Source organism: Coregonus lavaretus (assembly GCF_964263955.1).
Source record: "Coregonus lavaretus genome assembly, chromosome: 37".
Taxonomy (NCBI): Eukaryota; Metazoa; Chordata; class Actinopteri; order Salmoniformes; family Salmonidae; genus Coregonus; species Coregonus lavaretus.
Window position 1 is genome coordinate 22,673,193 of NC_140024.1, and position 288,358 is coordinate 22,961,550.

Consider the following 288,358-nt stretch of genomic DNA (forward strand, 5'->3'; position numbering starts at 1 on the left):
ACAAGAAGAATGTTATAGGCTGAGAAGAGAAGCAAAAAGCCTGGGGTTGTGTCCCAAATTGCACCCTATTCCCTCTATAGCGCACTACTTTTGACCAGGGCACCAGAAACTCTTATAAGAAATCCCACTACGCCCTCGGACGAACCATCAAACAGGCATAGCGTCAATACAGGACCAAGATCGAATCCTACTACACCGGCTCTGACGCTCGTCGGATGTGGCAGGGCTTGCAAACTATCACAGATTACAAAGGGAAACTCAGCTGTGAGCTGCCCAGTGACTCAAGCCTACCTTAAAATATCACTTCGAGGCAAGCAACACTGAACCATGCATGAGAGCACCAGCTATTCCGGACGACTGTGTGATTATGCTCTCCGTAGACGATGTGAGTGAGACCTTTAAACCGGTTAACATTCACAAGACGGATTACCAGGACACTCAGAGCATGCGCTGACCAGCTAGCAAGTGTCTTCACTGATATTTTCAACCTCTCCCTGACCCAGTCTGTAATACCTACATGTTTCAGGCAGACCACCATAGTCCCTGTGCCCAAGAACGCCAAGGTAACCTGTCTAAATGACTAATGCCCTGTAGCACTCACATCTGTAGCCATGAAATGCTTTGAAAGGCTGGTCATAGCTCACATCAACACCATCATCCCAGACATACTGGACCCACTCCAATTCGCATACCGCCCCAACAGATTCACAGATGATGCAATCTCTATTGCTCTCCACACTGCCCTTTCCCACCTGGACAAAAGGAACACCTATGTGAGAATGCTGTTCATTGACTATAGCTCAGCGTTCAACACCATAGTGCCCATCAGCCTCATCACTAAGCAAAGGACCCTGGGATTAAACACCTCCCTCTGCAACTGGATCCTGGACTTCCTTACGGGCCGCCCACAGGTGGTGAGGGTAGGCAACAACACATCCGCCACGCTGACCCTCAACACGTGGGCCCCTCAGGAGTGCATGCTTACTCCCCTCCTGTACTCCCTGTTCACCCACAACTGCATGGCCACGCACGACTCCAATACCATCATTAAGTTTGCCGATGACACGACGGTGGTAGGCCTGATCACCGACAACGATCAGACAGCCTACAGGGAGGAGGTCAGAGACCTGGCAGTGTGGTGACAGGACAACAACCTCTCCTTCAACGTGATCAAGACAAAGGAGCTGATCGTGGACTACAGGAATCGGCGGGCCGAGCACTCCCCCATTCACATCGACGGGTCTGTAGTGGAGCGGGTCGACAGCTTGAAGTTCCTCGGTGTCCACATCACTAAGGACCTATAATGGTCCAAACACACTAGCACAGTTGTGAAGAGGGCACGACAACACCTCTTCCCCCTCAGGAGGCTGAAAAGATTTGTCATGGGCCCTCAGATCCGCAAAAAGTTCTACAGATTGCTGAACAGTTAATCAAATGTCTACCCGGACTATTTGCACACACACCCACACATACACACTGACACTCCAACACACACACACTCACTCACTCACACATAGACACACTTTCACACTTCTTCACACTCTTCACATACAGTATGCTGCTGCTACTCCGTTTATTGTCTAATCTGACTGCCTAGTCACTTTTATCCATACCTAAATGTACTGTACACATTACCTCCATTACCTCAACTGCCTCTGCCTTGTACCCCTGCACATTGACTCGGTACCGGTACTCCTTGTATATAGCCTCGTTATTATTTTATTGTGTTATTATTTCCATTTTCTTTGTGCAAAATGGTCTTACTTTTTAACTCTGCATTGTTGGGAAAGGGCTCGTAAGTAAGCATTTCACGGCAAAGTCTACACCTGTTGTATTCCACGCATGTGACAAATACATTTTATTTGTTTTTGACCCACCATTACTGGACCGACTGACAGTTATTTCTGGCCTCAGAATGGGAATGATTTCAAATGATGTTCAAGAACAGAACGGCAAGAGGAGAACACCATAGTTGAGCAGCTAAAGAGGTTGATTTGTTAGAGGATGAGGATCTATGGTGGTTAGCTGCTAACCTAAAGATGTCAGTCAACAGGAGTACCTTAGAGTGAAGGTCCATCCACGGATCACTCAACACCACCGCCAGGCAGGCTCTCCAATTAGGGCTGTGGTCAATACAGATCTCACACATTTGCTGTCCTGGACATGGACAGAGTAGAGAGATGGTCAGGGGCTACTGTAAATTAAAAGATGGTGAATGAAATCTTGTATTATTTGAATCTGGGCAGTACGTGAAATCCAATGGTCATAGAGCAAGGTTAATGATCATATGGATTGAATCTCACAATGATTGGCATAGGGATAGCTCACCCAAATAACACAATTACATATTGGTTTCTTTACCCTGTAAGCAGTCTATGGACAAGGTATGACAGCAATACATGCTTTGGTTTAGTTTCCATGGCACTGTTTCCACATGCTAACATTTTAGCATTTGTGGCACAAATCCCATTCAAGTCATAGTACCGATATTAGCATTTTTCATGCATCATGTTCAAATAATATATTAGTGACTTTGTTGAGCTTCACAATACATTTGAGACACTTTTGGATGATTTGGACATGATGCACGGAAAATGTTAATATCGGTACCATGACTTGAATGGGATTTGTGTTTTTAAAAAAGCTGACATTTAATATCCCTTTGAGCATGGTGAAGTTATTAATTACACTTTGGATGGTGTATCAACACACCCAGTCACTACAAAGATACAGGTGTCCTTCTTAATTCAGTTGCCGGAGAGGAAGGAAACCGCTCAGGGATTTCACCATGAGGCCAATGGTGACTTTAAAACAGTTACAGAGTTTAATGGCTGTGATAGGAGAAAACTAAGGATGGATCAACAACATTGTAATTACTCTACAATACTAACCTAATTGACAGAGTGAAAAGAAGGGAGCCTGTACAGAATATAAATATTCCAAAACATGCATCCTGTTTGCAGTAATACTGTAAAACATGTGGCAAAGCAATTAACTTTTTGTCCTGAACACAAAGTGTTACGTTTGGGGCAAATCCAATACAACACATTACTAACTACCACTCTCCATATTTTCAAGCATAGTAGTGGCTACATCATGTTATGGGTATGCTTGTAATTGTTAAGGACTTTTTCAGGAGTTTTTCACAAAGAAACTTAGCACAGGCAAAATCCTAGAGGAAAACCTGGTTCAGTCTGCATCCACCAGACACTGGGAGATAAATTCACCTTTCAGCAGGACAATAACCTAAAACACAAGGCATAATCTACACTGGAGTTGCTTACCAAGAAGACAGTGAATGTTCCTGAGTGGCTGAGTTACAGTTTTGACTTAAATCTGCTTGAACATCTATGGCAAGACTTGAAAATGGTTGTCTAGCCATGATTAACAACCAATTTGACAGAGCTTGAAGAATTCTTAAAAGAATAAAGTGCAAATATTGTACAATCCAGGTGTGCAAAGCTCTTAGAGACTTACCCAGAAAGACTCATAGCTGTAATCGCTGCCAAAGGTGATTCTAACATGTATTGACTTAGGGTGGTGAATACGTCTGTAAATTAGATAATGTAAATGTGCTAATATTTTTCAATAAGTTTGCTAACATTCCTAAAACCATGTTTTCACTTTGTCATTATGGGGTATTGTGTAGATGGGTGATATAGAAACATATATTTAATCAATTTTGAATCCAGGCTGTAACACAACTAAATATGGAATAAGTCAAGGGGTATGAATACTTTCTGAAGTCACTGTAGGTCACAAGCAGTGGAGACTCCTCAGAGGAGGAAGCGGAGGACCATCCTCCTCAGTGAATTTCATAAAAATAAATGTTTTAAAACATTAAAAAAGTTATCATTTTTAGATAAAACTACACTAAATATAATCACGTCACCCCCAAAAAAAATTTAACACACTATTTTGCAAAGAAGGTCTACAGTAGCCTCAACAGCTGCCTTCCGTCCTCCTCTGGGTACATTGCCTTCAATACAAAACCTAGGAGGCCCACGGTTCTCACCCCCTTCCATAGACTTTCACAGTAATTATGACAACTTCCGGAGGACGTCCTCCAACCTATCAGAGCTCTTGCACCCAATCAAAGGATCAGATAATGAATCTAGTACTGAAAGCATAAGCTACAGCTAGCTAGCACTGCAGTGCATAACATGTGGTGAGTAGTTGACTCAAAGAGAGAGAAAGACAGTAGTTGAACAGTTTTTAACAACAACAGAAAATATTCCAAAATGAAGGAGAAGCAAGAGAGAAATAAAGAGAGAGAGATTATCATTTTTTTTCACTTTCTGTTTCACTTACTTAGCTAACAAATGCAGCTAGTTTAGCCTACTGAAACACCCTGCTCAAACAGAGGGATGCTATGTTAGATAGCTGGCTATGACTTTCCAACACAACACTGGAACTCTTCCAAGTCAAGGTAAGCTTTTGGTTTTACAAATGTATTGCCACCGGCGCCCGCCGGTGTAACTGCTTACAGACTGTACAATGTAACGTTACCGCATGATTGTAGCGGGTTTACTAACGCGTTAGTTCTATTAGCTATGCTAATATGGTGACAACAATGTAGGCTATGTCTAGCAGTTTGGCTTGGAAAGGTTTTTTCGCCTGGTCACATAAAGCTGATGTGTTGTGCATTGAAGTCCACAAGCGAAGGGACAAGGTGAGAGGAGGAGAGCGCATAGATGTGAGAAGGAATACAACGTGGCTGCTATGAAAGTGAATTGTTTTTACGTGTGATCAGGGGTGTATTCATTCCGCCGATTCTGTTGAAAAACTGAACAAAATGGGGATAAACATACATGAATTTGTCCAAACTCTCATTTGCAACTGTTGGACTAATGAATATACCCTATATCAGCTAGATGCCATGTGTCACTGTCTGTCACCTCAAATGTGTCTCTCGACCTGTGTGCACCTACGTTGTAAACTGTCTTTCATAGGCTAGGTTGTAGCAACCTCATGATGGGTATAGGGAAAATTTTAACATCATGTAGTAGCCTAAACCTATCGTTGTTACATTGAACTGGGTGAATGAAATATGAATGAGAGTCATCCAACATGCTGTAATAGAAATAAGGCCATGCTCATGAAAAAAAAATCGTCCTCCCTCATCTTAAACGGCACTGACCGCCACTGGTTACTTGCTGAGTGAAAAAAATTAATTCCCTTACGTTGATGACTTATTGCAAATCCAAACAGTTTTCCACATAATCAAAGTCATCATATATTATTGAATTTGGTTGAAATGAAGTGGAAATGTTGATTCAACCAGTTTTTGCCCAGTGGGTAGGGTTTTAGACCAGAATCAGTTTTGTCATTTCTAACATGAACACAGGAAAGAGGATCACAAATGGGAGTGTGAACATGAATTCAGAATGCTGCTTTATGTGTGCAGCATGGGGTACGGGTGGTGTTTCATTCTCCTTATACCCACACTTTGCAGAGCACAGCTTCGGCAGAGTCTGAAGAAAATACACCCTACTTGTTGCGTGTTGTGTTGCCACAGCAATATTTATATTTATCCTGGAAGACAGCTACACAAATAGATGAAGTACAACAACATGACATTTTCTGTACTTCAATTACTTTGCAGGGCTGGGCCATGTGTGTTAAAAGCCAACAAACCATAACTTTCCCTGACACTTCCTCCCCCCACGGTGACCGTTGATGGATTCTCCCTGACAAAGCATTCATTATCGCACAGAACAGAGGGCACTAAAATCTCTTCTCCTCCTTTCTTCTCTTCCCTCTATCCTCTAGCTCTCTCTCTCTCTGTCCAACTAAAGATGAACACTGTCTGGTTGCAAAATGCAATCTGACGCTATAGTGAAAAACCGCTCTGACGCTATAGTGAAAGTAGTGACTATTCCATGACAATCAGAGAATAATATATTTTATAGCAGTAGCTGGTACCATTATTGTGTTCTGCTGCATGGCCAGAAGTGCAGATCAAATGGAAACAACTGCTGAGTGCCAGTTAGGAATTGATCCTGGTACAATGGGAGAGACTGCTATAGAAATGAGAATGTGGAGGCATGATCCCCTGCTATTGCAGATTAGACTCTTTTATCATTTATCTGGGAGTTCAATGCACTGGGCCTCAATGGTATCCTGACACACACAGTAGATCCAGACCCAGCGGGCTACACCCCATCAAAAGATCAGACACTGACTGAGCCAGTTGGAGGACATTATGAACATTTAAGAAATATACAGTACATATTGCTTTTTTGAAATCTTAATCAATTATGTTGGAATCGTTCACATTACTGAAGCACTAGTTTAATTTAATAATTGGTTGAGTGTTTTTTTGACAGAATCTTTTTTTGTCAACATTATAACTATTTGTTAATAGAAACATATATCCACATTAAGAACAATGTCAACATGTGTACAGTATGAGCCAATGAAACACCACAAATATGCTTTTTAATGCATATACAGTACATACACCCAGTATTGTAGGCTTCTCAGAACTGATTGTAGCAGTTGCAGTAGGATTATAATTATTTCCTAGGCCTGACAGAACCAGTGTAGAAATCAAGATTTCTTCAAGAGCTTCACATCGCAGAGAGAAACCTCCTATCCATTCACTCACTGCAGGACAGCAAATAAATAAAAGAGTAACCCTGTGGCAGTAACAAGCCAGTAAAGTATTACTATGTTTTACAGGTGAGTGAGACAATGGAGCAAAAAGGATGGTTACCTTGCAAAATGTCACTCTGTACTTTACAATGCAGAGAGTGGACGGAGTCTGTCCAGCAGAGCACTCTACTCTATGGTCCTCTGTAGCTCAGCTGGTAGAGCACGGCGCTTGTAACGCCAAGGTAGTGGGTTCGATCCCCGGGACCACCCATACACAAAAAAATTAATAAATGTATGCATGCATGACTGTAAGTCGCTTTGGATAAAAGCGTCTGCTAAATGGCATATTATATTATATAATATGTTATTAAGGGTTAGGATCTGACAGAGAACTGTGGTTCCATCAATAATCCTGTGATGGAGATTCTGTGTGATGGTGGTGGTGGTGGTGGGTATTTCTTAGGTTTAGGTATAATATATAATATACCCTTTGCAAATCAAATATATTATGTGTGCTAAGTAAGAACTAGAAAGCCAAAAATTCAAACATGGATTGAAATATGAATTAATCTAAGCCAACAACAGAAAGCCAAAGCAGGGATGAAACTGTACGTAGCTACAGATGTAGGATCTTAATTAAAACCAGTTTGCTACAGCAGGAAAATAACCCTGCAGCAACAGGAAATGTGAATTACTATGTGGATTATAATTAATGGGCATTTTTGTAGGGGTTGAAACATTTCTTGTAAAGGAAAATCAAGTCTGAAATTTCAAAGTGAAAATTACAAACTTCAGAAGCCTTTTTAATCCTCAAATACACTACATGTTTTAAATGTCCTGCATTGCAGGAAAGTTCTCCTGCAACAGGGTGTTCAAATTAAGATCCTACATCTGCACCGCTTGTCAAACAGCACTTACTCTACCTCTGCCTACTGTGTCTACAAGGCTTGTTTTACCGAAAGCACAAAACCAGCAATGCAATCATGGTGAACAAACTCATAGCCCTCAATTACCAGGAGCCGCTGAGCAGCCAAAACACTGGCCTCATCATGTCAGCGTTAGCCTTCTCCAGTCCACCGAGACTGCAATCACCAGCGCACAACACAAATATAAACACATTAGACTTAATTAGATCACGGCCAGGGCTTTGACTCAATCAAATCTAATACATATTATGTTGGATTTAATCCAGTTGGTTTCTATGGTGTTGTTGTTCCAGTGTGTGGGGAATGAGGCAATGAGGGAATGCAGTGCTGCTGTGGAGCTGCTGTGGGCTGGAGCTTTGTTTACGTGTCTCTCTGGTCCTGATGCAGCCATTGTTAGGTGGGTGTGTGCGTACGCGCGTGCATGTATGTGTGTGTGTGTTCCTGCATACACATGCATGTAGGTCACTGTGAACATATGCTCCTCTCCAGCTATCCTCCTAACTATGTTGAACACTGACCTCTACCACATGGCAGGCCTCTGGGTGTGAGTTGATCCAGGGGGACACCACTGGGGTGGGTCCTGGGGCCATGGGTGATGGGTGGGGGATTCTCGGGGGGCTGGAGGGGGGCTGTCACAGGTTTGTCCATCTCCCTGCTCACACAGCCAGACGGTACTGCTTTACTCAGCCGACACCTCCACACAGAGAAGAGAGAAAAAAGGGGGAGGAGAGAGGAGGAAAGGAGGGGCAGAGGGGGAGGGGGGAAGAGGAGGGGTCAGAGCGGTGGAGGCAAAGCAGGTTAGAGACGATCAGAGTGAAGTGGACAGGGGCACCATCACCATCACTAGTGAAGTCATTGTAGACTGATCGTAGCCCCCCATTCACACCCATCGCTGTCCCTCCTTGTGTCTGCCAATGGCATGCCAGTGTTAACTCTACATGACACCATGGATCACAGAGATCAGTGCTAGTGCTCCTGACAGAGACCAGCGGCCTCCCTCATCTGGTACCATTAGAACAGCAGGCAGCACCAGGCGCCCCACAGACATCTCTGTGTCCACACCCTGGAATCAATTAGACACCTCTGTCTGCCTTGGCACTGGGCAGGTCCATAACACTAACATCAGAATAAATGGCGCCGGAGGAGATGGCTGCAGTTTTACGGCCCCCTGACCAATTGTGCTATTATGTGTGTTTTTTCGCGTTATTTGTAATTTATTCTGTACATAATGTTTCTGCCACCATCTCTTATGACCAAAAAGAGCTTCTGGATATCAGGACAGCGATTACTCACCTCGTATTGGAAAATATTTTTTCTTCAACGAGTCGGACGTGAAGGATATTCTACAGACACCCGACAAGGTCCAAATCCCAGTCATTCGCATAGAAAGAGACAGGGTGCCTTGTAAGGATCGGACGGCGAGTGAGTAATCTGCCTCTATCATCAGTCCTATTAGCCAACGTACAGTCATTGGAAAACAAAATACATGACCTACGATCATGGATATCCTACCAATGGGACATTAAAAACTGTAACATCTTATGTTTCACAGAGTCGTGGCTGAACGACGACATGGATAACATACAGCTGGCGGGATATACGCTGCATCAGCAGGATAGAACGGCTGACTCTGGTAAGACAAGGGGTGGCGATCTGTGTATATTTGTAAACAACAGCTGGTGCACGAAATCTAATATTAAGGAAGTCTCGAGGTTTTGCTCGCCTGAGGTAGAGTATCTCATGATAAGCTGTAGACCACACTGCAATCACCAGCGCACAACACAAATATAAACACATTAGACTTAATTAGATCACGGCCAGGGCTTTGACTCAATCAAATCTAATACATATTATGTTGGATTTAATCCAGTTGGTTTCTATGGTGTTGTTGTTCCAGTGTGTGGGGAATGAGGCAATGAGGGAATGCAGTGCTGCTGTGGAGCTGCTGTTACCAACAGAGTTTTTTTCCCCCTCTTACCAACAGAGTTTTCATCTATATTTTACATAGCTGTCTATTTACCATCACAAACCGATGCTGGCACTAAGACTGCACTCAATGAGCTGTATAAGGCCATAAGCAAACAGGAAAACGCTAATCCAGAGGCAGCACTCCTAGTGGCCGGGGACTTTAATGCAGGGAAACTTAAATCCATTCTACCTAATTTCTACCAGCATGTTAAATGTGCAACCAGAGGGAAAAAAACTCTAGACCACATTTACTCCACACACAGAGACGCGTACAAAGCTCTCCCTCGCCCTCCGTTTGGCAAATCTGATCATAATTATATCCTCCTGATTCCTGCTTATGAGCAAAAACTATAGCAGGAAGCACCAGTGACTCGGTTAATAAGGAAGTGGTCAGATGACGCAGATGATAAGCTACAGGACTGTATTGCTAGCACAGACTGGAATATGTTCCGGGATTCTTCTGATGGTATTGAGGAGTACACCACATCAGTCACTGGCTTCATGAATAAGTGCATCGATGACGTCGTCCCCACAGTGACCGTACGTACATACCCCAACCAGAAGCCATGGATTACAGGCAACATCCGCACTGAGCTAAAGGGTAGAGCTGTCGCTTTCAAGGAGCGGGACTCTAACCCGGACGCTTATAAGAAATCCCGCTATGCCCTCCGACAAACCATCAAACAGGCAAAGAGTCAATACAGGACTAAGATTGAATCGTACTACACCGGCTCCGACACTCATCGGATGTGGCAGGGCTTGCAAACTATTACAGACTACAAAGGGAAGCACAGCCCAGTGACACAAGCCTACCAGACAAGCTAAATCACTTTTATGTTCACTTCGAGGCAAGCAACACTGAAGCATGCATGAGAGCATCAGCTGTTCCGGATGACTATGTGATCACGCTCTCCGTAGCCAATGTGAGTAAGACTTTTAAGCAGGTCAACATTCATAAGGCCGCAGGGCCAGACGGATTACCCGGACACGTACTCCGAGCATGCGCTGACTGACTGGCAAGTGTCTTCACTGACATTTTCAACATGTCCCTGACTGAGTCTGTAATACCAACATGTTTCAAGCAGACTACCATAGTCCCTGTGCCCAAGGACACTAAGATAACCTGCCTAAATGACTACCGACCCGTAGCACTTATGTCTGTAGCCATGAAGTGCTTTGAAAAGCTGGTCATGGCTCACATCAACACCATTATCCCAGAAACCCTAGACCAACTCAATTTGCATACCGCCCCAACAGATCCACAGATGATGCAATCTCTATTGCACTCCACACTGCCCTTTCCCACCTGGACGAGAGGAACACCTACGTGAAAATGCTTTTCATTGACTACAGCTCAGCGTTCAACACCATAGTGCCCTCAAAGCTCATCACTAAGCTATGGACCCTGGGACTAAACACCTCCCTCTGCAACTGGATCCTGGACTTCCTGACGGGCCGCCCCCAGGTGGTAAGGGTAAGTAACAACACATATGCCACGCTGATCCTCAACACGGGGGCCCCTCAGGGGTGCGTGCTCAGTCCCCTCCTGTACTCCCTGTTCACCCATGTCTGCATGGCCAAACACGACTCCAACACCATCATTAAGTTTGCCAACGACACAACAGTGGTAGGCCTGATCACCGACAACGATGAGACAGCCTATAGAGAGACCTGGCCGTGTGGTGCCAGGACAACAACCTCGCCCTCAACGTGATCAAGACAAAGGCGATGATTGTGGACTACAAGGGAAAAAAGAGGACTGAGCACGAAACCCATTCTCATTGACGGGCTGTAGTGGAACAGGTTGAGAGCTTCAAGTTCCTTGGTGTCCACATCACCAACAAACTATCATGGTCCAAACACACCAAGACAGTCGTGAAGAGGGCACGACAAAGCCTATTCCCCCTCAGGAGACTGAAAAGGTTTGGCACGGGTCCTCAGATCCTCAAAAAGTTCTACAGCTGCACCATCGAGAGCATCCTGACTGGTTTTATCACTGCCTGATATGGCAACTGCTCAGCTTCCAACCGCAAGGCACTACAGAGGGTAGTGCGTACCGCCCAGTATATCACTGGGGCCAAGCTTCCTGCCATCCAAGACCTCTATATCAGGTGGTGTCAGAGGAAGGCCCTAAAAATTGTCAAAGACTCCAGCCACCCTAGTCATAGACTGTTCTCTCTGCTACTGCACGGCAAGCAGTACCGGAGCGCCAAGTCTAGGTCCAAAAGGCTTCTTAACAGCTTCTACCCCCAACCCATAAGACTCCTGAACAGCTATTCATGGCTATCCGGAAAATTTGATTTGATCCTCACCATCAAGTCATTATTAACATCTGGAGCTGGTGCTGGAGGAGAGAGGAGAGAGAGGAGAGGGACTTGCCCTTCACAGTAAAAAGTGGGATGGCGCTATCGTTCATCTGAAGTACTTTTACTCAACCTATTCTATTAAATATGTCTGAAATCAAATAACAAATTTAAGCCATGCCTCCAATTATTCTAAATTGCTTTCAACACATCATGCGCATATGTATTGCATAATGGTGGGGGCTCTGTAGTGGTGGCAGCCTATCAGAATAATTGGAGGTGTGGCTTAATGGGGTTGTTGCTTTCAGTTTGTTGTTTTTGGCCACCCGTGAGAGTGAATGTCATTCCAATGAATGTTTTCTGTTCTATTCGTTAGACAAGGCTAATGTTGTACATTGCCAGCACTGAATCCATAATGATACTTGTATAACTGCATGCGATATTAAAGAGTCTGGTAAGGTTTCCATTGTTAAGATAGTCACCATTTGGCTAGAATATAGTGGTCAATAAATTAGAAAGTCTAATGTAAAAATGTGTTTGGAGTCATTATTTCATGTTTTTTAACCAGGGAATTTATTGCATTGCTTGTAACCCAGTTGAAGAAATTAGAATAGGTCATTCCAAAGTAAAATATCTATTTGGAACAGGATTAAAAAATGGGTTGTATTTACATTAAATATTAGTCATCCATCCGGCGTTATCATGGTGGTTTCTCACCTCTCTCACAGTGACCAACAGAGAGAGAGAGAAGTAGGTGTATCTGCTGCTAGTAACCTGACCAGAGCCTGCTGCCTGCCATCCTCCTGCCGGCCTCTTTCCCACACCGTGAAACCACTCAAATGTCACAGCCGCTGCCTCAGCAGCTTCCTGGCCAACGGATACAATGAGTGACGTTAAGAGGCCCATTGCAGTAATGTGCAAACATCACTGTTTGGGCTGTTTGGCTGGCCCCAGCCATTCTTTCCTCCCAGAAGGACTCCCAGAGCAGAGCAGAACCCAAAGCTGTGTGCAGTTAGACATCTCTAATCCTGTAATTACTGGCCCATCACTGCCTAGTAAAACCATAATTGGAAACAGCTGTCTGTTTGTTTTTCCTTTTCCTCTCTCCCCAATCTGCAGCCATGACCAATCTGACATTTGCTAACGCATCTCTGGACCTCCAATAGAGGGGTTTGGGTTGGGGTTGAGAGATCCGGTCCAAATTACACTTGGCTGAGTCCCCATGCCAAGGAGGGGTAGAGTGAGCAACCTCAAGTATGGCAGCAGCTCTTACTCAAACATCCCATGGTTCCAAAGGCCAGTGTTGGCTGGAGTGTGATCTCTGAGAGAAATGGATACAGAAACTAAGCTGAAAGAAAGACAGAGAAACAAAAGAGGGACAGACAGACAGACAGTGAGATATCCCAGGGGCACTCATTGCTCAAGACTGAGATCATCAATAGAGACATGTCTAACTTCATTCTGTTCTGTTTTCTCTGTGAAGGTCATTGTTTGCTTTTCTCTCTTTGTACATGTTACATTTCACAGTCTGTTGCTTCATTATCATATAATGACTTGAAGGCTCCTCCATCTCATTTGCAAGAAATGAGAGCAGACATGACAGACCAAATGACTTCAATTCAGCTCCACAGTAAGAAATACATGATGCTCCGCGCAAAGTAGCCTAGAGCAGATAAATATCAAATGGAAAAACAGAGACGAAAACTGTCAAGAAATACAATCAAAAAGCAATAAAGCCAAACAACACAATCAGACTACAGAGAAATGACATGATTAAAGTTGTTTATGATACCAGAATGGAAATTATTTTTCTAAATTGTCTTTCTGCAATATTGCTTCTTCTGTGGTTAGGGAGACAGTGCAGCCTCATATACTGAGTAATTCTGCATACCGGTATACGCACAACATGTTATTAAAATAAAAGAGGTGCAGAAAATACACACCTGATATTATGCATGAATAAAGGTAATACGGCATACGTTAATAAGATCATGACATATAATCTGTATACTTCATAAACTACTGTACACTGTTTTGTGAGATAGGCTACCTTATCCCACATTGCCTCTGAGTTCTGGCAACACAGGATAATTTAATGGGTTTCATTCCTGCCAATCCCCAGGAGTCAGCATCAGACAGAGACAGGAGACAGGCAGGCATTCTAATGTGCTGCCTGGCTCTCGGTCTTCCCTCTGCTGTAGCAACGCTGATAGAAATGATGGTTTTTATATGTATCTCTCTGAGTGGCAGCAGATGTTTCCCCATTCTACCGGAGGTGCTCTATTCCAGAGGGAAATCAGGGAAAACTACACACTATAAAATTAAACCACTAACACTTCACCAGCCCTGAAAGCAAATGGGCCTGCAGCATCGGCAGCTAGCAAGCTGGAGCAAATCCATCATTTCTCATTCTAGAGTTGCTGGTCTTCTCTCATCTGCAGCTAATGTTCATCAACAGTGTCGGGATCAACAGTGGACTTTTTAATGGATAAATACAGCCTTTTTTTATACAATGGGTAAATTGTATATGATATCACCTAATAACATACTGTACTGTATATAGGATTAAAAGAATCCCAGATGGGAATCCTGGCAGCCGCAGTACACTGTACACACAAACTCTGACTATTTACATTAGCTGGTGCCACAGTTGATTTTCTGCTTCTACGCCTAAATGCAATTGTGTTTAACATCAGCGTGTTCCAGTTCAAATCCGGTCTGTGGGTTTTATAAAACAATTGCTGGGTGAAACTGAAACCAAATGCTGGTGTCTTCTGTCATGTTCTTCTGTCATGTTCTTCTGTCATGTTCTTCTGTCATGTTCTTCTGGTCATGTTCTTCTTCTGGCTGTTTTTCAAGCTCAACAGTTTCCCATGTGTATCAAGCATGGTCCACCACCCAAAGGACATCCAGCCAACTTGACACAACTGTGGGAAGCATTGGAGTCAACATGGGTTATCATCCCTGTGGAACGCTTTCGACACCTTGTAGAGTCCATGCCCCGACAAATTGAGGTTGTTCAGGGCAAACAAGGGTGCAACTCAATATTAATGTTTTGCACACTCAGCGTATATCTTAAGAGAATGAACGCAAAAAACTACTTCTCTGATTGAAAACGACATCAATATTAGTCAGAAACATTTATTCCAGTGACAAAATTGACAAAGAAGTGTTGGTAGGATAATTTTGGTGATAAAGTCAGTATATTCCAAAACTGACTTTTGTGAGATTTGTGTAACTGAGGTTATCACGACTTACATGATGTTTGGATTACAATCATGCCCACTTGCCCACTAACACGAGATGAACAGCTGCGCTGATTGTGCTCTATCCAATTGTAGCCTCCAGACAGTGAGACAGACCAGTCTATTATGCAGTGCCTTGGACTCTGACTTGTTTACATAAGACAACACCTCGCCAATGTTATGTTGAAAGAACACTCGGCCCTAAGCCTTCTTTTTCATATTTTTTGTCAACCCACCTCCACATTGGGGGATTAAACAATTTTTTATTATTAAAATGTTGATGTATTTTATATATATATATTTTTAAAAACATGTATTTATTCCATATTTTCTTAATCGTAGGCATGTACCATTGACAGCCGTTACAAATAACCATCATACAATAGGGAAAGACCCTTATGGAGTGGCCACTTGCTGATGTGTTTGATAGAGATCACTTGAGTCGGCCACTGTTTTGGGCAAAATGAGAATTGAGACGATTCACACTTGCATCCCAACTGCCACTTGTCAATATTACAAAATTCTAAACCCATTCACAAGCATCTTGTGTCCAGCCGCAACCTTTGTAACATGATTCTCTATGAAACACTGCCAGACAGTGCCACTCTGGTAATAGATAGTTAGGAAGTTGTAAAAAACTCAACGGCACCGAAGCACACATAACACCACTTGATAAGCTGATTTATCTAATGTGGCCTGCCTGCTCAAATGTGTCTGCTAGCTACTACTAGCTAGCTTCATTGACAAACACAGAGATGGAATTTATCTAGCTAGCTAGTGATTTTGGGCACTGATAAAGTGTAGTGTGTAGCAGCTTGTGCTTTATTTACCATAGTTGTAGACATGTTTTCAGAAATCAGTCCTGAGCGCAGCCAGCAACAGCTGACTCGCTCTATACTGTCTGCAGTGCACTAACTTTTTAATGTACATTTTTTTACTTGAGAAATACTGCACTAAACACCTTAACTAGACGTAAAATTGCACGACCTAGTCAAAGTATCTTAGATTAATTTAGACTATTTTGAGGAAGTGGTAGTCAAGTGGCTATGTTGTTGCTACCAGGGAACGATATGCAAACATAACACAGCCACATCGAACCACACCCTCAAGACCTAAATCTAATTTTTCTTAATGAGCAGCAGAAAAACACAAGCGGAAATCGGTGCATTCAGTCGCCCTGTAAATTGCTGCATAGAGTACATCAGATCATATCCCCTTTCATGTTAGTGTCATAATAAGGACACTCGCTTATGTTCTGACAAGAGCACTACAGTAAATAGTACACTATGTACATGTATTCTATCTATAGCTCTGGATCCAACAGCATTATACAGCTGAGATGACATCAGATCCTGTTCTATCACCTCTCTGATTATAATGATTCCCCTCCACACTACCACTACCCTGGCTCTGGCTCTCAGTTGAACCTTGAAAAAGGGAATCAGTCTGTAGGCACAATGTAAATACTCCAGATCAGAATGAGCACAGTAATGGCCCCGCTGTTCACACAGGTAGAGGAGTGGAACAAAGCATTTTTAATTACCCTTTTAAATGCCCCTTTAACACTATGAATTAGCATTTTAATTATGGTTATGCAATTAGGGGTGGAAATGGCTGTGAGAGCTAGCTTCAGGCTGCTATTACTGCCTCTCTCTTTCAGCTGCAGACTGCTATTGCTGCCTCTCTCTCTATCTCTCTCTCTCTCTCTCTCTCTCTCTCTCTCTCTCTCTCTCTCTCTCTCTCTCTCTCTCTCTATTTCTTTCCCTCTCTCTCATTCTCTCTCTCTGGGAAACGTATGTCTCTCTCTCTCTTTCTGCCCAGAGATCACAGTTAGCACTCAGCAACAGGAGCCTACAGAGAGAGTCTCACAACACACACACACACACACACCTACACACTGCCCACTGGGCACAAGCTGGTTGAATCAACGTTGTTTCAACTGAATTTATCAACATATTGTGACGTGGAATTTCTGTGTAAAATACATTGGATTTGAGAAAAGTCATCAACATAAACAATTGTTTTGAGGGTGAAATTTCAACCACAGGACTTTGTCATCATGGTTACCAATTTTCAACATAGACAAAAGTTGTATAAAATATTTTGAATTTGTACCTTTGAAACAACATCAGATCTTCAAAGTTATATCCACTATCAGAAAAAATAATAATAATCTACAGCTATCCCTTTGGTCTCCCATCCAGAATTTCAACCAAGCCCAGCCCTGCTTAGCTCTGATATTTGTCACTGACTATTACCCTGTCCTATCGTGATCCTCTGTAGCCCAATTGGTAGAGCATGGCGTTTGTAACGCCAGGGTAGTGGGTTCGATCCCCGGGACCACCCATACGTAAAAATGTATGCACACATGACTCTAAGTTGCTTTGGATAAAAGTGTCTGCTAAATGGCATATTATAATGTTTGCTGAGAGATCTCCACTTAAAACTAAATAGATTCACTGTTGCTGTCAAGTCATTCTGAAAGGGTAGGTTTACGGAGCAAATGAAATGTACCCATACTTTACCACTCATATATCATCAATTATGCTTTTTAGGCCTATATAGCATTTGCGAAGTCATCAACAGCTATTGTTTCAATTCAACCCAGGATTCAACAAAAAATTGACAATTAACAAAATACACAAGGCCTACATCAAATTTTATCTAGAAGTTAATAATGTACATGTTAGATTCACGTCTCCATCTCAATAAAAAATCCAAGTTAAAGAATAGGACTAAATCAAATCAAATGTTATTTAAAGTGGATTAAAATTTTATTTTATTTTATTTAGTCCTATTCTTTAACTTAGATTTTTGGTTGAGATGGAGACGTGAATCCAACATATGAATTATGAATTATTATAGACAAACTGGAATTAAAGCCTGACAAAGTCATGGTACAGATGGAACTATCCAAGCAGAAGATACATCTCCTTCAAATGTTGATATTTGGTTGCGTTGGCAACCTACCACAATTCAATATCACTTTTACAATATAGTAAATAGCCTATTAACAAATTATATGTTAACAAATTATATGTCGGATTCACGTCTCCAACTCAATAATATCATGAATTAAATCAAATGTTATGTGTCACATGCTTTGTAAACAACAGGTGTAGACTAACAGTAAAATGTTTACTTTTCCAACAATGCAGAGGTAAAGATAAAGATTTAAAAAAATACAAAAAATAGAAATAGTGACACAAGGAATAAATACACAGTGAATAACGAATAACAATAACGAGCAAAAATAACATGGCTACAGTGCCTTCAGAGTATTCACACCCCTTGACTTCTTTCCCCCCAAAATTGTTACAAATGGGGATTTAAATTGTTTTTATCTACACAAAAAACTCTGTAATGTTTTTTTTCTTCCATCTACCAATAGGTGCTCTTCTTTGCAAGGCATTGGAAAACCTCCCTGTTCTTTGTGGTTGAAACTGTGCTTGAAATTCACTACTCAACTGTGGGACCTTAAAGATAATTGTATGTGTGGGGTACAGAGATGGGGTAATCATGCGCATGTTATGTATGTGTGGGCATATGTAGTGTGCCTGTGTGTGTATGTGTGTGTTGGGTTGTCAGTGTAAGTATGTGTGAGTGTGTGGGTGAGTGTGTGAGTGAGTCCAGTGTTTGTGCATAGAGTCAGTGCAAGAGAGTTAGTGCAAAAAAAGGTCAATGCACACGCCCACAAGAGCGGAAACTGAAAGACAATGCCTATAGCTAATTTTAGGACCTTGCTTCTTAGATCATAGAAATGTTATTTTCACATATGTAGACACTGGTTTGGTCCTGGAGATTATGAATAGGAGGTTGAAAAGTAGTGATTGAAAAGTGGATAATTTGTCAAGTTTCACTTATTTCAGAGCTAGTCTGTATTGAAAAGATATATATACAGTGGGGGAAAAAAGTATTTAGTCAGCCACCAATTGTGCAAGTTCTCCCACTAAAAAGATGAGAGAGGCCTGTAATATTCATCATAGGTACACGTCAACTATGACAGACAAAATGAGAAAAAGAAATCCAGAAAATCACGTAGGATTTTTAATGAATTTATTTGCATTATTAATTATTAATTATGGTGGAAAATAAGTATTTGGTCAATAACAAAAGTTTCTCAATACTTTGTTATATACCCTTTGTTGGCAATGACACAGGTCAAACGTTTTCTGTAAGTCTTCACAAGGTTTTCACACACTGTTGCTGGTATTTTGGCCCATTCCTCCATGCAGATCTCCTCTAGAGCAGTGATGTTTTGGGGCTGTCGCTGGGCAACACAGACTTTCAACTCCCTCCAAAGATTTTCTATGGGGTTGAGATCTGGAGACTGGCTAGGCCACTCCAGGACCTTGAAATGCTTCTTACGAAGCCACTCCTTCGTTGCCCGGGCGGTGTGTTTGGGATCATTGTCATGCTGAAAGACCCAGCCACGTTTCATCTTCAATGCCCTTGCTGATGGAAGGAGGTTTTCACTCAAAATCTCACGATACATGGCCCCATTCATTCTTTCCTTTACACGGATCAGTCATCCTGGTCCCTTTGCAGAAAAACAGCCCCAAAGCATGATGTTTCCACCCCCATGCTTCACAGTAGGTATGGTGTTCTTTGGATGCAACTCAGCATTCTTTGTCCTCCAAACACGACAAGTTAAGTTTTTACCAAAAAGTTCTATTTTGGTTTCATCTGACCATATGACATTCTCCCAATCCTCTTCTGGATCATCCAAATGCACTCTAGCAAATTCAGACGGGCCTGGACATGTACTGGCTTAAGCAGGGGGACACGTCTGGCACTGCAGGATTTGAGTCCCTGGCGGCGTAGTGTGTTACTGATGGTAGGCTTTGTTACTTTGGTCCCAGCTCTCTGCAGGTCATTCACTAGGTCCCCCTGTGTGGTTCTGGGATTTTTGCTCACCGTTCTTGTGATCATTTTGACCCCACGGGGTGAGATCTTGCGTGGAGCCCCAGATCGAGGGAGATTATCAGTGGTCTTGTATGTCTTCCATTTCCTAATAATTGCTCCCACAGTTGATTTCTTCAAACCCAGCTGCTTACCTATTGCATATTCAGTCTTCCCAGCCTGGTGCAGGTCTACAATTTTGTTTCTGGTGTCCTTTGACAGCTCTTTGGTCTTGGCCATAGTGGAGTTTGGAGTGTGACTGTTTGAGGTTGTGGACAGGTGTCTTTTATACTGATAACAAGTTCAAACAGGTGCCATTAATACAGGTAACAAGTGGAGGACAGAGGAGCCTCTTAAAGAAGAAGTTACAGGTCTGTGAGAGCCAGAAATCTTGCTTGTTTGTAGGTGACCAAATACTTATTTTCCACCATAATTTGCAAATGAATTCATAAAAAATCCTACAATGTGATTTTCTGTATTTTTTTTCTCTCAATTTGTCTGTCATAGTTGACGTGTACCTATGATGAAAATTACAGGCCTCTCTCATCTTTTTAAGTGGGAGAACTTGCACAATTGGTGGCTGACTAAATACTTTTTCCCCCCACTGTATATACAGTACCAGTCAAAAGTTTGGACACACCTACTCATTCCACGGTTTTTATTTATTTTTACTATTTTCTACATTGTAGAATAATAATGAATACATCAAAACTATGAAATAACACATATGGAATCATGTAGTAACCAAAAAAGTGTTAAACAAATCAAAATATATCTTATATTTGAGATTCTTCAAATAGCCACCCTTTGCCTTAATGACAGCTTTGCACACTCTTGGCATTCACTCAACCAGCTTAATGAGGTAGTCACCTAGAATGCATTTCAATTAACAGGTGTGCCTTGTTAAAAGTTAATGTGTGGAATTTATTTCCTTCTTAATGCGTTTGAGCTAATCAGTTGTGTTGTGACAAGGTAGGGTAAAGAAGATAGCCATATATGGTAAAAGACCAAGTCCATATTATGGCAAGAACAGCTCAAATAAGAAAAGAGAAACAACCGTCCATCATTACTTTAAGACATGAAGGTCAGTCAATCCAGAACATTTCAAGAACTTTGAACGTTTCTTCAAGTGCAGTCGCAAAAACCATCAAGCGCTATGATGAAACTGCCTCATGAGGACCGCCACAGGAAAGGAAGACCCAGAGTTACCTCTGCTGCAGAGGATAAGTTCATTAGAGTTACCAGCCTCAGAAATTGCAGCCCAAATAAATGCTTCACAGAGTTCAAGTAACAGACACATCTCAACATCAACTGTTCAGAGGAGACTGCGTGATTCAGGCCTTCATTGTCGAATTGCTGCAAAGAAACCACTACTAAAGGACAACAATAATAAGAAGAGACTTGCTTGGGCCAAGAAACACAAGCAATGGACATTAGACCAGTGGAAATATGTCCTTTGGTCTGTTGAGACCAAATCTGAAATGTTTGGTTCCAACCGCCGTGTCTTTGTGAGATGCAGAGTAGGTGAACGGATGATCTCTGCATGTGTAGTTCCCACAGTGAAGCATGGAGGAGGTGTGATGGTGTGGGGGTGCTTTGCTGGTGACACTGTCTGTGATTTATTTAGAATTCAAAGCACACTTAACCAGCATGGCTACCACAGCATTCTGCAGTAATAATCCATCCCATCTGGTTTGCACTTAGTGGGACTATAATTTGTTTTTCAACAGGACAATGACCCAACACACCTCCAGGCTGTGTAAGGGCTATTTGACCAAGAAGGAGAGTGATGGAGTGCTGCATCAGATGACCTGGCCTCCACAATCACCCGAACTCAACCCAATTGAGATGGTTTGGGATGAGTTGGACCTCAGAGTGAAGGAAAAGCAGCCAACATGTGCTCAGCATATGTGGGAACTAATTCAAGACTGTTGGAAAAGCATTCCAGGTGAAGCTGGTTGAGAGAATGCCAAGAGTGTGCAAAGTTGTCATCAAGGCAAAGGATGGCTATTTGAAGAATCTCAAATATAGAATATATTTTGATTTGTTTAACACTTTTTGGGTTACTACATGATTCCATATGTGTTATTTCATAGTTTTGATGTATTCACTATTATTCTACAATGTAGAAAATAGTAAAAATAAATAAAAACCCTTGAATGAGTAGGTGTGTCCAAACTATTGACTGGTACTGTATATGTATACAGTTGAAGTCGGAAGTTTACATACACTTAGGTTGGAGTCATTAAAACTCCACAAATTTCTTGTTAACAAACTATAGTTTTGGCAAGTCGGTTAGGACATCTACTTTGTGCATGACACAAGTAATTTTTCCAACTATTGTTTACAGACAGATTATTTCACTTATAATTAACTGTTTCACAATTCCAGTGGGTCAGAAGTTTACATACACTAAGTTGACTGTGCCTTTAAACAGCTTGGAAAATTCCAGAAAATGATGTCATGGCTTTAGAAGCTTCTGATAGGCTAATTGACATCATATGAGTCAATTGGAGGTGTACCTGTGGATGTATTTCAAAGCCCAACTCCCAGCTCCAACCCAAAACACAGACCCAAAACACAGAGAAGCCACTGTTCTACAAAATAATAATAATAATAAAAAATGTCAGATGTACATGAATCTATCAGCGCTCACACAGTGACAGTCCCTTTCCCCAGTCTCTGGTTCAGATCCTGTGTGAGGTGATTACCATGAGACACGTTGTGGTATTATTTATGATTGGACACTAATAGCATTCTTCTGCACCGGTTCAGACTTTTATGAGCTGAAAAGAGCTCAAACCCGACATGTACTCTGCTCTACTGTATCAGTGCGTCCCAAATGTCACCCTATTCCCTATATAGTGCATTACTTTTGACAAGAGCCCTTGGGCCCTGGTCAAAAGTAGTGCACTATAAAGGGAATAGGGTGCCAATTGGGACGCGAATCACACGCCCTATGTAACCTACAGCTTGTACAAAATCTATCAGGCCCTTCACATGCGATCAGACCCATGCCCCTCTTATGAATAATCTCACTGTATTTGTAGTTACCGGTTGACGGGCCACGGGCTTGGTTTATATTTAGCGCTCCCATTAATATTATTTTTCTGAAGCGGAGACATAAATATTGAGGGGGACTAATAGTTGTAGAACAGTGGCTTCTCTGTGTTTTGGGTTGGAGCTGGGAGTAGGGCTTTCAGAACACTGCTACACACACACACACACACACACACACACTGACTGGAGCGGCTCTAATTATTTTCACTGAGATGAGGTCAGACCCAGCAGCCAGCGCCCAATCATGAAGAGAGGACCAGGCTTGTTATCTTGAATCTGCAGACAAACAAACAAACATGCACTCTAATATACAGCCAACTCCATTCAGCCTTCCAGCTCTAGTCATAATCCTATCAAACTAAACACAAATCTAAACAAATAAATATACAAGCACAAAGACCTAACCATGAATATGAGTTATACAAACACGATGATGACTTCAATCCTTTGCAGTATTAAGGCATCTTAGTTTATTTTTCTTTCACAGACCATGCTGTGCTGTTTCTATGGCGTGATGACACATGAAGCAGTAAAACTGTTATTAGGTTGTTTCCCTCCTCTTGGATGTCTACAAGGAAACCATTATCTAAATATCTCAATAATGTTCGCTGATGGTTGGCCTTGGCCAGTTGTCATGGTGAAAGCTATGAATATTAAATCTGTGATATGAATGGTTACATATGAGTAGTTTGTTTTTCAGTGAATATACATTAAAATACATGGAATATTCTAATACAAATAAATGCATGTTGATGTAGATCCTTCAAGGACTGGGCTTCGTAATGTGGTAAAAGGCAATCCAAATCATCATATCACATAATCAAACACAAAAATATTGCCTGGCATACAGTGAGATGACAGCACTCTCTCAAGGCACATCGAACACATCAACACTTTGACATACATAGTAATTTATGATGTAAGGTGATATGCAGTATTCTCCTGTAACAGTAATGTATGCCCTAACACTTTCCTGGACTTTCCAAATGTGTCCGCCTATGAGTTCATAGATACTCACCTTCCATTTCTACATTCTTGTTTATTTGTCCACACTGCTGAATCTGTGTGATTTATGACCACTGGGGGGAGGGGGGGTCATTCGACAAGCCCTTTTCTGCTTTTTTCCGACTCCTGCAAATGTTTTTAACTGTGTACAAACTGTCTTTCTATTTGTTCAAATAAATAAACTAAAACATTCACATGGTCATGACCAGAGAACAGAACAAACTGTACAACCATTGAGAGGCTCCAGAACCAGTACACATCCCCCCATATCAGTCATACACTGCTCACCATCACAATGACTCCTTTTTTATCAAATTTGATATTTTGCAGAATCCACTTGTCCACATTTACAAAAGGGAGAGATTATTCTCTTTAAGGTCACCTCGACACTGGTACTGAATGAATGACATTTAGACTTCATTTTCCTATTTTTCTCCATTTGCTTTGAAAGGACTTTCTCTCTCTCTACCCACACTGCACTGCACCAATCAAAACAAATATGGAAAGATGAATAGCTGCACCTGCCACTGCTTTTATATTGTACTTCACCGGGTCTCCCATAATTACACAGCAGCTGCCTGCCTGCCTCAGCCTCAGCCCCTCACTGACAATCCAACCCTCACCTTAAAAGAACATCAGGCTCAACAACATGCTTCTTAGAAATAGAAACAGCTAGAACACAACACAACGTGATTCACAATGTCCACTCTGTTCTCAGAGTGGACAATGTAGAGTAAACAACTGTGTAAAGGGTGTAAGAAAAGGCCTAGTAAACGGAAACCTCAAATCAACCCACAGACGCCTTGCTATAATCATGCCAATAGTAAAAAAAATGGATTAGAATTAGTGAGCACAATACTTATTTTCACGTCATGTGCTCATAGAGATGTATGTGTTGTGCAAAAATGGATAGGTAGAATTTCTCCAGCACATACTAGTCTTTACAACAGACAACACTGATTTGATAACATCGTACCTAGAGTGAACCATCTCAACATGGTACCTTGAAATACTGATTTGCCCTGTAATGAAAACAACATGTCTTCTTGTGTTTCCTATATAGAATAATCAAGTTATCTTAGTCCATATGTCTAAACCTTCCTCCAGCAACCTGACCTTTTTCTAAGGCTAAATCTTATTCGTCTTCAGAATTTTATAAGGATTTCTACTCATTCGTAATCTATTTGCGATGTCCCACAGACGTTTCATTGGCATGACATTTAACGAAAACGTAATGGTAAGATCAGCAATATGATTCATTTTGAGGTTGACTTTGACTGGATACTGTAAGATACAGTAGGTTATACCTCTGAGGATGTACATGTGTCGTGAATAAGTTTACTCACTCAGGGTCTCAGGCCCCATTTCTCTGAAGTCTAAAGAAATGACCTTCTGGACACAAGCTCCATTAAACAGCACTGACTGACTTCTTCTCAAAAAAACATAATATGTTCTGTGCAAATAAACTTAGTCTAGTTCCCATTGTTCATTGTCCACTAAAAGCAGTGTCTAATGGACTGCATTAAAGCTGATGAATCACCAGCTAGCTCTAAGTGTTTTCTCTAACAGGGATTTTCTTTGTCATCTCCATGGTGACCTTTCCTTTTCTACCATTACTTTAGAGCGAGAGAGAGAGAGAGAGAGAGAGAGAGAGAGAGAGAGAGAGAGAGAGAGAGAGAGAGAGAGAGAGAGAGAGAGAGAGAGAGAGAGAGAGAGAGAGAGAGAGAGAGAGAGAGAGAGAGAGAGTATGACACTACCACTGAGAACATAGCCATTAGCTTCTGTTGACAGTTGTTTACTTATTCGTAGGTAGAGATGCCACGTAAAATGAGTCAGAGTTTGTTCTGAATACCATCCATCCACCATGCAGACCAAATAAAGATCAGACTCAGAAAAACAACAATTTTCTAAAACGTCCCCATTCTGCAAGGCAGAAACCCAAATGCTTGCATCTCAGTTTCCAACTCCTAGATAACACATGACAGCATTTGGGGTGTATACATACACTTCCAGGATCACAATAAAGGGGGAAAACGCTGTATCTGACTTGTCTTCAAATGAAAGTTGACCTCTCTTGGCACACATCATTTTTTATTGCGCTCAATCAACTCGCGATGTGAACAGGCCACTCCAAAGGAACCGCTGTGACACTTCAGAACAGATGGCTTTGACAAGCAATTATGAATATCTGGGTGATTTCATAGTGAAATAAAGTCCCTATAAACATTCAGTAGACGTGATCCAAACACACACACACATACACACACACACGTACACGCACACACAAGCTCGCACACACACAATGTGGATGAGATCAGCCCTGCTCCTTGCAGTTACAGGGAGATCAGTGACATTCTTCAAGGCCAGAGAAAGATTAAAGATGCTCTCTGTCTGTCAGGGTTCTGATCATGTATTCACAAACGAGGCCTGTGAAGAACACATCTTTAAAGAGCGGCTTGCAGGAAATAACATGAATACTTATTCTAATGACAGACCATTATACTAATCATATAAATGGCCCATTACTAGAGGAGCAGATTACACCTCAGAGTAGTGTTCAGATGCCCCTTTTCATTTTATACTGCCAGGCTAGCCTTATCTCTGTTTGTAAATGATGTTTGTAAACCTAATATTCACAATATTCCCTTATCAACACCTAGACTTCTGAACCACTATGGTTTAGTGACATTATTATCCTCTCTAATGTTTGTTTTTAGTCATGAAGTATGTATCTCTTTCTAATGTACAACCATAAGTTCAAACATAACTGTGACGTTCTGGCTCCGGGACTCTTAGTAGTGAGCCAGGGTTGTCATTTTCGTTTGGGTGTAGTTCTATGTGGGATCTAGTTGTTTCATTTCTATGTTAGGTTTTGATGTTGATTTAGTCATATGACTCCCAATCGGAGGTAACGAGTGTCAGCTGTCGGCTCGTTATCTCTGATTGGGAGCCATATTTATACTGTGTGGTTTCACCTTGGTTTTGTGGGTTTTTGTTTCCTTGTTGCTGTTAGTCATTATCAGTATTGAACTTCACTTTCGTCTTATTTGGTTTGTTGTTTTGATCGTGGTTTCTTTATAATAAAGTCTACGATGTTCGCTCAACACGCTGCGCTTTGGTCTCCTCCTTTTGACGATCGTGACAGAAAAACCCACCATAAAAGGACCAAGCAGCGCGTCCAGGAGCAAAGGGTCTGGACATGGATGGAACTGTTGGACGGTAAAGGGTCCTGGACTTGGGAGGAGATCCTGGATGGTATGGATCGCCGACCATGGAACGAGACGGTGGAGAGGCGACGGCGAGAGGAGCAACGGCATCGGCAGGGCCATCGTCGGAAGGACGAGAGGCAACCCCAAAAAGTTTTTTGGGGGGGGCACATGGCTTGGGCGACTGAGCAGCAGGAGGCTGCCACAAGGCAGATTCAGAAGGCTACCAGGTTAAGGGGGCTGACGGAGGCAGAGAAGGGACGGATTCAGGAGGCTACCAGGTTAAGGGGGCTACTGGGAAAAGCAGGGAAGGAAGGTGTAGAGGCACGGCGAGAGGTACTGGGGTGTGTAACCAGTCCGGTCCGGCCCGTTCCTAATCCCGAGGTACAGTCAGTAGTGTGTGTCCCCAGTACGGTACGGCCTGTTCCGGCCCCTCGCACTAAGTGTACGGTGCGCGTCGCCAGCCCAGCCCGGCCTGTTCCTGAGCCTCATACGAAGCCTACGGTGCGCGTCGCCAGCCCAGCCCGGCCTGTTCCGGCCACTCGCACCAGGGATACGGTGCGCTTCGCCAGCCCGGCCCGGCCTGTTCCGGCCACTCGCACCAGGGATACGGTGCGCGTCGCCAGCTCAGCCCGGCCTGTTCCTACTCCACGCACCAGGGATACGGTGCGCTTCGCCAGCCCGGCCCGGCCTGTTCCGGCCACTCGCACCAGGGATACGGTGCGCGTCGCCAGCCCAGCCCGGCCTGTTCCTACTCCACGCACCAGGGATACGGTGCGCTTCGCCAGCCCGGCCCGGCCTGTTCCGGCCTCTCGCACCAGAGATACGGTGCGCGTCGCCAGCCCAGCCCGGCCTGTTCCTGCTCTCCGCACTAGGCCTTATGTGCGTCCCCAGGGTCCAGCATGCCCTGTTGCTGCTCTCCGCACTAGGCCTTATGTGCGTCCCCAGGGCCAAGCATGCCCTGTTGCTGCTTCCCGCACTAGCCCTGAGATACGTGTCCTCAGCCCGGTACCTCCAGTTCCGGCACCACGCATCAGGCCTACGGTGCGTCCCCAGGGCCAAGCATGCCCTGTTGCTTCTCCCCGCACTAGCCCTGAGATGCGTGTCCTCAGCCCGGTACCTCCAGTTCCGGCACCACGCACCAGGCCTACGGTGAGCCTCAGACGGCCAGAGTCTGCCGTCTGCCCAACGGGGCCTGAACTGTCCGTCTGCCCAACGCCGTCTGAACTGCCCGTCTGCCCAACGGCGCCTGAACTGCCCGTCTGCCCAACGCCGTCTGAACTGTCCGTCTGCCCAACACCGTCTGAACTGCCCGTCTGTACTGAGCCTGCAAAGCCGCCCGTCTGCCATGAGCCTTCAGAGCCGTCCGCCAGACAGGATCAGCCAGAGCCTTCCGCCAGACAGGATCAGCCAGAGCCTTCCGCCAGACAGGATCAGCCAGAGCCTTCCGCCAGACAGGAGCAGCCAGAGCCTTCCGCCAGACGGGATCAGCCAGAGCCTTCCGCCAGACGGGATCAGCCAGAGCCTTCCGCCAGACGGGATCAGCCAGAGCCTTCCGCCTGCCATGAGCAGCCAGATCCGTCAGCCAGCCATGAGCAGCCAGATCCGTCAGCCAGCCATGAGCAGCCAGATCCGTCAGCCAGCCATGAGCCGTCCAGCCAGGATCCGCCAGAGCCGTCCAGCCAGGATCCGCCAGAGCCAGCCAGCCAGGATCCGCCATTTAGTCAGGTGCTGCCCCTTAGTCCAGTGCTGCCCCTTAGTCCAGTGCTGCCCCGTAGTCCGGTGCTGTCCCTCAGCCTGGTGCTGCCTCTTAGTCCGGTGCTGCCCCTTAATCCAGGTGGGTTTAAGTGGAGGGTGGTCATTGGGAAGAGGTTAAGAAAGCGGGTAGTAACTATAGTGGGGTGGTGGTCAAGCCCGGAGCCGGAACCGCCTCCGGGGAGCAACACCCACCCAGCCCTCCCCTATTGTGGGGTTGTGAGGCGCGGTCGCAGTCCGCGCCTTTAGGGGGGGGTACTGTGACGTTCTGGCTCCGGGACTCTTAGTAGTGAGCCAGGGTTGTCATTTTCGTTTGGGTGTAGTTCTATGTGGGATCTAGTTGTTTCATTTCTATGTTTGGTTTTGATGTTGATTTAGTCATATGACTCCCAATCGGAGGTAACGAGTGTCAGCTGTCGGCTCGTTATCTCTGATTGGGAGCCATATTTATACTGTGTGGTTTCACCTTGGTTTTGTGGGTTTTTGTTTCCTTGTTGCTGTTAGTCATTATCAGTATTGAACTTCACTTTCGTCTTATTTGGTTTGTTGTTTTGATCGTGGTTTCTTTATAATAAAGTCTACGATGTTCGCTCAACACGCTGCGCTTTGGTCTCCTCCTTTTGACGATCGTGACAATAACAACATCCCCTGCTATCTGAAATGTGGCTCAAAACATAAGGATAAAAAGCTAATGACATTGTGCAATGTGCATAATACAGAACATATGCTGAGGACCATTTACGCACAAATGCAAAGATATCCAGTCAGACTAGTTTCTGTAGGACTTAATATTTCACTGATAATACAATATGCACTTATGGCAGTGGAACATTGAAGATCAGGACATAAATTAAATTTACTTTCACCCAGGTTTTGCTTCAGCGGGTGAGGCCTTGGATTCTCTAATAGCCAATCCCTGGCAGAGTGAGGAATTGAATATCTTATTTCCTTATGTATTTCCATATCGCTCTTCAATACATCTCTTTCTTAGGTATATACAGGGCACCAAATGACTTGTTTTGTAAAGCTACAGTACCATAGAATAGCTGCTAACTGAAATACATCACAACAAATAAGAGTCACTATGTTTATAGATAGACCTCCCAGATGGGAATGGTGATGTCATATTGAATATGATGTAAAAAAAATAGTTTATCCTTTATCTTTTCTTTTAATTCAATTGTCTCTTACAACAATTAAAGACAATGTCAATCATGTGTCTTATTTCTCCTTAAAGCAACAGAGAGAGAAGTCATCCATTCCAAGGCCAATACAACATCAATGTCTCATTTCTGCCAAATGGCAGAGGAAAGATAAGACATGTGTGCATGCATATTAATTAACTGATAATGAGAAGACAAGAGCCCTTCTCTCTGCAGGTGTGGAACCACTAATCAATTGCCAGTGAAAATGGGGAAGAAATGTGTTTTCTTTTATCCCACATCTGAAATTAAAAAGCTATTTAGCACCACAAGTGCTTTTCATTTATCTTCTCAAACACATTATTCAATCACACTTTCCATTTGTATAATGGTAATATTTTCATGTAATTTCCCGTTTCCTCTGTGATGGGTATTTGTGATATGGGCTTTGTGAAATGGCTCTTCCCTTCCAGCTCTATTCACTCGCTGGTAATAAACTTACAACATATATTTCTGATTAAATGTCTTGAGTAAATGGACCAGGGCTTTGGATAGTCCACCAAATACTGATGGATCACTTCTGCAGCCTGGTGGTGACAGACAGATCTGCAGGTATGTTTACATGTCACCTGGTGGCAAACAAAGGCATTACAGTATATTGTATTTGTATCTATGGGAACCATTTCCTTTATGGGTAATAACAAGTATGCTGCTGTTTATCCAAACACAGAGCTGTAACAGCTTCCTGATGCAGTGTTATGTAGAGTTGGAGCCTAGGCCTGCTGGAGTGATCAGTAATATGCGGTACAGCTGCAACAAAAACTGCCTACAAAGCCGATTGTATTGGCTGCTGTTTGGTTTAGCCTGCGGCAGGGTTGGAAGCGTTTGAAAGAACGGATTGTAACTGTCACCTTGGAACAGAGGTGTGTGTTAGACAGAGATAGAAATGGAGGTAAGAGCAATAAAGGACATTAAAAACAATAAAGGACATTAGTCAGATTTAATCTGTACATTTACTATCATGTCTCATTGTTGTTACAATGACCATACTGGCACATTAACAGGATATAAACATAGCACTGTGGACACTGAAGGTCCAGTTGAGAGGTGGAGAGAGAGAATGTTCTGGTCCAGCAACAGTAGACAGAGTAAGGAGTGGGTGTGGCTGGTAGGCTACATCACAGAGCGGAGCGGGGGGTGTGGCTGGTAGGCTACATCACAGAGCGGAGCGGGGGGTGTGGCTGGTAGGCTACATCACAGAGCGGAGCGGGGGGTGTGGCTGGTAGGCTACATCACAGAGCGGAGCGGGGGGTGTGGCTGGTAGGCTACATCACAGAGTGGAGCAGGGGGTGTGGCTGGTAGGCTACATCACAGAGCGGAGCGGGGGGTGTGGCTGGTAGGCTACATCACAGAGCGGAGCGGGGGGTGTGGCTGGTAGGCTACATCACAGAGCGGAGCGGGGGGTGTGGCTGGTAGGCTACATCACAGAGCGGAGCGGGGGGTGTGGCTGGTAGGCTACATCACAGAGTGGAGCAGGGGGTGTGGCTGGTAGGCTACATCACAGAGCAGAGCGGGGGGTGTGGCTGGTAGGCTACATCACAGAGCAGAGGGGGGGTGTGGCTGGTAGGCTACATCACAGAGCAGAGCGGGGGGTGTGGCTGGTAGGCTACATCACAGAGCAGAGGGGGGGTGTGGCTGGTAGGCTACATCACAGAGTGGAGTGGGGTGTGTGGCTGGTCTGGTCCCAGATGACACAGGGGTTGATGGACAGTTGAGCAGCATTGCCTATTCCGGCAGACAGGTATTCCTTCACCCGCAGACAGGCTAATCTGTACACACGCACGCACACACGCAGCCACGCACACACAGAGAAAGAGAGAGACACCATCTCACTAGCAATACATCACATTTGGTAATGTCAAATAATAGCACAAAAGTGTAACTGGCAAAATGACAGATATCTTACTTTGAGGAGTTTGGGTTGAGAAGAAAGATGGATGTCAGTCGCAGGTTGATATGCCTTCTGTTTCATCTTTGTCTTTCTCTGTAGTTTCTTTAGCCTCCTCAGCAGTGGCCTCACTGGTCGAGCTGGCCGACGCTGGTCTGGTCTCTGGCTTTTTAGAAGGGTTCACCACTAAAGCATCCCTGCTGGTATTGCACCCCATGGTTCGGCCCAGTGGGAGACTGATTAAAACAAACGTCCTGTTGAGGTTGTTGGTTGTTGATGAAGTCTGAAAAGCGTCTGAAGTTATTACCAGGCTGACCTTAACCTTAAAACCTCCAGGACTGTTGTGGAAGCAGGTCCCCCTGGTTTCCATGACGACCAGGAGACTTCCTGTAGGGCTGAGCTTGCATGGGCACCTGTGTAACCATAGAAATAGAATCCCTAGTACGGACATTCCGATTCAAGTTAATGGGTCTGAGCGCCTTCCCCATTCTATGGATTCTATTTTCTATACTGGCCTCTTAGGGTTTTAGTTTACAGGCCTTTGCTGATTGGTTCTTAGAGGATTATTGTAATTTGCTTGCCAAGCAACATTGGTTGAGAATGAACTTCCCATAGCGAGTCAGGACATGGTTACTGATAAACAGTATGGGTATTGTTACTCAATCACTAGGCTGTCATGGAAACCAATTTTCCCCACTATGAAAAGTGAATGGCCATTTGTTCTGATGTTTTTGAAAATATGCCATTTTGAAACTAACAAAATAACCATTTTACTATATCAACATGAGACTAATAGACCAAGACTGATATGTCACATGGCGTTTATGACCTTGTTGTCTCTGAGTGCCAAAATATCCAACATGGCGCTATGTTTCTTTTCCACAGTGGCTCTCACTATGTTGTGGTAATGTTGACAGAAGGGATGTAAAAACTGAGTTATGTTTATCCAACATCACATTACAAAGAAGTAATGGATTTCTACCATAGATCAGTACAAATGAAATACTGCTAGAGAAAAGCAACATGTGAAACTGAAAGTGTCACTTGAACAGAATATTATCTAACAACTGGTATTAACAGATACATTACGCTGTATAATAATTTAAGTCCCCTGTAGCTCAGTTGGTAGAGCATGGCGCTTGCAACGCCAGGGTTATTGGTTCGTTTCCCACGGGGGGCCAGTATGAAAATGTATGCACTCACTAACTGTAAGTCGCTCTGGATAAGAGCGTCTGCTAAATGACGTAAATGTAAGAAGGCTCACCTATATGTCATATATATATATGTGTGTTTAATTTGTTTTTAAATTAGTTCAACTTTTTTGATTTTGAATACTGCTGTGGCGAGTGATTTAGAAGGAGTCAGGCGCAGGAGGGTAAATCTGAGAATAAAAGGTTAATTCTGAAAACACATCGGTACGCAGCAATGCGTCAAACACTCCAGTGTGGAAATCAGGCGTACTGGAAAACAACAAGGCACACGGGTGAAATATCCCGGCGATACAAAATACAAAGAGCTCCACCGAGCTAATCTAACCTCCACAATAAACAATCACACACAAAGACAAGGGGGCAGAGGGAATACTTATACAGGTACTGATGAGGGGATATGAACCAGGTGTGTATAATAAACAAGACAAAACAAATGGAATGATGAGATGAGGAGCAGCAGTGGCTAGAAGGCCGGTGACGACGAACGCCGAAGCCTGCCCGAACAAAAAAGGAGGGGAGGCAGCTTCGGAGGAAGTCGTGACAACTGCACTGTTGGACAGGGCTTGCAAGTTAAGCATGTCACTGTACTTGTGCATTTGACAACTTAAACTTGAAAATTGAAATTAATTACAGTGGGGAGAACAAGTATTTGATACACTGCTGATTTTGCAGGTTTTCCTACTTACAAAGCATGTAGAGGTCTGTCATTTTTATCATAGTTACACTTCAACTGTGAGAGACGGAATCTAAAACAAAAATGCAGAAAATCACATTGTATGATTTTTAAGTAATTCATTTGCATTTTATTGCATGACATAAGTATTTGATACATCAGAAAAGCAGAACTTAATATTTGGTACAGAAACCTTTGTTTGCAATTACCGAGATCATACGTTTCCTGTAGGTCTTGACCAGGTTTGCACACACTGCAGCAGGGATTTTGGCCCACTCCTCCATACAGACCTTCTCCAGATCCTTCAGGTTTCGGGGCTGTCGCTGGGCAATACGGACTTTCAGCTCCCTCCAAATATTTTCTATTGGGTTCAGGTCTGGAGACTGGCTAGGCCACTCCAGGACCTTGAGATGCTTCTTACAGAGCCACTCCTTAGTTGCCCTGGCTGTGTGTTTCGGGTCGTTGTCAAGCTGGAAGACCCAGCCACGACCCATCTTCAATGCTCTTACTGAGGGAAGGGGGTTGTTGGCCAATATCTCGCGATACATGGCCCCATCCATCCTCCCCTCAATATGGTGCAGTCGTCCTGTCCCCTTTGCAGAAAAGCATCCCCAAAGAATGATGTTTCCACCTCCATGCTTCACGGTTGGGATGGTGTTCTTGGGGTTGTACTCATCCTTCTTCTTCCTCCAAACACGGCGAGTGGAGTTTAGACCAAAAAGCTCTATTTTTGTCTCATCAGACCACATGACCTTCTCCTATTCCTCCTCTGGATCATCCAGATGGTCATTGGCAAACTTCAGACGGGCCTGGACATGCGCTGGCTTGAGCAGGGGGACCTTGCGTGCGCTGCAGGATTTTAATCCATGACAGCGTAGTGTGTTACTAATGGTTTTCTTTGAGACTGTGGTCCCAGCTCTCTTCAGGTCATTGACCAGGTCCTGCCGTGTAGTTCTGGGCTGATCCCTCACCTTCCTCATGATCATTGATGCCCCACGAGGTGAGATCTTGCATGGAGCCCCAGACCCACGAGGTGAGATCTTGCATGGAGCCCCAGACCGAGGGTGATTGACCGTCATCTTGAACTTCTTCCATTTTCTAATAATTGTGCCAACAGTTGTTGCCTTCTCACCAAGCTGCTTGCCTATTGTCCTGTAGCCCATCCCAGCCTTGTGCAGGTCAACAATTTTATCCCTGATGTCCTTACACAGCTCTCTGGTCTTGGCCATTGTGGAGAGGTTGGAGTCTGTTTGATTGAGTGTGTGGACAGGTGTCTTTTAACAGGTAACGAGTTCAAACAGGTGCAGTTAATACAGGTAATGAGTGGAGAACAGGAGGGCTTCTTAAAGAAAAACTAACAGGTCTGTGAGAGTCGGAATTCTTACTGGTTGGTAGGTGATCAAATAATTATGTCATGCAATAAAATGCAAATTAATTACTTACAAATAATACAATGTGATTTTCTGGATTTTTGTTTTAGATTCCGTCTCTCACAGTTGAAGTGTACCTATGATAAAAATTACAGACCTCTACATGCTTTGTAAGTAGGAAAACCTGCAAAATCAGCAGTGTATCAAATACTTGTTCTCCCCACTGTACGTACTGTATGTTCCAGAGAGAGACATCTCGTCTCCTCCCTCTCACCAATCACAAACAGTACACAGTGCTCAGTACCCAACACAAATCCTTTTCTGCTTCCTTAGGTAAATAGGACATGGTTCACAGAGGACCAAATTGTTGAAATATATACTGTATATGATGTATGATATTGATATTTGATACAGAGCCCTAGTTACCCTCAGATTATTACATTAGCCTCATAATTATTACAAATCAGGTTTTCTAATCATAAACATTGCTTGCTCAGTGAACTTCGCCGAGTGCTAATGATGCCAATTATTTCTAACATTTTAGATCCATTGCATCTATTCTCCTTGCAGGTCTACACTCATAGGAAGAATATGGACACTGATGATGGAAGTATGAAGCATGACGGTAAGTCAAAGATAGTGAGATGTAATCAATGTGTCCCATTGTGTGCCGTTGCCTGGTGCTGTGCCTTGGCCATGGTCACTGCCTGGCCGAGGTCCCTGAGCTTTCTCTGCCAGTCGGATGGGCTATCCTGACAGGGTCTCTTCACAAGCGGCCCACCCTCCTCCTCACCATCCTCCTGCAGCTGGGCTGCACAGCGCTTCCTGGTGCGTGACTGAAATGTCCTCATCATGTCATTGATCTCTCTCAGACGCTGTGGGATACAGTTGAGATACAACGATTAGCAACACACATGACTAGATGTATACTGTGTATTTACGATGACCAAGCCTTTTGCTTTTCAAAGTTATTGAAGTTAAAATATGTGTAATGTTGTTTAGGCTTCAGATAGGAAGTATAGAAGAGGGTCAGTTAGAGAACCGTTAGCAGGGTTAGAGAGGTATGTCCGACCTCTGACCTTTGAGAGGCTTCTGCTGACGTAATATACGACCCCAGTGTGGGGAGAGGGGGATGTGCTGTGCTTGTGGGGGGAGATGTAGAGGGAATGGTGGTTGGAGGGGCGGAGTCTGCGCAAGGATCCAATACGCTGGCAGGGGTATGGCGAAAGGGGAGGGGTTTCAACCTGTGCATGGAAAAATAATCAGAATGTCGTCAAAATCTCTGTTGGACAATGATGATAGCACTGGGCCTAGGAACAATGCACTGTATCTGTACAAGGACTGCGCTTACTTCTATTACAGGATCAGATGACCTGTAAGTACCAATGATTTTATACCCCAGTTTAGACATATCTGAGAACACTGGTAAAGTATTTCCTATGTATTGTGTATGACGACTACTGTCACCATTAGGTAGTATGTGAAAATGTCCCCTCACCCCGGCTATGGTCAGAGAGCCGGAGGAGTATCGCAGGGCAAAGTCTTTCATCTGTTTGACGTAGACGGTGTTGTAGAAATAGATGAGGTGTCCTCTCTCCTCCTTGTCCTGTCTATAGGGAGATCTGAGTCCTGTAGGATGGGTTGGAGGGGTCTGGTAGGTAAGCACGCTACTGCTGGGGTCTGCATCAACTGGGAAACAGTGCAACATCACCATAAAAAATTAGCTGTTTTAATACTTCATACTTTCATTCATTTATGCGTTCATTCATGCATATTATGATGCGAATATATCGATGGGAATGTTTGTGTTTTTCTATTTATCTTACTGTTTTCTCTGTTGGATCCTCCAGGAGAGTTTTGTGAGGGCTTGGTGTTTATCCCTGAGATCAGAACACTTCTGCATACCTGACAGGAGGACAATACAGACTTCATCAACTACACAATTACAAACAAGCTGGATTTAACTCACTTACACACACAAAATCAAACAAAACATTGATCTCCTTACAGAGTTGCTTGCTTGAGGCTGAGTCTTGTAGCACTGCATGATGAGCTTGAAAGACATGTCCTCTTTGGTTACCTGCATGAGAAACACACACCATACACATGGAAATTAAGCTATTATATTACATTATTATCATCAATACACAGCTGAAGAAGTATAGAAGGCTGAATGCCTTGCTGTCGATCCCCAAAGTCATAAAACCATCTGCATTAAGGAAGTATAGCAAAAAGTCTAGAGGCAAAGCAAATGGTGCTACCTTGGCCATGACATAGATGGCACACATGAGTATTTGGTCCAGGTGTCGGTCTAGCATGAGGTCAGTGCAGTGGACCAAGGAGTGTTCAACGCAGGTCCAGATCTTCAGCCGCAGCGCCTCACAGATGTCCAGTTTAACACAGATGTTCCTCAGACGCACGCTCACCAGGTGGTAGACCTGAGACAGAGGGAAGAAGTATGGCCTTTGTCTTGTGGATATTGGAACTAAATATCTAGGCTCATAGCATTCAGGCCAGCTTAGGTATGTAGAAATCTGTGAGTAAAGCCTACCTTGCGGAGGAACAGTGAGATGGAGCCCTCTCTCTGAGGTCTGTGTGTAACTGGGTTCTGGGGCTGCTGGGTAGAGGTGCTGGAGACCTGCTGTGGAGGAATGGGCTGACCCACAACACTGAGACGCACTGGGATAAATGTGATGCCTCCCCGGTCATTGGCAATGCCTGGGTGTGGAAGAGGTTTAATTGAACAAATAGCACTGGTTGTTGTGATATGTAAACAAGGTATATAACATGTTTATTACATGTTGTATTACATCATTTCAGTATTCTATTAGGTTTGTAATTTCTATGGCCATATTGGGTTTCATCTGAGGGAAAATCTTTACCTCGAACCGGTATGGTGACTGACTGACCGTTGTTGGTGGTGACAGTGGCTGACGCCATGGTGACTACAGTCTGTCCAGTAACAATGACAGAGGAGGACTGTGATGGCCTGACTGGTGTGGTAGGCTCAGCGTCCATCTTTGAGCCAGCAGGGGGTGAGCTGTAGCGATCATGGTGTGTAATCGGGGAGTTCGGGTGGATTTCATGGATCCCATTCACAAGGCTTGGGGTCAAGTGTGGAGCGGTGGGAGGGATCTTAGTCATCTTGTCTGTGTCCTCTAGGTATTGGGGGGGCATCACCTGGAACACACATAGAACCATCTGTTACCTCAAGGTTGGGATCATTTTGTTTCCTCTTTTTAATGGAACGACAGCAGTCATGCTGCCATATTAGACCAACTTGTTTCGAGTGCGCCAGCTGTGTCGCTCTATATATTTTGAGATGGTGCACTGTATATTAAACAAGCATTTCGCTACATCCGCAATAACATCTGCTAAACATGTGTATGTGACCAATACAATTGTATTTTATTTGATTAGATATTTTGCTCAGTTCACAAACAGGTGAATTTGAACCTTTGCCCGCTGACCTGATGGCATGCAGGCAGCTGTCCCTGTCCCTTGGCAGCTCTGATGTTGTCCCAGAGTGGTGAGTCTCTCCTCCAGGCCAGACTCTCCAGGATCTGCTCCTCTATACGGGTCAGATGTCTGACCACACCCGGCAGCAAGCCCTCCTCAGCCCGCAGCACCAGCTCTATCACCTGGCACACACCACACACAGTAGAGGGTTAAACAGTACCTAAATAGATCACCAAGCTTACAGTATGTGTTTGAACCCAGGTTTGAACAAGGTCTGAACCCAGGACCTCTGTATGCCCCAAGACTGTGTAAGCCCTCTAAGCCCAAGCCTAGGCATTAGCTTGGGGAGCTAACACAATGCTTCAGTTTTCAGGTGAAACCACCTCCTTTACACAAAACCTACAATATTACAGTACAGTATTACACGTATTGCAGGTTTTTGTGTAGGTGTTACCTTGTAGAAGTGGTATGGAGCCAGGCTAAAGATGTCAATGACCAGGGGGAAGCTGCCTGGTAGCTGATGGGAGAAGATGACCATCTCCAGACAACAGGCCACTAGAGAGCGCTGGAACAGATCATGCTCCAGAATGCCCTGACAAAGAAACAAGTCATCAAGGACAACCTCTATACTATACAGTTGATGTCGGAAGTTTACATACACCTTAGCCAAATACGTTTAAACTCTGTTTTTCACAATTCCTGACATTTAATCCTAGTAAAATTTCCCTGTCTTCAGTCAGTTAGGATCACCACTTTATTTTAAGAATGTGAAATGTCAGAATAATAGTAGAGAGAATTATTTATTTCAGCTTTTATTTCTTTCATCACATTCCCAGTGGGTCAGAAGTTTACATACACTCAATTAGCATTTGGTAGCATTGCCTTTAAATTGTTTAACTTGGGTCAAACGTTTCTGGTAGCCTTCCACAAGCTTCCCACAATAAGTTGGGTGAATTTTGGCCCATTCCTCCTGACAGAGCTGGTGTAACTGAGTCAGGTTTGTAGGCCTCCTTGCTCGCACACGCTTTTTCAATTCTGCCCACAAATGTTCTATAGGATTGAGGTCAGGGCTTTGTGATGGCAATTCCAATACCTTGACTTTGTTGTCCTTAAGCCATGTTGCCACAACTTTGGAAGTATGCTTGGGGTCATTGTCCATTTGGAAGACCCATTTGCGACCAAGCTTTAACTTCCTGACTAATGTCTTGAGATGTTGCTTCAATATATCCACATAATTTTCTTTCCTCATGATGCCATCTATTTTGTGAAGTGCACCAGTCCCTTCTGCAGCAAAGCACCCCCACAGCATGATGCTGCCACCCCCGTGCTTCATGGTTGGGATGGTGTTCTTCGGCTTGCAAGCCACCACCTTTTTCCTCCAAACATAACGATGGTCATTATGGCCAAACAGTTATATTTTTGTTTCATCAGATCAGAGAACATTTCTCAAAAAAGTATGATCTTTGTCCCCATGTGCAGTTGCAAACCGTAGTCTGGCTTTTTTATGGCGGTTTTGGAGCATTGGCTTCTTCCTTGCTGAGCGGCCTTTCAGGTTATGTCGATATAGGACTCGTTTTACTGTGGATATAGATACTTTTGTACCTGTTTCCTCCAGCATCTTCACAAGGTCCTTTGCTGTTGTTCTGGGATTTATTTGCACTTTTCGCACCAAAGTACGTTCATCTCAAGGAGACAGAACGCATCTCTTTCCTGAGCAGTATGACGGCTGCGTGGTTCCATGGTGTTTATACTTGCGTACTATTGTTTGTACAGATGAACGTGGTACCTTCTGGTGTTGGAAATTGCTCCCAAGGATGAACCAGACTTGTGGAGGTTTACAATTTTTTTTCTGAGGTCTTGGCTGATTTCTTTTGATTTTCCCATGATGTCAAGCAAAGAGGCACTGAGTTTGAAGGTAGGCCTTGAAATACATCCACAGGTACACCTCCAATTGACTCAAATGATGTCAATTAGCCTATCAGAAGCTTCTAAAGCCATGACATCATATTCTGGAATTTTCCAAGCTGTTTAAAGGCACAGTCAACTTAGTGTATGTAAAGTTCTGACCCACTGGAATTGTGATACAGTGAATTATAAGTGAAATAATCTGTCTGTAAACAATTGGAAAAATTATTTGTGTCATGCACAAAGCAGATGTCTTAACCGACTTGCCAAAACTATAGTTTGTTAACAAGAAATTTGTGGAGTGGTTGAAAAACAAGTTTTAATGACTCCAACCTAAGTGTATGTAAACTTCCGACTTCAACTGTACATGTCTGTACATGTCTGTACATGTCTGTACAACAGTGCCCCCAGAGGCACTAAACAGTGCAGTTCCAGTCGTACACAGCAGAGGGCAGAGAACTCACTGAAAGGTCTTTGGCTCCCAGCCTCTTCCTCTCTTGATTGATGACGGCCTCTAGAACCCTGTAGTACATATCCTCTGTCTGGCTGGAGAACTTCACTCTTCTCTCTACAAACAACAGGAAGTTACTGAAAAGTGCACATTAATGTCAATATATTAACACAGACACACACACACACACACACACACACACACACACCTCTGTCTAGGCTGCGGTTCTCTTCCCATGGTTCCTGGTAGTGCTGGATGAAGGTGTGGAGCATGTCTCTCAGTCTAGTGGAGATGACCTCACTAGGGTTTCTGGCACAGGACCTAAACAAAATACACCTTAAAGAACCATATAGCCACTTTTCTACCCCCATAGACTACTGATAGATATTGCCCACCCATAGGTACAGATCTAGGATAATCTTCCCCCAAATCATAACCTTCTCCATAATGGGAAGAATGTGTAACATAGTAAAACAACATGTATTTTCTTACTCTTCTACAAACTCAACACTGACCATAGATCACAGTGTGCTCTATCATAGGCTACAGGCTCAAATGCATTCCCCCTGCGGCACATTACAGTCTACTACAGTTACGTATGAGGCCCACAGCAGACACATGCCCACCATAGCTGACCTGAATGTTCTGGCCAGACTGTCACTGGGTACACGTCTCCGCCCACTCAGCAGGCCCTTCAGCTGGGTTGCCATGACGACCTCCACCCGCTCACAGCACCTCCGCTGGTAGAGTACGGCTCAGTGTCAGTCAGTGGAGTAGCAGTGGACACCTGTACATAAAGCACACACCAGGCAGAGGTTTGAACACCCCTTTGGAGCGGTACATGATACCGTATAAATAGGATCATCATTATATTTCTTTGCATGAGAAACATGTGAAACAATGGTTTAAATTTACAACACGAACCACACAGTAATGATACTAAGTCATCTCAGAGATAATTGGGCCTAAAAGGCTTGTGTACTGTATTTAGAGTCAAGTTAAATTGTGTGCGTGTGTGTGGGGAGGGGGCTAGCCTTCAGCTATGAGATGACAACAATGATGAACTGCCAAAATACGGATATTTCCTGTTGAAGAATATTCAGATTTAGTGTGTGAATGAATCTGTTTCTCTGTTTGTCTTGCAGTTCTACAGTTCTGCTGTGGAAGGATTCAAAGAGAGAGAGAGAGAGAGAGAGAGAGAGAGAGAGAGATACCCTATCTTATCCTGGAATATACAAGGTCTGAGGACATTTTACATTTGGTTAGAAATAAATAAGGAATGTCGTCCTGTGTGCTACCTACACTCTTAGAAAAAAAGGTGCTATCTAGAACCTTAAAGGGTTCTTCGGCTGTCCCCATAGGAGAACCCTTTGAGGAACCATTTTTGGTTCCATGTAGGACCCTTTCCACAGAGAGTTCTACATAGAACCCAAAAGGTTTTTATTACTGCCACTTTTAGTGAGTTTGGTACACATCCAGTGGATAGGGAGCCATTTATTATGTCCAACATAGGAAGGCCAAGCACAGGAAGTAGCTCTTTCAGTAGTTTAGTTGGAATAGGGTCCAGTATGCAGCTTGAAGGTTTAGAGGCCATGACTATTTTCATGAATGTGTCAAGAGATATAGGATTAAAAATCTTGAGTGTCTCCATTGATCCTAGGTCCTGGCAGTTTTGTGCAGACTCGCAGATTCAAAGAGGAGTCAGTAATTTGCTTTCTAATGATCATGAGTTCATGAATTCATCACTGCTGAAGTGAAAAGTATTTTCTCTTGGGGAAAGCTGCTTTTTAGTTAGCTTTGCGACAGTATCAAATATACATTTTGGATTGTTCTTATTCTCCTCAATTAGGTTGGAAAAATAGGATGATCGAGCAGCAGTGAGGGCTCTTCGATATTGCACTGTACTTTCTTTCCAAGCTAGTAGGAAGACTTCCAGTTTGGTGGAGCGCCATTTCCGTTCCAATTTTCTGGAAGCTTGCTTCAGGGCTTGGGTATTTTCTGTATACCAGGGAGCTAGTTTCTTGTGACAAATGTTTTTTGTTTTTACGCAAGGTTAAATTTAGATCCTCAATTAGGTCGTTAACTGATTTTTGTACTCCCGACGTCCTTGAGTAGGCGGAGGGAGTCTGGAAGGGCCTCTAGGAATCTTTGGGTTGTCCGAGAATTTATAGCACAGCTTTTGATGGTCCTTGGTTGGGGTCTGAGCAGATTATTTGTTGTGATTGCAAACGTAATAAGATGGTGGTCCTATAGTCCAGGGTTATGAGGAAAAACATTTAGATCCACAATATTTATTCCAAGGGACAAAACTAGATCCAGGGTATGACTGTGGCAATGAGTAGGTCCGAAGACATGTTGGACAAAACCCACTGAGTCGATGATGGCGCCGAAAGCCTTTTGGAGTGGGTCTGTGGATGTTTCCATGTGAATATTAAAGTCACCAAAATGTAGAATATTATCCGATAGGAATTCAGGGAACTCAGTGAGGAACTCTGTATATGGCCCAGGAGGCCTGTAAACAGCAGCTATAAAAAGTGACTGAGTAGGCTGCATAGATTTCATGACTAGAAGCTCAAAAGACATAAATGCAGTCTTTTTTGGGAGGGTAAATTGACATTTGCTATCGAAAATGTTAGCAACACCTCTGCCTTTGCGGGATGTGCGGGGGATATGGTCACTAGTGTAACCAGGAGGAGAGGCCTCATTTAACACAGTAAATTAATCAGGCTTAAGCCATGTTTCAGTCAGGCCAATCACATCAAGATTATGATCAGTGATTAGTTCATTGACCATAACTGCCTTGGAAGTGAGGGATCTAACATTAAGTAGCCCTATTTTGAGATAATAATGACAGGAATGGAGGAGGTCTTTATTCCAGTGAGATTGCTAAGGTGAACACCGCCATGTTTAGTTTTGCTCAACCTAGATCGAGGCACAGACACGGTCTCAATGGGGATAGCTGAGCTGACTACACTGACTGTGCTAGTGGCAGACTCCACTAAGCTGGCATGCTGGCTAACAGCCTGCTGCCTGGCCTGCACCCTATCTCATTGTGGAGCTAGATATGCCCCACAACTACGACAAAACATGCCCCACAACTACGACTATCGCACGCTGGGGCTCTACATAGTCAATGGTAGTCTTCGAGGGGACTCCTACGGTACGTACAACTACAGCTCATGTCTTGGCAGCAGTACTGTAAACTGCTTTATCACTGACCTCAACCCAGAGTCACAGAGCGTTCACAGTCAGCCCACTGACACCTCTATCAGATCACAGCAAAACCACAGCCTACTTGAACAGAGCAATACTCAATCATGAGGCATCAAAGCCAAACAAACTGCATACTATTAAGAAATGCTATAGATGAAAGGAAAGTAGTGTAGAAACCTACCAGAAAACAATTAGCCAAGAACAAATTCAAGTCCAATTTCCTGAACAAAACGTTTCACTGCAATAGTGAAGTTGTAAACTTGGCAGTAGAAAGCATAAACAGTTATTTGACCTCAGCTTCCCTATCAAATCTAAACATTTCAACCAGACAACCAAAGAAAATTAACAACAACGACAAATGGTTTGATGAAGAATGCAAAAAACCTAAGAAAGAAATTGAGGAACCTATCCAACCAAAAACACAAAGACCCAGAAAACCTGAGCCTACGGTTTCACTATGGTGAAATAATAAAACAGTACAGAAATACACTAAGGAAAAAGAAAGAACAGCAAGTCAGAAACCAGCTCAATGTAATTGAATAATCCATAGAATCTAACCACTTCTGGGAAAATTGGAACACACTAAACAAACAACAACATGAAGAGCTATCTATCCAACATGGAGATGCTTGGATAAACCACTTCTCCAATCTTTTCTGGCACTCTAACAAACAGCACAAATATATACATTATCAATAAAAAATCTTAGAGTCAGCTATTAAAGACTACCAGAACCCACTGGATTCTCCAATTACACTGAATGAACTACAGTACAAAATACAAACCCCTCAACCTAAAAAGGCTTGTGGTGTTGATGGTATCTTAAATGAAATGATAAAATATACAGACCACAAATTCCAATTGGCTATACTTAATCTCCTTTAACATCTGGCATCTTCCCCAATATTTGTAACCAAGGACTGATCACCCCAATCCACAGAAGTGGAGACAAATTCGACCCCAATAACTACATTTCCTCAGTGAAAACAATGTCCTGAGCAAATGTCAAATTGGCTTTTTACCAAATTGCCGTACGACAGACCACATATTCACCCTGCACACCCATTTTGACAAACAAACAAACAAAACAAAACAAAAGCAAAGTCTTCTCATGCTTTGTTGATTTCAAAAATGATTTTGACTCAATTTGGCATGAGGGTCTGCTATACAAATTGATGGAAAGCGGTGTTGGGGGAAAACATAAAATCCACGTACACAAACAATGTGTACAAGTATGCGGTTAAAATTGGCAAAAAAACTTGAGCCCCACCATCTTCAACATGTATACCAACAAATTGGTGAGGGCTCTAGAACAGTCTGAAGCACCTCACCCTACTAGTCTCTGAAGTCAAATGTTTGCTGTTTGCAGATGATCTGGTGCTTCTCCCCAACCAAGCAGTACCTAGATCTTCTGCACATTCTGTCAGACGTGGGCCCTGACAGTTAATCTCAGTAAGACAAAAATATTGGTGTTCCAAAAAAGGTCCAGTTTCCAGCACCACAAATACAAATTCCATCTAGACACTGTTGCCCTAGATCACACAAAACAATATACCTACCTCGGCCTAAACATCAGCACCACATGTAACTTCCACAAAGCCCTCTATGGTTGTGAGGTCTGGGGTCCACTCACAAACCAAGAATTCACAAAATGGGACAAACACCAAATTTAGACTGCATGCCAAATTATGCAAAAAACATCATCTGTGTACAACATAAAACAGAAAATAATGCATGCAGAGCAGAATTAGGACGATTCCCGCTAATTATCAAAATCCAGAAAATAGCAATTAAATTACACAACCACCTAAAAGGAAGCGGTTCTCAAACCTTCCATAACAAAGCCCTCACCTACAGAGAGATAAACCTGGAGAAGAGTCCCCTCAGCCAGCTGGTACTGGGACTGTGTTCACAAACACAAACAGACCCCACAGAGCCCCAGGACAGCAACACAATTAGACACAACCAAATCATGAGAAAACAAAAAGATAATTACTTGACACATTAGAAATAATTTAAAAAAAAACAGAGCCAACTGGAATGTTATTTGGCCCTAAACAGAGAATACACAGTAGCAGAATACCTGACCACTGTGAAGCTTTGAATACCTGACCACTACAAGCTTTGACTATGTACAGACTCAGTGAGCATGGCCTTGCTATCAAGAGAGGTCACCATCAGCAGACTTGGCTCTCAAGAGAAAATAGGCTATGTGCCCACTACCCACAAAATGAGGTGGAAACCGAGCTGACCATATTAGAGATGCATACAGTGCCTTCAGAAAATATTTATACCCCTCGACTTATTCACCATTTTGTTGTGTTACAGCCTGAATTAAAAATGGATTAAATATATTTTTTTCTCACCCATCTACACACAAAACCCCATAATGACAAAGTGAAAACATGCTTTTAGAAATGTTTGCTAATTTTACAGAAATATCTAATTCACATAAGTATTCAGACCCCTGAGTCAATACATGTTAGCATCACCTTTGGCAGTGATTACAGCTGTGAGTCTTTCTGGGTAAGTCTCTAAGAGCTTTGCACACCTGGATTGTACAATATTTGCACATTATTATTTAAAACATTCTTCAAGCTCTGTCAAGTTGGTTGATCATTGCTAGACAGCCACCTTAAAGTCTTGCCATAGATTTCCAAACCAATTTAAGTCAAAATTGTAACTAGGTCAACCAGGAACATTTAATGTCGTCTTGGTAAGCAACTCCAGTGGATATTTGGCCTTGTGTTTTAGGTTATTTTCCTCCTGAGAGTTGAATTTGTCTCCCAGTGTCTGGTGGAAAGCAGACTGAAACAGCTTTTCCTTTAGGATTTTGCCTGTGCTTAACTCTATTCCGTTTCTTTACCATGTTCAAAGGGATATTCAATATCTGCTTTTTTTATTTTCACCCATCTACCAATAGGTGCCCTTCTTTGCATTGGAAAACCTCCCTGGTCTTTGTAGTTGAATCTGTGTTTGAAATTCACTGCTTGACTGAGGACCTTACAGATAATTTTATGTGTGGGTTACAGAGATGAGGTAGTCATTCAAAAATCGTGTTAAACATTATTATTTCAGACAGACTGAGTCCATGTAACTTATTATGTGACTTGTTAAGCACATTTTTACTCCTGAACTTATTTAGGCTTGTCATAACAAAGGGGTTGAATACTTATTGACTCAAGACATTTCAGCTTTTCATATTTTAATTACTTTGTAAACATTTCTAAAAACATAATTCCACTTTGACATTATGGGCTATTGTGTGTAGGCCAGTTACACAAAATCTCAATTTAATCCAAATAAAAATTCAGGCTGTAATGCAACAAAATGTGGAAAAAGTCAAGGGGTGTGAATACTTTCTGAAGGCACTGTATTTCCCTCAGATTACAGACCCACAAAGAATTTGAAAACAAATCCAATCTCCCATATCTATTAGGTGAAATACAACAGTGTGCCACCACAGCAGCAAGATTTGTGAAATATTGCCACAAGAAAAGGGCAACCTGTGGAGCCCAAACACCATTGTAAATACAACCTATATTTATCTGCTTATTTATTTCCCCTTTCGTACTTCAACTATTTGCATATTGTTACAACACTGTTCATAGCCAATAATATAACATTTGAAATGTCTATATTCTTTTAAAACTTTTGTGAGCGTAATGTTTACTGTTAATTTCTGATTGTTTATTTCCCTTGTTTATTTCCTTTTTGTTTGTTTATTTCGCTTGCTTAGGCAATGTAAACATAAGTTTCCCATGCCAATAATCGCCTTTGAATTGATTTGAAATTGAGAGAGAGAGGAAAAGCGAGGTGACTCAATGGTAACTCAGTTTCCTCTCCACAGCGATAATCATTTGCACGTGTTCTCCATTTCTCTACCATGCCAAGTTACTGTCACAGACTGCGAGGCACAGACACTGCCCTGGGGTAGAGGATCTCTCTCTATGAGTGTGTGAAAAATAAGAAGTTAAACTGTGGTTTTGAATATAAACCCAATACGTTAGTGAGTGGGGAGGTGGATGCTGATTCCGAACATGTTGTGTACTATATCTGAGGACTAATTCAAGTTATAGTAAGTCAGTGAGATAAGCTGGATGTGGTTATTGGGGAGGTATTTGAGGATGATGCTAGCAATGACTGTGTCCTTATGAGTTGCAGGTGATAATCAGTTTTACTTTGTCCACCCTAAGGAGTACCACTTTGGGTAGAGAGACCAACACAGAGAGAGACAGAGAGGGAGTGAGTGAGAGCAATAGAGAGAGGTAGAGAGAGAGAGAAAGAGCAACAGAGAGAGAGAAACAGAGGGCTACAAGCTAAGATGTAAGGTTATACTAGGTGAAGTTCTCGATATTCTGGTGTGACTCATAACTGTACATCTGTAATTTACAGCCAGAGCCAGGCTGAGGCTGGACAGGCCACTGTTGAACCAAATCAATTCCTGTGTTCTGTCAGAGTCAAACCTGTACACTATGTTCCTGGACACTGTCACACAGTAAACCACTGTCATTGAATCAAATAATACCTTCCATTCATTCACTACAAGCTGTTCCAACCACAGACCCTGGCCAACAGGCCTGGGTTCAAATACTATTTGAAATCTTTCAAACACTTTAGCTGGGCTTGATTGAGCTTGCTTGGCGCAACTGAACCCAGGCCTGTTGGGTTCAAGTGCAAACCCTACTCATATGGCATTACAGGCTTGTGCTAAAAGTATTTGAAATATTTCAGATAGCATTTTAATCCAGGTCTGCTGGCGAACCTATCCCTCTCTCACTCTGCAGTATTGGGACGAAGCCTTGGTTGGCTTGGCTCTACTCCATCCACTACCAGGAAAACTGATTTAGCTCACCTCCAACTGAGTCAGTTCAACCTTCCTATCTGTTCTGTGGAAGTTGATGGTTATAGTAAGGCTTTATCTCTCTGTCACTGTAACATCCCCCCTGAGAGAGCAAGCCACAGTCGTAAGGGAGTGGTAGCTACTATGCGTTATGTACTAACATTACTATGCATATGCTCTCACCCACGTGGGCTACACACCGGATGTGGGCTAGTGGCCCATTAACTGACAACATGTGCATCACCAGCTACCAACTCCTTCAGAATCCGGTTATATCACCTTACCTACCACCACCATGCTTCTCTCTGTTCCCATGTTGGCTCTCTGTGACTCTGCAATCTCTTTAGAACTGACTGACTGCAGTGTCAGTGACAACCTCCAGAATACGTTTACTTTCTACAGTCATTTTGGGGCACACACATCGTCCAAAATACATATAAAACTGAAGTGTTTTGCCTCCATTTCAGAGAAATGGAACAGAACAATGTAGCATTTTATCTTGGTAATCTAACAACTCCCACCAGCCACAAATCATACATTATCATCACCCATAATAACGTTCTCTTCACTCAATTAGACACACATCAACCCAGGACAAATAACATCCTGTGACATGTTATTTCCTGCAGTGTTACTAAAAACAGTTCCTTTTACAGAGACAGAGCGAGTCAAAAGAGCTGCAGTGATGCAACAAGCTACTTACAGAGAGGCTCCTGAGAAGGATCTGATTGTGTTTAGTAGAGGCTTGGAGACCTAGCTATACTGGCAACACACTGCCTCTCTGCTTCTCTCTCTCTGCGGGACTAGCCAGGCTGAACAGCTGTGGGTGTGTGGGTGAGCATCGGAGCAGCACAGAGCAGTGAGCACCACTATATGTCTACAGGCAGGCAGTAGACTGCAGTGCTCTGAGACAGAGAGGAAGCTGAAGCTCAGGGTCAGCCCATTGGCTCACAACAGACAAGCCCCAACTTGTCATCTGCAATGGGTTGCTCTGATAAGAGGCCTGAGGGCTGAGACTCACAGAGCTACAAGCGCCCCCTGGGGTAGAGCAGGAACATAACAGGGCATAAAGGAAGCAGACAAATAACAGTACATTAATCAGTAATGCTTTACAACAATATATACTATATCAGCTTTGAAAATGACATTTTAACCAGACTATTAACTGAGGCATTATCATCCTATATTTATATTGCCAGTGAACAATAAGATAAACAACATTGTAATTCTGGATACCTTGAAGTGCCTGTAAATGGGTCAATGTGAAATAATAGATAAAGACAGGCTTCATGGATAGTCAGAATATGTTTAATAAAAATAATTAAACTTCAATTTCCTCTATATAACTTCATAGAAAGTAATCCAATAAATTACAAATGACTTTTTAAGACGCTTGTCCTCTCCACTACATAACGCATTATTCGACTACACAGACCACAACTTGCAAATATTGCAACTGTCCAAAAAACAACCAAACAAAAACAAGAACGGACTTGATGACTTTTAGGATATTATCAAGCTTGAAACAAAAAATACAATGCCAATAATCTATTTTCGTCATTTCAGCAACTACTTTACCCAAAATGAAAATTCAAATTCACTTGTAGTACTGTGTGCTTTATTAGTCTCTGTCTGTTGCATATTGGTCATTTCATTGTGCCAGTGAGGTGAGTCTATGACTGCTTCTAATCAGTCAGTCCAGCACTGTAGATGTATGTGACATAGGGAGACCTATAACAAACTACCAGAAATATCTAATCAAAATACATAATAAAAACAAATAAATTGTTCAATCTTTAGTCAAATACAGCTCTCCCCTCAGTACTAACATTTCAACTTAAACAGAGCTATCGGTCTGCCTATAGCAAATTAAGTAGGCTCCTTGTCACACTAGTAGGAATGAATCCATGTCTGCCTGTTGGGTCTGAAAATAAAGCCTGCTAAAACAATCATATTTGGGTGAATATTGTAACCTGGAAGCAGCAAAGAATGGGCTTCTACCTAAGGGCACTGGTAGTTCTATGGATAGTGTAGGTACGTAGAAGTTGAACAAAATGACAGTTGAAGTTTTTTCTGTTGAATTCACTAGGCTTGTGAGGCCTAGTGGCGGAACCAGCCCAAACTAAAGTGGCAAACTAAATCTATTTAGGTTGACTTTCAGGAAGAGTAACAACCTGGCTGTCTCTGCGTTTACACACAGAAACCATGGTAAAGGACATCATAGGTGAATGGGGAAAACAAAACACCTTTAAAGTAAATGGAGTGTCTTCATCAGTCTTGGTTTAGACAACAGGGCAGGGCTGTCTGTCTGGTGGGCTTGTATACGTTGATAAATGGGTTCAATATAGGCTCAGTGAACAGCTAAATGAAGGCTGAAAGAGACTAAATGAATGTCTCTACCACAGATGTAACCTGTTGTGACGTTTCATTGTCACCACGTAAAATAAAATGTCCCATTCCTCTTCAAGATCATTTCCAAATGTGTGCCTGCCTAGCAGTCCAATGTGTACCGACAGTTCTCCTAAACGGTGCTGTATCTATCAGGAAATCACTGTTCCACTAAACATAATTACAAAAGGTACTTAGGATATAATGAATTCCAGTGTCAGTGTCTCCCTTGATTACCACGAGGATGAGCACAGATGAGCCATGTCATCCGGTCATTAATAAATACTCCGCCATAGAGCCATTGAAAATAAGGAACATAAAACATCTATCTGTTAAATAAGATCAGATACTGACTGGGAAGTTGAGTGAGAAAGTGAGTGTGTGAAATACAAAGAGGTACAGCGAGCGTAAGGACACTTCTACATCTATTGGTCTGTCTGCAGCTCCAGTCATCAGTGGATTGATCAGTAAGACATGGAGAAATTAACTAGCCTGGTGAAACCAGACTGAACCATGTGTTTAGTGATGAAACAGCATATCAGTTTGGATTCCATGCTAGAAATTAACACTTTAAAAGCCTCCAATTCCCATGAAACAAAGATCATAGCCAGTAAAGCAGCTCAGCTGTAAAGGAAGGTCTGGATATTCAGCCTTGCTCAAACCTATCGAAGTATAAACTATGCTTTTAAACAATCAATTATGAAATTAATTTAGATTACTCAGTAATCTACAATTATATCAGAGACAATACAAACCCTTGTGGTCCGCCAATACACATACGGTGTAGCTACTTACATTTTAGTCATTTAGCAGACGCTCTTATCCAGAGCGACTTACAGTTAGTGAGTGCATACATTTTTCATACTGGCCCCCCGTGGGAAACGAACCCACAACCTTGGCGTTGCAAACACCATGCTCTACCAACTGAGCTACAGGGGTCCATTACTAGTTCATGATAGAAAGGTAATTCAACACAACAGGGACACACAGTGTTCAGAATGGAAGACTACAGACATCACCCACAGTCAGAGCTCATCTGAGATTCTTCAGCTCACTCGATAGCAGAAGGCAGCACTCCACACGAACACACACTGGTGGTGTTATGAATGGAACACAGATACTGATGGGCTGAGTATTAAAGATGGCTCAGGGGGTGTTGATTATACCATGTCGACTAGACCAGCAGTTGCTGTTTATGTGACTTCACTATTGGTTGTAGAACACAATGCTCAAGCCTCCCCAATACACACCACCATACACAATGGACCGATTGATGTTGACCGCATGGGACACAATCAGTACAGGGCCTGAAGGACACACTGACTCAGCCAAAACGGAAAGAAACGCCCACGCAAACAAACACACAGCCAGAACACAGTGAGTGGTAGTCCCTCTTGCAGACACAAGGCGCTGGAAGAGACTAAGCGAGTGGAAGCTCTCAAGAGTATGCCATGAAGAACACACATTCCAGTGGGGACGAGTGAGCCAGCCTTGCTAACACACACACACAACAGGATGTATTTGCAGTGAACTCAATCCCTTCTATACCCCGCTGAGGTAACGATGCAGTCAAAAACCCCAGGGTGGAATTTTCTTCAAAAGTGTACCATGTCCTGAACACCACTTCCTGAAGCTGAACTACAACAGAGAAGTAGTGTATTTTCTGTCCTGGCGAGAGCAGTATTTTGGCACAGCGTGCTGTCAGTTTGCTGTCCTTTCAGTCCTTAGGGGAATAGACCCAACTGGTTATGTGCTAGCGAGTGTAATATGGGAAACTAAAGTGCACCTGTGTCAGAAGAACCATCTATGTGTCATTGTGTGAGTGTGTAGGATGTGCGAGACAGACAGGGGAGAATACATTCCAAAATGAACACTAGCATACTACTTAGAATGAATGTCCAATACATTGCTTCATTCTAATAACTATGTTAGTGTGGACATTGGAACAGAGACTGAACACCCCTCCCTTGTGTGAGAAACATGGCTGATGAAGGATCTACAGCTTCAGTGACATTCATTAGCTGCCCGAGTTATTGCTGACTTTTCCAAACGTATGATCCGCAAAGTATACTGTAAGTGTCAAGAAGAAAACCTATAAAAGTATTTACAAAGGAAAGTTAAATATTCATCAAGTTCTTTCCCCCCCCACTCCAAAATATATTACCAGTACAGCTCAGCAAAGAGCGTGTATTTATTTCCTCTTTTTTAATGAAATTAAATCCCAACATGATAATTACAATAATGCCATTTTGACTTATTTTCTCAGTTTGTTGCAATTGTACATCACCGTGTGTTGGCCTAATACAATTTCACAGAGTTCAGAAATCTACTAAAGTTTGACATGCAAAATGTCTCTCAAAACAAGATTGTACCTTTTTGAACAAACACTGAAATTTAATTTCAGTTTCTCCTAGGTCATGGTTCTTCTTGTTTCAGTTTTGTAGTCTTTATTACACAACATTTTTGTTAGTTTTCGTATTTACATGAAAAGAAATCACAATGTAAGTGCAGGGAAATCCATATATATGTGTAATATATATATATATGTGTGTACATTTCTAACAGATACATAAATATATTTATATATTCATAAGGCTCAGTCTTCATCGCTGGAGTCTGATGACCCATCAGATGATGAAGAAGAGCTCCCAGACTCTGATGAAGATGACTCCGCCTTCCCCGAGCCTTCTGGACCACTGTTCTCCTCCTTCTGTTCCCCTGATTCCTCCTCCTCCTTGTCACCAAGACCCTCCTCTTCCTGACGCTCTGGTGTTCTCCTGGGCGACAGAGGTTTTGAGGGGGAAGTCTTGAGGGACTTAGAGGTCTTAGTGGGCTTGTGGGGTTTGTGGTCACTGTTTGAGTCACTGTGTGGCTGCTGTGTGGTGGACACAGGAAGGTTAAGGCCTGGAGTGAGATGCATCCCTGGGTAAAGCATACTGGAGAGTAACAAGGGGTTAAGAGACAGAGGGTGACTGGAGGCTGCCTGGGCAGCAGAAGCACTTAGTGGGGTGGTGGTGGTGGAGGTGGTGGCAGAGGAACTGGAGGAGGAAGGGACACTGGGGACACGGCCATCCCCGGTCCCGCTTTGACCTTCTGTCCTTTCACCTTTTGTGTCCGAGGTGTGGGAGGGGCCGTGGGAGTGGGAGGAGGAGGTGGCTTTGGAGGAGGCAGACGAGGGCTCCCCTCCTCCTCCTTCTCTGCTTCCCTTCTTCCTCTTCCTCTGCTCCGCTCCCCCCGTGGCATCTTGTGGGGGATTCCCCAGCAGACCCCCCATGCTCAGGAGGTTGGGAAGCCCGGCCATGCCAGAGAGCATCATGGGAAACATGGCGGCCAGGTTGTTAGCATCGGTGGGCAGGCCCATGAGGCCGGCAGTGAGCTGCAGTGACTGGAGACTTTGGAGGTTCTGCTGGAAGGCCTGTAGACTAGACAGATCCATGCCAGAGAGGAGGCCGTTGGCCAGCAGGGGGTTGAGGCCCAGGGATGAGGCCCCCTGGTTGGCTGCAGCTGCAGCCTTGGCCAGGGCGCTCTTTGGCCTCCGTCCACGCCGACTCACCTCCTCTGGTACGATGGGTCCTGTCAGGATCCGGTCAAACATGCTCTCTGGGAGGTAGCCCTAAAGGACAGACAGAGAAACACAGGGTTAGCACTCTAATCAACAACTTCATTAGATAACTACAGTTATAAACTGGGTAGTTCGAGCCCTGAATGCTGATTGGCTGACAACCTGTGGTATATGAGACAGTATTTGTAATAAAAATAAAAATAAATGATTTAACCTTTATTTAACCAGGTAAGCCAGTTGAGAACAAGTTCTCATTTACAACTGCGACCTGGCCAAGATAAAGCAAAGCAGTGCGGAAAAAACAACAACAACACAGAGTTACATATGGAATAAACAAAACGTACAGTCAATAACACAATAGAAAATCTATATACAGTGTGTGCAAATGTAGTAAGTTATGGAGGTAAGGCAATAAATAAGCCATAGTGCAAAATAATTACAATTATAATTTAGTATTAACACTGGAGTGATAGATGTGCAGAAGATGATGTGCAAATAGAGATACTGGGGTGCAAATGAGCAAAATAAATAATGTAAATAACAATATGGGGGTGAGGTAGTTGGGTGGGCTAATTACAGATGGGCTGTGTACAGGTGCAGTGATCGGTAAGCTGCTCTGACAACTGATGCTTAAAGTTAGTGAGGGAGATAAGTGTCTCCAGCTTCAGAGATTTTTGCAGTTCGTTCCAGTCATTTGCAGCAGAGAACTGGAAGGAATGGCGACCAAAGGAGGTGTTGGCTTTGGGGATGACCAGTGAGATATACCTGCTGGAACGCATATACGTATACCACGGGTATGACAAAACATGTAACCAGCTTATAATAGCAATGAGGCTGCTCAGGGTTTGTGGTATATGGCCAATATATCACGGCTAAGGGCTGTATCCAGGCACTCCTCATTGCATCGTGCTTAAGAACAGCCCTTAGCCATGGTATATTGGCTATATACCACACACCCTCAGGCCTTATTGCTTAACTATACCACAGTTACTGCACTGACAACTAGCCAAGCTAGATACATGTAGTTCTATTATTGGTCTTTCATAGCATACACATAAAGTAGGCTTGTGGGGTGTTCCACAGCATATGAAGGGTTGTGAGGGAGAGGCTATCAGACTCACCGACTGCTTGACCACGTCGGCCCACTCTGGTGGAACCCCGTACTCTGGGTTCTCCTGAAGGAACCGACACAGGTCCTTTAGAGGGGGGGCGAAGGCACCACCAACCTGGGGAGAGGAGAGGAGGACAACATGAGACAAAGTAGAAGTTGTACAACCCACACACACCCACTCCCACACACAGTAGACTACTGCTGCCTCACCTTCCGTGCATTTCTCCTGTTGATGATCTGGACCCTCTCCTCTCCTGTCAGACTGTTGACATCAATCTTGTTGGGGTTTCTGCAGCGATGCCTCTTCTGCTTGGGTCTACCGTCCTGCTGGAACTGCTGCAGCTGCATCTTATTCACTCCCTGAGGAGGAGAAGAGAGGGTCAGGGATACAGAGGTTCAACTACAGGACTACATCCAAAACAATATCTACTGTCAATGGAAATCAAGGTTGGGGTCAATTGCATTTCGATTCAAATTGCAAATTGAATTTTTGTTTGCGTCATGAATTGACTGAATTGAAATGGAATTGACCGTAACCCTGACGGATATCTATTGTCGTTGTACAGTATATTCACAGCCGTTAATAAACCTGGGTTAGGGAAAGAGGAATGGTGAATCAGAGGGTGAGGAAGAGGAAGGGAGGGACTCACAGGGATGAAGGCCCCTGTGTCAGCCACAAAGCCTGGGTGTTCTTTCAGCCACAGCTCCAGCTCCCTCCTCCTGGGGGCATCGTCTCCGGCCAGACGGGTCCCATCTTTCAGGTTGATGACAGAGACCCTGCTCTCTGTGTCCATGGGGCCCAGGGGCTGGCCCCCTAGGGGGTTACCCTGACCTGAGGGAATAGACAGCCCAGTGCCAGCCTGACCCATACCACCCCACGCTGGGGGCACCTGGAGAGGCAGGGGCATACGTCAGCCCATCAGTGAATAACAAGTGGCTAGTGTTTGTATATGCATGCTAGCACACCCCACATACGGTCTCCTATCCTTCAGCACACACAGTAAATCCCATATATTTTTTTAATTGCTAGGTAAACACATTTAGGCATACTCTTTGAACTTTAAATATCTCTTAAAACCATGTAATATAATGTGGCTTTCCAGTACCCAGTGTTTAAGGACTAAATGTTGAAGGACCTAAGATGGCAATATAGGAGAGAGAGGATTGACAGGGAAGTAAAGTAAGATCTTACGATTTCGGGCACGGCTGGTATTCTGTTCCTGTTCATAAAGAGCAGGTCCATCCCCTCCACATTCTTCCTCCTTCCTCTCCTCCTCTTCACCACCGGCTGGCCATCCATACCGCCGTTCAGCTTCATCTGACCCGCCAGACCTGTAGAGGCTGGAAAAACACAAACAACGTGTCGCAGATTATAGCAGAAGACTAAAGCAGTACACACAATCACAATCATGAATGTACAACATATGGGGAAATGTATCTTTGCTGCCATCTAGTGGTAGCAAATACAAAGCACCCAGTTTAGCTTTGATATTTCTCATGAAGGGTTTTCTTTAATTAATATTAATATGCCATTTAGCAGACGCTTTTATCCAAAGTGACTTACAGTCATGTGGGCATACATTTTTACGTATGGGTGGTCCCGGGGATCGAACCCACTACCCTGGCATTACAAGCGCCATGCTCTACCAATTGAGCTACAGAGGACCACCAGACAGGTATGAACTATCAATTGTATAAACAAACAATACATTGTTGTAAGAACAACCTTGTGGTCAGCCCTACTTTGTACGTACCGTGTGGGAAGCTGGCAGCCTGGGGCTTGGTGAAGTCAGCCAGACTGGTGTCTGAGGCACTCTGGAGCTCATGGAGCCTTGTAAGGTACTGCTGCTGGCTCAGGGGCCCCTCCTCAGGTTCTAGGGGCCTCTTCAGGGGCTGGCCGGGCCCCTGCTTCTGGAAGGTCAGCTTCAGACCACCCTCCTGCTGCAGAGAGAGAGAGGCTGTCAGTCAATCACACAGAAACACAAGGTCACACTGTCTGATGGCATTGGAGCCCCTTCTACAGAAAGAAAACGAACCAAAACATAACAGAAAAGGGGGAGGGGGTCTAAGTGCTTGTTTTGATTTTCACTGCATTGGCACAATACTTTGTTGGCTTGTCAGGCTTCGCTCTAAGAGCATTCTGTATGCTAGTTTCATTCTGTATGCTAGTTTCTAAGTTGGAAGTTGGGATAGCTATGGGTGGGGACACAGCATAAACTGTAGCAGCTAGAAGCATACAGTGGAGGTTGTCTATGCAATGCAGGGAAGGCAGCAGCTTTCAGCATATTCCTTATTAAGGTCAAGATTCCAGCCAAACTCGTCAGAAAAGCCCCAGCAACCCTGTAGCAGCAGTCAGTGGCCATTTTATAGAATATTTGACAAAAATGCTCCTCCCTCTGTTGCTATGGCAATGTAGGCTCATAGCTAGCTACTGTAGTATTAAAGCAAGCAGGAAGCAGGCCTGCATGGTTAATAGCCCAGCTGCCATCAGCCCCATTAGAGACAGAACACCCACAGTACTACAGCCTCATCACAATCACCCAGAGTAGAAAGCCAGCCCCATCTCAATCATATTAACCCTCTCAAACCCCAGTGTCTCTCCACACTAAGCTTCTTATTAGCTTCCCATCCATGAATGACTGATTTATGTCAAAATGTAATTACAGCCCCGGAGCCCAATCCACATGGAGTGGGTAGAAATTAAAGAGGGTATTACTATTAAACAAATCAGTGCTGTAGGCAGCAGCCAAAACAACAAAATCAAAATCCCCAACAAAACATGCTGAAACACCGCAATTAGGCTTTGGAGTGGTGTGGGGTCCTACGAGAGGGGAGTAACAGAAATCAACATACTTCATTCATTTTCACTGAGAACTCCTTTTCTCCTGCAACATGCTTCTTCACCTTTGAACCCTGAGGGGAGGCAGAGGGGTCCTCTGAGGCCGAGGCGGAAGCTGAGCAGAGGTTGCTGCTGTTGTTGGCCGCGGCTGCATTGTCCAGCAGCTTGGTGGTATAGAAGGAGGCTACGGCCCCTCCTGCCTCGTACGCCCGCCGGGCCCCCGGCCACTTCCCCTTCAGCACTGCCTGGCAGATACTGTCCAGACGGTTGATCATCACACGGTCCTACAGGGGGACAGGGGACATTATAAAATGGGTTGTTTGGATTCCTGGATGCTGATTGGCTTTTGCCCGGACTTTATCGTCTGCTGGAAGGATGAAATAAAACTGGATTATCGTGAACAACACCCTCCTAAACTGCTGTTTCAACATGGTTGGGATTCTCAGGAAACCCAAACACAAAGAGGTTTGGTGTGTGTGTTTACCTTGGGCCAGTAGGATGCAGCCAGCATGTATCCTCCCTGGAAGGGGTGGTGGTGTGAGTTGTTGCTGACACCGTTCTCTGTCACGTGACTGTCCTGCATCTCATCCTGAGTGGTGCTGAGAGACGCCACGCTGTCTTCGTCAAATCCCTTCACACTGGCCACTGTCGGGACTGGAAGAACATGCAATATAACTGTCATTTAGAAAACCTCAAACTACTTCAGACAGCCTAACAACTTTGGCAAAATCACAACCTTAATTGCCTCAATGGTACTGTAAAAGTATTTCACTGCAAGAGCCAAAAGACACCAGAGAACACCAGAATAATAACAGCAGCACTCACCCTTGGTTTTTCCTTCCTCTCCCTCACTCTCACTGTCATCAGAGGAAGATGAAGATGAGGAAGAGGAAGATGAGGAGCCTGATGAGCAGGATGAAGACGAAGAAGAGCTGGATCCGGAGCGTGAGGAGGAAGAGGACGACGATGACGATGATGAAGAAGATCGTGATGAAGAGCTGGAGGAGGAGCCGTCCGAGTCGGAGTCTGACGCTGCGGAGGCGGCTCGTCTGGCCTCCCTTCGACTTCTTTTATTGGCTCTCTTCTCTTTCCTGGCGGCTGAGTTGGGCGTGAGAGGCTTGGTCCGTGCTGCCACCATGTGGCTCTCATTCTCTCCTTTCACCACTCCCAGGTCAGGCTTCTCCTCTATCCCTGTAGGGGTGAGAGGGGCGGGCTGGGGACTCCACCCTTCCCCCTCCACCTGACCCCCTCTCTCCATGCTTTCCTCCCCCTCTGAGAGAGGTTCTTCTTTGGGCACTGCCCCCGGGATGTCCTCCCTCTCCCTCTGGGCTGGGGCAGGCACTGGGGACCCTGCCAAGGCTGGGTCTCTATTAGCCTGGTACTGGGGGTTCAGGAGCGGAGTAGAGTTCTGGGATGGCTGTTGGACTCCTTTATTCTGGCTGTAGTTGCGCTGGGCAGCCATGAAGCAGAGCTCTGGGTCTCGGAGGATGTGGTAGTCTGTGCGGCTGACGCCGTGCTTAGCGGCCCCGATTAGGAGGTCTCGGTCGTGGGTACCGGTCTCCCACCACACGGGCAGGTCCGAGCCCAGCTGGCACAGGGGCAGGCGCTCGTAGAGCAAGGGGTGGTGCAGGACCTGTTCCCTGACCTGGCGTAGCAGCTCTACTCTGTAGAGCGTACGAGATGCACGCTCCTCTGTGATGGGCTGAATGGACAGAGAGGGGTCCACCGCTGTGTCTAGAGAGGGTGAGAGAGGGAATAAGGCTGTCCTGCATAATTCATACATCTGTGTTTGCATTTTGTGTGAACTTATTCCACTCGCTGTTTAACTTTCCATAGATTGTTAACTTTATCACTTGCTTGTTTCCCCAGCATTTCCTTAAATCATTAATCTTGACATACTGTAGTACATTATCAGCAGGTACTGTATTAGTAAGCACACAACTCCTCTAATAAACGACAGTATACAGCTTATAAGTATATTGACTTCCACGCCTTTTCTACAGGTGGCACAGCATGGATGAACAGTATCTCTCTCACCTCCTTCTCTGGGTGGCAGGCGACACACTCTCCTGCACATGGCGGTGAAGGCCCACAGGTACTTCTGCAGACTCTCGTCTGTCTTCTTGTGCAGCCGAGCCATGGCTCTGAACTTGGTCCAGTCGAAACGGCCCAGGTCTGGGTCAAACACCACACCAAATGTTGACACCACACGGTAGAAATCAGCTTCCTCTCGCCTTGTCCATCTGGGGAGAGCGGGAGGGAGAGAGAAACAGAGAGAAAGAGAAATAGGGGGAGAGATAGAGATATAGACAGAGAGAGGGAGGAGAGAAAGAGAACAGGAGACAGTGATAAGCACTTCACCCATCTAAGTGGTATAAGGTATAGACCGTGGTTAGGGTACGTTTCTGTCCAGGCCTTGCAGCTTCACTCACCTCTGCTGGCGTTCTATCTTGGCGGCCATCTTGGGGTTGATCGTGTCGTTGAGGGTGGGTGGCAGGGGGCACAGTGAGGGCGTGACCTGAGTGGTGTGCTGTGTCTGGGCCTGGTGGATGTGGAGGATCTGTCTGGACTTGGTGTAGCGCTGAGAGGCCGTGATCAGACGTCTCAGTCTGGCTGTTAGTACTGAGGACGAGGGCCAGTAGGCTGTATCTCCTCCTCCACCTAACCCCTCCATCATCACTGGAACACCCTCTGGAGAGCACACACACACAATGTTAAACCAGGGAGAACGCTTTTTAAGTTGTTTTATAGTAGTGGAAGAAGTTGTGGTAGTTTCAGGAGTAGTAGCACTAGTCGTAGTGACTGTTTGTAGTAGTAGTGACTGGTAGTAGTAGTAGTAGTGACTGGTAGTAGTAGTAGTAGTAGTGACTGTTTGTAGTAGCAGTGACTGGTAGTAGTAGTAGTAGTAGTAGTAGTAGTAGCAGCAGCAGCAGCAGCAGTAGTAGTGACTGGTAGTAGTAGTAGTAGTAGTAACTGGTAGTAGTAGTAGTAGTAGTAGTAGTAGTAACTGGTAGTAGTAGTAGTAGTAGTAGCAGTAGTAGTAGTAGTAGTAGTAGTAGTAGTAGTAGTAGTGACAGGTAGTAGTAGTAGTGACTGGTAGTAGTAGAGACTGGTAGTAGTAGTAGTAGAAGTAGTAGTAGTAGTAGTAGTTAGTGGTGGCATTAGTAGTAGTGACTAGTAGTAGTAGTAGTAGTAGTAGTAGTAGTAGTAGTAGTAGTAGTAGTAGTAGTAGTTAGTGGTGGCATTAGTAGTAGTGACTAGAAATAGTAGTAGTAGTAGTAGTAGTAGTAGTAGTAGTAGTAGTAGTAGTAGTAGTAGTAGTAGTAGTGGTGACTGGTAGTAGTAGTAGTAGTAGTAGTAGTAGTAGTAGTGACTGTTGTAGTAGTGACTGGTAGTAATAGTAGTAGTGACTGGTAGTAGTAGTAGTAGTGACTGGTAGTAGTAGTAGTAGTAGTAGTAGTAGTAGTAGTAGTAGTAGTAGTAGTAGTAGTAGTAGTGACTGGTAGTGACTTGTAGTAGTGACTGGTAGTAGTAGTAGTAGTATAGTAGTAGTGACTTGTAGTAGTGACTGGTAGTAGTAGCAGTGACTGGTAGTAGTAGCAGTAGTAGTAGTAGTAGTAGTAGTAGTAGTAGTAGTAGTAGTAGTAGTAGTAGTAGTAGTAGTAGTAGTAGTAGTGACTTGTATTAGTGACTGGTAGTAGTAGCAGTGACTGGTAGTAGTAGTAGTGACTGCAGTAGATATAGTAATATGATGTGTATTGGTTTTGATAGTACAAAAGCTGAGTAGAAAGAGACAGGATAGAAAGATATAACTGACCTCCAGGATTATCTGTGACAACCAGGTCTCCAGGAGAGGAGGCGTCATCCTATGGAGGAGAGAAGTGTATGTTCAAACACTGGACACAGAACTGGACACAATAACATTCAAAACAACTTGTATTCTCTAGTCTCTAAAAGGGCAGAGAATACACATGCCAGTCAGTGTGTACAGCAGCCTTATCTGTTGGCTGTGCTGGCTCTGCTCTGCCCCCCTGCGCTGTGGCCTCACCTCCATATCGTCCTTCAGCAAGGCTGGGGCAGGCTTGTATTCTGGGTCATCCACGTCCCTGCAAACACAGATAACAACAGTCAGCCAGCCAGTAAGTCAGCCAGCCAGTTAGTCAGTCAGTCAGCGAGGGCCACACAAGGTGAGACAGGGGAACTTGCAGGCAGCTCCTAACAACTCTGAACTAAACAGACTCAGATTCATGTCAGAAAATGTTTTTTATTTGTCAAAACGTTTCTGGTTTCTTCCTTTTCTAGCATAGCTTTATGACTGGTTATAAAAAGTGTTACAACAACTCAAACTTTTTAATTGTGTCATTGTGTGTCTAGACCCTGTCTGACTCAGTGGAGGAGACCAACAAGCTAGCTAGCTGACTTAGTCAGTCAGACTGTCTGCCATGATGTGTAATGTTACCTACCCATCCATGAAGTCATTGGCTCTCTGTTCAGCAGCGATGGCCTTCTCGTCTGGTCGGCCCACCCGCTCTAGGAAGCAGAGGGCAGGGTCTGCACGCACCGTGTTGTACTTCTCATAACCTGTATGAGTGGACGACAGCGGAGAGATAAGCAAACAGAGGTTAGCTAAATACGCTCATGGACACAAAGATATATATATATATTTAAACATACAGCTGGCCACTTTCCCCCAAAGGCGAGTGTGACAGCTGTCATCCAACGTAAACTAGATCCCAACGGAAAAACATGAAAACACCTATAGTACATTTTCCACATGACACTACAATCTCAGAATTGTACATACTATACTGTATCTGACCCTTTTTGCCTGTCTTCATTTGTCTAGGCTCTGTTCTAATATCCATTCTAGTAAACCCACTTAGAATACATGCCCAAAACATGACTTTATGCTAAGTGTTATGCTAGTATAGTAGCCCTTGTATCACACATTCCTAGTTGTCTCAGGCCTGTGCGTCAGTTAGCACATCCCTGGTCCCTGTTGTCGACTCACCGTGCTTGTAGACCCCCAACAGCAGACACTTGTCAGAGATGTTGTCCCACCACAGGGCTGGTAGCTCAGAGCTGTCGGGCTCAGGAACCCAGATCTTGATCTCACTGAAGAGGAGGGGGGTGTGAACAGAACACACACAATATGAGAGGAGGAACATGCCGATACATGTATAGCATGGGGAACTCATGGGTACTATGACAGCTGGGTTTCCATTCCAACATAGATTCTCAGATAAGCAACGGTGTGGAACAACCAAAACCCTGAGCTCCGATAAGACTTTAAGGTCAGCATCAAGGCTGAAAATGTGTTTGGGTACTAAAAATACTAAACGATTTTCCTCACCCACTTCTGTATATCCTCATCAATATTATTGGTTCTGAGAAGCTGCTGATCCATCTTTGAACAGCAGGTGGTGACTACTGACTTTCCTTCCCTGAGTCTGACTAGCTGTGCCCTCCTCCAGACATGGACTTTCCTTCCCTGAGTCTGACTAGCTGTGCCCTCCTCCAGACATGGACTTTCCTTCCCTGAGTCTGACTAGCTGTGCCCTCCTTCAGACATGGACTTTCCTTCCCTGAGTCTGACTAGCTGTGCCCTCCTTCAGACATGGACTTTCCTTCCCTGAGTCTGACTAGCTGTGCCCTCCTCCAGACATGGACTTTCCTTCCCTGAGTCTGACTAGCTGTGCCCTCCTTCAGACATGGACTTTCCTTCCCTGAGTCTGACTAGCTGTGCCCTCCTTCAGACATGGACTTTCCTTCCCTGAGTCTGACTAGCTGTGCCCTCCTCCAGACATGGACTTTCCTTCCCTGAGTCTGACTAGCTGTGCCCTCCTTCAGACATGGACTTTCCTTCCCTGAGTCTGACTAGCTGTGCCCTCCTTCAGACATGGACTTTCCTTCCCTGAGTCTGACTAGCTGTGCCCTCCTTCAGACATGGACTTTCCTTCCCTGAGTCTGACTAGCTGTGCCCTCCTCCAGACATGGACTTTCCTTCCCTGAGTCTGACTAGCTGTGCCCTCCTTCAGACATGGACTTTCCTTCCCTGAGTCTGACTAGCTGTGCCCTCCTTCAGACATGGACTTTCCTTCCCTGAGTCTGACTAGCTGTGCCCTCCTCCAGACATGGACTTTCCTTCCCTGAGTCTGACTAGCTGTGCCCTCCTCCAGACATGGACTTTCCTTCCCTGAGTCTGACTAGCTGTGCCCTCCTTCAGACATGGCCTTTCCTTCCCTGAGTCTGACTAGCTGTGCCCTCCTTCAGACATGGACTTTCCTTCCCTGAGTCTGACTAGCTGTGCCCTCCTTCAGACATGGACTTTCCTTCCCTGAGTCTGACTAGCTGTGCCCTCCTTCAGACATGGACTTTCCTTCCCTGAGTCTGACTAGCTGTGCCCTCCTTCAGACATGGACTTTCCTTCCCTGAGTCTGACTAGCTGTGCCCTCCTTCAGACATGGACTTTCCTTCCCTGAGTCTGACTAGCTGTGCCCTCCTTCAGACATGGACTTTCCTTCCCTGAGTCTGACTAGCTGTGCCCTCCTCCAGACATGGACTTTCCTTCCCTGAGTCTGACTAGCTGTGCCCTCCTCCAGACATGGACTTTCCTTCCCTGAGTCTGACTAGCTGTGCCCTCCTTCAGACATGGACTTTCCTTCCCTGAGTCTGACTAGCTGTGCCCTCCTTCAGACATGGACTTTCCTTCCCTGAGTCTGACTAGCTGTGCCCTCCTTCAGACATGGACTTTCCTTCCCTGAGTCTGACTAGCTGTGCCCTCCTTCAGACATGGACTTTCCTTCCCTGAGTCTGACTAGCTGTGCCCTCCTTCAGACATGGACTTTCCTTCCCTGAGTCTGACTAGCTGTGCCCTCCTCCAGACATGGACTTTCCTTCCCTGAGTCTGACTAGCTGTGCCCTCCTTCAGACATGGACTTTCCTTCCCTGAGTCTGACTAGCTGTGCCCTCCTTCAGACATGGACTTTCCTTCCCTGAGTCTGACTAGCTGTGCCCTCCTTCAGACATGGACTTTCCTTCCCTGAGTCTGACTAGCTGTGCCCTCCTTCAGACATGGACTTTCCTTCCCTGAGTCTGACTAGCTGTGCCCTCCTTCAGACATGGACTTTCCTTCCCTGAGTCTGACTAGCTGTGCCCTCCTCCAGACATGGACTTTCCTTCCCTGAGTCTGACTAGCTGTGCCCTCCTCCAGACATGGTGATAGATAGAGACAGCAACAGTATGTATGGGAACAACCTGTCATGTTTGGTCTATTCCTTACCATGGAAAACATGAACAACATAGGCCTATGAATTAACAGGTTTTTATTTGAAAAGTGAATGTAAACTGAACCTTTTAAAACGATGTGTCTGCTGAATTTGTGTGCCAGCAGCTTACCAGAAATCCCAAACTTAAACAAATACTGGCATAGTGCTGGCAGCCTGGCTGAACTGGTTGGCATAACATTCAATCTAGCCTGAATAGCCACCGATCAATCCGACCATCTCAAAATAATGGAGTAAATAGTGTAATCCTCTTCAAATAATCTAATAACTGAAATTAACAAAAGTAGAGGACAGACAGAGAGAGCAGCTGTTTAGAGGTGTTTGGTTGTAAATGAGGTGAAAGTTCAGCTCACCTGGAGTCCACGCCGTCTAGTATCTTCTGGGACTGGCTTCCCATCACCTCTTGTTTCAGGTAGTAGAGCATTCTAACCCGCAGCAACACCCTGCACACAGACACAGCCCCGCCCGCGGTCACAACAAAGCCTCAGCACGCACAAACGCTGAGAGAGCAGAACGGCATTCACTTTCACACGCACTCACGTCCGTAAATACACACACACACACACACACACACACACACACACACACACACACACACACACACACACACACACACCCTCACACATTCACGGACGGACAAACTCACGCATACAAACACACACAATCGAAATCTCACACAATCACACTCTCTCTCACACACATTCTAACTTTTCTCCTGGATGACTGAAATACTGTGCCTAGCTCATCACGGTAGATCAACTGTCCATGCAAAGGGAAAACATTTTGTATTGCTGTATATACTGTATAAATGTTGTCTTCAATGATGCACTCATGCTCAAAATGGAGTGGAATAGAAAATATGCAGTCATTGCATTGTCACTGTGTAGTCAGTCACTGATGCAGTTTCTGTGTCATAGAGTGAGACAGTCTGTGACATAGAGAGTGAGACAGTGTCTGTGCCATAGAGAGTGGGACAGTGTCTGTGCCATAGAGAGTGAGACAGTGTCTGTGCCATAGAGAGTGGGACAGTGTCTGTGACATAGAGAGTGAGACAGTGTCTGTGCCATAGAGAGTGTGACAGTGTCTGTGCCATAGAGAGTGGGACAGTGTCTGTGCCATAGAGAGTGGGACAGTGTCTGTGCCATAGAGAGTGGGACAGTGTCTGTGCCATAGAGAGTGGGACAGTGTCTGTGCCATAGAGAGTGGGACAGTGTCTGTGCCATAGAGAGTGGGACAGTGTCTGTGCCATAGAGAGTGGGACAGTGTCTGTGCCATAGAGAGTGGGACAGTGTCTGTGCCATAGAGAGTGGGACAGTGTCTGTGCCATAGAGAGTGTGACAGTGTCTGTGCCATAGAGAGTGGGACAGTGTCTGTGCCATAGAGAGTGGGACAGTGTCTGTGCCATAGAGAGTGAGACAGTGTCTGTGCCATAGAGAGTGGGACAGTGTCTGTGCCATAGAGAGTGGGACAGTGTCTGTGCCATAGAGAGTGGGACAGTGTCTGTGCCATAGAGAGTGGGACAGTGTCTGTGTCATAGAGAGTGGGACAGTGTCTGTGCCATAGAGAGTGGGACAGTGTCTGTGCCATAGAGAGTGGGACAGTGTCTGTGCCATAGAGAGTGAGACAGTGTCTGTGCCATAGAGAGTGGGACAGTGTCTGTGCCATAGAGAGTGAGACAGTGTCTGTGCCATAGAGAGTGGGACAGTGTCTGTGCCATAGAGAGTGAGACAGTGTCTGTGCCATAGAGAGTGAGACAGTGTCTGTGCCATAGAGAGTGGGACAGTGTCTGTGCCATAGAGAGTGGGACAGTGTCTGTGCCATAGAGAGTGGGACAGTGTCTGTGCCATAGAGAGTGGGACAGTGTCTGTGCCATAGAGAGTGGGACAGTGTCTGTGCCATAGAGAGTGGGACAGTGTCTGTGCCATAGAGAGTGGGACAGTGTCTGTGCCATAGAGAGTGGGACAGTGTCTGTGCCATAGAGAGTGGGACAGTGTCTGTGCCATAGAGAGTGGGACAGTGTCTGTGCCATAGAGAGTGGGACAGTGTCTGTGCCATAGAGAGTGAGACAGTGTCTGTGCCATAGAGAGTGAGACAGTGTCTGTGCCATAGAGAGTGGGACAGTGTCTGTGCCATAGAGAGTGGGACAGTGTGTGTCATAGAGAGTGTGACAGTGTCTGTGCCATAGAGAGTGGGACAGTGTCTGTGCCATAGAGAGTGGGACAGTGTCTGTGCCATAGAGTGGGACAGTGTCTGTGCCATAGAGAGTGGGACAGTGTCTGTGCCATAGATAGTGGGACAGTGTCTGCCGCCATAGAGAGTGGGACAGTGTCTGTGCCATAGAGAGTGGAACAGTGTCTGTGCCATAGAGCGGAGTGGTGTGATATGATGTGATCTCTGGGCTGGCAGGGAGAGGAGAGAAGAGAGAGGCAGGCTGAGTCAGAGGAGAGATGCTGTTTCCATGACGCACCCAGCCAGGCCTCAGTCAGAGATGTAGGTGGAGGGTGGGGTATGGTATGCCTGATCTGTGATGGACTGGCATACATTCTAGTCTCCGTTCCTCTCTTAAACTAGGGTCTGAGAAAATCTAGCCTTTTGATCTGTCTAGCAGTGTGGCAGGTTAAAAAGTGCAGTGTAGATTTCTTCAGATCGTGTGTGTGGCCCTAGCTTTACACCTCCAGTATGCCACTAGCGGAGAGGGAGCGACATGAGCACACCCCCTCTGCAGGCAGAGCTGTGAGCTCCAGTGCTTGCCTCTCTCTCTCCCTCCCTCCCTCCCACCATGGAGTGTGGGAGGTATCTTATGGAGAAGGGAACCTCGCAGCACCAGACATAGAGCTCATACACGCACATGACCGCGAGCACTCACACACACACAACTGTACACACACTTGTAAAATACCCACACACTTATGTACATACTGTACTTACTATACAAGCACAGGATACAAACAGTCAGATACATGAAGGTAAACACACACCCACAATCACATGCAGATCATATACAAGTCATACCGAGAATGTTACACATATCCCAACAGAACACAGGCCTCGTAAATCTAGGCCAGTACTAGTAGCTACACACACTATTGAACACATATCTTCTAAATGTCATTATCATAGGATAGGGTTATGGATCTCTGTGTGGGACAGGGACAGTAGGGTGCCATTCCTGTGCATGCCCCAACCCAACGTCAGTCCACATTCCACCCTGAGGGGAAAACGCGGAGGTCAGCAAAGCCACAGAGTGTGTCCCCGTTTGGCCAGCGTGCCACCCATCGGACGATCCATGGCTCTGGGAACAATGGAGAACTTTCTATGGAAGCCCTGCATGGCTCTGTGTCTAAAGCCGGACGGCAGAAGACAAACCCTCCAACCAACCCCATTTAGAAAGACAGCACAGCAGCCTAAATCTATTTACTGTAGCTTTATATCAATAGAGAGGTATACTTTCTGGGTGATTTACATATTGACTGGCTTTCATCAGGCCGCCCACTCAAGAGAAAGATTCAAACTGTAACCAGTGCCTGCAACCTGGTTCAGGTTATCAGTCAACCTACCAGGGTAGTTACAAACAGTACAGGAGTTAAATCATCAACATGTATTGATCGTATCTTTACTAATGCCGCAGAGATTTGTTTGAAAGCAGTATCCAAATCCATTGGATGTAGTGATCACAATATAGTAGCCATAGCTAGGAAAACCAAAGTTCCAAAGGCTGGGCATAATAGACACTGCACTTGACACATTTATGAAATTGCTTATTCCAGTTACTAATAAGCATGCACCCATTAAGAAAATGACTGTAAAAACGGTTCAATCCCCGTGGATTGATGAGGAATTGAAAAATGGTATTGTTGAGAGGGATGAGGCAAAAGGAATGGCAAATAAGTCTGGCCGATTGGCAAACATGTTGCAAACTGAGAAATCATGTGACTAAACTGAATAAAAAGAAGAAGAAACTACACTATGAAACAAAGATAAATGACATAAAGAATGATAGTAAAAAGCTTTGGAGCACCTTAAATTAATTTTTGGGAAAAAAGGCAAACTCAGCTCCATCATTCATTGAATCAGATGGCTCATTCATCACAAAACCAACTGATATTGCCAACTACTTTAATGATTTTTTAATTGGCAAGATTTGCAAACTTAGGCATGACATGCCAGCAACAATTGCTGACACTACACATCCAAGTATATCTGACCAAATTATGAAAGACAAGCATTGTAATTTTGAATTCCGTAAAGTGAGTGTGGAAGAGGTGAAAACATTATTGTTGTCTATCAACAATGACAAGCCACCGGGGTCTGCAACTTGGATAGAAAATTACTGAGGATAATAGCGGACGATATTGCCACTCCTATTTGCCATATTTTCAATTTAAGCCTACTAGAATGTGTGTGCCCCCAGGCTTGGAGAGAAGAAACATTCATTCCGATACCTAAAAACAGCAAAGCCCCCTTTACTGGCTCAAACAGCCGATCAATTAGCCTGTTACCAACCCTTAGTAAACTATTGGAAAAAATTGTGTTTGACCAGATACAATGCTATTTTACAGTAAACAAATTGACAACAAACTTTCAGCGTGCTTATAGAGAAGGACACTCAACAAGAACAGCACTTACACAAATGACTGATGATTGGCTGAGAGAAATTGATAATAAAAAGATTGTGCGGGCTGTTTTGTTAGATTTCAGTGTGGCTTTTGACATTATCGATCATAGTCTAATGATGGAAAAACGTATGTGTTAGGGCTTTACTCCACCTGCTATATTGTGGATACAGAGTTACCTGTCTAACAGAACACAGAGGGTGTTCTTTAATGGAAGCCTCTCCAACATAATCCAGGTAGAATCAGGAATTCCCCAGGGCAGCTCTCTAGGCCCTTTTTTCAATCTTTACTAATGACATGCCACTGGCTTTGAGTAAAGCCAGAGTGTCTATGTATGCGGATGACTCAACACTGTACATGTCAGCTACTACAGCGACTGAAATTACTGCAAAACTTAACAAAGCGTTGCAGTTAGTTTCAGAATGGGTGGCAAGGAATAAGTTAGTCCTAAATATTTCTAAAACTAAAAGCATTGTATTTGGGACAAATCATTCACTAACCCAACTCAACTAAATATTTTAATAAATAATGTGGAAATTGAGCAAGTTGAGGTGACTAAACTGCTTGGAGTAACCCTGGATTGTAAACTGTCATGGTCAAAACATATCGATACAACAGTAGCTAAGATGGGGAGAAGTATGTCCATAATAAAGATCTGCTCTACCTTCTTAACAGCACTATCAACAAGGAAGGTCCTACAGGCCCTAGTTTTGTCACACCTGGACTACTGTTCAGTCATGTGGTCAGGTGCCACAAAAAGGACTTAGGAAAATTGCAATTGGCTCAGAACAGGGCAGCACGGCTGGTCCTTGGATGTACACAGAGAGCTAATATTAATAACATGCATGTCTATCTCTCCTGGCTCAAAGTGGAGGAGAGATTGACTTCATCACTACTTGTGTTTATGAGAGGTGTTGACATGTTGGGTGCACTGAGCTGTCTGATCTACTGGTGCACAGCTCAGACACCCATGCATGCCCCACAAGACATGCCACCAGAGGTCTCTTCACCGTCCCCAAGTCCAGAACAGACTGTGGGAGGCGCACAGTACTATATAGAGCCATGACTACATGGAACTCTATTCCACATCAAGTAACTGATGCAAGTAGTAAAATTAGATTTAAAAAACAGATAAAAAAATACCTTATGGAACAGCGGGGACTGTGAAGCAACAAACATAGGTGCAGACACATGCATACACACACACGATAACATACACACTATACACACACAACACATGGATTTTTGTACTGTAGATATGTGGTAGTGGTGGAGTAGGGGCCTGAGGGCACACAGTGTGTTATGAAATCTGAAAATGTATTGTAATGTTTTAAAAATTGTATGAACTGCCTTAATTTTGCTGGACCCCAGGAAGAGTAGCTGCTGCCTTGGCAGCAGCTAATGGGGATCCATAATAAATACAAATACAAATCTCAACAACCATCGTCTACATGGCTATGTTTTATATCTCAACAACCATCGTCTACATGGCTATGTTTTATATGTCAACAACCATTATCTACATGGCTATGTTTTATATGTCAACAACCATTATCTATATGGCTATGTTTTATATGTCAACAACCATTATCTACATGGCTATGTTTTATATGTCAACAACCATTATCTACATGGCTATGTTTTATATGTCAACAACCATTATCTATATGGCTATGTTTTATATGTCAACAACCATTATCTACATGGCTATGTTTTATATGTCAACAACCATTATCTATATGGCTATGTTTTATATGTCAACAACCATTATCTACATGGCTATGTTTTATATGTCAACAACCATTATCTATATGGCTACGTTTTATATGTCAACAACCATTATCTATATGGCTATGTTTTATATCTTAACAACCATTATCTATATGGCTATGTTTTATATCTCAACAACCATTATCTACATGGCTATGTTTTATATCTTAACAACCATTATCTATATGGCTATGTTTTATATCTCAACAACCATTATCTATATGGCTATGTTTTATATCTCAACAACCATTATCTACTAACTTATAGGTTCATGTCAAACCATTTCATAGGATGTAAGATTCGTTTTCTTCTTCTTCTCATCATCGATGTAGCTTTATATAAAAAATATAAAATCGCTGTCTGTAGTGTAGTGTAATCAGTTTTTTTCTATCTGTCAGTAAAATATCAATGACAGTTATTAGTTTTGGTTAAAATCCCATTTAGATGATTATCATTCAGCAGTGTAATGTGTAATCTGATTCATGGTCATTAATAGAAGAAAGCAACAAATGGAGAAGATGGCTGCTTCAATTTGTCTTAATTACAGACAGTGGTGTTGATGTGCAGGAGTCAAATCTCTGCTACAGACAAAAACATACAATTATGTTTTCACACAGGCTAGTGTCAATACACTGAAGCAAACAGAGGAAAACTCAAAATATGAGACGTTTCATAAATTCTACCTCAACTCTATATAAGACTAGCTTCTTACTTGTTGCAGTGGTGTTTGAGGTGCTTCTTGTATCCCTCGTCCTGCAGCATGTGTTCTGGGTTGTGTTTCCTGATCCACTCAGCCTTCTGGATATCAAACGTGCTGGACTGAATCTTCATCTTCTTGCCCTTCCTGCCTCTGGGGACCGGGGTCGACAGACCTGAGGGAGGGACACAGATATCATTTTTGGTTACGGACACATTAAAAACATTAACAGTAAACCAATAGCACAGTGGTAAGGGGAAATGCCCTTTAAAGGAAGAATTCCTTGAGAGGAACCAGATTCTAATCTGTAGTTGGACCACTGAGGTTTGGTCATTGTGAGGTTGTAACGTACCCAGGTGGTTCTGTAGTTCCTTGGTCTGTCCGTCCTCGGCGGGGGCGATCAGGTCCCACATGAAGCTCTTGATCTTGTCGTCACCGCGGTAGTGAACCAGACAGTAGGCCAGAAGGGCTCTGCAGATAGACTCTACATCACGCTCCGTCAGCTGCTTCTTAAAACGACCATGGAGCAGGATGTCCTTCCAACGACCCCACCTGGACCACACAGGAGAGGAGAGGGTCAATACTGGAGACAAATACTGTACAATATAGATGGACAACGCAGGAGCACCTCAGTACAGACACAACACTGTACAATATAGATGGACAACACAGGAGCGCCTCAGTACAGACACAACACTGTACAATATAGATGGACAACGCAGGAGCGCCTCAGTACAGACACAACACTGTACAATATAGATGGACAACGCAGGAGAGCCTCAGTACAGACACAACACTGTACAATATAGATGGACAACACAGGAGCGCCTCAGTACAGACACAACACTGTACAATATAGATGGACAACACAGGAGAGCCTCAGTACAGACACAACACTGTACAATATAGATGGACAACGCAGGAGCGCCTCAGTACAGACACAACACTGTACAATATAGATGGACAACACAGGAGCGCCTCAGTACAGACACAACACTGTACAATATAGATGGACAACACAGGAGCGCCTCAGTACAGACACAACACTGTACAATATAGATGGACAACGCAGGAGAGCCTCAGTACAGACACAACACTGTACAAAATAGATGGACAACACAGGAGCGCCTCAGTACAGACACAACACTGTACAATATAGATGGACAACACAGGAGCGTCTCAGTACAGACACAACACTGTCCAGCAGTTACACTAAGAACAAGATGTGTTTGGTCTGGGCTGAAACTCAAGTCTGCACATCCTGTGGGTCCCCAAGACATTTGCATTTACATTTTAGTCATTTAGCAGACGCTCTTATCCAGAGCGACTTACAGTTAGTGAGTGCATACATGTTCATGCCACTGGCTAAGACCAGTATTAAATAACATTGTTATTTAGTATCAATGTTGGTTTGTATATTATCTAGCAGAAGTGGTCCAGTCACTGACACTGACCCGTATACTAGTAGGTTCTTCTCCACTCTGAAGCACTCTGTCCTGCCGTAGCTGTTGAGGCGGTCGTGGGGCCGGCGGAGCTTGGGCTTGTCCTCGTTGTCACTCTCCCCCTCTGACAGCTCTGCCAGCTCGTCCTTGGTGGCACTGAAGGGTCGGGTCTGCTTCCTCACCCTCGGAGTGTCAATTACCAGGCTGTTCTGTTGTGGAATAGGAGAGGAACACACACAGATAGTCAGATACTATTGTAGCAAATTCACTCATCGCATTGATCTCATATATAACATACCATGGCCAAAAAGAGCAGATTTAGTGTTTAAACTAAAGCATTACTTACTCTGTCATTGGCAGTGTCCATGTCAATCTCAGCTTTTTTGGCCCACTTGTCCCAGAAGTTGGGGTCGTCCAGAGAGATGTCTGTGCGGTTTCCGGACGCCACAAAACTGGCCTGAGAGAGAGAGAGAGAGGAAGTCAGTATATCACATTAAACCTTGATAATCTGATTCACTGTTCTTCCTGAGTCTCCTTCAATGAATAGTCCAAGTCTCCTAACAGAGCTGAGAGTATGTGATGAAGAGTGACATGAGAGTAGACAGGAGACACTGGTTACTACTGCTAGTCATGCAGAAAGGATAGCAACATCTAAACAATGACCACAACTAGGCATATCATGTTCAATGTGCTGTGCTCCTTCAGTCACTGGATACCTTAGCAAAGGTAGATCCCCGTCCCTCAGACTCAATGGTGATGGTCTTGGTCCTACGTTGGAGGATCTGGTCAATGTCCTCCTCACAGAACTTGGCCCCCTCATCCTCATCGTCCATCAGAGCTCCATACGCCCCTTTCCTCAGCAGGTCCTCGATCTCTTTCTTAGACAGCTGCTGCTGGGTCGGCTGGAGAGAGGTGAGGGGAGGGGGAAACAGAGAGAGGGGAGGGGAGAAGGAGAAGGAGAGGGGGAAAGAGGAAAGGGAGGAAAGGGAGGGGAAGAAGGAGAGGGGGAAACAGAGAGAAGGGAGGGGGATAAGGAGAGGGGGAAACAGAGAGAGGGGAGGGGAGAGGGGGAAACAGAGAGAGGGGAGGGGGATAAGGAGAAAGAGAGAGGGGAGGGGAGAGGGGGAAGAGAGAGGGGAGGGGAGAGGGGGAAAGAGAGAGAGGGGAGGGGGATAAGGAGAGGGGGAAACAGAGAGAGGTGAGGGGGAGAAGGAGAAAGAGAGAGGGGAGGGGAGAGGGGGAACAGAGAGAGGGGAGGGGGATAAGGAGAAAGAGAGAGGGGAGGGGAGAGGGAGAAGGAGAGGGGGAAACAGAGAGAGGGGAGCGGGATAAGGAGAGGGGGAAACAGAGAGAGGGGAGGGGGATAAGGAGAGGGGGAAACAGAGAGAGATGAGGGGGATAAGGAGAGGGGGAAACAGAGAGAGGGGAGGGGGATAAGGAGAGGGGGAAACAGAGAGAGGGGAGGGGGATAAGGAGAGGGGGAAACAGAGAGAGGGGAGGGGGATAAGGAGAGGGGGAAACAGAGAGAGGGGAGCGGGGAGCGGGATAAGGAGAGGGGGAAACAGAGAGAGGGGAGGGGGATAAGGAGAGGGGGAAACAGAGAGAGGGGAGGGGGATAAGGAGAGGGGGAAACAGAGAGAGGGGAGGGGGATAAGGAGAGGGGGAAACAGAGAGAGGGGAGGGGAATAAGGAGAGGGGGAAACAGAGAGAGTGGAGGGGGATAAGGAGAGGGGGAAACAGAGAGAGCGTTAGGGGAACTGATGATGGACTACAGTAGATCACAGACTGGACTATTTACACATTACATCATTGTACACACATACATGTATATAACACATGCACACACATTAATACCACTCAACAACAGACAGACGGACAGACGTACAGATAGACACTCTAGTGTGAGAAATGCAGAGGAGAGAGACAGTTGGTTGAACTGAAGCTGAACTGGATCACGTGCTAGATCTTTTTAAATGTTAAAGATAGCAGCAACCCCCAGCTGACCCACGGTGTGTTAGTATGCAGCTGGTGGCGCTAACGTCTGCTCAGAGACTCTTCTGTTCACAGGCAACACTTTCTTCCTGATAGTTCAGCTAATCCAGAGAGAGGAACAGCTAAGCTCCTCCTACACACTGATGATGCACTAAGAGGATATCTCAAAGCTGTGTTTATTATCCTGACTAGTCCCTTTCCTACACTCTCATTTGGTAGAATGGACTTACCGTAATATAGAAGACACAGCCATGGCATGGTCATACTTCTGGACTTCATCATATTGTCCCCTTGGGAGCATAGAGCATCCACCGGGCTGATACAGGTGCTACAGAGTGTGTGTGTGTGTGTGTGTGTGTGTGTGTGTGTGTGTGTGTGTGTGTGTGTGTGTGTGTGTGTGTATGACGGACACGGCAGACTCACCCCTCCTCCCGGCACGCTGTTCTCCCTGCCACTCATGCTCTGCAGCACAGCCTTGTCCAGGCCCAGTTTGAGGCTGGCCCGGTCAAACATCTCCCGCTCGTAAGAGTTCCTGGTGATCAGACGGTACACCTTCACCGCCTTGTTCTGACCAATCCTATGGCAGCGAGCCTGGGCCTGAGAATAACAGAAAAAAAGCCCAATACATTTAATATCTAAATTGTCCAACAAAAATCACTCCAGGATAAAGATCATTGCTGCTATAATAATATAATATATGCCATTTAGCAGACACTTTTATCCAAAGCGACTTACAGTCATGCATGCATACATTTTACTATCCAAGCTGTGTGTAAATTAAAAAGTGAAACAATTATAATAGGATATAAAGACACTTCTCAATTCAAGGTCTTCCTGAATTGACTAAATTAAAATAGGAAGTGACCACACCTTTTTTGCCCATTCTATTTCAGTGGAGGCTGGTGTCACTTTAAATGTCTGTGTGTGTCTTTACCTGCAGGTCGTTCTGTGGGTTCCAGTCCGAGTCAAAGATAATACAGGTGTCAGCAGCAGTCAAGTTGATGCCCAGACCTCCAGCCCGGGTACACAGCAGGAACACAAAGCGGTCCGAGTCTGGTTTGCTGAAGCGGTCTATAGCTGCCTGACGCAGGTTACCTCTCACTCTGCCATCGATCCGCTCATACAGGTATCTGAGGAACACAGGACCATGCAGGGTTGGAGAAGGATCTTCTAGTACACATCCAAGTATCACGTATGTCAACATTTACATACAGCACGACACAGAGAGTTACAACATCAACCATCACACATTAAGGGGCCTCCAATTGCTACACAATATTTCCAGGAATTTGTTTTTGTCATCCACTTTCAAACAACATTCAGTAGTTCTCTTCCTCTTTTCTCCATTCCTGTCTCTCTTTTCCCCTCTCGCTCTATTTTTCTCTCTCTTCCTCCTTTCATCCTTCCTCCCCCTCTCTCTGGCAGAGAACAAGGTAGTTTAGCTCGTTGATCACAGGCAGCCTCTTTCCCAGGAGACCTGGCCTCGCCCCTGCCTTACCCCACCTCCTACGCCTACCCCTCATCTTCTTCCCCTCACACACCTCACCTCTCAGTGATCCACCTCCCTCCCTCCACCCGCCCAGACTCCTCTCTCCCTCTGTCTGATGTGGGAGCGCCCCGAGGGGGTCTGTGACCTGCCGCTGAACCCCGGCTAAGCCTTGCCTAGCCACAGAGACGAGCGGAGCACCTCGCCTTGTGTGTTTACACTGGTTTGGTTCGGGGTTTGAGTGCCAGAGAGAAGCAGAGAGGGGAGAAAAACACAGGGCCAGGCCCGGGGTAGTGAGACAGAGACAAGAGGAGAGGATAGAGAGGGAGAAGAAGAGAGATGACAGAGATATCAAGAGGGAGAGGGAGAAAGAGATAGAGAGACCACACAGACCAGGCCAGTCGCCTTCTTTCCACAGCTCAGACGGGCTGCTGGGATAATATCCTTTTCATTTAGCGCCGCAAACAGGAAGCTCATTAAGCCAGGAGATTAAGACCTTGAATGAGAGGGTCTTGGTACATTCTTCTGCTTCTGTTACACAGTCTTTATCATCTCCCTGCTCTGGGTAGCATTATGGAGCAATGAGCACGGGGGGGCTTTAAAAGGCTCTTTCTCAGACAGTCACTGGAGAGAGAGAAGCTAATGCTTAGAGATTCAGCATTTCTCTTAAACTAAATTCAATTTAATAAGGGAAGTACTGGAGTGATTCAGCTTTTGCTGCACTGCAGACTGCTAGCGAGCTAACACCAGATAATAAGACATAAATATGTCACTTTGAAAATGGAGATGAAAAATGGAAATTACACAACGTCTACTACCCTCTCAAGCATGATTCCTGTCTTCTTCCTCATCAGCCTAGCTATACCCTGCAGATGAAACTGCAGAGGGCGTTTCAAATTCTACATGCACTAACACAAAGTAATAAACGTTATATATCTCACAAGCCTTTATCTCACCTCAAACTACCTCATCTTACAATATGAAATATCTGAGGAGAGAGAACCTCTATTCGTGTGGAGTACTTGGGAGCATAGTAACGCAAGAAGAGGCGCAGGCAGCAGTACCTTCTCTGGATGAGGTAGTCCTCCAGGATATCCAGACAGCGGACCATCTGGGAGAAGATGAGGACCTTGTGTCCCCCGGCTTTCATCTTGGGCAGCAGCTTGTCTATGAGGACCAGTTTACCAGCTGACTGCACCATGGCCTGCAGGTGGAAATCAAAGGCAACAGGGCTGTACACCTCCCGGAAGTCCTCCAAGATCTTCTCTTCAGCACCTGGGAAGATGGACAGACAAATTAAGTCAGTGATGGCCTCAGTGTTTCCGCTTCAATTGTACAAGCAGGACGAGCCCCCTGTCTAACCCTGTTGCCACCAGAGTTTGGCTTCTATTGGGAAAAGACTGGATGACACTTAATCTAGTACCATGCTACCATTTTGACCTAATCTGTATGCAGTTCATATACAGTACCTACTTTAAGACAGACAGGAATAGCAACTCAGTCATGGAATAGATGTTGTACAATATGGTACTGGAAAAGAGAGCCATCCACTGATGGGTGGACCTGAGAGAGGTGACGGTACAAGGAACTCTCTCTCTGGTCACTGGCTAGAGGGATAATGACCAAGGAGACAGCTCACACACGCAGCTCACTGCCTCCAACTCACAAACCAGCATTGATGAAGTGTGACAGGTACCATAATTACACGAATCTGTATGCAGGTCAAAGACAATATGAGAGTTGGGACTTCTATAATGTTTACCAAATCTAACAACCCCCTGCCATTTTTTTTTTTTTTTATACTAAAAACTACTGGATATTAGAAAACCTTAATATTTCAGTTTGGCAGTTTATCAACTCTAGAGCTGATCCTTTAGTTGTCCTAGCCCTCATTAAAACGGATACACAGTCACACACACACACACACACGCACAAGCACACACTCAAGTACACATACAGAAACAGCTGTCAAACCACAGGCCAAAGGTCCACTAGGCTGGCCTTGTACGAGAGCAATTTGCCAAACCAGATGAACCAGAGCAGAAGTACAGCGGTGACATAGGAGGAAGGAGAGGAAGAGCAATGGGCCAACACAGCAGCTTTTGGCAGGGGGGATGTGAAAATAGATAGAGGGATGAACAGAGGGATGGAGGGAAAGGGACATGGAGAGGTGAAGTTAGTCCGGCATCTGTTTCAGAGCCTCAACCTCCTGGCCTGCTTTCTCTGTTCTAGGAGTTCTGACACAGCTAGGAGAAACAGGGGAGTATGATGAAGAGATGGAGGGAGGAGGAGAGCAGGTGGGTGGGTGAGACAAACAGACAGAGTGTCACGGATTCTGCCGAGGCTGCTCCTCCTCCTTGCTCGGGCAGGCTTCGGCGTTCGTCGTCCCCGGAGTACTAGCTGCTGCCGTTCGATGTTATCGGTGTCTGTCTAGTTTTGTCTGTATTGTTTACACCTGTTCGTCATTATGTTTGATTGTTGCCCTATAATTACCCCTGTCTCTCATCGGGATCTTGTGTGTGATTGTTTCCCTTCACGTATGTCATTTGTGAGTGGGTTATTTCCTCCCTGCGTGGAGTTATTCTGTGTTCATCTTTTCGGTATGGGATTAAAGTACGTGTCCGAGAGTTCTGTGTCCTGCGCCTGACTTCTTCAACGGCATCTCACTGACAGCCGTGACACAGAGACAGAGGGAAAGATAGTGAGGAATGAGGATATCTCTGACTCAGTGGTTTTCATTCTGCCCCGAGGCTGTTATAAAGCTCTTTACTACCTGTATGGGTGGGAATTACCCAAATCAGCCTTCCCCATATGGCATACACTGTCCATCCATATAACATGAGGCTACATACAGCGTTCCACAACCTGGATTGTAGCAATATTACTGTTAATACATCTGATGAGGTAAGGCTGGTTACAGCACCTTCTCAGCTCCATCATGGTGTTGACCAGGTTGAGTTACAGTCAGGCTTGGGGCAATTCCATAAAAATTCCAGTCAAATAAGGAAGTACACTGACATTCCAATTCCAATTCTCTTCAATGCTTTTCAATGGGGAAAATGGGGAATTTGGTTTACTTTCTGAATTGATTGGAATTTAAATGGTATTGACCCCAACCCTGGGTACAGTAAGGGTTAGGTAGGGGTCAGGGTCAGGTAGTGGTCAGGGTTAGGGTTAGGTAGGGGTCAGAGTCAGGGTCAGGTAGTGGTGTGTTCAGTACCTTTGATGAGGTAGGGGTGGTTGCAACACTTCCTCAGCTCCATCATGGTGTTGACCAGGTTGGGGACGTTGGCCTGGCCGACTCCTTTAGACAGGAAGGAGAAGTTCTTCTCTAGGATGGCTCTGTAGTACTTCTTCTGGATGTTGGTCAGCTCCACCTGACCACATTATATAGAAACATTCAAACAACAGTCAGCAAAACTAAGACAAAAAAAACCGCAAACACACTCATCAATCTAATGCATACACATACACACACAACGCACATACACACCTCAATGATGGTTTCCTCCTTAGGAGCCAGCTTCTTCTCCACGTCCTCCTTAAGACGACGCAGCATCATGGGCTTCAGGATGGCCTGCAACTTCTGGACCTGAGAGAGACAGAGATATACAGGTTCATATATGGAGACATGCATACGCACGCACACACACATACATACAGATACAGTAATATGTTAAGCTTTTTGACCTGACACACAGAGAGACCGATACAGAGAGATGGAAGATACAGGTTAACATGGAGAGTCGAACTGAATGCACACTTTCATGCACACACACGCACACGATTTTAAACAGAGGTGCTGAAGGATTCGCATGATTAAGAGGGGTTGACAATGGGGCGTTCAGTGGTACTATGATTGTCAAACCAGTACAACACACTGAGTGTACCAAACATTAGGAACACCTGCTTTTTCCATGACATAGACTGACTAGGTGAATCCAGGTGAAACCTACGATCCCTTATTGATGTCACCTTTTAAATCCAATTCAATCAATAAGCGCCTTCAGAAAGTATTCAGACCCCTGGACTTTTTCCACATTTTGTTACGTTACAGCCTTATTCTAAAATTGATTAAATACTTATTTCCTTCAGCAATCTACACACAATACCCCATAATGAAAAAGCGGAAACAGGTTTTCTGAATTTTCTGCAAATGTATAAAGACAACGAAAAAACAAATACCTTATTTACATAAGTATTCAGACCCTTTGCTATGAGACTCGAAATTGAGCTCAGGTACATCCTGTTTCCATTGATCATCCTTGAGATGTTTCTACAACTTGATTGGAGTCAACCTGTGGTAAATTAATTGATTGGACATGATTTGGAAAGGCATACACCTGTCTATATAAGGTCCCACAGTTGACAGTGCATGTTAGAGCAAAACCCAAGCCATGAGGTCGAAGGAATTGTCTGTAGAGCTCTGAGACATGATTCTGTCGAGGCACAGATCTGGGGAAGGGTACCAAACAATGTTTTCAGCATTGAAGGTCCCAAAGAACACAGTGGCCTCCATCATTCTTAAATGGAAGAAGTTTGAAACCACCAAGACTCTTCCTAGAGCTGGCCGCTCGGCCAAACTGAGCAATCAGAGGAGAAGGGCCTTGGTCAGGGAGGTGACCAAGAACCCGATGGTCACTGACAGAGCTCTATAGTTCCTCTGTGGAGATGGGAGAACCTTCCAGAAGGACAATCATCTCTGCAGCACTCCACCAATCAGGCCTTTATGGTAGAGTGGCCAGACAGAAGCCACTCCTCAGTAAAAGGCACATGACAGCCCGCTTGGAGTTTGCCAAAAGGCACCTAAAGACTCTCAGATCATGAGAAACAAGATGATCTGGTCTGATGAAACCAAGATTGAACTATTTGGCCTGAATGCCAAGCGTCACGTCTGGAGGAAACCAGGCACCATCCCTACGATGAAGCATGGTGGTGGCAGCATCATGCTGTGGGGATGTTTTTCAGCGGCAGAGACTGGGAGACTAGTCAGGATTGACGCAAACATGAACGGAGCAAAGTACAGAGAGATCCTTGATGAAAACCTGCTCCACAGCGCTCAGGACCTCAGATTGGGGCGAAGCAACAAGACAACGACCCTAAGCACACAGCCAAGACAACGCAGGAGTGGCTTCGGGACAAGTCAGCCAGAGCCCGAACATCTCTGGAGAGACCTGAAAATAGCTGTGCAGCAACGCTCCTCATCCAACCTGACAGAGCTTGAGAGGATCTGCAGAGAAGAATGGGAGAAACTCCCCAAATACAGGTGTGCCAAGCTTGTAGCGTCATACCCAAGAAGACTCGAGGCTGTAATCGCTGCCAAATGTGCTACAACAAAGTACTGAGTAAAGGGTCTGAATACTAATGTAAATGTATTATTTCAGTTTTTCTTTTTTTATACATTTGCAAAAATATCTAAAAACCTGTTTTTGCTTTGTCATTATGGGGTATTGTGTGTAGATTGATGAGGGGAAAAAACAATTTAATCCATTTTAGAATAAGGCTGTAACGTAACAAAATGTGGAAAAAGTCCAGGGGTCTGAATACTTTCTGAAGGCGCTTATTGATTGAATTGGATTTAAAAGGTGACATCAATAAGGGATCGTAGGTTTCACCTGGATTCACCTGGTCAGTCTATGTCATGGAAAAAGCAGGTGTTCCTAATGTTTGGTACACTTAGTGTGTTGTACTGGTTTGACAATCATAGTACCACTGAACGCCCCATTGTCAACCCCTCTTAATCATGCTAATCCTTCAGCACCTCTGTTTAAATGTGGAAAAAGTCAAGGGGTCTGAATACTTTCCGAATGCACTGTAGATGAAGGGGAGACAGGTTAAAGGATTTTTAAGCTAGAGACAATTGAGGCATGGATGATTTGCCATTCAGAGGGCAAGACAAAAGATTGAAGTGCCTTTAAACCGGGGTATGGTAGTAGGTGCCAGGTGCACCGGTTTGAGTGTGTCAAGAACTGCAACGCTGCTGGGTTTTTCACGCTTAACAGTTTCCTGTGTGTATCAAAGATTGTCCACCACCCAAAGGACATCCAGCCAACTTGACACAACTGTGGGAAGCATTGGAGTCAACATGGGCCAGCATACCGGTGGAATGCTTTCGACACCTTGTAGTCCATGCCTAGACGAATTGAGGCTATTCTGAGGGGAAAGGGGGGGTGCAACTCAATATTAGGAATGTGTTCTTAATGTTTTGTACACTCAGTGTATAGCTCCATAGGAAGATATGATGACTGATTAAAATAATAGGCTAATGAAGTCCATGGGGTTGATAATAGGGGTACTCAAATAACTGTAATTACAGAAGAATAATGCTACAGGGTTTTTGACATAATATCAACCATATGTAGGTCTTTCAAAAATCAAAATCAAATCAAATTTTCTTTGTCACATCCGCCAAATACAACAGGTGTGAAATGCTTACTTACAAGCCCTTAACCAACAATGTAGTTTTAAGAAAATAGAGTTAAGAAAATATTTACTAAATAAACTAAAAGTAAAAAAAGTAACACAATAAAATAACAATAACGAGGCTATATACAGGGGGTACATGTAGGTAGGGGTAAAGTGACTATGCGTAGATAATAAACAGTGAGTAGCAGAAGTGTGTGTGTGTGTGTGTGCATGACCTAGTTGGAGAGCTCTATTCTCCTTCAGAGTTCTATCTGTACCAACGGGACCTTTAGCTCCACACACACTGACACACTGTTCAAACACCAGGTGGGGTGAGTGGGGAAATAAACACACTTGTCCCCTGATACCATATGAAAACAAATTAGCTTCTGTATTAATAATCATATTCATTATGATCAGTGAGGGTAAAGGACACACTCACACACAGGCAAACAGGCAGAGACAAAAATATAACACACTGTATTTCTCACATACACACTTTGTTGATAGGAACCCAACAACATAACACTCACACACTGACACCGACACACTTGATACGAACCAAACAACCACATGATAGAATCACACAGCCTCACCTGCTCCTCAGTCTTAAGGTCTCCAAACTCCAGCATGAAGGTGTTCTCTGAGGGGAAGTGTTGAGGCTCCAGGAAGTGCAGCAGACTGAACAGCTCCTCTACCGTGTTCTGGAGGGGGGTCCCTGTCAGAAGGACTTTGTGTTCCTGGAGATAGAGGAGAGGGAAGAGAGAGATGTGAGTTAGAAACAATACAAGACACACAGCATAGGAACTCCAACATACAAGCTGTGCCTCAACTGAACACAACTACAGAGAGAGGGGAGACCTCAATCACAAACAATCTTAAGAGACAACCAGATTGGTGTACAGTATTAGTTACCAAATGGGCACTTTTCACAGCTTCTCTCCACACACAAACAAGATACTGATTTGAGACACACTAGGTCTAGGATCTCAAACATTCAAGCTGTAATGGCTGCATTTCTGCCCTTTGTTCAGTTCTGCCCTGCAGTATGCTCAGTGACTTGGACATACCAGATTCATGAGCTTGAAGCCCTCTAGCAGCTTGCAGTTCTTGTTCTTGAGGCGATGGGCCTCGTCGATGATGACGCAGCGCCACTCGATGGCGTTGAGCTCGGGACAGCCACCCAGGATCATCTCAAAGGTGGTGATGAGGGCGTGGAACTTGTAGGCTCCCCGCACCACACGACCCTGGAGGGAAACCAGGAAGAAACACACAGGAAGTCAATACAACTCTTCTATTCATTCAGCTTTTCTCATTCTCAATGGTTGACTGTATAATGACTTCTAAAGAAATATCAGTGATTTAAATAATTTGAGAAGACAGAATATAAAGATGGTCCTTGACAATATTCCATTCTCATATCTAGTGAGACATCCTGTGCAGTGTGTGTGATTCCCTGTATGTTAAGGTGATTCCCTGTGTTTTTAAAGGGGTGAGCCGTGCTGTCAGTATGAACCCAGTGACATCACAGTGTTCCAGTGAGACATCCTGGTGGCAGCTCCTCTTCCCCCTCCTCCTTCATCTTTCTTTCCACTCCTCCTTCATCTTTCTTTCCCCTCCTCCCTCATCTGTTCTTTCCACTCCTCCTTCATCTGTTCTTTCCCCTCCTCCCTCATCTGTTCTTTCCACTCCTCCTTCATCAGTTCTTTCCACTCCTCCCTCATCTGTTCTTTCCCGTCCTCCTTGTTACATTTGCATACTAAGATCTCCTAACAGCTGTCTGTCATTCCACATTACTCTGCCAACCACCGCAGCAAAAACCTTTGCCCAGGGCTACCACCTGACATGTGCCACTCTTCAAAACCTTCTCATGTGCTGTTAAATTGAGTCCTGCTTTCAAGTTTTAATGTCACATGCACAAGTACAGTGACATGTCTTTCTTGCAAGCTCTAACCCCAGCAATGTAGTAATCAATAACAATGTATTACTACAAATAACAAGGTAGAACAAAGACACACAAGATATAAAAATAAGAAATTAGAAGAACATGACTAAGTAAGCATGTTCCTGGAGAGCTATCCTCCTGTAGGTTTTCGCTCCAACCCCAGGTGTTACTAACCTGATTCATCTTATCAACCTGCTAATAATTAGAATCAGTTGTGCTAGATTAGGGTTGGAGCAAAAACCTACAGGACGGTAGCTCTCCAGGAACAATCTTGGGCAGTCCTGATATACAGGGTCAGTTCCAGTAGCATATTTACAATGTGAAGGGATACTGGTTCATTATAGGTACATATGTAAAGGGGTAAGGTGACTAGGCACGCTGGAACATGACAGTCATGCTACTCAATCTCAGTATCTCTCTCTCATTATGTGGCCTGCAAGCTCTTCCTTGGACAAATCTCATTGTCCTACTGAGTATCTCTGATATCATGTCACTATTCCCTGATACACAATATAAGAAATACTGTCATTACTTTAATGGACAAGAGAGACACCTGAGTTTCACTTCACCATTCACAGCTAATGATAAGTGCATCACATTATCTCCTGTTCTCCCGTTTCTATTGTGTTAGTAAGCATTATGCGATGCTGGCTGCCAGCGGGTTTCAAGGCCCTGTTGCTGTTGTTTTTGACAACCACAACCTCCCCTCCCCTCATCAGAGGACAACTTTTTGAAACTTCAAGGACCCGTCTATTGTTGTTGTTGTTGTTGTTTATCTGTGGACCCCTGACTGTACATCTCATACGGCTAGCCTGTGTTGTTTATTTATGTTGTTGTTGTTTACCTGTGTGTCCCTGGAGTACATCTCGTACTGCTGCAGCATCTGCCTGCTGACCATGGAGCCGTGGTAGACAATGACGTTGAGGTGGGTCCACGTTCTGAACTCCCTCTCCCAGTTAGCGATGGTGGAGAGGGGGGCGATGATGAGGAAGGGGCCCCTGATGCCCACACGCCAGATCTCCTCCAGAAACGTGATGGACTGGATGGTCTTCCCCAGACCCATCTCATCTGCCAGGATACAGTTCCGTCTGCCAGGGAGGAAGAGAGGGAGGGAGGAAGAAAGGAGTGAGAGGAAGCAAGAGGTGGTTGGAGGAAGAAAGAGAGAGAGAGTTGTGGTCCTGTCTGATATTGATTCTAAGTGATGAGACTGGGCTGAACAGAATCCTTACTCTAGTATTCAGGCAGAACATTAATCTGGTTGTCCAGAAGGTGGGGTGTTACAGTAAATCTGGACATTAATTGCAAAGAGCCGATACTCCCACTTGCCTCCTAGACTTTAATCCTTAATCTTAAAGGCCCAGTGCAGTCAAAAACAGGATTTTCCTGTGTTTTATATACATTTCCACAAAATGAGGATGGAATAATAATCTGAAATTGTGATAATGCCCTTTTAGTGTAAGAGCTGAAAATACCGGCTGAAATTTCAGCCTGTTTTGGTGGGATGTTGTTTTGGTCGTAAATTAGTTGATAGACCAATAACAAAGAGAGTTTCAAACCTCTCTGCCAATGACAGCTAGTTTTCCCCTCCCCACTCAGACCACTGCCAGGCAGTCCTAGCAAAATTCTTGCTTGAGAAATTGCTCTTTGCTAAGAAGCTATTTTTTGTTTCTTTTTGACCATTTTAACCTCTTAAATGTGGTCCTCTGTAGCTCAGCTGGTAGAGCACGGCGCTTGTAACGCCAAGGTAGTGGGTTCGATCCCCGGGACCACCCATACACAAAACATGTATGCACGCATGACTGTAAGTCGCTTTGGATAAAAGCGTCTGCTAAATGGCATATTATTATTATTATTATTATTATTATTAAATGTAATGGCAAAATGTAGATTTCCGCCTAAATAGACATACACAAAAGTAACTGCTATTCATGTGTGATTACATGTTTCTGGCATGCAAAGCTTGGTATATTTGGAAAGAAGACATCTGGGAGATGATGAGGAAATGATCAGACGATAGATAGGAGTTACATAGTTCAAAATACACAAGATCAAGCATATACAAAATAACCTTTTTTTTTTTTTTTTTTTTTTTTTTTAAGTATCTTTCATTGACAAGCTATAAGTGAATTATTGATGACTAGAGCTGGAAACACATCAAATGGCTTCCACAACATGTGAACAATATTAGAAAAAAAATGGGATTGATATACCTAACAACTAGAAATGGGCAGATGTTTTAGTAAGTGGTGTCAGGTGTGGTCACGGGACGTTTCCAAGTGTCCCTAAACCTCTCCAAAGTGGCATATGTCTGTAAATTAGATAATTCCAGCGCTATTACATATTTGCAATCCCTAAATGCTATTTATTCAGTATAAAAACACAATTTCTACCATATCAACCTCACTCAAACATTGTGGTTGTGTTATGGGGTATCCAGGGTACATTCAAGTGTCTTTTCAACCTCTCCAAAGTGTCCGAATGTGGTAATTTGCACACTGGATGTGCCTAAAAGTTATTGTTCACTATAAAAACTAAATTTCTACAACACCAACCCCGCTCAAACATTGTGGTGGTGTCGGGGGACATACAGGGGATATGGATGCCTACAGCGCATAAGCAGGCGACATCATATTTTTGATGCGCAAAGATATAGTCACTCGGTGGACATTCGATGTTGTCATTAAGTCATACATCATCAGATAACACTGGCAATATGCTAGATTGGTTCCTACCAACCTAAGGATTCATTTGATACCCTCCATGTAGCTATAGCTCAAACACAGACCAAGCTTACCTTTTAAGATGTTTTTTAATATAAATGTAATGTTTGCTGTTTGGTGAAAATGTTGTGTAAAATAAACATTTTCACTCTCGGGGCTGGTGATCAATAACGGTAGGTCACAGGCAGACAAATAAGATATCCTCATGATCTGTGGAGTCCCGGCTTTCGATGTGTATCAATGTATTCCGTGTTAATTTCATTTATGCTTTACAACGCTAACCGGAATGTAGGTAGCAGCCATCATGAAATGAGGACATCGGCTCGGCCTGCCCTTATAAATTAGTATGCCAGTACAGTTGAAGTCGGACGCTTACATACACCTTAGCCAGATACATTTAAACTCAGTTTTTCACAATTCCTGAAATTTTATCCTAGTAAAAATTCCCTGTCTTAGGTCAGTTAGGATCACCACTTTATTTTAAGAATGTGAAATGTCAGAATAATAGTAGAGAGAATGATTTATTTCAGCTTGTATTTCTTTCATCACATTCCCAGTGGGTCAGAAGTTTACATACACTCAATTAGTATTTGGTGGCAATGCCTTTAAATTGTTTAACTTGGGTCAAACGTTTCGGGTAGACTTCCACAAGCTTCCCACAATAAGTTGGGTGAATTTTGGCCCATTCCTCCTGACAGAGCTGGAGTAACTGAGTCAGGTTTGTAGGCCTCCTTGCTCGCACACGCCTTTTCAGTTCTGCCCACACATTTTCTATAGGCTTGAGGTCAGGGCTTTGTGATGGCCACTCCAATACCTTGACTATGTTGTCCTTCAGCCATTTTGCAACAACTTTGGAAGTATGCATGGGGTCATTGTCCATTTGGAAGACCCATTTGCGACAAAGCTTTAACTTACTGACTGATGTCTTGAGATGTTGCTTCAATATATCCACATAACTTTCCTTCCTCATGATGCCATCTATTTTGTGAAGTGCACCAGTCCCTCCTGCAGCAAAGCACCCCAACAACATGATGCTGCCACCCCTGTGCTTCACGGTTGGGATGGTGTTCTTCGGCTTGCAAGCATCCCCCTTTTTCCTCCAAACATAACGATGGTCATTATGGCCAAACAGTTCTATTTTTGTTTCATCAGACCAGAGGACATTTCTCCAAAAAGTACAATCTTTGTCCCAATGTGCAGTTGCAAACCGTAGTCTGGATTTTTTATGGCGGTTTTGGAGCAGTGGCTTCTTCCATGCTGAGCGGCCTTTCAGGTTATATCAATATAGGACTTGTTTTACTGTGGATATAGATACTTTTGTACGTGTTTCCTCCAGCATCTTCACAAGGTCCTTTGCTGTTTTTCTGGGATTGATTTGCACTTTTTGCACCAAAGTATGTTAATCTCTAGGAGACAGAACACATCTCCTTCCTGAGTGGTATGACGGCTGCGTGGTCCCATGGTGTTTATACTTGCGTACTATTGTTTGTACAGATGAACGTGGTACCTTCCGGCGTTTGGAAATTGCTCCCAAGGATGAACCAGACTTGTGGAGGTCTACAATCTTTTTTCGGAGGTCTTGGCCGATTTCTTTTGATTTTCCCATGATGTCAAGCAAAGAGGCACTGAGTTTGAAGGTAGGCATTGAAATACATCCACAGGTACACCTCCAATTGACTCAAATGATGTCAATTAGCCTATCAAAAGCTTCTAAAGCCAACTTAGTGTATGTAAACTTCTGACCCACTGGAATTGTGATACAGTGAATTATAAGTGAAATAATCTGTCTGTAAACAATTGTTAGAAAGATTACTTGTGTCATGCACAAAGTAGATGTCCTAACCGACTTGCCAAAACTATAGTTTGTTAACAAGAAATTTGTGGAGTGGTTGAAAAACGAGCTTTAATGACTCCAACCTAAGTGTATGTAAACTTCCGACTTCAACTGTATATGGTAGTAAGTCATACCAAAGATTTGAAGGCGCCGATCAATAGCCAAGATACTCAGCTTTCCGCAGACACCCTGCTATTGCAGATAGGGGCTTCCGTTCTCATACCAGACTGAATTTAATAAGAAAAATCGAATAGGGTCCCCAAATATGGGGACTTTACATTTAAGAGGTTTTAATTGAAAACAATCAAAGTAAGGTACTTGATTGTTACCCAGAAATGATTTGATATTGAGATAAAAATGGCTGCATTGGGCCTTTAAGAACTTCACAGCACTCTGAAACACAGTCCCAGTAGCAACACTACAGCCTGGCTACAGACAAAGATGCTTTTTGGATGTGTTCCACACTCGCTTTCTCTCTCCCTCGCTCTGTCTCTCCATATCTCTCTCTCTCTGTCTCCCTCTATCTCTCCATCTCTCCATCTTTCTCTCTCTTCCTCTCTTCCTCCTCTTTCCTTTCCCCACCAGCAGCATGTTGATAGTACACTGCTCAAAAAAATAAAGGGAACACTTAAACAACACAATGTAACTCCAAGTCAATCACACTTCTGTGAAATCAAACTGTCCACTTAGGAAGCAACACTGATTGACAATACATTTCACATGCTGTTGTGCAAATGGAATAGACAACAGGTGGAAATTATAGGCAATTAGCAAGACAACCCCAATAAAGGACTGGTTTTGCAGGTGGCGGTGCTTTCACTCTAGTGGTAGCATGAGACGGAGTCTACAACCCACACAAGTGGCTCAGGTAGTGCAGCTCATCCAGGATGGCACATCAATGCGAGCTGTGGCAAGAAGGTTTGCTGTGTCTGTCAGAGTAGTGTCCAGAACATGGAGGCGCTACCAGGAGACAGGCCAGTACATCAGGAGACGTGGAGGAGGCCGTAGGAGGGCAACAACCCAGCAGCAGGACTGCTACCTCCGCCTTTGTGCAAGGAGGAGCAGGAGGAGCACTGCCAGAGCCCTGCAAAATTACCTCCAGCAGGCCACAAATGTGCATGTGTCTGCTCAAACGGTCAGAAACAGACTCCATGAGGGTGGGGGTTGTGCTTACAGCCCAACACCGTGCAGGACGTTTGGCATTTGCCAGAGAACACCAAGATTGGCAAATTCGCCACTGGCGCCCTGTGCTCTTCACAGATGAAAGCAGGTTCACCCTGAGCACATGACAGACGTGACAGAGTCTGGAGACGCCGTGGAGAACGTTCTGATGCCTGCAACATCCTCCAGCATGACCGGTTTGGCGGTGGGTCAGTCATGGTGTGGGGTGGCATTTCTTTGGGGGGCCGCACAGCACTCCATGTGCTCGCCAGAGGTAGCCTGACTGCCATTAGGTACCGAGATGAGATCCTCAGACCCCTTGTGAGACCATATGCTGGTGCGGTTGGCCCTGGGTTCCTCCTAATGCAAGACAATGCTAGACCTCATGTGACTGGAGTGTGTCAGCAGTTCCTGCAAGAGGAAGGCATTGATGCTATGGACTGGCCCGCCCGTTCCCCAGACCTGAATCCAATTGAGCACATCTGGGACATCATGTCTCGCTCCATCTACCAACGCCACGTTGCACCACAGACTGTCCAGGAGTTGGCGGATGCTTTAGTCCAGGTCTGGGAGGAGATCCCTCAGGAGACCATCCACCACCTCATCAGGAGCATGCCCAGGCGTTGTAGGGAGGTCATACAGGCACGTGGAGGCCACACACACTACTGAGCCTTATTTTGACTTGTTTTAAGGACATTACATCAAAGTTGGATCAGCCTGTAGTGTGGTTTTCCACTTTAATTTTGAGGGTGACTCCAAATCCAGACCTCCATGGGTTGATACATTTAATTTCCATTGATAATTTTTGTGTGATTTTGTTGTCAGCACATTCAACTATGTAAAGAAAAGTATTTAATAAGATTATTTCATTCATTCAGATCTAGGATGTGTTATTTTAGTGTTCCCTTTATTTTTTTGAGCAGTGTAGAACAGTGAACAGCTCTGTGGGCCAATCCACAAGCCTCAGAGGCACACAGGCTAATAATGTTAACTCAGCCAAATCACTGCACGCTCTAAACACAACACAGGAAAACCTCAACACTACCTCTGTGCAGTGACAATGTCTCTAAACCAAACAAGCTATACTGAAAGATAAGTCAATGAAAACGTTCTCAGTAAAACCGTTTTTAAGACTAAGACACAAATCAAGACAGACAACCAAGAAAACCTTCAGTCAATGAAAGCATCCTCTCTGAGAACCGTTTTCAAAGATACTGTACAAAGCAAGACAGACAACCTTGCAATCTTTTCATATAGCCTATGTGGCGTAGTGCAGTGTTTTCCAGTACTGTTTTGCATGTTTATGCTGTTATTAACCACTAGGGTTGGGCAGTATTTTCATACCTTCATACCGTTCCTGTACCATACCAAGGTATATGGTATTACTGGCAGTGCACAAAAGGGGCACTATTTATTTCCAAACGTAAAATATATACATACACACACACACATACATACACACACGGTGCCACATTGAAAGTCACTGAGCTCTTCAGTACGGGCCATTTTACTGCCAATGTTTGTCTCTGGAGATTGCATGGCGGTGTGCTACATTTTATACACCTGTCAGCAACGGCAAAAAATGAAGCAGTAGGGATCTTGATTGTCTCTGCTGTAACCAAGAAGTGTGATCTTGCAAGCTAGCCACTTAGCTAGCAAGTTAGCAAACCAAATGCATAGCTGGCGCCCTGAGCAGGAGATCATTTATTTGGTTAATCTTAGATCGTTAACTTATAGTTATAAGTAGTGGCGTAGCACTCACCCCTCTGAGCTTTAGGGCGCCCCAAACCCCCCCAAAAACAAAACAAAACAAAAATCATACCGTTGGTATTTCTAAATACCCCGGTATACGGTATATACCATATATACGGCATACCGTCCAAACCTATTAACCACATTCTCCACAGGTTTTGAATCCTAAACCAAGCTAGAAATCAGCAGGCTCTGAGCAAGCGTCTCCCTGTCTCTGTGCTCCGGTACAGACATGCTGTCAGCTCGCTGCTTCACTAGCTTCTCTTCTGCACTACTTAGCAATCTGACAGTCCAGCCCTTGTCTCTCTGGCTGGGATACAGTATGCTACAACCAGAGGATCTGAAGTCTGGAATAACCCTGTGTTTCTGACTCGTCAGAATCTGCTCAGGGCAGTAGAACACTGTGTGTGTCTGTGTTTGTGTTTGCACATGCATACAGCTACAGTGTGTGTGTGTGTGTATGTGTGTGTGTATCTGTGCACGTGCGTAGAAACGTGTGTGTGTGTGTGTGCGCGCAGCCTTGGGGGACCCTACTGACCTGTTGTACCAGTTGAAGAGGAGCCAGTTGACTCCCTCCAGCTGGTAGTCCCTGAGGACGTTACTGTTCATGTACTCCCTCGACTGATCCCTCTTCTTCCACAGGCTGGCTGGGGGACGCTCCTGGGGGGGTAGAGAATGTTAGAGGAGGAGAAGGAAAGAGAGATGAGAAAAGAGAACAGAAAAGGAGAGAAAAGAAGAGAAGAGAGAGGAAGAGAAGAGAAAGGAGGTTGAATAAAGGTGGCTTACCGTCCTCCGGGAGTCTGGCCTTGCTGCCTGCAGCTGCTCAAACTCCTCTATTTTACTCTGGTCCACATCCCCCTTCAGTTCCCACGTACTGTCTTCATAGGGCAGAGAGCACCACTTAACCAGGTAGTACACCACCTGTTGGGGGAAGAGGGATGGAGAGAGGGGGGGGAGGGAGGGGGAGGGAGGGAGAAAGAAAGAGAGAGAGAAAGATATGATGTGAGTTAAAACAACACACACTTCTACTCAATACAACACATATCAAATGTAACTTCACACTGTTCACTGTATGTATGTCATTGTGTCAGTAAGGGGAAAACACTGCATGAAACCTTCTTTAATCGTCAGTTAACACAGACACACACACACTCTATCTCCCTCCCTCTCATAAATACACACCACTCTCTCTCTCCCACAAACACACATACTGCTCCTAACTTTTAAAACGTTAGGCACCAAACTGAATTTAAGGAGCACCAGAAATAAATAGATTTTTGAACCGTTTAGGCTAGGGACAAGCCATTTTCTTTGCCGTAAAGCTGCAAGCATGCCTGTCGCGAAGCGGTGCTCCATTATCCCTCTCTGACACTCAGAGGCTGCATGACAGTGAACTTGCAAAGTCTGATCAGACTGGCCTGTGCTCTTGGTTATAACAGGAGATTAAATTACACAATGTACCAAATTTGCTCGCTCTGCGCGCTGCTCCAATGTAACAAATGTACAAATCTAACAACAGAAGTCTCATCACAGTCTCCATCCCCGCTCGCCATCACGGCTAAATTCTATTCCAAAACCTGATGGAGGAATAGATGCGTATGGCCAGGCTCTGTCGTAGCCGGCCGCGACCGGGAGACCCATGGGGCGTCGCACAATTGGCCCAGCATCGTCCAGGGTAGGGGAGGGAATGACCGGCAGTGATGTAGTTCAGTTGGTAGAGCATGGCGTTTGCAACGCCAGGGTTGTGGGTTCGATTCCCACGGGGGGCCAGTATGAATTTTTTAAAATAAAAAGATAATGTAAGTCGCTCTGGATAAGAGCGTCTGCTAAATGACTAAAAATGTAAAATGTAAATGTATGAAGATGGGACGGAGAGAAGCAGGTGAGTGGGGGCTGGTAGGGGATGAGGCTGATTACAGCTGCCACATGATCTGTGCATGAAAGTGAAGTGGATATTATTGGACCTGCGCATGCAAGAGACTAGTGGCAGATGCTTAAATTCAACTGGCGCCAGCAGGTTCTTTAGATCGGTAGGGCTGAACAATTTGGTAGTATCATATGAAACGGTACTACGGTATTCTAAAATGTTGGTATTACCGTGGTACCGGTACACCAAGCAACACTAGTAGCTACACCATCAGCTAAAGTAAGAGAGACAACAACCATAATATACATGTATGGAACGACCCCATGCTTTACAATAGTATCTTCTACAAATGGGGAGATGAGACACACTCAAGGACATACACACACACACAATGTACACACACTCAGTCTCTCTCTCTCTTTCCAACAAAAGGCAGGCTAATCATCTCTCATTTGTTGTGAATGAGAGCCCCCCCCCTCTTACCTCTCCTGTGTCCTTGTCTTCACAATAGGACACCTCCAGTACTCTGTCTACCTCCACATAGTCAGGGTTAAAGGGATCCTCCTCCATCTGAAAACACACAGGAAGCCATAGTCAGACAAACAAAACCACCTTCAGGTCATCTGGAGTCTGGGGGGAAAGAAACACACTGTATGACTGTATGGGTGGGTAGCATGAACATATCAAGGCCTAAAGCACACTACATAGATGCATGCAAACACGCCTGCGCAAAACAGGCAAACACACACACACCGGCATGCGTGCACACACACAAACGCACACGAACACACAAACTGCTGTGAAAGGGTCTTACATCTGCAAAGAAGTGGGCCCTCTGTGCCTGTTTAATCTTGAAACGTTTGATCTTCTGCTGAATCCTCTTGTCTTTCTCCAGCTGCTGCTCTGTGGCCCACTCACAGTGGAGGTAGGAGCTGAGAGAGACAGAGAGGGGGACAACACACAGAGTCAGGAACGCACAAGAACACACACACACACACACACACACACACGTTTAATACAAACTTCAAATAAACCTTGGATGTCTTTTATGACATTCTTAGAGCATGTCGTAAATCTTTCAAATGGATATATGTTTGCTTTATGTTTACATGTTCCATGTGTGCCATTTTGTACATTTTACATTTGTATAGGATTTACAATCTACTACACATCAAATTAGTCTTCACTTCAGACTGACCTGGATTTGGTTCTACTGAAACTACAATGAGGTCACATGTGAGCTCAGTCAAAGGCATCTCAAAGTGGTAGTACAAGGACTAGTAATGACAAGCTGCGTCTTACATCGCTCTGTTTAACATGCTGTATTTGGCTTTTTCGGTTGAATACAAACATTTTAAAATGTGCATGCAATTATCTTAATTGGAATGAAAAATAATGCCTTACTAGTTTTTGTATTTTACAAAGAACTCCTCCACTTCTACGATAACTCCTGGAGCGACCTAGAAGAGGAACCAATATTATAGACTGAAAGCGCTTCATACACTGAGTGTACAAAACATTAAGAACAGAATATCAGGTGCCACCAACCTTTGTTTGAGACTGGTTATGATTTCAGTTCAAATCACCAAAACATGCTTGTCCAATCATTATGTATCTGTACGGTACTGTATATTAGAGAACGCATACTGTACTGTATCTATACTGAGTGTACAAAACATTAGGAACATCTGCTCTTTCCAGGACATAGACTGACCAGGTGAATCCAGGTGAAAGCTACAATCCCTTATTGATGTTACTTGTTAAATCCACTTCAATCAGTATAGATGAAGGGGAGGAGACAGGTTAAAGGAGGATTTTTAAGCCTTGAGACACTTGAGACATTGATTGTGTATGTGTGCCATTCAGAGGGAGAAAGGGAAAGACAAAATATCGAAGTGCCTTTGAACAGGGTATGGTAGTAGGTGCCAGGCGCTCCAGTTTGTGTCAAGAACTGCAACGCTGCTGGGTTTTTCACGCTCAACAGTTTCCCGTGTGTCAAGAATGGTCCACCACCCAAAGGACATCCAGCCAACTTGACACAACTGTGGGAAGCATTTGAGTCAACATGGGCCAGCATCCCTGTGGAACGCTTTCGACACCTTGTAGAGTCCATGCCTCTACGAATTGAGACTGTTCTGAGGGCAAAAAAGGGGGGGTGCAATATAAAGAAGGTGTTCTTAATGTTTTGTACACTCAGAGTATAGTAGGAATTGAATTCAATCAAACCCGCATTGCAGAAGGTAAGTAGATGTACTACTGCAAACTAAGATACTATAGTACTACAAAGAGAGGTTCGACTGAATGTGGCACTAAAGATGATATGATTGTAATCCTACCTCGTTCTTGATTATTCGAGATGACATGATCTTGTCAACAACAGCAGCATCCTCCTCACTGGGGTTTTCCTGCAGCAATGACAAGGTGCAAACAAAACACTTTAACAGCTCCATGTACAACCTTCATACACCACACACCCGTTTCATGTATTTTCAATGTAAAACCAGAATACAGTATGGCCTTTAGATGCATTGTCCTGCTATAACACACACATTAGACTAGATAGAGCAATGATAGAGCAATGAAGAATGTAGCCTTGAGATGTATTGATACTGTAGAACCTATCAGTCTTACAGTGTTTCCCAACTCCAGTCCTCCAGTACCCCAAACAGTACACATTGCTGTTGTAGCCCAAGACACCTGATTCTACTCATTGAGGGATTGACGACTAGCTGACAAGTTGAATCAGGTGTGTTTGTCTGGGGCTACAACAAAAATGTGTACTGTTGGGGGGTACTGGAGGACTGGAGTTGGGGACCACTGGTCTAGAACATCTGAATGTTATTGATTGATGCCTAGGCCAGGCCAGTATCTCCTCACCACAAACAGCTGCTGTGCGCGCTCTTTGCGTGCTGCAGCAGTGCTGGTCTTCTTGGCTTTAGCCATGACCTTCACCTCCTCATCAGAAACCCTGGCCTCTCCCTCCTCTGCATACTTCTTCCTCTTCACCTGGCGGTTCGACCGACGAGTCTACAGGGGGGTGAGGGAAAGAGGTTTAGCATTACGGAGGTTCTGTATTATACAAATCAGAACAGCCAAAATATCAGTTCAACTCATTTCCTATGTTTTATTGGGTTAATATGCAGGCAGCCATCGAAGGCATTCCTGTCTATTCTCAATAGTGCGTGTGTCTCTGTGTTGTATGCACTCCGCAGCAATATGTATGACATTCAAGCGTGCTTAGTGTTTATTATTAGGCAAACACATCAGAGAAACCCTGTTAATGACAGCCACAGTTTAATGAGATACTAAATACCATTCAGTTGAAACTAATAACGTGTCTGTGGATGAGAATTACCCAGGCTGACCATAAAAGACTTGGGCCTGCCAGGCTGTGGTCCCTCCTTCCCTGCCTGTCAGGCTACCTCCCAGGCTGAGTGGTCCCTCCTTCCCTGCCTGTCAGGCTACCTCCCAGGCTGAGTGGTCCCTCCTTCCCTGCCTGTCAGGCTACCTCCCAGGCTGAGTGGTCCCACCTTCCCTGCCTGTCAGGCTACCTCCCAGGCTGAGTGGTCCCTCCTTCCCTGCCTGTCAGGCTACCTCCCAGGCTGAGTGGTCCCTCCTTCCCTGCCTGTCAGGCTGCCTCCCAGGCTGAGTGGTCCCTCCTTCCCTGCCTGTCAGGCTGCCTCCCAGGCTGAGTGGTCCCTCCTTCCCTGCCTGTCAGGCTGCCTCCCAGGCTGAGGGGTCCCCTGTGGTGATGATGCTGTAGCTGATCTCAGAGCTGTCTGTCTACTAACGCCACCACTTATAGTGCCACAGACAGGACAGGGCCATCATTCTAAATGACATCTTCAGACAGCTCTAATTAAGACTGGGGGGGGGGGGGGGGGGTAATGAGGATAATTATACCCACACATGGGCAGGGAAGGGGGGGGATAATCCCCTATGACACAGGCAGGGGGAGAGAGTGGAGTTAGGTGAGAGAGTCTTTCATCCCCACTCACAGAATACTCTGTCAACTGGAACAGAGCAGATCATCCACCTCAACACCAGTGTCTATGGATAAGGACTGTCCTCATGGTATAGAATAGGCCTACCCCTAGATAATCCTCAACTCTACCAATGACACCAGTAAAATGACACTGGAGCTATTAGTTCTTGAGTTGGTCAGGCCCTGAACTCACTCTGAACCATCCGGTGTACTTTGACCCCATATCACAGCTGTGACACCTGCATTCCACTCAGCAATAGCAGCAGCAGCATGGCCAACGAGAGAGCCCAAGGACTCTCCATGGCTTTAACTATCACAACAACACTGTCATAAGAACCAGTCTATATGACATGAGTCTCTCAACATAAGGGCCTGCGTTCTGCAGGCGGAGGAAATGGCCTCTCCAAAACAATAATAAAATAAATAAATAAATATAGTTACCTACCCCTGCCTTAAACATCACAAAAACACTATCATAAGAGTTCTGCAGCCTTAAAGAGCCTGCATACTGTAGCCTTGGAGACAGGGGGAAGGACTCCATGCCTTTAACAATCACAATACCACAGTCATAAGGCTTTTGCGTGCTGCAGCTTGGAGCCTGGGGGAGGGACTCACCGAGTCATCGTCTTTCGAGGATCTTCGAGGCGGAGGTTCTTCATCAGACCCCTCCTCTGATGACTCTGTCTTCCTCTTCTTCTTTATCCCTCCAAATTTAATGACGATTTTCCTGAAATAAAGGATAATAGGACAAACATTAAGTATCAACGTCCGTTAAACGAGAGGAAAAATAGGAAAACCAGGACTTCATTTTCTCCTCTTTCCTTCTGCTTTGTCTCATTGAAACTGTCTCTGAATAATGAATTAACGATAATATAAAGATTGTCCTTGTTGTGCTAAATAAATGACCTCAGGAGTATGTGTGATGCCGTGCGGTGTAGTACAGTACAGTACAGTACATGCTGTCTTATTCACTGCATCTTTTAAAGGCAAAAAATAATGATTACCCAAATAATTATAATTAAGTAAGCCTAGTTATTCTATTTCACTGTTATTACCAGTCCAGCTCTGTTTATTTTGTCTCACTTAAAATGAATGATTTAGTTGTTTCCATGGTTGCTTAATGCCTTATTAAATGCACTTTAATAACCTTGAAACAAATAGTGACCGATTCTAGTAGGCTGCTCTACATTTAAATGATAGCACATCAAAACACACATTTTCATGGGAAGCAACCATGCAGTTAGCTGTTAGCACATATAGGCCATTAGCACAATATTCTAAATAAATACCTTAGCATATTGAATGACCTAATGACCTCAGTAAGGGATTATTACATAACAAATATCCAATAATATAATCATGTCCCTCTTGGTTATTGTGTGAGAATAAGCTTCTAATATGTCCATGACTGTGGTGAGTCAATATCTCATCATGTGCAGAATGCAGAGACATTTTTCAGGGAGAAAAATATGTATTGTGTGTGTAGTCTGTGTGTTTGTGTGTGTGTGTCCGTGTGTCTGCAGACAGGGAAGATATGAACCAGTAAACTGATACAATAGATCTCTGCTATGTACAGTTTGAGAGAAAGACACAAATACTCTCTCTCTCTCTCCCCCTCTCCCTCCTGTGTGCGTCTGCCTGCCTGCTTGTCTGTCTGTCTGTCCGCCCCAGCCTGATGTCTTCTTATCAACATATAAGACTGGACTTCCACTGCTCCATTTGCCAAGCTCTTTATTGGATCAAAACAGAGATATAGATAGTGACTGAGCCTCCTCCCTTCTCCATCTCTAGCTCTCTGTCTTGCCACATATTATCCATTATACTGACCAGATCCTCAAGTGGCCACTCTAACACTGAAAATAAATGTCTTCAAAAATGGAAGGCAGTCAGGAGGAGGCAAGATCAGGTGGGACCATTCTAGCCAATGAGAGGGCAGATACGCGTGTGAACAACAGGCAAAACTCTGATAGTGTTTTTTCTCAAAGATGCCGCGATGTCCTACTAATATCATTAGACTCGTAAAAACCTAAGCATTAAGAAACTTCTATTAGATCAAATAAGCCACATGTAGCAAATAAGCCATTACATTTTTTGTGAACTAAATTCGACACTCTCATTGACCTCCATACAAAAATTCCTCTCTTGTTGATCGTTTTATTTGTTTTATGCCACCTGCTGGAAAATACCGATTTTAGGCTCAGTTATCCCTCTCGCTTCTTCCGTTCTGGTCTCACTCTCTTTCTCTCTCTCTCACCCCCTCTCTCAGTCTCCGCCTCTTCCCGCCTACCTCTCTCTTGCTCTTGTCCCTCCTCCCTCGCTCTCTCTTCCAATCCCTCCCTCCATCCCTCTCCACTTTTATGATTCAACTAGCTACACAAAGAGCCAGTCCAGATTCCAAATCCCCATGCAGACAGACAGAGACTAGCATGGCTGGATCGAACAGGCTAATACTGTAGATGCGGTAAAGAGGTCAATTGAACTCAATTGCCATGGAAACGAGTGGGGGAAAGGGCCGTGGGGGAAAGATCCCGAGTCTCCTCATTAAATGTATGAAAAATTAGCATAGATTTAGGTTATTGTTTATAAGTGTATTGCACACTATATTGAGGTAAAAATCAGAGTACAACGCTTATATGGATGTCAACCCCAACACATGTTCATGTCATCGTCACCAATCAACTGCATTACAGTTAAAAATGACTTTGACTACCACCACTGATTTCTGTATGCCAGCTATGCTAACCAGCTTATACGAGCGGGAGTTAGCATTTAACAGTCACTTCTTTTAAACCTGAAAAGGGACAATTTATAAATGTTGTGCAGCAAAAACAGCGAAATATATCAAAATCGGACTTAAGTAACCACATTGTGGGCCTGTTACAATACATAACTCATGACGGATTTGAGAAATATCCACTTTGTTAGATAGGATTTGTTGAATGTGCGCCAATCTGGTCAATGGAATGGAGCTGATGAAGCGTGAGGGAGAGGAGGTAAAGAGAGGTGACGCTCTAGCAGGGGCTGTGCTGTGTGTGTAGGCTACTGAGAGTGTGAGCGAGTGACACGGGAACAGGGAGGTAGGAGGAAGAGACGAGAGACAGCAACCAACCAAGCAGACTCACACTATAATAGACTAATAGCTGCCATAGCTAGGTTATTTATCATCTAATATGATTATGTAGTACCTGTCTTGACTGCATAAACTAGTTAAGCTAGCTAGCTAGGCTAATTGAGAATGCATGCGCTTTCTCGTCCTGCACAGTTAAACAACAACAACTCCATTCAGAATATAAAGTAGCAGCTTACCTGTTGGCTCTTGGTCATTGTAGCCTATCCTTCTCCTTCTCCTTTTAATTCCATCATTTTAATTATATCTTCCATTGATTAAATATCTCCTAACACGGAGGCTCTATGGCTGTAGCCTATTGCAGCTTTGATGACTTATGATTGGCCAACAACAACAGCAAGCTACACATGCCACTCTCGTGAAAAGCAAAGAGCAGCAGCATAAATCATACAATTGCTCTCTCCCTACTGCAGCAGTTGCGTTCGGATATGTATGGGTCCTTCCGTACAAGTCAGTTAAAATTATACATATACGAGACCCGTGACAATCATATCAGAATTCTGGATCCCGACCCTTTTAGGTCCCGGATCGGGTCTCAGGTATTCGGGTACAAGTGGATCCGTGAAGACCTCTACTGTGAAATCCTCAGCCTAGACATGTACTGTATACGTCTGTATATGTCAGTATTGTACAGGCCTATGTCTGTTCTCTTGTATCTGAAGATGGAGAGAGAGGAGACAGAGGAATCCTCCATTCAGATCAGGTTCAGAGAGGTTTGGTGTAAAGTGCTCTAAACGCCCTACATAGCCTGAGATCAGACACACAGAGATATTACAACAGCTCCCTCCCTCCCTCCCTCCCTCCCGGGGCCGTACTCCTGTCTTCTCTCTGTGTGTGCTCCTGATCATTCCTCCCTCATTCCCTCTGTCATGCACATTATCTCTCACCTTGTCTTCCTCCTCCCTTCTCCCCTCTCTGTTCTCTCTCACAGCAACCGGAACAGAAGCTCTCTAGCTCTGTCTGATATGCTCCAAAACACGGCAACGCTCACACGAGCAGACACGGAGTAAGTAGATTCCTTCTCACACAACACCAACCACTCTGAAACAGGCACTCACGCATACACACGTACACAGAGCTAACTACAGTGCCCTCCGTAATTATTGGGAAGCATTTTTTCTTATTTTGGATCTATACACCAACAGCTTGGATTTGTAATCAAACAATGACTATGAGGTTAAAGTGCAGACTGTCAGCTTTAATTTGAGGGTATTTTCATCCATATCGGGCGAACCGTTTAGAAATTACAGCATTTTTGTACGTAGTCCCCCCATTTTAGGGGAACAAAAGTATTGGGACAAATTCACTTATGTGTATTAAAGTAGTAAAAAGTTAAGTATTTGGTCCCATATTCATAGCAGGCAATGACTACATCAAGCTTATGACTCTAGAAACTTGTTGGATGCATTTGCTGTTTGTTTTGGTTGTGTTTCAGATTATTTTGTGCCCAATAGATATGAATAGTAAATAATGTATTGTGTCATTTTGGAGTCTTTTATTCTAAATAAGAATAGAATATGTTTCTAAACACTTCTACATTAATGTGGTTGCTACCATGATTACGGATAATCCTGAATGAATCCTGAATAATGATGAGTGGGAAAGTTACAGATGCACAAATATCATACCCCCCCCAAAACAACACTAACCTCCCCTGGTATTGTAATGGTGAGAGGTTCACATGTCTTGGGGATATGATATTTGTACGTCTAACTTTCTCACTTTCTACTACTTTAATACACATATAAGTGAATTTGTCCCAGTACTTTTGGTCCCCTAAAATGGGGGGACTATGTAAAAAAAGTGCTGTAATTTCTAAAACGGTTCACCCGATATGGATGAAAATACCCTCAAATTAAAGCTGACAGTCTGCACTTCAACCTCGCTGTCATTGTTCGATATCAAATCCAAACTTTGAGTATAGAGCCAAAAGAAGAAGAAATGCTTCACTGTCCCAATAATTACGCAGGGCGATGTATGTGCTGTGACAGTGCTAGCCTGTCTCTAGTTAAGTACAGTGGAGCTGAAGCTGTGATTCTCACACAGACACAGAAACACTGAAGGGGCGAATGAAGGTGCCACACCAACAGCCAGCCAGGAAAACCAGTCAGCCAGTCAGCCAGCCAAACACAGCCAGCCAGTCATTCAACCAGCCAGTCATTCATCCTCCCTAGTGCTTACAGCCATTACCACAGCCAGAGTCTAGCCTGTCTCAGTCACACTAAGCTGGCCTCGGCCTCACACACTGGTCCTCGACCACACACTAGGCTAGGTCTAGGATACACTATCCCCTCTGAACATTTTCCACTAAATCAGGACTGATATTGGCTCTGGTGGTTTAGATGGAGCCAAAGCGAGAGAGAGCGTGCTAGAGAGAAGGCACAAAACATACACACACAGTTATTATACAAATAACCACGCATTTATGTGCACACACACACACTGTGGTCTGTAGGAGGCTGAGCGTTTCTCCCACAGTCTGTCAATACTAGAGCTCTCACGGTCTCCTTGAACATGTTGTGTTGTTGTTGGGACTTAGGCTATCTTTCTCACTTTACTCCTCCTCCTCCAGATTATATTACACTTCCATAATCCTATCCACAATGACACTTTGGGGTTGCCTGGCAACAAGCCCCAGGGAGTATAGTTGGCAACGTGGGCGGTGGATGTGACATCACTTCCTGTGAGTGGCAAAGGAGCGAATGCTCTACTCTGCTACGCAATGAGCAGCTGCGGAGAATGTCATACGACAACAAGACTGCTCTAATATCAACCAGCAGCTAGAGTCCAGTCCAGGAAATATGGACAGAACAGAATGTTCTCCCACACACAGGCAGGACTGAAATACTGAAATAGAGAAATATAGCAGTTTCACATCTTATCATTAGACAGTAGGCCATACTATATTCTCTCCTATAGACGTGTTGGTTGTTTAGCAACAAAACCGACGCATGCACAACTATGGGGCAAAACAGACAGGGTTGGCTTAGATTGCTGACAAAATGTAAACTATATTTAATTTCCAATGTTTATTGAAAACATAAATACATTGGCACGAAGAGCACTCGGGCTCCCGAGTGGAGCAGCGTTCTAAGGCACTGCATCTCAGTGCTAGAGGCATCACTACAGACCCTGGTTCGATCCCGGGCTGTATCACATCCGGCCATGATTGGGAGTCCGGGTTTGGCCGGTGTAGGCCGTCATTGTAAATAAGAATTTGTTCTTAACTGACTTGCCTAGTTAAATACAAATTAATAAACTTGTTGTCTCTCAAATACATCGTTACAGATGTTGGTTAGCTAGCTAGGTAATTTTAGACATATTTGCATTGTAATGAAATCAGTCAAAACGCCTCAAAACAAGACATGGTATCAAGAACAAGATGAAACTAGCTGAAACGAGTCACCTCCGATTCCCCACATGGCAGTTTCTTGTCATTGTTGCTAGCTATCTGGCCATCCAGAATCCCAACAGCTCACAGACGTCTGTCCCATTGAAGCGTGCACATGGTTTTCGTGACGTTGTGAGCTAACCCATCTATAGCAAGACACACTTGCTTTATCTATACCTAACGAGGCCATTACAAGGCTATCAAACCATGCTGCTGACTGTCAATGGTGTACAGTAATCCCTCGTTTATCGCGGGGGTTACGTTCCGAAAATGACCCGCGATAAGTGAAATCCGCGAAATAGAAAACTTTTTTTTTTTACAATTAGCAACTATTACATGTATACAAATACAGTGACTCACGTGTAGGCCGTTTCACTGCTCTTCAGACTGGGCCGCTGCATCCTGACTGCGCTCTGCAGTGTTCTCTTCTTCTGAAGCCCGCGGTGCAGGTGTGTTTGTTCGGGAGAAGAACATAGTGATAGGCAGCTGTTGTCGCTCTTTTTTCTTCTTTGCAAAAAGATCCTTGTACACCGACATGCCACCATCGATTACGTTGGAGAACTGTAATGAACGGCTCATCAAAGGGTCCCATTCCTCAGCTACTCGCTTAAGTTCAGTGGCCATTCGCACCATGGTTGCTAAGCGACCAAGCGTTAGTCCTTCCTCCTCATCTCTCGTGTCCTCTTCTCCCTCTTCTCTTTCATCGTCGCTTTGTGGCTTTGTCATTTACCTTCCCTTAGCATGTCCAGAAGTTTAACTTTATCTGAGATAGGTAGCATCTTCCGCCGTTTGGGCCCATCCGCAGGTGCTTTTGTCGGTCCAGGCCGTTTCGTCGACATTATGGGTTTAGGAGATGTTCGAAATTACAAGATAATTTGGCCAACTTAATGTAAATTTGCCAAGCTGTTTTATGTACGTACACATAACTGCACGAGACGACAAAATGATAGCACAATTCGTAGCATGTTTTGATACAAGAAGCGGGAGTGAGTTTTTAGCGAATCAGAATGCAGAGCACAATGCACCAAAAAAAAAAAAATGCATTATGAAAATCCGCGAAATAGCGAATCCGCGATAAGTGAACCGCGAAGTGGCGAGGGATCACTGTAATGGACTATAGTAAAACATCCCCCTTCAAACCACCATATCTGACATGTAAGCCAACAGGATTACTAAACTGTGAAATTAGTGACACTTCTTCAGTTTATTTTACTGTGAAATCATACTTGAGAGAGAGGGAGGAAGCATCCTATGGGTTGGCAGCTGTGATGTGCGTCAGTGTTGTTGGAATGTGTACGGAGGTTCAGCAAGCCCTCAGAGAGCAAGACAGAGAGCATGATGGGATGGGAGGATGAGGCGGAAAGGAGGAGGAGTAGGGAGGAGGAGGCGTGACGCAGACACACACGTAGAACTCATCCCACATCACACAGGCTTTACAGCCTCAGAACCCAACTGAGACCACAGACTGGCTTTATACAGGCCCACCCACAGTTTACTACTAATACCACCACTACTGATGTTTCATAGGTATTATAGTTGATACATACACAGAGACGCACCAACACACGCACATAGAGCAAATAACAGACCAATAGCACTATCCCTGTAAACCACACAGGCACAGATCAGGCACAACATACTTAAGTTAACTACAGGGGTGCAAGCTCTCTTGTCTTTCATCTCTACATGTCCTTCTCCTCTCAAGTCCACATGTCCCCCGTGTGGTAGGTGAGTTAGGCCTACACTCCTGCAGACAGGCTAGATAGTCTGATGGAGTGTTACAGTGATTCACAGAGAGAGCTGTAATTCTAGTTCTGGCAGTAGCCCCGTTTGGCTCCCATGAGCAGATCCTCATCCTGCCTGGTGCCTAACAACCCAGCATTCTCCTCTCCTCTCCATGCTCAGCCCCCCAGCACTGCCCTGCCCTAGTTGGCACACCACCCACCATTCTCTGTGTGTGTGGAGGGAGAACAGAGTGTGGCAGCATTTTGTAGGCCGAGGGCACACTGACATGTTCCAGGGTCCCGTGAGGAGTGGGGATTGAGAACTTGGGACAGACCAGCCTACACAAGGTGCCAGTGATACCCCCAAGTTCACTGTAGCCAGGGCCGTAACTACATATGAGGACACCGAGGTCCTCAACATGTAAAGTGTTGGTCCCATGTTTCATGAGCTGAAATAAAAGATCCCAGAAATATTCCATACGCACAAAAAGGGTTTAATTCCCTGTTAGTGAGCATTTCTCCTATGCCAAGATAATCCATCCACCAGACAGGTGTGGCATATCAAGAAGCTGATTAAACAGCATGATCATTACACAGGTGCACCTTGTGCTGGGGACAATAAAATGCCACAGATGTCTGAAGTTGAGTGAGTGTGCAATTGGCATGCTGACTGCAGGAATGTCCACCAGAGCTGTTGCCAGAGAACTTAATGTTAATTTCTCCACCATAAGACGCCACCAACGTTGTTTTAGAGAATTTGGCAGTACGTCCAACCAGCCTCACAACAGCAGACCACGTGTAACCACACCACCCCAGGACCTCCACATCCTGCTTCTTCACCTGCGGGATCGTCTGAGACCAGCCACCTGGACAGCTGATGAAACTATGGGTTTGCACAACCAAATCATTTCTGCACAAACTGTTATTAACCATCTCAGGGAAGCTCATCTGCGTGCTCGTCGTCATCATCAGGGTCTTGACCTGACTGCAGTTTGGCGTTGTAACCGACTTCAGTGGGCAAATGCTCACCTTTGATGGCCACTGGCACGCTGGAGAAGTGTGCTCTTCATGGATGAATCCCGGTTTCAACTGTACCGGGCAGATGACAGACATCGTGTATGGCGACGTGTGGGCGATGTCAATGTTGTGGGCGATGTCAACGTTGTGAACAGAGTGCCCATTGTGGTGGTAGGGTTATGGTTTGGGCAGGCATAAGCTACGGACAACGAACACAATTGCAATTTTCAATGGCAATTTGAATGCACAGAGATAAGATCCTGAGTCCCATTGTTGTGCCATTCATCTGCTGCCATCACCTCATGTTTCAGCATTATAATGCACGGCCCCATGTCTCAAGGATCTGTACACAATTCCTGGTAGCTGAAAATGTCCCAGTTCTCATCAGACATGTCACCCATTGAGCATGTTTGGGATGCTCTGGATCGACGTGTACGACAGCGTATTCTAGTTCCCGCCAATATCCAGCAACTTCGGACAGCCATTGAAGAGGAGTCGGACAACATTTCACAGGCCACAATCAACAGTCAAATGTTGATCACACCAGATACTGACTGGTTTTCTGATCTACGCCCCTACGTTTTTTTTATGGTATCTGTGATCTCCACATGGCCTATCTTCCCTATAGGCCTACATGAAAATACAATCATAATGCAAACAATACAGTTCTAAAAATGTCATATGTTTTCGTTTATATAGATGGTTGATCGTCTTATCTCGATCGCCCACTGGAGTTTATAGTTTAACCATTACCCAGCTTTATTTTTACCACTACATCACTGATATTAATACAGAATCGTAAGTAATATTCTAATAATTCATCTGAACGTGATAATACGATAATCTGTGCGCTCCATTGATGTCTGTTTGTACTGCGCTTGATTAGTAATGCCTAGGAATAGAAATGTCAACGCTACGTCATTTGAGAAAAGAGATGTATGTAAAGGGTTGATGATTTTATGCAATTCATCATTACAACTGACTGAACAGTCGCTGATGCTACATGTCAGTGTGAATCATTTCTCATATTTCCCCCCTTTCAGGGGTATAATATTACAATTGTATAGCTAAAAGGCTACATGTTTGTAGATCGACTGAGGTAAATGAACCTACAGCAGCGGCTGGAGCGTGTAGAACGTGTGTTGTGTGTGTGTTGCGTGTGTGTGTGTAACACAGTGGAACCTATCCTGAGGGGATTACACTGACAGTGGTGTGGTGCTGCTGGCCCTGAGCTGCCTGGGCTCCGTGAGAAAATACCCCTCCTTATGAATGGGTCTGTAAACTGCCCCCCCCCCCAGGGATCTGCACAAGGGATTTATGCTTCAGTCTGCAGGCTGTCGACTTATGAGCTCACACACACACTAACATATTGACAAAACACACACACGCACAAACAAAAGCAATCACACACCAATATTCGCACACACAGACAGAAAGAAGCAAAAACACTGGCACGGTATCTGCGCTCACACACCCGCAAACACAAACACAACCCCCCCCCCCCCCACACACACACACTCACACACACAAAGGATTACAAAAATACTTAATTAAGAAAACAGCTTTGGGATTTTCTAATCAGAGTGTGAGTGAATAGGATTAGATAGGAAGACTATGCTGTGTGGCAGTCAGGCATGGAGATATGAACCCAAACCTCTTTACACTGACTCTACTGTAGTCTATAGGCCTACCCTAAACCCCCATTTTATATTGTGTAATTGATCTCGCTTGCACCATTTTGTTAGATCTTTCACAGTAGACAACAGTGTAGTATCAGCACATTCAGATCACGCCTGCTGCTCTGCACACACACACACAGGGAGGAAGCTTTCTGCTAACAGCCCCCAGCATGTTAGGAAGAAACCAAAATATTTAGGAGAATGTCCTAGTGAGAGAGGGAGGAGGAGGAGGATAGGAATAAAGAGGCAGGGTGCTTTACTGTAATGTTTTCATCTCCTGATGAGGTTGTTTTTCAGCAGGTAGGTAGCTATAAAAACACTATGCAATTTCAGAAAGCAGTGTGTGATCAGCCAACCCTGACTTCTAGCTGTAACCCCCTCGGGAGCATTTGATTTGAGGCTTTCCCCTCCATATCCTCCATCCCCCTATCCTCCATCCCCTCCCTCCCCTCCATCCCTCCATCCCCTGCCTACCCTCCCTCTCCTCCCTACCCTCCCTACCCTCCCTCCCTTCCCTACCCTCCCTACGCTCCCTCCCCTCCCTACCCTCCCTCCCCTCCATCCCCTCCCTACCCTCCCTCCCCTCCATCACCTCCCTCCCCTCCCTACCCTCCATCCCCTCCCTCCCCTCCATCCCCTCCCTACCCTCCATCCCCTCCCTCCCCTCCCTACCCTCCATCCCCTCCCTACCCTCCATCCCCTCCCTCCCCTCCCTACCCTCCATCCCCTCCCTCCCCTCCATCCCCTCCCTACCCTCCATCCCCTCCATCCCCTCCCTCCCCTCCCTACCCTCCATCCCCTCCCTACCCTCCATCACCTCCCTCCCCTCCCTACCCTCCATCCCCTCCCTACCCTCCATCCCCTCCCTCCCCTCCCTACCCTCCATCCCCTCCCTACCCTCCATCACCTCCCTCCCCTCCCTACCCTCCCTCCCCTCCCTCCCTCCCTCCCCTCCCTCCCCTCCATCCCCTCCCTCCCCTCCCTACCCTCCCTCCCCTCCATCCCCTCCCTCCCCTCCCTACCCTCCCTCCATCCCCTCCCTACCCTCCCTCCCCTCCATCCCCTCCCTACCCTCCATCCCCTCCCTCCCCTCCCTACCCTCCCTCCCCTCCATCCCCTCCCTCCCCTCCCTACCCTCCCTCCCCCCCTCCCATCCATCCCCTCCCTACTATCCATCTCCTCATTTACATGCAAAAAATATATACTTGAGAAATACTGCACCAAACATCTTAGTTAGATGTAAAATTATGCCACTAAGATCTCCTCTGCAAAAACGTCTAAATTAATGACCGATTTTTTGAGTTATCTTAGATTAATTCTGACTATTTGAGGAAGTGTATACGGCGTCTCAAAATGGACAAACATTACTATTGCAGTTTTTTCTTGTTTTTCAAGCGAAGGTCTTTTAAGGGAGTATGTGAGCACACTCGTTCATTTCGCCTAGTTTGCCGAGTTCAGCTAGACGCCAGCCGAACCGAAGCATGCTGACACCTTAACAATCATTGTGCTGGGGTGGTCTTACAGACACAGGCTGCTCCCCCACTGTAGGCTCCTACAGCCAGCCTGATAATACTATTAGCTCAGTCCCAACCCCCCACTCAGACAGGCATGCTGGTCACGTGGCAGAGAAACATGCAGGCACATATGCATGCATGCACACACACACACACACACACACACACACACACACACACACACACACACACGGTCCCACACAATCACGTACATACACCCTTATATTATCCTGTATAACTACCATTTAAACCCCCCCCCATAGCAGAGGCAGGAGTAATGACTGCTGCGGAAGGTTAGCGCCTCTGCAGCGGTGCGGGTGCTGACAGGGAGAAGGCTGAGCGTTAATATTATATGAGAAGACCCTGGGAGGGCGGCACACACACACACACACACACACACTTTGGTTCCTCCGCCTGCATGAAACCTCCCCAGAGCACCATGTACTCCTGCTGTCTTCATTACCCTACACAACCATTATCCCTCACATTGTACTGCACCGCACCTCACACACAGACTGCACTGGCACACACATGTACACTGGCCACATTGGCACACAGCGACAACAGAAAGCACAAACACAAACTCAACACATAAAATATAGGCATACAGGTACATAGCCACGACGACAGAACAGAGGACACAAACATACAAACACATGCTATGCTACTGTACCAGCCCACTCAAAGCAAGGAAAACATCCTTCCATATAGACACACTGTAGAACAACAGTCTCCAACACACACACATTAACAAAAGGTGTAGGTCTTTGCGAGAGGGCTAGGTCATAGGAAAACATCCTCTTCTCCCTCTGCATTGAGACAATATCCCTACAGTGACCATCCCTCCCTATAGCGGACAGAGTCCATGCCTGGTTTTCTAGTGAATGGCCTGGCCCTGGGGTGCCAGACCCTCTCTGCACTTCCTGCTCTGGACAGATCTCCACAGGCACCACTGTAAATCAGACACCAGGAGAGGAAGGCTTTGTGACTGGCTCATAGGATCACTAGCACAATCCTACAAGTCAGAGTGGAGACTGAGGAACTCTGGGATGGATAAACCTGTACTGAAGGAACCTCAACCTGAGTTCATTCTTTAGATGCAGACATGTCTAAACGTGTTTTCTATTTAGCAACATTATGTACAGGCCAAAGCACTTAACTATAATGAATTTAGGCTAAGGTATGTAAGAGAAGACCCTGGATGTTAAAAGAAAGAGTAAGGAGCCGTTCATTCCATTCGTTCTCAGATTCCATTAGTTCATTGGTCCGTTTGGTTCAGTGAATTGTACTGTGAAAGGTAAAACAGTTTTCCTCAACATGAATTAGGCCTACTTTGATCTTTCAAAATGGCTGGAATGTATGAAGCAAGCTTCATGAAAGAAGCATTGAAACAATAGTGGAAAGACTAGGTTTAATTTTGTGTTTAGCCTAGTTTCAGAAATCAGACCTTTGCTTTACAAATTCTACATCGTGTAAAAATAGGTTAGGTTACATACAATAGCACATCATATAAAGTAAGGCTAGGGCATACTACTAACTTAGTGATGTTAGTAATAATCTCAGACATGACATAGAAATAACACCTTTCATAATGAGAATGGGGAAAAGTACAAATAAATAGGCCTAAGTCAACTTCCAGAGGTACAACAAAGACTGTGGGTTTAAATGCTAATACTGTAGCTTGACTGCCTTGGTACATTTTGGAGAAAATGTACAGTGACTTGCAAAAGTATTCATCCCCTTGGCGTTTTTCCTATTTTGTTGCATTACAACCTGTAATTTAAATTGATTTTTATTTGGATTTCATGTAATGGACAAATTGGTGAAGTGAAATAAAAAGAATAACTTTCTAAAAAATACAGCACGGAAAAGTGGTGCGTGCATTGGTATTCACCCCCTTTGCTATGAAGCCCTTAAATAAGATCTGGTGCAATCAATTACCTTCAGAAGTCACACAATTAGTTAAATAAAGTCCACCTGTGTGCAATCTAAGTGTCACATGATCTCAGTATATATATACACTTGTTCTGAAAGGCCCCAGAGTCTGCAACATCACTAAGCAAGGGGCACCACCAAGCAAGCGGCACCAGGAAGACCAAGAAGCTCTCCAAACAGGTCAGGGACAAAGTTGTGGAGAAGTACAGATCAGGGTTATAAAAAAATATCCAAAACTTTGAACATCCCACAGAGCACCATTAAATCCATTATAAAAAAATTGATAGAATATGGCACCACAACAAACCTGCCAAGAGAGGGCCGCCCACCAAAACTCACGGACCAGGCAAGGAGAGTATTAATCAGAGAGGCAACAAAGACACCAAAGATAACCCTGAAGGAGCTGCAAAGCTCCACAGCTTTACAAATTCTATCAAGTGGCCTACCTTATTTCTCAGAATGAGAAAGAGTTGACAATTCCTTATATAATTGTATTTTATGCTTATTGCACATTTGATAAAACACAGACTAGACAGCTAGTATACAGTGGGGGAAAAAAAGTATTTAGTCAGCCACCAATTGTGCAAGTTCTCCCACTTAAAAAGATGAGAGAGGCCTGTAATTTTCATCATAGGTACACGTCAACTATGACAGACAAAATGAGATTTTTTTTCTCCAGAAAATCACATTGTAGGATTTTTAATGAATTTATTTGCAAATTATGGTGGAAAATAAGTATTTGGTCAATAACAAAAGTTTCTCAATACTTTGTTATATACCCTTTGTTGGCAAAGACACAGGTCAAACGTTTTCTGTAAGTCTTCACAAGGTTTTCACTCACTGTTGCTGGTATTTTGGCCCATTCCTCCATGCAGATCTCCTCTAGAGCAGTGATGTTTTGGGGCTGTCGCTGGGCAACACGGACTTTCAACTCCCTCCAAAGATTTTCTATGGGGTTGAGATCTGGAGACTGGCTAGGCCACTCCAGGACCTTGAAATACTTCTTACGAAGCCACTCCTTCGTTGCCCGGGCAGTGTGTTTGGGATCATTGTCATGCTGAAAGACCCAGCCACGTTTCATCTTCAATGCCCTTGCTGATGGAAGGAGGTTTTCACTCAAAATCTCACGATACATGGCCCCATTCATTCTTTCCTTTACACGGATCAGTCGTCCTGGTCCCTTTGCAGAAAAACAGCCCCAAAGCATGATGTTTCCACCCCCATGCTTCACAGTAGGTATGGTGTTCTTTGGATGCAACTCAGCATTCTTTGTCCTCCAAACACGACGAGTTGAGTTTTTACCAAAAAGTTCTATTTTGGTTTCATCTGACCATATGACATTCTCCCAATCCTCTTCTGGATCATCCAAATGCACTCTAGCAATCTTCAGACGGGCCTGGACATGTACTGGCTTAAGCAGGGGGACACGTCTGGCACTGCAGGATTTGAGTCCCTGGCGGCGTAGTGTGTTACTGATGGTAGGCTTTGTTACTTTGGTCCCAGCTCTCTGCAGGTCATTCACTAGGTCCCCCCGTGTGGTTCTGGGATTTTTGCTCACCGTTCTTGTGATCATTTTGACCCCACGGGGTGAGATCTTGCGTGGAGCCCCAGATCGAGGGAGATTATCAGTGGTCTTGTATGTCTTCCATTTCCTAATAATTGCTCCCACAGTAGATTTCTTCAAACCATGCTGCTTACCTATTGCAGATTCAGTCTTCCCAGCCTGGTGCAGGTCTACAATTTTGTTTCTGGTGTCCTTTGACAGCTCTTTGGTCTTGGCCATAGTGGAGTTTGGAGTGTGACTGTTTGAGGTTGTGGACAGGTGTCTTTTATACTGATAACAAGTTCAAACAGGTGCCATTAATACAGGTAACGAGTGGAGGACAGAGGAGCCTCTTAAAGAAGAAGTTACAGGTCTGTGAGAGCCAGAAATCTTGCTTGTTTGTAGGTGACCAAATACTTATTTTCCACCATAATTTGCAAATAAATTCATAAAAAATCCTACAATGTGATTTTCTGGAGAAAGAAAATCTCAATTTGTCTGTCATAGTTGACGTGTACCTATGATGAAAATTACAGGGCTCTCTCATCTTTTTAAGTGGGAGAACTTGCACAATTGGTGGCTGACTAAATACTTTTTTTCCCCACTGTATACTAGCTGTCTAGTCTGTGTTTTATCAAATGTGCAATAAGCATAAAATACAATTATATAAGGAATTGTCAACTCGTTCTCATTCTGAGAAATAAGGTAGGCCACTTGATTTCAACATCTGAAAAAAGTGGACAGGCTAACATGCTTTTCAAAAAGTTGGAGACAGACAGAAGGGTGTGTTCATAACAATTCATAACAATTCACTAACACGTGGACTTGAGAGATTGTTGATGAGACTTGTGAAACGCCCATAAGCTTGAATAGAAATGGAGATATGATTTTTAGGCCATATCGCCCAGCCCTAAACTAAGGTCCCTGGGACTGAACACCTCCCTCTGCAACTGGATCCTGGACTTCCTGACGGGCTGCCCCCATGTGGTGAGGGTAGGCAACAACACATCCGCCATGCTGACCCTCAACACGGGTCCCCTCAGGGGTGCGTGCTTTGTCCCCTCCTGTACTCCCTGTTCACCCACAACTGCATGACCGCGCACGACTCCAACAACATCATTAAGTTTGCAGATGACACGACTACTGGCCTGATCACCGATGACGATGAGACAGCTTATAAGGAGGAGATCAGAGACCTGGCAGTGTGGTACCAGGACAACAACCTCTTCCCCAACGTGGGCAAGACAAAGGAGCTTATCGTGGACTACAGGAAACTTAGGGCCGAACACGCCCCCATTCACATCGACAGGGCTGTAGTGGAGTGGGTCGAGAGCTTCAAGTTCCTCTATGTCCACATCTCTAAGGACCTATCATGGTCCAAACACACCAACACTGTTGTGAAGAGGGCACGACAATGCCTCTTCCCCCTCAGGAGGCTGAAAAAAGTTGGCATGGGACCTCAGATCCTCAAAAAGTTCTACAGCTGCACCACTGAGAGTATCTTGACTGGCTGCATCACCTCTAGGTATGGCAACTGCTTGGCATCAGACCGCAAGGCGCTACAGAGGGTAGTGCGTACAGCCTAGTACATCACTGGGGCCGTACGTGTCAGAGGAAGAACCTAAAAATTGTCAAAGACCCAGCCACCGAAGTTCTGTTCTCTCTGCTACAGCACGGCAAACGGTAGTGGAGCGCTAAGTCTGTGACCAAAACGTTCTTGAACAGCTTCTACCCCCAAGCCATAAGACTGCTAAATAGTTCACCTAATAGCTACCCGGACTATCTGCATTAACCCTTTTTGCACTAACTCTTTTTGACTCTATGCACACACACTGGAATCTACCCACACACTCACACTGACACTCCAACACATACAGTACACATGAACAGCACATTGTCGCCACACAAACAATTACACACTCATCACAGTCGCTGCTGCTACTGTCTATTATCTATCCTGTTGCCTAGTCCCTTTACCCCTACCTATATGTACCCTTGCACAGACTCGGTACTGGTACCCCATGTATATAGCCAAGCTATAATTGCTCATAGTGTATTTATTCATTATTATATATGTATTTTTATTCTGCATTGTTGGGAAGGGCCAGTATGTAAGCATTTCACTGTTAGTCTACACCTCTTGTTTAAAATTTGATTACATTTTGATTTGATTTGTTGTTTATGTTGATCAATCAAAGCCGCAAATAGGCTCAATGTGTAGCAAGTGGAGTGAGTTCACTAATGCAATGCAAGATGGAATAAAAATGACAGAATTAAAAGTTAGCAAAATGGGAAGTAGTAGGCTACAACGAGCAACCAACAGGTATGTAGGCTGTTGTTTTATCTGAATGGGGTTGAGGAGAAAGCGCAGCATGTGGCCTCAACTAGCCCAGCTAGCTAGTTTCTCTAGACTACTCCAGTCAAGACAGGCACTGTTATTGGGATGATAAATGACATTGTGCCTGCTACAAGTTAGCTAGTCTTGGCTGTAACCAAGTTGGCGCCTTGACGTCTCTTTTTTTCCCTCCGTCTGCTAACTCCCATCTCACACACACCGCCCCCTCCGCAGCTGCAGCAATAGAGCGCCAGCCTCTCTCCCTCGCGCAGCAGTGCTCAGGTTAAAAACTTAAGTAAAATAAATATACAGTACCAGTCAAAAGTTTGGACACACATACTCATTCAAGGGTTTTCTTTATTTTTACTCTTGGCATTCTCTCAACCAGCTTCATGAGGTAGTCACCTGGAATGCATTTCAATTAACAGGTGTGCCTTGTTAAAAGTTAACTTGTGGAATTTATTTCCTTCTTAATGCGTTTGAGCCAATCACTTGTGTTGTGACAAGGTAGGGGTGGTATACAGAAGATAGCCCTATTTGGTAAAAGACCAAGTCCATATATATTACAGCTAAAATAAGCAAAGAGAAATGACATTACTTTAAGACATGAAGGTCAATCCATCTGGAAAATGTCTAGAACTTTTAAAGTTTCTTCAAGTGCAGTCACAAAAACCATCAAGCGCTATGATGAAACTGGCTCTCATCAGGACCGCCACAGGAAAGGAAGACCCAGAGTTACCTCTGCTGCAGAGGATAAGTTCATTAGAGTTAACTGCACCTCAGATAGCAGCCCAAATAAATGCTTCACAGAGTTCAAGTAGCAGACACATCTCAACATCAACTGTTCAGAGGAGACTGCGTGAATCAGGCCTTCATGGTCGAATTGCTGCAAAGAAAGCACTACTAAAGGACACCAATAAGTGACTTGCTTGGGCCAAGAAACACGAGCAATGGACATTAGACCGGTGGAAATCTGTCCTTTGGTCTGATGAATCCAAATTGGAGATTTTGGGTTCCAACCGCTGTGTCTTTGTAAGACGCAGAGTAGGATGATCTCTGCATGTGTGGTTCCTACCGTGAAGCATGGAGGAGGAGGTGTGATGGTGTGGGGGTGCTTTGCTGGTGACACTGTCAGTGATTTATTTAGAATTCAAGGCACACTTAACCAGCATGGCTACCACAGCATTCTGCAGCGATACGCCATCCCATCTGGTTTGCGCTTAGTGGGACTATCATTTTTTTTTCAACAGGACAATGACCCAACACACCTCCAGGCTGTGTAAGGGCTATTTGACCAAGAAGGAGAGTGATGATGCTGCATCAGATGACCTGGCCTCCACAATCACCAGACCTCAACCCAATTGAGATGGTTTGGGATGAGTTGGATGGCAGAGTGAAGGAAAAGGAGCCAACAAGTGCTCTGCATATGTAGGAACTCCTTCAAGACTGTTGGAAAAGCATTCCAGGTGAAGCTGGTTGAGAGAATGCCAAGAGTGTACAAAGCTGTCATTAAGGCAAAGGGTCGCTACTTTGAAGAATCTAAAATATATTTTGATTTATTTAACAGTTTTTTGTTTACTACATGATTCCATATGTGTTATTTAATAGTTTTGATGTCTTCACTATTTTTCTACAATGTAGAAAATAGTAAAAATAAAGAAAAACCCTTGAATGAATAGGTGTTTCCAAGCTTTTGACTAGTACTGTATATAATTTCAATATCCGACAAAAATTCATGATACTATTCGAATAGTGAAATTAATTCAAAAAAAAATCTCTAGTGTTCAACATCAGGCCCATTGGGTTTCCTGAGTATGAACCATACAGACCCGGTTCAGCCCAACCCTTATCTAACCTGACAGATGTATATTCTCCCTCATTAACATCTGCACCACTGCAACACACACTCTCTCTCTCTTACTATCTCTCACAGAGCAAAATCCATTATCTGTTACAGCCATTTCCACATGCAGCCGCCGAGCTCATATAATCTTTAATCATGAAGCAGGGAAGCAGGCAGGGAGACAATATAGTCAGCCATTGTGCTGTTCTCAGCCCTGCTCGCTTAATGAGAATATGAAAAAAGAGCGTCTCTCTCTATCCCTGATTGGTTCATTTCACAGCTTCCATAACCACCCTGGTGATGACCTGAGTGACAATATACACATTCCTCCTCCCTGCCTCCCAGCTTGCCTGCATGTCTTCCTGCCTCCCAGCTTGCATGCCTGTCTTTCTGCCTGCCTGCCAGTCTTTCTGCCTCCCAGCCAGTCAGCATGTCTGCCTGCCGGTCTTCCTGCCTTCCAGCCTGCCTGCCTTCTTCCTGCCTCCAAGCCTGGCTGCCTGTCTTTCCCCGCCTCAGGCCAGATATTACATGAGCTCACACTGGGTGTGGCTTACAGTTCAACAACACAGTTTCACTGTACAGGGGGAAGGGAACCGGATACAGTATACACTAAATCCCTATATCCACTAGTCCCTGTCATAACCTAGTTGTCCTACCTGCAGCAAGCTAGCCTAAATGCTAACAGCAGCCGTTGTTGCTCCATCCTGTCTGTCTGTGTCATGAATGTGGCTGTTGGTTTACAGTTCTAGCATGCCGTAAATTAAAATGAACTTTGAGCTGCCATCTTGGCAGCTACTATTTTACGAGCAGCTACACTACCGTTCAAAAGTTTGGGGTCACTTAGAAATGTCCTTGTTTTCGAAAGAAAAGCAATTTTTTTGTCCATTAAAATAACATCAAATTGATCAGAAATACAGTGTAGACATTGTTAATGTTGTAAATGGCTATTGTAGCTGGAAAGAGCTGATTTTTTTATGGAATATCTACATAGGCGTACAGAGGCCCATTATCAGCCACCATCAGTCCTGTGTTCCAATGGCACGTTGTGTTTGCTAATCCAAGTTGATCATTTTAAAAGGCTAATTGATCATTAGAAAACCCTTTTGCAATTATGTTAGCACAGCTGAAACTGTTGTGCTGATTAAAGAAGCAATAAAACTGGCCTTCTTGAGACTAGTTGAGTATCTGGAGCATCAGCAATTGTGGGTTTGATTACAGGCTCAAAATGGCCAGAAACAAATAACTTTCTTCTGAAACTCGTCAGTCTATTCTTGTTCTGAGAAATGAAGGCTATTCCCGGTGTACAACTGAGCAAGAGGACAAATACTTTAGAGTGTCTAGTTTGAGAAACAGATGCCTCACAGGTCCTCAACTGGCAGCTTCATTAAATAGTACCCGCAAAACACCAGTCATAACGTAAACAGTGAAGAGGCGACTCCGGGATCTTGACCTTCTAGGCAGAGTTGCAAAGAAAAAGCCTTATCTCAGACTGGCCAATAAAAAAAAAAGATTAAGATGGGCAGTCTGAGATATGGCTTTTTCTTTGCAACTCTGCCTAGAAGGTCAGCATCCCGGAGTCGCCTCTTCACTGTTGACGTTGAGACTGGTGTTTTGCGGGTACTATTTAATGAAGCTGCACCGGGGCATCCCACTCCTCTTTCTATTCTGGTTAGAGCCAGTTTGCGCTGTTCTGTGAAGGGAGTAGTACACAGCGTTGTACGAGATCTTCAGTTTCTTGGCAATTTCTCGCATGGGATAGCCTTAATTTCTCAGAACAAGAATAGACTGACGAGTTTCAGAAGAAAGTTATTTGTTTCTGGCCATTTTGAGCCTGTAATCGAACCCACAATTGCTGATGCTCCAGATACTCAACTAGTCTCAAGAAAGCCAGTGTTATTGCTTCTTTAATCAGCACAACAGTTTTCAGCTGTGCTAACATAATTGCAAAGGGTTTTCTAATGATCAATTAGCCTTTTAAAATGATAAACTTGGATTAGCAAACACAACGTGCCATTGGAACACAGGATTGATGGTTCCTGATAATGGGCCTCTGTACACCTATGTAGATATTCCATAAAAAATCAGCTGTTTCCAGCTACAATAGCCATTTACAATATTAACAATGTCTACACAACAATGTCCGTCTCCCGAGTGGCGCAGTGGTCTAAGGCACTGCATCGCAGTGCTAGCTGTGCCACTAGAGATCCTGGTTCGTATCCAGGCTCTGTCGTAGCCGGCCGCGACTGGGAGACCCATGGGGCGGCGCACAATTGGCCCAGCGTCGTCCAGGGTAGGGGAGGGAATGGCCGGCAGGGGATGTAGCTCAGTTGGTAGAGCATGGCGTTTGCAACGCCAGGGTTGTGGGTTCGATTCCCACAGGGGGAAAAAAATATAATGTATGCACTAACTGTAAGTCGCTCTGGATAAGAGCGTCTGCTAAATGACTAAAATGTAAATGTAAATGTAAAATGTAAAATGTACACTGTATTTCTGATCAATTTGATGTTATTTTAATGGACATTCAAATTGATTTTCTTTTGAAAACAAGGACATTTCTAAGTGACCCCAAACTTTTGAACGGTAGTGTATGTCTGTCAAGCTAGCAGCTGCTAGCAGCTAGTCAACCAGCTATTTTATTGTGCCCAGAAATAAATGGGTACAAAGGAAGCCAAGCCATTAAAGGAGAATTGACAGTGTGACACAACTTGCTTTAGACAGAGTGCAGAGCAAAAATGAAATGGTAGATTTAAAGTGGAAGGCCACTGAAATTACTTTTCAAAACAAATAAGACACCGTGGTCTTGTATCAGCCATACAGCTGTGGTGTTCTAAGGGCATAGTGAGGCGTATGAGAACAAGGTCAGTTAGACACCTACCCGATCTTGGCCTTCTGTTTGGGCTTGGACGAGGGCACAATGCGGGCCTTCTTGGAGGTCTTGGGCCTGGTCTTGTTGCCTCGGTCCCTCTCCCTGTCTCTGTTTCTGTCCCTCTCCCTCTCTCTCCTGTGGGCCGAGGAGCTGCCAGAGGGGAAGCTCTCTGGACTCATGACCCTGGGGATGTTCTTCTCTCCTCTCTCCCGGGCCTTAGCGATGGCCTCATGGATGATCCTGTTAGCCTTCTGTTGCTTGTCCTCCCCAGCCTCCTCCATCAGCTGCTGCTGCTGTTCCCTCTGCTCCTTCACAAGCCTCCGCTGGGCCCGCTTCTCCAACGACGAGCTGTAGGAGGACGAAGACGAGGAAGAGGAGGATGAGCTGCTCTTCATCGGGGGGCTGAGGACCCGCGCTGCTGCGTGGCTGTTGGGACCATTAGCATTCTTGTTCTTGGGAGGCTGGAGAGAAGAGGAGGGAGAGGAGGTGGGGGATATGAATCAGACTGAGGGAACACAGGATACCAACAGGATGATGTCATTGTAACATATACAGTGGGGAGAACAAGTATTTGATACACTGCCGATTTTGCAGGTTTTCCTACTTACAAAGCATGTAGAGGTCTGTAATTTTTATCATAGGTACACTTCAACTGTGAGAGACGGAATCTAAAACAAAAATCCAGAAAATCACATTGTATGATTTTTAAGTAATTAATTTGCATTTTATTGCATGACATAAGTATTTGATCACCTACCAACCAGTAAGAATTCCGGCTCTCACAGACCTGTTAGTTTTTCTTTAAGAAGCCCTCCTGTTCTCCACTCATTACCTGTATTAACTGCACCTGTTTGAACTCGTTACCTGTATAAAAGACACCTGTCCACACACTCAATCAAACAGACTCCAACCTCTCCACAATGGCCAAGACCAGAGAGCTGTGTAAGGACATCAGGGATAAAATTGTAGACCTGCACAAGGCTGGGATGGGCTACAGGACAATAGGCAAGCAGCTTGGTGAGAAGGCAACAACTGTTGGCGCAATTATTAGAACATGGAAGAAGTTCAAGATGACGGTCAATCATCCTCGGTCTGGGGCTCCATGCAAGATCTCACCTCGTGGGGCATCAATGATCATGAGGAAGGTGAGGGATCAGCCCAGAACTACACGGCAGGACCTGGTCAATGACCTGAAGAGAGCTGGGACCACAGTCTCAAAGAAAACCATTAGTAACACACTACGCCGTCATGGATTAAAATCCTGCAGCGCACGCAAGGTCCCCCTGCTCAAGCCAGCGCATGTCCAGGCCCATCTGAAGTTTGCCAATGACCATCTGGATGATCCAGAGGAGGAATGGGAGAAGGTCATGTGGTCTGATGAGACAAAAATAGAGCTTTTTGGTCTAAACTCCACTCGCCGTGTTTGGAGGAAGAAGAAGGATGAGTACAACCCCAAGAACACCATCCCAACCGTGAAGCATGGAGGTGGAAACATCATTCTTTGGGGATGCTTTTCTGTAAAGGGGACAGGACGACTGCACCGTATTGAAGGGAGGAAGGATGGGGCCATGTATCGTGAGATCTTGGCCAACAACCTCCTTCCCTCAGTAAGAGCATTGAAGATGGGTCGTGGCTGGGTCTTCCAGCATGACAACGACCCGAAACACACAGCCAGGGCAACTAAGGAGTGGCTCTGTAAGAAGCATCTCAAGGTCCTGGAGTGGCCTAGACAGTCTCCAGACCTGAACCCAATAGAACATCTTTGGAGGGAGCTGAAAGTCTGTATTGCCCAGCGACAGCCCCGAAACCTGAAGGATCTGGAGAAGGTCTGTATGGAGGAGTGGGCCAAAATCCCTGCTGCAGTGTGTGCAAACCTGGTCAAGACCTACAGGAAACATATGATCTCTGTAATTGCAAACAAAGGTTTCTGTACCAAATATTAAGTTCTGCTTTTCTGATGTATCAAATACTTATGTCATGCAATAAAATGTAAATTAATTACTTAAAAATCATACAATGTGATTTTCTGGATTTTTGTTCTAGATTCCGTCTCTCACAGTTGAAGTGTACCTATGATAAAAATTACAGACCTCTACATGCTTTGTAAGTAGGAAAACCTGCAAAATCGGCAGTGTATCAAATACTTGTTCTCCCCACTGTATACATCTGCATTAATAGCAAGACTGGAAAGAGCTGTGCATTACAAAGGTATCTTGGCCTGATCTTAATGTAATTTCCTGCGAAGTGGATGATCTTGTGGTCGTTAACACACACACACCCTAATCTCCCCCCACTATGCTCATGTTCTCATGTAGCCAAACCAAAGCTACATTCCTGAATCCCAGACTGAATAGTTAAATAATTAACTCCTAGTTCTCACATTCCCCTTCAGTTAACCCTCCACAGCCTCTCTCACACATCATCTTCCTCCTCAGGAACAGAAGTGTGAAATGTACCATATCAGCTTTGCTGCCTGGAATGAGAGTCAAGTCACTCAGGCAGGCTCAATAAGGAAATGTTGTAAACCCAAAAGAATGGGATTACACAGTGAATAAGTGAAGCTCTGAAAAACCCCATGTGCATAACAATCAAGTTGTATAACACACTGCTGCTTAGTGACGTGGGGAGAGAGAGAGAGAGAGAGAGAGAGAGAGAGACAAGAAATGACGAAGCAACATGCTATGAGCTATGAGTAGTTTGTAGTCATAGCCTTTAGCAGTAGCTAACAGAGGAGAGACATACTGAGAAATCAGCCTTCTCAGGAAGCTTAACTCATCATTTCCAAGAAATGGCAGATGAGGAAAATTACTAGTTTTTATTGCACTCTAAGGCCGTATGATATGAATGTGATTGTCAAAAGGGAAGTTACACTGATCGATCTAGAAAACAGAACACTGAAAACAACAGCCAGCTTGTCTAGAAAACACACACAGCAGAAGTCACAACAACACGGTTGGCTAGTTGGCTGTACCTCTCCTATTAGGCCCTCGAAGCCTTGATCATGATATAGCCTTGACATAGCCTTGACATAGCCTTGACATAGCCTTGGCATTGCCTTGACATAGCCTTGACATAGCCTTGACATAGCCTTGACATTGCCTTGACATAGCCTTGGCATTGCCTTGATAGCCTTTTAAAGACCTAAACAGTCAGTCAGCAGAATATCCCATGTTGCTGCTGTGTCTCTACCCCACTACCTCACAGACATGCTGAAAGTGTTGCTCTCTCAACTTTCTGCTGGCCACTCACTTTTTCCCCCTAGTCATATAGATTGCAACAGCACAAACTTTCATTAAGACAGGCAGAAAGAAACACAGACAGGCAGGACCGGCACACTGACATTCAGCCAAACTAGCATAAATAATATAGACAAGGCCGATACATGATAAAATGTGAATAATACATGGGCTGAGATTTATTCCCAAACAAGTCCCTTCGGGTGGGCCCAGAGCCTATACATGGGTGAGCTAATCTAAAGGTGTTGCAGTCAGAGTGGATGGCTACATGACCCGAGGCCGAGCCACAGCACAGCACAGCCCGTTGCTTTCCTGACTGCTAAATAAAGAGAATTATCTCGAACTGCCACAAACAAAGCGGGGGGAGGGGAGAAATAAATAGCAGTTCATTTGGAAGATAAACAAGAGCTGTAGCTACAGAATTATAGGTTTAAGGTGTGCTGTGATGCCCAGGCTATTAGTGGAAATCATTGCTCATAACTGAAATCGGAAAGAGAAAGAGAAAGTCATGGTAAAGAACAGGGAAGAGAGGGAAGGAGCAAAGTGGAGAGAGCGGGAATGAGAGCAGGAATGAGAGTTTGTATGAAAAGTGAGTGAGAAAGCGAGGGAGAGAAGAAAAATGCACCAAAACCAAGTGCTCTGCAGCTGTGTAATACGTCTATAAATAACTGAAATTACAGGCTGCCAGCACTGCAGTGATTTCAATCTCTCTCTCTGCCACCACACGCTCCCATGAAAACGCTTTGCACTATTACAGTAAGGAAAGGTACAGAGAGATCGAGAGATAGCCAGGACATTTGGGCCAGTTAGTCTGCTCACTCACTCACTTCCTCCCTCAGTCCCTCATGCAGTGAACGCTGTGTGACTGATGTACTCAGCTTATGTGACACACACACACACACACACACACACACACACACACACACACACACACACACACATCGCCTTCTGCATCGAACCAGAGGTGGGGAGAGGAATCCATGGAGGGAGGGAGTGAGCGAAAACGAGGGATAAACTGAAAGGAGGGGGGTAGTGAAGGGAAAGCATGTGAGAGAGCATAGCTAGCACAGCTAAGCAAATTAGTATGGGAAAAAGCAGCAACAACGAGTTCAAGATGGCGACAGTGGAGCTGCATCAGGCAGGCAGCATGAGCCAGTAGCAGAGGAGGTTGTTCAGTTCCTGTCGTCCGGCCCCTCCTCCCTCCCTCCCCTCTCTCTCCGTGCAGCTTACTTACCCTTCCTCTTGGCCTCTTCACTGTAGACATGTTTTTTTCTATCTTTTTTTCTTCCTCCCCCTCTCTCTCCAACCACCTAACAAAAGCCTTGCCCTTTCGCCGGGTTTTTTCTCTCTCTCTCTCTCGCTCGCTCACTCCCTCTCTCTCACTATCTCGCTCTCGTTCGACGATCTGTCTTGCTTGAACTGCGTGTCCACCCCCTCCCCCCTCCACAAGCAGTGTACAGGCGGGCGGTGGAGCCTCCTCTCCCAGCGGGCAGGGCTCAGGCTCAGTAGGAGTGCATGGGGCTGGGCTGCAGATCAGTGGGAGAGCTGGGAGCAGGGCTGGTTGAGCCAGAAGAGGTGCGAGGCAGTGGCAGTCCAGGAAGCTCGTCTCATTCTGCTGCTACAGCGTGCTTCAGCTCCGTCCGGCTCAGGCAGGCGGTTCGTGGTGTGGTTGTCAGCGTCGCTCTCTCGCTCTACCCTCCTCTCTTCCCTCCCTTCTCATTGATTCCCCTCCGGCAGCAATCGCATGTTCACTCCGTCCACTCGCTCTACTTGTTCCTTTTTCTTTCTCTCTTCGTTCGTGCCTCTTTCTCTTACATCCCAGGGTAAGGTAGGCTACTCTTTTGTACACAAAAGGGTTTTGTGCTAGCTTGCTTGGTTGTTTTCCCTTTTCCACTAGTTTTTTCTCTCCCCTGCCCTCTCCCGTGCTGGGGTGTGTATGGTGAGGAGCTGGAGTCTCCAGCAGCAGAGCGGTGGAAAATGAAAGCAGCACAAAGCAGCAAAATGCATCAGCATGAATATTAGAGATGTCGTTAAAATCCGGACTCGTTTTCTCTCTCTCTCTCTCGCTCTCTCACTCACTCCCTCTCTCTTTGTGAGGAAGTAGGCCAGCAGATGGTGCTAGCAGTTATTACATTAACTTTCACAACTTAACCCCAAAAGTACTGGATTTCTACACAAGCACAGAGATGAACATGAATGGAATGCAGGCTCGCCTGTGTTGCACATTGCTCTATACATAAAACAGTATACATAAGAAACTGAATGACACAATTTTATGTTGTATAGAATCATAACATGAAAATCCACTATGAGAAAAAACAAAACAATTCACTATTAAACAACCAAACAGCAAACTTGAGCAAACCCATGAAACCATGAGGCTAAAAAGCCATAGCACTGTCCCTAATACAGCACACTAACACACTGAGAGCTGACTCGCAGAGACTATCAGCAAAGCAGTGATCTCAGACACACTCTGGTGGGGAAAGAGAGACACAGACAGATGCTGGCCACACAGCCACACAGCCGTGTTCACTTCCACCAGGAAGAGGTGACAGGATAGCCCCCCTACACACACAAGCGCGTGCGAGATGTGAAAGGACAGGCCATGACGAGCCTTCTCTCCCTTCCCTGACTGACAGTCTGACTGGAGGGGTGAGGGAAGAGAGGGAGGGGGCTCCTCTGAACGTGACACAGGGGCCATGTGCTCCAGCGGGCACATGGTGCTGGGAGGGGAACACACAGACATGCCTGGCTGGCCTGGAGCCTGCCTGGCACAGGGTTAGGTTCCAGAGTGGAGACACACACCTCACCAGACACGCACGCATGCACGCGCTCACACACACACACACACACACACACACACAAACTTAAAGAGCCATACATCCTGCTCTAAAGCACATGAGTGTGTTTTCAGTGACCTCTCGTTTGAAACCTTGTGCACAACATATAAGCCCCTTCAAGTCTTCTCAGGTTCCACAAAGGGCTATATAGCCTGGGGGTTGACCGTTAGCTCCCTGCTAGTCAGAAGTAACCGGGAACAGGTTGGTAAGCTACAGGCTATGGCTAGCCTAGATGGCTATGTGGCTAAGGGGAGGCCAAGTACCTGGAGATGGATAGTTAGCTCCCTGCTAGTTAAAAATAACAGTAACAGGTCTGAAGCTACAGACTAGTAAGCTACAGGCTAAAGGCTACATGGCTATGTGGCTAAGAGAAGGACATGTGCAGCAGAGCAGCAGTTCTCTCCCTGTCTGAAATGTAACACTGGTTAATGATATCAGAGCATAATTATCTCACATGGATTTAGCTGAAAGGGGTACTGAGCACTTAAAGACATAGGCCTAGTTCACTTAGCTGATCTGCGTTGCTTTATCGGTTTAATAAGTAGGCTAGTATGATTAGTAGGCTATAAGTAAGTCATAATCTCTGTCAATATTCATAGTTTTCCATTAGGCATTGGGGAAACTAGAGAGAAAGAAAAGGGGAGAGAGAGGTAGGAAATAAAGAGAGACTGACTGATTGATGTATTTAACTGGCCCTCTCATCATTTCAGTAGTGGCAAACAAAGGTGAAAGCTAAAAGGAAAGCCCTCCTTCCTGACTGGCTAAATAAACAACAGCTTAGCTGCAATATAATGTGGCTATGCTATCTCCAGCCTAAAGTACCAGTCAAAAGTTTGGACACACCTACTCACTCAAGAGTTTTCTTTATTTTTACTATTTTCTACAATGTAGAATAATGAAATAACACATATGGAATCATGTAGTAACCAAAAAAGTGTTAAACAAATCAACATATATTTTATATTTGAGATTCTTCAAAGTAGCCACCCTTTGCCTTGATGACAGCTTTGCACACTCTTGGCATTCTCTCAACCAGCTTCATGAGGTAGTCACCTGGAATGCATTTCAATTAGGTGTACCTTGTTAAAAGTTAATTTGTGGAATTTCTTTCCTTCTTAATGCGTTTGAGCCAATCACTTGTGTTGTGACAAGGTAGGGGTGGTATACAGAAGATAGCCCTATTTGGTAAAATACCAAGTCCATATTATGGCAAGAACAGTCCATCATTACTTTAAGAGATGAAGGTCAGTCGATACAGAACATTTCAAGAACTTTTAAAGTTTCTTCAAGTGCAGTCGCAAAAACCATCATGCGCTATGATGAAACTGGCTCTCATGAGGACCGCCACATGAAAGGAAGACCCAGAGTTACCTCTGCTGCAGAGGATAAGTTCATTAGAGTTACCAGCTTCAGAAATTGCAGCCCAAAAATAAATGCTTCACAGAGTTCAAGTAACAGACACATCTCAACATCAACTGTTCAGAGGAAACTGCGTGAATCAGGCCTTCATTGTCGAATTGCTGCAAAGAAACCACTACTAAAGGACACCAATAAGAAGAAGAGACTTGCTTGGGCAAGAAACACGAGCAATGGACATTAGACCGGTGGAAATCTGTCCTTTGGCATGATGAGTCCAAATTTGAGATTTTTGGTTCCAACCACCGTGTCTTTGTGAGACGCAGAGTAGGTGAACGGATGATCTCCGCATATGCTCAGCAAATGTGGGAACTCCTTCAAGACTGTTGGAAAAGCATTCCAGGTGAAGCTGGTTGAGAGAATGCCAAGAGTGTGCAAAGTGTAGCTACTTTGAAGAATCTCAAATATAAAATATATTTTGATTTGTTTAACACTTTTTTGGTTACTAAATTATTCCATGTGTGTTATTTCATAGTTTTGATGTCTTCACTATTATTCTACAATGTAGAAAATAGTAAAAAATAAATTAAACCCTTGAATGAGTAGGTGTGTCCAAACTTTTGACTGGTACTGTATGTCTGAGCACAATTCTCTTAAAAACCTGCCAGACATCTAACTCTGTGGAAGAACATTGGAACTACAAACATGACAAAACATTGAACTGTACAACTGTAGGAATAACATGACTGGTTAAAGTCCAACGTAGAGTACGTGTGGGAGGTCACAATGTACACAGTAGCTTGTGTTAACTCCAATCTAGTGCTCATGTGTTTCCCCCATAGCCATCTTTAGATAAATAAGCCTGTGCTGTGCTGTGCTGTGTGTGTGTGTGTGTGTGTGTGTGTGTGTGTGTGTGTGTGTGTGTGTGTGTGTGTGTGTGTGTGTGTGTGTGTGTGTGTGTGTGTGTGTGTTTGTGTGTTTGTGTGTGTGTGTATACAAAATACTGTATGTAGTATAGTGCACTGTGGTATTGTGCAGTGAGGGGCAAAATACCTTGGGACGGACAGACAGCAATGCAATGTCCATCCTTTTAGTCTTGGACCGACGTCATAATGCAAAAAAGGCTACATAACAGGCTGTTCAATGAGAGAGAGAGAGAGAGAGAGAGAGAGAGAGAGAGAGAGAGAGAGAGAGAGAGAGAGAGAGAGAGAGAGAGAGAGAGAGAGAGAGAGAGAGAGAGAGAGAGAGAGAGAGAGAGAGAGAGAGAGAGAGAGAGAGAGAGAGAGAGAGAGAGAGAGAGAGAGAGAGAGAGAGAGAGAGAGGGAGAGAGAGAGAGAGAGGAGAGAGAGAGAGAGAGAGGAGAGAGAGAGAGAGAGAGAGAGAGAGAGAGAGAGAGAGAGAGAGAGAGAGAGACTGATAGACTAGGTAAGAGCAACAGACCGAGGTAGACAGAGAAAGCTAGGGAGAGATTTAATAACACCCATGTATACGTAGATTCATACACAGGAAGGCTTTTAGCTGCGACTGGCTCTGCACAGGGTGTATTGTCTCTCTAGGCTGAGGATGTGTTGGTGAAAACAATGGAGAAACAGGAACAGTGAACGCAGGCAGGCAGCCAGTCGCACATGCTTAACTGGTCACATGGCTTGGTGGATCTGCGGTGCCTTGGCAACCCAACGGTTAACATGCAAATAGGCCTGAGAAATTAGTGTGCTGGGGGGGGGGGGGCTAAAGTGAGTGAGAAAGAGAGAGAGAAAGAGAAAGAGAGAGGAGGAATAAAGGGAGGGAAAGAAGAAAACAAGAGAGAGAGAGAGATAAAGAGGGAGCCAGCGGCACAGGTGTGAGTCTCTAAACAGTCCATAATAACCTCATCACAGACTCAGAGCTTGTATTAGTGTGCCTGCCACTCTTACTTCTGCCTCCCTCTGCGGGCCTTTGAGTAGGCCTCCACTAACTCACCATTAGGGAAATTGACATTTATCATCCTAGGACAGGATGGAACTCGACACTATAGCCAATCATAGAGCCCACAAGACCCACCATCTCAAACTGGCAGCCTATATTTTCACCCACTAGGTAGTGCTGTAATGCTGGTTGTATAGGCTAGTAGGAGAGTGCATCTGTTATAACAGAGAGAGCTGAACAAGTGAATATAGTGTACCTTCAGAGCAAATATAGGAGACAGTGTGGGGTACTGGTCCCTAAAACTTTAATGAATGACAGCCTACTTTTCTTTTGACGACTAATATAGGGCATAATATAGGAATAATAGGGATGATCCACTGCTTCTCTCTCACTTCAGCCTCTGCCTAAACGTTTCCCTTTTTTAAATATCTGAAGTGTACCTAGAAGTCGACCTTAGACGTCGACTCTTCCTTAAAAATACTCCTCACAGCAAAGTGTGGCGTGTCTTTGTGCGTAAGGTCCCTAAGAATAGTTATTGGCCTTGTGCTGTGAGAGGGATAATACCAGCAGTATACAACACTACTCACCTTCCCAGTTCCCAACCTTAGCCTAACCAGAGACCAAACCTACTGCCTGGTTAATGGAATATAGATTACTCTGTCAGAAGGTGGGGAAGAGATTAGGCCTGCTAATTAGACCCATGGCTGTGGGCCAATTTCAAGTAATGCATGGAGAGTGAGGAAAGAGGGAGAGAGAGAGAGAGAGGAGAGAGAGAGCGAGGGAGAGGAGAGAGAGAGGGAGTGAGAGCGAGAGGGAGAGAGAGAGGGAGTGAGAGCAAGAGAGAGGAGAGAGATGGAGTGTGTGTGAGAGAGAGAGAGAGAGAGAGAGAGAGAGAGAGAGAGAGAGAGAGAGAGAGGGGGGGGGGTAGAGAGGTGTAGTTGATAAATGAAAGTGGGCACACTGCACGGCGATGCTTCCTGAACCAATTAAAAAGAGCATCAGGCCTTAATGATCCTTCACAGGGTAAGAGAGTGAAGGTAAGGTGTGCTGGTGCCAACCTCCTCTTGTCCCGGGAAGAGGCTAATAACAGAAGTGACACTCAGTGGGCTAACAGGGCTTACAGGTCCTCCGTCCTCACTCTCTGACCTGGTCCACTTTGACCTGTGCTGTCACAGCCTGGCTGTCACACAGCTCTAGGAGGCCAAATGACAGTAGGGCCTTATCATAGGCAGAGCTGCAGTAGTACAATATATGGCATTTAACTGGGCTGTACATAGGGTTGACCCAAACCATACTGTCTGGCTCTGATACCACTATTTTATTCTATAATGGTGGATGTGTAACCAGGCAAATGGCCAGCCCAGTACAGCTCGGATTAGTTTGGCTCAGAGTGAAAAGGGTACTAGTTGCCTGTATCTGGATGGAGGAGAGGATGTTGAGAAATGTGGGTGGCAGAAGGACGGACATGTTACAGAGTTAAGTCTAATACCGTAGCCTAATTAGGCTAATGTTCTGCAGACCATGTATAGTAGGCCTAGGCCTACAGATTAGGAAGGGGGAGACTACAGGGAATTATCCATTCTGTATAGAAACAGTATCAATAAAGTTGTACTGAATTGAAAAATCTAGTGTTCTCATTCCTTATGTGAGGGATAATCAACGAGGGGCTACGCGTTCTACGGAAAAAAATGAACAACATGGAAGGTGTGTTCCACGATGCGCTAGCGGAGTGGAACTGACCTTCAACAGAGTTGCATTATCTTCCTGAGAACGCATAGAGCCCCGAGTTGATTATCCCTTTTATACCATGGCTATAATTTAACACATTTGCCGCTAGAAATGTGTTCATTTTCTGGTAGAAATGTGTTCAACATCTATTGAAGTAGCTAGCAAGTTTATTAGATAGATATAGTAGTTGCCGTGGTAACCAAACAAACACATTTGCTAGTTTAGCTAACCAAACCATCAGTCCTATCTTGCCATTATGAAAATCTGACTCAACAATGCCAATAATATTTCCAATTCAACTTTTGCTTTAAAAAGCAGCTCAAAAATAGAATATGTAAGAATGAACTATAGCCATTGAGTTCTACCGTGCTAATATAGGGAATTACACAATGGGTCGGTCTAATCCTGAATGCTGATTGGTTAAAACCGCATTCCAGCCGGTGTCTATTCCACAAGTTACCACCGGCTAAATCTATGATGTTAAAATGCCTATTTAGTCTGTTCCATCTGACTGCGCAATCCACTGTCTCATCAACCCTGCCAGGCAATTTATAAACTTAGCATCTAGACATTATCTCACATTTCTTTTAGACTAACATTTAGTTTTCAACAGTGGAGATTTGTATAAACCTTGCTGTCCGTCTCTCCGACATTTGCAACATTGTTTCGATATTCAAATTCGATCTCCAGCTGTCCCATAGTAATGAACGTGTCGGGAGTCGGGACCAGACAGACAGACAGGCAGCGTTTCACAGCCAGTCGAAATAATGAATCAGCTGGCATTTTTATGGATATATACAAAGAAATGTCAATTGAAAAAAGGTCAAACGAAACGAAGTGAAGCTAGTTTGCAGTCTTTCCAGCTTCAGTTTGAAGTGATTGTGTTAGCTGTGTTGTTGGCTTGCTCCTCTGAACAACAGTTTCCTGACGAGTGAGCACATTTTCTATGCCAGGCGAAATCGCTCCTCATTAGTTAATTGTTATGGATGTGTCCAAATAAATGTCACTAGAAAACAGCTTAAACAAATGCAAATGCAGCTACTTTACTGTTATTCTGGCTGCACTTTTTGACGTGACCGTAAGTTAGCCGTAATTGGCTAGCTAGCAAGCAAGGGATAAGAACGTTGCCAGCCAGTATGGCAATGAAACATTTAGAACGAACGACTGGGTCGCGTCAATAGATACAGAACAAAAAGACTGAACGACTGGGTCGCGTCTCTGGCAACCGAACCGATAGAACGAACGACCAGCCGGCTTGGATAGCAACGCTAGATTTGTGTTGGGACTATATCTTGTGGAAGGATGAAATAGTATGAAAATGTAATACAAATAAAGTTTTTTATGAAAATGTGCCAATCATTATTTGTCTCTTACGGGGGGGGGGGCCAGTATGAAAAAAATAAAATAATAATAATGTATGCACTCACTAACTGTAAGTCGCTCTGGATAAGAGCGTCTGCTAAATGACTAAAATATAAATGTAAATGTAAATTTGAATATGTTGTTAACCTGTTGTATAAAAGTGATAATGCCCTCGAAGCCGGTGTTTGGAGGATATATTGGCTTCGTCTTGGGCCTAACAACACCGGTGCCAATATATCCTCCAAACACCGGCTTCTCGGGCATGATCACTCTAGAATGCCCTTCAAGCCAATCAGAAACAAGTATTCAACAATGCCATGGTATAAACATGGTTACCAGTCCAATGTGACATAATATACTGTATAAGCCAAGGCCTAATTTCCTAAGCAATGCAGTTCCACTACTAGGTGGTATAATGGTATTAAACCCTGTAGATCTATACACAGGAGAGCTATAGCTTCTACAAAGTACACACTTCTAGTACGCTAGGCTGTGTGTGGGTCTGTTGGAGATATTTATAGTTATCACCCAGAAAGCTCTAAGGCCCGGGCCATGACACACACACACACACACACACACACTCGTAGGCACACACACACACACACAGCTTGGTATGTTAATTCCTTGCAAATGCAGCCATTAGCAATTCATGTAGGTTATGATATCATTAGCCGTACCTGCCATGGCAGAGAGAGAGGGCTGCAGCATCACACCCATAACGCATCCTCAAATAGCTCCCAATGAAGAAGCTTTACTAAAAGCGGCCTATTAGCTTGCCATCAGTAATTCAGTTAACTGACTCCTTCATTTCATTAAGAGAGGCATGGCCATTTGCATCTGTGAGAGGGATGGTGATAGGAGTGGTTTATGGATGGACTGGGACTGGGGAGGGTAAGGTAGTTTGGGCCTGGTCGTTAGGGATTCTATAGGATAGCAGAGGGGTGAGTGAGAGGGGAGACGGCAGTCTGGGTCATTGAAGAGAATGCTGTATCTGTCATTAGCACAGTATGGGGAAGGTCTGAGAGAACCTCTATGATACACCAGAAGTCAGGAGCTAAGCACCCAATGATACAGGCACACTAATGTTCCTCTTTTTGTGCAGTGACCCACCCAAAACCTTTCAAGGTTTTTAGGCCTCTCCAGAGAAATAAGCTGGATGCTCATTACACTATCCTAACAAGCATTACAATGAGCAGACATTCAAGGTCATTGCAGAATAACAGTGTAACCACAGCCCCATCATTTGTCAGCCTGACCGGCAGGTTCATTTCAGCACAGCTCCCAGCAGACTGCATGGCCCTCTATGATGGACTGAGCTGATTCAGGAGAACATAAGAATGAAAACGGTATCAAATCTACAGTATCAATGGGTGTTCCACCAAAATTGTCAAATATATCATAATCGGCACCCCCAGGAGACGTTGGGCACCCCAAAGAGTCAATGTATAATTGGAACTATGAGCATCAGAGTGCAGAGCCAGGGTGGAGGTCCCTATAGGTCTGCAGAGTTAGGCACAGGTGGTTGGTGCCACCATAATTGGGGACTACGGGCTCATGGTTCCATAGGGAGACATTATTATGAGCCGTCCTCCCCTCAGCAGCCTCCACTGGCGTTAGGCTATGATGGAGTAGAGTGGAGGTGTAGGTGGGGAAACAGCAGGGGGCTCACATCACTGACAGACCTTTACAGCTCCTTCATTACTGACACTCTGGAAAGAGAGCGTATAGCTGCTGGCTGGGACACACACACACGCACGCACACACACAAGTGCATATTGAGACAGTTGTGCATGCATACACATGAGCGTTGTGCACACACACACAAAACATAAGCAAATTTACACACGAAAGCCCTAACACAGACGTCACAAACAGTGAGAGAGAGAAAGTGCAGCGCAGGCTGGGTTTCACTTCCTCCTCTAGAGCAGGACAGAGCAGAGAGGGAGACAGGTGCCTGTGTGAAGGGATGGCTGTGGGGGGCGAGGAGGAGAGAGAGGGAGGATGAAAACCATTACAGACACACAGGCAGGTGCACGAGAGGGAAAGGATTTTCATATTGCCTCCATCACATAATTTAGACAAAAAGGATTTTCACTAATTTCTAAACCTAGGCCTATTTCTTGCTTGAGAACTGAGAAATGAACCAGCATTACCTTGAGGCAACACACAAAATAGTATATGATTTATGCATTCAAATGAGCAATTGGTTAAAAGTGGGTGGGTTCATCGCCAGGCTTCTCCACGCTATAGATCTCAATAATAAGATGTTAAATCAGGAGAAGCCAGGTTGTTAGCAGCAACAAAGCAGACCTCAGTGCTGCAACTGGGCGATTGCACGCCAGCGTAGGCAGAAAATATTTTTGCTATCTCAGATTGTTCTGGCAATTCTCACGTAGAAACTTCATTGGGAGGAAAGATGTTTGATATGCTTTTTACATTTGTATCACAAACTATTTTTGAGAAAATCATGATGCAAGTGGCCATTTTAAGAGCCCTTTTTATACCTATCCATGCGTTCTGTAAGACCTTATGATCCGTGAACCGTACATGATACAGACAACATATTGGTTCATTATACTCCTTATTGTGGGCTCTAACAAATGGAGAATGTCTAGATTCTGAAATACACATTTTCACATTAATTTATTCAACATAAACAATATGAATATCTCAAAAGTACCTTTACAAGTACATCACATTTCCACAGTGGGCTCTCTGCTAGTTATGAAGTTATGATCAATTTCATGAGCTCCACCAACACAGTGAATGGGAAAATGGATTGAAAGGGAATGTGAATGTGCAATCCTAGAGGGCTGTGATTGGTTAATGACCTATAATGTACATTTCTGTCACACCCTGATCGGTTTCACCTGTCTTTGTTATCCCCTGTGTATTTATACCTGTGTTCTCTGTCTGTTGCCAGTTCTTCTTGTCAAGCCTACCAGCGTTTTTTCCCGTACTCCTGGTTTGCTCTAGCCGGTTTTCTAGTTTTTCCCGGTTTTGACCATTCCGCCTGTCCTGAGCCTGCCTGCTGGCCATTCTGTACCTTGTGACACTGTTCTGGATTACCGACCTCTGCCTGCCCCGACCCTGAGCCTGCCTGCCGTTTCTGTACCTTTTGGACTCCGCTTTGGATTACTGACCTCTGCCTGCCCTTGACCTGTCATTTGCCTGCTTCCTGTTTTTGTAAATAAACTTTTGCTATTTTGAACTGTCTGCATCTGGGTCTTATCCTGAGTCGTGATACATTTCTAAAATGGGTCATACCTCAAAAGTACCAGAGAGCCCACTCTGGAAATCTGACGTATTTGACGAGTATATTGTTCTAAACAATCTGTTTTTTTTAAAAGACAAAAAAAGGGTACTTTTGAGATGTTTATATTAATATTTTTATGTTGAATAAATGAATGTAAACATTTTTATTTCAGAATCTAGACTTACTCCATATGTGAGATAACACTATAAGGAGTATAATGACACCAAGAGGTTGTCTGTATCATGTACAGTTCAAGGATCATAGGGTCTTACAGGACACATGGATAGGTATAAAAAGGGCCTAAAAGGGTTCTGCCTATGCTGGTGTGGAATCGCCCAACTATGGACTAATCCAGAACTATGATGGTGGTGAGACCAAATGATAGGATCACAAGAGGGCAGGGCCAAGGGGACAGCCACACACATTCAACTGAGGACAACAGACAGACTTCTGAGCAGGAATGTCAACAAAGTATTTATAAATCAAATGAATGATCCACACCACAATACTAAGCATTTCATACTGACAACTCAGCAGACAGGACAGTCTTGAGGTGATGGCAGACAGAATAACAGCAGCTTTGTGGCAGTATAGTGAAAGCAACCATGTGATTCAACATTCCACAGAGATTGATTTAATTTATATGAAGGCCAAATGCCACAGACCAATAGGCCAGTGAAAACATTGAAACCTGTAGCCTAGTAGTTGCACTGAGCAGCAGAGGATTGAGTTATATAGGAAGGAATTCACCGGATTCTTCCAACATATTCACCTCAGTCATCCAAGCAGGACGTATGCCTACAACATTCTGAGAGTAAAGAGCAACCCTCCATTTTGTACTTTGACATGTTAAAACATTAACTTAATGGCAGCAGTAGTCTCTGTAAACATGAGTCATAGTGTGCATGGTTAGTGACAGTAGGCCAACTGCATGTGTTGTAGACTAGAGGTATAAAACTGAACTTTATCCAAGGCAGACAGAAGACAATGTTAGCCTACATTTTGTCCCTTTCCACAGAGTCAGTGTAATGTTGTGAAATAAAGTGTTTCTCTGTGTAAACAAACCCTTGACTCAGCGCCATGGAAACCAGTGAACCTTCCCGGCTAGGAACCTGCAGCTACCTGCCAAACCTGTCTGATCGCTTTGGGACTCCTCTGTGAAAAATCACTAACTGACTATTTTTATTTATTTAACTTATTTACAATGACAGCCTACCCGGACGACGCTGAGCCAATTGTGCGCCGCCCTATGGGACTCCCAATCACGGCCGGATTGTGACACAGCCTGGAATCAAACCAGGGTCTGTAGTGACGCCTCTAGCACTGACATGCAGTGCCTTAGACCGCTGTGCCTCACACACACACACACAGTAACAAACACACCAACCAACTGTCATCTTTTCCGGAAAGCTGCCCTTTTCGTCCTCATGCTAGGTAGCAGAAGCGACGTGCGTTGAACAACAAAGGATAGTCAGCCTACGTCGTCGCGCTGTGGAAATGTCAAAATAAAAGTCACATGTGGGGCTGTTAGTCTGAAGTACAATAATTAATTAGTAATCCATTGTAATAATTAATTGGTAATAATTAATTGATAATTGGTAATGTCAATGTTCATTAACAAAGGTACAAAAAAATTTTAACAAATAAATAAACTATTGAAAGACAAAAACAACAACCTTCTAGTGCGTGGCTGTTTATTGCCTTTGTTAATGCACCGTTGACAACAATGACAATGGATTACCAATTAATTATTGTACTTCAGACAAGCATCCATAGTTTTGGTAGAGTTTGATCTATGGTCCTTTCAAGACAACTTGGAATTCTGAAAAAAACTAGGTCAAATCACGATGTCAGTGATCTTCAGGCCGGAGCTCTAGAACGATGCCTGATTTCTGACTTGGAATTCCGAGTTGGATGACCATTCAAAACGATTTTTCATATTCAGTTCCCATTTTTTTCAGAGTTCCCAGTTGTCTTGAACGCACTGAAGTCGAACATTTCAGAGTTTCCAGTGTTTTTGAATGCAGCAAAATATACGAAGCCATTTCCACAGCGTGACGACATAGTCCGCACGGAGCCTGATTGGCTGACTATCCTTTGATGTTCAACTTACATTCTAGTGCCATTTCAAAATGGCTGATGTGGCTTCTGCTACCTAGCATGGGGACGAAAAAGGTAGCTTTCCAGAAAAACTAGCAGTCGTTCAATCTTCCCGGTGTAACAGTTGGGATAATGGGTCAATTTGGAGTGCAATGCATTTCTCATCCCTATATTGAGGTAGGTTTTCCGAGCCATATCGCACTAGCTCCATGGTGTCTTGATCTACACAGTCATGCTGTCCGACCCTAGTGCAGCTGTAAGCAAGTGGGTCGGATCTGCTGGCTAAAAGTCCAAATGCCTTTCCCCGATTCCCCTATTTAGTGCTAGGTTCCCTATTTAGTGCTAAGCTAAGTCTAACTGAATGAGAGCCACTGAAAGTGTCATTAGATTCCCTGTTCTCCACTCTCTCCCCAGAGACAGACTAGGCTTAGCAGGCTAGCGTTCAGCAGGCTGCCTGGTGGTTGAGCCGAGTTCAGTCCTGTCAGCCAGTGAAAGGTTAACCTGACAGCTGCTCAAGGAGGAGGTCACGTTGGGTTGTGTCACCACCGACCAAAGCCCTCACATTCCTCTCACACAAAACCCCATGTTAGCACTGAACCCGCTGGCTATCGCACGCTCCTCTCCAAACCCCTAGCCAGCCAACAAAGTCAAAGCTATTTAATCCCCAGTGAACGGAGGGAGAGAGAAAAAAAGCAGAATAAAAGAGAATGGGTTTTTATTCAGACCTACTGTGCAGTTTGGGTCTGGCAGGGTTCCCACATGCTCCTCACATTCTAGGCTAAATCCAAGTACAACTCTCTCAACCCTCCCTCTACTAACTATCCACCCATTTCCTCCTCTAGTGTCCCCCCACAGCCCGCCCCTTCCGTCCACAGCCAAGACCGCCCCTGCTTTATATAGAGCTGACTTCCTGTTCACCTTTGACCCCCACTAGATCCCGCCCACTCCTGGCAGGCCTCCACTACCAGCAGGCAGATAAGGCCGGATGACTGGTAGAACAGAGAGAGGCAGTCATAAAGAGAGAGAGAGAGAGAGAGAGAGAGAGAGAGAGAGAGAGAGAGAGAGAGAGAGAGAGAGAGAGAGAGAAAGAGAGACTGATAGACCTACAGACCAGAGAGAGAGAGAGCCAACCGCAGCCAGAGAAACAGCCAATCCTCTCTCAGACCCATGGAGGGCAGGTTTCCCAGCGGCAGGGGCCCCTCCCCCTCCAGAGAGCAGAGCAGTGACATGGTGTCAGGTTTCAGGGCTGGCTGGCTGCAGCACTTGCTGCCTGGCTGGGAGTTACATAAACCTCACCCAGGAAGGTCAGGAAGCAACAAAGACAGCAATTCAGTGGGGGCCCACAGCCACAGACACCCTCGGCCGTGGGCCTCACATACATGGTCCCCCTGACCCCCCCTCACTTTAGTCTCAACGCCCCCAGAGGCCAGAGGAGGGGGTGAGGGGAGAGAGAGGAGGGGGTGTCAAAGAATAAACCTAAACCACTGATGCACTGAGTCAGACAGGAGGCACCTGCTGTACAGCACAGCAGCACATCATAAGCTATTCAACCACCAGGGTGTGCCTACTGCCTAGACCACCACACCATAAGGCTATTTGTTTGTAATGGGGCTGTCATGCAGTAAGTTAGAGTCGTGGACTGAATCATGTGTGAGGACAGATAAGGGAATGCACAACCCATGGTGAGATGGTTCTCTGCCAACTACATCTAGTAGCCTAGTTGTTGTCTATAAAAGGGTTTCCCAAACTCGGTCCTGGGGCCCCCCCTGGGTGCACGGTTTAGTTTTTGCCCTAGCACTACACAGCTGATTCAAATAGTCAAAGCTTGATGAGGAGTTGGTTATTTGAATCAGCTGTGTAGTGCTAGGGCAAAAACCAAAACCCTGGTCTATAAAATGGAAGATTAGTTTTTCACGATTGTCTCTATTTAGAAAAATAAAACATCACCTGTTTTCATTTATTTGACTGAATCAGGTTATTACTACCCTAAATGGTACTGTGCCTGTCCCATTGATAACCATTAAAAAAATCAGAAATACCTTATTTACATAAGTATTCAGACCCTTTGCTATGAGACTCGAAAATGAGCTTAGGTGCATCCTGTTTCGATTGATCATCCTTGAGATGTTTCTACAACTTGATTGGAGTCCACTTGTGGTAAATTAAATTGATTGGACATGATTTGGAAAGGCACACACCTGTCTATATAAGGTCCCACAGTTGACAGTGCATGTCAGAGCAAAAACCAAGCCATGAGGTCGATGGAATTGTCCGTAGACCTCCGACACAGGATTGTGTCGAGGCACAGATCTGGGGAAGGGTACCAAAAAATGTCTGCTGCATTGAAGGTCCACAAGAACACAGTGGCCTCCATCATTCTTAAATGGAAGAAGTTTGGAACCACCAAGACTCTTCCTAGAGCTGGTCGCCCGGCCAAACTGAGCAATCGGGGGAGAAGGGCCAGGTCAGGGAGGTGACCAAGAACCCGATGGTCACTCTGACAGAGCTCCAGAAACAAGATTCTCTGGTCTGATGAAACCCAGATTGAATTCTTGGCCTGAATGCCTGGAGGAAACCAGGCATGGTGGTGGCAGCATCATGCTGTGGGGATGTTTTTCAGCAGCAGGGACTGGGAGACTAGTCAGGATCGAGGGAAAGATGAACGGAGCAAAGTACAGAGAGATCCTTAATGAAAACCTGATCCAAAGCGCTCAGGACCTCAGACTGGGGCGAAGGTTCACCTTGCAACTGGACAACGATCCTAAGCACACAGCCAAGAAAACGCAAGAGTGGCTTCGGGACAAGTCTCTGAATGTCCTTGAGTGGCCCAGCCAGAGCCTGGACTTGCATCTCTGGAGAGACCTGAAAATAGCTGTGCAGCGACGCTCCCTATCCAACCTGACAGAGCTTGGGAGGATCTGCAGAGAAGAATGGGAGAAATTCCCCAAATACAGGTGCGCCAAGCTTGTAACGTCATACCCAAGAAGGCTCAAGGCTGTAATCGCTGCCAAAGGTGCTTCAACAAAGTACTGAGTAAATAGTCTAAATACTTATGTAAATGTGATATTTCCGTTTTTTTTTTTTTATACATTTGAAAAAATCTCGACCTGTTTTTGCTTTGTCATTATGGGGTATTGTGTGTAGATTGACGAGGGGGGAAAACTATTTAATCCGTTTTAGAATAAGGCTGTAACGTAACAAAATGTGGAAAAAGTCAAGGGGTCTGAGTACTTTCCGATTGCACTTAGGCCCACTGAGGACTTCTTCGAACAGACCAAGTGAAGTCTAATTCAAATTGCCTTGGTATGACCCTATCCAACCAGGCCCTTTCATACTCTGCTCCTTCACCCTTTATCATACTGCTGTCTTCACAATGACTGGGAACAAAGGCCCTCTGTCTAGAAGTCAGTCTGTGTGACACTAACAGTGAACAGAACCAGCACATGTCACAGCCAAGCACTAGCTCCTGAGGACTAGGCCTACAACTGGCTGGAGACTAGGGCTGGGTGGTATAGCATATTTTACTATATACCGGTATTGCTGCACAGACCGGTTTGGGTTTTTACTTTACCTTGTAAAGCGATATTTCAATGTTTGGTTTGTTAAATGTGTTACGCCACTCCGCCGCGTGTAATGTCATTTTTTATAGTTTACTTCGTTTGCTACTTGAGTCGTCTCTCTCCCTCTCTCCTTCCACACACACCAAGCCCCGCCCACTGTCACTAAAGGAGAACAGTTTTTGCGCTACCACGAGTCACAACAACCACTCGCAAAAACAGTCTGCATCTATCTTACTGTCTGCAAACAGCTAGTTTGTCTTTTCTTAGCAAGTTGTGGTTAAAATAATTTGTGTTAGCCACTAATGCTAATTGCTAGATAGTTGGCTAGCTAGCCAGCTAAATGTACTTAGTCAGAGCAAAGGTAGCTAGCTAGCTAGCTAATACAGCCTGATACCAGTGCTGGTGTAGGCCTATATCAGCAGGTTGTTTGTGCAACGGTATATTCTAAATCATAGAGAAATTGGTGAAGCATGAATATTTTAGCTACATCAAAGCTACAGTTAGAGAAAACATTTTATGTAACATTAATTAGGGTCCACTAGGAAACATTTGACCAACACTTTGGTTCCTACCCTGTCACAATAACCCCTCCCTGGCTTTTTCATTTGTTGTCATGTCAAACAACACTGTATTCAAAGTGCCCACTATATGCCAACTTTTGGTTGAAATTTCATTGAACAGTATAAAACAATCAGGACAATGGACAAAGCCCCATTACAAACACTTAGAATGTATGTTTTTCCACCCTAGGGTCATGCACTACTCATAAAGCATATTTAGAACTTTTAATATTATTCAAAAACCTCAAATACCGTCAAAAATGAGAAAAATATTGGGATATGATATTTTTGCTATATCGCCCAGCCCTACTTTATAGTACTGGGGTCAAAAAAATATGATCCATTAGTAGTGATAATGTGCATGGCAAAACATTTGCTTGCTATCTCGGCAAGAGGACCAAAGCAGCATTGATCATGGCTGGGCCTCAAGAACAGGACAGAATCCATCCTACTCTCCATTGTTAAAGACAGACGGAAATCCTAATCAGCCACATGCAGTGCAGACTAGGGACAGACACAGTGCTTCATTTGTAAATCGGGAGGTGCCGGAGCAAAATGTGACCTAGGGAGCTAAAAAAAAAAAAAAAAAAAAACATATGTATAGTGAAGCATTGCATGCATTTGCGTAGTGGCATAGAGAAGTAGAGTAGAGGCACTTACAGAAGATGTTGCATACATGGAGAACATTCTTAGGGGCCTAGGGTCTGGGAAGAATGTGGCCTTTTATAAACACATTTCATGCAATTCTACATCATTTTACATGACTGGAGACTTTAGCATAATCTTTTTTAATGCCGTGGTCAAAACATGGGAACTCGGAACTGGGAAATCTCCAACTTCCGACTTCAGTGCGATCAAGACAACTGGGAACTCGGGGAAAAAACTAGCTCAGACTGGGAACATTTGTTCTGAACGGTCAACCAACTCTGAATTCCAAGTCGGGAACTCAGGCCTCTTTCTAGAGCTCCGACTTTCTGAACTGAAGATCACTGACGTCATGATTCGACCTCGTTTTTTTCCTGAGTTCCCAGTTGTCACGAAAGCACCAAAATACAGCACAAATGATTGAAATGACAGGCTACTTTGACACTGACAAACTGAGATCAATAAAAACGACCTTGTCTCGAATCCATCAATAGCCTAGGCCTAGGTGTGTGGAGACACATATTGTAGGGGGGGGGGTTAGGATAACTAACGAAGAGACAACTCAAATTAACTTTGATCGCTTATATTAAAATGTTTACATTTCAAAAAGTGAACATTATTTTTCATGCCATGAGAGGTACCGGATCCGGCCAAATAGCACAAATGAAGCACTGGACAGACACAGGGCCATGGGGTGAGACAGGGCCAGACACTGGACCAGGGAGTGAGACAGGGCCAGAGACAGGGAGTGAGACTAGGACAGTGGGGTGGGCACCGCTCTATCCCCTGATGCCCTGCCTGTTCAGCAAACACACTATCTGTTGGCTCTTCACACACCAGTGGACATGAATAGAGCAGTCTGCCCATAAGCATCAACATAAGGGTGGATGTTGACACAGACTGAAGAGAGGCTGGGCCCGTTCGCTGAGGTTCCATGTCCCATTTCAATTAGGAACGTCTGCGGAGGGACAAATTGGCTACTGGGTCAAAACACCCGTCTGTGCTTGAGTATTTCAGCCTACCTGTTAGTCTAAGTGGTAGAGTTGAGAGAGACATAGCTATCATGTCACCACTCACCAGAGAGTACCTGTGTGTGTGTGTGTGTGTGTGTGTGTGTGTGTGTGTGTGTGTGTGTGTGTGTGTGTGTGTGTGTGTGTGTGTGTGTGTGTGTCTACAGAGCCAGTCAGAGATAGTACTGATGAATGCTGAGCTGCATGTGCCAGCACTAGAGCCATGGATGGGAACAGACACACTGTGCTGCTGCTGATCAGATGTGGGTTCAAACACTATTTGAAATCTTTCAAATACTTTGAGCCTTCGCTCTAGCCTGCCTGGAGTTCCAGATGTGTGGGGTTAATAGTTTTGGGACAATTCTATTGGTTCCATTAATCAAGCACAGCTTAAGTATTTTATATAATATCAAATAGTATTTGAACCCAGGTCTGACAGTACAGGCTGCTGCTGATGCTCCTCTTTGCATGGCTGTCTGCGTCACTGAGGGGCCAGGCTCAGAGAGGCGTGTGGATGGATGCCGCTATGCTACTGGCCAGCTCTGCTCCAGGATCCGCCTTGTGCCTGTCAGAGCCAGAGCAGCACACTAATGCACTCTCTACCTCTCTCTCTCAGTGTCTGTCTCTAGCCTCCCTCCCTCCTTCTCTCCCTCTCTCCCTCCTTCACAAGCTCTCCCTCACTCACTCACTCCCTCTGTCCGTCTCTATCCTCTCTCGCTCTCACCCTCCCCCTCCACTCTCTCTCTCTCAAAGACAAACACACACAGAGAAAACCACAACAGCAACCACCCCCACACTCTACACTCTATCTAGCCATGTAGTGAGTGCAGTGTGCAGCAGCAAGACAGACAGTCAGGCAGTGTCTCTAGCCTCCCGCCTGCCCTGACCCACATCTATAGTCTTGAGTACGCTTAGTTACTGTAAGTCCTGGAGACACTGCTGCCACTCTTAATGAGGCCCTGGGATACAGCTAGGCTACTGTAGTTACCTGATGTCTGTATGTGTCCCAAATTGCACCCTATTCTCTATTTAGTGCACTACTTTTGACCAGGGCTCTGGTCAAATATAGGGAAAAGGGTGCCATTTGGGACACAATATTGGGAGGATAGCTACACTAGGCTGTATTATTATCATTTAAAGGAGGGCTGAGCCTCCTTCCCCTCCCTCACTCCCTCCCTCCCTCCCTTCCTCCACCTCCCCCTGATTGCAGGTGCACCAAATATGCTCATGCGCTTCCAGGGCTAGTTAAATATTACATGGGTGGGTGGCTGGCTGGCGTCTGGCTGCTGAGAGGAGTGAAAGCATGGCAAGTCTCTATGTCAGTGCAAGAGATTTATCCATTAACGTAGCTGACACAAATACATGTCTCACTGTCAATTCCTTCAATTAATTTCCAACAAATCAACCAAACTGAATAGATAAAACAACCTGGATAAGATGCAGATATAGATTTAAATGGGAATGAAATTCGCTTCACCAATCCCAGTGGAAGGGCAACTATTAGAGCCAACAACCACGACAATTCTATACATACGCAATGTGTATTTCTTCCCCTGTAGTAATACATTAAAGCTGCAATATATAACTTTTTGAACGACCCGACCAAATGCACATAGAAATGTGACATAGATCTGTCATTCTCATTGAAAGCAAGTCTAAGAAGTGGTAAATCTGTTCTATGTGGATGCTTCCTGTTCTAAAATTTATTTTTTGCGTCTTTTACTTTCGGTTTTGTACACCAGCTTCCAACAGGTGAAAATACAATATTTTGGGTGGTTTAGATGGTACAATGACTCTCTACACTATACTTGCTTGTTTTGTCACATAAACTGAAATTAGGCGAACTATTAGAATTGTAGCAACCAGGAAATGGCAGAGCTATTTCTGCATACTGCATCTTTAAATAGATGAATGAAGGGGAACTCTGCGGAATCTGGATAACTAGGTACTTCATCCAAATCATCCTTTCTGAGTCTGTCAGCATATGTCAGCCTAGCCAGACTCCGACTGAAAGCAAGTGTTAATGGCCCAGTGGGCTTACCTTTATCTCGTAGTCCATGGATATGTAGTTCCTGTCTTCCTCCTTCATCTCTTCTTCTTCCTCTCCTTTTCCATTCCTCTCTCCATCCCCACCATTGGTCCAGGAACAGTTGGAGTCATGGTGGTTGTGCTGACTGAGGGCAGCCTCCAGCTGGGGAAGCAGCTCATCAGCCAGCAGGTCCGGAGCCTCCAGGCCCTCAAAGCCCCCTCCTTGGGCCTCCACCTCCCCTTGCAACCCTGCCAGGCTATCCTCTAGAGACGCGTAGCCGTTAGTGGTAGTGGTGCTGGCCGGAGGTCTAGTAACTTCCAGGTTAGACCCACAGTTCTGGGGCTGGTGCTGGTCTGGGACAAGCTGGCTGGCTGCACTGGGGTAGCAGCTCATGGCCTGCCCAAACATCTCAGACGAGTCGTAGTTCCCCTGGGTCTGCCTGGAGCAGCGCAGAGCCCGGAAGGGACATTCGTCCTCAGCCTGGCTGACTGGGACCTGCTCGGGCTGCTGGTTATGCTGAGTCATCCCTGGAGCAGACGTAAATGCACATCCAGCTCCTGAGAGAGAGAGTTCAGGCACTGAGGAGGGCAGGGGAGTGGTGGTGGGGGTCATGGACAATGGGGCTGAAGAGAGAGGCTGGCTCAGGCTGGAGATGTCAGGCTGTCCCTGGCCAGGGAAGGAGTACTGGGAGGGAGGGTAGGTGGTGGTGGAGTTCACTGAGCAGGAGGACAGGGTGTGAGCTATGGGGGAGGAGGTCTGCATGGAGAAGGACATGCTAGAGTTCTCTGGCCCTACCCCAGGGAATGCCCCCTGAGCCCCCTGCACCAGCTGGTAGCCACCCTGCTGTGGTGGAGCTCCAGCCAGCGAGGCATTGGGGGTTTCCACATAAGATTTGGCCAGAACCCCTGAGTTAGGCACAGCCCTGGAGTGGAATTGGGTCCCCCCGATGGTAAGCTGCTGGATGTGGGGAGCTGGCTGTTGGTTGGCCTGGTGGAAGGGGAAGCTGTGGTGCTGCTGGGGAAGAGACTGGGGGTTCACTACCTGTTGATGAGGGTGCTGCTGCTGCCGCTGGTTCAATAGCTGGTGTTGCTGCTGTAACTGCTGCACTTGTTGTTGCTGAAGTTGTTGTTGACAGGGGTGGAGCTGCTGCTGCTGTGGCTGTTGCTGTCGGAGGTGATGCTGTTGGTTGTGGAGTTGCTGCTGTTGTTGATGTAGTTGTTGTTGTTGCTGGGGCACTGAGTGGTAGAGGTTCCCGTTCTGGTCCTGGTTGCCCCACATGGGGCTGCTGATGGAAAACAACCCATTGGTTTGGGGTGCCTGACCCATTGAGCATCCATGGAACTGGGCATGCTGTGCTGCTACTATCCCTCCACCTCCTCCACCCACGCCCTCAGACCCAGCGAAGGGCTGTCCCATGGAGTTCTGAGCCTTCATGCCCGGAAAGTGCCCCATCTGCTGCCCATAACCCATGCTCTGTTGGGTGGAGGAGGGCATGGAGGTGGGTATCATCCCGGGGTGTTTCCCTGCCACCATCGGCTCCACCTGTAGGGGCTCGAAGCCTGCGCTGAGGTTGAGCTCATCCACCAGCGAGGGTCCAGGAGGGAAGCCCTCAGCCAGCCCGTCCAGCCCTTCCACAAACAGGTTGGGGTCGTCAAAGAAGTCCATGATGGGATCTGTCATGGGCCAGGGGCCAGGGTCAATCTTCCGGAGACCAGTCCCACACGTTGGACCTCTGCTGGGTTCAAGCTGGTGCTGAGGAGCGTCACGTGTTACTGAGCTACAGTAGGTCCATCACAGACAGGCTCTGTAGAGAAAAACCAAGACAAAACCTCAAGTCAGATTTAACAGAGAGAAGAAAAACATGCATCTTTAAAACATGTCTCGTTTATACTGAGCTGTGTGTGGGCTGCACAATAAAGAGATTTTCAGTTGTCAAATAGATTTTAAGCAATTTAGCCTGCCTCTTTTTGAAGTTCATCCTGTGTTTTTCAAATCAATACACTTCTAGTTGTTTTCAAGATCTCATACACCTCTACCTCATATACACTACAATAAGCAATTTATTACCATAATAGATGCTCTCAGCCACGTAAACAACATCAGTGAAAACAGCGGCTGCCAAATAGCCAGGTAATGGCTAGGTCAGACAGGCCTGGGATAAATTTGGCACCGTCAATTCTCTCTGGTTGGCAGGGGGTAGTTGTGTGGTAACACATCTGATCTGATCTAAACTGAACCAACTGCCAGACAGACCAGCAGCCAGGTGCCTCTAGTCTTCCTCGGTTCAAAGCCCTCTGATCTGCTCAGCCTCAGCCCTGTGGCTGTGCTGTGCCTGCTATCTACTGAGCCGTCTGTCTGCTAGTAGCTCCTGAATGTGTGGGAGGAAGGTGCAGACAGACAGATAGACATCTGATGCTGTTTGTGTCAACAGCCAGGGAGGTTGGCTCAGGATGCATCTAACCACAGACCAATGACCAATAGAAGATGACGGAACACTCGTGTCAGTCAAGATCTGCTGACTCATACTCACTACACACACTCACCTCACAACAAACACTTTGACATGCCTTCATGGCTCTCACAAGTCTTCTGATACAGAGGGGGGGCATACAACTGAGATCCACTGCTTCAACCACAACTCGTGAACCTCTGCTAAGGTGAAGTGGGGTAATGGATAGGCTTGGGCGGTATACCGTATATACTGTATACCGGGGTATTTGGAAATAGCCACAGGATGGTTTTTCAATACCGTCAATACCGTTAACTATTTCTTTGAAGTTTTTCTATATATTCTAATATTTGTAGCTACTTTTTAAGTAAATACCTACAGTCAACTTGCGTTCTTTATTTTACATTATGAAGCTTACCGTAGTTCCCCAGAACAGTTGAGCCAGTCGCGTGTTGGTTTGTAAATGGCACAAAGCGGGAGCAGGTGAGTCCAGCTGTGTATTGACAGGGGTCGTGTTTTATATTGAAAGTCATGTGTTTTTCTGCTTCAATAGAGTGATCAGGGGCGTGCAACTATAGTTTACCTTCACAGAAAATACATTACTGCAACACGTTCCGCAGAAAATAGCGTAATTTTCATCAGATGACAACAGAAGTGCAACGCAATTTGGCTGCCAGCCACACAAGTAGGCTGAATGAGCTTACGATGAAAAAGCAAGGTATCTTTTGCAAAAACAATGCATGGCCATCATATTTCTGTTTATCATAGGAAGAATGTAGCCAGCTACATTTCCTAATGTTTTTCTCATAGTTCATCTGGAGAAAAGTAGGCTGGCTACATCGAGAAAAGTACCTACATCAGAACACTGTCTGCTGATAGAACGCCCTTAGTGAATTCTCATCCGAGTGGAGAAGTGCACCTGAAGCACAACATTTGTCTGATGCCGAGCAGAAATTACGGAGCATTTTAGATTTGCGTTTACAAAATGCAGCAATATATTTCTTATGCGTTTTACCTTATTTTCCTGCTTGGAAAGGTGACAAATTCTGCGTTAACGTGACCCCTAAGTTACACTTGCTAGTTTTCTAAGTTAGTGGCTGAATTAATAAGGTGACGGGGCATCCATCATATTGTGTTGGCTTTCTGCCGTGTTTGAGAAGTAAAAGCCCTTTCGATGCGTTATCTGTACAGCTGCCACTGATTTCCTTGTGTTTTTTTCTCCTCTCCATTCTTGGCCTGTCTTCTTCTCTAAGCAGAGCAGGCAGGTCTGTTGCCCCGGAGACTCCAGACTCCACACAGACACAGCGTGTACACATGCTGCTCCAGAGCCAGTACTGTTTATTGCACAATGTCTCTCGTTCAAATCCGCTTGGAAATGTCCAAACTCCCATGGCGTTTTTCTATTTTGTTGCATTACAACCTGTAATTTCAATGGGGTTTTATTTGGATTTCATGTAATGGACATACACAAAATAGTCCAAATTGGTGAAGTGAAATAAAAAAAATAACTTGTTTCAAGAAATTCAAAAAATTAAATAACGGAAAAGTGGTGCGTACATATGTATTCACCCCCTTTGCTATGAAGCCCCTAAATAAGATCTGGTGCAACCAATTACCTTCAGAAGTCACATAATTAGTTAAATAAAGTCCACCTGTGTGCAATCTAAGTGTCACATGATCTGTCACATGATCTCAGTATATATACACCTGTTCTGAAAGGCCCCAGAGTCTGCAACACCACTAAGCAAGGGGCACCACCAAACAAGCGGCACCACGAAGACCAAGGAGCTCTCCAAACAGGTCAGGGACAAAGTTGTGGAGAAGTACAGATCAGGGTTGGGTTGTAAAAAAAGATCTGACACTTTGAACATCCCACGGAGCACCATTCAATCCATTATTAAAAAATTGAAAGAATATGGCACCACACCACAACAAACCTGCCAAGAGAGGGCCGCCCACCAAAACTTACGGACCAGGCAAGGAGGGCATTAATCAGAGAGGAAACAAAGAGACCAAAGTTAAGCCTGAAGGAGCTGCAAAGCTCCACAGCGGAGATTGGAGAATCTGTCCATAGGACCACTTTAAGCCGTACACTCCACAGAGCTGGGCTTTACGGAAGAGTGGCCAGAAAAAAGCCATTGCTTAAAGAAAAAAATAAGCAAACATGTTTGGTGTTCGCCAAAAGGCATGTGGGAGACTCCCCAAACATATGTAAGAAGGTACTTTGGTCAGATTAGACTAAAATTTAGCTTTTTGGCCATCAAAGAAAACGCTATGTCTGGCACAAACCTCATCACCACAACAACACCATCCCCACAGTGAAGCATGGTGGTGGCAGTATCATGCTGTGGGGATGTTTTTCCATCGGCAGGGACTGAGAAACTGGTCAGAATTGAAGGAATGATGGATGGCGCTAAATACAGGGAAATTCTTGAGGGAAACCTGTTTCAGTCTTCCAGAGATTTGAGACTGGGACGGAGGTTCACCTTCCAGCAGGACAATGACCCTAAGCATACTGCTAAAGCAACACTCGAGTGGTTTAAGGGGAAACATTTAAATGTCTTGGAATGGCCTATTTAAAGCCCAGACCACAAGCCAATTGAGAATCTGTGGTATGACTTAAAGATTGCTATATACCAGCAGAACCCATCCAACTTGAAGGAGCTGGAGCAGTTTTGCCTTGAATAATGGGCAAAAATCCCAGTGGCTAGATGTGCCAAGCTTATAGAGACATACCCCAAGAGACTTGCAGCTGTAATTGCTGCAAAAGGTGGCTCTACAAAGTATTGACTTTGGGGGGGTGAATAGTTTTGCACGCTCAAGTTTTCTGTATTTTTGTCTTATTTCTTGTTTGTTTCACAAGAAAAAATATTTTGCATCTTCAAAGTGGTAGGCATGTTGTGTAAATCTAATGATACAACCCCCCCAAAAATACATTTTAATTCCAGGTTGTAAGGCAACAAAATAGGAAAAATGCCAAGGGGGGTGAATACTTTCGCAAGCCACTGTATGTATAACTTTATAGCTGGACTGCCTGTCTTTTCAATTATTTTTTTTCCATGTGTGCTTGTTAGCATATTTAGCTAGCAGCCTCCATGGTAAAACCGTAAATCCCGGGATGAGAGAAGGAGGTATGATGATATGAAAATCTGGATACCACCCAACCCGAGTAGTGGGGCTGTCCCTGGCTATGATGAAACCTCAGTTTTTACTCATTGTTACAAAGGCCCAGTATGCAATATGACACAATCACACAACCAAGACAATACACAAGATTCATACAGGAAGCATCGAGACTTAACCCTAACCTGGTTACTGTGAATCATTCATGTAGCCTTACTCATCTTCATAAATGATAGATGTGCTGGACCTCCATTCCATAACAACAGTTGGAACTATGTTTAACAGGAGCACCAGATAGCAGGGGCCAGATCATATCCCATGCCCAGCTCCTGGCTATACTAGAGCTCTGTTCTCGTGTGACTAGCAGCCAGCCCAGGAGTAGGAGAGTATTATCTTCTCTTGCAACACTGACCTACAGCTGAGGGCAGGCTAGGCGTGATAAGAGAGCTCCCATTGCTCTCAGCCACTTAGCAGGGCTCCATGGTAACTGACAATGAGCAGAATGGCCAGGCCTAATTCTCCCAAACAGACAGGAAAATCTGATCACTCAATTAGAGGTAACATCTGACCAGAATCCTACCCGGGCCGCTGAACGGTCTGAATGAGTATTAAGAGGTAGGCTAGGTAGCTTATCTGAGCCGCATAGAGTTTTTCCTGCTGCTGTTTCTTCGTCTTGTTTTAGTTGGGACCAATGATGAACTGTAGAACCTAAGCTATATGATGTACAATACAACCGGTTACAAGTTGTCTATGGTTGAGACTAGGGCTGTCCCCGACTAAATAATAGCTTGGTCGATCGAAAGTCTTCTGTTCTTTCGACCAATCGATTGGTTGAAATTTTAAAATGTGTATTTTTCCACATCTAGCCAATGTGTTTTAATAAAATCAACTATATATGCATTGAGCTTGTCTGATGCGTTAAGCGCAATTTTGATTAAATAAGACACAAATGACTCAAGAGGGAGTCAGATATCAATATAATCAGAAGAAGAAAATCTTAACCTGACCATCCTCCTCCCGCTCCTATTGGCTTTCGCAGATTCTGCCGTTACTCTCCTGAAGTTGTCGGTAATAGGTTACACGTGGAGTCGGTAACCTTTCTGATGTGAAATGCCATTTTATCTTACAATTTCTACCGATATGCATGCCAGTTATGGTTTTCATATGAACATTTTCATGTAACAGTTAAATTTCATTTATAATAACAACGTCTTCGTATGTCAAAATCATTGTCATGTGGTTAATCAAAATTCTATCCAGATCTTAATGAAAATGATACAAACCTAAAAAGTAACTTCTATTGCCATTGCCAACTATGTAAAAATAGCTTATAAACCAACAAATAAAAACATTGCAGCCTGCAGGTAGAAAATATCCTGATCAAAATAAATATCCTATAAATCACATTGGCTATCCATGTCTGCAACGAACCTGAAACATTGTATCAACTATTAACTTGGGTCCAGCCAGAAGCTCACGCTAGCAAACTTGCAATATTGTATGAAATATTCTGGGCCCTCAGAGTTTCCTGCCAGTGAGCTCCTAACAGACAAAGCTTTAGGCTATTTGTGCAAGGGATAAGAAGTAATCAGGTAGGCCTATTTTATGACATTTCCATTGGATCAGATCATGACATTTTTCTCTTTCACGCTGAGTGGTTTTCGAAAGGGAGAGAGCTGGAAAGATTTTTCAAATACATTGAGGAACTATTGTCAATCTCAATGGATTGCGAAAGTATTCATCCCCCTTGGCATTTTTCCTATTTTGTTGCGTTACAACCTAGAATTAAAATTGATTTTTAGGTGGGGTTTGTATCATTTGATTTACACAACATGCCTACCACTTTGAAGATGCAAAATAACTTTTTGGGTGAAACAAATAACAAATAAGAAAAAAAGAAAAAAGAAAATGAGCGTGCATAACTATTCACCCCCCCCAAAGTCAATACTTTGTAGAGCCACCTTTTGCAGCAATTACAGTTGCAAGTCTCTTGGGGTATGTCTCTATAAGATTGGCACATCTAGCCACAGGGATTTTTGCCCATTCTTCAAGGCAAAACTGCTCCAGCTCCTTCAAGTTGGATGGGTTCCGCTGGTATACAGCAATCTTTAAGTCATACAATAATAACAATAATATAATAATATGCCATTTAGCAGACGCTTTTATCCAAAGCGACTTACAGTCATGTGTGCATACATTTTTACGTATGTGTGGTCCCGGGGATCGAACCCACTACCCTGGCGTTACAAGCGCCATGCTCTACCAATTGAGCTACAGAGGACCTCAGATTCTCAACTGGATTGAGGTCTGGGCTTTGACAAGGCCATTCCAAGACATTTAAATGTTTCCCCTTAAACCACTCAAGTGTTGCTTTAGCAGTATGCTTAGGGTCATTGTCCTGCTGGAAGGTGAACCTCTGTCCCAGTCTTAAATCTCTGGAAGACTGAAACAGGTTTCCTTCAAGAATTTCCCTGTATTTAGCGCCATCCATCATTCCTTCAATTCTGACCAGTTTCCCAGTCCCTGCCGATGAAAAACATCCCCAAAGCATGATGCTGCCACCACCATGCTTCACTGTGGGGGTGGTGTTCTCGGGGTGATGAGAGGTGTTGGGTTTGCGCCAGACATATGGTTTTCCTTGATGGCCAAAAAAATCAATTTTAGTCTCATCTGACCAGAGTACCTTCTTACATATGTTTGGGGAGTCTCCCACGTGCCTTTTGGTGAACACCAAACATGTTTGCTTATTTTTTTCTTTAAGCAATGGCTTTTTTCTGGCCACTCTTCCGTAAAGCCCAGCTCTGTGGAGTGTACGGCTTAAAGTGGTCCTATGGACAGATACTCCAATCTCTGCTGTGGAGCTTTGCAGCTCCTTCAGGGTTATCTTTGGTCTCTTTGTTGCCTCTCTGATTAATGCCCTCCTTGCCTGGTCCGTGAGTTTTGGTGGGCAGCCCTCTCTTGGCAGGTTTGTTGTGGTGCCATATTCTTTCAATTTTTTTATAATGGATTTAATGGTGCTCCGTGGGATGTTCAAAGTTTCTGATATTTTTTTATAACCCAACCCTGATCTGTACTTCTCCAAAACTTTGTCCCTTACCTGTTTGGAGAGCTCCTTGGTCTTCGTGGTGCCGCTTGCTTGGTGGTGCCCCTTGCTTAGTGGTGTTGCAGACTCTTTGGCCTTTCAGAACAGGTGTATATATACTGAGATCATGTGACAGATCATGTGACACTTAGATTGCACACAGGTGGACTTTATTTAACTAATGGTGTGACTTCTGAAGGTAATTGGTTGCACCAGATCTTATTTTGGGGCTTCATAGCAAAGGGGGTGAATACATATGCATGCACCACTTTTCTGTTTTTTGGGGGGGGGGATTTTTTTTACAAGTAATTTTTTTCATTTCACTTCACAAATTTGGACTATTTTGTGTATGTCCATTACATGAAATCCAAATAAAAATCCATTGAAATGACAGATTGTTATGCAACAAAATAGAAAAAACGCCAAGGGGGATGAATACTTTTGCGAGGCACTGTAAAAACATACTTTGTTTGCTTGCTGTTTGAGGTGCTCTATAGCTTATTAGTGGTGGTGTGTTAAGCCAATCACAAATACTATCAGATCTCTAAATGGACACATTAATATGCCTACATTTGCGCGCAGGACAGGTAGCCTATAGGCCTACTTATTTGAGTAATCAGGTACGCGTCCTTACTCAACAATGACAGGAGCGCTCCAAACAAAAGACAATGTCAAAACATTGTATTTTGAGAGAAAGCCAAGAGTGTGCAAAGCTGTCATCAAGGCAAAGGGTGGCTATTTGAAGAATCTCAAATATAAAATATATTTTGATTTGTTTAACACTTTTTGGTTACTACATGATTCCATTTGTGTTATTTCATAGTTTTGATGTCTTCACTATTATTCTACAATGTTGTCCCATGATGGTAGTGACTGCCCATTACTGCTTATCACTTATTAACCATCATTTATTCACATTGCTTTACAAATTTCAGTTGTTGTGTATATTACATTTGTTTTATTTGATGACTTCATTATTTTATTCCAAGTCATCATCTCATCTCTATAGAGCTGCTGCCTATGCTGTCTGACAAAATCACTATTTTGTAGTTCTTCAAAGTAAATAAGACATATTTTCAGGTAGAGATAACGCACGAAGCAACAGCTTCTCTCTATATCACCTCATGATCGTGCATTCTTCTGTCTCTTCTGTAGCAGGCGTGAAAGAAACACAGACTGGACTAGTAGATGTGCAATGGATTATGGACATTTTAGTTAATTACCACATTTGATGCGCTAAACTATGTAGAATATTGGCCTGTTGGAAACTACAACTCCCTACTACATTGCACAGTTCAGGCTGGATCTGATTTATCTCTATATACGAAATGTTATTCAAATAATTTAACCAATGTCTATCAATCAGTTGTTTGGTTAATGTTCAGCATTACCCTTGGAGACTTGATGCATTCTAGAACGTCTTTATAAGTTGATGTTGCACCCAGATCTGCAGTGAAACAAGCTCTAGTTAGACTCTGGAGTTCATTTTTTAGCTACAGTGAAACCCACCTTAAAATGTAAACCATAATTCACAGCCAAATCGAATGTAGACTATTTGTTTGGCTGGTTTATATGTAGGCTCTACCCTTAAAAGTATTGTGTAATAACAGGCCCACCAATAACGAAAGACACCCACCTGAATCAACTCTTTCTTTGTTAAAAAAGCATCATTTGAGAATGGAGATGAATTTCACTCCAAGAAAACGGATCAAGGGCAATTCCAGAGCACATTCAACAGGTCCCATCATAGTCAGTGCAATATAAATGCATTCGTGTTTGTGCTGCGCTTCCTGCTTACATTTAGATTCCCACTGGTCACAAACTGGTTGAATCAACGTTGTTTACACGTCATTGCAATGAAATTACGTTGAACCAACGTGGAATAGACGTTGAATTTAAGTATGTGCCCAGTGGGCTAGCTACCTCTGCAAAACGCTTGCTTCTTTCTTTGTTTATCAGGAGTCTATGCCTTTTTGTCTCAAGTAGCATGATATCGCCAACCCACACCTGCCACTTCAACCCCCTATACACAACAAATAAATAGGCGTCGTCAATTTCAGAGTCCCGGTGACTTATCTAAGCACCCTCAACAACAAAAATACTGATAACAAGTGCTGCCACAGAGAAATAGAGACAGAAACAATGTAGCATTAAACTGTCCAAACTCACAACCCCATCGTCTGTCGAAGATCCAACTCCATCATGGATTCAGGTATCAAAATATAATTTGCACAAACTATCTACATCTACGTGCAACGGACATCCATGATAATCATCAATCGGCTTTAATCAGCTGGGTGCTGATTATACTAGTTTGTAGAGTCGCTAAATAGGAATAATCCCAGGAATAGCGGTATTATTACGAAGTAAGAAAGGTTAACAAGTATCGTTTTGCATTGTGGAATTTTACTTCAGAATAGCTTCTAGAATCCCTCAATTATCCACACCCGGTTTATGTGGCACAGCGATAATCTAACAACAATGAACCCATGATAGAAAGAAGCCTGTCTGTAATGGCCACTAACCTCAGCATCCTCTGAGTGCAGCTATGGCTCGTGGCTATCTGAGCATCGAATCTTCACAATGGCCTTGCTGCACCTCCTAGTAAAAGGCTGCTTGACACTCGATGTGTTCCCCTGTGCCAACAGGTAGCTAGCTACCTAGTTAGAGAAATTAGCTGAATCTTAACTTTCTGAATCTGAAAGACAGGTGCAAAGCCTTAGGGATTTTTTACATCATTTGTTCTTCTCGAGACTCGAATCGCACACGTGTCCCCACTTGTCTTTCCTTCCAAGCACCTCTCCTCTCGACTTCAGTGGTGTCGTGACGCCTCTGCTGAGTAGGAGAGGAGGGAGGAGGTGGATGGGGGTCGACAGTCATTCATTAAGAATAATAATAATAATAATAATATGCCATTTAGCAGACGCTTTTATCCAAAGCGACTTTTACAATAGATTGACCACAGACAGTTAAACCAGTTGTTGATGGACCCGACCGAGTTTAGTTTTCGTTGAGACTCCCGACTGATATCACTTTATCCTCTGCATTCACATTCATGGTAACGATTCTGAGCTGGCTCGAGGCTCTTACCATCACAGCGGGTCGCTGTCAGTTCAGGACCTCCATAACGAAACGCCGTCAAGAACTTTAGCAACAAGAGTGTAATATTTCGAACTCTGAAAAACGATTATGGAAATGGGATAACTCACAATGTTCCGCGAGCCATTTCATTGATATTGTAGCTAGTTGGGTGATTTTCAGACCGGGATTCCCACTGCTAGTGACCACAGCTGAGTTTCACTGTCTCTCAGTCATTAGAATGACAGTTTGCTACCAGAGTTCAAAGCTCTGTGTGGAGCAAATACTTTCTATTTATGACGATACAATTATTGCATTACTTACCGAAGTGAAGCAAAATCCGTTGACTGAAAATTATAAGAGCGAAGTTATTAACTAGTTGACCATTGCGGTTCTACTGCTGCTGACGTGACGAATCGATGATGACACCAATTTGCATATCAGTTACTTGCTCTCTGATTGGACAGTTGAGGATTCGTTCAATTTTTATAATCTCAGATTACATTTGGAGCCGATTCCACATGGACAAAATGTCATATTCAATTTTGTGCCATAACTCCTCAAATGTAAAATAAAATGACAAATATTAGACAAAAATTGTTATAAAGGCATGACACACAAGATGGCCGCGGTAGGGCTGAAGCCAATCCGCGGAGGTTTTACTTTTACTACTCAAACCTGTAGTCTCCCGGATAATAATGTTGACTCTGACAGGCGAGATAGTGGGAAAATAACTTGGCAACCTGTCGTCAGTGTGTGGCGACCCCCGGTGGCTCGTGACGGTACTGCTAAACCAAGTCACTATGGTCTTGATGTGGAACCATAGAAGTCTATGCATGACAGCATGAGCCCAGAAATAGTGAAATGGTTTTCTAAACTCTGTGATCCAACCAGATTTTTCACACATACACCCAACTTCAAAGCGCTCCTTTTGATTAATCTGAAAGTTAAATCAAAGCACATGCCTTCATTTCTGAAAGTATTACTGGGGAAAGTTAATCATCAACCTTTTTGGCCTCTGCATGCCTCTGGAGGGCCCTCAATTGCTTCACACCCTACATTCGGACCTTCCGACCACATTTACATTTACGTCATTTAGCAGAGGCTCTCATCCAGAGAGATTTACAAGTTGGTGCATTCAATTTATGATAGCCAGTGGGACAACCACTTTTTTTTTTTATGGGGGGGTGGGGGAGGGGGGTAGAAGGATTACTTTCCAGGTATTCCTTAAAGTGGTAGGGTTTCAAGTGTCTCCGGGAGGTGGTCAGTGACTCCGCTGTCCTGGCGTCGTGGGGGAGCTTGTTCCACCATTGGGGTGCCAGAGCAGCGAATAGTTTTGACTGGGCTGAGCGGGAACCGTGCTTCCGTAGATTTACAGATCAAGCATAAATTGTCTGTCTTTGCGAACGTGTTAATTCATTTTTCAACACTAACGTCATTAGTGTTCAACTTGTTGGTCCTTGTTCTGTTCACCCCTGGTTATCAACTAATCTAGCTAGATAATTTACTAAGAGCAAAGATATGATCTGAAATTATGGTTGGCGGCACGGTATGGATGGTGTGAGGCATTTGCGGAGCCACGTAGAGGCAGGTGTTGCCAACTCCTCAGTAAGGAAAGTAGCTATTGGCTGTCCTAAAAGTCGCTAAATGACGTCATCACCTAATTTGTGTATTTGGCCATGTGCACGTAATTGTGATGGACGCTGTAGGAGAGGAATAGCGTCGTGGGAGAGACAAAAAGTGAGTAAAAAGCTGCGCGAGGACTGGGCCGCCTGTGAGTGCTTTGGGACAGGGGTGGGACGGCAGCACCCGCTGCTCGTTGAGAAGAGTAAGAACGATACGTGCTTTCACGTCAGTCTCCAATAACACCAGAAAAAGCCGCTAGATTTGTCGCTAGTCGCTTTTTTGAAAACGTGTCGCTAGAGGGGTCTGAATACTCGCTAAATATAGCGACAAAGTTGGCAACACCAAATTGAGCTCTGTAACAATGTGGAGGCCTCAATACTGCTCCACATTGGCTTGATTGGTTGACGGTAGGTGGGGCGGGAGGTCCTGTATAAACAAAACTCACTTCCTTGACAACAGCTCTGCCCCACGAAGCACAAGAATGAATGAATGCCCTCCCTGACTTCTGCAGAGGCGTATCACTATAAATGCTACATGACCAATGCAGATGACGGATTGACCATGTAGCATCTTTAAGAGTTGAATACCCCTGGTATATACAGCCAACATAAGTAACCCATCCACCATTTAAAGCACATGACCCACACACCCTTATGTGATGAATAAAGGCTAATTATATCTCCACAGCTAGTCCATGGCAAACAGTGCTAACTAAATCACAACATGCATGTAAATTACATCACAAATATACAGTCATTGGTATGCATGGTTTAGTTTACTTCCTTTCAAAGAAAAGCTTTCAAAACTCATTGCCTTTACAGCACAAACTGATGACTGAGGTTTTGGTTCCACATAGGAAAGGTAAAATGAGAAACACACACACATTGTTTCGCCAAATTCGACAGTCCAGACCGCAGCATGTGTTTACTTCATTTCACAGCAATATAAATAGTGCCAAGTACCCAACAATGTCTGTTGAGGGCAGCCATTCCCACAGCAGCCATTTTTTATATTTACACATCAAACCTTTAATCAGCTCATTAAGAGTAAATAGAACATTCAAAAGGAATTAAAAGCAATGTAAAGATACAGAAGTGATTATTGAACTTACCATATTCATTAAAACCATACTTGCCTGCTGTGCAGTCTGCAATATATATTACCCATCTGACCTCTATAGTTTACACAGTAAAGAGAAATAATAAAGATACTAAACTGCAATCCAAAAGATTGTAAATTGCCCCCACCCCACCCCACCCCACCCCACCCAACCCAAAGTGTAGTGTTGCTCTAATTTGACAGTAAAATAGGTTTAGAAAAAAATCACATAAAAGAATACTCAAGGTTCGAGTCCATCCTCAGTCTGAAGTCATTCAAAACATTCCAAGTCCCAATAATTAACAATAACTGTCCTGAGCCCACCTTAACAAGCAGTCATGAATCCATAGCCCACCCATACAGTATACCTATAATTAATGCAGATTTTTATTCTCGCCTTTCAACCAGCTTTGAGTGGTTATCTGTCTAGACCAAACCCAAGCATGTGCAAAGAGCAGAGAAAATAAAGGGAAAAAGCTCTGATTGCATTGAAGCCTGTGTTACTAAGACAACCAGTTGTCATTGTTGATTTACTTACATAAGATACACATTTTTAGTTCTATAGCTGTTTGAGCACAAGATGCCTATAATGCGTTTAAAGCTGAGCGCAAGTGTTGCAACGTAAAATGAAGTCCATTCAACTGGGTCAGTTCCTATTCACACGACTGAACGGCTGCTGAAGCTAGTCTGTGGCGTGGCATTCTGCTCTGCATCTTTCTCTAGTGGCTGCTGACCAGGACTGCAGGCTACAGGTTCAGCTCAGCTCAGTGGGGGATTGTCGTCTTTGCTGAAGGGCTGTGTGGATCCGGGCTTCACCCAAGACAGTCCTGACACCTGCAGGCCCTTGTGGTGATCCTCAGGCCGTCTCTAGAATAAAAGAGACACATTACCACACTGGTCAGCTAGCACCATGGAAACAAATGCCAGCTCAGACAGCTTGACCAATCATAGCCCTGCTGGCTCTCATTCAGGTAAAACAAGCCCCTTTTGGGAGAGTGAGCTCAGCAGGAACCCAACTCAGAGCTTTGTGTCCTTTTACATAACTCTGAAAAGCACACTTCTGGGGTTTAGGAAAAACTAACTTTATGTGTGAACATCCGTTCCTTCGCCTCGTCGTGGACCGCTGGGTTCCATGAAGAGAAACTGGAAAAAGCAGCAAAAAACACACAAGAGAAACCAAGTTCACAACAACCATTTATTGCATCTCCTTTCATATGCTGCATAAGGTTTCTTATTGACATCAATTTTTAAAAAGACAATGTACAGACTGTTCGTGAGCTATGAGAATGATAAATGGAATTCCAGGAATGAGGAGCATTTCCTACTACCAACCTTATTGCATAAGGATCGTCCATCTTGGGCTGGTCGAAGAGGTGACTGTTGCATAGTTTGACGCTTTCTACCACCTTGCTTTTGAACAACTGAACATCCTTGTCGTACCTTAAACAGTGTGATTATACAAGCAATTTGCCAGTCACTACAGTGTGGAGTGATAATTACCCCCACCTGGCCACAATCTAAGTCATAAACTCAGGGAATTAAAATAAACTGACTTATAACAGAATACCGTAACACTTCAATTAAACAGAGAGTCTCAAATAGCCGCCTGTCCCTTTTAATAGCCGGGCATCGCCACACATTTCAGCAAATTAACATGGGTCTAAATGAATTCTTTACGAGGTTACCATGGACACAACTGATATTCCCACAGTTGTGCATTAAAAACATTGCTCGCCATGGCACCACCAAACATAAAACGTCAAATTCAAGCGCTCCATGGTGCCGAAGCGCAAAATCAGTGGTGTATGATCGACAGCCTGGTCTTTGCAAGTCTGATCTGCGATGGATTTGTTGTGTTTATACTGGTCACAATTAACAGTGTGGTAGTCTTTTCAACATTTTATTGAGCATAAGCTGTGTGCATTAAGGAAATACACACCTGGCTCAAATAGAAGCCCGTCTCGAATAAGTACCAGTTATGTTCAGTGATTGAAGCAAATAAACGTCTGCGCTATTAATTGAAGTTTTACGGTACACAATAGGAGCACGCTTGTTCACCTATATAAACTGACCCAGACCACATGCGTACGCGTGACCCTGTACAGGAGGAAGAGAAGGAAGAAGGGTGTGAGGAGAAAGGGAACAGGTTGAGACTTACAGAACAGCAGCTTCTGGGTTGAGTGGTTCCATGGTGTTGATCTTGTAGAACACTGTGCGTGCGTACATCAAGACCTGCCATATGTGGTTGTGATTACGCCTTCATGTCCACAGGGAGAGGGGAGACATTATGATTCTCTCAACATAATGGCAAACCAAATACAACTACAGTTACAGTAAATCCAGAAATATCACAAAGGCAATCCATGGGGCATAGGTTCATCTCAGACTAGTGAAATGCCCAACAGTAACACTGTTCAAACACCAGTAATGCACAACCAGTGAGCCATATACACCATAATGACAGACAGGTTTCCAGTGAGAATGTCATGGACAACTATCCCCATTCATTAAAAGGTACAGTGCTGAGCGGAGGCCCTATAAATCCACCTCCAGCTGATAGAGACTGAGGTTTAAGAGAAGAGTAAACCGCTCAAGGCTGTGTCACTGTCCAGCTGAACAAACAGGCCACGAGGAACAGAGCTGGAACAGCAGTCACAGTAAACACTGGGCCTTCATGTGACGCATGCCAGTTATAACTAAGGCACACTACAGAGAGCCCCACACAGTACACCTCTCAGGGACAGCACTGAATCACTATTTACCACCAGGACTTCACACTACAACATCCTGAGTGAACAGATATGAATCACAACATGATACTGTAACATTATCATAGATCAAAAGGTAGTAACTGCATTTAGCCCATCATGGGGATGTGTAGGTTGTGTGGTAGTGGCTAGTACATGGCGGAGCAGACATTACACTAATGGAAAAATATCAAGCCACATGTACCTGACAAACACCACTTCCAAATCTTCCTCATTCATTTGGATTGAATGATCTAGGCATAGAAGCCATGTACTGACCTCCACTTGGTGAAGGCTCGCCTGACATCAAGCTCTCCTGAAACAGGGTCCACTAGCGGGTGGAAGACTGGGATATCAAACACCACTCTCTAAATGGTGGTACAGGAGAGAACATAGTACTGGTTAGAATACTGCATAAATACCTAAACACAGCATTTCAATGTACCACCATATGATAGTCACTAAACCAATCAGTCTCAGCCTTTGGCACAAAAGCAGGAGATGCTGAACAAATTAAGTTTTGTAATGTACCAAATAAATGGCTTTATTTTGTGTAAACAGCTGTGTCGTAGTGTTACAGCAGGTCCACTAAAGTACTCACAGGACATTCACCATCAGGATAGTTATCTGGAATATACACAGTGAACTTGAAGACTCCATCCTGGTACAAGCCATGTCTTATGAAAATGACCCCGAACCACACTGGAAAAAAAGATTACATCTCAGGATCCCTTTGTTTTCATTTTGTATAGGTTATGTATAGATTATGTAGACAAACAGGAGAACAGATTAGGCTCTTACTCAATGCTGATTTGTAGGATGGCTGCACATAGATTCCAGGCAGTTTTTGCTTGATCACTAGCGTGCTGTGGGTCACAAAGAGTAACATGGAATTAAATCAATGCAGCAGAAAATTGATATGGAAATTAACAGTGTGTTTTAGTCAACAGCTTCTCTAAATGGACTACATAACATAGTGGCCTCTGTTCAAATACATTGAAGATGCAGCCTTCTTGCTTCCTTCCAGGTAGGCTGATCAATGATCTGACATGTTTGGATTGATGAAAACAAATCTTACCTTTACTTATCCAGTCGCATACAGATAAGTGATTACCTCTATAAAAGGAGGGAGGGTGCATTTTAAAGGTATTCAGACAGAGCCAGTGTATGTAATACATCCACTACCCAAAATAAAGTCTGATCTGTGGCCAGTACTTACAACTCAGCCAGCAGTGAGTACTCCAGGTAGAATGGACCGTAGGAGGCGTGTGTGCCATTGGCCAACTGGGCCGTGGCGGCAGGAGAGGCAGGCTTGGTGATGGGGACTGCATTCTTAGGGATGGAGGGAAGCTGCTTCTTCCCAAAGCTAGGCCGGGCTGGACTGGCTCTTTGCTGCTGCTCTCCACTCTGCTGTCCACTCTGTTCCTCACCGTCAGATCTCTGCTCACCAGAAGAGAGTGAACAAAAGGTATTTAACAACTCATGTCTAGGAAGTACAAACTGGTAGCATTGATTATTCCAAAGGGGGGGGGGGGGGGGGGGAGTATGCCTAGATTAAAAACACTGAGTCAAACATCTATTCACCATATGTTGTGGAATCACAAGACACAGGTAGACAATGCAATTTCAAGCAAGTCTATGTTAGTTACATCTATGTGCCTAGACAGAGGCTACCTCTGTTGTCGAACTACAAGGCAACACAGACAGCAGTGGGAGCACGTAGAGCCCTGGGCGATAGGCATAAGGTGACGACCTCAGGTTTCAGAGATCGTCTCGTCTGGCATCAGTTTCCTCATTCCACGGGAGGCGAGAGAGCACCCAGAGAGCATCCCTAAATACAGGCCGCATCATATCCTGCCAATGACAGCTTTGTGGGAAGCACAGGGGAGGAGAATGGGCTAGTTCACAGCAGGAGGGATGCCAGTAAGTTAAGGAACGCATCAGCAACAAACCCTCAAGGCCTGTCCCTCTGCGACTAACGCAACTATGGAAAGAATTCAGGTAGCGCACAGCGAGTGCGATAAAGCAAAACACATTGTAGAATTATTAATGTTTTTAGGAGGCACAGAGCAATGAGTGAACCGGTCATCTGACAAGGCAGAGAGTATTCACACCTATTTACTATGGGCAGAGCTACTTTTCCAATGTGACGCCTGAATGCTAAACTGGAAGTCGGTGCCTCCCTTTCTCGCAGTAGTCGTTGAGGTAGGTAACAGACTGAATGGCAATAACAAACAGCAGATGCACAGCACAAGAGCTTTTCAACCAACCAGATCCTAGCAATTAGCAAATCTAAAACAAATGCACTGCACATTTGAGAAGTTCACCATTGCTCTCATCAAACTACAGTTTAACACCTACATTCAAGTGGATTTCCCAGGAGCAACAGGCTCCTCCTGCAACAACCATGCATGTGTTGTGACAAGTCACATGTCTGACTATAGCTGCAACTTCCAGAGCACTAGGTGTGGAACGATACCAGTATCGCGATACTCATTAGTATAGTGGCAAGGAAACAAAACACGAAGCGGATTTAACTTCTTTAGGAAAACAGCCATAATGTTGGAAACAATCATTATGTTGTCATCTAGTCAAATAATTTTCCCCAAGCTATAGCACACAATATTTTACATACAGCAGGTTATTTAAGGACCAAAGTGTTAGCTTCGTGTTTTCATTTTGCAATGCTGGTATCGTCACAGCCCTACAGAGCACCAGGCAGTAAAAGGCGACACTGAAACAGCCCTCTTTCAGGAATTGATTGAAAAGACGTGTCACCGGCAAAGAGTTATCGAAAAGACATGAGTAGACCTAATGTGTTAGAGGACACCACACACCCCAAGTTAGACATTCCAATGCCACAATTCCGGTCCTCCAAGATTTCTCTCAAACTAAAGACAGGTGGTAACAGGAGTAAAATGACAAAGCTTCAAGGAAGTCATGCCATCTTCGCAGGAAAATGTTAGGGAGACATTTAGACCACACTAGGCTTACTTTCAGTGTGTGGGGGTCTCTTTGGGAACTTTTGAAGATCCTGTTTTTTTGTCTCCCTTCTCGGTTGTGTGTTGGGTGAACTTGAGAGAACTTGGCTTTCGGTGCAGAAGAGGAAGAGCGCTCCCTTACCTTACGACCAGTATTGGTAGACATGCTCCAGAATGGGTTCAGGTTCATTACTCATGGAGGTTCAACTTGTCCGTCTATATCGGTCCCACGACAAGTGTTGCCTGTGCCATCCGCTGGCGTCACTGGGGATAGAATTGACAACAAATGGCTGATGAGGCCCTCTGTTCAGCGTGCGCACACACACACACAATGGGGCAACCTGACCTCAATGACAGCTGCTGGCTCTCTGATCTGCTGACCATGCTGCTGCTGCTGCTCAGAGAGATGTGCCTCATTCATGTCATGGTGATGTCAAACAGGCCTAATTTACAGTCTGCCAGGCCAAGCACTTTAAACCCACCAGGAAATAATCCTGACATTACAAACTTGAACTGGTGATAATGGTTGTTATACATGGAGGTTGAGTGTTACCCTAGCTAGATTCATTATTTTATTCGTATATTACCAAAGGGCATTTGGCTACAGCAGTTGTTGACAGCTTAATTAACTAACGTTTGCTGGCTAAGATCTCTACATAGCAAACTACTATGCCAACTAGCTTGAAAACTAGCAAGGTTGACATTGCATTCGTGTTGGTTCACGTGTTTCTATACTAACAACAACCAATTCTGCTAAATGACTTTCAACTCATAGTTAGCTATATATAGCTAGCTAGTTACTGTAGACTGTTACCAAGATACGTTCAGACAGTCAGGAGTTTGTTAGCTATAACTAATGCATCTGGACGCCAGGTTTGCAATAACAAATCCAGCACACATAGTGATAGGCGATGTAATCTAGCATTGCATATTACCCATAATGAAAGTTACACTTTACGACTCGATAAACTAATGACAATATTACTGACAACACAAATGTATCAAACCAACCAGTTCTGCTAACTTGTAAGCTAACTAGCTAGCTAACATTAGCTGCAAGATACTATCCAGTTGCCAGCTTACCTTCCCTGGAGGGGAATTCCGAAAATGCAGACAAGTACCAGTTCAAAAATCGCCCATTTATGTGAACAATTTCAAACTGTGCGTTTTAACGACGTTGTTACAATCACACTTGGTCAAAACAAAAAAAGGTCCACCGCAATTGTTTGGGTAGCTGGCTAGCTAAGTAATCTCTCAGACACCGGAAATCAATCAAAATGCTATTGATGGGCGTTTCCTATTCACCGCGGGATATTTCTATTGGCTTTTAACAAAGCGTGGCTAAAGTATCTGAAATTTGATTCGCTGACGTTCTTTCACTTTGTAGGTCATAATGTTATGTCGCGTTCAAGTGCAGGTAGAAACTAGGAAACTCGGAAATGTCCGATTGCTGTCTGGTTGAATGCGGCTGGTGTAGATGGGTTGGTTAGTTTAGCAACAAAACCGACGCGTGCGCAACAATGGGGCAAAACAGACGGGGTTGGCTTTGTTTGTTGACAACATGTAAACTCGATCTTGTCCCCAATGCTTATTTAAAACATAAATAAAGCTGCACAATGAGCACTTGTTGTCTCTCAAATACATTGTTACAGTTGTTGGTTAACATTAGTTAGCTAGCGAATTTTTGCCATATTAGCATAGACGTGACATCAGTCAAAACACGTCAAAACAAGACATGGTATCAAGAACCAGATCAAACTAGCTGAAATATATTCCCAGTGAAACCCTTTGGCTATCATCACAAAGAAAAACCCAGGTAAAGGTATCCAGAAACACTTTAATTCTGAGGTATAATGCTTGTTCAAAACAACTGGGAACTTGGAAATATTCGACTCTGACTTAAATTCGTTCAAAACAACTGGGAACTCGGAAAAAACGAGCTCCAGATTGGGAAAAATCGTTTTGAATGGTCATCTGACTAGGAATTCCAACTCGGGAACTCGGCCCTGATTCTAGAGCTCCGACATTCCACCTGAAGATCACTGACTTCATGATTTGACCTCGTATTATTCCGAGTTCACAGTTGTTTTGAACGCGGCACAACCATAGACAATAAAACCAGTAGATAGTGATAGTGCTGACGTCATCCACAATTCCTATGGAAAACTCCCGATTGCGCCATATTGCTGAATGGCACCAATGATGATGGATAAACATATACATGTACGATACATGTCTCTCCGCCCTAACCACAAAGCAGAACGGCGGGCTGTTTAGCTCCCGCCTATCCTTTCTTTGGATTGGTGGATGCATCTCATTATTGTAATCTATTTTTAAATATTTGATGAGGGTTGTTGACCTCAACCGCCTGTATTCAATGCAGAGAGAGATTATGTGCTCCTAGCCTCATTCTTGAATATGCATAGCCATCTCAAGACAACTCCGATATAAAGTGTTTTTCTAAAAGTAGCCTGGATATCACGTGTCTTACTTATATCAGTACACTGTAGCTCAGTTGGTGCTTGCAATGCCTGGGTTGTGTGTTCGATTACCAAGGGGGAGCAGTATGAAAATATATGGACTCAATACTATAAATCGCTCTGGATAAGAGCGTCTGCTAAATTTAAAAATATACACTAGTAACAACTTAAGCATTACGAAACTTATATTAGATCAAATAAAGCTCACATAGCAAATAAGCCATTCGTTTTTTGTTGTTGACCAAATTCAATACTCTCTCATTGACCTCCATACAAAAAGTCCTTGCTTGGTGGCAAAAAAACGCCACCTGCTGGAGGGAGACATATTTTCCGCCGAGTTGGGCCTCTCTCTTCCTCTTCCTCTCAGACCGCACCAAAACAACGCCACGGATCATAGTGAAAGTGGCCGTAACTAGCAAAGGTTCATGGTCAATGTAGTCGTTTTCATCCTGCCCGAGCCAGTCAACAGGGAGCCTGCTTGTAGCCTGCCGACCCGTGATTGGTCTGTGTCAGCACGTGGTCCTGTGTGACGAGAAATGCTGTAGTCAGAATGGATCATTATTTAATTCAATATCTGGATTTGTAGAATTAACTTTAAAATAATGGGGATCGAACTTGATCATAATAAACGCATTTTAGAGCCCAAAATGGACGTATTTTTTTTTACCATTCAGGCGATCTTACTTTACATAAGCTTTCTATGACAGACCAGGGCTTTTGGAACTGCTAGGTTGCTACCAGTGACATATAAACTCAACAAAAAAAGAAACATCCTCTCACTGTCAACTGCATTTATTTTCAGAAAACTTAACATGTGTAAATATGTGTATGAACATAACAAGATTGAACAACTGAGACATAAACTGAACAAGTTCCACAGACATGTGACTAACAGAAATAATGTGTCCCTGAACAAAGAGTAACAGTCATTATCTGGTGTGGCCACCAGCTGCATTAAGTACTGCAGTGCATCTCCTCCTCATGGACTGCACCAGATTTGCCAGATTATTTTGGTGTTTTTCAGAGTCAGTAGAAAGGCCTCTTTAGTGTCCTAAATTTTCATATCTGTGACCATAATTACCTACCGTCTGTAAGCTGTTACGTTCCACAGGTGCATGTTCATTAATTATTTATGGTTCATTGAACAAGCATGGGAAACAGTGTTTAAACCCTTTACAATGAAGATCTGTGAAGTTATTTGGATTTTTACAAATTATTTTTGAAAGACAGGGTCCTGAAAAAGGGATGTTTCTTTTTTTGCTGAGTTTATAAACCCTGGATTGCAGATGCTATGTTTTGGCCATGGAGAGGCTTTGAAGCTACCGGTCGGCCATAAATTGTATGTATTAAAAAATATATGTTGTAGTGGGGACAGTAACATTAGTACTTTCTAAAAATTGTACTTTAAGGAGAACAATTTAATGTTGTTTTTTCATTTTTTTATTTTATGTTTAGCTCACATAATACAATTTAAAAGTATGCATTAAGGTGTCTGTAATAGAATAAATGTGGCTAAAACATTATAGATATTACATGCATTTCTATAGCTTCCAAAATAAGTTTTACAACAGTGGGGGAGCGGCGGCGCGGTGGCTTTAAAATAGCACCCCCATCAATTTGAATAATGACTTCATTGTGATATTTGTTATGAATAAAGTATGCTTTTTTGGACCAAATTTACTTGCATCACTCTTGACCTTCTGAATAAAGATATTGTATGTTTGATTTTTTCCAAAGTGTCCACCAGAAGGAAGATTATAAGATATTTGTCTTTTACATTATAAGGTATTTTGGTATGACAATTTATGCGTCCTATGACACAGTGCTATATTTGAACCGTATAGTGTCCAGACATTGATTTTGTTAGTCACTCTCACTCAGATATTTACATTTTACATTTACGTCATTAGCAGACGCTCTTATCCAGAGCGACTTACAAATTGGTGCATTCACCTTATAGATACAGTGGGGGGAAAAAGTATTTAGTCAGCCACCAATTGTGCAAGTTCTCCCACTTAAAAAGATGAGAGAGGCCTGTAATTTTCATCATAGGTACACGTCAACTATGACAGACAAAATGAGAATTTTTTCCCCAGAAAATCACATTGTAGGATTTTTAATGAATTTATTTGCAAATTATGGTGGAAAATAATTATTTGGTCAATAACAAAAGTTTCTCAATACTTTATTATATACCCTTTGTTGGCAATGACACAGGTCAAACGTTTTCTGTAAGTCTTCACAAGGTTTTCACACACTGTTGCCGGTATTTTGGCCCATTCCTCCATGCAGATCTCCTCTAAAGCAGTGATGTTTTGGGGCTGTCGCTGGGCAACACGGACTTTCAACTCCCTCCAAAGATTTTCTATGGGGTTGAGATCTGGAGACTGGCTAGGCCACTCCAGGACCTTGAAATGCTTCTTACGAAGCCACTCCTTTGTTGCCCGGGCGGTGTGTTTGGGATCATTGTCATGCTGAAAGACCCAGCCACGTTTCATCTTCAATGCCCTTGCTGATGGAAGGAGGTTTTCACTCAAAATCTCACGATACATGGCCCCATTCATTCTTTCCTTTACACGGATCAGTCGTCCTGGTCCCTTTGCATAAAAACAGCCCCAAAGCATGATGTTTCCACCCCCATGCTTCACAGTAGGTATGGTGTTCTTTGGATGAAACTCAGCATTCTTTGTCCTCCAAACACGACGAGTTGAGTTTTTACCAAAAAGTTATATTTTGGTTTCATCTGACCATATGACATTCTCCCAATCCTCTTCTGGATCATCCAAATGCACTCTAGCAAACTTCAAACGGGCCTGGACATGTACTGGCTTAAGCAGGGGGACACGTCTGGCACTGCAGGATTTGAGTCCCTGACGGCGTAGTGTGTTACTGATGGTAGGCTTTGTTACTTTGGTCCCAGCTCTCTGCAGGTCATTCACTAGGTCCCCCCGTGTGGTTCTGGGATTTTTGCTCACCGTTCTTGTGATCATTTTGACCCCACGGGGTGAGATCTTGCGTGGAGCCCCAGATCGAGGGAGATTATCAGTGGTCTTGTATGTCTTCCATTTCCTAATAATTGCTCCCACAGTTGATTTCTTCAAACCAAGCTGCTTACCTATTGCAGATTCAGTCTTCCCAGCCTGGTGCAGGTCTACAATTTTGTTTCTGGTGTCCTTTGACAGCTCTTTGGTCTTGGCCATAGTGGAGTTTGAGTGTGACTTTTTGAGGTTGTGGACAGGTGTCTTTTATACTGATAACAAGTTCAAACTGGTGCCATTAATACAGGTAACGAGTGGAGGACAGAGGAGCCTCTTAAAGAAGAAGTTACAGGTCTGTGAGAGCCAGAAATCTTGCTTGTTTGTAGGTGACCAAATACTTATTTTCCACCATAATTTGCAAATAAATTCATTAAAAATCCTACAATGTGAATTTCTGGATTTTTTTTTCTCAGTTTGTCTGTCATAGTTGACGTGTACCTATGATGAAAATTACAGGCCTCTCTCATCTTTTTAAGTGTGAGAACTTGCACAATTGGTGGCTGACTAAATACTTTTTCCCCCACTGTATCATATGAACATGGCATAAATCATGGCAAAATGTGTTGAATTGCAGGAAATGTGTATTAAAACTGCAATCTTTTCTAGATCTAGGAGAGATCTAGGATGGGCGTCCCCCCAATCCTTACCTTTACCATCATTGGGGAAAATGCAAAAATGACCTCAGGTCAGCGTCTAGGAGCATCTTCACCATGCCTGCACTGATGGTGATCCCCAGGGTCCAGTTTTTCAAAACTTCTGATCCAGATTCTGTAATCCTCTTTTTTGCAATCCAGGATCAGATCCATCTGGCTGTTTTTGAGATGATTTTTCAGAAAGTAATCTGATAGAATCATTCTGATATAGATACCACAATATGAAGGTCACAGAATCCAGATTTTCAGTGCTTTGAACAGGCCTACACCTTGCCATCTATTGGACAGGTTATGGTACTACTTCTACACTGTCAGGGAAACAGAGATGAGTAAACTACATGACTACATGAATAAAGGTACCTATATTCAAAATAATAGCGTGCATATCATGTATAAGTAAGCATGTGCATTTATTTGACACTTCTCAATATAACAACTGACCACATACCTATACTGCAGTCAATTTAATATAATGAACCTTTGGTTTGCAGATGTGATACATTTTTTAAAACCTTGTCACATTAGTTATATTGAAATGTCTTGGTTGTAGAGCCTTTCACCTTTCTAAAATCCATCCTGAATGCACCCTTCCAGTGGGATCAAGATAATCGGGGCGGCAGGTAGCTTAGTGGGTAAGAGCGTTGTGCCAGTAACCGAAAGGTCGCTGGTTCTAATCCCCGAGCCGACTAGGTGAAAAATCTGTTGATGTGCCCTTAAGCAAGGCACTTAACCCTAATTGCTCATGTAAGTCGCTCTGGATAAGAGCGTCTGCTAAATGACTAAAAGAAATAATCCAGATTTTTCGGCATCAAAACTATCCTTATTCACCTTTGAAAAACGCAAAAACATCATTTGATCCTGATCAGAATCCCTATCCTCCCATTTCTCAGTTCTGAAAAACCCAGTTCTAACATTTAATCCTATCCGATTGACGAACATTTTGAAAAACTGGTTCCTGAGGATCACATGATCCAACTTTCCAAAATAATGGCGGACAACAGCGTGGCGGCAGTTAGGAAGTGTAAGCAAAGTATTATTGTAGTACTTCACTAGCTCAATTAAAAACAGATTTTTAGAAACAACAAAGGAATTGAACATGTATTGATGTCAACCAGTTTGTTTAGCCAAAGAGTATAGATCATATATGGTTTAGCTGAGTGTGAGAAGCTAGCTAACTAGCTAGCTAACGTTAGTTAGCGAACATTGTGGTGAGGCATAGCTAGCTAAATTATAAACAATGTCATCCAAAAAAGATAAATGTGGCCAGTGTAATCTCAAATTAATCTGTTGATAAGTGAGAGTACTCTGCACAGATAACATGAGAATAGCTAATTTTGCATTTTGATTTGTTTGACAAAGCAGAGGAGCAGACATTGTTCTTTAGCTAGCTGGCTAGTTTATGTTCATAAGGCAAAGTCTCCTGTGATGAGGAAACTAGACTGTAGGCCTACTATCTTTGCCTGCATGACCAATAGTCCATTGCCCCTCAGAATGGATCTTAGTGTATCATTGACCTTTTGATGGACTACAGGATAATTTAATGTGTTGTTTTACAGGTCAGCCATAGTAGTGCGGCAGCCCTGGAGCAAATTAGGGTTAAGTGCCTTGCTCAAGAGCACATCGACAGATTTTTCACCTTGTCGGCTCAGGTATTCGAACCCAAGACCTTTCAGTTACTGTCCCAACATTCTAACCGCTAGGCTATCTGCTGCCCACATTTCACTTAATTTAATTTCACATTTCACATTTCGAGCACATTTCACCACATTTCACTGCACCTATATATGTGACTTCTTATCCTGTTAAATCCTTTAATGGAGTCACAGTGATTGACAACTAACATTGAGTGCGGAGTCGGACAGGTACAAATGTATGTTTTCAGAAATGAAACAAAAAAATGAAATGAAAGTCCATAGGAGAAAGTATTTTGTCCTGGTGTGATGCACAGACTTGGTCCAGAGAGGTTGACACATCCAAGCCTCTTGTTTGTAATCACATTGTTTAATTTTTGGTCCACGCTTCAGTAGCCATTGCTGCATGATGATGATTGATTGATTTCCTGACAATTAAGCTTAATTATGATTCAGAAGAAAAAAACTAATTTAATGCATCACCGATTGAATTAATTAGAATAAATTACATTGTCCAAGTTTGAAACTAAAAACGAATTATTGACTTCATTATTGTTATATTATCTGATTCTATTTTGTCCTCAAGTTCACTTCAGTGCCGAAGGCAATTAGCGTCCAGTTTCTTTGTTGGGGCAGTCAACAACACAAGGTCACTGACTCCTTTGACATACAAATCAAAGACCAGAGCAAGTACACAAATAACTTGATGTCTGTTTTGCCTTCCCCCAACACTGAGATAATCTCTCAGACATTGAGAATGTCACACAACATCTACCCCATTGATTTCCTAATGACTTTTTTGTCTTTGGCATTGATTCTTTTTTTTATAATCAACTATTGTGACCTTTGCATGGTTAGACAAACACATTAATACAATCAGAGAAGAAAGATTGAGCTTAATCATTTCCTGAAATTTCCCTTAAAAGTATGATGACATCTCCCCGACTGATAATAGTGTGTATCATAATAATCATTGGGTAATTATCTCAAACCGACCCTCACTACCAGGTCGATGGTTATTCGCTAGAACTGTTGCCCTTCATTAGTAAAGACATGAAAGACTGGAGAGTGCTGCTATGGTCAGTGTTATTGAGATGACATTTGATAGGTTGAAAATGGTAACACCATGATTACTCCTTTGACCTATGTCTACTACTTTGATATCAAATGAATCTTGACTACAGATACAGATTTCAACATCACTTTAACACATTATTTGCCTTTCAGTCTTATGTAAGACAATTAGAGCAACAAAACAATTAATCTGAACTTAGTCTGTAGAGCTAATGTTACCCTTTCACATTAGTGAATCATTAATCAAGTACCATGAAATCCTCCTGTCTATTGTGGCAACCATGAGTAGTCTATTCTGATCCTCTTTTCACAGTGGGTTAAAGTGCAGCTGTGAGTTAGGCTACAGACACACATTGAGAAGACATGCATCTGATCTGACGACCCAACATCACAGAACCAGTTAAATCGGACCATTCAATACAGCTGTTTGAGACAGGTCCATTGGCAAGTGTCAGTAACTATTTGTCAAATTTTACAAAAATATTTGTTTCTATTTAGGAACCTATTAATTGTGTTTTTATATAACATTTAGTGTTAACATGGTGGTCAGTCTATATACATAAACTTCCAACAAGAGGAGGAACAGTATAAATAGGCCCCTGAATTTGAACTGAGGTGAAATATGTCCTGTAGTTATGCCTCCTGTCAGTCCATTCCTTCAGAGAGTTTGAGGCCCACCGATTCAGATCTTCAATTTGGTTTAAATGACAGTTAAAAATTGCAATTGGCAGCCCCTGGTGAAATTTGCCTTGACAGCACAGACATAAAAAAGTGAGAACGGATGACTCCACGTCCAGATAATAAGTAATAACAATGTTAGTTTAAATAAGAAAAGCCAGAGCTGGATTCAAATGCAATATTCATTTTAGGAAGATGAGCAGAAAAGGCACACACACACAAAAAAATCGACCAAATCCTTCATATAGCAATAGTCTTGTCTTATCCCTCAGGCTAGGGCCAGGCTAACATCTCAATGCAGCAATTATTTGCTGTAATGACTGCAGTTCAAATAAGCCTGGAGATTTTATTAAACCAAATGAGAGAATCATCTGTGTATTATCACCTTGTGATTGACAGTGACAAGTGTTGGGCAGACACGGATGTGAGCATGATGAAGAAGCTCCCGGCAAAGCTCTCGATAATGTTACCCCTGATAAAGTTGCCCAGGCGGCGAGAGCCTCAGCCAGCAAATGAAGGAGAAGGATCTCCATGCATATTAATTCCAATTGTCAGATCCTGCCGTGGCAGTGGGGGAGAGCAGGGGGGAGACGGGGGAAGGGGGTTAGGGTAATCTGCTGGGCCAATCCCTGATACCTAACACTCACTGACTGGCATTTTACACAACTAATGAAAAAGAAATCCATTGTGCTGATCATGTGCATAGATTTCACTATATAATAATGAAATAGAAATATTAATAATAAAGGTAAAGGTCACTTTGTGAAACGGCTAAGCTTCCTAAGCTGCAACCTTTACATGAGCAGTTGTCTGATTCCTCCAGTAAAATGGGAGCGGGAGAGGCATGTCAATGCTTTAACCCTGAAGGGGCAAAGAGGGGAAGCAACATTCTACAGTCCTGCTTTCTTTGCTCCGAGGGGGGTAGATGTCTCACTTTGGCAAGCAGTAGGTCTACTAATGTTCAATTGATGTCACTCAGTACAGAGCAGAGGCACATAGTGCCATTTGTATTGTCCTGAAATGAATTACCCCACTCAGTGTTGTTTTTCCAAATGCCAATACAAAAGGTCTCAAAGGTCAATAGACATATATTGAAAAGGAGAGGGTCAAAGCCACTGTCCTCTCTCTGGGTGTAAAAACCATGACCAGAGCCATATCCAGCCAAATCAATATGGGAAATAGACTCTACTTCTGTGTAGACACCTGCTTTTCCTGTTCAGGTCACCTGGGCTTCCTCAGACGTATAGGAGAGGGGGACGGAGGGGTAGAGGGGTGGAGGGAGACATCAGCCCAGTACGATCACTCTGAAGGACACCCTGAGTATTATTGCCTGCTGTGACTCAAGAGAGTGAGACCCTTCTGCATATGCATCACAGCTAGGCTGGCATTTATTAGTGCCATGCACTAAGTACAGGCCGTGTTATTGGATTTGAATATCAGCTCCCAGCCACATTCCTCAGCCCTGGAAATGTATTAAGATGAAGCAATCTCATTTAATAACACCCAAACTAATAAAAGGAGAGCGGATTGGAAATTAAATTTATGAATATTGCTCGGCAGCAGGAGTCATCCAAAAAGCCTGGCTTCGGTGGTCTGTCATCTCCAATGCAGACAGTTCTTGTGCTGTCATAAGCCCAGGCACTAAAAATATTTGAACATTTCACTATAGGTCAAGTCACAAGAATATGCATCCAAAGAAAATGTGCAATACTGGCATGTTCTAATACATTTGTCAATGTAGAATAATGGTCTATAGGCCTACATCACTGCTGTTTTTACTGTCGTTAGGCTATGGTCTTTCCATATCCAATCCTGGAAGACAGCTGGGTGTACAGGAGATGAACATGACCTTTCCATAATACTTTTTATCAATTAGATCACACCTTTGACCTGTAATTATCAGTCTATTCCAGTGGCACGAACCCTCGCTGTGTTGTCGATGGACATACTGTCAATGTATTTCCTTGCTTGTGTGTCATGGGGAAATTGAGTGACATGTTTGTGATGTTACGCACGCTATGCGTTCGACTGCCAAGAAGTCTGCTAGTCTGTGTGCATATCTGTTGGGTCCCGGTGGAGCCGTGACTGTCACTCATTATACGGGCAGTCACACTGCCAGGCATCGGTATACACGTATATCTTACTCTGCACTTCCACAAACTTTCATCAACAGATGCAGCCACTACGATTGATTAGTTACCAGCAGCAGGCAAGTCGTTGAGCAAGTCTCTTTGGAAACATTTATTTATGTATGTATGTCAATAACTTAGAAGTCCATTACTGTGATTACCTTTGAGGGTTGGCTGAACAACAGATGTTCAAGGACAACTCATTCAATTTTACTCAGTTAAGAGTGAGTAGTGACTGGTGGAGAGAGAGAGAGAGAGAGAGAGAGAGAGAGAGAGAGAGAGAGAGAGAGAGAGAGAGAGAGAGAGAGAGAGAGAGAGAGAGAGAGAGAGAGAGAGAGAGAGAGAATACAATAACATATGTTAAAATAACACACAGATTATCAAGATACAATTTGGTAAATCAACCTGTGCCTAGTGGTGGACAGTTTCTATTTTGATAATCAAGCCGTTTTATGAAATGCAGCAATATCCAATATCACTGGAGGGCGCCCTAAGACAAGAATATGCAAAGCTGCAGTTATGATGGGATCTTCGTTTCCATAAATACCCCATTGTACAATCAGCTATAGTGAACAGAGGATAGTAGAGGGTGGACCGATGGCCTCTAAATGAGTCAGAAATAAATTAAGTAGGCCTGTATTCTTGCATCTCTGTTTATAGGCCTAATTTACAAATTGCCATGTTTTACAATGTAATTTACTAAAATGAAAATACTACAAACTGGCCTTTTTAATTGGGCTATTTAATTCGAAATTAAATGTGTTTCTTTCATAGTTGTTTTGCCATTGTTATATGCATGCACTTGTCTAAATCGATGTTAAGAGAATGATGAGTGTGGGCAATACATTTTATGTGAGAGAAAATTCATGTGTATAGAAAATATATTATTGAATTCTACAAGCATCCATGTTTAATTCAAATGAATGTTTGATAAGGCTATTTCTATTGTTGAAATAATATAAATTCAGCAAAAACTGTATTATTATTTTACTGAGGAGATAATAACACTTTTCTTTCTTTTTTAATTACCTAATTTTCTCTCTTGAATCAATATATATCACAAGTAAATGTCTGTTGCAGATACAGACAGTCTGCCCATTAACTTCACGCCTTATGCTTCTTATCTAAAAATGCTTTTATTCAAATTAAGTCAGAACACAAAATGGTATTTAAAAAGTTTAAGTGAAACAATTTGCATTGGGAGTGGGTGAAATGCTAATTCATTCTCTCACTAAGCCCCACAATCATTCTCATCCATTTTGGTGGCTGATTGTTTTCCACATGGTTGCCTTCATTCATTAAAGCAAAATTATAAACATAAAGAATATCTCAGTATTAATATTTCAGCTTTTTGTAAAAGCTCAATCAACCATAATGTCCTAATTTTTTCTATGTGAACCTCATTTCACATGATCTCACTACTCAAGAAATGAGTGTCCCATAAGGGATTTATTTCATTTAGGCCTATCGGGATTATTGAATTAAATTAAACCAGACACTTACCGCAGGCGGAACAGGACTACACTATCCACTTAAAGGTAGGCCTACTCTTGAGTATGATTTAGGCAAACACATTAGGCAGCAAATGCTTTTCATTTGTAGAGCCAACTCCATAATTCATGCATTAAGAAAGAGCGTCAAAGTGCCTATAGGTAAACAGAAAGGTCACGTGTTGAAGGAATCTTTAGTAATGACTTTACAACCATGTTTACATGGCAGACGACATGGCCAATGTGTTGTTTGTGTATGAGGCTACATAGCATTGATAAATAGAAAATGAGGCAAATGCCGTATAAAGAAGAATAACATAACAATGTAATTACACTGCCCCAGAGAGGTAACAGTGGTTGACTGAATTAAACAACATAACATAGAAATTGGGATTTTAGAATACAATACTGTCAGAGCAAAGTCATTTCTTTCAAAAAGAATAGGAAATAACATTTACTTTCAGTGGGTACATCAACATTATCCTATAGCATACAATAACTGTTTTACATAGGTCTACACTAGACTAGTAGACAATACTTGTCTTTGCCATGCAACAGATACACAATATTATAATAACTATAATGAACTATAATTTAACATTGAACTGAAATGTGCTGATGGTGATAATTATTAAGTCAACAAATCCCTCTCCTGATAATCCTCTTGATCACCAGTAGGTGGAAGGCTTTCTCCACGGTTGGAGGCTCCTTCAGTCTGAGCTGAACTCCTGTGCCCCAGTGGTGCTGTGATGTTGGTTTCCTGAAACCTTGCTGCTCTCGCCTGTGAAATGCATTCCCATTAAAAGGCCTTTTAAAAGCCAACACCAGTGCTATAACGATCATCTCCCTGTTGCCAGGCCCTGGCCCCCACGCCTGGGAATGCAGGCAGGCAGTACAGTGCCACACAGGCAGACATGTGGTGACTGCCACAAACAAAGGCATGGCACTCTCCTCCTCCCCTATCCCCACGTTACGGGCCTGCCAGAGGCAATTACACCCACAGCCCAGTGTGAGGTCTGAGCGACCCCAATCACCACTAACAAGATCAAGGGTAACACCTCCTTTTTCTCTCCAACTCCCCCCCCCCTCTCTCTCTCTCTCTCTCTCTCTCTCTCTCTCTCTCTCTCTCTCTCTCTCTCTCTCTCTCTCTCTCTCTCTCTCTCTCTCTCTTTCTCTCTCTCTCTCTCTCTCTCTCTCTCATGGGCACACTCTGAAATTATGACACCTTTTGAGTGGCTGTGAAAAATATACCGCTTGGTTCAAGTCACTGTGTGCTGCAGAAATAACGTCACAGGCAGGTTGACAATTATGCTTCTCTAAAAATGGCATCTGATCTCACCATTTTGTCACTCGATGAAGTTATGAGCAATAATTGCTACAACGACACCAGAAATGGACTAAAAGGATGTGTTATAAATGTCCCTATTATTACTAGTCAACAACACCCAAGGTATTGGTCTGTCTTACTCCACCTGATTAGAAACACCAGTTCACCCAGTAGTGACCTGATGAACCTAATGGAAAACACCTACATGCAGCTTTTCCACCTCTTAAAAGTAACGGGTAACCAGTAAAAGTCACACGACTATCTGAACTCAGTGGCAAAGGCTATAAGGTCAGCATCCCTCACAGAGCAGGTCTTTCAAGGTCTCAGCTTCAGTTGCATCTGGATTTTGGTTTCTAAAAACACTCATTTAGCCACTGTTGCTAACAAACAAGAAGTTCAATTATACCCTCCTCATCTCATCTAATTTGGTGTGTGTGTCTGCGTGTGTGTTTGGACATCGGCCAGGGAGGGAAACCGTACCCTTGTACCCTGATCTGATCCTGCCCATGAATACACACAAGGTCCTCTCTTTGTCATACAGCAGCTCACTGTGTGTGTGTATGTGTCTGCGTGCCTGTGTGTGTCTGCCTTAAGCAGGGCTCACATGCCTCCTCTGATACCTCAGTCAGTGGGAACGGATGCTTCATGCCCTCACACCAAACGCCGATCTGGCAGCTCGCTAAATAATTTGTGCTTCTTTACTGGGGTCATTGGATAGAAAAGCCAAGGCCGTGAATAATTAATCCACAGACACAATCTGAGCAGCCTACTCCTGTTTCCTTTCCTCCAGGTTTTAGCAGGATTGTCTGGCTGCACTGTTCTGTTCTGTTCCCTTCATTCATACGCCTTGTGTCTAATTCATTTGGATGGGAATAATCCCAATAAAAAGACAAGGAAGGCTGCTGGTGGTGGTGGTGGTGGTGGTGCTGGTGGTGGTGGTGGTGGTGCTGGTGGTGATGCTGGTGGTGGTGGTGGTGGTGGGGGTGGTGCTGGTGGTGGTGGTGGTGGTGTGTCCTGAGCATGACCCACAGAGGATCCAGAAAAAGAACACAGACAGACATGCTGCTCAGCCACAAAATGTATTTTAATTTCAAGTTACAAAAATAAAACAAAGGCCCTTTACCGTGGGGCTTTGTATAGCTACATAATTGCCTTTCATTATTCAGTGCACAGTTGATACCCACCACAGTGTAGGTTGAAAGAAGTACAGTTGTTCGTGTTAAGTTTGAAATTGGATATTTTATTGATATTGCTGTGTCGTCTCAGATCTGATGTTTACAAACACTGAGTGCTGGAACCGAACCTGATGGTCTGTCTGTCTCAAAGAATACTAATGTCATTTTGTATGCTGCTGGAGAGGGAGTTGTAAACAGTCTTACACAGAGCAGGGTAAATGGTTAGATGGCTGGGACACAAGTAGAACCATGCCCTGCAGGGTTAACTACATTGTTTTGGCAGCCCAGAGCTAAGACTCTGATTCTTATGTGTGCATTCTTATAATGCTTTCCCATCATCATAAAACCCCAACTCACATTTGGCTGTCCACTAGCTCACGGATATGATTCCACATGTACTTAATGTGTCACATTGACTTATATTCTTATTTTGTCATTCCACAGTTGTGACTAGGAGCAGTGGTATTTAACAGGGGTCAGGACCTGATAAGCCCCTAGCATGGCTGTCACAACATCCAGGAAATAAGTGGAGAAAACCACACAACCCTGAGCCCGCTGGAGGAAGTTTGTGGACGACCTATGCTCCCCAAAGAGCAAGTGTAGTAAGCCATGGCTGTCAGAGTGTATGACCCTTTAGGATAGAGAGCAGTAGGGGCTGGGTATAAAGGATAGTAAGATAATATTGAGACATGTATAGCAATAGGCCTATGACTGCAAAGCACGAGGGATGCCATTTAGCCCTTAATTATCTTCATGTCAACTGGGAGTTCTGACACTTTTGTATACTGCAGATAATGGTATTTTCCCCATGGTATATCTATGAAGTAAAGCTCTGTAGCGAATGTATCATTATGTGACATTATGTTGCTAGATCGTGGTGTCACGGCGCATCATATACTGACAGCTATCATGGCTTCTACTTGATATGGATAGTGAACTTTATGTTCAAATGCTCTCACTGATAGTTGGGGTATAGGACATCTTGGGCATTATCACCATGCAATACAGTCTACTAAGTAAGACAGTCTGAGAGGAGACGTAGGCGTTTGTGGACATCATGGACCATATGGAAATGGATCTTGAACCATAGTCTGTATGACATTTGTTAATAAGCTTTGATGGCCTCAAGATTATGAGCACCTCATTCATTGCCTCCATAACACTCCATCTACACATGGCAGCAGTAATACACCAAATGTTAGTTTGCTCACTGCTATTAAACCAGCAAAAACAAGTCCATGATTCATGTTTCAGAAGAGGAACCAGAGGCAAAGAACTACAGGTATCAAAATGTTTCTGTGGGATATGTCTTTGACTGGTTAGGATCTCTGGCAGGCTGTCCAAGGCAGTTGCATAGTACAATCAGAGAGAGAGAGAAACAGAGTGAGAGAGAGAGAGAGAAAATATCTCTCCCGACCGTCAGATAACCACACCAGCTTGGATCTGTCCAATCCCATCAGCCGTTACCCATTATCCTCCCTGAGGAGACCCGGCCCTCGCCATGTCCTCCACTGGTTTAGGGGACTTCCTGTTTGCTGGAAAACAGCACAGACAAATTACATAATTACAAATGGCGGCCCCAGAACAACGTGAGAGTGTGCTGTCCCTGCAGCTCCCCGGACCTCAAAACTCTGATGCTGCTAATTTAGTTTCAACCCAAAACAAGCTGAACAACATGACAATGACCAGGCTTTGTCTGTCTCAACATGAAATGGTCTCAGGGGTTTGGCTCGCTCTGAGAGACTGCAGATTTATACTTATCCACTTTATGTTCCGTTATTGTCAAGCAGTTACGAGAATAAACTCAATGCAATATAAGAATACAGTTACGAGAATAAACTCAATGCAATATAAGAATGCAGTTATGAGAATAAACTCAATGCAATATAAGAATGCAGTTATGAGAATAAACTCAATGCAATATAAGAATGCAGTTATGAGAATAAACTCAATGCAATATAAGAATGCAGTTACGAGAATAAACTCAATGCAATATAAGAATGCAGTTACGAGAATAAACTCAATGCAATATAAGAATACAGTTATGAGAATAAACTCAATGCAATATAAGAATACAGTTACGAGAATAAACTCAATGCAATATAAGAATGCAGTTATGAGAATAAACTCAATGCAATATAAGAATGCAGTTATGAGAATAAACTCAATGCAATATAAGAATACAGTTATGAGAATAAACTCAATGCAATATAAGAATACAGTTACGAGAATAAACTCAATGCAATATAAGAATGCAGTTATGAGAATAAACTCAATGCAATATAAGAATGCAGTTATGAGAATAAACTCAATGCAATATAAGAATGCAGTTACGAGAATAAACTCAATGCAATATAAGAATGCAGTTATGAGAATAAACTCAATGCAATATAAGAATGCAGTTATGAGAATAAACTCAATGCAATATAAGAATGCAGTTACGAGAATAAACTCAATGCAATATAAGAATGCAGTTACGAGAATAAACTCAATGCAATATAAGAATGCAGTTATGAGAATGAACTCAATGCAATATAAGAATGCAGTTACGAGAATAAACTCAATGCAATATAAGAATGCAGTTATGAGAATAAACTCAATGCAATATAAGAATGCAGTTATGAGAATAAACTCAATGCAATATAAGAATGCAGTTACGAGAATAAACTCAATGCAATATAAGAATGCAGTTACGAGAATAAACTCAATGCAATATAAGAATGCAGTTATGAGAATGAACTCAATGCAATATAAGAATGCAGTTATGAGATTAAACTCAATGCAAAATAAGAATGCAGTTATGAGAATAAACTCAATGCAATTTAAGAATGCAGTTATGAGAATAAACTCAATGCAATATAAGAATGCAGTTATGAGAATAAACTCAATGCAATATAAGAATGCAGTTACGAGAATAAACTCAATGCAATATAAGAATGCAGTTACGAGAATAAACTCAATGCAATATAAGAATGCAGTTATGAGAATGAACTCAATGCAATATAAGAATGCAGTTACGAGAATAAACTCAATGCAATATAAGAATGCAGTTACGAGAATAAACTCAATGCAATATAAGAATGCAGTTACGAGAATAAACTCAATGCAATATAAGAATGCAGTTATGAGAATAAACTCAATGCAATATAAGAATGCAGGTACGAGAATAAACTCAATGCAATATAAGAATGCAGTTATGAGAATAAACTCAATGCAATATAAGAATGCAGTTATGAGAATAAACTCAATGCAATATAAGAATGCAGGTACGAGAATAAACTCAATGCAATATAAGAATGCAGTTATGAGAATAAACTCAATGCAATATAAGAATGCAGTTATGAGAATAAACTCAATGCAATATAAGAATGCAGTTACGAGAATAAACTCAATGCAATATAAGAATGCAGTTACGAGAATAAACTCAATGCAATATAAGAATGCAGTTATGAGAATAAACTCAATGCAATATAAGAATGCAGTTATGAGAATAAACTCAATGCAATATAAGAATGCAGTTATGAGAATAAACTCAATGCAATATAAGAATGCAGGTACGAGAATCAACTCAATGCAATATAAGAATGCAGTTACGAGAATAAACTCAATGCAATATAAAAATGCAATATAAGAATGCAGTTACAAGAGTAAACTCTATGCAATATAAGAATCCAGTTACAAGAATAAACTTGATGCAATATGTCCATGAATGTGCATTTATTTGGAGCAACTTTGTCCTTTTTTGTGACCTTACATGGTGGGGTGCAGGCAGCAGGACAGCACTAGGTTAGGTTTTAGACAGCCTTCTTCCTGACTGGATTTCAATGGCACCTTGGCCTCCTCAGTCCAGGGACAGCTTAAGGACATCTAATGAAGAGAAAGTGAGTCAGCTAGAGAAAGCTGGGCTTGGCCACACTTTAGAGGGCTGGGATGGGATATGCCAGTTCTATCCAACTGTATCAAACAAGATATTGTTCACTGGATTTACCATGGACAAGGTCGCCAGTGGACTGATGCAACATTTGGGTTGCCATTGTCTTGGGCTGCTGTGGTAGTAGGATTGTCATATAATTTACCATGGACAAGGTCGCCAGTGTACTGATGCTGCAACAGGGTTGTTGGTGTGAATCTAGAGCTTCAGTGGTAGTAGGATTGTCATAGCACTACATTGATGTGATTCTGTAGGTACACCTAGTGCATACCTAGTTTAAAACAGCTCCTCATATGTGTGGAGGCTGTTACACAGATGACTCTGACCATGCACACATATTTGAGTGCTCAGTTTTGCCAGTGAACTGTAATGAATTGTCTGGTGATCTATTCCATCTCCCGACCATTAGCAGCCTGTGACCACTCACTAATACGAGGCGCAGGCCTCATTTTCCAGGCCTCTGATCTCACAAAGCAGTGGCCGCCTAATTCGTTACAATGAAATGGGCCATGATTACTGAGGCAGAGATTTAATATATCATGGAAAATTAGGTCGATTTTAATAAATTACCCATCCCGTTGAATAGCCCACATATGCTTACCATTGAGGAGGGGATGTTGTGCCAATGGGGAGGACTAGCTATTTTAACATGCGTGTTAGAAGATGGGGTTGAGGAGGGGATAGGGGGACAACAGTCAGCAAACCCCCCAATAAACAACCTGTTAGAAGTCAGCACTTCCTGATGTGCTTCTGTTTGGTGCCGGGTGTGTCTTCATAAGCAATGGAGGGACAATTTAAGCAATGGGGTTTGCTTCAGTCGTCTCAGTGGCTTGTATGGACTATTACTTTTAAGAGTTTATCTGGTTGAAATTCCATATATATCCTCCTGCCCTCCCAAACCCACCATACCCACCCACCCCCCTCTAAATTGACACAGAGTGGAACACTCATGTCAAAATAGCACACAGTAAATAAAAAATGGTTTGGTGCGGTTTCAACATGTAATGCAAAGTATATTTTACTTTTATGGCAATGTATTTTGCTTATGATGGAGGGCGATGTAGAGAGAAGTAGAAATGCCTTCGTAAATCATTCTTCATGTTCCAACTCAAAATAGTGCTCACATGATAAATGCTCCCAGTTTACTGGAACCTAGTTGAACTGTGAACAATGAGCCTGTGTGTGTGTGTGTGCATGTGTTTGTGTGTGTGTGTACTGTGTGTGTGTGACAAATCTGGAAGCAGTTTATGGCTAGCCACACCGCACTCTGTGATTTGACAAACCGTGTCAATCCTGGTCTTTAAAGGGTTGCACAACATGGAGGGCATCCGAGAGTCATGGTTCCGACGTTCTATTGTTCCATCTGTGAGTTCCATTGTTCCATCTGTGGGACGGTAACATTCCACAGCATCCACCACACCATTCATTTCTCTCCAAATACTTATTCTTTCTCTCCCTGCTGCCTGCTACAGAGTCAGACACATGAAAGGTTAATTTGTGACTGTGGCGGTATACATGATCAATATCTGTGACTTACTGTACTGGCGCTAACCACGGACAAACACAATTATCTGGAAATTGATTATTTAAATGATAGAAATATATCTCTAAATCACATATTCCTCTTTAATGTGTGTCTGGCAATGTAACTCTGTGGTGCATTATAACATGTGAACTATGTCAAGAATTGTTATTTTCTTGAGAAATTTCTTTGAGAAATAGAATCAAAGAATAAAGTGAATTTGATATTGTGATGTTGATATTATATACAGTATATTTATTTTCTTCATAACAGCTCTGCTGCAGAACTTTAGTCAAATGTGTTAGCTGTGATATTGTGTAGCACTGTGCATAAATGAAAGACAAATCCAGTGTTTGTAAAACCATAAAACTGAATTGAAATCCATTTGTCAAATACATGACATTTAAAATGAAACCTGGTGGTATACCGCTGTAGTCAAGATCAAAATTAATTTACAAACATACAGTACAGTTCTCACATACAAAGAGGAAGTTGATCAATCATATAAAACAGTCTTCTGTACATTTTGTATTATATTTACTGATTATTTTCAGTGTTTGTCTTTCAACTGAGCAAAGCATAAATCCGAAAACAGAGTCTGTAATAAAATCACAGCATTACTCAGTCATATTCCACAAGACCCATTCTAAACACCCCCCCCCCCCCCCCCCTTCCCTATACTTCCATTCCAGATAAATATGAAACCATCCAAACTGAGAAATTCATGCTTGAAGCAAGGGAACTAATCTCCCTTCTGCCTGTTTCACTCCTCTGTATTTAATTGATAGAAATTGCACGCATCAAAGAAAACGCACACTGAGATTTAATGGGCATAAAATGGACATTAGCATTTTAAAGAGTTGGATTAACACATTAATCCAGGCAATTTTCATCCAGCTCCTTCCAATGAGATCGTCACAGCCACACAGGCCCCTAATGGGGTTTAACTGGCGTTCTCATTTAGCTCCGCTTACAGGGATAACGCCAAACTTTTAGTTTTTAGGAAGGGGAACGAAGGGCTTAATTCCTCCTCTGACTCTTTGAAAAGCAAGGTTTTATTAGAAATTAACAGACGTTCACATGACACATTACACAAGCGGTACAGGAGTGGAGTGATGTGGGACATGCTGAAGTTTAGTAGCTGTAGCTTAGACATGTGAAGGCACAAGATTCAGATGGTCTGTCTGCTGCTTTTAAAGGGAAACTGAGATGTGTGGTCGGTGTCCCAGAAGAACACCATGGAGTAGGTTTGCCATACTGTACATGCTGATAACATCTGTGGTTGGTGTGTTGTGCTTGTGGAAAGACTCAGTGCATTGTTGAGTACAGAAGTGAGTACATGAAGACTGGTAGGCCTACATGAATTACAGTAGGGCTGTCCAAGAGCATCAATGTATTCTTACTCTGCTCACCACGAGACACACAGATGAGTCTCATTTTCAGCGATTTGCTGTGGATGTCGTTGTAAAGATCCTCAATGAATGGAACTGCATCAGTAGATCAATGCTCTTCAATGCTGTACCAGTGAGACGTTCATGTGTTTGTGGTGTTGTGGAGAGAAGCGAGCAGAAAGTGACTGCCGGGAGGTCCCTGAGGAGTGCGGGATGTGTTTCATGTGCGAGGGACAGAGCCGTCACTATCATGCATGCAGCGGCAGCACACCACCCACGCTACGATCCAACATCAACGACATGAACTCGCTCCATGGTGGTGTTTAGACTACACACAGCGTCTCGTGATGCAACATGTACCCCACAATGGTACACGCTTTCATTTCCCTCCCCAACGCAGCTGCTCTTCCCCTTTGTTCTAGTCATTTACACCACATTTTATGCACACATATCATGTAAGCCTGGTGTACCTCCATGCTAAGAGAATGTAATATATAGGTCATCAAACAGAGAGAGTCGACTGGGAAGAGGAGGGAGATGTTGTTTGTGAGAAGGGAGGAAGGGAGGAAGCCTCAGGAGAGAAGGACTGACTGGGGGGGGGGGGGGGGGACAAGAGAACGAACAAACAAAAGCTCCTTCCTTCGACAAACTGTTAAAACGTACTTAGAGTGGGTCTGTTTGGGCTGTTGTCACCAGGTAGAAGTACAGAAATACAGAAATACCTCCCATCTCCCTCTCTGGTGAATACGTTATATTATACTTCCCATTCACCTCCTCCATCCTCCCTGTGCCATTATCGCTCCTACATGAGATTGCACTCAAGACAATGTCAGGAATTTTTTATTACATGGATTGTGAAAATTAAACACGGTTACTGAATTAATAAACAACACAGTCTGGAGCTTTTTAGAGTGAATCTCCCCTTTTTGGGGCTCACATTATTAGCACAGTATTATTACTATTTAATCTTGAGGCGTCGTCACTGACATCCCTGATCACACAAAGAATATAGACCAGCACTAGGGACAGAGAGCTCTCAACTCCTCCTGACTGGTCCTGGGTTGAGTGGTTCTACAAACACGTTCTAGAAGGATGTTGTGACTTAAGTGACCTTTGGAAGTGCAACACGAATGACATGTGAACAGACAGGGAACACGTCCTGAGTGATTTTAAACATTACCTCTGCATAACTCTGTCTGAAAGTGTCCAATTCAGCATTTTTCCCTCGAGGGATGGGATCACGACAGCACGCCATTGAGGTGTATTCATATCTTACATATCTTCAAGTATTTTATTAGGATGGTCATGAAAATAGACCCAGTGGCTGGACATTTATTTCTCATTCGTGCTAGGACCAGTTTTGACTTTTAAACCATAATGAATAAGAGACGCTTTGTGAATACAGGCCCTGATCAACATGGTGGCCATCATGTCCCTATATGCTCCCACTCTACTGACAGTGACAAACATCTCTGTCGTCTATTTTATTTTTTTATTTAAAAATTTTTTCACCTTTATTTAACCAGGTAAACCAGTTGAGAACAAGTTCTCATTTACAACTGCGACCTGGCCAAGATAAAGCAAAGCAGTGCGATAAAAACAACAACACAGAGTTACATATGGGGTAAAACAAAACAAAGTCAAAAATACAACAGAAATACAATTAATATACAGTGTGCAAATTTAGCAAGTTATGGAGGTAAGGCAATAAAATAGGCTATAGTGCAAAATAATTACAATTTAGTATTAACACTGGAATGATGTGCAAGAGATGATGTGCAAATAGAGATACTGGGGTACAAATGAGCAAAATAAATAACAATATAGGGATGAGGTAGTTGGGCGGGCTAATTTCAGATGGGCTGTGTACAGGTGCAGTGATCGGTAAGGTGCTCTGACAACTGATGCTTAAAGTTAGTGAGGGAGATAAGTGTCTCCAGCTTCAGAGATTTTTGCAATTTGTTCCAGTCATTGGCAGCAGAGAACTGGAAGGAATTGCGGCCAAAGGAGGTGTTGGCTTTGGGGATGACCAGTGAGATATACCCGCTGGAGCGCAGACTACGGGTGGGTGTTGCTATGGTGACCAATGAGCTAAGATAAGGCGGGGATTTGCCTAGCAGTGATTTATAGATGGCCTGGAGCCAGTGGGTTTGGCGACGAATATGTAGTGAGGACCAGCCAACAAGAGCGTACAGGTCACAGTGGTGGGTATTATATGGGGCTTTGGAGACAAAACGGATGGCACTGTGATAGACAACATCCAATTTGCTGAGTAGAGTGTTGGAGGCTATTTTGTAAATGACATCGCCGAAGTCAAGGATCGGTAGGATAGTCAGTTTTACGAGGGCATGTTTGGCAGCATGAGTGAAGGAGGCTTTGTTGCGAAATAGGAAACCGATTCTAGATTCTACATACCATTCACACACATGTTAAACAGACAATGGGCTTGAGAGGAACAGGAACAGGAGAGACCCTAGACCTCCACCATGAGGGATGAGTGTTCACATTCCAATGGTAATCTCTCTGTCACGGTCAGCAAGAAAAAAACCTTAGCTTGGCTCGAACCCCCATCCAAAACGTCAAAACCAAATCGACAACACCACCCACCCCTGCCATTCCATGCTCAATGGATAAATCACAAACGCTTCACCATGATCCAATCTTGATTTTTTTCATCCCCTCTCTCCCTTGTTAAAACCTACAACTTAAATAAAAAATCTGTTACAAATTTACTAAAAGAAGAAAAATACTGATAAAGGAAAATGATCACCCAGGGGGCAAACAATGGGCTGGATATTTGAAACAATATCCAAGCTCTGTTTTCCTTTCCACCGTTTTGTGTATAATTACAGCTATCTACTCTGTCTGATGTGCATTAGCGGCTTGAGCAATAGCCAAGGCACTTGGACAGACTAAAGGACCAAAAATTTATTTGAGAAGTACTCTTCTTTTGACATGCCTTGGCCGGGGTTCCGACAGCATTGAAACGCGGGTAAGCTCCGACGCTTTGAACCTCCAGATAAGGATCAACTTAAGTATGTCAGACGGTAGGCTAAGTGGAATCGAATTTTACATAACAGCCCTCAAAGAACTCACTCTACCAGTAATTGAATGTAGAGTACTACAATACAAATATTAAAGCCCTGTGCTTGTAAAATTAATGGAAATAAATCAAACGAAAATCATATTTGTTATTAGTACTGACAAAAAACATCTCAAGTGATGCTGTTACACTGTTATATAGCATTGAGATGTGTCTTTTTAATCAGGATCATATTTAAGATAGATAGAGTAGAAATCACAAGGCTGTGAACAGGTCTGAATGGTGGAAACATATTAGTAATAGCCTGTTTAATATAGCTAAACATGGTGAGTGTGTGTGAGTGTGTGTGTGTGTGTGTGTGTGTGTGTGTGTGTGTGTGTGTGTGTGTGTGTGTGTGTGTGTGTGTGTGTGTGTGTGTGTGTGTGTGTGTGTGTGTGTGTGTGTGTGTGTGTGTGTGTGTGTGCGTGCGTGGAATAGATCCATCCAGCCAGCCCAGTCCTGATGTGGCTCGCCGGCAGCAGTTGACTCGACAGCCCTGCCAACCGTTGTCATTTCCTGGCAGCTAGATTACTCTTGGGGTGGCATTTTCACAGTTGTCAAGTGAGGATTTAATGGCCAATTATCCTCAGATAAATATATCTCTGCAGAGATGAGGGAACCATCAGACGATTGGGAGAATGTGGGTTCTTCTAATTGTTGGGCTAAATAAAGAGGAGAAAAGAAGGACAACATGTCTGGTCAGAGCCCCAGGAGACTGGCTCCCCTTCCTACTACCCATCAACCACCACTTCATCAGACCCGAGACAGAGACAGCTGTGGAACTAGCCTGTAATAAACATCATTGTCTGTACTGTAAATCATGTGTTACACTCCTACAGTACAAAATTACATGGCTTCATTAAAAAGGGAGTCACCACCGTTCTCAGAGAGAGAAAGAGACGCCACTGGTCTTTTATTTCCACTGGCAGCATCTGTGACAGGGAGGGAAAGAAACTGCTCACTCAGAGGGTGACACAGAGGTGACAGAGGTGACATCCAGGCCAGTATGACTGTACCGCAGGAGCCATTTAGAAAGACACTGAGTTGACGTGCAGGCCAGTGTAGGGTTACGGAAATGACATACAACAAAAGCCCCAACAATTCCCCTCTCGATGCCGAACTTCACCACCTTACCTCGCCCCCTCTCAAACCCTAACTCTCTGAGCCTGGTAGTATGGCCAGGGAAAGACTAAGGGTAGCTAGCCTAGCGGTGACAGAAAAAGGCTGCTTTAAGATCCAGGCGTCATGTAGGTGGACGTCTATGTCGCTAGTAGGTTTGCAGTGTATTGCTGTCTGTCAGTGGGGATCTGGGATGGCGGGCTGAGTGGCCTGCAGAAATGTCAGCTCAGGTTAATGACAGTGGCAGTCTCAATTGTTGGGGCGGGGGGGGGGGTGTATGTGTATGTGCAGGGCGGTGAAGTGGATTTAATGCCTTTGGCACCAGGAGGCTCTGATAATGATGCTGTGTGGCAGGGAGCACGTTCCCTCTGACTGCGGTGATGATTTAACCCCCTGCTTCACACACAAACACACACAAACTCCTGCCACAGTGAGCCACTGTACCACTGACGTGTTACACATGATGAGCCAGCATGGGCAGTGAGGCTTCTCTGTGTCACTGTGTCATCTCCTCCAAGCCATGAGTACAAGTATAGCTGATATGACTGAGCTTACTGTAACTCTGAACCTTATGCCCTGGGGTTGAGCATCACTGACCATGGCTATGTCTGTCCCTCCACAGTTTTAAACTTAATAAGGCACCTCACTGTCCCTCTGCAGGATTCATAAGTGGGATGTTAGTGCTGTGTGTTATGAAGAACACAAATGCGATGTTACATACCCAACACTACTGATGCAGGTAATGACAAATTACATCAACAGAGAAAGAGAGCAGTCATCATCATCTCTGTGACTTATTCATTGATTTGATCAGAGCTGACATATGCAAATAGGACCCTCCAAAAAACCCATACTTATTTTGTTGCAGAGTTTCAGCTGAGACATGACAATAAGACATGATGAAGTTCTCCCTCTCATCGGCTCTATCATTATCTTTGTTGTGTACAGTCACGGCTCAACCCTACCACTCTAGTAATTATACCGCAGGCCGCCGTTCTGGTAAATCTCATTTTTATTAAAGATAATATTCTGCTGTTCAACCTGCGGTTCAATCACACCACCAAGACATGTCTGATTATACCCTCCTGACACGCAGAGGAAGCCACCAAGAGAGAGAGAGAGAGAGAGAGAGAGAGAGAGAGAGAGAGAGAGAGAGAGAGAGAGAGAGACAGAGAGAGAGAGAGAGAGAGAGAGAGAAAAATAAAAAGAAAGAAAGAAAGAAAGAAAGAAAGAAAGAAAGAAAGAAAGAAAGAAAGAAAGAAAGAAAGAAAGAAAGAAAGAAAGAAAGAAAAAGAAATATACATAATATATACATAATAATAATAAACCCCAGGGTGGATTGATTTCCATCAGCCAAATAACAGCAGCCATTCATTTACATTTACATTTACGTCATTTAGCAGACGCTCCCTTATGACATTAGCCCAGGCTGGTGGACTGAGACTTGCTTACAGATACTCTGGGATAAATGGACCGGAAATCTGTTTGTCTGACTGTGGGCATATGTGTCCACATTTGTCCAACTTGTCTCAGGAAGTCTTAATGTATTGTAATCACAATCATGTACAGTATCTAGATCACCATTATACTCCATGTCTTCATCCTCGTCATCATCATCATCGTCATCATCATCGTCATCATCATCGTCATCATCGTCATCATCATCATCATCATCACCACCATTATCTCCTAACTCTTCCTACCACTCCCCCCCCCCCCCCCCTCCTCTCTCCTCCCCTCCCAAAGTAGTGGTGTGTGGGTAAAATCACTGGGGAAGCCAAGCCAGGAAAAAATAGCCATATTACAACCTACAGTGGGGAAAAAAAGTATTTAGTCAGCCACCAATTGTGCAAGTTCTCCCACTTAAAAAGATGAGAGAGGCCTGTAATTTTCATCATAGGTACACGTCAACTATGACAGACAAATTGAGAAAAAAATATCCAGAAAACCACATTGTAGGATTTTTAATGAATTTATTTGCAAATTATGGTGGAAAATAAGTATTTGGTCACCTACAAACAAGCAAGATTTCTGGCTCTCACAGACCTGTAACTTCTTCTTTAAGAGGCTCCTCTGTCCTCCACTCGTTACCTGTATTAATGGCACCTGTTTGAACTTGTTATCAGTATAAAAGACACCTGTCCACAACCTCAAATAGTCACACTCCAAACTCCACTATGGCCAAGACCAAAGAGCTGTCAAAGGACACAAGAAACAAAATTGTAGACCTGCACCAGGCTGGGAAGACTGAATCTGCAATAGGTAAGCAGATTGGTTTGAAGAAATCAACTGTGGGAGCAATTATTAGGAAATGGAAGACATACAAGACCACTGATAATCTCCCTCGATCTGGGCTCCACGCAAGATCTCACCCCGTGGGGTCAAAATGATCACAAGAACGGTGAGCAAAAATCCCAGAACCACACGGGGGGACCTAGTGAATGACCTGCAGAGAGCTGGGACCAAAGTAATAAAGCCTACCATCAGTAACACACTACACCGCCAGGGACTCAAATCCTGCAGTGGCAGACGTGTCCCCTTGCTTAAGCCAGTACATGTCCAGGCCTGTCTGAAGTTTGCTAGAGTGCATTTAGATGATCCAGAAGAGGATTGGGAGAATGTCATATGGTCAGATGAAACCAAAATATAACTTTTTGGTAAAAACTCAACTCGTCGTGTTTGGAGGACAAAGAATGCTGAGTTGCATCCAAAGAACACCATACCTACTGTGAAGCATGGGGGTGGAAACATCATGCTTTGGGGCTGTTTTTCTGCAAAGGGACCAGGACGACTGATCCGTGTAAAGGAAAGAATGAATGGGGCCATGTATCGTGAGATTTTGAGTGAAAACCTCCTTCCATCAGCAAGGGCATTGAAGATGAAACGTGGCTGGGTCTTTCAGCATGACAATGATCCCAAACACATCGCCCGGGCAACGAAGGAGTGGCTTTGTAAGAAGCATTTCAAGGTCCTGGAGTGGCCTAGCCAGTCTCCAGATCTCAACCCCATAGAAAATCTTTGGAGGGAGTTGAAAGTCCGTGTTGCCCAGCGACAGCCCCAAAACATCACTGCTCTAGAGGAGATCTGCATGGAGGAATGGGCCAAAATACCAGCAACAGTGTGTGAAAACCTTGTGAAGACTTACAGAAAACGTTTGACCTGTGTCATTGCCAACAAAGGGTATATAACAAAGTATTGAGAAACTTTTGTTATTGACCAAATACTTATTTTCCACCATAATTTGCAAATAAATTCATAAAAAATCCTACAATGTGATTTTCTGGATTTTTTTTTCTCATTTTGTCTTTCATAGTTGCTGTGTACCTATGATGAAAATTACAGGCCTCTCTCATCTTTTTAAGTGGGAGAACTTGCACAATTGGTGGCTGACTAAATACTTTTTTTCCCCACTGTATGTGTTGTGATAATTGCGTTGTTTGCTATATAACCTGTTAGTTCATATGCCTTGCCACCGTAATACATAGACCTAAGGCCAAGACAATAAGAAGACACAGTGGCAGAATAAATTCCAAAACACATTTATTCCATCACAAAACCGGAGGGCAACATCTGTCCGGTGAAGTCCATAAAGCATATTGTATGTAACAAACGGTTACAAGACCTACAGCATGGTCAAGCAAGTTAATGTTGCTGACATTTTCAGACTACTCAACAACTATTGATTTAGAACCACGGAGAGTTAGGCTACCACAAGTTGCAAAGAAAACAGAAGATGCCTCCACTATTCCAGCACAATTTCAAATGTAACATTTCAACATCATCAAATCACCTATGCTTAGTCTAATACTGTGACTACTAAAAGATACCAAAAACAATTTAGTCCAATCAACGTAAGCTAAATATGATGTGGCTGTCCATGATACTGATTTATGTGTGTGTGTGTGTGCTTGCAAGTAGAAAAAACATGCTGTTGATTCCAGTGGTGTAAAGTACTTAAGTAAAAATACTTTAAAGTATTACTTAAGTATCTGTACTTTACTATTATTTTTTGGGGGGGTTGTATCATTTGATTTACACAACATGCCTACCACTTTGAAGATGCAAAATACTTTTTTTTGTGAAACAAACAAGATGCTGTTACACTGTTATATAGCAAAAAAACAGAAAACTTGAGCGTGCATAACTATTCACCCCCCCAAAGTCAATACTTTGTAGAGCCACCTTTTGTAGCAATTACAGCTGCAAGTCTCTCGGGGTATGTCTCTATAAGCTTGGAATATCTAGCCACTGGGATTTTTGCCCATTCTTCAAGGCAAAACTGCTCCAGCTCCTTCAAGTTGGATGGGTTCCGCTGGTGTACAGCAATCTTTAAGTCATACCAAAGATTCTCAATTGGATTGAGGTCTGGGCTTTGACTAGGCCATTCCAAGACATTTAAATGTTTCCCCTTAAACTACTCGAGTGTTGCTTTAGCAGTATGCTTAGGGTCATTGTCCTGCTGGAAGATGAACCTCCGTCCCAGTCTCAAATCTCTGGAAGACTGAAAAGTTTCCCTCAAGAATGTCCCTGAATTTAGTGCCATCCATCATTCCTTCAATTCTGACCTGTTTCCCAGTCCCTGCCGATGGAAAACATCCCCACAGCATGAAGCTGCCACCACCATGCTTCACTGTGGGGATGGTGTTCTCGGGGTGATGAGAGGTGTTGGGTTTGTGCCAGACATAGCGTTTTCCTTGATGGCCAAAAAGCTCAATTTTAATCTCATCTGATCAGAGTACCTTCTTCCATATGTTTGGGGAGTCTCCCACATGCCTTTTGGCGAACACCAAATGTGTTTGCTTATTTTTTTATTTAAGCAATGTTTTTTTTCTGGCCACTCTTCCGTAAAGCCCAGCTCTGTGGAGTGTAAGGCTTAAAGTGGTCCTATGGACAGATACTCCAATCTCCGCTGTGGAGCTTTGCAGCTCCTTCAGGGTTATCTTTGGTCTCTTTGTTGCCTCTCTAATTAATGCCCTCCTTGCCTGGTCTGTGAGTTTTGGTGGGCGGCCCTCTCTTGGCAGGTTTGTTGTGGTGCCATATACTTTCAATTTTTTTATAATGGCTTTAATGGTGCTCCGTGGGATGTAAAATATTTCGGATCTTTTTTTATAACCCAACCCTGATCTGTATTTCTCCACAACTTTGTCCCTGACCTGTTTGGAGAGCTCCTTGGTCTTCATGGTGCCTCTTGCTTGGTGGTGCCCCTTGCTTAGTGATGTTGCAGACTCTGGGGCCTTTCAAAACAGGTGTATATATACTGAGATCATGTGACAGATCATGTGACACTTAGATTGCACACAGGTGGACTTTATTTAACTAATTATGTGACTTCTGAAGGTAATTGGTTGCACCAGATCTTATTTAGGGGCTTCATAGCAAAGGGGATGAATACATATGCATGCACCACTTTTCCGTTATTTATTTTTTAGAATTTTTAGGAACAAGTTATTTTTTTCATTTCACTTCACCAATTTGGACTATTTTGTGTATGTCCATTACATGAAATCAAAATCAAAAACCATTTAAATTACAGGTTGTAACGCAACAAAATAGGAAAAACGCTAAGGGGGATGAATACTTTTGCAAGGCACTGTATCCGTAAATAAATAAAAACAAGAAAATGATACCGTCTGTTTTGCATAATATAAGGATTTTGAAATTATTTATACTTTTACTTTTACTTTTGATACTTAGGCACATTTTAGCAATTCCATTTACTTTTGATACTTAAGTATATTTTAAATCAAATACTTTTAGACTTTTACTCAAGTAGTATTTTACTGGGTGACTTTCACTTTTACTTGAGTTATTTTCTATTACGGTATCTTTACTATGTATGACAAGTATGACAATTGAGTACTTTTTCCACCACTGCTTGATTCACCCTACTTGTAGAGAAATGCCAATGCCATCCTCCTCTCTTTCATGTTGCCTAAACGGTCTATGACTCTGTCATACAGTACAAGCTTTTAGTTTTTGTTGTCCTAGGCTACCTGGCTAAAATGCTTGCTCGCTAGCCTAACTTCCTTTCATGGGCAACGATGAGCCAGCTACTTAACATTAGCCTACTACATCTAGCTACATATTGAACTTCCATCCCCTCAGGCAAGAGGTATGAATTTATGGTTGGATCAGAATCGCCATTATAATCATGGGCCAGAAGGCATATGGAGAATTAAGTAAAACCACACGTCCAAATCCCTATCTCCATCCATGGCTAATTTAGGAAAGGGCCAATTTGTTGCTAGCTAGCCACTGGAGGACAACAACGCAATGATATGCAACAATTACATTTTTTTCTGTCAATGACGTTTGGCTTTTGATGTGATGTGATTAGTGTGAAGCCAAATCCAAATTGTCTTCCCTTGACACTTTTTTTGGGTCACCAGCACCACTCACAATTGAGCTCGCTCAGTTTAGCTCAACGCTGATTGAATAATTTTTTTATCAAGGGAGGCCAAATACTCGCTGGCTTCAATGCTGCGGATGGCAACAATATCATACTCTATTTGACCAGACATCATCAGATAGATGGGCTTCACATACAGAGGGGCGCTGTTTCGCGTGCTTGGATGCTTTCTCCGTTGAGATACATTCAGCCTCTTGCGAATTGAAGGAAAATTATGAAACACAGAGACGAAAGATACATTATTTTATGTTTTTTTCTTGGTTTCTTGGCTTCCCTTGGCATCCATGAATACACGCCACTGTCCTCCCCAGTCCCCACCGTCACACTTGTCCTATTTACATGATCACCATTGACATTGTAATGATTTGTCCCATTATGCATGCAGAGTTGGACTGAACAGGTCTGAACAGCCAACAGCCGTGTTGACACAATCCTGACAGCCTGGCACGCTCGGTCACGTCCCTCCCCAGCCTGTCTCAGGTGGGATCTCTGGTTCCCTGGTTCTGCATAGCCCTTCATTTACATTGGATTACAGTAATGTGCAGCCTTATGGGTGTCACTTCCTCTCCTCTTCACAATTTGGGGAGCGGGTACAGCCGAGTCAGGGTGTATAGGCCTAATTGTGGTGCTGCTGCTACCTGGGCTCGGTGCTCACTGAGCCCTGCTGGCAAATCAAGTGGGGCAGGCAGAGGCTACATCCCAAATTGCACCCTATTCCCTATATAGTGTAATTTTGATCAGAGCCCTATGTGCCCTGGGTCAAAAGTAGTGCAATATCTAGGGAATTGGGTGCCATTTGGAATGCAGGCAGAGGGTGGTACTGAGCGTGGCTGGCGGTTGGTGTCTGGTGGCTGCCTCCCATCCTGTCTCTCTTCCTTCCCCAGGCTCATTTGTTTGCCTCCAGTTGTCAAGCGTGAATATCACTGTGTGCAAATGACCCGCCTGCGCCTTCAAGGAGGCCCCTCCTCCCCACCCACCCCGCTCAACTGACGCCTGTTATGTCCAATTAGACTCCCAGCAGCTCTGATCAGCTTCCTCCAACTAGGCCTGCCTGCACAATGACTCCTCTCTTTCTCTCTCTCTCTCGCTCGCTCTCTCGCTCACTTTCTCTGTCTCTCTCTCTCTCTTTCTCTCTCTGTATCTCTGTCTCTCTGTCTCTTTCTCTCTCAATTTCAATTCAATTCAATTTAATGGCTTTATTGGCATGGGAAACGTATGTTAACATTGCCAAAGCAAGTGAAGTAGATAGTAAACAAAAGTGAAATAAACAATAAATATTAACAGTAAACATTACACTCAGAAGTTCCAAAAGAATACATAAATTTCAAATGTCATATTATGTATATATACAGTGTTGTAACAATGTGCAAATAGTTAAAGTACAAATGGGAAAATAAATAAACATAAATATGGGTTGTATTTACAATGATGTTTGTTCTTCACTGGTTGCCCTTTTCTTGTGGCAACAGGTCACAAACCTTGCAGCTGTGATGGCACACTGTGGTTTTTCACCCAGTAGATAAGGGAGTTTATCAAAATTGGGTTTGTTTTTGAATTCTTTGTGGATCGCTGTAATCTGAGGGAAATATGTGTCTCTAATATGGTCATACATTTGGCAGGAGGTTAGGAAGTGCAGCTCAGTTTCCACCTCATTTTGTGGGCAGTGTGCACCTTTCTTCTCTTGAGAGCCAGGTCTGCCTACGGCGGCCTTTCTCAATAGCAAGGCTATGCTCACAGTCTGTACATAGTCAAAGCTTTCCTTAAGTTTGGGTCAGTCACAGTGGTCAGGTATTCTGCCACTGTGTACTCTCTGTTTAGGGCCAAATAGCATTCTAGTTTGCTCTGTTTTTTTGTTTGTTCTTTCCAATGTGTCAAGTAATTCTCTTTTTGTTTTCTCATGATTTGGTTGGGTCTAATTGTGTTGTTGTTGTTGTTGTTGTTGTTGTTGTCCTGGGGCTCTCTGGGGTCTGTTTGTGTTTGTGAACATAGCCCCAGGACCAGCTTACTTAGGGGACTCTTCTCCAAGTTCATCTCTCTGTAGGTGATGGCTTTGTTATGGAAGGTTTGGGAATCACTTCCTTTTAAGTGGTTATAGAATTTAATGGCTCTTTTCTGGATTTTGATAATTAGCGGGTATTGGCCTAATTCTGCTCTGCATGCATTATTTGGTGTTTTACGTTGTACACTGAGGATGTTTTTGCAGAATTCTGCATGCAGAGTCTCAATTTGGGGTTTGTCCCATTTTTTGAATTCTTGGTTGTTGAGTGGACCCCAGACCTCACAACCATAAAGGGCAATGGGTTCTATAACTGATTCAAGTATTTTTAGCCAGATCCTAATTGGTATGTCAAATTTTAGGTTCCTTTTGATGGCATAGAAGGCCCTTCTTGCCTTGTCTCTCAGATCGTTCACAGCTTTGTGGAAGTTACCTGTGGCGCTGATATTTAGGCCGAGGTATGTATAGTTTTTTGTGTGCTCTAGGGCAATAGTGTCTAGATGGAATTTGTATTTGTGGTCCTGGCAACTGGACCTTTTTTGGAACACCATTATTTTTGTCTTACTGAGATTCACTGTCAGGGCCCAGGTCTGACAGAATCTGTGCAGAAGATCTAGGTGCTGCTGTAGGCCCACCTTCGTTGGTGACAGAAGCACCATATCATCAGCAAACAGTAGACATTTTAACTTCAGATTCTAGAAGGGTGAGGCCGGGTGCTAGTGCCCTCGCCAATTCGTTGAAGAGGGTGGGGCTTAATCTGCATCCCTGTCTCACCCCACGGCCCTGTGGAAAGAAATGTGTGTGTTTTTTGCCAATTTTAACTGCACACTTGTTGTTTGTGTACATGTATTTTATAATGTTGTATGTTTTTCCCCCAACCCCACTTTCCATCAATTTGCATAGCAGACCCTCATGCCAAATTGAGTCAAAAGCTTTTTTGAAATCAACAAAGCATGAGAAGACTTTGCCTTTGTTTTGGTTTGTTTGTTTGTCAATTAGGGTGTGCAGGGTGAATACGTGGTCTGTCGTACGGTAATTTGGTAAAAAGCCAATTTGACATTTGCTCAGTACAGTGTTTTCACTGAGGAAATGAACTAGTCTGCTGTTAATGATAATGCAGAGGATTTTCCCAAGGTTGCTGTTGACGCATATCCCACGGTAGTTATTGGGGTCAAATTTGTCTCCACTTTTGTGGATTGGGGTGATCAGTCCTTTTTTCCAAATATTGGGGAAGATGCCAGAGCTAAGGATGATGTTAAAGAGTTTAAGTATAGCTAATTGAAATTTGTGGTCTGTATATTTTTTCATTTAATTGAAGATACCATCTCTCTCTCTCTCTCTCTCTCTCTCTCTCTCTCTCTCTCTCTCTCTCTCTCTCTCTCTCTCTCTCTCTCTCTGCTGATGATAGGGCCCTCTTGCCTAGACTCTCTGCTGTGTTTCTGCCGTTTCCTACACACAGCTTCTAGGGATGAGTTACTCAGTGATAGGATCTCTAGAAGAGAGAGGGACAGACACTGTTTTAAAGCCAGTGCATCCCTAAGCACACACTGTACATTATCTTTTTGATCCTGACTCTGAGTGCGTTTGTGATCATACACACTGATATGACAAGTGGCACTGTGATACAGTATATCCACTATTTTCAGAGTAAAGAGTAGGAGAAGGAATTGGTATATCCTAGTGGCTCTCTGGAGGGTACTGTACAGTCAAGACACGCTCTATCACTGGTTTAACAATGCCTCTGGTATTTACTGTATCATGTTAATAGCCTGGTGCATTGCATAAAGACTATGCTGGTGCATTATGAGGAACTGAGTACACTGGCTGGATTGGGTTGGTTAGCTCTAAATGGAAGATCTCCAGCCGTTTACTGCTTTACAGTTGTTGTTGTTTCAGTTTTTGGATAGTTGTGGTCCGGTTCTTGACATAGTCCAATTGTAGAGGCAGCATTACTCAGACTGTGGCCACGTGTGAGACCCACATTACGATGAGTAGCAGCGCTCGGCTCTGACCACCCCTGGCCTTTAACTGTACCAAACAAAGGGAGGCAGAGAGAGTTCAAAGATGGTTTTGTTATGTGTGCTGTCATGGTGGCCCAGGCTGGATGCTTTCATCATATCTCTCAACGATGCCTCTCTGCCCAGAGGGATGATGTCACAGTGGGGTCAAGCATGGATATGAAAGAGAAGGCAAGATGGCTGCCAAGAGGCTTGTGAGAAGAAACACATTTACCCGAGCTATGCCCTGAGAGTGCAAGCAGCTAGACACCATGTGGCACACACACGCTTACACGCCCACAGAGCCTGTACTTAGGCCTTGTGTAGGCCCTGTGGAGTGGCCATAGGCTTGAGTACCCAGATCTGTCTCTCATCAATAACAAGTGTTAAAATTCTAGTTATAATTCAGTTTGTGAATAGAATGGATGCAGTCAAGGAACATGAGAACATTATCAATTTATTTTTTATTTTTACATACAATCATACCGGTATTGGTAGTACAGAATTCTTAAGGAAAAAGGAAAAAGACAGGCGTCCTCAGTATGGTGTTAGTAGGGTGTCTAGCTGTTGGATGCCAAACATGGCCGTAAATGTCAGTGTTGAGATGAGTGTTGTGTCGAGAACAGGATAAAACTGCTGAAACTAGATTCCCATTTCTTTTGATTTCTTAAGCCACTTGTGTCACAATGTTTTATACATGTGTGTCTTTCATCGCTTGTACTTTTGTCTCCACATTGCATAAAAACACAACACATGCCATCACGCAAACTAGCTACTCCTTGTGAGGCATTCGTTCTGCCTGGGTAGCACTCCCTTTGTTTTAAAGAATCCCCAATGTTTTCTACCCACACCCACTTTAGAGGAAAGGAGCACAGAGGAAAACACAGGTACTCAGACTGGCGTTAGGCTCCATGTGTGAGTGTGTTGTGATTGCTGTCTCCACTGTCTCCTTGTTCTTTTCTTATGGAAACTGTACATGTACGTAAATCTCATGTTTTAAAGATTCTTTTAATGGGAATCAAAGTCTAAATATTTCAATAAGGCTGTTGTATTATTCAGTAGATTCACAGGCATTTTACCCATCCGACAGAGGGAGAAATCCATGCGCCTCACTCCGCTGCCATGCAGGTACATGGCTTCAGCCGGCAATATTACAAGGATTAGCATGGCATATGAAATATTTAGTGGATTCCTCTCCCTTCTAAAAACCTAATAAATCAAATGGCTGCCAAATGTCATTAAAGTGATGGTCCTTTGACTGCATAAGAAAAGAAGGCTTTTCATATTCAAATTTGGAGAGGAAGAAATGAAAAGGAGGAAAGGTTAGTTGGTTCAGCTGACAACCCCCAGTGCCCTACACTGGCTGGTGAGGGGTAGAGGAGCGAGAGGAGGAGAGGGGGGTGGTGACGGAGAAGGTATTGTCTGACGTGCCACTCGCTGGCGTCTTGCTGGCACGTCGTCCCCCCTCTCTCCCGGCGTGGTGCAGGGAGGGCGTCTGGCTTGTTGTTTTGATTAGTCAAGCACTCCTTTAGCGAGGTGTCACCGCCCGGAGCGCCTGGCGGATCACATGTGGGACTAGTGGGACGGCCAGCTGTCTCTCTGGTTGTGTCCCAAATGGAAGCCTATTCCTTATATAGTGCACTACTTTTGACCAGGGCCCATAGAGCTCTGTTCAAAAGTAGTGCACTGTGTAGGTAATGGGAAGCAGCCTCTGTCAACCCCTGTCACCGCCATTGTCTCCTCTCCTCCGCTGGATGAACAGATGAATGGCATGTCCCTTTCTTTCTCTCCGCCTGCTCTCTCGCTCCGCCAATACAGAGGATTCATCGATATTCAGCCCGTCACCCACTCCACCCGCCCCCCAACCTTCCCTTATGTGTTCTCTGTCATTATGATTCATTCATATGTAAACACAGAGATAAAACATATGGGACTCATTTGCAACAAATCAACGGTGACCCAGGCAAACTTCACTCAACGATATCCATTGTGAAGGATGCAAGACACTTGGCATCTGTCTGCGCTTCAAGTATTATTGCCTTATTCATTACAAAGTGTGTCATAGAACAATAACCAACAAATGAAAATGGATGTTTCTTTGTAATCCTAGTGTCATAATACTCATCAAGGAAAGTAAGTGATTTCCTCTATGAAGATGAGGTTATGATTATGCCACTGGTCCAGGTCTCTTGAGACAATGGGGGGAAATGATCTGATTACAGGAACATTAGACAGTGTTTGTTGTAGGAGGTCTACAGGGAAAGAGGCTTCACCATTCACTACATCTGAGCACCTTGACTGACACCTGTCCTAGGTAAGAACATCATCAACAATGACATGAATTTAAAAAGAATGCACTGAACCAACACAAACGTATATACTGTACCTTTGCATACACATGATAAGACTCCCTCATAAGGCCAAGGTATGGAAATCAAAGTGAGAAACAGAATAAAACACACATCTGGATGGAGGAGAAAAGAAAGCCTAGCTAGCTCCAGGACAAAACAAATGTCCATTTTTGTTGTCGTCAAACAGGAACAAGGGGGGCTCTTTCTTAATCAATGCATTATAAATCAAATTGATAATGTTAACTCTAGATAACTTGAATATGTAAAATATTAATGCGGAGCTGTCCAAAGTTTTCTTTCTTCTTCCCTTCTCTTCTTCACGTTAACGTGACTTTTTTTCTCCATTAATTATCATGCCCAGGAGGTTTTCAGGGAGAGCAGGGAGAGGAGAGGAGCAGCCATCAGCCTGAATCATCTTGACAAGGCGGCATGGCCCAATTACACCAGAGCTCCATCGAGCTTTGATGTGGCGGAAAGGTAGAGAGATAGGGGCAAATCGCACAGCCATATTATGGTAATGATGCGATTTAATCCTGCCACTAAACTTTATGTAGCTTGTTTAAAGAATTACAGAGACTGGGAGAGAGAGGGGTTAGGTGGGAATGGGTCGTTCTAATGGGGGGGGGGGGGGTGTTGCGCCTCTAAAAAGTGCAGCTCATAAATGTTGTAAATGACAATGAGACAAAGTGAACTTATCTCAGTTTAATTATACATCCAACATCGGTGAAAGGGGGGGGGGGGGGGGGGGGGGGTGAGTGTACGTACGCAGACTCAGAACCTATTGGGTGATCATCTTTAATTAACTCATCATTACAGGAAGAGAGAGAGTGGCAAAAGAGAGAGAGAGAGATACAAAGAGAAAGGGAAAGAGGGATCCAGAGAGAGAAAGAGAGGGGGGGGGGAATGAGAGAGAGAGAGATAGAGAAGGGGGAATGAGAGAGAGAGAGAGAGAAAGAGGGTAACGAGAGAGAGAGAAAGAGGGGAATGAGAGAGAGCGAGTGTGGGGAAAAGAGAAAGGGAAGAGTGGGTAAAGGAGGGGGAGATCCAGAGAGATATGAGAGAGTGGGAAAAGAGAGGGAAAGGGGGAGAAGGGGAGCTACAAGGAAAGCATGATAATAATCAGGCTGTAATTAACTTGTCACTTCAATTACAGCTCTTCAGATTGGAATTGTCTTGGGTTGCGGCACCGAGCCCTGTCTATACGCCTGGTTAATTAGTCCAGCGAGTGGCCGTGCCCGCTGCCGCTGCATCTCTCCCCACGCCGCCGTCACACCTGCAGCACATTAATTTATTGTTACAGGTGAATGGTCATTGGCTAGCATGGAGCCGCTATACACACACATCAAATACATTATGAAGCTGTGTGCTGATCGCTCATCAGAGAAAAGCCATCAGAATCACCTAGACATCCTCCAACAGAAACTACCTGAGACGTCAGTCTTCATAGGTTAGAATATAGAGACTAAAGATGATGACTGAAATCTACTGATTTATGAATAAATACATCAGAGAATATCCACACAGCTACAAGTACAAGAGGAGGAGTTGAGGAATCAACCCTGACTGGCTAACCTAGCTATGAACTCACCTGGCTGGCACATCTGATATTTATTCTGGCCATCGTAGGTCAACACTGAGAAGTGCAATGAGAACCCTGAACCTCAGACCATCTCTAAAGGTATCTGTACATAGCAGTGGGGTGGCCACCATTACAGCTAAAGTTACAGAGAGCAAATGACCTGAATATGGAAACCATGTTATATCAAACTGACACCAAACACAGGTGTCTTTAATCTCAAAACATTGACCAAATTTGAACATGTCATTTACTTTGGTAATAATGTTCCCTTGTTCTTTATCCCAGGGCTTTATGTCCTCATTTATCAACATTCTATTGGTTGGTCAATCAATCTCCAAAGCAGCAGGCCTCAATCCATATGTTGAAGAGTAGAAAAGATACAACACATGGAATCCCAGACGGTGCCAGCATTCATACTCTCTTATCTAAAGTAGAAACAGTGGGAGTTAGGGTTTAAAAGCCCATAAGAATATCACTAAAAACAATACTAACACACTGCAGAACAGACACATATCTGTATGCTTTCTAGGGATACAAGTTTGCCTTTGATAGTATCTGCTGTATATTCATGTGTTACCATGGTAAACATCAACTGGTATCAAGAGGTACAAAAGGTAACATTAGTAACTGTTTTGCATCTTTCTTAGAAGTACAACAAAGAGATTAAGCATTCTAAGAAATACTTAACTACGTGAAAGTGCAGTGATAAAAATACACTATTTAGACAAATAGTACAATCTCTAGAACATTCTGTCCTCTGGGTTACCTCTCTCTCTCTCTCTCGTTGTGGAGAGACGTTTCTCCAGGGACTGATGAATTCTCAGCACTTTGTTAAGATTCATCTCCAACAGAACACATTGTTACGACTGCATGTATTATCACAGCTCTCAGTGTAACTCTTTGAATGTGCGTACACAGGTAGGCTATGCAGAACTTCCACTACTATTATAGATTATTTATAGTGTTGAGCATTTTGGGCAAGGTAATATACGCAATGGGGCTCATTGTACTTTGTCCATGTATCTGTCTACATTCAGGCACAAACACAAACAAGTCGATATGTGCTTCCACTTAACCCCAAAATACCTTTACACTTTATGCACAGCAAGGTTCTTATCTTGTCTGAAGCAATATGCTCTTAAAAACCACTGCTGTAACCCACCTGGCATGGGGCAGCCCAATGTGAATGGGCCAGGGTTGGCAGATGGAGAGTATTAATTTATCCAGCGCAGTTGTTGCCAGAGCATCTTCACCATCAGAGGAAGAATCCTGAACTAGCCTGCTATTTCCTGTCTTCTTTATTTCTTGATCCATTAGCTGCTGCCTGAGAACACTGTTGCAGGCAGGCACATGAGAGATGTGAGTTACAGCCGAGCTTGAAAGCAGACAGCTTGTATGAGGCTGGCCAATGTAAGCTCTGGTGATTGTTGTTGTCCTGAGCTAAACAGTCGATTTCAGAAACGGTCAGAAAGAATTTACAGTGGGAAAGTTATGGAGGCAGGGGATTTCTAACACCAGGGGTCATGCAATAAAGTGCATAGAGGACTGGAGAGGACATGGCAGAACTTTGTAAAAATCCAGCTGAACAATAGATTTTATCAACATAGTAATGTATTATTACAGTCAGTATTGATCAAGCTGATGTCAGAGTAAAGGTTAGCTTCATAAACACGATGATTGATGGTTTAGAGGGAGTCCTAAGGGAATGGTTAGACGCTACACCCTTGTACGAAAACATTGGTCCTCTGTGAATGTCTGCCATTAGAAATATGTCATCGACTTGAGGTCATGCTATCTTGGTCACTGGAGAGGACTGGAGAGGACTTGGCTATGAGCTGCTGGTTGGGGGTTTGAGAGGAACTTGATGACACAACCAAATGGCTGCTGGACTCTCTGAAGATGTGTTCCAAATGGCATCCTATTCTCTATATAGTGCACTACTTTTGACCAGAGCCCTATGGACCCTGGTCAAAAGTAGTGCACTGCATATGAAATAGGGTGCCATTTGGGACACAGCCTGTGAGTGGAGCCTATTCTCATTCACAGTGGACATCTGTTTGACGGCGGCCGAGCTCGGACCTCAAGCCTAGCTAGGCTTCTGAAGTGGTATTGTCTGACATTGTCATTACTGGACAACATGCAAATGTGGTGGTGGTTTTACGATACGTTTATGAGGTAGAAATTCATGTTTTTTCTTTTACTCATTTCCATTGACAACATTGTGCAAATATAAAATAAAACAAATGGTAAGATATGGGATGGATGATACAAACGCCACTCCTGTATTACACAATAACCCACAATAAGACAATCCAAAACCTACAGAAGACTGAACTCTAAATGTTATCCCCACACCACCCCTTCATGATCCGTCCGGATTATTGTCAGCGGTTTAAAGTCTTGAGTCTTCGCCCAAAACAGCACACCTTCCCCCTTCTTTAGTGGGCCTCTGGTGCATTTCAGATACTGGGAGAGGCAAGTGATAATTGCTAGATCAATCTGTTTTTGATATTGTTATAATCATCCATGTGAAAGACACCTCACACCAGGGATGACAACAGAGAAGGGAAAGGCAGACCTCATGTATAAAGTGGCATGAAGAACCTGATGGGAGTCGAGAAGAGAGAGAAGATTCACACTAGCCCTCTTATCATATCATTTGCCAAATTGTAACCCTACTTACAAGTCATTATGTTCCAAGGAGGATCCACCTAGCTAACTCTTCATAGCTGTCAGCCTGTGTCATCATTGACGGGGGCTCTTTTGAACTACTAGCTACAAATAGGGGACATCACATCAACGAGGAAAACTTTGGAAATCAGTAATTTGCCGGGGGTTGGTTTTGGGTTAAAAGACACAAGAATAAAGTCTGACAATAACTTGGTGATAGCAGCTGTTATGTCAAAACAAAAAACGAAATGTGGTCATTGAGCCATGTCGTATCAAAGCATTCCATGTGTTTTTTTCTGGGAGGGTAAGACATGGAAGAAGCACAGCCAACATGTTTTAAAATTGCCATAAAAACAAGACTCTCTCCTCACACGGTCATTATGTGGGAGGGAGAGAGTTCCAAACCCTCACAGAAACACATTGTTAAAAGCTGGAGCAGTAAACGCTGAAAACTGCAAACAACAACAGAATACACGGCCATGTTGGAGAGGAGAGGAGAGATGCAGGAATGTGAGATGTGACTGTTTCCAGATTGATTTGTGAGATAATGCAGCTGATCTCCCAATCTATCTTCCTGTCACGATCGTTTACGGACGAGAAGGACCGAGGCGCAGCGTGATATGCATTCATATTTATTTCACGACTAAACACACGACAAAACAACAAACGAAACGTGACGTCCAAGGTAGACAAATAACATACCTCACACGGAACAAGATCCCACACCCCACTAGTGCCAACAGGCTACTTAAGTATGGTCCCCAATCAGAGACAACGAGCTACAGCTGCCTCTGATTGGGAACCACCCTGGCCAACATAGATCTAAACGATCTAGAAACTAACATAGACAAACCCAACACAGAAAATACACACCCTGACTCAACAAATACAAGTCCCTAGAGTCGCTTAACACATTTGTCCATGTACCCAAACACATACACACGTGCAGGCACACGCATGCGCACACACACACACACACACAACAAGAAACACTCACACAAACACACAAGTAGTATTTCCACATAATCAGCATCACAATCAAACTACATTGAATTCATAGAGCACATCTCAAACCAGGCCTAAAAATGACATGAGAGACAGATTATGTAGAGGGACCACTCCCTATCTACCTCACCAAGTACATTCCACATGCGAGTTGATGCATCTGAGCTTGTCTTGTGTGAATTGTGGTCTGGCACATAGCAAGTATGGCAAGGAAGTGCTGCAATCATGGATACAGATGTTCTCATACCTAGCTTGGAAATAAGGCCTCAGTTAGATCAGATACACCGATTCACAGCTACACTGAACATAATGGTCAAGCAAGAAATGTCCACGTTCAGCATCCTTCAATCTGTCATTGCAGTAGTTTGTTAAAGTCAAAAAGTGATGTTAAAAAAAGTAAAATACAACCATAAAGTTATCACAGTCCTCAGATGGCGTTGAGTTGAGTTTACGAGAATTACGCCACACAAATACCAGATCTGTGTGTTATTAGAAGTGACATTGTCATTATGCACTGACACAGCATCCCTGCTCCAGCGAGGCATAAAAATGTCCTACTAAAACGGCAACATAAACACGCGGATAAATTACATTTATATGCCATCAAGCTGCGACATTGGCTGACACCAGAATGTTTCTCTCTGGGCTCTGAGCTCTGCCGAGGAGAGGAGGCCATGGTACTCATTATCTACTCCGGGAGAATGAGCGCTGCAGAGATGCTAATGAAATATACACAGACACTGACCTTTGTAAAGTCATACAGCAAATTAGAGAATTAACCAACTCTATTCAGGAAGAGGCTAGAGAAGAGGGGAAGTGATGAGAGCAAGCTAGCGATATAGCTATAGCGGTATATACCTCGCTGATGTTTCACTGTAAAGAGAAGGGATGGTAGATGGTCAGTTGTGTTTTTTCCCTTAACCTGTCTGATATCGACATTTTCAAATAAAAATACTGTGATCAAAAAAAAAAAAAAGAATTCACTGAAAGAACTCAACCTGTTATCAAGGTGATATGGACTGGGGGTCAAGCGCTGTCTAACATGCTAGCTAGCCATTTGTATTGGAAGCAGTTCACAAAGGTCACTCACTCCTCCCTCTCTTCCAGAGATCTCAGAAAGAAACAGGTCTGTAATATAATGGAACAAACCCTTGGGGCCTGAGCAGTGAGCACAGATGCACCGACCGGGGAGTTGGAACAACACAAAAGACAAGGGCTTGAATCCACTGGGAGTGTCGGAGGAATTTCTATAATGGCTAACGTCTTAATTAGGCCATGAGAAATAATAAAACACAGAGCATGAACACAGGTCGCCAAAATATGAGAAAATGGCTAAATAACTGTTTCACTCTGGATTCCTGAAAAATATGCAACTCATTAACTATTGGGGTAATAGGCTAATTTCCTATTTTGCAGACTTAGGTTTATGGGACGAAATCAAACGTACGTTTTTATTAAAAATAGGTGTGTCCAGCAGACATCGTCATAAAAATGATATTTGGTTTCCTTTTATGTATCACCAGATATGCAAGCTTGTATTCTTGCGGTATTATTCTACAACTGTAAAGGCACATTTAACAACAATTATAGAAATGGTCCAGATTCATTGCCAAGCACCAAATTAAATTGTGTTTGACCTCCGGGTTCACTCAAGCAGTCATTTTCATAGATTCAAGCTTGGACTGATTTATTGAAAAACCATAAGGACAGTTCACCAGACGATCTGTGAATTTGCTGACTGAGTTGGTGATGGCTCTATGTGTTTTAGAACATAGTATATTATAGCCCTTTGAAGCTTAACTGATCATTGGTAATGGAAGGGTCAACAGAACATAAAACTCTGACAGTTATGACTTTCACAAGGGCCTGTAGCCCTTAATAGTAGTATGATTATAATAGCCTCTAGTCTACAGTCATCTAAAATCAGTCAGAAAATAAAATATCCAGAGGTGGTAATGGGAAAGTTGCCTCAAAGTCTTTGAGAAATAATTTCGGTACTTTGTTCAGTGTCTTTTTGCCTATGGCAGGTGCCCTTTCTCACGCTCTCACTGTGAGCATATGGGCCTGTCCAGGAGAGGCCCTAGTTGAAGCCAGAACCAACCGCAAGCTGCCAAAGCACTGTCACACCTGAGTACAGAAGATCAAAGAGACTAACAGTGCCTACAACCGCGCAGCTGCTGCATGTGCCAAGCTTTCATCACTACTGCTGCTCCCTGCACCTTCACACATGTGTTTCCAAGGTCGGCCACTGACACTGCTGTTTACCTGTTATAGTTGGGTCTGGGGAACCAGTGACTGAGGGATGGAAGGATGGACAAACGGACAAACTGACCGATTGTCTGACTGACTGACGGACAGTTATGGGAACTTTCACCCATGTCTCCCTGCTGTTATATGAGGTTTCAGATTTCAGACCTCTGGTTTGTGTAAGTTTTTGTTTGTTTGTTTTCTTGTTTAATCGTGGAAAGCCACAAGCGGAGGGGAGAATGCCAGGAGAGAGCTTCTGCCATCTTGCTCAGCCAAACCAAACCAGTGGGGCTTAATTGCAGTGGGGTTTCCACTTGTAAAACAACAGCTTTGGCTGGCAATAGAGAGAGAGAGAGAGAGAGAGGCAGCTTTTCCTAGCAGCAAGCGGAGGAGCAAGGCGGAGGAGGAGTAGAGTGTTGTCGGCTCGGCACCGAGCTCGGCGGTGCTCCACATTGGGACCGTTGTTAAGAGAATTCCGCAGGGACTTCTGGGGGATTAAATACTGAGTCAAACCAGGCAGTAACCTCTCTCCACGCCACAAAACAACCCAGAAAAAACACTCTGCACTGTAAATTCATCCGAGCAACAACTAACGAACAAACAAACAAATAAATAAACAAAGAAGTTGACAGATATTGATAATTGTTTTGGCGAGAAGAGTGTTTTGGAAATGTGTGTGTCATTATGGTTCTGTAAGAGATTTGGGGTGATGTAGGTTGGAGGGAGAAGGACACAGTGGTTTGTATAGGTCTGCTGCAACGCAACCCCCATTTAACAAACAGTCTGTAAGTCATGTTATTGACTTCTGCTTACGCACTCAATCTAACTAAACCTTTTTAGCCTGGATTGATAAAAAATAAAAAAAATAAAAAAAACACCAAGGGTTCTCCTAATGCTATAAGCCCATTCATTTCCTGAGGGGAATTGATCTTAGTTCCTCTACAGAGAACAGACAGTGAAATGTGGGGCTCTGCTCTTTACAGTGTGTACTTTTCTTTTGCTTTAATCAAACCCACCTCTTAGAGAGAAAGAACATTTTGAAAGACACACAGAGGCCTACAAAATAAAGAAAAAACTATTATTAACCGTTCTTCACAGTCTTTTTTTGTGACTGTCAACTTGTAACAGTGCTTTGGCCATTTAGCCATATTGTTTGAATGTTACTGTGGCCATTTGGCCATGTTGCTTGAATGTTGGTATGGCTATTTTGCCATGTTGCTTGAATGTTGCTATGGCCATTTGGCCATGTTGCTTGAATGTTGCTATGGCCATTTGGCCATGTTGCTTGAATGTTGCTATGGCCATTTGGCCATGTTGCTTTGGCCAAAATTGAGTTCGGCCTTCAGATCAATACCATGAGGTAACTGTCACATATGAGACAAGAATCCAACTTGCTCAATACAAATATGGGTCTGAAGACAATAACAATTAGGGACATTAGATTATTACAATGATATTACTAATCAGTACATAATACAACATGGAAACCGTGAATGAGCTCACCCAGTCTGCACCCAATACATCACACTACAGTACAATATGCTTTAGATCATCTCTCTCATATTCCTCAGACAAATGGCTTGGTTGCATTACTGATATTCAATGTACCATTACTGAGAAGAGAGGGGAGCAAGGCCACTCTTTTATGATGCAGATGTTTATCAAAAATGAGTCACTCTACTTGAGTTAGATCTCAAAGAGAAGCAGCCATGATGTAACTGCATCTCTGTTGAAGAACTGTGACTGCCAGATGCAACAGTTTCAACTGAATGCTTTTATGACAGCAATAAAACTTCAGTACAGGCCCAAAGGATTAGTGTTTGCCCCTGGTCATATATAGCCATTGTCTTTTAATGGAAATATTGATTCCAAGAAGATTACAATATCTAAAACGGTGTTAAGGTTATGACTTGTGACTGTAAATGTCCATTATATCTATATGCCTACAGTACTAGATTTGAGACATCCTGCAAATGCCAACATCACTATTACCCATTAGGTCTATTGACCAGAACCATGGACTAAAATTCTGCCCCAAAGATGGGGGCTACAGCTAAAACGGCCCTGGTGGAAATTCTCTCTGGTGTGAATTTCATACCTTGTCTGCAGGTACCATTTGTCTTCCTACAGCCATTTAGCCTTTTTAAATAATAAACTCATGGAAAAGTTCATGGTCTCAACAAAAAAGTGAAAGTGTTCGATAGCAGGAGCCAGGGTTTATGAGGGATTATACTTTTATATAAACAGTCTGTCCCCCATACATGGCAATGTTCAGGACCACAAACTGTTCTGGAAGGACTGGGTACAGTTTTCTGTGGTGAGGGAGGTAATTAATACTCAGTCTGCATCTCAAATGGCCCCCTATTCCCTATATAGTGCACTACTTTTGACCAGAGCCTGATTAAAAGTAGTGCATTATATAGGGAATAGGGGGAATGCCGTTTCCCCAGAAAGATCTAGAACATGTAAATATTAACAATACAACTTCTGCAAGGTAAGGACAATGGCAAACAAATAACCCAGGAACAGGAACAGGCCTGTGGGAGTATTAGGACAATACTTGATGAGATGTTGTTCTTTTCATCTAATATACTGTAACATTAGGGAATGTAGATTCAATGTATATATGGCTACCCATAGAGATATGCAGTATAATACTGTTCTATTTAATTCTATGGGGTAGCCACTCTATGTGATACCTCTAAGTCTTTATACGGGTCAGTTGGGAAGTAGCGACAACATGCCACTCACTAAGTCACCTCAAGTCTGTGTGCTGTAAAAATGAACAGTTCCCTTTATCCCGACCACAGCGGATTTGAGAGTGGCTGTGCAACATGGTCATGCGATGTCTCTTTCATAATTCAATAAGGATCCATTTCGCTCCAGAGAGTTCAACTGGCGTCTAGGAAGAGATTTCTTTTTTCCGGTGAGAAGAAATAAGAAATGAAGTGCAAATGTTGAACCTCTCCAAAAGGTTTCGATTTTGGGTTGTTATGCGCTCCATGTTAGACAAGGGTTGAAAGAAAGCGTTTGGTCTAACGCCTAATGTGTTCGTGTTGGCGCGCGCCCGTTTCTATGGGAATGGGCGCCAGATGTCTTTTGTGGGCCGAGGACACAAGCAGAAAGCGGTGGGTGACTTGCAGGGCCCTCACACCATTCCAAAACCACTGCAGTGTATACGCAAACGGGCACCATTTAATGAGTCACACACAGTTTCTTCAAAGCCAAATTACACCCATTTAAACCTGTCTTACACGTCACCCAAAAGTAGAGGAAAAAAGTGTCTACCTTCAATTTATAGCTGAATGAAAACCACAAAGACAAAAGCAAGACATGTGCTAGTTATTATGGATATGGTCTTTTTCATTGATGAGAGCAGCATGTATAAAACTAGAGGGGTACATAATCTCTCCCTTTGTCTATTTATGATACCAGACTTCCAAATGGGAAAATCAAAGGACAGCCTTTTCTAACAAAATGTTCAGCTTTCTCGCTGTCCTTTGTTTCTCATTTCTTACTTCATGTTCTGGCTCTTAGAACATAATGACCTTTTCAACTGGTGGTGATTTGGCCCATCAAAGACTCCTTTCCATTATTACATTACTATAGATGATCATAAAAGTGCCATGAGCTTTGTTGGAGTGAGAAGAACCAGCAGGTAGTGACTGGGAGAGAGAGTTAGGTAGTGACTGGGAGAGCGAGTTAGGTAGTGACTGGGAGAGAGAGTTAGGTAATGACTGGGAGAGAGAGTTGGGAAGTGACTGGGTGAGAGAGTTAGGTAGTGACTGGGTGAGCTAACGACAGGGGAACAGAGAGGGCAGAACGTTTTGGCACGTTCAGCCCTTATTCACAGATATGTGAATTGGGCTATAAAGCCTTTATATTACAGAGCTGAAGGGATATGGAAAAGGTAGGAGCGTGACCTTGAATGTAAGGCAGAACATGCATCCATACAGATGTCCCAGATCCAGTCTGTGCTGTGGGTGGGTGGGTGATATGGGTGGCATGGTGGCTGCATCACTCTCACCCCACCGCATGGATGCCAGGATGATGTTGTTTTGTTTGATTTATTTCTAACATGTTGCTAGGAGCCAAAACACAATACTTCACAAGAAGCAGTGGGACAACAGTAAACTGAATACCAAACATGGCTGTGTGTTGTGTTGTGTGCTGGGCCTTGTAACCAGTAACCAGTGTCAGAGATACTTCCCAGAAGCATACAACAACACAATGCGTGCATTTTATTATTAGTTGCAGAAGAGCTAGCATGTGAGAAATGGCTGGCACAAGGGATCTAATAAAACCATATATAAAACCATACAGCCAAGGAAAGTGACAGGAAACAACTATAGAGGTGACAAAAATGGAACAGTACCATTACTATCCATAACCATCAACGTTTTTTGGTACTAATGGATTTGAACACTCAGACTTCTAAATAAACAACGGCTTTCATGTTCTCAACAGGGCAGACTATTTCAGTTTAAATTGAGTGTGGTTTCTTTTTTTTGTGTGAAGGGGAATAGCCGTAATAAATGTGTTGCTATGCTTTTGATATACCTTCCAGTTTCCTGTAGTCTTACCGCGCTGCGCTCTCATGTCCACCAGCTGGGCGAATCGGTCAAGTTTCAGCCGGCACCCCGGCCTTAATGTGTGTGTGTGTGTGTGTAGCCTCAATGCCTTCCATCCCCTGGGCCAGCAGCTTCCACCTCCATCCTGATGGAGAGAAGAAGAAAGACAGAGGAAAAGGAGAAGAAAGAGGTAGTAACACCTTGTTCCCCTGAGCCACATAGACCCCAGCAGTCCAGCCAGGCAGGATATCCTGTACAGGAGGACTGTACTGTATGAAGGTGTTTAAACAGCCCAGCCAGCTGAGGAGGGCAGTGTTAGCCAGACCCTATTGAGGATCTTACAGAGTTTCAGAGTCACAGCAATGATATCAGCAGCAGTTAAAATGCCTCTACTGGTGAGGGGTGTGTGTGTGTGTGTGTGTAAAGGCAGGGTGAAATCAGGTAATATGTCAACCACAAATCATTACAATCCTTCCCACATGTTCCACAGACATCCTCACTATGTCCCCATCCTCATATGGCTGTCCCCATAAACATATCATCATCCACACGACACACACACATACACACACACTTTGGTCAACATATGCTCTACAACACATAGGACACAACGCAGGCCAAGTGTTTGATCATGACGCGTTGTGATTATGAGATGGCATGACCCTCTGTAGCTGGACCTGTTGGAGTGACTTCACAGGCGGCCAGCGTCCCCTCTTTCTCTCTTTCTCTCTCTCTCTCTCTCTCTCTCTCTCTCTCTCTCTCTCTCTCTCTCTCTCTCTCTCTCTCTCTCTCTCTCTCTCTCTCTCTCTCTCTCTCTCTCTCTCCCTCTCCCTCTCCCTCTCCTCCTGTCCTCTCCCTCTCCTCCTGTCCTCTCCCTCTCCTCTCCCTCTCCTCTCCCTAGTCCCTCCCTCTCCCACTGTGATTAAAGCAGAACCACGTAGGGCCGTGGCCCCATCCTCACGTCACATCTGGACCAAAGCGGTGAGAGAGAGAGAGTCATGGCGCTGGCTGCAGCAAAGGGCCACAGTTGTTCCTCAGCCTTCTCCTCCCTCTCTTCCACCAGCCCATTATATAAATCCCATTTAGCTGTCCATGAATATACTGTAATTATTCCACTCTTATGGGCTAACGCAACAGTGCAGTAGCCAAGCCAAATGACAAACAGACCAGAACCATAAATTAAGAGTTTCGTTTTAATGGTTTTCACTCTCATAATGTTTGCCACTTATTTTTCTGCTGCAAACTCTGATGCTTTTTCTTTTCTTTTCTCTCCTCACCCCCCCCCTCTCACACTCAGTCTCTTTTTAACAATAAGTATCCAAGCAACAAAACAAATATGGCATAGGGTGAGATGGCGTTGTGAAAAGCATTTGTTTTTCCTGCTTATAACATTGAATGTAATGGGACTAAATGCTGCAGTGATTTTTAAACGTGTTTAAAATATGTAAGTTCCATCTGATGTAGTAATTAGATCTGTAAGGCTTTCATTCATATGCGTCTAGATTAACTGAGAGGAACAGCTCAATCAAGACCATTGTTTTAGTAGACTTCACATTTGTGAACTTTGCCCAAAATCATATTCATTATCATGCTTTGAGTCACATTAATGTCCCTACAGTATACTGTGCTTCAGGTATTTTTTTTTTTTATATCCTCAATCTTTTTAGTTTTGTAATGAATGGAGATATTTATCATTATAGATGTGTAGATATTCTCAATTTCTCTATATCTAGGCTTTCACATCAAAACAGAGACCAATGACTGGATCAGGGACAAAAAAGGCTCTGCTGCCCCTTCAGAAGATGTAACCACCTGCTTCCAATCTGTCCTGGTTTACCTCTTTCAACTGGCATACATGGGCCTGACATCCTAGAGAGCCCACTGAACACCAGTGAGAGAGAGAGAGAGAGAGAGAGAGAGAGCGAGAGAGAGAGAGAGAGAGAGAGAGAGAGAGAGAGAGAGAGAGAGAGAGAGAGAGAGAGAGAGAGAGAGAGAGAGAGAGAGAGAGAGAGAGAGAGAGAGAGAGAGCTATTCACTTCTCTTCCCATCCCAGCAGCCCAGGGCTTGTCAGTCAGTGAGCCGTACCCAACACTCACTTAATCAAGCAGGCATGTGGCACGGTGTGGCAACTGCCTGGGCGCATAAGTACATGTCTTGTGGTCTAAGCTGGTTTAAGACAGGACGGATGTGGCACCAGTGGCAGATTCTCTCAAGTTGTTCTTGGTATGTTTGTTTTGACAGTCGGCTAAGACCCCGAAGGAGCACTAGCATCGGGCTGATCCAATAACAAAATACATTTGGTTTACAGAAACTACAAATAGAAGCCACATTATCCCTTAAATATGGAAAACTCTTGCCCAAATACATTTTAGAAGACGAAAAAAGACTACTTTAATTTAATTTCTTTGCCTTCGTTTTTGCCTTCTGGCTTATGAAAATAAAACAGAGATTGTCAACAGTTTAGAACAACGCAGACTGATTGGATTCAGTCTAGCCAGATGTAGAAGGCGAAGCGAGCGTTCATCAAACGTTCCCGGGCCTACCCTTTAGTCCCCAATTCACAACATAACAAATGTTACTCTGAGCGAGAAGGCAGCACATCGGCGGAGAGTGCCAATAAAACACTTTGAAATGTACACCAACGACAACATTCTGTAACACAAGAAAAAAGTCATTTGAAACCGCCCCCATCAGATCACCGTGCTGAAAAGACGCCTGACCGGCAGGGTATTCAAAGGATGTCCGTCCGTTCATTCTAATTTCCCTGAGTTTAGTTTTGCATATGTAAATCCAGTCTCCCTCAGGGTTCCATTCAAAGAGAGGTATCTATATATGGCCCTAGTTTATAAACGGACAAATCCTCTTTAATGTTCTTGTCTGTAAAGTAACAGCTGGAGAGAGGATAAAATGACGAACCAATCTGCTCCAGCTGTTGAAGTATTAATACAGAAATTAACTACTGTGTGTTAGTTAATTGCTTTCTGCTTAATGTGCTTTCAAAAGAGCTTGATTCCTATTTTCTGTTACACAATCTCCAGTGCAGTGGGATATCTGTGAAAGAGAGCTCTGTGAAATGAAAGATTCCATTAAAAAAACGCTTTCCCCGTCTCTCACGGCTCAGCGAGTATAATGGACTCTAGTGTTGAATAACCAGAATGATGACATTAGCCACCTGCTACTGGGTGTTATGCTGAGCTCGCTGCTAGAATGAAACACTAATATGATAGGAGGATATGAAACTCTGATTATAGTCATTATAACTATAACAATATGGTCAATGCCAGTGTCACCCAGTCAGTCAAATGCTCTTTGTGTGTACAGTCACAGTGCTACAAATGGGATGTAGCTCAGTTGATAGAGCATGGCGTTTGCAACGCCAGGGTTGTGGGTTCGATTCCCACGGGGGGCCAGTATAAAAAAATATGTATTCACTAACTGTAAGTCGCTCTGGATAAGAGCGTCTGCTAAATGACTAAAATGTAAATGTAAATGTAAATGAGATTGCTGTACAGTAAGCTCACCATGCTACCCCTGTCTGTCTCTCTCCAGCCTCATACACACGACTGCCTCCACGCTGACTGAGTGATGACTGTAGATTTTAAACAGTACGGCGGGTAGGTTTTCCCTAACTGCCATGCGTTTCATTTGTGTTATTATCTGTTGCCACCTCGCTCGCACCACAGATCCATACTGAACAATGACACATGGAAGCCGTTATAGGACTATGTGAAGGACATGTCCCTTAAGAAAGCCAGAATGTTCCCATGAGGAGCTACAGCTCTCTCTCTAGCCCTATACATGCATGGTTAGCTTCTCCGGCACATTTCATTCAATGCCATAAAACATTAATCAGAGCCAGATGAAGTGGGGAGAATTCTATGGCATCCCGTTTTTATGGATAGTTTGAGGTTATTTACACAGGAGAAATGAGGCCTTAACAAGGGCCAGTTAGCTCTGCTGAGGAGTGAGGACACTGGGTACAGGACAAACACTCCACTCTATGTACCCTACTCCCTATTGAGACTGTCAACTTGACAAGTCAGAACTCAGCACACTGTATTGTACTATTGTCTGTGGTCAGATTGGAAAAAATTATATTGGGGAAATTTAGCCAAATGTCACTGAACTAACCACATCATTATTCTTAGATAAAAGCAAGCTGACACCTGGTAGACAGAAACACACATGCCCTCATATCTCTGGAGCTTCTGGGAGAGTATTGGTGAATTATTCCAGAACTTGTTCTATTGTTGTCCATTAGATGGCTTACTTGCACAACAAACACTGCTTTCTCCAATGGGTTTGGGCTGAAGTTCAAGATGAGGCCTTAGCCTACATATTCCAGGAAAACACTGCTGCTGGACTGGGAGCAATATGTGACATATGAGAGGTCAGAGAGAGGGCTGCCACCACAGAGACAGAGCTACAGACAATAGGGGGCAAGCCAACATCGCACAGATCGCACGCAAACGCACACACGCACACACACACAGAGACACAGAAACTGCACTGTGTGCACACACGGAACCACTGTGACCTCTACAAATAATCGTAACATGTGCTCTTCCAATATTTTATTCTGTGAAGGGCACAGCTTAAGACAATAACCTGAGAAGAGCAGTTTCTGAGGGCCTCAATTCCAATTCCTTATACATATATATTTCCCCATGATATGTCCGCTATTTACCTCGTGATCAGAGATGTATAAATACTAGGACAAGTTAGCAGTACCCTCTCGTCTGAAGTCGGATTTGATTTCATGACAATCGGCTGACATTTGGAGGGTATGTCAGCCACCTTAGGCCACTCCTGTCTGATTCAAAAGGCATACATGTCTTAGGTCAGGTTATGATCGAGGGAGACCAGACTGGTTGAATTGCTATATTACAGCAGAACTTTCTGGAGAGAGAGAAGCCTCCTCCCCTTCCTTCCATGCTTTGATATCACACGTGTTATAAGGGTGTACACTCTTAGAAAAAAAGGTGCTATCTAGAACCTAAAAGGGTTCTTCGGCTGTCCTCATAGGAGAGCCCTTTGAAGAACCCTTTTTGGTTCCAGGTAGAACCCTTGTGGGTTTTTACACAGAGGGCTCTACATGGAACCCAAAAGGGTTGTACCTACAGTAGAACCAAAAAGGGTTTTCCTATAGAGACAGCCGAAGAACCCTTTTGGAAACCTTTTTTTGTAGGTTATGGGTATAACAGCGTTATAGCAGCGCCACCTCCAACTGTCATTACAGACCCTGTTCTCAGGTGGAGAAATGAATTCTGGGACTGAGAGAGACGAGAGAGGTTCTTCACTGATAACATGGATTTGCTTTAAAACACACTGCTGCTTTTCTCAGAACATCATGAATAAGTCATCGTTGTACGAAACCTTTAGCATTTTCAGTATCTTTCCTAATGCTTTTGCTTTTAAGATGCATATTGCTGCATGCATAAAAACATTTTTACTCTCTAGCCGCTGCAATGAATGATTGAAGAAACAGAGAAATTCGTACACACAAAAACCTCATCCCTCTGTGAAAAAAATAAAACAAATGAACAAATAAACAAGTAACTCTAGATGTGTCCTCAGTGTAACACCAAGCCAAGGCCTATGATTAAATGTCTCTCGTCTTCTTCCATTTTGTGCCGAGCATCATCACATCGCATGACTCACATTGGCATTGCTGTAGATTACTTTGGTTGAATGAACTCCATGTGATCTTTTAATCCATCCGATTGTCACTGTTGCTCCGGAAAACAGGGCTGTAATTTTTTACATCAGCATTGACAAGTTTTTCACTTAGCTTCTGAGAGGATTAAATCAATTATGTTGATTCTGTATTTACTGCTTGTGTGCCCACAGTCATTTGTAATTAGCTTATTGCTTTTGATCTGATGTAATGTGATGAAGAGCCCTGAGCGGTCCAGGACTCCGGGAGCCTGCTTGGCTAGGTTGGGTGGAAGGCGGGAGTGCGATAGCCAACCGGGGCAGGCGCCACTCCTAGGCTCCACTTGAGCCCATCCAATTGTCCCTGGATGGAGGAGAGGGAGGGGACGTGGACGCAAGGCGTTTCGCGTGAGCACACGCAGACAGAGAGACAGAGAGGCAGAGGGATCAGTGTCAGAGAGAAGGGGAGGACCACCCGCAGAGATGGCGACATCCTCCAAACCTCATTACCCTCAGAGCCTCCCCTCACATGCATGCGTCATTACCCTCCTACCCCCCAGGCCTGCCCAGCCTCCAGCCCCCAACCTACAGACCCCCACTCACACAACACCTGATACCCACAGGTAGAGCAGCCCAATGGGGACACTCCACTGACCAGACCCCTTGGCCCCTGGCCCTTTGGCCCCTTTTAGACTGACCGGCCGCTTTTCAACTCTGGCCACCCACACACTGTAAAAAGTAACTACTCAAACATCTCCAATGGTCAGTAGAACTCAAATCATAAAAGTGACACTAATTCAGATGTCAATAAGATTTCTTATCACTTAATGTTTTTGAGTACTGTTAACAAATATTAGGTTATTGAGTAAATATATTTATTTGTGTTCTGCTAATCTAAAGTTATTGAGTTTTTGCAAGTTATGATGATTTAGTATTTAAAAGTAAATCTTTAATAAATAAGTTGTTCTTACTTGATTTTATTGTGTTTCACGTCTTTACTTAAATAATAAAGTAGTAGTCAGACATTGCTATTTGAGTAAAAAACACTTGATTTATCTGTGTTGTGCTGATATAGAATTATTCGATTTTTGCAAGTTATGAATACTTAATGGTACCACGGGGCTCCCGAGTGGCACAGTGTTCTAAGGCACTGCATCTCCGTGCTAGAGGTGTCACTACAGACCCTGGTTCGATTCCAGGCTGTATCACAATCCGGCTGTGATTGGGAGTCCCATAGGGCGGTGCACAATTGTGGGTAATTCAACATTTTAGGACTTTATTCTTATTTTACACGATGTTGTATGCATGTTTGAAGAAAGAAAAGTATATTTCTAAAATAAGCAGTTTGTTGTGCTATAAGGTGTAATGGATCATGATGAATGGATATCAAAACCTGTAAAGTGACATTCAATAATGAGACAAGCCATTCCCACCATCAACAAGGTTGTGCACTCCACTCTTAGTGACAGAGGCTAATGCAGCATCCTGCAATGCGTACAGCTCTACCTCCATTTACTGCTAGGGGAATGAGCACTGTGCTCAACAATGCCTGCCAAGGTGGGTTAAAATGACAAATCGTCAAATACATAAAACAATGTTAAACATTAAGACATGACCACTGAAAATTGCTAATCAGAAATACTTACACTTGAAAAAAATTGTAATGAAGGTTAATAATTGAAGTAGAAGGGACCCTAAATGTTTATGTTCCCTAGAACAAATATTAATGTTCAAGTAACTTCAATTGTTATAGTTCAGAATACACAATGGAATTTAGTGTCAAAACACAAAACAGTTAAGTATTAACAACTTTTAAAAAATAACTAAATGGGTGTTGATGTCTCTTTGCAATACTTTTATTTGGGTTATTCGAAAAGTTCTAGGCAACGGGTTTCCAATTTTTATATATTATTTTAATTATTATTACTTTTTACAGTGCATGAATGAAGGACTCACCTGACAAAGGAGAGGCATCTCAAATTAATTTTGTGGGCCATTTAATAAAACAATTTAATCATACAAAACCTAATGTTAGTTAAACACTGTTATAGTCTTTGTCCTGACACGAGAGGTTATGAGAATGAAAGATTGAAATTGCAACAGTCATATGTTTAGTTTTGGATGATGCCTGGTGGTTTGATGGACGGGAAAAGCCTTTTAAAGTTAATTCTAGCAAGGATGAGGTCTCTGGCTCCTCTGATAAAAATGAGTCTCTGGGTCTCAATCAAAATGCAGCAAGAGTTTCAACTCAAGTGCTGCCCACCTCTCCACAAAGGGAAAGTGCTACAGCATGACACACACACACACACACACACACACACACACACACACACACACACACACACACGCGCACACACACACGCACACACACAAACCCCCACCCCTCCTGTCAGATCGGTAAAGTGGACCCATCGTGCGCAGGCCGCAGCAGACAGACAGTTGTGTTTATGGAAGGGGTCAGTGTGCCACATATGGCTAGCGCGTTAAAATACACACGGCTCCTGCCACAGCTTCTAAAAATGTATTGCGGCTGTCTGTACATCCAGGAATAAAATAAACTCTGAATGTTTCAGCAAGCAGCACTGAGGATTTAATCATTGAGTATTTGAAACTATGGTCAGATTTAAGATGAAAAAGCAAGAAAAAACACGCTTTTAAAAGTCCAAAGATATTGGGTTGGACGTTAGCAATATACAGAGGGCTGTTTGAGTTGGCAGAGCGGGACTAGCAGATTTGCCTTGGATAAGTGTGTGTCACACGCCATCTCAGAGACTAGCAGGGGTGCATATAAGCCATAGGAACTGGTGGTGAAACTAAACACATGCAATGACAGCCACAGGCAGTCGACGCCAGCCAAAGAGTCTTAACTCCGAAAGACCAGCCCGAAGGGGGAGAGCGCACAGGGCTTCTGATAAGTGGAATAAAGCAGCAGAAAATATATGAATGCCTTCCCCTTCAAAGCAAACCATTATGTGCCACTAAATTCAGATTATTTTCTATGTACTCTGTTGCTTATTTCTCTTGGCTGAATAGTATCTCTACTCTGACTCCACCAAGCTTACTGACTGAGTCGTTCTGCCTAGCTAGCTAATAGATAGGTTGCCGACTGACTGACCCTGGGGTTTATATTAGATGGCTCACTAGATTGTGGACACACAATGAACAACGTCGACCAGAGAAGACTACTTAACTCTGGCTGCTGTGATCTTCACACTATCATTGGAATGCCCACACCAGCCAAAGACAAAGGTTGCATCCCAAATGGCACCCTATTCACTATATGGTGCTTCCCAATATGGTGCACTACTTTTGCCCAGAGCCCTATGAGCACTGGTCAAAAGTAGTGCACTATAATGGGAATAGGGTGCCATTTGGGATGCAGTCAAAGCCTTTACCAGGATACTGTACAGTCTTGTAGGAAGCGGTAGTCAAGTGTGAACTAGAGGTCATGTACTGTAGGCATCATGGCGTGATGTTTTGGGCGAGGTTCCTCTGATTGACACCCTGTCTGTACCATCAGGGGTGGTTATGGGTAATATAGCGGGACCTGTGGCAGGAAGGCAAACCGTGTCCACCTCTCAGCAGACTGAGCCTGTCCAGCACCCTGCAGTGGCCTGTGGGTAATATCCAACCATAATTCTATCTCCCGTTGGCCAATGAAAAGCCTCCCCCACTGGGATCTGGTTTTTCCACTCCCCTGGTCCCGGGTCATGGGGCTAAGCATTGTGGGTATGTTGAGGGAGGGTGGGGGATGTGGGGGTGTGGGGTAAGAGTGGGGTCGGCATATAAAAACATATATAATGAGAAAACATGTGGCGTCGAGTGACTATTGGAAGTAATCAACAACAGAAAATAATAATTAAAGAGTAAAAAAAAAAAAAGGACCACTGTCATCATGTCTCAGGAATTAGGCAAACATATGCTGGTCTGCTGCTGTTGAAACCGAGGCGCCTCGCTCAGGCTGTGGTTTGGGAACATGAAAGGGTTTGTGGGATGAGCAGGAGGTCTGGCCCTAATTCAGGGCCTTTTTGCCAGGAAATCTGGCAGCACACTCCAATTGTGGGACCGGGAGAAGGAATTTGGTTACATATTCCAGCGGGGACCGCAAGCTCCAAACAAACCTAAGCAACAGGCTGCTGACAAAACCATTCTGTCCGCATAGAAAAAACTCCTCCCTCTAGGGCCGGGGAGGGGATGCTTCCCCACCTGACCCACCCCCTGGGGAGGCTGTGGGACGGGGGGACATGGAGAGGGGTGGAGGGGAGCTGGATGGGGGAGACAGGGGGTGGAGAAGAGAAGAGGAGGAAGGCTCCCAGAGCTGAACTGAAGCCCAGAGTCACAGCAAGCACAGAGCCCATAATGCTGGCTGGTCTGGCAGCATTCTCCCTTATTTGGCCAGGGTGTCTGAAAAATAAAGCAGGGCTTTGTTTTGTTTTATTGCAGCCAATTAAACTGTTACATTTGATATCTATCATCAAGATGTTACACAGAGGTCAGATCCATGATGTGCTGGGAGGAAAAAGGAGTAGGGGAGGACAATTAACAGGTCACTATAATCCCCTGAATAGAGCTTTACAGGGGTTAAACAGAGCATGGCTTCATTGAAACTTGAGCAACTCTGCAAATTAGATGAAACCGGTCTGTGCTTCTATACATAATTGGGCAGTTAGCTAGTGCAATGTATATCTAGATTCCACATAGACACAAACCCATCTTGATCACTTTCCAAAACATAGGCATTTATCACTTTCCAAAACACAGGCATTTCTTGTGTTTTCTGGCAGGGGGATTTCCATTAATCGTGTCTCAGTTTAGGCTACATATGATTATGGTCTGCTGTTTACAAGAGATGTCTCCGATGTAGTGTTTGTCTGCGTCCCAAATGGCACCCTATTCCCTGATCAAAAGTAGTGCACTATATAGGGAATAGGGTGCCATTTGGGATGCAGCCTCTCATAGCTGGAGATGGTGGCGGTGGTGGTGGAGCCCATAACTGAACACTCACTTATTGAAAGGTTTGTCATCGCCTGTGGGACACATCGACCAGAGCCGATGAGTGAAAAATTATTCACATACAAATTCCTTGTAATTGTATATCTTATAGGTTTCTATGTATTGAGTGTCAAGGGAGTCTCCGTTCTTGTTAAAGAGAATCCAAGGAAAGTATTCCCAAAACCCTGGCCAAGATGTTCCACTGTGTTGTCAGTTTGTGTTGTCAGTTTTAGAACCCAATACACACATGGCTAGTAATATCACACCCAACCAGTGGGAGGCAGCATAGACTGCCAGATAATGTGGTTTGAAAAAGGGCACACACACACACACACACACACACGCCCTTCCTTTCTTCCTCCCTTCCTCCCAAACACATGTCCATAAAAACATGCACACACATACACCAACACACACACTTCCACACGCAGGCCCAGCTAAGCAGTGGTTGAGGAGGGTGACTAAAGAGAAGTACAGGACACATCTGGAGTCCAGATTAGAGCAGATCAGATGGCCAGTGGCAGAGAGGAGGAGGAGCAGGCAGGCTGAGACCAGTGGATCCGTGACCAGGCAGAGAGCAGTGACATGTGGCAGGCAGAGACAGAGGTTGTGTCCCAAATGGCACCCTATTCCCTATATAGTGCACTAATTCTGACCAGGGCCCATAGGGAATCGGGTGCCATTTTGGACGTATACAATGACAGGGCAGGCAGAGGGGGAATGCACAGAGACCACATTCCCATTCTGATATATGTAATCCTCAGAGTGCCTCAGTACAGAGAAACAGTTTGGTTCTGGTTAGAGCCCATCACCCCTGGCCCTGTGTTCTCATCCTATTATAATTACAACATAGCTGAGGCTCAGCGACCAGCAGGCAGGCAGGCAGCACTACTTCTGTTGTTGTTGTTGTTGTTTGTTGACATTACGTAGCCCGTCCCAACAACAGGGCTGGTTAGTTGTCACACACACCCTCTATACCACACACACATACAGCTGTCCACAGAATCATCAGCACAGGCCCTGGAGCCACCACCAGGCCAGCAGGAACAGAAATCCTGTAGTCTGTTTGGTGCCACTGAATGATGAGCACGACCACCATAACGTTCAAACAAACAAACAAATCACCATGATTTACAAACAGGGAAGAAAAACTCATGCAGAGAGTCATTTTGGATAGGAGTTGAGTGATAAAATGTTACCCTCCATGATTATGAAAGAGACTTTGGGCCAGTTATGCAGAGAAGCAATCGAATGACAAATAAATTGATAAAAATTGGAATTGATACAGCTATTTGTCAGATATTGTTTAAACATATCAACTGACCTTCGGTGATCCCATTTAGCATAGGAAAAATATTAATTTGACAAAAGGATTTGATTGGAAATTATAAGCAGGGTCTTATTTCACGTCTGTCAGTGAGGCCTTTGACTAAACAGGATAAATCAAACGTTCTCATGGGTGTTGTGCTGAAGAAACCTGTTAGCTGAATCATTGTTTCACTGAATGGAAATAGAGAGTCAGCAATTTCACAAGGTTTCTGTACTAACGTGAAGCAATAAGAAATATTACTGAACAACTGATTGGCAAGAACTCTTCAGTGATCAGCTAAAAATTAATCAATCAAAATTATTTATAAAGCCCTTTTTAAATCAGCAGCTGTCACATAGTGCTTTTCTAGTAATCCGGTCTTGACCCCAAAGAGCAAGAAAAGCCCAGAGTAGAGACCTCGATAATAGCAGCACGTGTAGCTATATCAGAACCAAAAATACAACTGAGAGCGTCTGTCTCTGCCTAAATACATATGGCCCACAAATGTAACTCTGTAATTTCATGTTAGCAATTAAAAACTCCTGTGCTGTCTTTCTCAGAGAGGTAATTTACTGAAACAACGCCTTAACTCAAGTGTCTCCTTCCCTGACAGACTCCTGTCTCCCTGAGGAATCTGTGATTCAAAACCACAGTCTGCAATCTATGCGTTATTTTCTCATCCCAATCACATTTTATGTTCTATCTGTGACTAATTACTAGCAGCTAAAGGCGTTGGGATTCCCCTCAAATCACTGTCTGATGCTTTTGTGGTTCTACTTTTGGAAAAATTGCTTCTCTTGCTCTTTTAATGACTTGTTGATTTACAACAGAGAATGTACAAACTGGGGTCAGATGCCAGAAAAGGGTCACGATGGGTGTGCTCTTTTTAAAACTGCAGATCTATAATAAACATAACCATACGTTTACTATAGAATGTTGGTCAGGAGATTATTATGTCTACAGTTGTAATGTATAGAAAGCAAATTAAAGATATGACTCCATACCATGACATACATGACATACTGTACCAAGATACACTCAGTGGGCAGTTTATTAGGTACACCCATCTAGTACAGGGTCGGACACCCCTTTGCCTCCAGAACAGCCTGAATTATTCGGGGCATAGATTCTACAATGTATGGCATTCAAACGTTGTTCAACTGGTATCAAGGGACCTAACATGTGCCAGGAAAACATACCCCACACCACTAGCCTGTACAATTGACACCAGGCAGGATGGGGCCATGGACTCATGCTGCTTACACCAAATCCTGACTCTGCCATCAGCATGACGCAACAGGAACCGGGATTCATTGGACCAGGCAATGTTTTTCCACTCCTCAATTGTCTAATGTTGGTGATCGCGTGGCCACTGGAGGTCCTTCTTCTTGTTTTTAGCAGATAGGAGTGGAACCCAGTGTGGTCGTCTGCTGCAATAGCCCATCCGTGACAAGGACCGATGAGTTGTGCTTTCCGAGGTGTCGATCTGCACGCCACTGTTGTACTGCAACGTTATTTGCCTGTTTGTCGCCCGCCTGTTAGCTTGCATGATTCTTGCCATTCTCCTTCGAACTCTCATCAACGAGCTGTTTTCGCCCAAAGGGCTGCCGCTGACTGAATGTTTTTTGTTTGTCTCACCATTCTCTGGAAACCCTAGACACTGTCGTGCGTGAAAAGCCCAGAAGGCCGTCAATTTCTGAGATACTGGAATCAGCGCGCCTGGCATCGACGATCATACCACTCTCAAAGTTTCTTAGGTCACTAGTTTTGCCCATTCTAACGTTCAATCGAACAGTAACTGAATGCCTCAATGCCTGTCTGCCTGCTTTATATAGCAAGCCACAACCACATGACTCAGTGTCTGTAGAAGCGAACCATTTTAATGAACTGTCCACTGAGAGTATATACATAGCCTATAATGTATTGGACCACCAAAAGTACAGTTGAAGTCGGAAGTTTACATACACTTAGGTTGGAGTCATTAAACCTTGTTTTTCAACCACTCCACACATTTCTTGTTAACAAATTATAGTTTTGGCAAGTCGGTTAGGACATCTACTTTGTGCATGACACAAGTAATTTTTCCAACAATTGTTTACGGACAGATTATTTCACTTATAATTGTCACGCCCTGGCTCTGGGGACTCTTTAATGTTGAGCCAGGGTGTGTAGTGTCTATGTTGTATTTTCTATGTTTAGTTCTAGTTCGTGTTTTCTATGTTGGCCAGGGTGGTTCCCAATCAGAGGCAGCTGATTCTCGTTGTCTCTGATTGGGAACCATACTTAGGCAGCCTGTTTGGCACAGTTAATGGTGGGATCTTCTGTCACGATCGTCATAAGAACCGGACCAAGGCGCAGCGTGATAGGCGTACATCTTTTAATGAGTACTTTACATCAACAACAAAACAATAAAAAAAACGATACGTGAAGTCTAAAGGTTCACCAACACAAACCTATACAGAACAAGATCCCACAATAAACTAGTGCCAACCGGCTGCCTAAGTATGGTTCCCAATCAGAGACAACGAGAATCAGCTGCCTCTGATTGGGAACCACCCTGGCCAACATAGAAAACACGAACTAGAACGAAACATAGAAAATACAACATAGACACTACACACCCTGGCTCAACATTAAAGAGTCCCCAGAGCCAGGGCGTGACAATAATTCACTGTATCACAATTCCAGTGGTTCAGAAGTTTACATACACTAAGTTGACTGTGCCTTTAAACAGCTTGGAAAATTCCAGAAAATTATGTCATGGCTTTAGAAGCTTCGGATAGGCTAATTTACATCATTTGAGTCAATTGGAGGTGTACCTGTGGATGTATTTTAAGGCATACCTTCAAACTCGGTGCCTCTTTGCTTGACATTATGGGTAAATCCAAAGAAATCAGCCAAGACCTCAGAAAAAAGATTGTAGATCTCCACAAGTCTGGTTCATCCTTGGGAGCAATTTCCAAACGCCTGAAGGTACCACATTCATCTGTACAAACAATAGTACGCAAGTATAAACACCATGGGACCACGTAGCCGTCATACCGCTCAGGAAGGAGACGCGTTCTGTCTCCTAGAGATGAACGTACTTTGGTGCAAAAAGTGCAAATCAATCCCAGAACAACAGCAAAGGACCTTGTGAATATGCTGGAGGAAACAGGTACAAAGTATCTATATCCACAGTAAAACGAGTCCTATATCGACATAACCTGAAAGGCCGCTCAGCAAGGAAGAAGCCACTGCTCCAAAACCGCCATAAAAAAGCCAGACTACGGTTTGCAACTGCACATGGGGACTTTTTGGAGAAATGTCCTCTGGTCTGATGAAACAAAAATAGAACTGTTTGCCCATAATGACCATCGTTATGTTTGGAGGAAAAAGGGGAAGGCTTGCAAGCCGAAGAACACCATCCCAACTGTGAAGCACGGGGGTGGCAGCATCATGCTGTGGGCATGCTTTGCTGCAGGAGGGACTGGTGCACTTCACAAAATAGATGGCATTATGAGGAAGGAAAATTATGTGGATATATTGAAGCAACATCTCAAGGCATCTGTAAGGAAGTTAAAGCTTGGTCACAAATGGCTCTTCCAAATGGACAATGACCCCAAGCATACTTCCAAAGTTGTGGCAAAATGGCTTAAGGATAACAAAGTCAAGGTATTGGAGTGGCCATCACAAAGCCCTGACCTCAATCCTATAGAAAATGTGTGGGCAGAACTGAAAAAGTGTGTGCGAGCAAGGAGGCCTACAAACCTGACTCAGTTACACCAGCTCTGTCAGGAGGAATGGGTCAAAATTCACCCAACTTATTGTGGGAAGCTTGTGGAAGGCTACCCGAAACGTTTGACCCAAGTTAAACAATTTTAAGGCAATGCTATCAAATACTAATTGAGTGTATGTACACTTATGACCCACTGAGAATGTGATAAAAGAAATAAAAGCTAAAATAAATAATTCTCTCTACTATTATTCTGACATTTCACATTTTTAAAATAAAGTGGTGATCCTAACTGACCTAACACATTTTACTAGGATTAAATGTCAGGAATTGTGAAAAACTGAGTTTAAATGTATTTGGCTAAGGTGTATGTAAACTTCCGACTTCAACTGTATCTATTCTAGAGCAGGGGTTCCCAAACCTTTTTACTCAGGCCCTCCTTCCTTCCATCATTGGGGAAAATCCAACGCCCACGTGCACGTGCGCCACATCTATTTCTATTTCCTGCAATTCTACACATTTTGTCATGGGGTGCAGAGAACATTTAGCAGTTTTAAAGCTAATTTTCTTGCAATTATATACATTTTGCCATGTCTAATGTGTCTTCATGTGATATTTGAGTGACTCAAACATTAAAACAAAATCTATAGGCTAAAGAACCTAGCTAAAAAAAACGTTAGCTGACATGGGCTAGTTGATCTGGACATTTCTGACAAGTTATAAATAGGTCTCTAAGGTATGCAATGACTAACATGACAAGATGAAAACTGATGATGCACTACCCAATTTCGAAATTGCACCTTGTGCATTCTACTATTACAACTTTCAAGAGTAAGTTGAAAGCCCCCCCCCCCGGTGGTGTGCCCCATAGTTTGGGAACCACTGTTCTAGAGTACAGTATGTTCCCATTTTATAATGTTTCATAATGTTTCCAAGTCCTTGTTGATGTTGGGTGTGAAACACCTGAGGAGACTGATGCACGTAACCGTATTGTCTGGTGAGACTTGTCTGATGACTAATACCTCTGTTCACAGTGAAGCAGTGAATTATTAAGACAGGGCGTGCCATCTTATTGGCTGGTCCTTTCATCATGGCTTTTCCCTCAACTTTCAGAGGAAATCTTATAGCAAGCCATCATCGTACTGTACCAGAGAACATCTCACAGTGGTGATTCTACCTACTGTATGAATCTACGCTTCTGTCCCAAATGACGCCCTATTGCTATATATAGTGCACTACTTTAGACCAGAGGCCTATAGGCCCTTGTCAAAAGTAATGCACTATAAATGGAATAGGGTGTCATTTGGGATGCACCCTATGACCCACTTCAGGAGACATCAGAAGACATTAGTACTGGGCTTGTGGGTACAGTGGGTACAGTGGAAATACACAGCTGTCCTCTTTACCCTCTGGGAAATATCTAATCAGAAGGTGTTTAGGGCTCGCTGCACTCTAGTGAGACTGGCTGTGTGTGTTTGTGTGTGGTACTGACACCTCCCTGCTCACCCCTGGCCCTGCTTATGAAGTTATCACCTCTCTCACACAGCTGTTTCCTCACTCTGTCCTTGATGTCCGACCGGCCAAGGTCACACACAGACATACAAACACACACACACACACATGCACACGAACACGCACACGCAAACACACACACACACACAAGCACTTTACTTTACAAAAACAACTTAAAAGAAATGGTACCGCTGCCACCACTTCATCATTAGCTGTCATTCCTCCCTCTGGTAAATGGGTTGTTTTAATATTTTCTGGTGAGACTGGAACAATAAACTGTATATCTGGAAACATTTGCTGAAAAAAAGTGGTTGGCCATAATTGAAACTCTATTTAAAGCATCTAACTCCAAACATTCAGAAAAAGTCAAAAATATGAAAAACACTACTAATTTTTTTTTACTCCTCTGTAAAACCCCAAGACGTAAACCACAATTAAAGTTAAAAGTGCTGTTATTTTATGATAAGAGCAGCATTATATGTGGCCACCAAGCTCCCCCATTCGCTTCTGATCAGCGGGCGGGCGGTGTTATTTTCCCCTCACACATACCCACACACACATGCACGCACACTGACACACCGACACACACACACTGCACTTTATTTATTAGGATAGAAAAAAAGAGTCACTAATCTGTGCTCGGTTCAGACAGCGGGCTCCCTCGGCACACACATCTGTGTACCAGCTGAGAGGAGAGGAGTCCTTCACATATCTAAGGCCCTGGGGTGCTTTGGCACTGCTCAGATAGTTGTCATTTTTTACAAAAGACAAATAAGCAAAAACCCTTGGATGCTGCCCAAGAGCCCGTCTTTGACACAGTGTTGAAATGGGGAGACTTGGCTCCCTGACATGTAATCTACACGTGTGTGTGTGTGTGTGCACGTGTGTGTGTGTGTGCACGTGTGTGTGTGTGTGTCTAAAACTGTGGCGGTTTACAGACGGCAGGCAGGCCGTGTTGTCGAGACGCTTGTTTTCAGTAACACTAATGCAGTCACACACTCTTTTATTAATCACAAAACAACATAATTTGCAAAACCACTTGATGGCTTCAAACAAAACGACCGGCTGGAGACTGGCTGCTTTGTGTCAGAAAAAGAACAGAAAGAGAGAGTGTGTGTGTGTACGGAGTGTTAGCTCAAGGTGTGTGGCAGGCTTCCGATGGGTCACGCAGCACATTTCCAGCGGTCACACTATTTGTATGACATGGTGATGTCATCACAATTATCTCTAATTACAGAGTGTTCAGTCAAACATATGCCTGATAATGTTTATATGTCTTGTCCCTTCTCTTTCACTGAACTGCCTCAAGCAGACCAGGCTAATTATGAACAAACTACATTGTGTTAACATCTGGGAGAAGGCTGTTATACTGTATCGGAGATAATGTGTCAGTTACTGTCAGTCTTTACTTATCCTATAAGATCACCAATAAACCAGGATCACCATATAAGGGTGTAGGTAATGTAAACAATGATACTGAAGTTCATAGTGGTGAGTGAGAGGTGGTGGTGATGATGATGATGATCAGGATGATGATGATGCTGAAGACAATGACTGTATATATGAATGGACAAAGCCATTGATCACGTGACACCATTCATTCCTATGTGAAGACTCAATAGCGCATTGAAGCCAAATGAAGTCGGTTAAGATGGCGTCTCATGGAGACATAATTTGCGCAGTTTGTGCTACTCCAAGAAGTGACATTGCAAGCTAGCTCAGTGCTGCCACCTCTCACTGAGTAACTCAAGTCAAAGGCCGACCGGGGTACTGCAGGCTGCCATTAGCAACTAAACTATACTTATAACTTCTTCTATGTGCCATTTTAAAATAATCAGTTCAAGGACATACATCTGGTGTATTAGAAGCAATTATTGGTACCATGATTGTCTTCGAAAATTGTTTTTGATTTACACGAAGATTGACCACAAAGATTGCCATTTTTCCATTCACTATAATGGGGATCCTGTTTACTGCTAACAACACCTGCAGTACCGCGGTCGGCCTTCAACTTCCGGGGCTTCAATGAGAGGGGGCAGTTGTTCTCCCCTGGCTGAAGACAATGACAATGGCATCATCATCTTCATCCTTTTAAGATAAAGAACTTGTTAAGAACTTAAGAACTTGTTAATGGGCAAAATACAAAAACTAAACAGGCTAAATTAAAGTATTATTGTATTAATGAACGTTACCTAGTCATCTATTTGATTCCTTTTACGGTTTCCTCCCTGTTGATGAGATGTATTTTGTTTTCATGTATTTTCAAGAGGACCAGAATGGAAATACCTTTTAAAACTTCTTTGTATCATCCTCAATTATTTTAAAGACATTGAACTGTATCCACATGTGTGGTTGTATTGTGTTTAAAATGGTCAAATAAATCGAATAAAATAAATAATCTAAGCTAATGAGACATTATGTGGAACACACACATAAATGACAAGGTTCTAAGTGTTCCGAATCCGTCGGCAACACCAACAACACACAAATGGAACACAAGTTCAATGGAAACAAGGCATATTTGGGATCCTACATCAAAGTCTATTAATGGGCTTAGGATACCCAGAAGCTGCTGCTTTCTTAAGCCAAACCAAACAGACAACTAAACACATGCTGTGGAATGTCTGAGAAGTGTTCTCTATGTGTTTCATACACAGTGCAAAGAGACCAGGCCACTCCACCCAACTAACCAATTATTCTATTATACTGTTAGACCAACTTACGGGTTAAAATGAGGGGGACCAGGATGGAACAGGACTCATCACCTTAGTATGAGAGCCAGCATACAGTATTGAACAGATCTTTGACCTACTAATTTTGGGGTACAACTCGTCCATCCAGAAACTCCTAATTCAACCCCTAACTTCGGGCAGAGGTGAGAGTTATTGGATATGTATAAACACAGACTACAATTATGATTGAAAGTGAAGGAGGGGTCACTACGTAGATGTAGGAAACTCTGTATTCAGTGTCAAATATACCTTTCACCATAAGCACACTCCACAAATGACAACGTGTGAAAGATGAAAAATGTATGAATAAATAAATAAAGTTGACTGTAAATGATTTCAGTATGCAATGGGTGTGTCAGAGTCCGATTCCTAGTCACCCACTGTTCACTGTCTATGGATTTACAGAGCATATGGAATACAGATGTAGGATCTTAATTTGAGCCAGTTTGCTACAGCAGGAAAATAATCCTGCAGAAACAGGATGTGGATTATAATTAATTGACATTTTTGTAGGAGTTGATACATTTTTCGTAAAGGAAAATCAAGTCAGACATTTCAAAGTGGAAATTACAAACTTCAGAAGCCTTTTAAAACCTAAAATATACACTACAAGTTTTAAATGCCCTGCATTGCAGGAAAGTTATCCTACAGCAGCGTGGTCAAACTAAGATCCTACATCTGTAACATAATCTACAAACAAGGATTCACAACATTAGAAGACATGTCTCGCTACAAGTCAACCTTGCTGTAGGCCTATGCTATGACTGATCTCTAAGCACACCAAGACACACTGAGCAGCATTTCCTAAAATAGAGAACCACCAATAAGACCCAAACCTGGTCCCAGTGACTTCCTGACTCAGGGGGAAAACATGCACATTAAAGACTAGAAAAGCCCTAATAAAAATCCCCTAATGTAAAACAGTCCCCTTCAAAGGGATCACACAATATCTGTTGAACTTTTACATATCATATTAATATGCAATTTCAGCCATTGTTCACTTAGGGTCTGTTTGATCTGCGTGGAGGCTATAACTCTATGGGTAATGGGAGTGATGATGAGGAAGGTTGGCACATTATGAACACAGTTAGGAACAGGTGGGGTTAAGGGTCACATCAGGGCATTGTGTCCACCTCATTGGACATCATTTGGTTTGAATGAAATTCTTATATTTTCTATATCCTATGTATTATAATTAGCATATTTTACACAGACATCTTTATTAGAGTGAAGCTCAATCTCAGAGTGATTTGTGTCAGACTGAACAAATGCAGGATTAGGCCTAGGCACCAGGTTGGCTGTGAGTGATAAAGTAGGCCTACACTTATCCCTCCAAAAAAGGAGTCATCTTCTGTCCCCTACAAAAGATTTCCCTCCAAGATGAGAGAGCACAAGACAAGGACACACACACACACACACAGAGGATGTAGCTAGCTATGCTTCCGTATATAACCACTTTCAGCCTGACATTGTGCGTGAGATTTAAACAGGGACTCTTTTGTATGTCAAACCTCACTTTTTAATGGGTTTCCTATAAAACTGTTCAGTGATCATGGTATTCAAATCACAGCAATAGCAGAGTGCTTCCCTTCCTCCGTATGGGTGTCTGGAAATGATCCCGGCCAGGGAAGTGTACCACATCTTAGACTAGGGCTGCACGCTCTCTCTGTTCACTAATCATGGCGCTTTTTCCTGCGGGCACTATGTGATCATTTATAGAGGCTTAATCAACATGTATTGAATGGTGTATGTACTTTGTGAATCGTTTTTATAGGGCCCTGCCTTCACTTGAAGTCCTGGCCAAGAGGTTAGCGATGGTTTTAACACCATACCAGCTAACGGAGAGCCACCGAAGCATTCAAAGAGAAAAGCCTTAGTTCTAACCTCTCACAGCTCCCTTTAGGGGTTTAAGCATCATTCTCATTTATATGAAGATGATGAGAAGAGGTTACATAAATGCTACTAGCATGGACATAATGATGCCCTTTCCCTTTCAATATTCACAAGAAGTAGAATCTATGTTATTATTGGTAGAGCAAAGTAAAATAGTGGGGGAGGTATGCGTAGGCTCAGAGCCATGTATTAAAATGTATGCATTTATTTCTCTAAACACATGGCTCTGTGTAGGCCAATTCTTACATGACTGTTCTAATACGGAGCAGAAATATGAGAATTGTCCTAAATGTCCTGGATTGGTCAACAGGTCAACCGTGGGCTGAAGGTGATGGAGTCAACATGGGTAAACTCATGAATTATATTGAGGACATGGCCTGAAGATATTTTTTCTGCTCTATACCGTATGTCCATCTTCATTCACTTTATCTACACTAGCTACTGATCTTTCAAATTTTGAGCGCAACACCACGTGCCTTTTTACTGTATGCCGCAGACGCTGTGTTCTTCATGTACACACGTAACCCAACTAATAGGCCACCCTGTCAGAGCCAGCCAGGTACCCTAGTGCTACAAAGAGATTGTCTAGGGGGGATGTGGGGTTGCTTCAAAGAGGAGAAAAAAGCACATGGGGAAAAAAGCGCAAAAAGCAATAGAAAAGGGTGGAATGTAAAAAGTCAGCAAGAAAATAAAATCTCTTTTGAAAGGGGACATAATCTTTTGGAGGACTCCCGCGTGGAACCTAAATAATACATTTCAGGTTTTGATATAACTATTACTGCCTGTGAAGAGTCCTTTGATGTTAATTGAAACCACTGGGCAGCAATCTGCTTTATAGCACTGACAAATAGCAGTTTCCTAAGGCTTATCATTGACAGGGAAGGCACATACTTGGTCCATATGCTCATTCAATACAAATCAAAATCAAAAACCACTCTCTTCGTTATGGATGCTGGATGCACCACAATATGCTTAAGGATAGTTACTGGCAGGAGGTTGTGGTGGGGAAATATGCAGTTTTCAATGCCTAAGAGTACCTTGAGTGAGGTTCACGTATGGTACAGGACAACTCAGGATGCATATTGTTTGCAATTTTTCCAGTCGTTTTTTGTTCCTGCCTTTCTTCTAGGAACCAAGGACAATTTCACAATACAATAATAACGTGTAGGTGGCCCAATATAAACCTCCACAGAGGAACCATATCATTATTCACAAAGAAGCCTGCCTCTACTGTAGTATATTGGTGATAGTTTGAGGCATGGGGAGACATAGGGAGAGCAGACTGCAGGGGCTTTAGGGTAGGTAGCTCTGGTTTTAATACAGACAGTGCACAATGGTCTCTGTCTTCCTTTCTTTAATGTGCTCAACTAACATTTCTGGCACCGCACTTTCCTCACCTTTGATTTCTACCCAGATTTTCTATACACTCATTATATCACTAAAAAGAAGCCTTGTCAAAGGGGTCGTCCAGAGCTGATGCAATGTGCAATAACAGAAAACATACCCCTCCCATCGTGAGCATATTGGCCAGACAATAGAAAGAAAAGAGGGATATATGATGAGCTACAAGAGTTCAAAGTTAGTTTTCTGTTTTTTTCCTAACTTTTTTACCACATCTGAGAGTGTACAGTGATGCCCTTGCCCTGTGCTGAACCCTGTGAGATGGACATCAGAGGAGAGGTGGGGAGTAAATAGCCTGATTGGCTACATGACAAATGACCGTTATTGTTGGGAGGACGTAAATTGGCAGTTTTACCATGAAGGACCTGAGCATTAGGATCAGTTCCAGTGCCCCTGCCGTGCTGTTCCTGACAATCTGACAGAGAAATATGTGACACACACAATCTGACTGGGAAAAATGAGACGCGGAGTCAGAGTTCCCTTCTGCTTGTCTTTGAAATGTTTTTCATCCAGAGATATGATTGACAGGGGTAGTATGTGAAAGGTAGTTTAACACACATGAGGAACATAATGATGGATTGGGTTGATGGGGGAAAGTCAGGGGTTTGGGACATTACCAGTTAAAATGAATATTTATAACATATATAACAAATGTTCTCTCTATTAGCTCTGTCCTAAACCCTCCTATATGCCCCCCATATGTTTATGTTCTAATATTCACGTGGATCCAGTTTTGTCAAAGTGTTTCCAAATAATTTATATTTTCTTCTGAAGACAACAGGGATAGAGAGGAAATGTACGTTATAAATAGGAATCAAAAGAACAATTTTCTGTTTATTGCCAAAGGATGCCAGAGACACCAACACGTTTGAAAGCAGGAGAGCTTTTGAGCTTTTTACAAGACAGGTGAAAGGAACATGTGTGTTAAATCAGTGTGCCCGGCTCACTTGGGTCAGCTCTACCACAAAAGAAAAGAGATTACAAAGGAAACTAATGAAGACACTGATCAAAGTCTGTAATGGTAATACAAAGCAGGTGTTTCCAACCTTGCAATCCCCACTCTGTGTGTGTGTGTGTGTGTGTGTGTGTGTGTGTGTGTGTGTGTGTGTGTGTGTGTGTGTGTGTGTGTGTGTGTGTGTGTGTGTGTGTGTGTGTGCGTGTGTGAAGCAGTGCATGTCTTTCACATATGCGCTGTCTTTGATAGGAATAATGGACAGAGCACATTTCAACACTATTCACAGCATGTTATGAGGTATTTGGATGAACCCAAGGTAGAGGGCATTTTGTCTGCATGTGATGTGATACTGTACATAAACGCTCCCATATACAGCATGCTTATGGTTTGCTTTCACAATTGGTGGTGAGTAGAAAGTGATGTGTGTCTGTCTATGTTGAGGCGGCCCATACCTTTTCGCAGTAAAGCACCTGGATTTGAGATGCAAGAGTTGAAAGAGTCTTGGCAGTGTTGGAGTCTTGGCGCATGTTAAAGGCATGATTGCTATTTTTACACGAGTTACAAAATGCTGCTTTTGATTTAGGCTACACAAGAAAAAACCCAAGCAGCAACAACAAAAAAAAAAGTTAAAAATGCCCAAACTTGTTGTTCTAACTTTCTAAAATATGCTAATTATAATACATAAGATATATATACATATAGATACATAAGATATATATACATATAGAAAATAATACATAAGATATATATACATATAGAAAATATTTATTGTCTAGGCCTATTCGAAAATATAAAAGTGACAATTATTATTTCAGTTACTTTATTCGTTTGTATTTGTTCAACGTGTTGAAGTATTTTGTGTTTTAAACCATTGTTTAGCCCTGTTCATTTGCTAAAGTACTTGTGTTCATTTTAGATTGAGGGCGCGCATCGACATCAAAAGAGCAGCTGCGAGATTTACCAGATTTATACAATTATTTTACGTTATTGTAACGATAGTACGGCTTACAGATGATTTGAAGATCGAGTATTATTGTAGCCGCTGTGCGCACTGCGCAGCAAGAATCACCATCCGCTGAGTCAAATTACGCTTGAATGTATTTCCTCTTTTCCGTGCTTTGGGATATGAAGTTTTTCACTTTCATTCGAAGCAAATAAATACAAGATTGTGATCAGAAACGTATTCTTTCATATCCCGTCTTTGTAACTAGATCGTTATTACACGCACCCGTTCATTTTATGTGCTCTGTTTCTTTAATAGCGCTCTAGTTTTATTGTAATGAATATGTTGGAACTACAACTACCAAGGCGAGCTGAAGTGAAAGCGAGTGTGTAAACACAACTCTAGGAAACATGAAACGATCGGGTGGCAGTGAGAGCGAGAAGAGGAGAAAGGTATTCATAGCGTTATTCTCCCTTAGCTCTGGCAAATACACAGTGGACTCGTTCTCTGAGAAGTTTATGTTCCAAATGCTGTGATGCTTGGGTCATTTTGAAGGCTGGAAAGATGCAGTTGTCTATGTAGCTACACATCGCCCTGCATGATTTCTGGCTTTATTGTGGTTTCCTCTTCATTCACCTACAATGGAGCATCGCTGTTATTAACAGCTTTATCGTTACAGATAGGCCTACACTGTTTTTGCTTTCAGTATTACAGTTTAAACATGGGTGTAGACGGTGCTACAATAAACTGATTGGATGACTATTAAGGCTTGAATATTGATTTAGACATTGCATGGTAAAAGTCCCCTATATTTTTGATTTTCAATGTTTTCAAGTCAGACTCCCTCAAAATCAGAATAATCTTGCACCAAAATTGTATAATTCCATCAGTCTCTGGACTTTGTATAGCCTAATCTTTGATGAAGTAGGCTACATGCATAGGTAAACATTTCAGGCTGGCTTAGTGAGTGACTGCAGTGTGTTGTTAAACTATCCTGTGAGTTGGAGGAGAGCAGCTTCTGGCTGTGTGCCAATGGTACAATTCTATTGCAGGTAATAATGATTATAGGCCCATTTCACATCGCTCAAACGCAAAGGACTATGATGGCTGCTGGATGCTGTCCTGGGATGCTGTTCAACGCAATGAATAGTAACAGCATCGACTGGCGTTTGTGTAAAAATATGATTGACATTTGGGGCATACCCAGGCGGTATAGTAGGTAGCAGACCACATAACTGCCAAAGAGGCCTGCTCTGATTAGTGGTGGTGTCTTCTGTTCTGGTCTGGATGTGCTGTGTTTGTGGGTTGTGTAACAAGATGGAGAGAAATGGAGGAAAAGGAAAGGCTGTTCTGTTCTCCAGACCTCCTTAGCTACCCCTACTGCTGGGCCCATGCAGACTGCTCTGCTCAGGCTCATCCAGACCTGGGTTCAAATACTATTCGAAATCGTTTAAAACACTTTATCTGTGATTGATTGAGCTTGACTGGCTTAATGGACCAATATAATAGGCCTAACACTGCAAACCCCACTCATCTGGCACTCTAGGCAGGCTAGATCAATCACTCAAAGTATTTGAACAATTGCAAATAGTATTTGAACCCAGGTCTGCTCTCTCCAAGTCAGTCAGTCCCAGCAGCTCCCAGCCTTGGCCGCGCCACAGCCTGCCATGGCACATGTGTTTGGATCATGTCTGACAGCACAGAAACTATGTAGGACGTGGTTCCTCCTGTTTATGAAGAGCTGAGCGAGCGGCCATGGTGACCAGATGAGAGAGAGAGAATGCTTTCCAGCTGGCCCCCAGGCGGGTGCAAGTAGCATAGAGCAGACACACACACACACACACAGAGCAGACTCAGACCAAGCTAATGGTTCTGCTTCCCCTTTTAGACAAATAATAAAAGGATGATCGAGGAACGAGGACGGGGTATTGTAATGGTAAAATGGCTGGAAAACCACAGAACAGACCCAAATTAGAGGAGCTGCATTAATCCCAGTGGCTTGTTACAGGACAGGGACACAGTGCAGTGGTTCAGTTTATCATGATATGTAATAACTGGGGATATAACTGTAGTCTCATAAGTGAGTGTGTTTGCAGTTAGACTCAATCAGTGAGATGTGTCCCCCTGTCATTTTGCTAGTTTAGTGAAGGCAAGCTATTTATCATGAAGGCCTACTGAACATAACTCCCAACCTGTTTTAAAATGCAGACTCTCAATGTAACCACATCCAATACAATGTGCCGGACAAAAATGGCTTACCCATGTTTCTGAGAGCAGCACTGTCTCATGTTTGTCTGTTTCATCAACTAAAAAGCATAACTAATAGGCCTACTTGTAATATACTCAATAAATGGTTATTCTCTGTCAGCAGATTATTGTAAAGGAAATTCATGGATTGAAACTTGTCTGTTATTTTAGAAATATAGGTATATGGATTTATATATTCACGTTCTGCGTAAACTGAATATAAATGGAATTGACCCTCAACCTACTTCCCTGACGTTGTCTTTGATGATAGCTGCTGTCTATGTGATGACATGTATAAAGTGTTGATGATGGAAAAAATAAAAAGGAAATATATTTCAGGGGAATGTCAGGCTAAGTAATGACCACATAGGGTCACCAGATGTTGTGCTGAGGTCCTGGCTAAGCCCAGAACATCGCTCAGATCAGCCTCATTGGTTTCCTCTGGTTGTGGCAGCTAGTGCAAGCTGTTTAGGGTATTTAATTCCTCAACACTCATTAAAATGTTTTGTGTTTCCCTTGGCAATTCTGTTAAATTAACAACTAGAGAGGTAAAAGCTGATTATGTGGCCACACATCCAGACATGGTTAATCAATCCCCCCCACAAAATGTTACCCTGTGAATTAGTGTTAAGGTAAGGATTTATGGCGACTAATGCCGGGCGTGCTGTCATGTCAGCTCTGGTTGTTTTAGCAGGAGGGGGTGTCACATTCAGCACATTCAGCAGCTTTCCCCAGCTCCGTTGGCCATCTCCCCCCCTCTTACCCACCGCTAACACGCTGCTAGTTCTATTAATGAGCCAATAATGGAGAAATAGTGTTGGGAGCTGACATAAAACACGCTTAGGAATAGGAAAGGAGCACTAGGAGCCGGGCAGGAAACAGAAGTAGGCTACTGGAGATAGATTGACATCCGGCCTGGAGATGGAGGAAGAGAGAGAGAGGACATTTCTCCACTCCTCACTGCATGGCTCTCCCTCCCTGACTCCGTCAGACCCCCTCCAGCACGGCCCGGTTCGTCCGGCTGAAAAAAGGTTCCCTAGTAAAATACGTCTTTTGCTGTGGCTGATAATAGTACCATTACACTAATGGAGAGATCTGATGAAGGAACAGCCAGACATAAGGCCTGCTTTATTACCAGAGGGGCCCATTTCCTCCCTGCATTCCTAATGGCCTGAGTGTATCACCCTGTATTGATCAGGCCATCATGCTGCTAATCCAACACAGAATTACTTATTGCTGTTGAGGTGTCGATCCGGCACCGGCTCCCGACTTGGCCCCCTGGAGCCCCCCGGCCCTCGGCCTCTTGTGACTGCATGGGGACCGGCACTAACCCACCGTGGAGGCTGTTTATCCAGCTGTTGATTTAGGGCCGAGCAGGGATGGTGTCCGGGATGTCTTCATTGGTTGGAGGGCTGGCCAGCTCAATGTGGGTGGGGGCTCCTTTGTTGAGTGAGAGGGTGAGGATGAGGAGGGGCTGCTTACGGAGAGGAGGAAAATGAAGTCAACAGCTTTGCTCTCATTTAATTAAGGAGCAGGGAATGATCTGGTGCCTCCCTCTTTATGGCCCTGTTGGACACTGTGGAGAAGTGAAGGGAAAGCTAAGTGATGAGCCTGTTTGGTGTTGTCCTGGGTAATTGAGCTGTGCTGTAAATAAGAGCAGGCAGCTCCATCCTGATCCTCTATCCAGTGTCATCAGCACCACTGTTTCTTCACCATGAAGGAGACAGAGAGCTGGAGCCCAGTACTGCTGCTCCTGATGATGATGATGATGATGATCGTCTGGCCTGATTACAATTTCCATCTTCCAGTCTCATCTCTCCTCTTTCTTACATCTTAAACACTGACAGCTAGGGCCTTTGTGCTTGAGGTGGCTGGAGATGAAGGATTTGTTTCAACAGTATCCTCCTCTCCAGCCCAGTGATACAGTCAAAACAGAGCTAGGCTACATGTAGAATTGGAACAAACATCTGAAACAATATGTGTGTTATTGATTATGAGTATGATTGAGATTGCTGCTGATCCGTGCTATTATCATTACAAATGGATAGGAGGTCAGGTAGCCCAGAACGACCTGCTCAAGGCTTGTGACCTGTCATATCCTTGTTACCCCCTCAGTAACTTAGCCCCTCTTAACCATTAGACTCGTCAGGCAATGGAAGGTATGGCATTTCCATGTCAGCGTATCGCCTCTGCCCTCCCCAACCGGCCGTCACCTCTGGCCTCAGCTAATCAAAGAGTTTACCTTTAGGGGAGCATTTATCCACTCTTCATTAGGGACCATTCCTGTAGCCATAAAGATGTATTTATATATCTGCTGTCGCACAGGGCCGGCTAGGGAAACGAGGTATTGATCGGGATATTTAGTCATTTATTTCTGCTTGGGCCATCAATATTGTGCAAACATCTGTCCATGCAAGTGGGCTTGACCTCAGCCCCAGCCTCTGTTTTTAGTCCCATTGGAGTTCAATGATATACTATTCTGAAAAGTAAATCAATGAATGAATATGAAGTTTTGTGTGTAATGTAGTGCCTGTGCTGTGGTGTGGCAGTGGGCCCAAGGCCCCGGGTCGTTCATTGATCCGATATGAGAACGATGAGGGGGGTTGATTAGTCTGTGGTTATAAGGCCCCCCCCCCCCCCCCCCCCCCCCCTTACCTCTTTATACCTTGTCTTCGTTATTGGAGCTTAGCCTGGATATATCTCAATGTTTTTGTGTTGTTTACAGATCAGCTTGGTAAACCCAACCCAACACTACAGCCTTTAAGCCATGCCTTGCAGTGGCAATGTGTCAGTGATGGAAGGAGGAGTTGGGTTGCTATTGTTTTTTCCGTTGTTTTTGCGAGCTACAGGGTTTCTTTGATCTCTTGGCAACAAAGAGCAAATTTATAGCACACTTTATTTGCAGTAATGGCACTGACATGGAACCAGCTATCCTACCCTTTTCTGGAAGTAAGATACATTATTAACTGTTTATATCTGAAATATGGTTTCTCAGGAAGTAGTCCTACATCCCTGTCAACAGCCACACAGTGGTGCAGTATATAATATGGCTCTTCATGTGTAGTGATCTAGATGTGTGTCTGTGCATACGTGTCTCCTCCCTTACCCTTACCTCCTTTTATAGTGGTCTGCATTACATGTATGGCAATTTAAAGGTTCATGATGTCTACATTTGGTTTGCATCTGGGAGGATATCAACTTTTACAGCCCGGCCAGGCTGCTCTCTCTGTGGTGTCTCAGGTCCCATGTCTACAGCTGGCCCTAGCTGCCAGGGCCGGGGCCCACGTACATGTATGTGTTTAAGAGCATCTGTGATCCTACTAAACATCCAGAGGGAAAAACCAGCTTGAGGATTCATCCCAAATGCCACCCTATTCCCTAAATAGTGCACTACTTTTGACCAGGGCCCTGATCAAAAGTAGTGCACTATGTTGGGAATAGGGCGACATTTTGGATGCACACTGGGATATAGCCTAGGTTCCTCTCCTGATGTTAGCCATCACAGCAGCCATATGATAGATGACACTTTACACAGCATGTCCATCCATTTAGTGTGTGTTGGAAACACTAAGGATGAACATATAACAGGTTATGTTCAACTCATCCAGCAGATGAACAAAGAGTTAGTGTCTTCTACATAGTTACTTTATTCATACTCTATTACTATTGACAAATGGTACATTTATTCAGGATTTTCTTTGAAGTAATACCTAACTGGATTGTCAGTAGAAATAGGCCTAGTTGCTCAATTTCAGAAGTAATATTTACCACCAATCTTAGGTTTTGTTCTGAGCAGGCTGTTAGCTTGTTAGCTGTGGGCGACCCGCTCCATTGACAGATCCCATGTCTATCATCAGCTCTACCTAGCAGTTCATATTAGCATTGGGATATTATTACTGTTGTCAGCATATTTTCCCAATCCCAAACGAGCTGCTGTGACTATGGATCATCTCAGTTGTCAGAGCCAATGAGTTTACATTCAGTGTGACCCAGAGTTCATCTGTCACACAGAGCCCTATCACCGGTGATATACATGGAATAATCAATGTGATCAATAGGCCGCGGTGGTGTGTGTGTGGCTGTGGTTGGGCCGTACTGAATAAACATGGGAATGATCCGCTCACCTCAGACAGAGGGGCCACAGTCTCAGGGGAGTTCATTAGCCACTCAAGGCTTCAATCTAGGGAGGTCATTATTTTAATTTGAATCTGTATGTGTGTGTGTGTGGGCGGAGGGGGGGGGGGGGGGGGGGGGTGGACACACTGTAGGGAGAGACAGAGGATGAGAAGACTGTTGCAGCAGTCCTAATTTCATTTTCCTAATAAGGCAATGTGTCGCAAGGACAGTGACTAGACAACACTGTAGTAGGATCCTCAATAGAATCCTCAGTCTCTTCTTTCAAGGCTGTCTTTGGCGTTCATGATGTAGGCTAACTTTCTTTTGCTCTTGGTCCTATAGCAGTAAAGCTAGCCTACCTATTGTAGCTCTCAGAAGGCCTGCTTTCCCTATGATAGCCACCTGCTCCATTTATATTACAGGGCTGGTGGTGGGGATTCTATTGCTGTTTATTTGTGAATTTATTTTCCTTTGTAATGACTCACCTTTCCAATAAAGCCGAGCTACCTAGCGGTTAGCTAACGTTAGACTTGCCCAACATCTGCTTCTGATGAGCGCTCCAATAGCCTCCATTCACAAAAACTGCAGGAGGCCACTTTCACAAGGCCCTGTAAATTGTAACTGTTAATTTGTACATCATAAGATATTTTCCATAAACATGTGTAATGAAAGTACCTGGCATGTAGTACTGTAGTACACTGCCCAGGGGAGACTGAGAAGGGAGAGGGTTGGTAGTGCCCCCCTGCCCCATCACTGGAGCCAAGTGTAACCTAGCCAGCTGGAGAGCCTTTCCTCTACCTTGCCTTACCCACCAACTACCATTCATAAAATACCTTTCTCTACCTGAAGTCAGATATTACAGGGCTTATTTCATATTAAAATGAGCCAAGACCATTTGATGGATAATTTATTTGGATATTCCATGATACCTGTTGATGCCAGCCAGGTAGCCTCTTAATCTTTCAGTGATTCTCTCTCAGCCTGTGTGTTTTGTTCATGAGCCCAGCTAACTTTAGTCATGCATATGATATGTTAGAGAAGGGGCCGCCAGTTTGATTGGCATGCTGTCAGGCAGGCATTGCCTTCCGTGGCGTAGTGCCGCCACTCTGTTTTAGAGGGGCTGAGGGGTGTGTGTGTACTGTGTGTGTACTGTATGTGTGTGTACTGTGTGTGTGTACTGTGTGTGTGTACTGTGTGTGTGGTAACTGTGTGTGTGTGTACTGTGTGTGTGTGTGTACTGTATGTGTACTGTGTATGTGTACTGTGTGTGTACTGTGTATGTGTACTGTGTGTGTGTACTGTGTGTATACTGTGTGTGTGTACTGTGTGTGTGTACTGTATGTGTACTGTGTATGTGTACTGTGTGTGTGTACTGTGTGTGTGATAGTGATGGTAATAGGGGGTGAGGAGGAGGGGTGTTGTCAGGACTCGGAGAGCATTCCTTCTTTGCATGTTCTCCATGAGACAGCCGCTCCTCAGCGAGCACTGGTGCATGACAGTTGCCTTTCATTGCTGTCTTCTCTGCGCTTAACCTCTGACCAGAACCCCCCTCAATCCTCTCTCCGCCCCCCACGCTCACACTAACGTGCAGCGATCTTGGCCCATTCTGAGTGACAGACTTTGGTGCGAGCGGACGACGAGGAGGTGCCGTGTGTGTGTGTGTGTGCACGGGCGGTGGTGCTTGTCATAAGTCCACCACTGCCAGGCCCCACCACTGCCTGCCTGCCTGCCTGCCTCCCCATCCAGGTACCATCACATCACCAACCAGCCATACCACAACCTTTTGTTCAACAGTCCGTAATTCTACCCACCGGCGCTGTCAACCACATGATCATACGTGCATAAAGAAGAGAGCCCCCTGACGGCATCTCATCCCCCTCTCCTCTCTTCTTCTCCTCTCTTCCCATCATAATATAGGCAGATTTCCCTTCCTCTCCTGTTCCTGTCTCTGTGTATTCAGATGAGGCTGACTGGGGGGCAGCAGGTCAGATCCACTTGCCTGGGTAAGGGGCTGAAGTCAGGGTTGTCTCCTGTGAGATGGAGAGAGAGGGAGGTGGAGGGAGAGAGGTTGTGTCAGTGCTGTTTTGGGCTGTGTGTGTGTGTGTGTGTGTGTGTGTTTATCAAGGCAGCTAGGGGTGTGTTGTGTGTGTTCAGTTGTCAGCCCTAGTGTCATGCGTGCCCTGGCCCTGTAATGTCGAGGGCAGCCACTGTCATTTGTCTCAGGACTGCTGAAGTGGAGGAGTCACACAGGCGTACAGCCTAAACCCTGAGGCTCAGCAGTGGCTGAGATCCCATCTATTAGCCTTGTATTCTGCCACAATAGTCGTCTCATCATTTTGTTTGTGGTTTGATCAATTATTTTGATGCACGTTTGTTTTTGATAATCTGTTTTTGGTTAGATGAACAGCTGTTTAGTCTAGGTGGTCTCTTTGTTTTCTGCCCAGATGCTCTCAAAGCAAGCTTAAGCAAAAACAACTCCTATTCCTATCTCAATAAACAACTGTTTCTACAAGTTTACGTGCTTGTGTGTCTGTGTGTGTGTGTGGCCTACTTGTGTGAGTGGCAGTGGCACCCATTCTGTATGTAAAAATTGTGATACAAAGCTTTGCAAAGTTGTTGTTTCCAGGATCACCAGTAAAGCACATCATATGACTGGTAGTATTATCCACCAACACACACAGAGAGAGAGAGAGAGAGAGAGGCTCTTTGTGATGTGAGTGGACCTTCTTTAACACATTGTCATATAGAACGGTAGGGATGGACTGGGATGTAAATGCAGTGACAGTCTAGTGTCATGCCTGACTGACGCCACATATGGATTGTATTAATCTAAGTGACTGATTCTCCAGCATGCGACGACTAGCCTGTCCCTAACTCCTCAGGAACAGACAGCCTCTGTCGAGTTATCGCTATTTGTAAGTCCTTCCACTGCACTGGGGTGACAATAGGGATTAATGCCAAGGTTCTTTAAACTGTTTTTTTTGGGAGAGGGGGAAAGCTTTCTTATCAGCGGCTACAGGATGCTGCTGCAACCACTTTTCCTTGACTGTCAATTAAAGAAGGGATCATTCACTTCAAGGGTATAAATGTTCTAACACTGGTATTACGATGGGAAGCTAAGTCTCTGACAGATGTTCTAACTTTAATTCTCTACTTGTTTTTGTGTTCTTTAATTAATTTATGTATCGTTCTATTCAGAGGTTTTAGATTTTTTCTATTCGTGGTAATCTCCGTTGCCATGGCAGTTGCAAAGACGGATTCCGGCTTGTCACTCTGCAGTGTTCTTAGGAGGTTCAATCGGCTAATGTATTCAATATCAACATAAATGAAAGGTAAACAGTATCTAATGGTTTGTGTGTTCCTATACCAACTCCACTGTCTGCTGTCTTCTCTCTTCTCTCAGCCTGGAGTGGAGGAGGGGAGGTGTCCTACAGTGTCGCTCTCTGATTTGGGGCTTTTAAAGAAAGAGACCCACTATTGAAACAGTGTTTGTAGAAACCAAAAAAGGGGTGCAGCTTGTAGGCTTATCTCTGTTTTTTGGGTAAACAACAGAAACTAGTTTACTACTTGAATGTTTTGCTGGGGTATGTGGTTGTTCTAGTGATCAGGTGTGTTAGTCCCTGTGTTTAATAGCAGAGACCTGGAGCTGTCTGTCACCAGGGGACTCCTCACTATGGGCAGCCAGCGAGAGATGGAGAGAGATGGAGACTGCTGCTAATGGGCAAACTCTCCTCCGTCTCCCCCCTCGCTCTCCCTCTGACAGCTCCTTCCTTTTGTTCTCCCCCCTCCTCCCTCCTCCTCCCCCCTCCTCCCTCCTCCTCCCCCCTCCCAGGCCCACTCCTCTCTCTCTCTGCCGGGGATTTGTGACAAGTTTTAGCAGGCTGATCAAACGCGGCGGTGACACCTGATTAGGATATAGAGCATGTTTACAGTAGCTCGTGCCGAGCGAGGACCCCCAGACAACAAGGGAGACTGACTTCAACCCTAACTAATTAAATCTCCACCTGGGATGCCATCTGTGACAGCCAGCGATGCAGCCATGCCTCCACTGACTGACTGGAGACTCAGGGTTGTTGTATTTATTCATGTCATTCCATACTTTACTGTGACATTTATGGAGGCGGACTGCACAGAATTGTATATAGTGATGTGTGTTACCATGGATTTGGTGGTGGTTGGGGGGTATGTGTGTGTGTGTAGTGGGATCTAGTGGGGGTTTATTTCACTATCAGAGTGGTGTCATGTTGGTGATGACTCTAGCAGCTTCTCCTACATCTCTAGGTGGCAGTGTTGAGCAGTGGTTAGAGAGGTGGACGTCTGTCCGACCTCGCACTAGATAGAACAACACTGGCTGTGTCCCAAATGGCACCCTATTCCCTATATAGTGCACTACTTTTGACCTGGACCCACAGGGCTCTGGTCAGAAGTAGTGCACTACTTAGGAAATTGGGGGTTCCATTTGGTGTGTTGTTTTGGTTGGTTAGAGTGAATATACTGGACTCAGTTACCCTGGCTGTTTCAGTTTAGTGATTAGTGGTTGGAATGGGTGTTATCTTTTAGTAAGCTATTATAGTCAGACCCCGTTTAGGGATTTCTGAGTATATTGTGACCACATTGCCCAAAAAAAATGTGTGTGTGCCTTGGCTCACCAGACCAGTGGCTTTGTATTTGTGTGTGTGTGTGGGTGTCTAAATCAGTGTTAGAGTATAAAGGCCATACCCAGATCGTGAGTGGTACATCAGTCACCTAGTAGCAGCAGACGGGCCTGTAATTTGTGGCTCTCTCCCCCTATCTCTCTCTCTCTCTCTCTCTCTCCCCTCTCTGCCCCTACTTCTCTCCCCCACCACTCTCTCCCCCACCCAATTGGACCTGACTGGACTGCTGGTCATGCTGTATTACATAGGTTAGATGAAGTAATTATTTATTGGCCAGTGACTACAAACCAGATTAATAGTTTTTGAAGCGGCCATAATGGAGGTCTGACCCTGGGTGACATCAGCATTATTTCAGGCTCACCTCCACTCTCATCTCTCTCACCTCTGGGCACGGGGAGGGCTGTGATTTATACCTCCACTAATGAGGGGAGGGGACTCGCCCGGCCCACAGCTACTAAACACAGCCATAGACACGTATCTGTTTCTCCATCACAACAAACACAGCATAGCAGCCGGGACCAACAGCAGGGCTAGAAACAATGACAATACTACTAGAGATTGAATTCACTTGGAACTCTTGGATAACCTAAAATCATAGCATTTGGAATTGACTTGCACGTTCTCACAGAGTAGGTTAGTGGTATTGGGTCCCTAGTCTGCTTTTTGGCATTGGTGGCAGTAGATCTTTCTTAGTGTTGACCGTGTTGGACTGTGCCATAGCTAGCGAGGCCTGTGACAGAGCTGTCTCAGTCCAGATGGGTCCTCCTGTCTGGGCTGCTCTCTGGGGCAGACCCCCTCTCCTCTGGAGCCTGGAGGACCGTCACTTGACTGGACGAGCCACATAGTTTTCACTAGGTGGCACTTGGACATCACCATATGGGATGCTCCCTCACCACCCCTCCCTCGCTCCCTCCCTCCCTCACCACCCCTCCTTCCCTACCCTCTGTTCTAAGTACACTTCAGATGTCAGAGTGTTTTATTTGGATTGGAGGAGGCCAGTGTGTAATGTATTCACCTCCATCTCTGCCAGATGTTAAATGCCCCAGGCTCCGCCCTGTTAACCTCTCTGATTGGCTCTAATAATTAGCAGGAGTGTTAACAGTAACCACGGCGATATCTCCCTCATCCCTCAGACCAGTGTGGGGGAAGTTGGGAACAGCCAACATCTTCTAGTACGTGACCAAGTCCCATTTTACTTTCTGTCTCAGGCTAGGCTAAATGAGCTGGGTCTGACCCACACTGGAACGAGCTCATCAGCACCAACCATTCTCCTGGAGCTCATCAGTAATATTCAGTACCTCCAATGTTTTCTTTTCTAGTGGCTTCATATTAACCCTCCAGTCCACTTAAAGCCATACATGCAGTAGGCTATGTCCCCAGGGTTTGTAAATGTCCGGTCTGTTAATCTGTCACCATCCAGGCTACTGGGAAGAGTGTAAAGAGGATTAAGACATTCAATTCCTGGTAGAATATTATCCTTGGTTCACAATGAGTGAAGGAAGGAAAATAAAGAAACCATGAATAGGAATGGATGGGATGGCTTTAGAAGAAAACTAAAATGCCTTCTGCTGCCATATTTGGGATTTGTCTAATGCCATTACAGACAATTTATCTTGTGGTGGATTCCAGGAAGACCGTCACAAACCATGTAAACATTCCCAAATAATATCTGTCCAGTAATTCAATCTGAGTCTTAATCGTAAAGTTGAGACAAATAGGCTAGATTTCTTCTGTCGTTGTAATGATTCAGTAACGACACTGAATCACTTCCTAAGAAGGTATTGTTTTCTTGTCTGGCCCTTTAGTCTCAGATATTAGTAACATACTGTACCAGTAAATAGTGGTTAATTAAGGAAATAGGAAGGAAACATGCTCGTTTTTCACAAAATGGATTATAGCTAATTCAATGCCATTTCAGATGTCAGAATCACCCCTGTTTTACCTCTGATTTAGCCCAAGTCTCCATTTGGATTGTAAATCATCTTTATCCCCAGTGAAGCTGCAGACAGGCAGCAGATCATCTAGACTAGATCCTAAATTACAGGAAAGGGGACTAGCTGCCTTCTGAAGGGGTTGATCAGCTTGTGCTGTTAACACTGTGAATGGAACACAGAGCTGGCTCTTTACCCTGTCGTACACTGGTTTCTGGATTAGCAACACAAGCCATTTCCACTGTGATCACTCACTCACACACACAGACAAATCCTCTCAACATCACCCATATGTTTCACTCACTGTATCACAATTAGGGCAATTATTGACAGTGAGCTAGAATAAGTAGTCTATTGCTATTTGCTCTATTATGGTTTAGAAATTGTCCATAATAAAACTATGAACACATTGTATTGTCTTAACTCGAATAGACAGTGTTCAGGTAGCTTACTGGCCAATTCCCTGACCAGGCCCAGGCCCCATGGCTGACTTCTGTTGACCTGTGTCCTGTTGAGAAGCTACATTGTGTGACCAGTGGGCCACGCTGCTACCCTCCACAGCAGACATGTCTCTAAGTGTTATTGAATTGTTTATTGTCAGAGATCTCCAGCCTCTCAGTCTGAAAACAAAACGTCCAGTTCAGGTGTGAGCAGACCAGACAGACAGACAGACCGTCCTCCAGGAGGAGGGAGGAGGAGGCTGAGTCCTGGCAGGCTGGGCCCCAGCAGCGGGACACCCTCTGGGGCAGAGTATTTAACGCTCCACCTGCTTATCGATCCTGTCCTCCAGGCCGAGTGATGGGCGCATGAGCGGACGCAGGGGAGGGGGCAGAGGGGGGCACGGCAGGCCCCAGCCTCAGTCCCCGGTCTCCCAGCCCGGCTCGGGTCTGTCCTTGACACTGCCCGTGGGACAGGCCTGGAGGACGCCTTGGCCCCGCTTCTAGCCCTCAGTCTCCCCCGGGCCGCCTGCACTTTGCAGAGCCATATTGATTTTGTGGAGGGGCAGAGAAGTGTGGCTGGCTAGCTAGAGAGTGAGAGAAAGAGAGAGAGGGAGAGAGATAGAAGGAGGAAAGAGACAGACAGAGAGAGACACAGAGAGAGAGAGAGAGAGCTCTCTAAAGCACTGACTTCTCCTTGACTGCACCTCGGGACGCGACAAGGCTGTTAGAACAACTTGATGGCCCCAGCGCACCCTGCTGAAAACTGCTAATCACAGTCTTTCAATCAATGCTCTCCTTCCCCTCCCTCCATCCCTCTTTCCCCCCCTCCTTCCCTCCCTCTCCCCAACAAACTGGCCTGTGTCTGGATCTGAATACCTAGGGAGTCTGTCAGTGTTAAAACAGTCCATTCTGCCTGGAAAACAGCTGACCTCATGAAACCATGTTGTCATTTTGAAGGTGAAAACTAAAAAGCCTTCTCTATCGACATAATCCTAATGGAAGTGTTATGGCCTGCCCACAAAATAACAATTAAAGCCAAAGTGGCTAACACCCTTTACTTTTCTGCTTATGTAAGGTAGTGCAGGCATCTTAAATATCTGCTCTATTCTGCTCTGGTCTCCTCTCTCTCTCTCTCTCTCTCTCTCTCTCTCCTCTCTCTCTCTCTCTCTCTCTCCTCTCTCTCTCTCTCTCCTCTCTCTCTCTCTCTCTCTCTCTCTCTCTCTCTCTCTCTCTCTCTCTCTCTCTCTCTCTCTCTCTCTCTCTCTCTCTCTCTCTCTCTCTCTCTCTCTCTCTCTCTCTCTCTCTCTCTCTCTCTCTCTCTCTCTCTCTCTCTCTCTCTCTCTCTCTCTCTCTCTCTCTCTCTCTCTCTCTCTCTCTCTCTCTCTCTCTCTCTCTCTCTCTCTCCAGATTTGACACCTTGGGTAAAGGTCATGGAAACATCTTTTTCTCCTTCGAGGTGTAGATGAGTGTGAAATAGATGTTGACACCATGGACACATTGAAAAGCACTTAAATGGACTGGCCTTGTATGTGCCAACCTGTCAGTGTCTAGGCTTACCCCAGATGTATGTGTAAATACTTTTGGGTGATTCATCTTTCTTTCTTTCACTCTTTCGCTTTCTCCTAACGCCTGACAGGGTTACACCTGGCCATGGCTGTCTCACGGTTTGTGTTTAAGAGTGTGTGTCTGTGAGAAAGAGACACACAGAGAACACAGAGGGTCATTTTAATGGCTGTTTAAACTACTTCACTGTCTTGCATAAAGTACTTGTGATTGTGTGTGGGTACGTTTCTGAACATCAACCAGTATGATTGTCTATAGTAGTATGGGTGAATGTGTGTGTGTGTGTTTCTGTGTGTCTGTGTGGTTGTCTGTGTTTAATTAATGATCATTGGTGATCACCCTGCCTGCGGACCTGCGGTGCTGGTAATGTTATTAGATCCATGTTCTAAACAGGGCGTGAAAGGTCTGCCCGGGCCCAGCTCCATGCAGCATCACACCGGCCCTTTAAATGACCCGCCGTGTTCAGATAGATGGATGGACACATTTTAATATTAATGATCCCACCTCCCTCTGACCTGCCTCTAAGTGAAATGAACAATGTCCCCCTTCAGCCCCAAACAACAATTAGTGAGGGAGAGCGTCAACGAGGGCTAGCTGGCCATTTTTCATCACCTACCTGAATGGATCTCTACTGACAATATCTGAGAGAGAGACTGAAAGAGGACCTACTGAGTTGATCTGCTGAGGGAGGACACACATTAAGATAGATGTTGGTGATCCGTTTTTCCTCTTGGGCAGAAGGAGGAAAGAGGCTCATCATATTCTACTGTTGCTGTGTACTATTCCAATACCTTTTGACACCTACTATTTGGCTACATGAACAGTGACCACCTGATCTGATCAGGATGTGACCAGCTAGTTCTCCCACTAGACAGATGAATATGCATCCCCACCTCCTGGTCCAGTGTGTGGGTGTGGGGTTACACATTACTACTGCCCTGTGTGGCCTGGTGCTCAGGTCACTCTACAGATGTTTCAATCAGTTAACCATTTATTACACTGTTCAGTCACTTATCACTTCCCTCCCATCCACCTCCCTACACATTACAGTGACCACTGATGTGTGTGTGGGATTCTGAGTGCATTATGCCACGATTTGTCGGAAACAAAATGTCAAAAGTTAAAGTTTTGCTTTTCTTTGAATGGATAGTGCTTATTATGTCCCGGGGCCTAAATGTCAGTTAAAACGTCCATGTAGCCTAGGGGGTGGGGGAGGGAGGGAGGGACAGTGTCAGAGTGCAAGGAAGTGTGTGTGATTGATAGTGTGTGTGTGATAGCACCTAGGTGTTGTGTGCTCTCACTGTGGTTCGAGGCAGTCAGAGACATGCCCTGTGTATGAGGTAGCTACGTGCTGTTAGTCACCTAGGCAGGGTGAGGCAGAGGGAGTCCTGGGGGGTGGAGGTCCAGGGGGCTGGGGGCTGGGGGGTGGAGGTCCAGGGGACTGGGGGGTGGAGGTCCAGGGGGCTGGGGGGTGGATGTCCAGGGGGCTAAGCGGTGGAGGTCCAGGGGGCTGAGAGGTGGAGGTCCAGGGGGCTTGGGGGTGGAGGTCCAGGAGGATGGGGGGTGGAGGTCCAGGGGGCTGAGGGGTGGAGGTCCAGGGGGCTGGAGGGTGGTGGTCCAGGGGGTTGGGGGGTGGAGGGCCAGGAGGATGGGGGGTGGAGGTCCAGGGGGCTTGGGGGTGGAGGTCCAGGAGGATGGGGGGTGGAGGTCCAGGGGGCTGAGGGGTGGAGGTCCAGGGGTCTGGGGGGTGGTGGTCCAGGGAGCTGGGGGGTGGAGGTCCAGGGGGATGGGGGGTGGAGGTCCAGGGGGCTGGGGGCTGGGGGGTGGAGGTCCAGGGGGATGTGGGGGTGGAAGTCCAGGGGGATGGGGGGGCGGAAGTCCGGGGGCTTCCCGCTCCTTACTCCTCACAGCAGGCTTGTTGACTCAGGTGTGAGCCTCATCCGTTTGGTCTCCCCCTTCACCCCTCGCCTCCCCCGGTCCGAAGTGGGCACTCCCTGCCATCCTCCTTGCCTATGTCCACCCCACACCCACTCCCCACATTCTGCGACGGGGTGCCAAATGAAAAGGGGCTGGAATCGCGTTTCATGTCCTTGCCTGTCTCCCTGTTTGAGGCTGATGTTCTACAGAAGACTTGTCAAAAAACCTGATTCACCGTCACTTTTGCAGGAGGAGACCATTTTCTGAAATCGATGTCACACAAGTACCAATTGTTTGCTTCCTAAACAGAGAGCTCTATTAGGCAGCTAACTCTCAATGTGTCATTGTGGGGATGGGAGGGGGCTGGGGTTGGTTCAGGGATCTTTGGCTGTCAAGGTTTAAACTCCCCAGGGCTCTCAGTAGAACTCCCTCTACTGGTTGGAGGTCTGGTTCCACCTCCACCCTGACTTTGATTCTGATTGTTACAGCATAGCAACCCGAGTCTAAACCAGTCCATTGGAACCCACACCATGCCATTGAACAGTGGCGCAGGGTTCCTCAGGGTTATGCTGGACCCATGGGGGTAGTCCTCAGACAAACCAGCCTCTCAGAGAAAATCTATTATTCTCCACCGCCACCAGGAATGTTGATGTAGACCCTTTATTTTCTTAGAGTTATTTTGAGCCATAATGAACTAAGCACTGGACATTCATCTACTCATTAAAGTGTCAAAAATAAAAATACCAGCCGTTTGATTTCCCTCTCATGTCCAGATCTGAGGGAACAGACCCCCTATTTATGTGATAAACAGTCTGGCCAAGGGGATTTTAATCCTGTCAACAGAGAGAGATTAAGAGCAGCATCAGATATATCACTCAGACAGGCGGCTGGCATGGTTACAGTAAATCATCCATGTCATTGTTTTTATGGGATTGGTAATCTGGTGTCTTATGCTGAGTGGAAAAGCAGCATCTCTCTCTGACAGAAAGACTGCTCTGATATAAAGGGAGATGAGATGAGAGAAGGAGACACAAGAGGAGATGAGAGCAGAGGAGAGGAGAGAGGAGAGGCAAGGAGAAGAGAGGAGGAAATGAGAGCCCATCTGCTACAGAGGGCTGGGGCTGTCTTTTTTTCGGTGGAATTTCTGAGTGTCTTGATGTATTCGACATGTGCGTGACAGCCCAGTTGTGTGCGATTGGAGCTGAGGCAGTGTGCTATCCGGCCCAGTTGTGTGAGTGTGTGTGTGTGAGTGTGTGTGTGTGTGCGTGTGCACACATCACACAGGGCATGTGCTCTAAGGTCAAGTTGGCAACGGCCTACCAACCAGCCTTGTACACACATACATACAGGAACAACACACACTGGAGCTTACATACACACTAGGTACTACTGATTACATACACATGAAACACACCACACTGCCCCCTTACTCACCCACACACATCACACAGAAACACCCCCACACTGCCCCCCCACCACATACACACACACACACACACACACACACACAGGTTTAATATCCTGAAGCTTCTGCTTGGAAGCAGGAATTTGACACCAATGAATGTGTGTCAGTTTGTCAGTTGTCCTCCGCTCCTCTTCCTCCTGGCCCTTTGAACACAGACTGTCCATGAATAGTGGATGTTGTTTTGTATTGTAGATTCACTCTGTCTGTGGACCAGTTTTCCTCTCCTTTTGTTTGTTCCACTCTAAATAGAATAACTTAGAGGGCCGGGCTGTCTGGAAGCCCATGTGCATCCTGATCCTTTAGAGAAAATGGCCCTATGTAGCTCAATTGGTAGAGCATGGCGCTTGTAACGCCAGGGTAGTGGGTTCGATCCCCGGGACCACACAAACGTAAAAATGTATGCACACATGACTGTAAGTCGCTTTGGATAAAAGCGTCTGCTAAATGGCATATTATTAAATGGCATATTAGAAAGTTGCAGCTGGTGTTTGTGTTGTTGGTGGTGTTGTTGTTGGTGTTGTTTAGCCTGCAGGTAAAGCTGTAGTCCCCTGAAGGGAATTCTACTAACAGCATAGATCTAATACGTTCTCTGTCTCCTGTCCCCCATACTGAGATTTCACCTCCTTTTCCTCTGTCTGTATTCATGCACATACTTTTCCTGTTTGTCCTCTTTTTGATCTAGCCCTCTTTTGAGTCATTCAGGACACAACCTTTTTAAGGTGCACTTTAATGTTATTAACAGGACATTTTATTTCACTCTAAAAGTCAGGACATATTTTGGCAGTCGGGACTCACACGTTCCCCCGCGTCCCGCATGAGGTCTCTGGTATTATTAGGCCGGCAGAAATGTGAAACGCATGTAGTAAATGTCTGTGAATATATACGAGGCCTGCTGTCCTTAAACATCACAGCCTTCACTCCGCTCTAAGCTTGCTCACTGCTGATGCGGGGAAGTGGTGCGGCAAGGAGCGAGCCGAAGCGTTCACACCGGTGTCCACAGCACATTTAAAGGTTTAAAGGCAGGAGCGGGTCACTGACATGGCGCTCTCGCCAGCCGGCTCTCAGCCAGCCAGTGGCTGACGGGTGTGGGATGTGTGCACCTGTGGGGCTGTGGGAAGTGAATAAAGGACAGAGGGATGCAGACGGCAGAGATGGAGGGAGGGAAGGAGGTGAGGGGAGGGTTCGGCACTTGTGAAATTTATTTGGGTATCGCAGTTTTATGCTGGTTACCGTTGGATTTACAGGTCGGAATGGAATGTGAGCCAATGAAAGGGGCTTTGATCCTTCCACCAGGTTGGGTCTTTATAGGAGGGAGCCAGTACGCAGCACGCAGCAGGGCATTCTTTATAAGGTTGTGAGGAACCCCACTGCAGAACCAAGAAATCATAAAAATGTGAGACGACAATGAAGCTAGGGGACTATGGGATATAATCTGGGGAGGTTGAATTAAATGGGATGCTGATGCTTCACAGGCTCAGTTTAAATATAGGCTAATGTATTCGTCAACTCCCGAATACCTGAATTAACTGTGCTGTACACTTTTATGGTACATGCCATTTGATGTAACCTAAATGCCACATGAGGTGTATCTGTGCTGACCTGTGTGTTTGTCAACTCCCAAAACCCTGAATTAATCTGTTCTCTCTTATCGTACATGGCATTACCTGTAAATTCCTCATGACATGTGCATCTTTACTGACCTTTGTGTACTGACCTGTGTCTGGTCTCCTCTTCTCCAGAGGCGCAGGCTGCTGCAGGAGCTAGGAGACCAGCGCATCCCCTTCCTCGGGCCCTCAGACCATGGCTTCCAACAGCTGGTGAGTCAGTCAGTCAGGCTGGTCCAGAGTCCAGACCACTGTTCCAGGCCACTGTTGACCTTCTGTAAATCCCACTGCCATTGGTACTAGTCCTTCTGTCTATCCCACTGCCATTGGTACTAGTCCTTCTGTCTATCCCACTGCCATTGGTACTAGTCCTTCTATCTATCCCACTGCCATTGGTACTAGTCCTTCTGTCTATCCCACTGCCATTGGTACTAGTCCAGATCTTCTGTCTATCTCACTGCCATTGGTACTAGTCCAGAACTTCTGTCTATCCCACTGCCATTGGTACTAGTCCATATATTCTGTCAATCCCACTGCCATTGGTACTAGTCCTTATGTATATCCCACTGCCATTGGTACTAGTCCAGACCTTCTGTCAATCCCACTGCCATTGGTACTAGTCCAGACCTTCTGTCTATCCCACTGCCATTGGTACTAGTCCAGATCTTCTATCTATCCCACTGCCATTGGTACTAGTCCTTCTGTCTATCCCACTGCCATTGGTACTAGTCCAGATCTTCTGTCTATCCCACTGCCATTTGTACTAGTCCAGATCTTCTGTCTATCCCACTGCCATTGGTACTAGTCCATATCTTCTGTCAATCCCACTGCCATTGGTACTAGTCCTTATGTATATCCCACTGCCATTGGTACTAGTCCAGACCTTCTGTCAATCCCACTGCCATTGGTACTAGTCCAGACCTTCTGTCTATCCCACTGCCATTGGTACTAGTCCAGATCTTCTGTCTATCTCACTGCCATTGGTACTAGTCCTTCTGTCTATCCCACTGCCATTGGTACTAGTCCAGACCTTCTGTCAATCCCACTGCCATTGGTACTAGTCCAGACCTTCTGTCTATCCCACTGCCATTGGTACTAGTCCAGAACTTCTGTCTATCCATCTGCCATTGGTACTAGTCCTTCTGTCTATCCCACTGCCATTGGTACTAGTCCAGACCTTCTGTCTATCCCACTGCCATTGGTACTAGTCCAGATCTTCTGTCTATCCCACTGCCATTGGTACTAGTCCAGATAATTCTGTCTATCTCACTGCCATTGGTACTAGTCCAGATCTGCTGTCTATCTCACTGCCATTGGTACTAGTCCAGATCTTCTGTCAATCCCACTGCCATTGGTACTAGTCCTTCTGTCTATCCCACTGCCATTGGTACTAGTCCTTCTGTCTATCCCACTGCCATTGGTACTAGTCCAGACCTTCTGTCTATCCCACTGCCATTGGTACTAGTCCAGACCGTCTGTCTATCCCACTGCCATTGGTACTAGTCCAGACCTTCTATCTATCCCACAGCCATTGGTACTAGTCCAGACCTTCTGTCAATCCCACTGCCATTGGTACTAGTCTTTTTGTCTATCCCAATGTCATTGGTACTAGTCCAGACCTTCTGTCAATCCCACTGCCATTGGTACTAGTCCTTCTGTCTATCCCACTGCCATTGGTACTAGTCCAGACCTTCTGTCAATCCCACTGCCATTGGTACTAGTCCTTCTGTCTATCCCACTGCCATTGGTACTAGTCCAGACCTTCTGTCAATCCCACTGCCATTGGTACTAGTCCTTCTGTCTATCCCACTGCCATTGGTACTAGTCCAGATCTTCTGTCTATCCCACTGCCATTGGTACTAGTCCAGATATTCTGTCTATCCCACTGCCATTGGTACTAGTCCAGACCTTCTGTCTATCCCACTGCCATTGGTACTAGTCCAGATCTTCTGTCTATCTCACTGCCATTGGTACTAGTCATTCTGTCTATCCCACTGCCGTTGGTACTAGTCCAGACCTTCTGTCAATCCCACTGCCATTGGTACTAGTCCAGACCTTCTGTCTATCCCACTTTATTGGTACTAGTCCAGACCTTCTGTCAATCCCACTGCCATTGGTACTAGTCCAGATCTTCTGTCTATCTCACTGCCATTGGTACTAGTCCTTCTGTCTATCCCACTGCCATTGGTACTAGTCCATATCTTCTGTCTATCCCACTGCCATTGGTACTAGTCCAGACCTTCTGTCTATCCCACTGCCATTGGTAATAGTCCAGACCTTCTGTCTATCTCACTGCCATTGGTACTAGTCCTTCTGTCTATCCCACTGCCATTGGTACTAGTCCAGACCTTCTGTCTATCCCACTGCCATTGGTACTAGTTCAGACCTTCTGTCTATCCCACTGCCATTGGTAATAGTCCAGACCTTCTGTCTATCTCACTGCCATTGGTACTAGTCCTTCTGTCTATCCCACTGCCATTGGTACTAGTCCAGACCTTCTGTCTATCCCACTGCCATTGGTACTAGTCCAGACCTTCTGTCTATCCCACTGCCATTGGTACTAGTTCAGACCTTCTGTCTATCCCACTGCCATTGGTACTAGTCCAGACCTTCTGTCTATCCCACTGCCATTGGTACTAGTCCAGATCTTCTGTCTATCTCACTGCCATTGGTACTAGTCCAGACATTCTGTCAATCCCACTGCCATTGGTACTTGTCTTTCTGTCTATCCCACTGCCATTGGTACTAGTCCTTCTGTCTATCCCACTGCCATTGGTACTAGTCCAGACCTTCTGTCTATCTCACTGCCATTGGTACTAGTCCAGACCTTCTGTCTATCCCACTGCCATTGGTACTAGTCCAGATCTTCTGTCTATCCCACTGCCATTGGTACTAGTCCAGATCTTCTGTCTATCCCACTGCCATTGGTACTAGTCTTTCTGTCTATCCCACTGCCATTGGTACTAGTCCTTCTGTCTATCCCACTGCCATTGGTACTAGTCCAGACCTTCTGTCTATCTCACTGCCATTGGTACTAGTCCAGAACTTCTGTCTATCTCACTGCCATTGGTACTAGTCCTTCTGTCTATCCCACTGCCATTGGTACTAGCCAGATCTTCTGTCTATCCCACTGCCATTGGTACTAGTCCAGATCTTCTGTCTATCCCACTGCCATTGGTACTAGTCCTTCTGTCTATCCCACTGCCATTGGTACTAGTCCAGATCTTCTGTCTATCCCACTGCCATTGGTACTAGTCAAGATCTTCTGTCTATCCCACTGCCATTGGTACTAGTCCTTCTGTCTATCCCACTGCCATTGGTACTAGTCCAGATCTTCTGTCTATCTCACTGCCATTGGTACTAGTCCTTCTGTCTATCCCACTGCCATTGGTACTAGTCCAGATATTCTGTCTATCCCACTGCCATTTGTACTAGTCCAGATCTTCTGTCTATCACACTGCCATTGGTACTAGTCCAGATCTTCTGTCTATCCCACTGCCATTGGTACTAGTCCAGATCTTCTGTCTATCCCACTGCCATTGGTACTAGTCCAGATCTTCTGTCTATCCCACTGCCATTGGTACTAGTCCTTCTGTCTATCCCACTGCCATTGGTACTAGTCCAGATCTTCTGTCTATCCCACTGCCATTGGTACTAGTCCAGATCTTCTGTCTATCCCACTGCCATTGGTACTAGTCCAGATCTTCTGTCTATCCCACTGCCATTGGTACTAGTCCAGATCTTCTGTCTATCCCACTGCCATTGGTACTAGTCCAGACCAAAGCATTCTGTCTATCCCACTGGAGACAGAGGACTTAGCACTTGGAAAGAGACTTAGCTCATAGGCAGAACCATAGAATTAGAATGAACAATGGCTAGTTATACAGTATTTATGTTGGCTGTTTGGTCTGTGTACTTGTTCTCTATCAATTGTTTCAGGCAGAACAACAGCTAATTGATCTGTGTTTCTCTGTATTCCAGTGGGAGACTAGCTACTCTGGCCTGGCTCTGCGGCGTTCCTGCTCCCTGCCTGAGGAGCTCCATGGTCGGGTGGAGGCTGCTCTGCTCACCCTGCGGCAGAGGGGCTGTTTCCTGAGGGACCTAGTGAAGGTGAGGGACCGAGACGTCTTCACCGCCGTGTCCCGGGTGCTGCTGGGTCAGCCAGGAACCACCTACCGCTACCTGGACACACGGCTCTTCACCATCCCCTGGCACGCAGACGACCAGAGATGGACCTGCTGTGACCCAGACCTCAGTGCCGCCTGCAAAGCACTCTGGGAGCTCAACTGCTTCTTCTGCTCTGATGTCGGACACAGGAAGGAGGGGGATGTTTTCAAGCAGTGCAGGAAAGAGTTGGTTGGTGCTATAGAGTCTAAACCCAGTGTGGAAGGAGACACCGAGTCTAAAGATAGCGAGGAGTCCAAACCCAGTGACGATGGAGGAGACTCAGAGTCCAAGCAGAGTGAGGAGGGAGAAACTGAGTCAAAGCACAGCGAGGACTGGGACATAGAGTCAAAACACAGTGAAGAAGAAGGCCCATCGTCCAAACAGGATGCAGCGTGGGAGTCAAGACACAGCGACGAGATGGGAGACATGAAGCCTAAACAAACTGAACTGGGGAGTCCAACGGGGTCAAAACAACACAGTGAGGGAAAACACACAGGCTGGAAGCACAGGCCAGCTGGCAGCACAGAGACAGAGACTACAGGCCTAGGCCCTCAGGAGAAGCCTGTGGCTGAGCTAAAACACAGTCTCTCTGGGTACCACATTGAGGATGAGGATGAAGACCAGCTGAGTGGCCAGGGATGCTCTCACCTCAACCCTGCTAAGACATCCTGTCCTGGCCCGGCCCAGTTCAACGTCACCCTGCTCAACTACATGGACCCAGCAGCTATGAGCCAGCTGAAAGAAGAGCCGTATTATGGGATGGGTAAGATGGCTGTGGGCTGGCACCATGATGAGAACCTGGTCAGCCTATCACCTGTGGCTGTCTACAGCTACAGCTGTCATGACGATGACAAAGGTGAGGGTCAAAGGTCATACAGTATACTTGTTTTATATCACAGTCAGTAGTGGTGGATCCCCTTCAAACTAGACCCAAAGTTCCTCATTAACACCCTTCAGTCTCACTTGTTATCCCATTTTTATCATTCCACCCACAACCCCTTAGAAGTAGCTATTTTCTTCTCCACTGTGGTATCATTTTGAGCTACTATCTCTATCTGATGCAGCTAACAGCTAACGTTGTGTATGTGGCCCTACAGCAGCTCACTTTCAGCAGCTATACAGCATTTATCTCAGACATGGCCTCCAGTGAGCCAGCCATCAGATCTATCAGCCAGATACTGTCAGGGCATTATCAAATGTCATCACAGGCTGCCTCTGTTCTGTTCTGACAGGCTAGGATGCCTTATCGCTAGCAGGGCCAGGGAGGGAGGGAAGATCATCATCACACACTCTCTGGGACACATTCAGGGGCTAAACACAGGCCGAACGGCACACTACAAAACTCCAACAACTCGCCCCGCCTTATCTCTCAACGATCTGATCTAAGTAATTTCCTCCAGGAATTATCAATGTGTAATTATCTGATATGGAATAATGAGTCCCTGCTTTGATAACTGGTTCTAGACTGTACAGCAGTATTGAGGCAGTGTTTAGCCTAGTTGTTTTATCATAGTGGGTCTCGGCCTGATTTTGTAGGGCTGATATGAGTGTATCTTTTTTTATGGAGTTCATTGCTATTGAATCAGTGATCATCTAACAAAATTATGATTGATCATGATCATATTTTTAAATCCAATATTTACTCCGTTTTACTATCAAGGTGCAGGATCCCCTTTTCACATGGCAATACAGTGCAAAACCATATCTCAGCCGCCTTTGCAGCGGGCCGACCTCATCTCAGAGGGATTGGCTAAACAGAACCACCTGCTGTAGAGGTCTGCGGAGATGATTTGTTCTGACCCTTGACCCCTGGGAACGCTGGCTTCAAACACCACAGGACCGACCAGCCGGGGCTGTAGTCTAGGTACACTATTCTATCTGCAGCTGTGCCTTTCCTTTGTAGGCCAAACTGACCCCACAGCACCAGACTTCACAGGCAAGCCTGACAAAAGCTCAGCAGCACTGCTCGCTAACCCCGCTGTGCATTACTCAAGAAATGCTATGTTCACTTTGGGCCAGATCGTTCTGAAGACTCCCAGAACCACAGAGATGGAATTGTTACCATGCAGAATGTTTTTACGAGGGGGCCCATGTTTTTTACATTGTTCTCGGCTGCGCTGCACACAAAGCCCCTCTCTCTCTCTTTCTCAACTCAATAATTGAGCCGTTTAGCATTACACAGTCTGGTACGTACAGTAACCATTAACCATCTAAGCGTGTTTATTTGCACGACACCTGCCTTTCTTTGACACGCTTAGTTTTCATGTCTGGTCTGGGTGAAGTCTAGTCTTTGCCTCTTTTTCCCAAGGCTTTGTCTCTGGTGTTACAGAATGGTTCTATTTAGAGTAACCCAGCTGCTCTGATCCGGAGGAATATGGCATGGAGGCGGAGAGTTTTCCGGCTGGAAAGACCACAATGCTCTTTACTCCAGCTCCAACACCATTCCCATCCTGGGTCCTTTGGGAGCAGTGTCATTAACGGCTCTCTCAGAAAGCACTGGCTGGAAATTAAGTTACTATTTATCCTCTGCTGAGTAAAGGAAAAGGTCTGATTTGCCGTGGGGCTGAGAGAGAGGCCCAGGAAGACTTTAGTATTGATTTTTGCTGAAGGGTGTGGACCTAACGGGCTGGGTAGATCTGGTTTTCTTACCGTGCCTCGGATGGAGGACAGCCAGGGAGAGGCTGGGGGAGAGGCTCAGAGACTGGCTATGGGAGGAGAATAGTCCCCACTACCCTGTCTGTCTGCTGCCCCTACACACACTAGCTACCTAACATCAAATACTTTTATTAAAAAGGCTGTCCTCTTGTACAGAAACTGTGATGAAGTTGTACTGAGGGAAAATGTAACAATATGCCCTGTCTCCTACTGTATATTTGGTTCTGATCTGACTGACTTAAGTGGTGGGATTGTTTGTGTTTAGCAGGTGTGAGCTCGGAGGAGGGTCCTGTGGAGAAGGGCTGCTGGAGGATTGGTCTAAAGGTGGCCTGGGACATCCACACCCCTGGACTGACCCTCCCACTGCAGTCCGGAGACTGCTACTACATGAGAGGTACTGGAGCATGCACGCACATACTCCTTTTACATGACATCTCTAGTCTGTGTGAGATTTACACTTCATGTTCTAGTGTGTTTGGTTTACTGTGTCCCTACTGACCCATAGAAGCAGGATGCTCTCCAGACTCTCTCTCTCTTTTCTCTCTCTCTTTCTTTTCTCTCTCTCACTGTCTTCTCTCTTTTTCTTTTTCTCTTTCTTTCTCTCTCTCTCTCTCTCTCTCTCTCCTCTCTCTCTCTCTCTCTCTCTCTCTCTCTCGCTCATCATTGTGTTAGTCTGAACCCAACCCCACCAGAAGCCCTGTTCTGTTCTGTTCCGCATGCAGCTTGGACTCTGGCCTGCTCGTGTATCTGTAACCCTAAGGTTCCATGTAATTGCATGCATTAGCGAGGTTAAGAAAACCAAATGTTATTTTATGAAGTCCTGTGACCCGGTGCTGTGGCAGCGGTGCTGGTGGTGTCTCTATGGAGTGGAGAGGACAGGCAGCGGGCCATGAGGGTGTAAATCAGACCTTAATGCTGATGGCTACAGCAGATGCCTTCCCCTTTCATCTCCGCCTGCTGGGTCAGGCTGCTCTTAGCTTCTACAGTACAGGACAAGGCTACACAGCTATTATTAGCTACCACTAGCTTCCCCATCACAGCAGCACGACATGTCCCACACTGTGTATGGGTTAGGACCTCCAAGACATCATTGTTTTGTATTTGTCTGGGATCGTTGGTGAAATATGACTGCATCGTTTTTTTGGACACATACGAACAGACAAGCACACAAAGACACAGGCAAGAACAAGTAGGCACAGACTCATATTCTCTACCTCAAAACATGTTGATCTGAGTAGAAACCATGAGTTGGAGTGACCTCACAGGACATAACTCAAACAGCACAGGAGAATTTACCCCTAACCCAGACAGGATGAGATTTGTCACGTTCAGTCCAGGCATGATAACAGAGTGATGGGCTGCTCTAGAAACACAATTGTAATTGGACCTGACTGGACTGGATCAATGGCGATTTATGTGCCAGTTTGGGAGATCCCTACAGGATCACTATGATACTGTAGCAGCTCACACAGTCTCTCACTCCTACACCTGGATCAGGTACACAGTACAGACACTAACTACTGTCATCAACCAAGAGTAAATTCAAGAAAGTAGTCTACTCAGTATTTCATTGGAGGTTATAGCATGCCTTGACAAGGGACATAAATGAAAGCTATCTTTGTGATGCCTGGTGTCTTTGTGGTGTTTTGTTAAAGAACGTTCCCGTGTACAATCACAGACACCATCATTCCTTTTTAGCACCGTTTGTCAGTGACTCAACCTCTGAACTGCTAGTGTTGTGCGTGTCTGCGTGTGTAATATGTGTGTGCAAATTTAATCAGCCATTATTTCCACCCAAATGGAATTTCAGTGGTTAAAAAAGAACAATTCAAGTCTGACACCGAGCCTGTTGGGTAATAAGATTTCCAACTCCCAACTCACGGGGGACCTGAGAAAGAGTTGACCCAATATATTTAAAAGCCTGCTGCTTCCTGGAAAAAAGAAGGGGACAAGTGGCAACAGATGAGGGGGTAGAGAAAGAAAGATAAATATTTATTACAGGAATCGAGTTTGTCCCCCCAGTGCCATCAGACTGTGGAGGAACAGATTGATGGAGATCATTTATTATTGGATATAAACTGTTTTAAAGACGGGAGTCATTCCGCCCAGAGACCTAATCCTTCACAATCTCATCAGAGGATAACACAGAACAGTGGGAGAACTTGTTTTGTTTGTCATGCTAGCACATAATAATATCTATCTTCCTAAAGCACTTCACTGTTTGACTTTCAAATCAAAGGCATTAGCCAGCCACACTGCTCAAGGCGGGGTGTAAATATGCACATGTGCTGTGAGTGACAGCTCTGTCATGGCTAAATAAATGATTTGTTTGTGGAACCAATAATAACAGAACTGGTCGACATCTAAACACACAAACAAGCTTGTGGACTGATGGGACTGATACACTAGAAACAGCAGTTGGGATCCGATCAGGATCTTTGTTTATTGGATAAATGTTTCTTGATATGAGTCCTCCATCATGAGGGATTGAATGAGATCTGGCAGTGTTTGATCAATGAAGTAGAATAATGTTCCCATTTCACTGATCCTGCTGCTGGACAGAGTGTGGTAGATAGAGGACCCTGCAGCCTATTTAGTTGCTGTGCGCAGCAACCATTTTTTTATGGTGCGAAATGTTTTGCTACGGCGTAGTGGAAGAATGAGAGAAGGTGATACTCGCAACTAGTGACTGGCTGGCGTGGGAGCACAGTGTGATGATTCAGTCACGATTTATGACATTGTTTGGATGGCAGACCATCTGTAGGATATCACAGGGATCAAACACACCTTATCTTGCTACCAAGCTCCTGTGTGTATCAGACACGCATAGTTTTTTCTCAGAGAGATTATTCTGAAGTGAAGACACATGTATCCACGTTAAGTCTTAACCTGTTGGTGATAGTCATTTACTCAGTGTTATTCTGTATCATGTATTTCATGTACACTGCAATTGTTTGAGTGTCAATTATTTTGTGACTAATACATTCTATTAGTTGAATTGAGTAAATGCATTCCTCATTTTACTGAGTCATTCTTTGATTGACTATATGTCTATAATTTAGTAGGTCTATTGATAGTTGTTAATTACACTATACACATAGCACATGCTTGGGTACCAACTTGACATCTCTGATCTGCTTGCCTCAATAAATGAATGCTAGAACATGGTCGCCAGGATTAGCTATTTGTATCTAGCCTCTTAATAATTGCATAATGATGCAAGATAGACTCATGTTCATTATAGTCATACTGAGAGGTGATGCAATTATTCACCATCTTGCTATATCCTCCAGAGACACACAGGGCCTGTTGCATTTGTTCACATAATAATGGAGTCACATTGATAAATGTACTTTATTATTATTCAACATCATTTCCACCTGTATAATGGTGTGCCCTAATGAATACACCCATGCCCTAACCTGTCCTGAACCACTGACACCTTTAAACAGGTAACTTTTCGATGAACAGTGGTACACTTGAGAGGCTATACTATTGCACACTTAACATTCTAATGGCCAACACTTAACATGTTTGTGAAAATAAATAGATACTGTAATTAGCATAAATATGAGCATTTCTGATAAACAACGAAAACAGGCCCGAAATGGGATAAACTAGTTAACGAGAGGCGTGCAACTTGTGGCTAAAGCTGGAACTAGGCCAGCGCACGCTTACCTAGGAAGACAGTTTAACAACAGTGGTGGTGAGCGACTTACAGGAGAAATTAGGGTTAAGTGTCTTGCTCAAGGGCACATCGACAGATTTTTCACCTAGACTCTGTTGATAACCAGACTTTGTATCTGTGTTCTCATATAATAGAAGGCATGACGTTTGATAGGATTAGCGATAGCATTGTTAGGTTAGCAAGAAATGTTTGAAACTATCCATCTGTTTGAGTATGGAGAAATGGAGGGAAACACATCACAAAGAGACAGAAGTTATTAAACAGACATTTCAATTATATTTTGGATCTTCATTCGACAAGTGGACAGGTGTGGTGTGGTGTCCCATGTCCTAAAAAAGGTTAAAACAGAATGAAAACATTTGGCATTTGTGTAGGCCTATATTCATATGAAATTGTTGTGGACATCATTGTCTCTTAATATTTGGGATAGTTGACTGGTATTGGTTGTGTGGTGACTGTGGTGTGTCCTCCTCTGTCCCCAGATGACCTGAACAGGACCCATCAGCACTGTGTCCTGGCTGGAGACTCAGCCCGCTTCAGCTCTACACACAGAGTTGCGGAGGTGAGGGAAGCCTGGGGTACACTGGGGGCTTGGAGACCCTGGCCTGATTATAATAATGATTGATTCATTTTATAAGATACCGTATATTCGATTACCTTTCTTTAACAGATTCTACCTTCTATTTTAGAATCTATTTTAGAATTCAAAGAGGCCCTATACTCCCAGAATACATGCATTATCTCTCAACCTTTTTTGACTGTCTGTCCTGTCTGTCCCCACAGTGTTCCACCGGGACCCTGGACTACATCCAGTCTCGCTGCCGGGAGGCCCTGTCTAACCTGAGCACAGACCCAGAAACAGGCACCCACAGCCTGCTCTCCCTGCTGCCAGCTACCCTGCAAGGCTACGAGGAGATACACAACGAGGTGGGTGGATGTGTGTGAGTATGTGACTGTGTGTGTGTGTGTGTGTGTCTGACTAACTTTTGGGTTTCCACGATAGGCCTAACTTTGTGTGCTACCTACACTCTTAGAAAAAAAGGTGCTATCTAGAACCTAAAAGGGTTTTTCGTCTGTCCCCATAGGAGATCCCTTTGAAGAACCCTTTTTGGTTCCAGGTAGAACCCTTTTGAGTTCCATGTAGAACCCTTTTGAGTTCCATGTAGAACCATTTACACAGAGGGTTCTACATGGAACCCAAAAGAGTTCTACCTGGAACCCAAAAGGGTTCTACCTAGAACCAAAAATGGTTATCCTATGGGGACAGCTGAAGAACCCTTTTGGAACCCTTTTTTCTAAGAGTGTACTCAAACAACCTCATTCAAGGAAAGGGTAGTCGTGTATAATTTTTCCCTTTCGACTTTCGGTCACATTTTGATGGCAAAATGTGGTCCTACTCTGTTAACCAGGGTTAAGGCCCCTCCATAGGAAAATAAAGAGGTTGTCAACATTTAAGTTGACATCATTCATAGCTACAGTGGATATTTACGTTATGGGATAAATATTTCATAAGTCCAGGATGCTCTTGTTTGTCCTGGGCGATGATGGATAGTAAACAAATTGGTCCTCCATAAGGTATCTAAGGATCGAGATCATGGCCCCTTTTACACAGAACAATCAGTGAATCTGGCTCCGGGGCCCTGAGACCCTGAGACCCTATGGGGGCCGTTCACACTTTACAGTGGCAGCCTGCTCATTACAGCCTTCTGCAGCCCAGCCTGCCCCTGACTGCCAGGGGCAGTTAAAATAGCACTTCACCTCTCCCCCTCCGCCCTCCTCTGTGTGTGTGTGTGTGTTATCCTCACTACTCCCAGGTAACCACAGCAGCGGGCCCAGTCAGGAACCACACGGGATGCCATGACAGATGAGCTTGGTGTGAGGTTGTTTAAAGGTTGTAGCCAGTATTAATTATTCAGACACCAAACAATGGGGCTGAGAGAGAGAGAGAGAGAGAGCTGTAGGGGGAGAGAGGGAATGAGAGAGAGAGGGGGAGAGAGAGGGAATGAGAGAGAAAGGGAGAGAGAGTGAGAGGGCGGGGGAGATGGAGAGAGACAACAGCAGCCTAGCCAACACCTGGTCTCCATCCAAGAGCAGAGAGAGAACACCTGCTCACAGCACAGCACCACAGGATTACCCAGTGTAGGCCTGGCTGGGGGGCGCACACCGTTTATTTAGGAAAACAGGACGCTATTTATAAAAGGCTGGGAGGCTCTCTCGGGGGCCTGGCCCCGCTCTACTCTACCTGGCGTCCCCAGGACCATGATGATGGATTTGGCCATTTGTTCTGAGTTGCCCATGAGGGCAGAACACCCACTTAAATTATGTATTGTTGGCAGAGTTATTTATTATGGCGGCTAGTTTTGGCGGTTGGCGGGCGCATATTGCACGGGTCATGTTTGACATGGATGACCGAAGAGCAAACAAGCAGAGGCTGGTCAAACAGGCTGACCTGACCAACACCTAATAGGCATTTCCTTCAAAATTGCTAAACAGGAGATCGACCGGCCGGCCGGCTGGCTGATGCTGATGTTCTGTGTGTGTGTGCTTAGAGGGGGTTTGACAGTAGTTTGGGTAGGGTTAGAGAGGGAATGGGGGATGTTTAGGGTTGTTATGATGATGAAGCTGAACGTCTGCCATCTGAGGAACGTGTGTTCAGGGAGAGGGAGAGAATGTCAGCAGCCAGAGGAGAAGAGTTGAAGCAGGGGTTGATGGGTAGAGAATAGGAGAACAGCACCCGGCATAGCAGAGTGAGAGAGAGGGATGGAGGGATGGAGGGAGGGAGGGAGGGAGGGAGGGAGGGAGGGAGAGAGAGGGAGGGAGAGAGAGGGATGGAGGGAGGGAGGGAGAGAGAGGGATGGAGGGAGGGAGGGAGAGAGAGGGATGGAGGGAGGGAGGGAGAGAGAGGGATGGAGGGAGGGAGGGAGAGAGAGACCCCATCTTTTAGCTGATTCTAGGTCCTCCTGGTCTCTCTACTCTAATCTTCCTGTCTGTGTGTTGGAACGGTGGAACAAACAGGGGGCTAGCATCACATCCCATCTCCACACGGCCCTGTTTGTGTGTGTGTGTGTTTGGCTTTGAAATGCTAATCCCAGACACAAACGTCTTGTCTCATTTAAAGCCAGCGTGTCACTTCCCAGGTGAGTGTGTGACAGTGTGCCCTCTGGGACCCCCCTAATGAAGCCTGTCCCTGCTCAGTAAATATTGGAGGGAGGGACACAGTAACTAAGTCCCACATGTCTGGTTCTGCTAGAGACGGGGGGAAGTAAAGTAGAAGTGTAATCAACCAGGTAGTTCCTCTGACCTTCCTCTGTCCTGTACAGTATGTTTTCCAGGCCAGGCCTCTCTTTCCCTAGTGAGTAACAGTGTTTGTGAAGTAGCTAAAAGCCCACACCACTTTTCCTTATGGAGAGTCAGAGAGTTTCTTACCTGTAGGGAACAGTTTTTTCTTATCCTATTTTCAGTTGAGAAAGAATGAAATTGAAATCTGTAATTTGGAGCATATTATTGTTTATAGGCCTATAGGTGAGCAAGGACAGGTTGGGTGAGTGTGTCTGTGAGTACAGTTTGTATCGCCTCAAGGTATGTGTGTGTGTCCTGTACCTCTAGAGGCAGGGAACAGTGCTCAGTGCTCCTGGTTGATGTGATGTGGGAGCAGGAGCAGGTCCAGGAAAGTAAACAGAAAGAGGCAGGTTGATATCGATCCCTCTCTCATCAGGCCCTACCTCGGGGGCCGCACGGCACGACACAGCCGGAAATTGATTGGTCAGGTCTGCTGGGGGACCACCGAGAGGTGTGGAAAAATCCTGCTTCATTAAATACTGAAGGGACTACTTGGCTTTGCCTCCTGGGTCGCCATGGTGAGCGGGTGGCCGAGCGGAGGGCTAATGTGCAGTTAGCACGTCCGTCACCTGGAGAGATGACAGGAGACACCACAGGGGAGAGGACCCACTCAGTCTCCCTGCTCCCAGAACCCAGAGCGGGCTAGGCAGAGGAGAAAATCTAGCCTAACGATGGCGATGACTCTCTCCATCTCTCTCTCTCTCTCCCTCCCTCTCCCCCGTTCTCTCTTTCGATCTCTCTACCTGGGCAGGTGGCATTTAGTCAGCGTTCCCCTCTCAGTAACTCACAGCCGGGCGGCTCAGGCTCCAAATGCCAGGCGCCCCACAGATGCCGCAGTCGCCTGGCTTTGAGGCTGCCATCGCCATGCTCGGCGGGGGCTAGGAGTCCATGTCGGTTCAAAGTGGAGCCACAGGCTGTGTTCCCTCAGTAAAGGACAGACGGACAATCAGAGAGAGAGGGGGAGCGGTGGGTGGAGGTAGAAAAAGGACAGTCGATGTTTGTCCCCTCTCTCTTGCTTTGTTGTGTGTGTGAGCTGTACTGTTCAAGGGGGGGAGTAGAGTAGTGGAGGGTTGAAGAGCCATAAAGCCTGACATTTGTTTGAAGGGTCTGTTGTATGGAGTGGTTGTGAGGGTGCTGAACAGTGCTAGGGCCCATGTACCCTCCCGTACGTGACCCAGCCCCTGCATGTCAAACCACTGTGATCAGCCCCCTTTGGATCCAAAATGGCGGACAGTTTCTCTGTATCCTGTGCCACTGCATAGCCTGGAAGGCCAGCCACTGAACAAAGGGTGAAGTGGAAATGGCTGTGTATTCTTGTCTGCTTCTTCTTCTGTATTCCTCCTTATATTCCTCCTTATATGTGTGATAGAGCTAGTGTAACACTGTACCATACATCCTAATACCCCCTACAAGAACAATAAACAGACTGGTAGTTGGAGAGGAACAATAGCTCTTGTAGTCGCTTTCACATTTGATATGTAACTCTTTTGTACTGCTCGCCTTATGTTCTACAGTTGTCCATGTCAAACGAAATGGGGCATGTATTGTTGGGAGGACGATGCTGAAACAGTGCCGTTGTAGGATGTTTAGGGGGAGGGCAACTCAGAGTGCCTTGCATTTGCATCACCGGCATTTGGGGCAATCTCTGACACACACACTTTCTCAGACAAGCACACACATCCATACACCGGGCTACGTGAGGCGTCCTTGTGAGGATTAAATCAGCACTTCAAAAGAGCTGAAAACATAAACACTCCCAGTGGAGGAGAGGTGAGCCGCTCTGCAGAGTAAACTGTCATTCCCCTGCGGAGCGAGGGAGTAGGGGAGGAGGAGGAGAAGGATAGAGGAGTGAGGAGAGGGTGGAGCAATGTGGGGTATAGGTGTCTAGGGTCAGGGGTTGGTTTGGGAAATGGGGGTCGAGGGCCGATAGAGTTGTGAGAGGGGTGTATTGTCTGCTCTCATAGGATTGACCATCTGAGTAAACAGACATTATAGTAAGTCTAGACTCTAGTACACTTCATTCTCTCCTGCTCTCTATACATATCTGATTAGGGAAAATCCCCAACAGACAGATTTAACCTTTTGTTATCTCCTGTCTCTCACTCATGCTCTAAAGCACAGTAGGAGTGTGAAGTCCTGTGTAGCTCAGTTGGTAGAGCATGGCGTTTGCAACGCCAGGGTTGTGTGTCCGATTCCCACGGGGGGCCAGTATGAAAAATGTATGCACTCACTAACTGTAAGTCGCTCTGGATAAGAGCATCTGCTAAATGACTAAAATATAAAATGTAGAGGCCTTGGCGTTGATAGATTGATGTACTTCCATGCCTTTGTACCGCCATGTTTTTTGCAAGTTTGAGCGTTTACAATATTTCCATCTGGACTTCATACAGCTTGACTGATCTACCACTGCCTGTCTAGGATCTAAAGTATTCCTATAATGCTGTATGATTCCTCTATCTGACTTTACTGTGTTGTGTTGTGTGCAGGTGGAGTTTGAGTGGCTGAGGCAGTACTGGTTCCAGGGCCAGCGTTACACCCGGTTCTGCAGCTGGTGGGCCAGACCCATGGAGCAGCTGGAGAATGACTGGAGAGAGATGGAGCTCATGGTAAGACTGCACAGAGACACACTGGAACCTTGTAATAACACATACTAGTGTGTGGTAGTGAGGTTGACAAACTTTGCCAAAACAGTCTAAGATTGACATTTAAGAGTGATACAAAGTCTAATCACAAAGAACTTTGCTATAACACTTTAGTTCATTCACAAGTTTCTGCAGTCAGTAATTATTATTGTACACAGTATCGTGTTCTAACATGATCAGGATTCACATGATCAGGATTCACATGATCAGGATTCTCACAGTGGAGAGCCTCCATCAGGATCTGAGGGTGATTGGCTGTATACATCTGTGTAACATCAAACACGCCTGTGCTTGAGTTCATTGCACAAACTACACAGATAATAATCAGATAGTGCACTTGTGATTGTGAAATGTCTTTGTGTCACACCCCAGGTTTAATCTGTTTCAACATGGTCTTACTCAGCTCTTTGACACCACATCACAAGGGAGTAGTAATTGTTCTGACACATCTTTCCATTTTCTCAGTCATTTCATACTCATAAATGAGAGAGGATGCGTTGTTCACAATGAAGTCTACTTAGTCACATCTGTTTACCGTAAATGTGTGTGTGCATGTGTGTGTCAGAAACCAATGTTAGTCCAATATCAGCTCTGCTGTTGTATCAAAGTGTGTTGTTACTCGGCGGCAGGTAGCTTAGTGGGTAAGAGCGTTGTGCCAGTAACCGAAAGGTCGCTGGTTCTAATCCCCAAGCCGACTAGGTGAAAAATCTGTCGATGTGCCCTTGAGCAAGGCACTTAACCCTAATTGCTTCTGTAAGTCGCTCTGGATAAGAGCGTCTGCTAAATGACCTAAAATAAAATAAAATAAAAATAAAATAAATAAATACTCTGGAGAGTGAAGCAGTAGGGGGCACTCTTGTATCACTGAAACAGCCTAGACCAGAGCTGTGCTCCCTCTCTCGCTCCTTCCCTCCCTGCATCTCTCTCTCTCTCCTTCCCTCCCTGCATCTCTCCCTCTCTCACTCCTTCCCTCCCTGCATCTCTCCCTCTCTCTCTCCTTCCCTCCCTGCATCTCTCTCTCTCTCCTTCCCTCCCTGCATCTCTCCCTCTCTCTCTCCTTCCCTCCCTGCATCTCTCTCTCTCTCTCCTTCCCTCCCTGCATCTCTCCCTCTCTCTCTCCTTCCCTCCCTGCATCTCTCTCTCTCTCTCTCTCTCTCTGTACTCTCTGTCTCTGTCAGTGTGGAGCGCTGAGCAGTAATCACATCTAATGCTCAGGCAGGGATAAAGAGAGGAGCCTGTAGAAGCACGGTGCTGCTCTGCACTGAGACACTGGGAGGCAGGCAGGCTGGCTCACTCCTGTCTACACAGCCAGGAGAGGGAGGAGAGGGAGGAGGGGGAGACAGGGGCTAAACTCATCTAGAGCTCAGATGAAGTGTGTGATTTGAACCTGTACTTAGAGAGAGGAGCAGGAGTGAGATGTGAAGTATTGAGCTGTCTCTCTCTCTCTCTCTCTGATGGTCAACTAGACCCCTCTCATCATTTAGTTTCCCTGGCTCTGGTCAGACATGCACTATAGCATCTTTCAAGATAAATGTGACATTTTGGTCAACAATTATTTTTTGTAAATTATTTTTTTCATTCAGTATTTGTTTAGCTATTTGTCATTTATATTAGAGCCATGCTGTTAATTGACCCTTTCCCATTTAGCTTCTGTAAACTCTTTTTACTCCTTTTCTTTTTTATCATATTGTATTTTACTGAACTGAACATGCCTTGTGTTGTTTTCTAAATGAAACAACATGAAGAAGTAGTTTCTCAGGGAGGTATTTGTCTTTGACCCTTTAAGTAAATTAAAGCCATGCTCGTTGTGTTTGTGGAAAATGTAAAAATAAAATGGGCCACTATTGTTGATGAAGGCTCATTGTGCTTTCATAAGCAATATTGTACCACATACTGATCAAATAGGCCTTTCTCAGTATTATATAAATCAGATATACTATGCATTTTTATTTACCTTTTTTCGATTGCTTATGTTTGTTTATTACACTTCTATTTTGAATTGTCAAATGATTTTATAACTTATTTACATAGTTTATATTTTCATATACTTATATACACAAACTATTTTTATTAGGATTTCTATGCAAAACTATTTTAAATATCAGAATACATCAGTGTGGCAGTTGGTGTTTTTCTATGGTCACAAACATGTTTCGCTATTTACTATTTAAAAAATCTGCAGTGTCCTAAATGTATGACATTTTAGTATTTGATTAATATTTTTTGATAATTTTATGGTGTATGCATAATCTTGAAAATGTTTGAAAAAAATGAAAAACACAGTAGTGTGTGCTGTTTTTAATTGACAACAAAGATATTATAATATTGGAATGTATTTGTGTGCGTGTGGGTGTGTGCCAGCGACATACTTAGCCTTGCATTGTGTTAAGTATATTTCAGAGCTGCTGTCTGTTTATAGATGCTAGTTCCCTCCCTAGGGCTCAGTCCCTGTTCTCCATCCTGTTGTCATGCAAATACTCACCCTTCCATTTGAATGACATTCTGATAAAACACGTCCAGAGGTTCTCGCTCTTCCTTTTCTCTCCAAACTGTTACCTCATGAATTGAAGATGCTTCCTAATAGAAACAAAAAGAGGAGATGGAAGCCAGTGGTAGAGAGAGGCTAAATACAGAGTATTCAGATCAGCTGTGTGTGTGTGTGCGTCTGTGTGTGTCCTTGTGTGTGTGTGCGTGTGTGCGTGTGTGTGTGTGTGTGTGTGTGTGCGTGTGTGCGTGTGTGCGTGTGTGTGCGTGCGTGCGTGTGTGTGTGTGCGCGAGTGCTTCATGCATAGATAAAGGAATTGGAGTGCTTATCAGATATGAGAATAGGTAGCTGTATGAAGAAGGTCCAGTGTTCCGCCTTCCTCAGAAGACGAGGGGTACAGGCTGCGCCCCGTGGTTAAAGGACAGGGGTGTAAAGGCACTGTTCCCTTGTGATCCAGACTAGGAATGGAGCGAGGGTCGGTGGAACCCTGTTATGGTTTGGATGGGCCCGGTCCGCAGCCCAGCTCCCCTAGGACCTACTATCATGGATCTCATACAATCCTGACATTTACTTAAACCAGCAACAATGAATAGCTTCCACCTGGCTGACAAAAGGAGAGAGACAGTCTGGCTTTATGCAAAATATTTTAAATACTGGTGTGGCATTTTTTATCTTTCATTTTTTATTTCCTTTTTTTGCTGTGGGGGAGAAGCAACAAAACATTTCATATTTCCTTTTTTCATGTGTGTTTATGTGTGTGTGTGTTTATGTGTGTGTGTGTGTGTGTGTGTGTGCTGATGCTAATGTATGCACTCTGTTTGACTTTAATTGATTTACCAGCTCTACCTGCACAATACAGCTTTTCCCCTAATTTGTCACTTTCCCCGACTTCTGTGGCTGCTCATATCACAACTTCAAAAGCTGCCGAGATGCAAAGAGATTTCAGACAGTATTCTCTCTCTCTCTCTCTCTCTCTCTCTCTCTCTCTCTCTCTCTCTCTCTCTCTCTCTCTCTCTCTCTCTCTCTTTCCCTTTTCTCCTTCTCTCTATTCCTCATTTGACAGTTGAACGAGCCTTGTAGATGAAAATCTTTCAGCGCGTATCAAGAAAATTAATATACTTTCACAATAAATATAATCCACACACTTGAATATATTTGTATACTTCAAGATCTACAAAACAGGAAGGGGTATCCGGGCCATGTCTTCTAGCGTCTCCCTGTAACCATTTTGTCAGTCTCTCTCTCTTCCTCTGGGTTTGGTCGCACTCCCGTCATGTAGCCGTAGAGGAACGTGATGTGTAGGGACGCGCCCTGTGACCATTTTATCATTTCTCTTCTTCTCCCTCCGTCTTTAATGTTGGTCCTCAGTAACAATCTGAGGCGGGCTACTGAGAGGGAGCGACTCAGGGGAAGCACAGAGCAATCACTCGCAGGCTGGCCAGGTCGCCATCGATAGCTGATTAGGTTATTGACCTAGCAAGGGGAAGGAGGGGATGGAGCTTCAGGGAGAGCGAGAGAGAGAGAGAGAGAAAGAGTGAAAGAAAGAGAGAGGGGGGTCAATGTAAATGTTATTGCAGTGTGAGCTCATTTGATCAAAGCTCTGGAAAGGTTAAGCGAATCCAATCTGGTTTTGTATGGCAGAGTGCAGACAGACACAGACGGGAGAGGAGAAACCTCAGGACGGAGAATGGATTATGGTATTGGTGCTTTGCTGAACTAGTGCAGGAGGGCCTCCCTCCCTCCCTCATATAGACAGACAGTTTACTCTGCCTCTAATGCGTTTAGACAGCAATTGGCCTTAATAACCTTTATTGACTTCAGCGGGTCAGAGCCAAGAATCTAATTATCAAAGTGTATCAATTTCATTGGGAGTTTAGAGTTGCACTGTTCATATAATTATTTTAAGGTCGGCAGGGCCAATTCATCCCTATCCTCTTATTTGATGGGTTTGTAAAACATTATAAATGTTATGGTTCTGTAGTGTGCAGTGTGTTTTTTATTTGGAGTGCAGGTTGTTGTTTTTCTGCTCCCCGGTAGGTAAGAAAGAGCAGGACTTTTAGAGGCTTGAGGCTTAGCGACAGTAGAATCATATTTCAGACGTTTTACTCTGTTTTACTCTCTAGTTTGACATTCTAGGGCAACATTTTATGACAGTTTCATATACAGGCCACACACATGCAAGCCAGATTCATTGTAAGTGTGAGCTAAACAGTAAATTGTTTAAATAGCATTTTTATTTCTTATAGATTTGTATTATAAAACCATTCATTATCTTCTGGTAAATCTCAGCTGTTTTTTTTGTTTAGTTTAGCATTTTAGTAGAATGCACTGTAGTTGTGTGTTATCGATATTGAGTATGTTAGTAATTTTAAGAGTGTGATTATTTGCACGTGTTTGTGACTTTGTGTGTGTATGTAACAGTATGTGAGCTGTGGAGTAGTTTATCCTTCCGTGTGTGTGTGTGTGTGTGTGTGTGTGTGTGTGTGTGTGTGTGTGTGTGTGTGTGTGTGTGTGTGCAGCAGGCTACCTGGATAGTAGTGTGTGTTGTCCTTATCACAGAACGCAGAATAGAGTGTATAATCCTGAGGTTCATTCTAGCTCGGCTTTGTTTACCTCCAGCTCTATATTAACACACCTGGGCAACCTATTTACAACGCTCCACACTGAAAAGAAATTACTCCAAGATTATTGTTATTATTCATTTAAAAAGGAAATATATGGCTGATAATAAATTTTACATTACGGAGCCGGCTTGTGTTGAGGGGAAATATAAAACGAGAAGAAAAGTAAAAGAAAGAGAGGGGTAGAAAATGTAGCATAAATCGCAGGCAAAAGGTATTTGCGATTCTCTTTGAAGTACTTATTCAACAGGGTAAGCTGCATTTTCGGCAGAGGCTGATAGTGTTCTGGGTAAATACTTAAACCCCTTTAGAGAATTTCATGCAGCACAAATACGGCGCGCTGCGGAGTGGGGCTGCAGAGGCAAGGCAGCAGTGTTTATGTTACCTGCAGCCACTGCAGCCCGCAGGCTTTGTACCTAAAGACATAGGTACTGACTAGAATCTCAGTAGGGGATTGGCTGTGTGACAGAATCTACAGTAAAATCACTGGGAGCGTGTGTATCTGTTTTTGTGTGTGTGTGTGTGGGAATAGAAAGGGCTTTTTTAACCCTTTCACTGCACAGCAGGCCTCCGTCACAGGCCACCCAGCCTTGTGCGCACACACACACACACACACACACACACACACACACACACACACACACACACACACACACACACACACACACACACACACACACCACACAAACACACCACACAAACACTGACACACACAGCCTCCCAAGTTCTAAATCCAATTCAGCTATTGACGTGACATTGAAAGCACTCTCTCAGGCTCTTGGGATATACTCTGTATAATTTTTAAACAATACCTAACAATGATTGATCACATCCTGCTATTTTTGTTTAATTTGCTATCATTATTAGTCATAGATGTAATAGGGTGTGTGATGTTTCTCTCTGATTGTTTATAAGTAAACATAATACAAGTAATTGTCTTCTGGAGAAAGGTGGGGCGATTTGGGGTCTTTTGGTTCACACAATGGAAAGAGACCGGAGCCAAGTTGCTCAGTGCTGTCGGCGTTTACTGTATATGGAATGTATGAGGCATTCTGTGACATCATTACGCTACTTTTCATCTTAGATTAACTCCTAATATGGATACATCAAATAAGGAAGTGCTTTTGTTTAGCTTCTTATTCCATAATGAAGAAAAAGCTCAGCAAACCCTCAGCTAATTTTCTTGCTTGCTATATTCGCATCCCAAGCCATGTATAATTACCTATAGAACATATCTCTCTTTCTTTGTGCATTCGTATAAGAAACAGAAAGAGATTTGTTATTGATACTGGTTTGGGTAATTCATTTTGTTTTTCTGGTAGATTGTGATGTTGACAGCAGTTCTACTGTATTGGCAGACTTTGAAGTCACTTGTCTATTTTTCTT

The 288,358-nt window shown here is 44.1% G+C and overlaps 4 protein-coding genes across 9 annotated transcripts in view; 1 reads left to right on the forward strand and 3 right to left on the reverse strand.

Moving 5' to 3' along the window:
* Positions 1–35,862: 35,862 nt before the first annotated feature.
* Positions 35,863–50,394, reverse strand: LOC311111117 (retinoblastoma-like protein 2). The gene is made up of 14 exons (XM_084153798.1): positions 49,886–50,394; positions 41,763–41,913; positions 41,335–41,447; positions 41,140–41,243; positions 39,225–39,362; positions 38,782–38,952; positions 38,221–38,491; positions 37,863–38,029; positions 37,573–37,749; positions 37,320–37,391; positions 37,138–37,216; positions 36,810–37,000; positions 36,391–36,555; positions 35,863–36,186 (listed from the first exon to the last, which is right to left on the reverse strand). The coding sequence occupies exons 2-14, from the start codon at positions 41,834–41,836 to the stop codon at positions 35,962–35,964; spliced, it is 1,947 nt and encodes a 648-aa protein (XP_084009924.1). The 5' UTR covers positions 41,837–41,913; positions 49,886–50,394; the 3' UTR covers positions 35,863–35,961.
* Positions 50,395–50,468: 74 nt separating this feature from the next.
* Positions 50,469–160,742, reverse strand: LOC311111115 (chromodomain-helicase-DNA-binding protein 9-like). Of its 5 annotated transcripts, none has more exons than XM_084153793.1 (40): positions 160,658–160,742; positions 148,614–150,405; positions 123,021–123,472; positions 100,653–100,764; positions 98,930–99,079; positions 98,389–98,457; positions 97,457–97,512; positions 96,867–96,984; positions 96,536–96,622; positions 94,972–95,106; positions 94,724–94,845; positions 87,563–87,806; positions 85,844–86,020; positions 85,370–85,513; positions 81,862–81,960; positions 81,589–81,745; positions 79,433–79,643; positions 77,817–78,012; positions 77,306–77,479; positions 75,607–75,792; positions 75,237–75,347; positions 74,903–75,099; positions 73,801–74,000; positions 73,464–73,623; positions 66,722–66,811; positions 64,094–64,197; positions 63,546–63,663; positions 63,131–63,188; positions 62,900–62,948; positions 61,515–61,773; positions 61,120–61,325; positions 59,908–60,816; positions 59,567–59,736; positions 59,148–59,366; positions 57,998–58,184; positions 57,436–57,584; positions 56,894–57,133; positions 56,454–56,603; positions 56,254–56,358; positions 50,469–55,183 (listed from the first exon to the last, which is right to left on the reverse strand). In XM_084153793.1, exons 2-40 carry the CDS (start codon positions 150,279–150,281, stop codon positions 54,167–54,169), a joined length of 9,255 nt encoding a protein of 3,084 aa, XP_084009919.1. In that variant the 5' UTR covers positions 150,282–150,405; positions 160,658–160,742; the 3' UTR covers positions 50,469–54,166. The 5 variants fall into 5 exon arrangements, with proteins under 5 accessions (XP_084009919.1, XP_084009917.1, XP_084009918.1 ...); XM_084153791.1 differs by having other exon boundaries at positions 59,097–59,366; XM_084153792.1 differs by lacking the exon at positions 160,658–160,742 and adding an exon at positions 159,781–159,799 and having other exon boundaries at positions 59,097–59,366.
* A 2,101-nt stretch (positions 160,743–162,843) lies between these two features.
* Positions 162,844–170,055, reverse strand: LOC311111297 (AKT-interacting protein). The gene is made up of 10 exons (XM_084154014.1): positions 169,869–170,055; positions 168,928–169,049; positions 167,024–167,244; positions 166,606–166,670; positions 166,406–166,506; positions 166,084–166,172; positions 165,216–165,314; positions 164,390–164,497; positions 164,140–164,200; positions 162,844–163,924 (listed from the first exon to the last, which is right to left on the reverse strand). Exons 2-10 carry the CDS (start codon positions 168,973–168,975, stop codon positions 163,817–163,819), a joined length of 900 nt encoding a protein of 299 aa, XP_084010140.1. The 5' UTR covers positions 168,976–169,049; positions 169,869–170,055; the 3' UTR covers positions 162,844–163,816.
* Positions 170,056–245,831: 75,776 nt separating this feature from the next.
* LOC311111641 (alpha-ketoglutarate-dependent dioxygenase FTO-like) overlaps positions 245,832–288,358 on the forward strand; it is a 147,205-nt gene continuing 104,678 nt past the window's right edge. Inside the window, exons 1-7 of one of the 2 annotated variants that reach the window (XM_084154418.1) lie at positions 245,832–245,889; positions 265,511–265,588; positions 269,357–270,398; positions 272,463–272,591; positions 276,368–276,447; positions 276,669–276,812; positions 281,711–281,830. In XM_084154418.1, the coding sequence (XP_084010544.1) occupies positions 245,848–245,889; positions 265,511–265,588; positions 269,357–270,398; positions 272,463–272,591; positions 276,368–276,447; positions 276,669–276,812; positions 281,711–281,830 (1,635 nt within the window). In that variant the 5' untranslated portion in view covers positions 245,832–245,847. The remainder of the gene's footprint in view (positions 245,890–265,510; positions 265,589–269,356; positions 270,399–272,462; positions 272,592–276,367; positions 276,448–276,668; positions 276,813–281,710; positions 281,831–288,358) is intronic. The other variant, XM_084154419.1, reaches the window with a different exon arrangement.

Excerpts from the sequence above, each read along its gene's own strand:
- LOC311111115 (XM_084153791.1), bottom strand. The coding sequence starts at position 150,281 with ATGACAGATCCCATCATGGACTTCTTTGACGACCCCAACCTGTTTGTG. Across the intron at positions 86,021-87,562 it reads TGTACTCCAGGGACACACAG|GGTCGTGTGGTGCGGGGAGC; the intron begins GTAAACAACAAC and ends GTTTCCCTCCAG. Across the intron at positions 78,013-79,432 it reads GACTACCTCATCCAGAGAAG|ATACCTGTATGAGCGGATCG; the intron begins GTACTGCTGCCT and ends TGTGTTCCTCAG.
- LOC311111297 (XM_084154014.1), bottom strand. The coding sequence starts at position 168,975 with ATGAACCTGAACCCATTCTGGAGCATGTCTACCAATACTGGTCGTAAG. Across the intron at positions 166,507-166,605 it reads ATCCTACAAATCAGCATTGA|TGTGGTTCGGGGTCATTTTC; the intron begins GTAAGAGCCTAA and ends CTTTTTTTCCAG. Across the intron at positions 165,315-166,083 it reads CGAGCCTTCACCAAGTGGAG|GCGTAATCACAACCACATAT; the intron begins GTCAGTACATGG and ends GTGGACATGAAG.
- LOC311111117 (XM_084153798.1), bottom strand. The coding sequence starts at position 41,836 with ATGGCAACCCAGCTGAAGGGCCTGCTGAGTGGGCGGAGACGTGTACCC. Across the intron at positions 41,244-41,334 it reads GAACCGCAGCCTAGACAGAG|AGAGAAGAGTGAAGTTCTCC; the intron begins GTGTGTGTGTGT and ends TGTTGTTTGTAG. Across the intron at positions 39,363-41,139 it reads TGGGAGCCAAAGACCTTTCA|GGCATTCTGGAGCATGATCT; the intron begins GTGAGTTCTCTG and ends TTTCTTTGTCAG.